This window comes from Suncus etruscus, chromosome 19, assembly GCF_024139225.1.
Source record: "Suncus etruscus isolate mSunEtr1 chromosome 19, mSunEtr1.pri.cur, whole genome shotgun sequence".
Lineage (NCBI taxonomy): Eukaryota > Metazoa > Chordata > Mammalia > Eulipotyphla > Soricidae > Suncus > Suncus etruscus.
Genome location: NC_064866.1, coordinates 43,172,046 through 43,460,403, shown reverse-complemented (window position 1 = coordinate 43,460,403; position 288,358 = coordinate 43,172,046). Strand labels below are relative to the sequence as shown.

Genomic DNA, 288,358 nt, shown 5'->3' with positions numbered 1-288,358 from the left:
TCCTTTGTTCCAAGATGGAAGACAAATATTACAACAATCAGTAAGATAAATGTGAGTTTATATTTAAGAAAAGGTAAAACTTATAGGACCCTTATAGGAGTTTGTAGGTAACCCTTGCCTTTATTTTTTTATTTTTTGGTTTTTCAGGCCACATCCGTTTGATGCTCAGGGGTTACTCCTGGCTAAGCGCTCAGAAATTGCCTGTGGCTTGGGGGGACCATATGGGACTCCGGGGATCGAACCACGGTCCTTCCTTCGCTAGCACTTGCAAGGCAGACACCTTACCTCTAGCGCCACCTCGCCGGCCCCTAACCCTTGCCTTTATTACTTGATTAGAATTGGAATAACAAAGCTGAGAAAACTTAAGTTCTGGTGCCAAAGATATATTTCAGTGATAAAATGATTGCCTTCAAAATGGCTTATCTTGGTTCAATCTCTGGGACCACATATTATGTCTTCTGAGCACTGTCAGGAGTGATCCCTAAGCACAGAGCCAGTAATAATCCCTAATCACAGTCGAGAGTGTCCTAACTGCCCACCCCGAAGTTTTCAAGTCTCTCTCTCTCTCTCTCTCTCTCTCTCTCTCTCTCTCTCTCTCTCTCTCTCTCCCCCCACCACTACCAGAAATTAAAACTTTCTAACATGCTCAAGGTCTACTGGAAACTCTTCCACATTGCCAGAACAGAAAGCCTGACTCTTAGCTTGGATATGATTTAATAGGATCAAACACAGGAAATTGTAGACATTAACATGACATTAGCAAGTCATAGAGTTTAAACAGAGTTTAAACATTTCCAAGCTAACTGTCCTAATCCACAAAGGGGATAAGAGATCCTCTGGGTCATAGAACTATTGCAAATTTTGTTTATTCACAAAAACTACTCACATACTTGTATAGTCATGCATCATTTACTTACAGGGATTCATTTTGAGAAACATGTTAGGTTTTGTGGTGTGTGAACAAACCTCAGTGGTACCAAACATTGAGACTAAATGATCTATGGGGCCATTATCATATATGTGATTTACTATCAGTATCATAGATGTGATCTATTGTTTACCCCAAAACTTAGCAGCATAACTTTAGAGACAACTTCTGTGTGTTCTGAGTACTAGGAAGTAAGAGTGTATGTATCACAACTATATTTGTAGAGTTACATTCTAGTAAATGTAAGGTGACTAAATAAACAAGCCAATAAAGCAACCAACCAATCAGCACATAAAACACAAAAGGCAGATGAATGACACAAAGGAAGCAAGCCATGTCAAAGTTTGCAAAAAGAACATTCTGAGAAACCTAGCCAGAAGAAAGCTCCAAGGTAGTAATGAGTTTGGCCTATTTCTGTCTCCCATTCAACTGCAAATGACCTATACTCTAATCTGTCAATGAGACATCAGCACACATTTGTAGAGTATCTAGAAAAAATGGTCCCCTAAAGAAAGGCCAGCACCCTTTTCTACTCAATCTCTTTTCTTCTGTCTTGAACATGGTTTGAAGAAACAATGGTCAGACCTCTGCAAATCCATTTTGCAAAGCAAGAGGCAGTAAGAATTGGAATTAAAAGCAGCCTCTCTGCCCTTCACCAGGCAGACCTAGAGTTCAGTCAGAAGCTTATTCGCTTATTTTTAACCCAATGACAAAGAGGTTAAGTAGCTTAACCTTGCTACTCATAGCCAGTATGAGGTAGAGCAAAGATTTAAGTCCAATTTTTTTTTCTCAACTGCCTGATTATTTTTTCTGACTTTATTTTTTTATTGCTTCCTACTCTCTTCCTAGGCAATCACCCAGGATCATGCTTTTAACTATTACCTTGAGAAGAGTTGTCAAATGCCTACATTTCTACAGCAGGGCACTTGCTTTGTACATGGCTGGCTAGCTTTGATCCCTGGCACTCCGTATAACCCCTTGAGTCCACAAGGAATAATCCCTGAGCACAAAGCCAGTCATAAGCCCTGAACACTGCCGGATGTAGCCCAACAAACAAACTGACAACAAAAAAACAAAAACCAAAATCTCTATTTCTAGCTCAGCTTCACTAAAAATATCAATCTCTCATCCTCCCATTTCTCCTGGAGGTCCCAATTGGCTCTCTTACTAGGAGGCCAACTTCATTGATCAAACGAAACCCGTTTTTCCTTTCAAGTACTGTCCTCTCCTTTATTTTATTTATTTGAAGTAAATGGAACCTCATTTAAGTCATCAAATGGTGAAGGAGGAATCTGGGCTTTGAAATCAGAGACTTGTTTTGGAAATGCCAGTTGCTGAATGAAATAGAGGTGCTAAATAGATTTGGGAAACAGTGTACTTTAACGATAATCAAAGCCATGTTGCTAATATGATCAGTTTCAGATAAGGTGGGAGGGTGCATTTGACCACAAAAGACACCCAGGCACCCATGTACACACATTAGTATTAACAGTTACTTTAAAAAAAAACTTTATTTTAAATGATCTGTGCCAGGACAAAAAGAGAATGAAAATGCCTTGTCCTTGCGCTTCCTGCAAAAGAAGACTGAAAACACTGGCATAAAGGGTGAAAGTTGTTGAAGAAGGTAAACATTGAGAAGAAAGAAGACAGAAATCCCAGTGAGGGAGAAAGTGAGTTGAAGCTATTTGCTAGATATTGTCACATTCCAGGTGTTTTACTTGGCACTTATATCTACAATCACACTATAGAGAGAGAAGTGGTTCCATTGTAAACTGAGAATTAGTCAGAAGAGTCTCCATCTTAAGTGAAGTTGCACTCAAAATTACTGAAGCTAAATAAACACACAAAAAAGGAATGTATTGATTTATAATCAGTTAGCTTCATTTTTTTTAAATTATATTTTATTGAAACCACTGTGATTTACAAAGTCCTTCAAAATTGGGGTTCCCTAAGTGCATCTCAGATCATTCCATTCACCCCTCCCCTCACCACTCAGCCTGCCAGTATAACAGGCTCCTTCTAAGTTAAGATTGTTAAAAAAGTTTGGGTCTTTAGATTCTACTGTTGTTGCCTTTGACTTGCATATTTAGTTCTGTCTTTTCGTTGTTGTTTTTTGTTTTGGTTTTTGGGTCACATCCGGTGGTGCTCAGGGGTGACTCCTGGCTCTGTGCTCAGAAATTGTTCCTGGCAGGCTGGGGTGGGGGGGCATATGGGTGCTGGGAACTGAACCCGGGTCCTTCCCGGGGTTGGTCACATGCAAAGCAAACGCCCTACCGCTGTGCTATTGCTTCGGGCCCTGTTGTTTGTGTTTGTTTGTTTTTGGGGCCACACCCAGGTGTCCTGTCTGGAAATATCTGATATAAATTGAAATGTGTTAGTGTGGGATGGGAAGACAGGGTTGACAGTAGGGACCAAAGACTCCCCCTCTCCACAAATAAATATGAGATGCACAGCACACCCTTATTAAGCAAACTGTGAGCTCCCAGGATGCAGTGTTCTGGCAGAGGAAGAAACACATGGCAGAACAGTTTGAAGACCTTAAGTCCAGGCTGGCTGGTGGGGTTGGTACCTGAAGGGATAATCTACCAGGAAAGAGGCCACAGGGGATGGTCTGAGGCTGGCTAAAGGCGAGCTGAGTACCACTGTGGTCAAAGGGCAAGTGCAGCACAAGGCGCTGTCCAAGAGGGCAGGGGAGAAAAATGTGAGAAGGGGAGAGGCATAACCAGTTAGCTTTAGAAGCAATTAGATCCTGGATGTTTCATAATGTCTCTAAAACCCCATTTCTCTGTTTTCTCTTTCATTGATATATCTTGCGGGTAGAATGGAGAACATTTTCTGCACTCCCCAACTGTTTCTTTCTGTATTACCAAAATGGGACAACTCGGGCTTTCCCCCTTAGCTTCAGATACATTAGGAAAAAGGTTATCCTTCTGCGTCCTCCACAAATCCCACTCAACACTTCTCCTAAATCATGACCCACTCTGACCAGCAGACAGACCTTGGGCACAGGTCTGACCACGCTGACCTGTGTCCAAGAGAATATGACATTCTCATGGGCTAGATTTGGGAAACAAATCTTTAGGGCTTGGACACCATTGTGATGCTGGATGAGGTCAGATGCCCTCACTGTGAAGCAAAAGTGAGAAAATTGGTGATCTGTGAGTATAGGCGACGTAGTCAAGAACATATCCTCTTTTTAGTTGTTTGAGGACTCTCATGCTTGAGACTGAGCTAGAAAGTGGGATTCTAAACTCCTTCCATTTGACTTTGAATCCCAAGTTCTTATACCTGTGTGCTTCGCATGACCCCTATCACTTTCCTCCTTTCCTCCAGCGCTGGTCTTATTCTGCTCTTCCTTGAGGAAATGTCCTACTAGGTTAGCCATAATAGTTCAAGAGTGTCTGAACTTTTGCCAAGTATCTGGTTCTCTTTCTTTTCAGTATTTGTCTCCAGTGAGAATAAGCATGGTTCTACAGTTTAGGTTCCCTTTAGCTTATTTATACATATGGCCCGATTTCCCATCCTATCCTGCGTGCGGAAGAATGTGGGAAAGATGTACGTAATGGATGTGCTGGCCTGAAATGTTCATTTAGTAGTTTAAATCTTCTTTCAATTTTTTTTGGTCACACCCAACAGCACTCAGGGGTTCCTCCTGGCTCTATGCTCAAAAATTGCTCCTGGCAGGCTTGGGGAACCATATGGGATGCTGGGATTCGAACCACCATTCTTCTGCATGCAAGGCAAACACCCTACCTCCATGCTATCTCTCCGACCTCTCTTCTTTCACTTTTTTGTTTTGTTTTGTTTTTGGGCCACACCCGGCGGTGCTCAGGGGTTACTCCTGGCTGTCTGCTCAGAAATAGCTCCTGGCAGGCACGGGGGACCATGTGGGACACCGGGATTCGAACCAACCACCTTTGGTCCTGGATCGGCTGCTTGCAAGGCAAACGCCGCTGTGCTATCTCTCCGGGCCCTCTTCTTTCACTTTTAATCTGATTTTTCCAGTTACTATTGATCTGTACATTATTACAAAGCAGGTTATTTCTTTCTACTATATTGACCTCAGATATTTCCTTAATTCACTTACATCACTGCCGGCCAAGTGTTTATTTGTACTGGCTGCAAAGTAATTTTGTGAGACTCTGACTTTAAACAGGCGAGCCAGAATACCTAGGATAGGACTAGTTGTTTTTTTTTTTATGTTAAAATGGCTTTGTCTTTTGTAAACATGACACAGTGAATTGTAACTGCATTGACTTAACAAATAGCTATCACTATTTTTACATGCCTTTGCTATAGTCTTACTCATTTTTGTCACTGTTTGAAGAATTTTAGTATTGTATAGCTTTAATTTCATGTTGTTTATTTTACTTACTTCAAAGAATTTTTCATGCTGTTCACATGGACTTCATTGTTTTAATCATCACTTTTTATTCAACAGCACTTACTGGTTCATTCAGCAAACATTTATTTAACAATTGCTCAAGCATTCCTCTGTGGGTTCCTTCCTGTTTTTATTATTGTAAACAATGTTATAAGTAGCTTTTTGCAATACTTCTTTTCATCTTTCAAATTATTTTCTTAGGGTAAATTCCCCAAAGTGGGCTCATTCAGATGAGCACTTTTATAGCTTACAGCTAGCAACCAGTAATGTGTGACTAGATTTCATCATCCTAGTCATTCATGAGATAAAGTCCATACTTTTCTGTAATCACAGGAATCCTCATGAACTGGCTTTCATACATGCCTTCCTTTCTTTCTCAGCCCTTCCCATCTTTCCATTTCCCTTATTTAATTTCCCTTCAATACCCATTTTAACAAATATAGTTAGATTTTTTTTTGACAGGGTACCTTGTTTTAAACATGGAATTCCTGCTACCATAGGTGCTGTTCTAGAGCAGACTGTGGAACAAATGGTCACACAGCCACACGAACAGAACTATTTGTCCAGAATTTGTGTGTTGAATTTCCTAAGCCTCAAAATGCTGGCTTATGGGGGTGGGAACTTGGGGGTGATTAGGTTGAAATTATTATAAAGATGGGTCTTCATTCTAGAACTCATGCTTTCATAGAAAGTTACCAGAGGGGCCGGAGCGATAGCCCGGTGGTGGGGCATATGCCTTGCATGCTGCCAACCCGAGAGGGACTCAGTTGAATCCCAGGCATCCTATATGATCCCCCAGCCTACCTGGGGTGATTTCTGAGTGCAGAGCCAGAAGTAACCCCTGACCACCACTGGGTGTGGTCCAAAATCAACCAGCCAATCAATTAATAAATAAAGTTTAAAAACAGGAGGCTAGTGTGATCGCACAATGGTAAGGCATTTGCCTTGCACGTGGCCAACATAGGACAGACCTCGGTTGAATCCTGGCATCTCATATGATTCCCTTAGCCTGCCAGGAAGGACTTCTGAGTGCAGAACCAGGAGTAACTCCTGAGCATCGCCTGATGTGACCCCAAAACCAAAAAGAAAAGAAAAGAAAAGAAAAGTTACCAGAAAGTACTTATGTCCTCTCCTACCTTCTGTGTTTATTTGTTTGTCTGTCCCTGTTGCTCTCTGTCTCTCTCCCTCTCCTATCTCCTTTTCTCACTATGTCTCTTTTGCTTCTTTCTCTTTTTCCTATACCATCTGCCTCTCTATCAATCTCTATCTTTATCTATTTACATAGATACACAGAATAATAGCCATGTCTAAATAATAGATAGAAAGAGACTTTCATAAGGACTTAATTTGCTTGTCACTTGATTTTGAACTTCCTAGCATCCAGAATCATGAGCAACTAATGTTTGCTTTTTAATGTACCCAGTCTTGAGAATTTTGTAGTAATAGTCCACTAATGTGCTTAAGATCCATAAATATTGTTTCTCTTCTAAGAGATAAATTCATATTTAAGTAGACCTTTTAGAATTGTCTCCACATTTTACTTTGCCTTCTCATCATGGCAACCTCTGAAACATGCTTTTTTTTAATTTTATAAGACAATAAATATTATCAGAGACTTTTGGTGTTAGATGGCATACAGGCGATATATGGTAAGGAAAGGCCCATATGAGAGGATTCAGAGGTAGAAGCAGCTTAGAGTGCACAAGGTCTTTTCTGTCAGACTCAGTAGTTGAGTTTTCAGCCTACATAAGCAGTTCTGCATAAGATTTCATGGAGGGATACCAGGCAGTAACATGACTATGACAGCAATGTGAGGATGGGGTGAGGCTGAAAATGGGGTGTCCTAGCCTAGTGACTTGCAAGAAGTGAAGAGTGATAAAGTCTTGCAAGAGTACAAAGCATTCAGAATGATGAATCACAATTGTAGGGCTGAAAGATCCGGAAGTCCTAATTTAGTTACCCGGCGCAGAGAAATGAAGAGGCTTATGAGTTCCAGCAGATGCTTTGAAAAGTGCTTTAATACTGACCATTATGAATGGCCAGGGTCTATGGATTCCCAGCAGAACCAAAGACCACGTGTTTCCCTGATCACCCCCTTATATAGGATGGGAAGTGGGAGGGGAAAGAGTTCTTGAGGGCTGGACTTCCGCCAGGACAACACCAATGATTCGTGAGGTGGGGGTAGAGGTGGGGCCGAGGCAGTGACGACTTCCTTAAGGGTGGAGCCAAGGTAGTGACGACTTCCTTAAGGGGCGGAACACCCGCCAAGGTTGGGGGGGGGGGCTGATTTCCCTTTTCAATCCCCACTTCTTGTACTGGAGGCTTCTAATCCTAGAAGCCAATGTGATTTGGGGCCTTTACTTTCTGATATTACTGGTTATAATTATTTGCATGAGCTAACCCTGCATGGGCCAATGGCTACCAGAAGTAAAAAGGCTTAGGAGGGGCCCCAGTAGGGGTATTAGATAGGGGAGAATTCCATTTCATAAAGACCATAAGGGACCATTTAATAGCTTTTTATCTTGGCCAGCTACTCTTGATGGTGCTTGATTCTGTTTTACACATTTGAAATTAACTCTTGTGAGAGTTTGTTATTTCTGTTTAGCCCCGCTAGTTTTGCTAGCCCTGCTCCCCCAGTTACCAATTTACCTGCTACTTTTGAGCACTAATGCTGGGATGTATAAGCCAAATTTTTACCACACATTTATACCCGTTCCGGAGGTAAATACCCTGGGCTAGAGGGAGCAGGCAGGACTTCTGAGCACTGAGTACCTCCTACCTGACCCAGGTTTACAGATTTGGTGCTGTTATGAATAGCAAACAGAAGATTTAAAGCTAAACGGGACTACCTTTTGACATAAGTACAGCTAGAAGAAGCAAAGGTTAGATTACCTAGTCAGACAGGGACAGCCAGAGGCCAATTTTTCCCCCCACCCCCAAGAGGGAGGCAAAGGCTGAGGTTTTGCTTTACACCCCCATTTCGGCTCCCCCACCACCACATGGGAAGGAGTAGGGGACCGGAGGTAAGCGGCTCTAGTTTCACACAAGCCTACTATTGATTTGATGCCCCCACCCTTCAGTCACAGGGGTTTTCATATAGTCTTTTCACCAGTTCATCTGGGTGCATGACCTGATTAAGCCCTTTTTTAGCAAGTGCCAGGGAGAGCATTGCCAGAGTCAGTGAGTGCATTAGGGCTGAAGTGTGCCCGCCGGACCCGTATCTTGAGGGGATTCTCAGTGTGCTTCACTTTTCCAGGTTTTAGATGGAAGGCGTGAACCCCGGAAGCAAGCAGTTCACCTTGACAGCAGTTCTTTTCACATAGGCTCTAGTGTTTGCGAGCGGTACCATTTTACTAGGACCTGGTCTCTCGGCTTCTGGGGCTCATATGCCTGTTTGGGTCCCTTTCAGACTTGGCTTTGTAGGGGCATCGATGGCGGCCAGCCGAGCTGCTAGGAGAGTGGAAGGGGGGAGAGAAAAACATTATAAGACTCAGAAAACATTTGCACTGGGCGGGGCACCATATGGTTGCTGCTGAAGGAAGACTAGGACTTTTATTCTGGTCCTATGAGCCGACTCAGCTGGGCCTTCAGGGTTTTCTTCTTATAGGCTGTGAATTTCACAACGAAAATAAGGAGGTTTCTGTTTTCTTTTCTTCATTTCTGCAACTTGAACAGCTGTTGGGGTAGAGAGCCCTAAACTCCAGTTGCCTTTTCTGCACTGGGTTAGACAGAGATGAAGAAATTTTATTTTTATTAATGACTGTTTTACTTTTTAACATTACCAAGAGAAACATAATTTTTGCTACCTACTTTAACCTCTGGGATAGATAGGCATAATGTTATTTTTAGTAGTTAGCTTGGCTTATTAATTCCTGCGGCCTTTATTTTCCCCTTATTTCCCTTATAGCTTTTTTTTGTTGACCATTTTGCTTTAGAGATTTCATCACCCTAGAAGTTATTAGAGGGAACGTGGTCGGAGATCAATCTTCTGTAGCTACTTCAGGCTGACAGGGGACTGCAGTTTCAATTTCTAGATAGGGTGAAATCTCATATTTTTCTAAAGGAGCAGTTAACTGGTTCACTTTTGCAGTTTTAACACCTGAAAAGGATTAGATCAATTATACAGGGGAATATTACTTAACCCACTCAGGCCTTGGAGCAGTAAATAGCACAACTTGAATGGCACAGCTGTTCTTATTGTCTGTAATGATAGCACAAATTAATCAACAGAAAACAAAGCATTATAGCATTATGAATAAACACAGTTTTGAGTTACTTCAGTTAGACTAACATTTGCATTTACAATTTATGATCTGGTTTAATACAACTAGTAAGAGCATTTTTACATAAGTTACTTCAAAGAAGTGGGTTTAAGTTAGGCCCACTAGAATTTTAATTAGCTACCAAAAATGGTTTTTCTCTCCACCTTTACCTTGTACCTTACCAGGTATTTGAATAACTTGGCTTTTTCCTTTGCACATATACAGCGCTGTTGGAGAAATCTCCATCTGGGGCACCCCCATTACTTACAGAACTTTTCTGAGGATAGGTTGTAGACACAGCAGGATTTTCACAGTTACTCAGGTTTGGCTGATGAGTTGGTTGGTTCAGCATGAGGATTTTCTGGCTGGGCATCTCACCCTCTGCAGGAATTTTTAGAGGTGACTTGTCTGTTCCACTCCTCTCCAGGTTTGGAAGAGACTGACCTCGAATTCTCTTCTGAGCTAGAGGGTGAGAGCAGGGCCCACAGGCTGTGATGATCTTTTAGGAAAATCTTCAATTTCCTTACTTAGGCCATTTATTTCAGTCTCTCGCCGGTCTTTTCAGCCAAATGCTTGAGGATGCCTGCTTGCCACACCACCTTAACTCCAATTATTCCTCTAAAAGAGGTCTTTGGGGTCCCCTCACTAATTTTTTTGATTTTCTGTTTGCATGAGGACTACTCCTCATGCAGAGAGAAAAGCCATCTGCTTGTATCTTGTGCAAAGCAACATGATGCCATGATATAAATGGTACTAAAAGGTTCTGGGAGAAGAGAAAAAGCAAATATTACTTAAATTACTTAGATAATTTTAGAATCTTTTTTTACAACGAAATATTTTATACATTTTTTAAAACCAGACCAATTTTATAAAACCTTCTGTGATACAAATATTAATGTTCTTGGTAACATATAATGAAAAATTGCAAAATAATATTTTAATTATGCTTAATTCTAAATATAGAAATTCACTTAGTTTTCTAAACAGAAAACACCAGCAATTAAAACACCAGCAATTTACGTTACACAAATTAATGTTGAAAACCAGAAAGAATGAATGCTTACTACTTTTGGTAGAACATGCTTAAAAACACTTACACTTTTTTTTTTAACCTAGAGACATATTAGTAATTATTTAGTTTGATTATACAGATTTTTCCTATTACACATTTTTAATTTCTTTTACACCACTTTCCTTTCTGCATGCAAGGCAAACGCCCTACCATTCGGCTCCTTCTCTTTTCCTTCCCCCCCCCCTTTTTTTTTTTTTTAAGCTGCGCCACTTATTCTTTTGCAGTGGTTCTGTTGCAAAAAAAACTTCACGTGCACCGAGAAACAAACAAACAAAAATAACAACAGTACTGTGCAACATCGTTTTTTTTTTTTTTAAGAAACCTTTAAGTTAGAAATTTAAACGCTCAAAAAAAAATTTTTTTTTTGACTTCCAAACCATTAGCTAGATTCTTCTTTGATATGTAAATGACCTACATTCCCCAGCCAGGTGAGGCTGGGAGGACAATAGTTTGCCCTGGGGCGTGGTGAATTTCTTCAGGCTGGAGAGTTTAAAAAGCACCTTTTTTTTTTTTTCTTTCGGCTAGAAAAAAAACGGCCAGTTGCTCTTTTTGGCCCGAACACATGGCAGGATAGAACACCCTTCGCCATGCCCTTGCACGCGTCCGCTCCCTGGTTGGGAGGGGAGCGGGTTAGGCGGGTTTCGGGCGCCCTCTCACCGCGCCACGGGCGGCGGGGGTCGAGCGTTTCGCTGCTGGGACGACTGACGGGCGAGGGAGACGCGGGCTCACCGGCGGTCGGCCCCTTTTCCCAGGGGTCGGCCCTTGCGAGGGGGTCGGGCGCGTCCCGTGGTCAGACCAAAGAAAAAACATAGAACACACAGACAAAAACAAACAGACAAACAGTGGCGCCACACGGAAACAACCCAAAAGAATGCGTTCAAGTAATCTCTGCTGCCCACAATAAATCCTAGACAGACAACTATGCCAATGACCAAGTTCTTGAGCTCCACAAATCACAGGCAGACACCCTCTCCAGCAACTCGGGAACGTCTTCCCGCTGCTCTTACTGAACCCCTGGGGTACCACCAGGGTTGTGACCTAAGCAGCCAGAGTTCGTCAACTCACTGTCACCTGGAAATACGCGTCAGGTGGGGACCCCAATCCCGGAAACACATCAGGTGGAAGATCCCTAAGTCACGCAAGGGACTCGAACCCTCCTATTATACAAAGTCTGCTTCTACTCGGATTCCACATCGAGCAAAGAGCTCATAACATCAGCCACTAAGCCACCACAAAGCTAGCTTCCAACTGGACACAGAATACAACATAATCTCAGACTAAGACAGACACGAAGCAAAGTGTGCGCGCGCGCACACACACACACACACACACACACACACACACACATCAGAACTCACCAGACACCTGTTCATAGCTCTCTGTGCCGGGCAGAATTGAGGACTCCTGGCTGGCTCGCCAAACTGAAAGGTCCGGAAGTCCTAATTTAGTTACCCGGCGCAGAGAAATGAAGAGGCTTATGAGTTCCAGCAGATGCTTTGAAAAGTGCTTTAATACTGACCATTATGAATGGCCAGGGTCTATGGATTCCCAGCAGAACCAAAGACCACGTGTTTCCCTGATCACCCCCTTATATAGGATGGGAAGTGGGAGGGGAAAGAGAGTTCTTGAGGGCTGGACTTCCGCCAGGACAACACCAATGATTCGTGAGGTGGGGGTAGAGGTGGGGCCGAGGCAGTGACGACTTCCTTAAGGGTGGAGCCAAGGTAGTGACGACTTCCTTAAGGGGCGGAACACCCGCCAAGGTTGGGGGGGGGGCTGATTTCCCTTTTCAGGGCGAGTTTAGAAATAATTTAGCCTAACAGTGCATTTGAAGATGAACAATTGAAGACCCGAGCGGGAATTGTCTGGGGGTACTCCAGCTAACTCACTAAAATAATCAGGCAACATGTATTAAATCTACTACAAGGCAGGCAGTGTCCTAGGCATCAAGAACAAACTTTCCAGCCTGCGATACATTCCCATTTTACATATCAAAGATGGATATTTGAAAGCTCAGTCATTAACAGCCAGTGAATGCTCTATAGGAAACATATGAGGTGCTGGTGCTCAGAATGTGTGTGTGTGTGTGTGTGTGTGTGTGTGTGTGTGTGTGGTAACTATGATTGGAGTGGGAGGGGGTAGGGATACATAGCTGACCTAAAGACATCTGCTATCCCTCTTCATAGGTATATTTGTAATCATTTGTGTTTTCTAATTCCTCCAGCAGAGTAGAGACTCCCAAGAGGCAAGCTCTCTCTCTGTAACTTTTGTGAGCACAATCTGACAATTTAATTAATGTTATATGATGCTATTTAGAGTAATAATGCCTTATTGAAATAGTTGAATAATATACTCATTAAATACTCATTTTCCTTGCAAAAATATTTTACCATCATAGCTAATTAATTTCAATATATTAGAAGGTATGTGTAGTTTATTTTGTTAGTTTATGTCTTCTGCTGATAATAAGACTCAAGGGTATATGTCACGGACAGTTATCTTTCCTTTTCCTGGAGTTTTCCCTTCAGTTGAGAGTCTTGATCGCTTCTCATTGTCTCCATTTTGCTGTCTCAGGTCAAGATGTCTGTAAAGGAGACATCAAGGTGTGACCTAACAGAGAACCACAAAGACCAATTTGAATAAGAACTATAAGCCAACAACAGAAAGGAAAACAAAAGAGTGGAAAACAATAAGGTACTTAATGAACAAAGATAAGGATATCCTCTGAATTTAGGACTTCGCTGGAAGATAAGGAAAAAGAGAAAGAAAAAGATTTTTCAGTGGGAGAGTTAATGGCTGAGAACTTGGCCACTCTTTGAAAGGAGGCAGCTGTGCAAAATTCAAGAGGCCAAAAGAATACCAAACAAAATAGACTCAAACAGACACCAGTAATAATCACCATATAATCATCAGTGGCATAAGCCAACTAAAGTTGAACTTCTTAAGGCAGAGAGAATAAAACCCTTATATAAGGGAAATAATATAACACTACAGCAGATTCCTCATATGCAATGGTACCTGCAAAAAAAAAAACAAAAAAACAACAAAAAAAAAACAAAAACAAAAACAAAAACTGGAATCACATATTTAAATAACTAAATACATAAAACTTTTATATTTATTTATTTTTTTGGTTTTTGGGCCACACTCAGCAGCACTCAGGGGATTACTCTGATTCTGTGCTCAGAAATCGCTCCTGGCAGGCTCCGGGGACCATATGGGTTGCCAGGGATCAAACCCAGGTCTGTCCTGGGTCTGCAGTGTGCAAGGCGAATATCCTGCCCTATGCTATCAATCCAGCCCCTGAATAAAAATTTTAACTTCAAGTCTACTACCATGTATCTCTCATCTAGAAGTGAGGGATAAAATATTCTCAAATGAACAAGAAATGAAAACATTTCTTACAACCAAACACGTCCTGAATGAATTACTGAAAGACCACTTCTATAAACCAAACAAGCAATTGTAGAAGCAGCCAATCCTACTTAGCAAAATGGCAATACAACATCTTTTAGCATTAATATTCTTGAATGTCAATGGACTCAACTCTCTAATCAAAAGGTACAGAGTAGCCAGTTGAACCAGGAAATAAAATCCATCCATTTTCTGCTAACAGGAAACCCATCTGCATTCACAGAATAGATTCAGGCTCAGAGTAAAAGAATGGGCAACAATTATACAAATTGGTGGGGGCTCAGAAGCTGGGGCTGGGAAGCTGGGATAGCTATACTTACATGAGACCAAATTGCATTCAATCTAAAGAAACGAATTAGAGATAGGGTTGAACTACATACTAATCAATGGAACAATAGACCAACAGTAGATTGACTAACTCTGATCAACATATATGCACCAAATATAGTTCAACAAATTTGTAAGGCTTTTGTTCACAACCCTCAAAAAGCAAAGGAATGGAAACAATAATAGTGGGAGACTTCAACATGCCACTGTCCCCACTGGATAGATCAACTGGACAGGAACCTAAATGAGAAATTAGAAGAACTAAAATTAATGGGCTTATACAGACCTTTTTATCTTTATTTTATTTTTAAATATATCTTTATTTAAGCACCATGATTACAAACATGTTTGTAATTGGGTTTCAGTTATAAAAAAGAACACCCCCCCTTTACCAGTGCAACATTCCCACCACCAGAAACCCTAACTCCCTTCTCCCCACCCCCTGCCTGTATTCGAGACAGCATTCAATTTTTTTTTACTCACTACCATTGTCATGATAGTTTTTAGTGTACTTATTTCTCTAACTGAACTCACCATTCTTTGTGGTAAGCTTCATATTGTGGGCGGGTCCTTCCAGCCCTCATCTCTATTGTCTCTGGGTATTATTACAATAATAATAATAATAATATAATGTCTTTTATTTTTCTTAAATCTCATAGATGAGTGAGGCTATGTGTCTATCTTTCTCACTTTGACTTATTTCACTCAGCATCATAGTCCCCATGTCTATCCATGTACAGGAAAATTCCATTTTATTTTTTTCTGATGGCTGCATTGTATTCCATTGTGTACCAGAGCTTTTTAAGCCACTCATCTGTTGTCAGGTATTTGGGTTATTTCCAAATTCTGGCAGTTGTAAATAGTGCTGCACCATCAGGAAGGATGAAGTCATAAAATTTTCCGATATATGGATGGACATGGAATCTATTATGCTGAGTGAAATAAGTCAGAGGTAGAGAGATAGACACAGTATAGTCTCACTCATCTATGAGTTTTAAGAAAAATTAAAGACATTATTGTAATAATGCCCAGGGACAAGAGAGATGAGGGCTGGAAGGACCAGCTCAGGATATGAAGCTCACCACAAAGAGTAGTGGTGTAGTTAGGGAAATAACTACACTAACAACTATCATGACAAAGTTAATGAGTGAGAGAAGTGGAATGCCTGTCTCAAATACAGGCAGGGGTTGTGGGAGGACGGAGGTGGGGGGCATTGTGGTGGGAATGTTGCACTGGTGAAGGGGGCCGTTCTGTTTATGACTGAGACCTAACTACAATCATGCTTGTAATTATGGTGCTTAAATAAAGATTTTATATAAAAATAGTGATGTAATAAATAAAGGTGTGCAGAAGGCATTTTTGTACTGTATTGTGTTTTTTAGGTTCCTAGAGTATATCCCTAGGAGTGGTATAGCTGGATAATATGGGAGCTCAATTTCCAGTTTTTTGAGGAATATCCATATCAATTTCCATAAAGGCTGGACTAGATGGCATTCCCACCAGCAGTGGATGAGAGTTCCTTTCTCCCTAAATCCCACCAGCACTGATTGTTCTTGTTCTTTGTGATGTGTGCCAGTCTCTGTGGCATGAGATGATACCTCATTGTTGTTTTGATTGGCATCACCCTGATGATTAGTGATATGGAACATTTTTTCATGTGCCTTTTGGCCATTTGTATTTCTTCTTTGAGGAATTGTCTGTTCATTTCTTCTTCCCATTTTTATGGGGTTAGATGTTTTTTCTTCTTAAGTTCTGTCAGTATATTGTCTATCTTTGATATTAGCCCCTTATCTGATGGGTACTGGGTGAATAGTTTCTTCCATTCTATGGGTGGCCTTTGTATTCTAGTCACTATTTTCTTTGAGGTGCAGAAGCTTATCAGCTTAATATAGTCCCATTTGTTTATCTCTGCTTCCACTTGTCTGGACAGTGTAGTTTCCTCCTTGGAGATGCCTTTAGTTTCAATGTCATGGAGTGTTTTACCTACGTGTTCTATATACCTTATGGGTTCAGGTCTGTTATAAAGGTCTTTAATCCATTTGGATTTGATCATTGTGCATGATGTTAGCTGGAGGTCCATGTTCGCTTTTTTTGCAAGTGACTGACCAGTTGTCTCAGCACCACTTGTTGAAGAGGCTTCCCTTGCTTCATTTTGCATTTCTTGCCCCTTTATCAGAGATTAATAGATTGTATGTCTGGGGGACATTATCTGAATACTCAAGTCTATACCAAGGATCTGAGGGTCTGTCTTTTTTTTGGGGGGGGGGGGGTTTGGGTCACACCCGGCAGCGCTCAGGGGTTACTCCTGGCTCTATGCTCAGAAATCGCTCCTGGCACGCTCAGGGGACCATATGGGATGCTGGGATTTGAACCACCGCCCTTCTGCATGCAAGACAAATGCCCTATCTTCATTATATGCTTCTGGTCCAGAAGTTTCTTTACTAAGAAGAAACTGACAGCACGGGCTTTATGTAATAGAGGTTGAATTAGAAGAAGAAGAAGAAGAAGAAGAAGAAGAAGAAGAAGAAGAAGAAGAAGAAGAAGAAGAAGAAGAAGAAGAAGAAGAAGAAGAAGAAGAAGAAGAAGAAGAAGAAGAAGAAGAAGAAAGGAAGAAGAAAAAGAAGAAAAAAAGAGAGAAGGAAGAAGTAGGAAAAAGGAAAGAAAAAGAAAAAGAAAAAAAAAGGAAATGGGATAATAGTAATTTGCAGAAATGGACTTGATGAGTGGGATGCACAGTTATCTGTTTCCATGGTTTCAATGGTCATAAGCATTGGATACAAATAGAAGACATAAACAAAAGGAAATGGGGAAATGGAAGTATTTTATCAATACATTGTCATAATTAGCACTGTATCTGGTAGCTAGTATGATTGAGCACCAAGTTGCAAAATTAGGGTATCCACCCTATTTTTCCAGGAACCACTGTGAACAAAGAAGCTGAAGAGTTATTTTATGCCTAATAAAATTAAGGCATTAGAACATATTGTTAGTAATCACTGCAGTGGGAGTCCCTGGCTTCCTATCATATTCTGCACCTGTTCCTATCATGTTCTGCACCATATTCTGCGTTCTGTTCTGTGGATCAATACACTAGAACATTATTATAAATCTTTGTAGTGAGAGGTTGAATGAACCACTGTTCACTCTGAACCGCTGTGTTGGAGACTGTTTGGAATAATTAAAAAGCCCTCTCACTAATCAAAATGAAGTTTCTGAAAATCTTGGCCAAAGTGCTTTTTACAAGCTGCATGTGGCCTTCCTTGCCCTTGGATCCAAAGAAATAGAAATAGCCTAGAGCTAGGGAGTTACTAGGCTCCAAGATGTCCTTGTAAAGACAGGGGTCATAAGGCCCAAGCTGAGATTAGATTTTGTACTTTGTTGCTCAAAAATAATGTAAATCTCTTGACTGATGATAATCTTATTAACCTTGTAAAATCAAGATGTTCCCGTGGAAAATTACAGCAATTCCTACTGTTCCCCGCCCCTACTCTCTCTCTGTTTTGCATTGTCTATAAAAGGTCTAATTTTTCTTTTATTAAACGGACTCCTGATCGGACCCTCGTCTCAAGTCTCATTTTCCCAGCCCCTCTTCTATTCCAGGCCGGATTCTTCTTCGAGAACCGCGAATTACTGACGTGGTCTCCAGCTTTACCCGCTGGTCGGGGTCCCTGGAAGACCATACCGCTGTTTCCATTGTTGCTGGTCTCTTTATGGTATAAAAGATAGTCAAGGCTTTGTGTTTCCCCTCTTCCACTTGATTTGATCACTTCTTTCTATACCCTGACACCTATGGCATTTGGCGTTTCTACCATTTAGACCATTGGAATATTATATATATATATGGTATATATTTTAGATACCACAGATAAGAGCTATATTTATCTGTATTTATTCTTCTTCCTCTGGCTTACTTTATTTAACGTAATATTTTCTAGTTCCATCCATGTTGCTGCAAAATTCATGATTGTATCGTTTCTAACTTCTATGTAGTATTCCATTGTGTATAAGTACCACATCTTCATGATCCACTCATCTGTTGTTGGACATCGAGGTTGGATTCCAAATCTTGGCTATTGTGTTCAGTGCTGCGAGAAAGAGTAGAGTGCATACATATTGTGGAATGAATGTCCTGTCTTGGGGATAGATACCCAGGAGTGCGATTGCTGGGTCATCTGGCAGCTCAATTCTGAGTTTACTGAGCACTCTCCTTCCTGTTTTTCATAGGAGTTTTCATAGGCAGCATTCCCACCAGCAGTGGATTAGAGTTCCTTTCTTACCACATCCCTGCCAACAGAGATTATTCCCGTTATTTTGAAATAGGCAGGGAAGGAGTAAGATCTGGAGAACAGCTTTCTTTTTTCTTTCTTTCTTTCTTTTCTTTTTTTTTTTTTTTTTTTGGTTTTTGAGTCACACCCAGCAGTGCTCAGGCATTACTCCTGGCTTTACGCTCAGAAATTGCTCCTGACAGGCTCGGGGGACTTTTTGGGATGCCAGGATTTGAACCACTGTCCTGCATGTAAGGCAAACGCCCTACTTCCATGCTATCTCTCCGGCCCCTGGAGCGCAGCTTTAACCTGTGATTTGGTTTTGTTGAGTCTAGGGAAAATAGCTCCCAACAGTCACATATCAGGAAGCATCCTCAAGCGGGGGACTACTCAGCAACTGAACACTATTATTTTTTTTATCATTATTTATTTTTAATATATATTTTATTTAAATAACTTGATTACATACATGATTGTGTTTAGGTTTCAGCAATGTAAAGAGCACCACCCATCACCAGTGCAACATTCCCATCTCCAATGACCCAAATCTTCCTCCTCCCCACCCTACCCCCACCTGTACTCTAGACAGGCTTTCTATTTCCTTCATACATTCTCATTGTTAGGATAGTTCATAATGTAGTTATTTCTCTAACTAAACTCATCCCTGTTTGTGGTGAGCTTCATGAGGTGGGCTGTAACTTCCAGCCCTCCTCTCTTTTGTGTCTGAAAATTATTATTGCAAGAATGTCTTTCATTTTTCTTAAAACCCATAAATGAGTGAGAACATTCTGCGTCTTTCTCTCTCTCTCTGACTTATTTCACTCAGCATAATAGATTCCATGTATATCCATGTATTGGAAAATTTGATGACTTCATCTCTCCTGACAGCTGCATAATATTCCATTGTGTATATGCACCACAGTTTCTTTAGCCATTCATCTGTTGAATGGTATCTTGGCTGTTTCCAGAGTCTTGCTATGGTAAATAGTGCTGCAATGAAATAGGTATAAGGAAGGGATTTCTGTATTGTATTTTTGTGTACCTAGGGTATATTCCTAGGAGTGGTATAGCTGGATCATATGGGAGCTTGATTTCCAGTTTTTGGAGGAATCTCCATACTGCTTTCCATAAAGGTTGAACTAGACGCATTCCCACCAGCAGTGGATAAGAGTTCCTTTCTCTCCACATCCCCGCCAACACTGCTTGTTCTCATTCTTTGTGATGTGTGCCAATCTCTGTGGTGTGAGGTGGTACCTCATAGTTGTTTTGATTTGTATCTCCCTGATGATTAGTGATGTGGAGCATTTTTTCATGTGTCTTTTGGCCATTTATATTTCTTCTTTGTCAAAGTGTCGTCCATTTCTTCTCCCCATTTTTTGATGGGATTAGATATTTTTTTCTTGTAAAGTTCTGTCAGTGCCTTGTATATTTTGGAGATTAGCCCCTTATCTGATGGGTATTGGTGAACACTATTATTCTTAATGATGAAAAACTGAAAGCATTTCTGCTTAGATCAGGTAGAATGTAAGGATGTCCACTATCTCCACTCTACAAGAAAAAGGAAATAAAAAAGATCCAAATTGGAATATTAGGAAGTCAAATTATTTCTATTTGCAGATGACATAATGATATATATTGGTGACATATATTGATATATATATTGATGACAAAGAGTCCACAAAAAAATCTCCTAAAGATAACAAACAGGTTAAAGCATTTGCCTTCCATGTAACACAAGTTTAATCTCCAACACTGCAAATAATTTCCTGAACATCTCTAGGACTGGTCCCTGAGCACAGCCAGGTTTGGCCCATTTTCCTGCACCACCCTCTGCTCTCTCCTCCAAAAAAGCACAAATATTTATTTTTCTAGTTTTCAACACTGAGGATAGAACTCATGTCTCATGTATGAAAGGCATTTTGTCACTAGCTACATCTGTGGGTCAAAACCCAAAGTCTTATAATAAAAGACTTCATCCTAGGTTTCATACCAGTATCAGTACAAAAACCAAGACTGATTAAAATTACAGTGCTGGAACAGAACTTCTAGAAACATAAAGAAAGACTTCACTCTAGTCACTATCCTATGACATGTGCAAATACTGAGATCACTATACTGAGGCCTGATTTTATCATTCACAACTAAGTGGAAAGTTTCCAGACAGCACAAAAGGACCTAGGGAAGAGAAAAAGAGTGTGTACGGAGCCTATAGTTATTCCCATGACAGTATGCTTCAAGGGTGGAGAAACCCTTTATTTCTTAGGCCTAGGGAATTCCCTTTCTAATGTCCCCAATGTGCCTGTGGGGGGAAGCACACATTGTTTTTTTGCTATTGTTGTTGTTTCTTTCTTTTTGTGTGTGCTTTGTTTTGTTTTTATTTCAAGACCGTGGTTATTGTTTGGTGGCTGTCTTTATTGCTGTGGTGCTTTTCCGGTTCTTTTGTTTGATTTTTTTTTGGTATAGTTTTTATGTTCGTCTTCTTTTTCCCCCTTTTTTCTTAAATGGATATTTATAGCCTCTAGAAGGACTCCTCCCGTTTCTTTCTTATTTGATTTTTAACCCTCCTTTTTTTTCTATCTTTTTTCTTTCCCTCCAAACAGAACCACATAACTTGAACCATCTTGTTCTGCCTCACAAATTGAGGGGGGAAATAATGAAGGGTACTAAGACCAAACAGGTGTATGAACATTGAGTATAAATAAAAAATGATCATACTTAAACACCAAATTCAAAGCCAACGACAACAGAATCGAAACCCAATCTACAATAAGCTAGACACAGAGGTTGGGACCACTTATACTAGCAGCCCGGGGGTCAAGGGAGGAGGATATGGGATGATTGCTGGGAATAGGGGTGGAGGGAGGACAACACTGGTGGTGGGAATGCCTCTGATTCAATGTCACTATGTACCTAAAATATTACTGTGAAAGATTTGTAATTTACTTTGGTCAAAATAAAAATTATTTAATTTAAAAAAGTTTTATCCAAGTGCAGTCTAATTATGCGCCAGAAAATTGAAGCAGCCATCTAAGAAGCTATTTTTTGTACATGAATACAAATATGGTATCCTCATAAAGTAGGTGGTAGTCTACATTTGCTACACATAACAGAGATGCTCATCAACTTGGGTTTTATTTTGAGAGGAAAATGATAAACCATTACAAATGAGTTGGGAAAACAAGGTACATTAGCAGACTTGAGAAAACATGAAATCTGTCTTTGAAAAATGTGAATGCATAGCTGAAGGAGGAAGTATTTACATTAGTTCATTTCCATTGTTGGTTGCTTTTTCTAATGTGCTGCAAAGATAAAATTAAGATGTAATTCAAGATAGTTTCATTGATAGAAATTCGCTTAGAAAGATGTGATGGGAGAAAAAGAAAATGCATGCTAAGAAGGAACACAGACTTTCCCAAGTTGAAAAGAGTCAAGCAAAGAGATATAGAAAATAGGAAGAGAGATAGATGTTCAAGAGAATGCATATGCTTGAAGATCAAGCCATCTCGCGAGTGAGCAAAGAGACATAGAAAGATACATGTTAGGAGGTAGAATGATAGCACAGTGAGTAGAACATTTACCTTGCATGTAGCCAACTTGTATTTGATCCCTGACATCCCAGATGGTCCTCTGAACCTACCAGGTATAATTTCTGAGTGTAGAGTCAGGAGCCACCTTCACTTGGCCACTTAGTGTGCCCAAAAACCAAAAAAAAAAAAAAAAAAAAAGAATTGCTGGGGCCAGCTGGAGAGATAGCATGGAGGTAAGACGTTTGCCTTGCATGCAGAAGGATGGTGGTTCAAATCCTAACATCCCTATGGTCCCCTGAGCCTGCCAGGAGTGATTTCTGAGTGCAGAGCCAGAAGTAACCCCTGAGCCCCAAAAACCAAAAACCAAAAAAAAAAAAAAAAAAAAAAAAAGGAAGAAGAAGAAGAAGAATTGCTGGGGCTGGAGAGATAGCACGGTGGAAAGGCAATAGCTTCTCAAGCAGCTGATCCAGGGCAGATGATGGTTCGAATCTTGGCATCCCATATGGTCTCCTGTGCCTGCCAGAAGCGATTTCTGAGCTCAGAACCAGGAGTAACCCCTGAGCGGGGCTGGATGTGACCCCAACCCTCCAAAAAAGAATTGCAGCCAATGAAGCATAGGAGGAGCTTCCTTATAGTGTTGGGTTTTTTTTGGGCCAAACCCTGTGCCGCTCAGGGGTTACTCCTGGCTATGCGCTCAGAAGTTGCTCCTGGCTTCTTGGGGGACCATATGGGACACCGGGGGATCGAACCGTGGTCTGTCCTAGGCTAGCGCAGGCAAGGCAGGCACCTTACCTCAGCGCCACCGCCCGCCTTATAGTGTTGGGTAACAAAAGTCCCAGAGAAGGAGGGAGACAAGCAAACAGGCTACGGTGAGAAATTAAGGTGACCCCTCATGAGTGGTAACTAGCTAGTGAAGGCTTTGGACACAGATAGGCTGTCACTTATGCTACCTTTCTCTAATTAATTAATATAATCTAATTAATTCTCTGAATTAATCCATGTCTTTGAGCAAGCTACTTCACCTTCCTGAGTTTTGGTTTCCATAGTTATAAAGTGGGTAAGATGAGATGAGTAGTAGCACTATATTCCCCTCAACAGAGTTTTACTATTATTATTTTTTTATCATTATTAAGTCAATATCATTATTGGTAACCCTTGAGGAAGGCACTCCTGTGAGAATTTAGATTTCAGTATATAAGGTAGTGGGGGATGCATTGGGAACCTTGGGTATTTGTCTTCTGATAAAAATATTATATTCTTGAAAATCATATTTACCTGTGTGGAGCAATTCTATAAAATCTGGGAGGTAAACTATGTAAACCAGGGTGTTTAGATAAAGTAATAAAAATTGGGAATACCTGAAATTTTTTTGTTTTATTTTTGGGTCACACCCAGCAGTGTTCAGGGATTACTCCTGGCTCTATGCTCAGAAATCGTTCCTGGCAGGATCGGGGAACCATATGGTATGCTGAGATTCAAACCACTGTCCTTTTTTGTTTGTTTGTTTGTTTTTGGGTCACACTTGGCACGCTCAGGGGTTACTCCTGGCTCTATGCTCAGAAATCGCCCCTGGCAGGCACGGGGGACCATATGGGATACCGGGATTCAAACCACTGTCCTTCTGCATGGAAGGCAAACGCCTTACCCCCATGCTATCTTGCCGGCCCCCAAACCACTGTCCTGCATGCAAAACAAATGCCCTACTTCCATGCTATCTCTCTGGCCCCAATATCTGCCTTCCTTTTTTTTTTTTTTTAATGAACAATATTAGGCAAAAGGAAGTTAGATTTATTTTGTTCTACAGAAAATTGTGATTTCAGGTCATACTTCACCAACTATTTCTGTCATGGAGAAAATAATAATGTTCAAACATATCATACTTCTCTTCCACCTTCTTGCTCAAGTATTTCCCTTGATATAAACACTCAAGGCAGTCTTTCCTATAATTACCCCAAAGGCAAGTAAGCTAGGTCAGCTTTAATGCAATAGATTCTGCTACCACTTAAAATCAAGAGATCATGTAAACAGGCTTATGGAGGGAGCAATGTGATACGAAATTTGAGACTTCAATTCCCGAGATTGGCCTCCAGCCAAGAACTTGAAAGTCATCCAATCACAAGAAAATGAATCCTGCCAACAACCTGTGACTGAACTTAGATCCCAAGTGTCAGACCAAAGTTGCAGCTCAACAGACTAGTCACCTTGAATTTAGTCTGGTGAACCTCTGGCTAGGGAACCCAGCTAACCCATGCCATGCATTAACTTTTGTTGCTTTCAGTCTTTGTGGTAACAGAAAAGTAATGCAGGAGTAAGGAGCCCTTTATCTTTTCTCACATTACAGTGAGAGGGGGAAAAAAGGCTTCATTTTGATAAGCATCAGTTGGGATCAGAATTGGCACCATCATTCTAAGGGGACCTATAGGACCACCTATCCCTCTCCAGGTGTCTGGTCAGTCAAAAAGAGGGGGATTAGAAGTGCCTGTTAGCATCACTGTCATGTAGAGGTTGAGGAGAAAAAAGCATGTTGAGTTCTAGACCAATATACCTTGTGCCTAGTCTAGACCTAGAATCTTCTAAGTCTGGGAAAGAGAAATCTTAAACATCAGTATATATATGACAAAGGGACCCTTAATAAATGCTCTCATCACCCACGTATAGTGTGTGTCTAGTGAGATTGGAAGATGTAGGAGCAATCCCTGGAGAAAACCAACATTAAAGGGCCCACCAGAAAAGAGTAGACAACCTAAATGAACCATAATGGAACCACAGAAGGATAGAAAGAACTGAGGAGAGAGATGTTATGGGTTAGGATCTCAGTAGAGAATAAGAAATATCCTAAGCATTAAACCTGGTAGAGATAAGTATAGCTAGGGCTTGAGATGGATTTATTCTTTTTTATGAATATTATTATTTTGAGGGCCACGACCACCACTGGTGAGGCGTCACCTGGAGCACACCCAGCAATGCTAGGGTTAGGACAGGCAGTACCAGATATCAAGTCTGGGGCAATGAGCATGTAAGATATATGCTCAATCGCTTGTGCCATTTGCATAACATTAAAAAGGAATTAATCTGCTTTAGAACAAGAAAGTTGTTAGAGATCTTGGTCAGAGTAAATTCAGGGGCAGAATCTAAAAGGAAGTAGTTTGAGGGCAAATGTAATATGAAGTATAACAGAAACACATTTTTTCAAGAACTTTGTCTCTGAGGGATGGGAGGAGACATAGGAGAAGGGTGAGGGTTGTATTTTCTGAAGGTTGAGAAATTAGATTTGAAATCTAATGGGAAGGTTGACAGGTCATTTTAAGTTGACAGATTCATAACTTAAAATATAAATAATGGGGGCCAGAGAGATAGCATGGAGGTAGGACATTTGCCTTTTATGCCAGAAGGCCAGTGGTTCGAATCCCAGCATCCCATGTAGTCCCCTGAGCCTGCCAGGAGTGATTTCTGAGCAGACAGGAGTAACCCCTGAGCACTGTCGGTTGAGACAAAAAAGAAATTAAAAAAATATATAAATAATGCTATAGTTTAAGATATACTTAAAAACACTATCTGGAGGCTGGGCCAGACCTAGTGGTGCTCAGAAATGATGATACAGGGAACAAAACTAGAAAAACTTATATGCAAAACAGCACTCAGCCCTTTGGGTCATCTCTTCAGCTCTCCAAAATTTTTGAGCAGCTATTGTAGGTAAGGCCCCTGGCCCTGTTGCAGCAAGCAGGGGAGAGAGAGAGAGAGAGAGAGAGAGAGAGAGAGAGAGAGAGAGAGAGAGAGAGAGAGAGAGAGAGAGAGAGAGAGAGAGAGAGAGAGAGAGAGAGAGAGAAAGAGAGAGAGAGAGAAAGAGAGAGAGAGGAGAGAAAGAGGAGAGAGAGAGAGAGTCCACATTATACTTAGACATTTAAAGTTGTTCAGCAGGTTGAATCTAGAGAAGACATACCTTAGAAAGCTAATTGTACGTGATTGGTAATCAGTCTTCTGAACGTTGTTTTACTGATTGACTTCCTGGAGCTGGTTGGTTGACTGTGCCAAGGGTGATTAATAGGTTGTAACCTCATCACTCTTGGTTCTCACAAAGGTTGCTGCATGAGAAAGTGGAAAGTCCTTGGAAAGTTCAGTGTTTGGAAAGCTGAAAGCCAGAGATCACTCCAAGGATCAGAGCCTCCCGTAGGTTCCAGAGACTGAGGCTAAATTATATGTGAGAATCCTGATGCTTGAGTTATTTATTTTCCTTGGATTAACCTACAGGGAAGGATGTGGAACAAAGCACTGATTGTTTTGTTTGTGGGCCCAACAAAGAGGGGAAAACAAACATGGTTTGAAGAGAAGTTATGCTATAATAAAGGTTTGTTTAGTTTCATTTTGAATCTGTTTCTTTCCGATCTGATTAATGGTCAATCAGAAGGTTCACAGCCTTTTGCTGTTAAATTTGGACTGGTTCAAGGAATGGTCTCTTTTTAAAGGTCTCAAGAATTCAGGTCAGATGTCACGTCTTTCTTTATTTCACCTCTCATGCTTTATAGTATTGGGTACTCACTGTCTCAGACTAGATTTCTCCAAAAGTGGCCCCAAGACAAGGATTTTCTCATGAGTAGTTGATTGGGAAATAATTCTAGAAAGGATTTGTAAGAGAATGGAAAGAGATTTAAGTAGAGCTTTCTGTGTCGATAACACACCTTGATCCTACGGAGAAATTCTTAGAAATAGAGTGAGGTGGAGAGTGGCATGGTGAGCTGTTGTGGGAGATGGTAATTTTCTTTTTATTTTCTGCTTGCAGAACCCAGCTGCACAGGGCAGAGAAATCCTCTAGGCAAGGAAGAAAAGTTGTATGTGGTTGGAATGGCTAGACAAGAGCACGTGGACCCAAGAACATGAGCAAGGAGTTGGCTGTCTCTATTGCACTTCCATCTCACCTGAGTTCTTTGTTCCTGCCTATTATTTTGCTTCATGATTGACTGTTTTCTAGTCTCTGAGCTCCTTCAGCCCCCTAGATTTCTTCAAATTTCTTAAAAACTATGGACTTTGGAACTATGAAAATGAAAAATGCACAACCAAGGCCCTCACCATATTCTAGGGTGCAATTGCTCACATCCCCATTAGATAGATGAGGGAACCAGGGCTTAGAAAAGGATATGACCCACTTTCAGCGATGTAGCTAACTAGCGGCAAACAAGGCACTCAATTCCAAACCCCATTTTCTCTCCTCTGAACTATAGACACCGAAAAATGTCCCCTTCTTTCCTCATTGCCACTTCCTGATTCAACACATACAGGCGGACACACATATACATATACAAACACAATTGAGATTCATGGAATTACAGTATCTGCTTGCTTATTTTTGTTTTGGGGCCAGAGTGGAAGACATTCTACCAGTTTAGATGTCACTCTTGCCAATGTTCCAGGGACCACATGGTGTCAGGAATTAAACCAGGACCTCCCACATATGAAGTAGTCACACTAACTCTTTGAGCTATTCATCTAACTCAGATTTTGTATATTTTTATGAATGGAATTGTGAAATGGTGTCATAATGGAAATATTTGCACGTTGCACTCTCATACTTGAACTATGCAATGGATAGTTTTTCTAAAATTGTTATTATGAATTCATTGATATAATAATTATTATTATTAATACCTGAGCGCAAGAGTCAAGCATCTCCTGATGTGTCCCCAAAAAATGAAAATAAAGCCACACCACTTGGGAAGCTTTGTTTAATTACCATTCCAATTTCTTTCTCTAAGAAAAATGCCCATACAAACAAAACACTATATATAATCTCAGGAATGCCCACATATCCCCAAGACATGGAGTAGTTTTAAAATAATAAACAACTCCTGCAACAAAACAACTATTCTAAAATCTTTCTGGCACTAACATTGGAAGCTAAGGAAAGAGTTGATATATGAAGAACATGTTGGTACAATCTCCTCTAATAAATCATAGAGGAGCAACAGGTGATAGCCAGACTTTCATACCCATGTGACCTCACTTTTCCAACACACCTGGAACCTGGAACAAATGGCAGGTGTGGTTCACAAGCCCTGCATGGCAAGCTGTTGACAAACCTGAGAAAGAACAAGCTGACTGAGGGGCAGAGGCAAGATTGGGCTGCCAATCTGATAAGAGGATTAGAGGTATCAGCTTCCCTCCTACCATCCCTAATGCCCTGGTCTTAGCAGCTGAAAGCTTACTCTTAGTTGAAAAATGATTCTCCGTTCAGGCACTAGCCCTATTCCAGCACCCTAGAGTCACCAGCCTGAACACATGATGTGACAGTCTTTTGCTAATTGCATATCCCTTTGGGGACTGCCTCTTCCCTCTGGTTAAGAACCGACTTGCATTTAAAGAGAGGTTTGGAGACTGGACTTATTTTGGGGGTATTGCCCCTGTTGACCTGTCCTCTCTTTTACTGGGATCACCATACTGTCCTGAAGTTCTTTTTGCTTGCTCATTTATTCATGACCATGAGGAAGAGCTTTCTGAGATCAAAGACCAGCTCTGCTCTGTGTCTGCACAAACTTCATAAGTTCTCAGGGAATGTCGAAGGTCTGAGGCAGTCAGCTGACTGAAGGACAGTGACAGACATAATCTAGACCACTCTAGCAGACAGGTGCTCTCAAGAGACATTAGATCCATGGGAACATTTTCCTAAAAAATAAGGACTTGTCACAAGGTTGCAGCTGGCTGAAGTGGAGTGAGGTCAAAGGTTTGTTTTCTTCTTGTCTATTTGACTCTCTTAGAAAATCTTTTTTTCCCAACTGAAAATATTTTTATATGCACTGCAGAAATACAAAGATTGTAACTGTGCACCTTGACAATATTTCAGACAATGAATACACTGATCCAGTTAAGAAATAGCATCCCGTGGCACAAAACTCCATGACAATAGTCTCTCTCAATGTTAGAGATACAGAGTGATTAAAAAACTTAACCCAAAATTCTCCTGCCTGCAAGAAACAGAGCAAACACAGACTCAAAGTCAAAGGTTAGAAAATAATCCTTCAAGCAAACAGCTCCCTTAAAATGGTTTGGGTAGCTTACTACTAGCAGATGATATAGACTTCAGGCTGAAAAAGGCTATAAGCGACAGATAAGTAATTTCTTAATTATCAAAGAATATGTAAATCAAGAAGAAATTATGGGGCCGGAGAGATAGCATGGAGGTAAGGCCTTACATGCAGAAGGACAGTGGTTCGAATCCCAGCATTTCATATGGCCCCCCAGCCTGCCGGGAGCGATTTCTGAGCATAGAGCCAGGAGTAACCCCTGAGTGCTGCTGGGTGTAACTTAAAAACCAAAAACCAAAAAAAAATTACACTCCTTACACTCCTAAATATAGATACATCCAACAAGGGACATGTTGCATTAAATAATTAGCGATGGAGCTGGACAGTGAAGGATGGATGGATGGAGAGATTTTTTTTCTGCCATCCCAGGCCACGTGGCTCCGCAATCCCCATCCAGCTGGCGGGTCCCAGGTTTAGGTGAACGGCGGAATCAGACTCATCCAGAGACAGGCATCAGGAAGCATCAGCTTTATTCATGCCCTATCCACCACATGTGTGGCCTCTATCATAACCTTTCAAGCACAGCCATTCTTCGCTAGCCCTGCATCTTAACTCCTGTCAGCCATCTTCCCTTTGACCTCCATGTTGGTCAAAGACCAAAAAGGGAGATCCTAATCCCCTGGGTCAAAGGCCTTATCTACCTTTTCCAAGACCCCTCCCAGGAATGGGCGGGGTCTTGCAGGTAAGGTCAAGTTACCTAGAAAGAATGGAGGGATGAGACTTCAGGGACAGACTTGAAGAACTATATCAATAGCAACACAATTGTAGTTGGAAACTTTGACACCAATCTATCACCTCTTGATAAATCAACCACACAAAAAATTCAACAAGGGAATACTGGCTTTGAAGAAAGATATCGGTAAGAAGAAATTAATATATATGTATATTGTTCTTTTTGTCATCAAAAAGCCAAAAAATACACGTTCCCATGTGTATTGGAGGTCTCAAAATAAGATAGAAATTGTATCAACTATCTTCTTATACCATAATACACTGAAAATGGAAGTTAATTACAAACAGAAATAGAAAAATAACTCTGATACCTGGAAATTAAACAGTTCACTAACAAACAACCAGTTATTCATAAAGGAAAGCAAAAGATTCCTAGAAACAAAGGAGAATAAGGACATGAGCTGTCAGAACTTGTGACACAGGGCAAAGGCAGTGTTAAGAGGAAAGCTTATAGCTCTCCAGGCATTCATCATGAAGAAGAAAAAAGATCCCACACAAATAATTTGACCACACAGTTTAAGAAACTGGAAAATGACCTACAATAGAAGCCAAAAGCAGACAGGATGAAAGAAATATAAAAACTTTGATCAGATGTTAATATTAACTGGAAACACAAAAATAAATCTAAAAGATCAGTGAAATGAAGAGTTGGTTCTTTGAAAAAGTAAACAAGAATGATAAACTACTTGCAAGACTCACAAAGAGTGAAAACCCTAATAAATTGACTCAGAAGTAAAAGTGGAGACACCACTCTCCATGACATTGAAATTAAAGGTATCATCAAGGATAAAATGTTATTGACAAAGCAAGTGGAAGTAATGATAAACAAATGGGACTGTGCTAAAGTAAGAAGCTTATGCACTCAAAGAAAAGGATGACAAGGATACAAAGACAACCCAAAGATTGGGAAATATTATTTACTCAATACTCACTTGATAAAGTGCTAGTATAAAGACATTTTAAGCACTGGTAGAACTTTACAAGAGTAAAATATCCAACCCCATCAAAAGATGGGGGGGGTAGGGGTGGGGAAGAGATGAGCATAAATTTCTACAAAGAAGAAATACAAATGGCCAAAAGGCACACAATAAAATGATCCATGGAGGCCAGAGCAATAATACAGTGAGGAGGGCATTTGTCTTGCATGTGGCTGACCTGGGTTTGATCCATGGCATGCCAAGCCTGCGAGGCCCTCTTATCCTGCCAAGAGTGATCAGAGTGCAGAGCCAGGAGTAACGTTTGAGCACTGCTGGATGTGGCTCAAAAGCAAATAAAAAAAAAAAAACTCCCCACAAAAACAAACAAAAAGCTCCATATCACTAATTATCAGGGAGATGCAAATTGAAACAACAATGTGCACACATCAAAAAGAACAAGAACAGCTCGGGCTGTCATGAATGTAGGGAGAAAGAGACTCTCATTCGCTGCTCATGGCACTGTGGACTGGCTCATCCCCTTCTGAAAACAATATGGATATTCTTCAAAAACAAGAAATTCTGCTTCCACTTGATCTAGGAATACCACTCTTTTGTAAGCCCAAAGAGCACAATGCAGAAAAGGCATCTGCATTTCTATGCTCATTCACAATGCATCATTCAAATATCCAGAATCTGGAAACAACTCAAGTGCCCCCAAACAGATGACTGAATAAAGAAACTATGATACATATATAATATGGAATGATATGTAGCTATTAGCAAAAATGAAATTATACGTGGATGAATACAGTGAGCATTCTACTGAGTGAAATGAGTCAGAGGGAGATGAATATACAAAGAATGATTGCACTCATTTGAAGGATATAAAAATACATAATATGGCAATAATAACCAAAGACAATTGAGGACTGGCCAAGAGGATTAGTCTATGATAGGAAGTGTGCCACAAAGTGGGGCGTGGTGAGTGCATTTAAGAGAGGGAAGAGATCAGTATTACATAGATAGTTGGACATGATTGCTCTGAACAAGAATTGAGCATAGTGCTGCAAAGAGGTATGATATGCATGATACACTGTCAGTAAAAGTATTGTAACCACAGTGCCCACAAGGAAAAAAGGAAGAAAACCAAAGGGATCCAAACTGAAAAGAGAAAATCAAACTATCTCTATTTGCTGTTGACATGATGATATACATTGAAGGCCTTAAAGAGTCCTCAAAAAAAAAAAATCCTAGAAACAACAAAGCAATACAGCACAGTGACCAGCTACAAAGTCAACACACAAAAGACAGTTGTATTCCTTTATACAAATAATGACTCAGAGGATAAAAGAGATCAGAGTCTACCCAATTTAAAATAGTGTCCAAAACTATCAAGTCCCTAGGAATCAACCTAACAAAAGAGGTGAGAGACTTATACCATGAAAACTTCAAAATGCTTAAGAAATCAATTGAGGGGCCAGCGAGGTGGCGCTAGAGGTAAGGTGTCTGCCTTGCAAGCACTAGCCAAGGAAGGATCCTGGTTCGATCCCTCCGGCATCCCATATGGTCCCCCCAAGCCAGGGGCGATTTCTGAGTGTTTAGCCAGGAGTAACACCTGAGCATCAAATGGGTGTGGACCCCCCCAAAAAACAAACAAAAAATAAATAAAAAGAAAGAAATAAATTGAAAACCTAAGAAAATGGAAAAATATTCAATGCTCATGAATTAGAAGAATCAATATCATAAAAATGACCATCTTACCTCGACTACTTTATAGATTCAATGCAATCCTTATCCAAATTCAAACAACATTCTTCATAGACTTAGACCAACCTTTATAAAATATATAGAACCATGAAAGACTAGAATATCCAAATCCATATTGAAAAACAGGAAACTGGGAGGCATCTCATTACCTAACTTGAAGCTCTACTACAAAGTCATAGTACATATAGACTTTCAGACAGATGGGTCTGAATAGAATATCTAGTGACAAAACCCCCAAACATATGGGCAATTAATCTTTGGCAAAAGAGCCAAGAACTTGAAATGGATTAAAAACAGACTCTTCAACAAATGGTATTGGAACAATTGGATAACCATGTGTAAGAAATGAAAGATTTATTTGTAACTCACACCTTACACAAAAATTAATTCAAAGTAGATCAAAGACCTTTGGATTATACCTAAATCCATAAAGTTTATTGAGGAAAACATAGGTAAAACACTCAAAGACATAGACCTCAAAGAAGTCTTTGATGATAGGATGCCAGTGGCAAGGACTATGGAATCAAATCTGAATAAATGGGTCTACATCAAACTAAAAAGTTTCTGTATGGCAAATGAGAAATTGGCTAAAATTAGAAGACGGCTATCTGAGTGGGAGAAAATATTTGCACTCAACACATCAAATAAAGGTTGATATCTAGATATAAAAAGTACTCATAAAGCTTAAATGCACAAAACTTAAAAACCCCATCAAAATTGGGGAGAGGAAATGAACGGACACTTTGCTGAACAAGATCCATAGCTGGCCATGAAAACCAATAGGCACATGAAAAAATGCTCATCTTCACTCATCATTAGAGACATTTAAACCAATACAACATGATATATCATTTTATACCAGTGAGGATGGCACAAATACTGGGAACATTCTGTGTTGCCGAGGATGTGGTGAGAAAGGAACTCTCATCCACTGTGGTGGAAATGTTACTTGGTTCAACCTCTAGGAAAAAAGAATGGAGGGTTTTCAGTAAACTAAGAATCGATCTGTCATATGACCTAGCAATCTCATTTTTGGTATCCCCAGGACAGAAAAACAGTCATAAAAAAGGACATATGGGGCCGGAGAGATAGCATGGAGGTAAGGCATATGCCTTTCATGCAGAAGGACAGTGATTCGAATCCCGGCATCCCATATGGTCCCCTGAGCCTGCCAGGGGCGATTTCTGAGCATAGAGCCAGGAGTAACCCTTGAGCACTGCTGGATGTGACCCCCCCCCAAATAAAAAGAATATATGCACAGTGCTATGTATTGCAGCACCCGGTATAATAGATACCACTTGAAATCAACCTAGATGTACAACCACAGACAAGTGGATTATGAAGATGTGGTACATATACTACATGGAAAACTACTACATGGAATACAATGGCTGTAAGGAATGATGCAATCATGCAATTTGCTGCAATATGGATGTAACTGGAAGATATTATCTTAAATGAAGTAAGTCAGAAGGATAAATACATAATGATATTACCTATATGTGGTACTTAGAATAACTGCATGAGAAATGCAATGTTTTAAATGGGAGTTGACTCAACAGTCTTGGCTCCAGAGTATAGAAAAGAGAAGGAAAGAAATTGAGTGGAGGGGGGGGGGGCGGAGAGATAGCACAGCCATAAGGCATTTGCCTTGCATGCAGATGGACGGTGGTTCAAACCCGGCATCACGTATGGTCCCCCCCCCCCCCGGAGCCTGCCGGGGGGCTATTTTTGAGTGTAGAGCCAGGAATAGCCCCTGAGCACTGTCAGGTGTGACCCAAAAACAAAACAAAACAAAAAAAGAAAAAAAGAAATTGAGTGGAGGAGGAGAAACACAAATATGAAATAATGGAGTCAGGAGCCAAGGAAGGTCTCAGGTACATTGGTGGTGTTAAAAAAAGAATAGAACTAAGTACCCAAGCCAAGGTCAACAACAATGAAATCATGAGACCCAAACTTTAAATCAAAACTTAAAATGGGCCTGTTATGCTGGTTAACTGGGGGCAGGGGTGGTGGTATGAGATACAGTCTGGGAACATTGGTAGAGGGAGGGATTGGGACTGATACATTGTATGTTTGAAACTATGAAGAACTTTGTAAATCACAATGGTTTCAATAGAATATTTTTAATAAATTAAAAAAGGAAGAGATAGAAGGAACATGCTTGCTGTAGAGAAACACTACAAAAGTTTTGTTCTAAAAAAATTTTTTTTTGTTCTACTGTTCTCCAGAGACGAGATCCCCAGATCAGAACTTATAAAAATGGATGTTATTTTGCATAGACACAGTAAAAGGTAGCTGTAAAAGTGTCAAAGATTAGATTGTGCATTCTCAAAACAATCAGCTTTTTCAATATCATTGTCTAATACACCTCACAAAATTTTTCATAGACTTCTCTGAACATAAACATTAAAACCTTTCTACAGATATACTTAATTAGAAGTTTCTTAAACATTCTTTTTTTTTTGGTTTTTGGGCCACACCCAGTGATGTTCAGGGGTTACTCCTGGCTTTGCGCTCAGAAATTGCTCCTGGCTTGGGGGGACCATATCGGATGCCGGGGGATCTAACCGCGGTTCGTCCTACACTAGTGCTTGCAAGGCAGACACCTTACCTCTAGCGCCACCTCTCCGGCCCCTTCTTAAACATTCTTACACTAAGCACTAGTCTAGAAGATATGAGTTCCTTTTCCATAAACTTCCCTAAACAAAATTGCAAGGACATTTCTGCGTATATATATGTATATGTATATATGATTGTAGTTGGGTTTTAGTCCTAAAAAGAGCACCCCCCTTCACCAGTGCAACCTTCCCAACACCAATGCCCCCATCTCCCTCCTTTTCCACCCCTATCTGTATTTGAGACAGGCATTCTATTTCTCTCATTCATTAGCATTGTCATGATAGTGTAGTCATCTCTAACTAAACTCACCACCATACCTGGTGAGCTTCACATCTAGAGCCAGTCTTTCCAGCCCTCATATCTTTGTTTCTGGGCATTATTACAATAATGTCTTTTGTTTTTCTTAAAACCATAGATGAGTGAAACTACTCTATATCTATCTCTTTCCCTCTGACTTATTTTGCTCAACACAATAGATTTCATGTACATCCATGTATAGGAGAATTTCATGACTTCATCTCTCCTGATGGTTGCATAATACTCCATTGTGTATATATACCACAGTTTCTTTAGCCATTCATCTGTTGAAGGGCATCATGGTTGTTTCCAGAGTCTGGCTGTTGTAAATAGCGCTGCAATGAGTATAGGTGTGCTTGAGTTGTGTTTTTGAGTTCTTAGGGTATATCCCTAGGAGTGGTATAACTGGATCATATGGAGCTCAATTTCCAGTTTCTTGAGGGATTCTCATATTGTTTTCCATAAAGGCTAGACTATCTGGCATTCCCACCAATAGTGAATAAGAGTTTCTTTCTCTCCACATCCCCACCAGCACTGATTTCTTTTTCTTTTTTTTTTTTAATGTGTGCCAGTCTCTGTGATGTGAGTTGGTACCTCATTATTGTTTTCATTTGCATCTCACTGATAATTAGTGATGTGGAGCATTTTCTCATGTCTTTTGGCCATTTATATTTCTTCTTTGAGAAAGTTTCTGTTCATTTCTTATCCTCCCTTTTATTGGTTTTAGGGTCACACCTGGTGATGCTCAGGGGGTACTCCAGACTATACACTCAGAAATCACTCTTGGCTCCGGGGACCACATGGGATGTCCTAGGTCAGCTGCATGCAAGGCAAATGCCCTACCTCTGCGTCACTACTCCGGCCCAATTCTTCCCATTTTTTGATGGGTTTAGATGTTTTTCTAAAACATTTCCTGTAAGTTCTGTCAGTGTTTTGAATATTTTGGATATTAGCCCCTTATCTGATGGATATTGGGTAAATAGTATCTCCCATTTCTGTGGGTGGCTTTTGCATTCTAGGCACTATTTCCTTTGAGATGCCGAAGCTTATCAGCTTAATATAGTCCCATTGGTTTATCTCTGCTTCCACTTGGTTGGAGAGTGCTGTTTCCTCTTTGAAGATACCTTTAGTCTCAATGTCATGGAGTGCTTTACCTACTGTTGTAAAACCTTATGGTTTGGGGCCTTATATAAAGGTCTTTAGTACATTTGGACTTGACCTTTGTGCATGGTGTTCAATGGGGGTCTGAATTTGCTTTTTTGCAGGTAGCTGACCAGTTGTGCCAACACCACTTGTTGAAGAGGCTTTCATTGCTCCATTTTGCATTTCTTTGTCCCTTTATCAAAAATTAATTGATTAAATATCTGGGGCACATTCTCTGAAAACTTAAGCCTATTCCAGTCAACTGAGAGTCTATCTTTATTCCAGTACCATGCTGTTTTAATGTTTGTAATACAATTTAAAGTTGGGGAAAATGATGCCTCCCACATTCCTTTTCCCAAGGGTTGCTTTAGCTATTCGAGGGTGTTTATTGTTCCAAATGAATTTCAGGAGTGTTTGATCCACTTCTTTGAAGAATGTCATGGGTGTTTTTAGGGATTGCATTAAATCTGTACAATGCTTTGGGGAGTATTGTCATTTTAATGATGTTAATCCTACCAGTCCATGAGCAGGGTAAGTGTTGTATCAAAAATTCCTGGATGGAGGTGGATGATGGTGAGACGGATGAAGAGAGGCCTTTCTCTGCTGACCCGGGTCATGAGCCTCCAACTCCTTCCAGCTGGCGGGTCTTAGAGTGGTGGCAAGGAAATGATCCACAGACAGTCAGGTTTCAGGAGACATAAGCTTTATTCAGGGTCATAGACAACAGGTGTGGCTTCTATAATAACCTTTTATGCTGAATCCATAATTAGCTCTGCATTCAACCTCTTTCAGCCATCCCTCCTCCTGTTTCTTCTTCTTCCATCTCCTGCTGAATCCTCCAGTCCATCCTTGAATTCATACCCTTCCTGCCCCTGAGGCGAACTTTTTGATACCTTCCAAAGACCTCTCCCAGAAATGGGCAGGTCTTACCATCAGGTAAGGTTATGCAGAGTTGGGGGTGGAGTGACATCTCCCCCTCCCTGAATATTAATGAAGGGTCTTACCATCAGGTAAGGTTATGCAGAAGATGGGGGTGGTGGGGTGACAGTATGCATCTCCATTTTCATGTGTCCTCTTTTATTTCTTGACGCAGGGTTTTGTAGTTTTCTTTGTATAGGTCCTTCACCTGTTTAGTCAAGTTGACTCCAAGATATTTGAGTTTGTGTGACACGAATGTGAATGGTATTGTTTTTTTTTTAATGTCCATTTTTTCTCTATCATTATTGGTGTACAGGAAGGCCATTGATTTTTGCGTGTTAATTTTGTACCCTGCCACTTTGCTATATGAGTCTATTGCTAGATTAGAAGCTTTTTGGTAGTCTTTAAGGTTTTCTAAATATAGTATGTTATTTGCAAAGAGTGAGAGCTTGACCTTTTTCCTATCTAAATGACCTTGATATCTTTTTCTTACTAATAGGTAAAGTAAGAACTTCCAGCACTATGTTCAATAGGAATGGTGAAAGAGGGAAGCGTTGTCTTGTATCAGATTTTAGAGGAAAGGCTTTTAGTTTATCTCCATTGAGAATAATATTTGCCATTGTCTTGTGGTAGATGGACTTGACTACATTGAGAAAAATTCCTTCCATTCCATCTTGATGAGTTTTTTTTTTATCAAAAATGAGTATTAATCTTATTAAATGCTTTATCTGCATCTATTGATATAATCCTATGGTTTTAATATTTCTTTTGATTGATATGTCTATTATGTTGATTGATTTATGTATATTAAACCATCCTTGCATCCCTGTAATGAAACCTACTTGGACATGGTATATGACCTTCTAGATGAGGCATTGGATTCTATTTACTAGAATTTTGTTGAGGATCTTTAAATCTGTGTTTATCAGGGCTATTGGTCTGTAGTTTTCTATTTTTGCTGCATCTCTGTTTGGGTTTGGTATTAAAGTGGTGTAAGCTTCATAAAAACTATTTGGAAGTGTTACTGTATCTTCAATGTCATGAAAGAGCCTGAAAGGTAGTTGGTAGTAGTGCCTCTTTAAAGGTTTGAAGGAATTCGTTAGTGAATCCATCAGGGCCTGGGCCTTTGTTTTAGGGAAGACTTTGATTACCATTTTTAATTTTCTTAGTAGTGATGGGTATGTTTAGATATACTAATCATCCTGATTTAACCATTGAAGATGATAAGAGTCCAAGAATTTATCCATTTCTTCCAGGTTCTCATGTTTCATTGCAGAGAGTTTCTCAAAGTAATCTATGATTATCCTTTGAATCTCTGCAGTATCTATAGTGATGTCCCCCTTTTCATTTATAATATGGTTTATTAAGCTTCTTTCTCTTTTTCTTTGTGAATTTAGCTTAGTGGTTTATTAGTCTTGTTTGTTTGTTTGTTTATTTATTTATTTATTTATTTTTGGTTTTTGGGCCACACCCGGCAGTGCTCGGGTTACTCCTGGCTGTCTGCTCAGAAATAGCTCCTGGCAGGCATGGGGAACCATATGGGACATCGGGATTCGAACCAACCATCTTAGGTCCTGGATCGGCTGCTTGCAAGGCAAACACCGCTGTGCTATCTCTCCGGGCCCAGTCTTGTTTATTTTTTAAAGACCCAGTAGCTATGTATATACTTCCTTCAAACCTGAAAGTGAGTCTGGCTGGGTGCAGTATTTTAGGCGAAGTATTCATTTAGTTGAGTTTTGTCAGTATATCTCACCATTACCTTCTGGTCTTGTGACAGGTCTGCTGTAAATCTTAAGGATGCTCTTTTGAATGTCATTTCCCTTTTTGTTTTTTGGTTTTTGGGCTACACCCGGCAGCGCTCAGGGGTTACTCCTGGCTTTATGCTCAGAAATTGCCCCTGGCAGGCTCAGGGGACCATATGGGATGCTGGGATTCAAACCACTGTCCTTCTGCATGAAAGGCAAACACCTTACCTCCATGTTATCTCTCCGGCCTTGTCATTTCCCTTTTTGATCTTGCTGCTTTCAGTATTTTATTCCTATCTGTTGGGTTAATCATTGTGACTAGCATGTGTCTTGGGGTGCTTTTCTTTGGGTTTCTTCTAGCTGGTACTCTTTGGGCATGCAGAATTTGTTTGCATGCAATATTTAACTCTGAGAATTTCTCTGCAAGGATGTCTTTGACTTTGATTTTTCCTGGAGATTTTCTTCCTGTGTCTCTGGGACTCTAATCATTCTATTTATTTATTTATTTTTATTTATTTATTTATTTATTTATATTTTTCCAATCAATTTTTTTGTTTGTTTGTTTTTGGGTCACACCCGGCAGCGCTCAGGGGTTACTCCTGGCTCCATGCTCAGAAAATCGCCCCTGGCAGGCACGGGGAACCATATGGGATGCCGGGATTAGAATCACCATTTTTCTGCATGAAAGACACACGCCTTACCTCCATGCTATCTCTCCGGCCCCTTTTCCAATCATTCTTACGTTGTTTCTTCGATAATATTATCGAAGACTTCTATTTTCATCTGTTCACATTTTTTCCATTGTCTGATAATTTTATTTAAGGCTTTTTTTTCAGTCTCTTCTGTTGTATGGAGTTGTTATGCATCTTATCTTCCAGCTCACTGATTTTGTCCTCAGTTGCTGTTACTCTGTTGGATAGGTTTTCCACTGAGGTTTTATTTTTGTCTACTGAGTTTTTTAGACCTGTTATTTCAGTTTGGAGTTTTCTAATTTCTATCTTTATATCCTTTTGATTCTTATTTGTCTTTCATTCAATTCAATCTATGCTTTTTTGGGGGTTCTATGAACATCCTCCATATTTCTTCTCTAAACTCTAAACTCTTTCTTCTCTAAACTCCTTAGGTGATTGGCTCTTCTCCAGTTATCAGAGCTGCCATCTTCATTCTCTATGCATGGAGTTGGCCTGTATTGTTTCACCATTGTCTCACTTGCAGTTTTTTCTGTGTGTTAATATTTGAATTTATTGGCTAAAATGTGAGAATGGCCTCAAACTCTTCTGGCACCACTCTTTGTGGGCGGGACAACCTACCTTGTTGGGATTAAGTTTACTGAGATCTTCCTCTGCAGACTCAAGCAGGAAATCAGAAATCAAGTATGGAGGAATTCAGAGGACCTTTATAAGCCCAAGGCAGGGGTCTGGCACCACCCTTGTGGTCGGGGACAGCGTACCTTGCTGGGATTAAGTTTGCTGGGGTTTTCCTTTGCAGCCTCAAGGAGGAAATCTGGAGCCCAGAAAAAATATTTCTGACTCCTGGAACATAGCAAAATGTATTCATTCTATTGTGGGTAGGCAGTCCACTTTGGGGCTATTATGATTAATAGGCAATAAACAGCTCATATATGTATCCTGGTAAAGCATTCATACATATTTTCTTTAAATGTATTCCTAGGAGTTAATTTGTTGTATTAGAGTAGATAAGAGTAGATATTGTTTATTATTAACATGCCTTAATTTTATATTCTTTTTAGTATGGGGAGCATACCCTGTGTTAAGGGGCTAGTCCTGGTTCTGTACCCAGGAGTGACCCCTGGAAGTACTTGGGGACCCTATATGATTCTGTGCATTAAGCATCTCTTAAGCACATTTCTTAAGCACATTTGAACATAATTATATTACAGTGATGGAGAGTTCAAGATGTTCCATCTGACTCAGAAATGCCTGTCCTTATCATTTTATCCCTTTCCTCCTGTTCCCGATGTGGATACTTTTCTCACTCTACAAATCATTTTGTGTTTGGGTACTCCCGTCCCCCCAGAGATAGAAAGACCAAATCCATGGGACCTCATTTTATATTCAGACACTTCTGGACTTCTTTAAAAGCTATTTTTCAAACAGTTGCCCTTCAGAACCTTAAAAATAAACTATCATAGTTCTCCTGAAAACCCTCTTCTCTAGGAAAAGAAGACAAAAACATCTAATCTTCTTTAAAAGTGCATAGAAAACATGGTTCCCTACTGAATATTTTCTGTTTCTCTGAGCTTTGTGTTTTTTTTTTTATCTGTTCAATGAGTGGGTTGATGAAAACACCTCTAAGGTATTTAAATTTCAACAGTAGGTGGTAAAAGTTATTCAGGGAAATTTGTAGAGAGGCCACTTATATCACTAGCAGACAACCCCTTCTAAAAATGCCTCCTAATGTATATCTGTGAGCGTAAAGGAGAATCATTCATTCAAGCTTCTCCTGACCTTATATAGTTTCTGGGAACCCTATAGTTTCCATGATGCCCCCAGAGCTGTAGTAGTAGTTCAGAAGTGCTAGTCTTCTGCACTCACAGCTCCGGCAGAAATCAAGAGGGGAAGAAGCAACAAGTGGACTGTGAGTGAGTGGGTTGGGGGATTGAAGGGACAATGGGCCTGAGGCAGCCTGTAGCATCCATGAGAAGACATAATTTCAAATGCAATGGGTTTTTTGGTTCGTTTTGAGCCAAACCAGCTGTGCTCAAGGTTTACTTCTGGCTCTGTGTTCAGGAATCCCTCCTGCCAGGTGCCAGGGATCATATGGGGTGCTGAGTATAGAACATCTGTCCAAATGCATGCATTCAGGGTAAGCACCCTGTACTCTGAAGACCCTCCAAATGCATTTTAAAAAGGCAAGTATCTGGGCCAGGAAGATGGTACAGTGGATAAGCTGCTTGCCTTGCATACAACTGACTCTGGTTCTATCATGGCACCACATAGAGTCCTCTAACCACCACCAGAGTGATCTCTGAGCATGGAACCAGGAGTAATCCCTGGACACTTCTAGGTGTGGCCCTCAAAACAAACAAAAATAAAAGGAAAAGACCTGTGGGAAATATGAGTTCCCTAATGAGCATTTCCCAGACTGGCATTGACTAGGGTAGGGGAGTTGGTACAGATCTCAGCCTGGTTTCTGGGGAGTGTGGCATGGAAATAAGCTCCCTCAGGAAATCAGAATTGGCAGGTTTCAGTTCTCAGTGTTTTTAGGATTTGCTTATTTGGCAGCAAATCTCTAGGTCAGAGTTCTCTTCCTTCTTTCTTCTTGATGTGTCAGTAGTGTGTAAAGACCGAAGGACAGTCAGGTCTGAGAATCTGTATGGCAGGCCTCTCTGGTAATTGTATTTGAAGAGACCAACCTAATTTAACTGACCCAAACATTGTCGAAATGGGAACCAGGGGGAAGAAAATGAAAGAACTAATTAGGTTTCTGAGATGTTAAATCCCATGGAGCCTAATAGGAACATGGCTTTGAATATTTTAAAAGAGAAGCTATCTATCCTTTGTCAATTCATTTAAGCTGCACAACTAGCCACACAGTGGATGTTATCCTTTTTTTTTTTTTTAATGAATGAGGACACTGAGAAAAAATATTTAAACTTTTTCAGGGTAAGAGTCATAGGGTGAAGTTTTGATCACAATGCAGGTAGTCCAATTGATATTAACAAGAGATAAGTTCCTAGAGCTATCTGGTCACAAAACACCCCAAACTTCTAAACAAAGAATATAAACATTTCTAATATTCACAGATTATTCTCATTTATTCATCCATTTTTCCAATCTGCTATCCATGTTCATGTTCTTCAGAGGCTCAAACCCATTTAGGCAGTTTGGGGCTCCGAATGGAACCCAACCTTTCAATGGAATGTCCTTTCATTGCAGGACACACAGTCAGTAAAAGTGGACAAATGAGGATCTGATATAATCCTGAGTTTCCAGCGTGGAAGGAGATCTTCACTTCAGAGCCTCACAGCCTGGCAGCTTGGCAAGCTCTGGTGTTTGAAGGACGAGCTGGATGAAATGCTGGGGAAGTTACCGCATCAAATCCAACCTTGATTTCACTGAGAGGCCTAGGAATGAGAGGCTGGATCTTGGCACACATAGAGGTCAACTACAATGTCAGGAATAATGACAAACTGTTCTGTGAAAGTAAGGTTGTTTCCCAAGAAGAAGAATGCTGTCACAAGGAAATGGCTGGGTTACTAGAGGTCAATTTACTAGAGGTCACAAACATCAAAAAGCAGAGTCAAACTTGAACCAATTCATGGTTTATAAAAGCATAGAGGAACACAGAGCTGGACATACACAAGGCAAATGCCTTAACCCATGTTCTCTCTCTCTCTCTCCCCCCCCCCTCTCTCTTTCTCACTGGCCCCAGCAACATTAATTTTTCAAGTGAGATGTATGTATCTTGGTACTCTGAAAAACAGGTGCCCCAAAAAACAACTGATCCAGTGAACCTCTAGGGCAAACAAGTAAACCGACATTTTAGCCACTCATTTTTATTATTGCCCTGTTCCTGGGCTTTTGCAAAGTAGCTATGAAACATCTGCTCAACTGGGACTTCGCGAATACAGTTGGATAGGGACTCTTCTCTAGCCTGGAAGGAACTGGGACATCTCAGTCATTAATCAAGGTTACATTTTCTGGCTGGGATTGTCACAATGACTAAAATAAAAAATGGCAAACAAAAATTTTAAGTTTTTAATATCATCCCCTTGATTGAAACCATTGATATAGACAAACTCAGAATCAATGGGCAGGATTGAATAGACTTTGTCATGTGACTTTATCTTTTTTCCCATAAAATTTTTAGTGCCAGGAGAAAGGAACACCCATAATGTGTCCTGATTGCCTACTTCATAGTTGAAGCTAAAATAACTAAAATAAGTCTTTTGAGAATGGTATTTACTCATCATCCTGAAGAAGATTGGAGGTCAGCAAACTGTCTGGTACCAACTCTCACTGTTTCTAGTTTTTCTAAAACAATTTTATTGGAACATAGCCATGTGGTTTATTTATATCTCATCTGTAAGGGTTTTTTTCAACTCAGAGTGGAGAAGTTGAAGAAACAAGCCAGATTCCCAATGGTCTGCAAAGAACAAATAGTTCCAAAAGACCCTAACAAAAACACTATTGATCATCTACTTTGTTGAATTTATTCTTGAAGCTTTCTCCCTAAGAAATCTCCAAGTCCCATTAATTTTCACCTTCTTGTAGGTATCTCTATAGATTCAATTCTGTTCCCTCCTTGTTACTGCTCCCAATCTTTTCCTATTCATGCAGCATTGCACCACACTCAGTTTTGTATGCATCAGTACCTCTCCTGGACTAAGAAATTGTGGATGAAAGATCCTGTGACATTTGTGCAGTTTTAAATGTCTGGGAATGTTTCTTCTCAAAGCAAAGCAAAGCAAAGCAAAACAAAACAAAACATAAAACATTACCACCAACAACTCACTCATTTTAAGTCATGGAATCAGCTGGGCTTGCTTTTATACATTCTAAATAAGTAGTACTGTAAAAAGCAGTTCAATAGACTGCAGTGGTAGATTTCCTGAGTTCAGTTCTCAATATTAAAAAAATTATTTTAGTAATTTTTCATTAGTTTTATTCTACTTAAATGGCCTGATGTAGAATGATGAAAAAGCAAACCAATGGGGACAGAAGAGAGTAAAATGGTTTGACTATTGGCACTTCAAAGTCCCCTGAACTGGGCCACTAGCACCGCTAGAGTGACCCAGGTATTCCTGTTTCCATGAGGTCTGAGAAGCAGTGTTTCCTTGAGCCCTTGAACCAAAAGCTCACTTGACAAAGAATCCCCCGTGGGTTCCAGGGTCTCCAAAGCACTGTTTATGAGTCAATCCCCAACACCAAAATAAGAAAGAAAAAAGAAAGAAGAAAGGAAGGAAGGAAGGAAGAAAGAAAGGAAGGAAGGAAGGAAGGAAGGAAGGAAGGAAGGAAGGAAGGAAGGAAGGAAGGAAGGAAGAAAGAAAGAAAGAAAAAGAAAGAAAGAAGAAAGAAAGAAAGAAAGAAAAAGGAAGAGAGAGAAAGAAAGTAGGAAGGAAGAAAGAAAGAAAGAAAGAAAGAAGAAAGAAAGAAAGAAAGAAAAAGAAAGAAAGAAAGAAGAAAGAAAGAAAGAAAAAATAAATTGCCATCTTTCATAGGTAGAATTTATTTTTGCTGTTTGTTTTCAGTTGGTAGACTTAGAACTCAGCCACATCCCTGACATCCTTAAAATGTGTGTTTAAAATAAAAATAAATAAAAATATTTGATAGTCCCCTGGTCAATATTCTCTCAAGGGTATTAGTTTTCTCTAGGCTGTTACTGTAGCAACTTTATGAATTTTTTTTATTAGAAGTTGTGGTTATTTCCCTTTCCTTACAGATATAAATATGCAGTTATTGATCTCTCTCATGCAAGAGGGTAAGATGACTCATTCCATTGGTTGTACTGGCCAACGGAACTGGTCTTTTAGACTTTCTTAAACCCCCCACTTATACTTTTGTAATGAGTGCTTTCTCTTGTCTTCTTAAATTGCCAAGTTTGGAGATATTGTCTAGTTTCTGCTGAGAGCCTAAATGATAAGAATTCAAGTTGTACAGCCATGTAACAGTGTTCTAGAGACTTCTGGCCAGTATCTGCAGAGGGTTGACTAGTTGACCCAGTCAGAATTCTTGTAACTCTAGGATCTAATGACACGTTTTTATACTTCCTTTGCCATTATTTATTTATTAGGGTCACTGTATTAAATACAACTGATTGGATATCTTAACTGTAGAAAATTTACGCCTCACAGTTTGGGAGGCTAAAAGTTTAAGATGAAGGTGTTAAGATCACAGCTTAAAGTTTAAGCTCAAAGATGGGTTCTTTATATAGTCTTTCTTCAGTTCATGTCTGTGTCTTAATCTCCTTATAAAAACAAAAGTTATAGTATTTAGGACAACATTTTCTCTTAATTACCTCTTTACAAAACTATCCCCTGGTATATTCTGCAGTACTGAGGATGAGAGCTTTAACAGGAATTTTGGAGGGACACAGTTCTGCTGAAACAGGTTGTCAATTCATCCAAGTTGAAGCAGTGTCCATTTTAGCTCCCTCTTTATCTCTATCGAAAAAGATTCCCATTCTTTACTCAGGTCTTATCTTGGCAAGCATATGAAAACAAGTCTCTTCCTGTTCAGCTTCCAGTTTCCTCATCTGGAAAGTGAGGCATTGACGTAGCATCTGTGTCAGTTGTCTTCTGGTTCGCCATGTCAATTCTTGACCCTTATCCCATTTGCTGTTTACACCAACTGTGTTCCATCTCAGGACCCAAGAAGCTGTCTCCACAATGTAAGATGCTGATCATAGTAGTAGTAAAATGCTACTCCGAGGAACGCTTATGCTTGAGTAATCTTTTGATTCTGAATTTGAGGCAATGGCAGGGGGAGAGGAAACAGACTAAAATACTTCCCTGATAATAATGGTGGTAATGGTCAAAGAAGGTCACAGATATATGTAATACAGTGAATCATAGTTTTTTATATTCTTATCTTCTATCTATGCCTTCATGACCAAATGTCTTGGATTTGGCATATTTCTTGTCTCTGTGCCTTTGTCTAAGCCATTTCTTCTTCTTGAAGCTCTCTTCCTAAGAAATCTCCAAGTACTATTAATGTTCATTTTCTCGTAGTTATCTCTATCTCTTTAGATTCAATTCTGTTCCCCCCTTGTTTCTTCTCCCAAGATTTTCCTATTCACGCAGCATTGCTCCACACTCATTCTCATATGCATCAGTACCTCTCCTGAACTAAGAAATCGTGGTTGAGGGCCCGGAGAGATAGCACAGCAGCGTTTGCCTTGCAAGCAGCTGATCCAGGACCAAAGGTGGTTGGTTCGATCCCGGCGTCCCATATGGTCCCCCGTGCCTGCCAGGAGCTATTTCTGAGCAGACAGCCAGGAGTAACCCCTGAGCAACGCCGAGTGTGGCCCAAAAACAAAAAACAAAAAAAAAAAAAGAAAGAAAGAAAGAAAGAAATTGTGGTTGAAAGATCCTGTAGTTTAAAGGAACATTTTCTTTTAAAGCACTGGTACTCTGAAAATGTTTTAGGAATAAATGACTGCCCAAACAATCACATTTTTTAAAATAATGAATTCTTCCTAAGTTTTATTTAACTAACATGCTTGTCCTTTCATTTTCTTATCCTACATAGTCAGTTCCCTTACAATTTCTTTATCCATGTAGGTTCAGATTATCTTTGTGGGCCAGGTTGTAGATATCTGTCTTATCATATGCAATAATTATGAATGCGTTGTGAGATTCACTAGCTCTGTTTAGCAAGTAGAAAAGATTTAGTGGAATAATGGGCATTTGGTTGAAGTTTTGAAGGATGTGAAGAGGTACAGAGATTTTCATTAGGAAAAATGGCCGATTAATCTTCTTTTAAAAAATTCTCTTCCTCTATCCATTCTCTCTCTCTCTCTCTCTCTCTCTCTCTCTCTCTCTCTCTCTCTCTCTCTCTCTCTCTTATTGTCGACAAGATTGTTGCAATTACCAGGTGCTTTAACATGTCTGTCTGTGATACTTATGCAAGGGGTGGAAAGTACAAGTTAGATTATGGTACTTGCATGCTTGCGCAGGGTGCTTATTGTAATTTCTTCTCTTTGAGTTTGGTGCTTAAATACTAAGGTACTTTTAGATGAATTACACAAGTCATGCTTGCCAGGAGGCTCCGTGGAACTTTACTGGGATCAGACTTCCTGACTGTGGCTCTTTTTTAAATTGCGGTGCTCAAAAAGTGGAAGGGATGATGGAAGTGATCGCTCTTTTTGTTCGTGTTACCTGCGCAAACCCACAGCCCGAAGTCACTTTGTGGCGCCAGGGGTTGCAGACAACAAGGTTTTCAGGCTCAAACAATAGTGCTCCCTTCCAATATCCCAAACTGTACACATGAAATAAATATTAGCACTCAGGACTATGCTTATAAGGAGGCACTCTAAACCACTGCATTCATTTCTCTGGGTCTATTGGGGTGTATTCTTGACACTGACAACGTTATAAAAAGGGCCTGCTCTCTTTAAGGTACATCTTGTCTGTTTGGACATAGCAGTTGGTTTATGATAAATGAGCAATGAAGTAGAACATTCATTTTTGTCCCACTCTGTGGCCTTTTTTTTTTTTTCTATTAGAAGAACAGCAGCAACCATTTCCAGTGGGGCCGTGATCCTCAGCAGGATGCTCCTCAGGTGCTAAGCTGGGGACACATGGAAGTACCATGGGTCAAACAAATGCCAGCAGAGAGAGGGGAATGTGGAGTCTCATAGTAAATATTTGGGCCAGGTAATTCAGGGCACAACCTTTTACTAATTAGATCTCTCCCACTGTGGTTCACTCTCAGATCACACTTCTGGCTGAAGAGCCACCGAGGGTTACTGCTCCAACTGCCCCGCCATCTTTTTCCTGTCACCCCTAAAACTGGTTTTCCCCAGAGTATACTACCTGGCACTTGCTACCTACACAATTTATTGAGACAAAGAATGTTAAAGAAAGGGCCTGTAATAATGATCCTTTCCTAAAGCTCCTGCTGTCTGTGTGACATCACACGGTCCTTTTGTTTACTGTTCTTATATTCAGAATGAGTTTTCTTTTCTTTTCTTTTTTCCTTTTGGTTTTTTGGTCCACACCCAGTGACGCTCAGGGCTTGCTCCTGTCTATGTGCTCGGAAATCGCTCCTGGCTTGGGGGACCATAGGGGACACTGGAGGATCGAACTGCAGTCCGTCCTAGGCTAGCACACACAAGGCCTTATGGCTTGCGCCACCGCTCCAGCCCCTAGAATGAGGTTTCTTATTAATGCCCTCCTGCTCTAGGATAAGAGAAGATCATCTGTGTGAGATTACCAATGAAAAGTTCTTGGAAAAAGCTTAGGAAAAAGTTTTGTTGTCATTTATTTTATTTTGTTTCCTTCCCATCTGCTGCAAGAAGATTCACTCCTATAGGAGCTCATTCTAAAGAAATTATTTCTTTCTGGGCTCCAGATGATATGTATGATCTCCTAGGTGTGCAATGAACTAAATTCCAAACAGAATATCTGGGGATTCTTGGGGAAGATGTCTGCTTGTTATAATCATTTCCCAGGCATTTCTGCATGACTCCTTCTTAGGATGAAACTCACCCTGGGTTGTCCTACTACTCCAGTGTTCTTTGCTGTTGTTACATCTATTCAGAAGGAACTTCTGACCTGTCTTCTCTGACCCAAATCCTAGCATCCTCAGGCCTCTGCTAACCTCCCAACTTCCTTCTTCTTGTCCTCCTCCGCCTTCTTTCTCCTCTTTCATTATTTTTTTTTCCCAAATAAGAATTTTCTCATTGAAAGAGAGCTGGAATCTACCCAAAGTTCTGATGATCTCATTCCCTTTCGCTTTACTGAAAGCTATTTAAAGACTATCCCCAATCGACACAGGGCTCCTCGACCATTCTGAAGTTCTACCTTCTTGCAGTGCAAAGTTGAAGAATGTGTTGCTGCTCACCATGCCATGATCACCCTTGTGGCTAAAATCAACAACGGATCATTTTCCGTGGGTGACTAGGCTTGGTGAGGTCGTTATAGGTTATTACCTCAAGTAGCCATGCCACATAGAGCTCCATTGGCTCATGGACAGCAGCGGTGACATAAATACCCAAGAGGGTTGTGTTTTGTTTATTCTAGTTCTCTCTCCAAACACAATACCTTTGTTGCTATCTTAATTTGAACTTTCTTATTGTAGAAAGGTTATCTTTGTGACTAACATCTAGGTTCTGTGGCTCTCTAAAGTTTGAAATCTTTTAAGAGTTTCCAAACTCACTTTCTGTAAGTTTATTAAGGAAAAAGGACACGTGCCAGAGCACAGCCCGGAAGACAGGTGTGTAACATCTGAATCCTAGAAGGGAACTTTAAACTCGAAGCCCCGGCTAGAAAACATCTGTTCAGTCCTATGCCTAGTCTCTGACAAGGAGATGTTGTTCCCAGGTCCAAGAACTACACACAGTCCTTCTGTCTGGGCACACCTTCTTCAGGTTTGCCTTACATACGTTTAAAGACTGTGCATGGCCCTGAATTGCGCATGCTCTGTGGGACTCAGCAAATGGCCTGTGGGCCTACTAAGAGAAAGGAGCTGCTTATGGCAGCCATCCCAGTATTGTCTACAGGCTGCTTAATGCTACACAAGTTCTAGGGCTAGGAAGTCCCTCTTGCTGTTCTGGGTTTGGGGGAAGCATGTATTTAAAAACGTTTAGTTAGGGCCAGAAATATAGTATAAGGCTAAGGTTCAAAGCCCTAGAACTACATATAGACAATATGTAGGACCAGTAAGACCATGAGTAAGACCAATGGTCATTGCTGAGATCAGAGCCATGGATAGCCCCTCTTGAGTACTACAGAGTGTGATCCTACTAAAGACTTAGGTTTGAGACAGGAAGCTAGCTCAATGAGTAAGGGGTCTTACACTAAAACCACTTCTAGTTCCCTAAACTGCCAAAAGGGGTCCCTGAAAACATCGAGGAGTAAGCCCTGAGCACTACTGGGTGTGACCCAAACTTCTTGCTCTCCCAACCACCCCTACTCTAATCTCTCCCTGTTATAAAACCTTTTTTTTTAAAGCCTACTTAGGGGCCAAAAATGTGGTTCAGATGCAGAGAGCACTTGCTGGATGTACACAAACACGAAGAGCCTAATAGCTTGCCCTGAATTTGAAGACTGAGAGTTATTTTCTTTTACACTAGTAATTGATAGTTTTCTTGATTGGCGTGAGGGGCTGAACCCAGTTTTCCTTCCACTTCAACTCTCAGGGTCAGTGTTCGGAGAGGTCAGGCCCCAATGTCCAAGACCTGACAAGCCTTTAGCTTGTGACTCATTGGTCAAAACAAGTCACACGACTAACCCTGAGGTCAGTGTGGCAGGAAACTCAACTAAGAAGTTATGGCTGGGTATCCTGCTTGAAAGGGTCCACCAGTGTCAGACTGGCCTTCCCACCCCTTCTTTTGACATTCATAAGGACATTTAAAAAATGAGGTTGGCTTAGATGAAGATATTCTGCTGCTTTGTTTTGTTTTTGTTTTTGGATTACACCCAGTGATGCTCAGAGGTTACTCCTGGCTCTGCACTCAGAAATTGCTCCTGGCGGGGGCTGGCGAGGTGGCGCTAGAGGTAAGGTGTCTGCCTTGCAAGCGCTAGCCAAGGAAGGACCCTGGTTTGATTCCCCCGGCGTCCCATATGGTCCCCCCAAGCCAGGGGCAATTTCTGAGCGCTTAGCTAGGAGTAACCCCTGAGCATCAAATGGGTGTGGCCCAAACAACCAAAAAAAAGAAATTGCTCCTGGCTCAGGGGACCATATGGGGCACTGGGGATTGAACCCAAGTCCATCCTGGGTCAGCCATGTGCAAGGTAAAGGCCCTACCACTGTGCTATGGCCCCAAAGATACTCAGCTCCTTTTTTACCCTTTTCTTCTCTTTTCTCAGAAACGACCCTGCACATTTAGAGACTATTTTTCTTCATACTTCTGTACTATGACTAGAAAGAATGGCCAGCTGGATATTGTGATCTTTCTTTGGGGACTCTGCAAACCGTTATTTGTCATCCCCTGCTTTGTTGGTTAAAATGGACCTTAAAAATCATCTTGTTAGGGGCCAGAGTGATAGCACAGCAGTAGGGCGTTTACCTTGCACACAGCCAACTGGAACGGACCCAGGTTCAATCCCCTGGCATCCCGCATGGTCCCTCGAGCCTGCCAGGAGCTATTTCTGAGCACAGAGCCAGGAGTAACTCCTGAGTGCCAACAGGTGTGGCCCCAAAATATCAAAGTATAAACCAAAAAATAAAATAAATAATAAAAAAGGCATCTAGTTAAAGGCCTGCCAGAACAATAGATAGTACAGTGGTTAAGGCTCTTGCCCTGAATGCAGTTGACCTGTGTTCAATCCCTGGCATCCTATATGGTACCCTGAGCTCTGCCAGGAGTGATTCCTGAGTACAGAGCCAGGAGTAACTCCTGAGCACTGCCAGGTCTGACTCAACAACCCCCTCAAAAACAAAACATCTAATTAAACCTGTCTCCCTTATCACTCCCATATTATATATAAAGAAGCAAATCCAAAGCTTTTTAGTTTACTCTTGCAAGCTCTTGGTTTGTGGCTGAGTTTGCCTATGTGGAACACTATCTAGAATATTTATCATGTTCTCTCACTGCTCCCGGTTGCTATGCATCTTCTGTCCACTTGTGGGTTAAAGCTTTTTACCCCCACCCCCCTGTATCACTGTGTTAACTGCCCTTATGATTTGTCATGTCATTCATTTTCTTTTTCCTCTTCTTCCTCTCCTTCCTCTCCTCCTCCTCCTCCTCCTCCTCCTCCTCCTCCTCCTCCTCCTCCTCCTCCTCCTTCTCTTCTTCTTCTTCTTCTTCTTCTTCTTCTTCTTCTTCTTCTTCTTCTTCCTCCTCCTCCTCCTCCTCCTCCTCCTCCTTCTGTGCCACCGCTCTAGCCCCTGTTTTTCTCTATTTCTGATGTGAAATAACCTGGTTGGTATTGAGGAGGAAGATACATTATAAATAAGAGACTTATCCAAAGTCAGCTATTGAGTACTAAGATCAGAGCCCAAAGTTGGGCCACCAGATTCCTTCCTTTTTCTTTTTTAACTCATCAAAGACAATGAATGCGCATGGTAGAACTTTCAAATAGCTTAGTAGAATATTTAGTGAAATGTTTCCCTGATCCCAAATCTTTAGGCCCAACATCTTCCTTTAGCTGTTCATGATAACCCATGTCTCTCCCATCCCTTCAAACAGATAGTAGCACATTTCCTGTGTCCTTCTTTGAGCTTTTAATCGTGTGACTTTTCACTCCCTTTTCTGCATGTGCATATTAACCTCATTCTTAGAAAAGTCACATGTTTTATCCATGTTTGAAGATCCAGCTCTCTAGACAATAATATTTAGAAGCCCATATTTTTTCAGATGGTTTATCCTTTTTCTGAACATTTAAAGCAGTGTGGTTTACACCGCAGCCAGTTTAATTATGCATTGTTCCTATTCTTCACCTATTGGCTTTATCCCTGTGCTCATACCCTTCTCTGTGACCCCTTCCCATATACTTCAACAACTGTTTATCTAATCTCATGGCCAAACTTGATTGGAATTCCTATATATCTGAGAATCAAGACCATTCTCCACACCCTTTACCCCACTTGATCTCTTCCTGTGCATGTAATTGCTCTAAATAATATATAATTTACTTACAAATATGTAACTTTTTTGGTAACTATTCATTTTTTTGTCCATATTTAGTGGTCTTGGAGGCTATTCCCAGTGCAGTATAGGAATTTATTCCTGAGAGACTTGAGGAACATATGGGGCCAAGGGTTGCATGCAAGGCATGCACTCAGCCTTTTGAGCCATCTCTCTGTCCCCTTTTGTAAACTTTTTAAACATGAAGTCAACTGATAAATCAGAACTTTAAACCTTAGAAATAAAATGTCTTTAAATATTTTCAGTCAAATAATTCTGTTTAAAATTTAGTTATAACCTAATATGATTTGTTAGAAATGCTTTAGATAGCTTAGAACATCAACGTTCCCTCTGTACCTTTACCTGGCTATTTGTAAAAAAATGTTTATTGATTTGACTAATTCTTTGTTATCTTTGTGAAACCCATGTCTTTACTTTTCCAAGATTACAGTTATGAGACCTCTAAGAAAAGATTACTTTCTTCCCAGGAGCATTGAAATTACAGCCTTTGGACCACTGACTGATGGATTCTGTTTGGAACAACACAAAATCCTTCAACCTGACACAAATGACAATAGGCATTTGTTAGTTCGAATGTTCTCTCTCAGCCATGTTCCATGGTTATGTTAAAAGGGTCTATAAACATGCCTTGCAATCTTCACCTTGATGTACATTAAATCTTGACTACATGATATTCTGCCTTAGTTTATTATTAACTTTATTACACAGCATTAGCATTTCATTGTCATTAGCAAGTTAATTTATTGGCCATTCTTCTAGGACATTTGATGAATCCATTAACTTGTAACAAATGATTAAATCGTTGTTCTACCTGGTTAATTATGACACTATTGGTATTGACCTGTCCTTCCTAATTTTGGCAGAGTTCCCACTTTTTCTGGTAATCTTTGACTTATTCATTGTACAAGAATATACATTTTCTTGGGGCTGGAGCGATAGCATAGTGAGTAGGTTGTTTGCCTTGCACATGGCCAACCTGGGACTGACCCGGGTTCAATCCCTGGCATCCCATATGGTTTCCGAGACTGCTAGGAGAGATTTCTGAGCACAGAGCCAGGAGTAATCCATGAGAGCCATTGGGTGTGGCCCAAACCCCCCATCACCCCCCTCAAAAAGAATATACATTTCTACATGTACACAGCTAGATTATTTCACAGATATATGGAATTTAAGTGTGACAATAGGATCATCTATGCCAAATATACCTGTGCACTTAAATACACATTTTTTCTTTTGAATTTATGCAACTACATTCTGTACATATTATATAAATTTATATACAGATGTATAGTGTATCACACATAATCATTAAGGACATTCAGCTTTCCATTGGTTCAACTTGTGCTTGTAAATATTTAGTTTTCCATTGTGTTATCTGGTTGCAATCTGACTAGAAGGAAATCTTCTGTTTCAGTGGACTTCTTCGTCCTCTCAGTAATAATTTGACCTTTCTGCAGCATCCTGGTATTCTGACACTAGCAAGATGTTTGAATCCATTCTGATTTCCTTGTCTCCTGAACTTGACTTCTTAGAAAGCGCTCTGGCTACTGCACATGAAAACTACATTGGGGATCTATAGTGGAGACTGAAGGTACAAAAAAGATAGCTGAACTCTGGCCACTGAATAGACAGATTCAGAAAAGATGTTGCTTCCTAGTTTCATGCAGAGATTGCCATCTCATTTTAACTCTATCCTTTTGTTTTATATACCTTTAAATCAACTTGTCTTTTTTGGGGGCCTGGAACAATAATGCAGTGGGTAGGACATTTGCCTTATACATGGATGACCCAGCTTCAATTCCCGGTGTCCCATATGGTCCTCTGAGCCTGCCAGGAGTAATTCTGAACTCAGAGCCTGGAGTAACAGTGGAGCATCACCGGGTGTGGCCCCCAAACCAAAAACTAAAAAAAAGTAAAGAAATTATCTTTTCAATAAACTTTTGTTTGAAAATTTTATGATAACAACACTTTATCCAGACTGTTGTCATCCTCTTGCTATATATCTCAAGACCTCCTCCTCCTCCTCCTCCTCCTCTTCTTCTTCTTCTTCTTCTTCTTCTTCTTCTTCTTCTTCTTCTTCTTCTTCTTCTTCTTCTTCTTCTTCTTCTTCTCTTCTTCTTCTTCTTCTTCTTCTTCTCCTCCTCCTCCTCCTCCTCCTCCTTCTTCTTCTTCTTCTTCTTCTTCTTCTTCTTCTCCTCCTCCTCCTCCTTATTATTATTATTTTAAATATTTCTTTTTGGCCACACTAAGTGGTGCACAGGACTTACAATTGCCTCTGCACTTAGGGGTCACTCTTGGCAGGATGTGGAGGTCATATGGGGAGTTGGTCATCAAACCCAGGTTGTCTGAATGCAAGGCAAGTGCCCTACCTGTTGTGTCTTGCCTTGTGCCTACCTCTGACCCCTTATTAATTATTAATACTTGGGGTCCACACTTGAGGGTGATTGTGGTTATTTCTGGTTCTGTGCTCAAGGAATGAGTCTAGAAGGTGCTCAGAGGACTTAGGTAGTTCTGGAAACCAGGCCAGGTCAGCAGCATGCAAGTTAATCACCTAAATTAAACAGGTCAACTTAATGCTGCCTCTCTGATCTAAGTCCACCATTTATTCTTTTAGTTTTGGGGCCACATCTGGCAATGTTCAGGGGTTAGTTACTCCTGGTGATGCTTGAGGGACCCCATAGGGAATCAGGGATCAAACCCAAATAACCTACATGCAAGTCAAGTGTTCTGCCATTCTACTATCTTTCCAGTCCCCAAAAGAGATTATTTTGAGATCACCTGTTCATATTCCTTGTTTGTTTCTGAGCCATATTCAGTGGTGCTAGGGGTTACTCCTGGATCTGTGCTTAGAAATCACTCCTGGTAGGCTCAGGGGACCAAATGGGATGCTGAAAATCTAACCTAGGTCAGATGTATTCAAGGCAAATGTCCTACCCACTGTACAGCCCCCCTATTCATATTCTATTGGGGGTGATGGTGTTGTGTCATACCCAGAGATGCTTGGAACTATTCCTGATTCTGTGCTCGGGAGTGATTTCTAGTGGCCTTTAGGGTCATATGTGGATGCTAGGAATCAAACTGGTATAGACAACATTGCAAGAGAAGCATTTTAACCTCTGTACTATCTTTCCACACCTTTCTATACATACTTATTTCCAAATACTACTTTTAAAAAGCAGCTTACAAAATTACATATATAATTGTTTTCATGTATATGCATGTCATATAACTATTAGAGGTAAAATTATTGATACAATGCACCTAATTATTAAACTTACTCATAACTTAATGCCATTTCATGATAACAAACGTATTGATTCAAATTCCTTTATCTGCTAGCTCTAGAGGTGTTCTAGTGCTCTAGGCATGAAACTTCTAGGAACCATAACTGAAGTAGGATTTCATTAATTATAAATTTTAAGCATCAATGTTTAGCTCTACCATGCTAACATTCTGTTAGTGAAGACTAACAGAAGGCATTGTGAGCATTAGCCAGCAAATAGAATGGAGAAAGAAATTTGTGGTTTAGAAAGGTGCAAACCAGGGGCCGGAGAGATAGCACAGCGGCGTTTGCCTTGCAAACAGTCCATTCAGGACCTAAGTTGGTCCGAATCCTGGCATCCCATATGGTTCCCCGTGCCTGCCAGGAGCTATTTCTGAGCAGACAGCCAGGAGTAACCCCTGCGCATCGCAGGGTGTAACCCAAAAACCAAAAACCAAAAAAAAAAAAAAAAAAAAAAAAGGAAAGGTGCAAACCACTCAACAGGTGTGTGTGTGTGTGTGTGTGTGTGTGTGTGTGTGTGTGTGTGTATTAGGCTGATATAAATTCATCTTTTCTTTTCTTGTTTTTTTTTTGGGGGGGGGCTCACACCAGGCTCAGGGGTTACTCCTGGCTCTGCACTCAGAAATCGTTCCTGACAGTACTGGGGAACCATATGGTATGCTGGGATTCTAACTACCTCCTGACCTGGGTTGCTGCGTGCATGGCAAATACTCTACCGCTGTGCTTTCGCTCTGGCTCCTGGATTCATCTTTTCACTTGTAAATCTGACCCCACAGAAAGTGGACTCCTATGTCTGTGGTCAGGCCAGCCAGGAATACTAGCTGTTCACTTAATTTTCTTTATAGAGAAGGAAGAAAATGTGATGAACTATGGAGAAAGTAATAACTGTCAAAATATTTCACTCAGGACTATCATCTACTATCCAGACTTTTTAAAAATTTGACTTTCTATCCGGAGGTAATTGGGTTTCAGACATATTTGAAATTGCTTCATTTCCAAAATTCATTTTGGTCACAGTATCCAGGAGCAATCTATCTGCTAATCAATAAATAACATTTACATTCTGCTGCAAGGAAGGCGACCCAGCACAAAACAAGACTGTCAGCAACCCAGACAGCTCTTATTCCCTAACAGAAATTGATTCACGAAAAAATAGCGATTATTGTAAATATTTATAGTTCTGAAAGGAAAACCTCATTCGTGTCGCTTTTTGAGTAGTTCAGTTTCGAATGAAAAGTTGTGGCCAGTTTCACCTAGACATGTATTTTTGTCATGTAGAATTGTGATGATTGTATCTCCCTTGGAATTGGCTCCTTAGGGGTATTGTGATAATTTAGGCACATCTCAACTGGAAATGTGGTAAAGTGAGTGAAACACTGGGCATGGAGAGATTGGTTCTTTTCTTGTCTTCCTTCAAGGGCTTGCTGTGTGGTCTCACCAGCAAAATCACCTCTCTAAACACTCTTTTCTTCATCTAGAAAAAACAAATATACCCCTCTGTCTAGTTAAGCCTCCTAGTTGTTAGGAGGATAAGATAAAAGTAGGTGGAAGTTATGGGGGAGGGAGAGAGATGTCTGTTCACATATTTTTTTTTTTTTTTTTTTTTTTTTTTTTTTGGTTTTTGGGCCACACCCGGTAACGCTCAGGGGTTACTCCTGGCTATGCGCTCAGAAGTCGCTCCTGGCTTGGGGGACCATATGGGACGCCGGGGGATCGAACCGCGGTCCGTCTCCTAGGCTAGCGCAGGTAAGGCAGGCACCTTACCTCCAGCGCCACCGCCCGGCCCCTGTTCACATATTTTTAATGTACAGGGTAAATTTGAGGCCATTGAATGACTTCCTTTCTTCCAAGAACAGGATTAAGGACCAAGGTGGCAAGGCTTCCAAGAAATCACATGCATCACTCTAAAACTCAGTGTTCTTGGGATTTTCTTATTAAAAAAAGAAGTGACAACAGTAGTGCCTGTGTTCATTCAGTCCTAGTTCTTAGGGGAAGGAAAGTGCAGGAGAAGGCAATGGTGTAGGGACTGTGGAAGGGAGTCCCAGCGTGTCAGGGATGACTGAAGAAGTTCTGTAAGGTGAGCGGTAATAGGAGAAGTTATTCCAGGAAAGGTCTTTGAATAGTCAGAGATTAGCATTTCCCAGAAAACAAAAATATCTCAGACTTTTAATTTGACAAATGTTCTCTCTCTCTCTCTCTCTCTCTCTCTCTCTCTCTCTCTCTCTCTCTCTCTCTCTCTCTCTCTCTCTCTCTCTCTCTCTCTCTCTCTCTCTCTCTCTCTCTCTCTCTCTCTCTCATTCTCCCTCTCTCTCTCTTCCCTCCTCCCTCCCTCTCTTTCTCTGTTTCTCTGTTTTGTCTTTGTATCAACTGGAGCAATTTTTTAGGGTTACCAATTTTGTAAAAATAAAATTTTACAGCTTGTTTGTTGCAGTTTGGATCTCATGTTTTTAGTGTTGTTGACTGTGATTTGTATATACAGCTATATCATTACCCTACATTACAATGTATTTGATGTACCCTGTATCCAAGGCCCCTGAACCCTACTTGTCAAGCTGGCCGGCTGGGGGGCGGAGGGAACTTGGGAACAGTGGTGGAGAAAGGTCGACACTGGTGGTGAAACATTAGGAGCCTAAAATTCAACTATCAATAACGTTGTAACTTGTAGTTCTTTAATAAAATAGTTCTCAAGTCACAGAGGCACTAATTTATAAGTTGCCTAACTGATAAGGGTGAAAATAGTTGTTTAAAAAGAAAAAAGTATGTTCCTACCATAAATGAAAAACATTATTTATTATAAGTAGAAGATAATCTTAAAAAGACAAGGAGCACAAATTCAAGAATTTATTCAACGAATAGTTGTTGAACTTAGTTCAAGGTTTGCGACTAAAGGAGTGACCAAGAGGAGCAGAACTAAGTGGGAGAGAGAAGTCAATGTAAGTGATACAAAATAAACCGTGACTTAGGAAGGTTATTTTAAGAGGGATAAAAATGCCATTTGTGCAGAGATCTCAAGGAAATGGCAGTGCCAACTGTTCTAATACTAATCCCTAAAACAAGGCCATGCCATCTCAACCAGATTCCTATGTCTGAAGGAGGCCGGGAGTTGACTACGGGGAAATCCATTAGAGGTGACTTTGAACCCGAGGAGATTCTGCCAGAAAATCTACACAGCTTTCTTGAGCTTTCTTGAGGTGGTTCTACCTTAATTCTTTCCGTACCCACTGGATCAAGTCACGGAGTTCAGCAGATGAGGGACATGGCTCAGACACAGAGGACTACTAGACCTACATGTCTGGAGCTCTGAATTCTATCCCAGGCACAGCAAAGTGAAAGAGTCCAAACGGAGGAGGCAAGACTGAAACTACTGTGATTAAACAGTTTAGAAATGAGGACAAGAAAAGTAAAGTACTGGGTGGCAAGTGAGCAGAAAGACACAGGGCACCTGCTTTGCACGGGCAGACCAAGGTTCTATCCCTGGCATCCCACATGGTCCCTAACACTGCCAGGAGTGATCCCAGAGCCAAGAGCCAGGTGTAAGCTTTGAGTCCCACTGGGTGAGAGTCCAAACCAAAAATTAAAAAACAAAACAAAACAAAACAAAACTACAAACAATAAAATAAACCCCAAAGTTATTAGGACAGAACTAGGCCACAAACTCTGAACTGCAAACTCCCCTTGGCCAGCCAGGCAGCACCAGGGGCTCAAGGAGACCCAAAGAGCATCATGCTGGATGGAATTCCTTAGAGGGAGATAGACTGGCTGACCTCTAATCTCTTACACGTGGGGCATAAAGATGCATGATGGTGGAATAACGAATACCCAAAGACAACAGAAACCAAGAACATGAGAACTTATATTTAGGAAGATACCAGGTGTGGTGTGGTGTGGTGTGGTGTGGTGTGGTGTGGTGTGGTGGTGGTGGGGTGTGTGTGTGTGTGTGTGTGTGTGTGTGTGTGTGTGTGTGTGTGTGTGTGTGTCTGGGAGGTAGGTCATGGAGGGGCAAGAATTCATAGTAGTGGGACGCCTCCAGCCAGAAGGTAGTGCTGAAAGGTGGTCAGTGTCTTGTGCAAAACCCTGTCCACGACCTCATTGTCAACCACAGTGCAAAAGTAGACGAGTTTGCACCTCTGGAAGAAGCTGTGGTGGGAGGCAAATGGAAATGGGGAGAGGGGGGTCATTGGTAGAGGAGACAGGAAAGCTGGTGAAGGAATTGGTGCTGAGACATGGTATTTCTGCAACCCAATCATGAATAACTTTGCAATTGCACGGTAACTGAATCAAAAAAAAAAAAAAATGCAGACACAGAAAAAGAAAAGGAAAAGAGAAGGCCAGCAGGCCTCCAGTTCTGCAATCATGGGTAGACTCCTCCAGATCCGGTCTTGTGATCCACGCCAGGCTTTGCGACCACCCGGGGGTGAGAGTGGCTGAAAAAAACGCGGAGGGCGGAATTCGACTTTCCGGATCGGGAGCCGGAGTCGGCGGGGTTTTGCGCATGCGCGCTGTGGCGCGGAAGGGGGCGGGCCCTCGGGAGGCACGTCGCGCGCGGTCCGCGCATGCGCCCCGGGAAGAAGAGGAGGGCGAAGACTCCGCTCGCCATGTTGGACGCCGCAGATTCGCCATAAGCCGCTTGGCTCCGGGCTTAAAAAATTAAAAAACGGGAAGCGAAGCCTCGGGGGAGCGTCCCGCCTTCTCGGGGGGCCCGAAAAAGCCCCGACGCTTTTTTTTATCCGCGAGGGCGGCGTTGCTATGGAGACGCGAACGGCAGGTGAGCGGGCCGCGGTGGGGGCCGCGGTGGGGGAGGGGCGCGGGCCCGGCCCGGGGCGGCGGAGGGATTCGCGACGTGGGGACGCAGTGCGCACGCACGCCGACGCTCCCGTATCCCGCCGCCTGGTGAAGAAGTTCCGTCAAGCAAGTCCTGGCAGAAGGGCGGAAGTGCGGGCGCGGGGAGGAAACGGCGCGCACCAGTGCGCCTGCGCCGAGCGTTTCTACGGGAACGGGGAGGAGCCCTGGCGCGCGCGCCTCTGAACTTTGCAGGTTCGAATCCCGGGCACTCCCATGGCTGCTCAGGGGTTTTCTTGCCTAGGAAATGCACTGCATCCTGATTCAAAACCTGCGTGTTTTGGAAGGGCTTAGGGTTCAACTCAACTTTAGGGGTAGCTTAAGTGTTTTTATTTTGTTTGCAAAATAATTTTTTATGATTAAAATTATATTATTATTAAATTGTTTTAGTTTGCAAGCGCTGGAGGGCATTAGCTTATTAGGACAATATTATGTCATAATAGTATTACTGTAATTAATGATTAATTAATATTTTTTTAGAACAAGTCATTGTCATAGATCTGTGGGGAGTTTCCTTTATCTTTTCAGATTAAGCTCAAGTGCCCCTTTCCATCCAGGAGCCTAGGCTGGACCCTATAAAACTTCAAGCTTTCCACTTAACACTGCTTAAGCCTGAGCCCACAGGGCCTTTCTGGGCAATTAACGGCTTCTGCCTTTGGATTTAAGCTGTTAAATTGTGCAACAGCTCTTTAATTTGCGTGTCATTACTGCCCAGGAACAAAAGATGGGCTGCTCTGCTGGGGATAGAATTCTAGAGGCAAAACACAGGCCTGGGTGGTCCTGGATCACTTTTCCAGCTTCAACAGACACATCCCCACCGAATAGAATAAAGAGTTGGGAGTCTGTGTGACAAAATTTAGAGAGCTTAGTTTCATACAGGTTTAAGATGTCAGAGGCGAGGTTTTAAAATTCAGCTTTCTCTCATTTGGGATGAAGTCCAGACTTATGTGTCCTTCCCTAGTTTCTACATCTCCCTGGGCTAGTTCTTGGTTCAGGACTTTCTGTTTGGGGCTTGAAGTCCAGAAATGCAAGCTTTAAGTCTTTTCTGCACAGACGCTTCTTCCAGTATCTTCTGATCCCCTGATGCCCCAGGTCCTCTTCCTCTTCACAATTTGCCTTTGCTTCAAGAAGGGAGTGAGTTTGTTCACAGAGTCTGGGACTAGGAGAGAAAAATATTTCCTGTAGTTGACACCACCAACTGGAACAGTTTGGTACGAACTGACACATGTAGCACTGGCCAGTAGAGTTTGACACCAACTGGCTTGGTATGAAGCTACTGCAGAGTTTGGCCAAGGAGTGACTCATGCTACACAGACAAGTTGGCATCAAACTGTTGAACAGCAACGATGAATTTTTACCTGAAAGGTGAAAGGTGGCATTGTGGTGTTACTGTATGGTATATGAAGTTTTTTTCCAAATATAGGCCCTCGGGGAGAAAGAACTGAAGACGTTTTGGTGAAACTTTAGAAACCATCACTTAAGACTCCATGACTTGGAAATATAGACCAAAGAACTTATGAGTTTTTGGGTAAGGGTGGTGGACTGAAGCCAGCCCAGGTTGCAAGGTGGGTAGGTTTTGTTCCTTTATGGACATCAACAGAAGAGGACACGGTCTGTCACTGTACATTAGAAAGTCATACTCACCACTTTGCAAAGGGCAAAGTGAAAATCTGCAAACTTTCTGTAACTGCCCAGTGGTGTGGGCAACTGGTCTTCCACTCTTCTGAGAACTTAAATTCTCAGAAAAAATTGGGAAATGTTATTTGTTCTCTTGGGTTTGTATGGAGGCTTCATTACATAGGCATAATTAAATCACAGGCCACTGACAGTGGATACAATCAACCAACTTCTTTTCTCCTCTTGGAGAGGTGGGACTGAAGAAGATGGAATGTTGCACCCTCCAGTCACATGGTTATACCATCTGGCAATCCATCCTGATTCTTAGGTGCTTCCGAAAGTCAACAAAGGGCTCCTTTTTCATTTTTAACACAGGAAAATACAAGAGTTCTGTGATCATTGAGTCACGGATGAAGACAAAATTACATGAACTATTATTTTTCTTTTGGCTATTTTTTTGGCCACACCCAGTACTGCTCAGGGGTTACTCCTGGCTCTGCACTCAGAAATCACTCCTGGCTTGGGGGACCATTTGGGACGCAGGGGGATCGAACCCTAGGTCTGTCCTAGGGTCAACTGTGTGCCAGGCAAATGCCCTACTGCTGCGCCACCACTCCCACCCTAGCTGAGCTATTATTTTGGTCATTAGGATGACTAAAATAATCTTCACAGGAAATAATCCTGCTCCTCTTCGCCTTCCTGCTGCTATGTCTCTCTGCCACAGTTCTCAGTGTCTCTTATGTGCTTCCTGGGATGATCCAAAGTGTGGTCCTCAGGTGTGACAGTGGCCTGTCAACTTTCATGTGGGCAGCAGGCATCAGGGTGTATGGAGAACGTTGTCCACAGAAAGTTTCCACTAAGAAGAACAAATGATTCATTCTGCACTTTTTATCCTTAAAAGGAAAAAAAAGCGAGGCCAGAGAGATAGCAGAGAAAGAACATTTTCCTTGCATATGGCTGACCGGGGAGGGACCTGGTTCGATTCCCGACACCCCAGCCTGCCAGGGGTGATTTCTGAGCGCAGAACCAGGAGTAACCCCTGAGCACTGCTGGGTGTGGCCCAACAATCAATCAATCAATCAATCAATAAATTTTCTTTTTTTAAATAAAAAAAAAGCCTTTATAAAGAAAGTGATTGAACTCAGTGACTCACAGACCTGCCTTAAGGTTTAGCCCAGGGGTCTCAAACTCGCGGCCCATGGGCCGTTTGCGGCCCTCCATACAACATTTTGTGGCCCGCGGCCGGCCTTCAAATATCACAGTATTCGTGATTATTTGCTTATTGAATAATTGCAATAAAAATCGCATTAGTAAGAAAAAATCACATTAAACATTCGCATACCTCGAGCAGTTCCGTTTGGGGTATGCAAATGTTTAATGCAAATTTTTTTCTTACTAATGCGATTTTTTATTGCGAATATTCGGTAAGCGAATAATCGCGAATACTTTGCGCCTAGTGCAGATGTCATTTTGACTGCTCCTGCCCACTTGTCCCTTGCATTATCGGAGGCCTAAGGAGGAGAAGGGAGAGAAGTTTATTACCGAATTAGATTTTGTCATACCTTCATCATGACTTCATCAAAGCCTGCAGTGAAGAGAAAGATTGATGACGAGCACAGACAATTTCAGGAAAAGTGTGAGACGCAGTATTTCTTTGTTGAGCACAGGGGCATCCCCACATGTCTTATTTGCTCAGAGAAAGTTGCAGTGCACAAGGAATACAACTTGAAACGCCATTATTCAACTAAACATGCTGAAGAATGTGCAAAATATCAAGGAAATGAGAGAGCCAAGCAGGTTGCCAGTCTTAAAGCATGTCTAATGAGGCAACAAGATTTCTTCAAGAAAGCAACCAAAGAGAATGTTGCATCAGTCGAAGTTAGTTTCATGGTTAGTGAGATGATTGCTAAGGCAGGGAAACCATTCACAGAAGGAGAATTTGTTAAAAAATACATGTTACAGGCTGCAAGTATTATCTGTCCAGAAAAGAAAGTTCAGTTTAGCAAAATCAGCCTTTCTGCCAACACTGTGGCAGAGCACATTTCTGACATGTCAAGTGACATTTATCATCAACTGTGTGAGAAAGCCAAATGTTTTGATGCATACTCAGTTGCTCTTGACGAGGGCACAGATATAACAGACACTGCGCAGCTCACAATTTATGTCCGTGGTGTTGACTGCAATTTTGAATAGACAGAGGAGCTGCATCAATAATTCCAATGCATGGCTAGACCACCGCTAATGAGATATTTTGGCATCTGAGTGATGCCATTGAGAATGCAGGTTTGCCATGGAAGAGGTTTGTTGGAATAATAACCGATGGAGCGCCATCAATGACAGGGAGGAAAAATGGACTGGTGGCACTTGTTCAAAAAAAACTTGAAGAGGAGGGTGTAGAGAAGGTCATTGCTCTTCACTGCATTATCCATCAGCAGGCCCTTTGCAGTAAATGCCTGCCGTGTGACAATGTGATGTCTGTTGTTGTGAAATGCACCAACCAAATCAGATCCAGGGGCTTAAAGTACAGGAGGTTCCGTGCTTTTTAGAGGAAATGGAGTCAGAATATGGAGATGTGCTCTATTTCACTGAAGTACATTGGCTCAGCAGGGGAAATGTCCTGAAAAGAATTTTTGAGTTGAGAGAAGAAGTGAAAGCCTTCATGGAGAAGGATGGGAATGCTGTTTCTGAGTTGAGTGGTCACAATTGGCTCATGGACTTAGCTTTTCTTGTTGACATTACACATAAGCTGAATGTACTAAACAAGATGTAACAAGGCCCGGGGCAGCTTATCAGTGCTGCCTATGACAATGTGAGAGCATTTTCCACAAAACTTGTGTTATGGAAATCCCAGCTCTCTCAGACAAACCTTTGCCATTTCCCTGCATGAAAGGAACTTGTGGATGCAGGCATACCATTCAGTGGTGAGAAATATGTTGATGTTATTTTTTTTTTTATTTAAACACCTTGATTACATACATGATTGTGTTTGGGTTTCAGTCATGTAAAGATCACCACACATCACCAGTGCAACATTCCCATCACCAATGTCCCAAGTCTCCCTCCTCCCCACCCGACCCCCGCCTGTACTCTAAACAGGCTCTCCATTTCCCTCATACATTCTCATTATTAGGACAGTTCAAAATGTAGTTATTTCTTTAACTAAACTCATCACTCTTTGTGGTGAGCTTCCTGAGGTGAGCTGGAACTTCCAGCTCTTTTCTCTTTTGTGTCTGAAAATTATTATTACAAGGGTGTCTTCTAGCTCTTTTTTCTTTTGTATCTGAAAATTATTATTGCAAGAATGTCTTTCATTTTTCTTAAAACCCATAGATGAGTGAGACCATTCTGCGTTTTTCTCTCTCTCTCTGACTTATTTCACTCAGCATAATAGATTCTGTGTACATCCATGTATAGGAAAATTTCATGACTTCATCTCTCCTGACAGCTGCATAATATTCCATTGTGTATATGTACCACAGTTTCTTTAGCCATTCGTCTGTTGAAGGGCATCTTGGTTGTTTCCAGAGTCTTGCTATGGTAAATAGTGCTGCAATGAATATAGGTGTAAGGAAGGGGTTTTTGTATTATATTTTTGTGTTCCTAGGGTATATTCCTAGGAGTGGTATAGCTGGATCGTATGGGAGCTCGATTTCCAGTTTTTGGAGGAATCTCCATATCACTTTCCATAAAGGTTGAACTAGACGGCATTCCCACCAGCAGTGAATAAGAGTTCCTTTCTCTCCACATCCCCGCCAACACTGTTTATTCTCATTCTTTGTGATGTGTGTCATTCTCTGTGGTGTGAGGTGGTATCTCATCGTTGTTTTGATTTGCATCTCCCTGATGATTAGTGATGTGGAGCACCTTTTCATGTGTCTTTTGGCCATTTGTATTTCTTCTTTGTCAAAGTGTCTGTTCATTTCTTCTCCCCATTTTTTGATGGGATTAGATGTTTTTTTCTTGTAAAGTTCTGTCAGTGCCTTGTATATTTTGGAGATTAGCCCCTTATCTGATGGGTATTGGGTGAATAGTTTCTCCCACTCAGTGGGTGGCTCTTGTATCCTGGGCACTATTTCCTTTGAGGTGCAGAAGCTTCTCAGCTTAATATATTCCCATCTGTTGATGTTATTTTTAAGCTAGAGAAGGAATTTGATCACAGATTTGCACAAAAAGCACAGAGCCACTTTCCAAATTTTTGTGGACCCCTTTTCCTTTGATGTGCAAGATGCCCCTCCTGTGCTTCAAATGGAGCTCATTGACCTGCAATGCAACTCTGATCTCAAAGCCAAGTTCAGGGAGATTAGTGGAAAAGCAGACATGCATGGGCAAGTTTTGAGAGAATTGCCCCCCAGCTTCCCTGAACTTTGCCGAATGTTCAAGCGTACCATGCGCCTTTTTGGGAGCACATACTTGTGTGAAAAGTTATTCTCCACATTGAACTTCAATAAGTCAAAGTACAGGTCTAGACTTAATGCTGATCATCTTCAAGCCATACTGAGGGTCTCAACTGCTTCCTCTCTAAAGCCAAATGTGGTCAGATTTATGAGAAGAAGCGCTGTCAAGTCTCTGGCAGCAAGGAATAGGCAAAAGATGCCATGTTCAGAAGAACTGTTCATGATCTTCACACAATGTTCTAGTCATGTTCAGAAGAAATAATTAAAACGGTTAATAATGATGTTTGAGGACTTTTATTTATTTATTTATTTATTTTTGGTTTTTTTGGCCACACCCATTTGATGCTCAGGGGTTACTCCTGGCTAAGCCTTCAGAAATTGCCCCTGGCTTGGGGAATAGAACCGTGGTCCTTCCTTGGCTAGCCTTGCAAGGCAGACACCTTACCTCTAGCGCCACCTTGCCGGCCCCAAGGACTTTTTTTTGTTGTTGTTGTGAAATCCCTTATGCGGCCCTGCCTCACCCCGACTTTGCCTCCTGCGGCCCCCAGGTAAATTGAGTTTGAGACCCCTCGTTTAGCCTTTGATTCCTTGCTACCAAGGGCAATCTTATGAGCTCTGCTCTTTGGGCCTGGAGGTTCTGCAGCCTCTGATTTCTGACACCATAAATAATTTTTCTCTGCACAGTGATCAGAATGAGTCTATGTGCATTAACAACAACCATAACTGAGGGTGGGTGGGGTATGTTTGCAAGCATCTAACTTCATATGTGAACCTTGGTGAACAAACACCACAACCAAGTGTATGAGCACCATAAAAGCTGTGTGTCAGCGTCTGTGATCGCAGTGACAGGACCTGATAAGGGACAGAGAGATTATAAGGGAAGATAAGGGACAGAGAGGGAGGGAGGAAGAGAGAAAGCAGTCAGAAAGCAAGTAAGAAGAAATGTGCGGAAGGAAGGGAAGGCAAGAAAGGGGGGAAAAGGAGAGCAAGGAAGAAAAGGAAGGAAGGGAGGGAAGAAGGAAAAAAGAATGAAAAATTTAAAACCTAAAGAAAATGAGAGACCAATTCCTATAATCATAGTCTCCTTGAAATTGTTTGCTTCTATGGGACTCAGTGTGTAACACTAGGTGTGGCTTCCAAACCAAACACCGCTAGTTCCCCGCCCCAAATAAGGCTAATTTGGGCCAGAGAGATCATGCAGGGTTGAAATACTGACTTGCATAGCCAACCCCACTTTGGTTCTTGGTACCACCAGAAAGGATCCCAGAGGATTTCGGGTGTGGTCCTAAAGCCAATTTTTTTTTCTTTTTCCTCTACAATTAAAGATAATCTGGGGGGTGTAATTGGAGAGATATTAAAGAGTTACACTTTCATGTGACCATGACTCCGGTTCATCAGTTTGAATTTAGAATTTAATGGTTAGCTCATCACCCTTGTCTGCTTTCCCTGCAGGATAGTAAAGAGTAGTTAGGGTGTGTCTCGTTTTCCGCTTTCCACCACCCTTGCTTCTCCCTCATTTGAGGAGTGGTTTAGCAATCCACAGTGACAAAGGGTGAGGTTTTTTGTTTTTATTTTTTTAGGTCTGGTTTTTTTTCTTTCATTTTTAAAAAAATAAGATGATGATTTCTTGTTGCTACTCAAATAAAATGCCCACTTCTGAAGTTTACTTAATGGCTGAAACAAAGACAAGGCATTTGTGGTGGCCTCTGACTTCCAATTGCATTATTTTTTGAGTATCTAACTGACAGGCAGCTCATTTCTCGGAAAGATGTTCCCCTTTGGCTGGTGTGCATCCCAGCGAGGGGGCCCTGCTGCTAAGTGGAGGGCATGCTGTTCGAGAATGGTCCTTCTGGTGGAGTAGGGATCTATCGACATGGGGCTCCTTTCTCTGCCCTGTCTCCTGTACATGTAAAACTGTTCTCACCTCATCTTATACCTTACCCAAACAGCTCTTCAAAGCGAGCTAACTTCAGTGGAATTAAGTCTCTGATTAGGGCAAGGAGAGTGAAGAATCAAATCTATTAGAGACCTTTTTATCTTTTTTTTTTTTTTTTTGTTTTGTTTTTTTGGGCCACACCCTGTGATGCTCAGGGGTTACTCCTGGCTATGCGCTCAGAAGTTGCTCCTGGCTTCTTGGGGGACCATATGGGACGCCGGGGGATCGAACCGTGGTCCGTCCTAGGCTAGCGCAGGCACCTTACCTCCAGCGCCACCGCCCGGCCCCGAGACCTTCTTATCTTAATTGATTTTCCTTTCATAATTCTGTGCTTGCTGTCTCTGAGAAAACTTCCCCATCAAGATGGGATGGGTTGATTTAATTAGGCAGAAGGGACTTAGCATAGAGCTATGTTTTCTCTCTGGGGCCAGAGCAATAGCACAGTGATAGGGCGTTTGCTTTGCATGTGGCTGTTCCAGAGCGGACCTGGGTTCGATTTCTGGTATCCCATATGGCCCCCAAAGCCTGCCAGGAGTGATTTCTGAGTGCAGAGTCAGTAGTAACTCCTGAGCACTGCCAGGTGTGGCCCAAAAACAAAACCAAAAAAAAAGTTTTTTCTCTTTCTACAGCTACTTATAAGGTTAAAGGCAGGTGTCACAAACTCTTTAGGGCTACATCTGTTGGGAGAGTTTAGGGCTACATCTGTTGGAAAGAACAGATAGATGCCTTGGGTCTAGAGGCCTGTTCTATATTAAATTTCTGACCTCATGGCAATCTCAGGATATTGAGACCCTTACAGCTCTTTGCTGGTAATCTTTGCTTCTCTATTGTATAGCTTAGGTTGTCACCCAAATGCTACTTGAAATCATCTGTGAATGGAAAGGTGGGATCAATTCTAATTATTTTGAAGGGAAAAAGGAGTTGGGGAATTGGAGCACATATAAGTACTAAACATTTGTTATAGCTTTGAAGTTGCCTTTTTCTTTTTTGGTCAAGAATCCTAAAAGACAGAGATAATTGAGTTTGTTTATAAAAAGGCTAACCTTGGCATGGAAATAGAAAATGAATGATAAAATTGGACAAGAGATTTTTTTTTTTTGTGCTTTAAGTCCATTTGTAACAAATGGAGCTGTGTGTAGTGTTGAACTCTGGATTTTGGTACCTTTGTGTTCTAGTCAGGGTCTGAGCCAAAGCAGGCAGGGGACCTGTATTTGGACCTACTTGGACTGATGGGTTGGGCTCAATCACAGGACCTGGAGCCAAAAAGCAAGAGGGGATTGAACTTTCCATAACAAGGATCTTAAGAGTCCTGGAAGGCCTTAATACTGCTTAGTCAGGATCCTAATTGGCTCCTTGCTTTGTGTCAGATACTATGTTAATGTGTTCAGACTGACCTGCCTTTAGTTTTTTTTATTTTGTTTTGTATGTTTTGGGCCACACCTGATGACATTCAGTGCTTACTCAGGGCTCTACTCTTATGGGTCACTCCTAGTAGGACGCTGGGGATTATATGGAATGCCTGGGATCAAACTGCATCATGCTGCCTTGAGCAAGGCCAGTTCCTGTACTAACTCTGAACACCCTACCCCCTGCTTTTGTTTTTAGGGTGAGTAGAATAAAACATAGAAGAGGCACAAGAAAGCAGAACCTTCTAGGTTTCCTACATGTATATAATTGTCCATCATTTTTAGTTCTTTCCTGTGAGAAGTCTTATTGTATGTTTTGGGCCTCCAAGTGTTGCTCAAGAGGACTTCTGGGCCATTCTTTTTTTTTTTGGTTTTTGGGCCACACCCGTTTGAAGCTCAGGGGTTACTCCTGGCTATGTGCTCAGAAATCACCCCTGGCTTGGGGGGACCATATGGGACACCGGGGGATCGAACCGCGGTCCATCCGCTTGCAAGGCAGACAACTAACCTGTAGCGCCACCTTCCCAGCCCCTTCTGGGCCATTCTTGTCAATTTTTTTACCAGCCTGGCCATATGACTCAATGTTTGACCTGGGAAAATAGTAATGCTTGGGCTCTAAGGGGACCATCAGGGTTATTCTAGTGGTGCTCAGAAGTTATGCCCAGTAATCCTTGGGAAGCATGTGGTGACAGAGATCCAATCAACCCCTGCTTCATATTGTTATAACTGAGATGGTCTTGGAGGCTGATGATAAATTGCTGAAGGACCACATCAAGACATTCCTAGGCATCTGGTCTCTGCGACTTAGGAGTTACGGCGTAAGGCCATATGTATTTCTGCTGAGAGTCTTGTGACTATTTGGGACATCAGATGTTCTGCCTAGGAGTCAGCCCTACTTGGGATGTTTACCAAGGATCAGGAAGGGAACCAGGATCAGGGTATGGGGAACTAGAATTGGAAGAAAGTCTGAAAATCCTGGCATTTCTGGGGACCACAGGTGCTGAGCCACTGACACCTCCTAGAGATAATGTTCCCTTGGGCCTACTTCTACTTGCAGCTTGGTTGTTTTGGTTCTTTGGCGATTTAGAAACATGCCTGTCTCATGTCAAGCTACTTTCCTTATCCCTCCCTTCCTCATCTTTTTTTGTTTTATTTTCTCTCTCTCATGTTTTGCTTTCTTCTCCTGTTCATCTAGTAAATAGATATTTCTCTGGGGGTATGGACTCTCCAGTGGTGCTCAGGGATCCAAGGCTTCCCCCAGTAACACTTGTGCAGGGGTTGGATTGCCAGATGGTGATGGTTCATTGCTCAGACCTGGTGGTCTTGTGCTGTTCAGACCTGTTGTTTAGTTAGATGCAAAGCAAGTACTTTATTCACTGCACTATCTCTCCAGCTTAGGAGTTCTTTTATCGTGATTGGTCCCCTCTACCTCCTGCCCACCAGATCTAAAGGACAAATGCCTGGAGATTGACTGAGACCCAAGTACAGCATAGAGTTTATCTGGATTGGACTCTTATCTGGAATGGGCTAAGGCATGAATTTGGACAGTCCCATACCACTACTCAACATGTGCTCCAGGCATGGTATTACATGGAGTTAGGCATTGAGGAGGATCCTGGAGTCCTTGCTGACAGAGTTCGTGGTCTATGGGGGAAAATAAAATCCCATAAAAATAGTCAAAAGATCGGGCTTGAGAGATAGCATAGAGATAGAGCATTTGCCTTGCATGCAGAAGAACGGTGGTTTGAGCCCTGGCATAATTGTGGTCCCCTGTGCCTGAGCGTAGAGCCAGGAATAACCCCTGAGCACTGCCAGGTGTGACTCAAAAAACAAAAACAAAAAGTCAAAGATTTAAGAGATTACAGAATGGGACAAACATGAAAAGACGCGCATCATCTTTAATTTATACAAGATTATAAATTAAATCCACTCTAAGATACCATTACACATTGACTAGAAAGACTAAAATGAAAGATATATGGAGCCAAGTAAGAATGTTAATAGCTAGAATTCTCATACACCATTAGTAATAATGCAAAATGATACTTCCACTTTGGAAAAGAGTTTGGAAGTTTCTTATGATGTTAGGTATCTTGGGAATTCTACTAGGTATTTACAGGAGAAGTGAGACATCTGTCTAATTGAGACACAACAGATTCATAGCAGTTTCATTTATTTACTTATAAATGAAACTAGCACATAGGTATAATTGTTGAATAGCTAACACAAGTTTGGTATATAATGAAATATATTAATAAAATACCACTCAGTAGTAAACAAGCTGAATTGCTAATACAGCAATTAATCTGGAAAACAATTAGTCTGGAAAACTAAACAAACAAAACAAGTAAAAGAAGCCAGTAGAAAAGACTATCTAGGGCAGTGGTGGGCAAGCCCTGGCTCGCGAGCCACATGTGGCTCTCTACACTTTTATTTATTTATTTATTTATTTATTTTTATTTTTTTCTCTTTATTTGAATAACTCTTTACACTTTTTAATGCGGCTCTTCTGTGTTCTGGACAGCCGCTACATTGTAAGGCAAATTTTACGGAATTTAGTGTTATCAATAAATAATACGGTTCTAAAATTTTTGTTTTATTAGTTGTGTTATTTGTATCCTCCCGACCTATGTGGATACTTGCATGCAGAATATTCTCAATAAAAACTTATTGAAACTAAAAACAGTGTTCCATCCAATGTATTTTCAGTTTTAAAAATGTGACTCTCAAAATATATTTCAATCGTGGTTTTGGCAAGGTTTGGCTCAGTTGAACAAAAAGGTTGCCCAACACTGATCTAGGGGCTGGAGCTGTAGTGCAAGCGGTAAGGCATCTGCCTTGCCTGTGCTAGCCTAGGACAGCCATACCATGGTTTGATCCCCCTGCATTTCATATGGTCCCCCAAGCCAGGAGCAATTTCTGAGTGCATAGCCAGGAGTAACCCCTGAGCATCACTGGGTATGGCCCAAACACAAAAAACCAACAACAACAAAAAAAGACTATGTACTTTCAGAATGTAAGGAAATTGGAACCCTTGTCTACTGTTAGTTGGAATGTGGAATTGTATAGTTTCTATTAAAAACACGATGTAACTCCCCTCAGATTAAAAATAGAATTGCCATATATTCTGGCAGTTCTACTTCTGAGTATGTAGATAAAAGAATTAAAAGGGACTCAAAAGAGAGATTTGTGTATCCATATTCATAGCAGAATTATTTGCAGGCCAAAGATTGTGTGGCCTGACTGTTTTAATATTTCTAAAAAAGGGAGAAAATTCTAACATAAGCTTTAATGTGAGTGAATCTCAATATGTTATAGTGAGATTCCATCATAAAAAGATAGCTTTTGTATTCTTCCATTTCTGTGAGGTATCTAGAAGAGTCAAGAGTCATAGTCATGGGGCCGGAGAGATAGCACAGTGGTGCTTGCCTTGCAAGCAGCCAATCCAGGACCTAAGGTGGTTGGTTTGAATCCCGGTGTCCCATATGGTCCCCCATGCCTGCCAGGAGCTATTTCTGAGTAGATAGCCAGGAGTAACCCCTGAGCACTGCCGAGTGTGGCCCGAAAGCCAAAAAAAAAAAAAGAGTCATAGTCACTGGGCCAGAGTGGTAGCAGAGTAGGGTGTTTGCCTTGCATGTGGCTGACCCAGGACACACCTCGGTTTGATCCCCTGCATCCCATATGGTCTCTCAAGCTAGGAGCGATTTCTGAGCGCATAGCCAGGAGTAACTCCTGAGCGTCACCGGGTGTGGCCCCAAAACAACCCCCCGAAAACAAACAAAAGAGTCATAGACACTGAAAAATGGTAATTGATATTGGGAGGAGGAGGAGAGGGAATGGGAATGATCAGTGGGAAGAAGAGTTCTGGAACTGGATGTACAAACACGCATTTCTTTTTACTATCCTCAAGTGGATACAGAAGACTGATTAAGACAGGGGCCAGAGTGATAGCACAGCAGTAGGTTGTTGTCTTGCACACGACCGATCTAGGATGGACCTTGGTTCAATCCCCCCCCCCCCCCCTTGCGTCCCATATGGTTTTCTGAGCCTGGAGCGATTTCTGAGCGCATAGCCAGGAGTAGCCCCTGAGTGTCACTGGGTGTGGCCCAAAAAGAAAAAAATAAAGAATGATTAAGATGGTACATTATGGGGGCCGGGCGGTGGCGCTAAAGGTAAGGTGCCTGCCTTACCTGCGCTAGCCTAGGACGGACCGAGGTTCGATCCCCCGGCATCCCATATGGTCCCCCAAGCCAGGAGCGACTTCTGAGCGCATAGCCAGGAGTAACCCCTGAGCGTCACCGGGTGTGGCCCAAAAACCAAAAAAAAAAAAAAAAAAAAGATGGTACATTATGTTTTGCATTTTGTTTTAATCCAGTTTTACTGAGATGGAATAGGCCTACTACTGTTTCGCTTTAGATTAGAACTGCATGATGATTTGATCTACCTAGATTGGGTAATAGTTGCAATAGTAGATTCAGCTGACTTACATTTTGCAGAGGTGCAATAAACCCTCAGTGTTGTTGATAGATTCTTGTAAAAAGCCATTTTAATAAAAACAATTTGTAATGAAAGGAGGTCTTCAAATAAGTTCTTTTTGGTTATAAAATGGTTGAAAAAAAAATAGTCCCAGGAGACCTTCAGTGAAGTGATCTTATTTAAGGGCCTGCTGCACAACAAAGAGAAACAAATGAAGAAAAGCAAAATGGAGAAAATGTAAATCCTTTGCTCTATGTTGACTGTGGTGATGGTGTGATGGTTACCTGCCTCTCTGTACAGGTGCTCGAAGTAGAGCTTCCCAAGCTACCCCCTGCCCCCATGGTTCCACTTCTCCCTCCCTCTGGGTGGGGATATTACATCCATGTGGGGAAACATTGATTTAGAATCTTGCATTGACCCCCCCCCCCCCCACCTCCTGGCTGGTCTAGTTCAAGTTGGAGTAGGGGAATCCATGTCCTGCTCTACTACTGCCTGGGATTGGGCTAGGGATTCAGGAAAGCCCTGGAATGATTGAGTGACCTAGCCAATCAAGGGGAAAACAGCCAGCAAGTTGGCAGCAGATACTTGAGGCAACTCACCTGGCTGGCTAGACTGAATGGGGGCAGCCACAGCCCAGAATTCCTAGGGAGAGCCTATGTCTCACACCCCATTTGTACAGGGTTAGATCTAAAATGTTGAGCTCAGGCAGCCTGCCCCCATCTTTCTTATCAGCTGGTCACATCAACCTCTGCTGCGCTGGTGGAGCTAGCTACCCATCCAATTCATTCTCTTTTTTCCCTATTTTTTTTTGTCTTTTGGGTCACACCTAGTGTGCGCAGGGGCCATTCCCAACTCAGTGCTCAGTGGTAAATCAAGGTATGTTTTGAGGAATCATGTGGTGCTGAAGATCAAACCTGCATGCAAGGCTTATAGTCAGCCCCTAGCTTTCTATCATTGACCCTATACTCCATTCCTTATTGGTATCTATAGCACCCCCACCCCACTCTCCAACCTCCAAAGTGGAGAATCTAGAAAATAGTACTAAGTCTTAGAAACCTACGTTTGAATTTCAGCCCCACCAATGTCTGTTCTGGTGACTTAAAAATTTTTTTTTAAAATTTGGGCCCTATCTTAGATGGGAGCTCAGCATCTCATATTAATGAAATCTCAGGACTTCATGCTTTGAAGGTGGCACGGGAAGTGCTGTGGGGTGCCTTCAAGGTTCATCTGGAGGAAGGCCCATGTTTAATGTAAGCCTAGGACTCAGAAGCTGTGGCCCTATTAGACTCTGCTGGGAAATTACTCCCTTGGAGGTGCTTTTGTTCTGGACTCTGGGGATTTTGGGGTACAAGGTTTCACTCTCTAGGCTGCTGCTCTGCCTTCGATCTGCAAGAGCCTCAGGTTCCTATTATTAGAGACATTTTCTATAGCTGGGCCTGTGAGGTGGACTCAGCCCATAGGGGTGACTCTCCCCACCCCTGACTCCCTGACTGGGGTTCTTACTGTTTCTGCTGATTTCAGGAGCATTTCCCCATTGGGGGTTTGGAACCCTTTGCCTCACTGAGTTTGCCATCACTCTAGTGGGTTTGCTTGCTTTCTGGGTGCAGGTCCAGCCTTTCTCCTTGGTTCGTTTTTGGGTATCTGAGGCTAAAGTATCTGCTGTTAGGCCATAGGAAATTGAAAGAAGCAGTCAGGAAAGTGGCCTGAACTTAAGCTAACTGTTGGAAACCTTTCACACTGGCTCCTGTGGCCAGGATTGGTAGGCAAGTATCCAGACAGAAGGCTATAGGGTGGGGCTGGTATTGTGAAGAGCCCACACCAAATCACTCTTTAAATTTTGCCTGAGAGAGTCTCTCAGCAGGGCAGTGAGAGACAAAATAGAGTCTGTGGACAGTGCTGTAAATGTGTAACTAGAACTGCACCAATACCAAAGGGTGGTGGGGCGGGGAGACTCAAGTGGTTCTATAGTTTGTCATTGTACCATATGCCTTGGGCTATGAGAGAGTAAGATCTAATTAAATATTGAACTCTAGTTAGTAGGTTTCTCTTTCACAGAGAAACAGGTTGGCAATTCTGAACCTATTTTTAGTATATTCTAGGTTTGAGTAAATAAGTAACTCACTGAAAAGGAAGGTTTTTCTGGCAGAGGTCTGAAAACGGACTGAAAGAAAGGTTTCTAGAGAATGAAGAATAAAGAAGAGGAGAAAAGAATGAGCCTAATGCTTTTGGGTTGAAGTTAAAAAGCATATCACAGGAACATGGTGTTCTTTTTTTTTTTTTTAAGACCAAGATGGATGGGTGGGCACATGTCTGTAACTTGTATACACATGTATTTCTCTAGCTGTGTGTAGGGCCACTGAGAAGGAAAGACACTCTGAGCACAAGACACTCATTTAGGTTCTGGGTCTTGGTTTCTTAATTCCAGCCCTCTTTTAAGAACAAAACAAAAACACAGGTGCTTAATAGAAATATTGGATTTCAGTGCTGAAAATGGAAAGCACAAAGTGGCCTTGGGACATTCTGTTATACAGAAAGTAAGAAAGCGCTCCAAGAAAAAGGGGAATAATGTTAAAGGAACTTGAAATTCGGATATGATGCAAGTTGAGTATCAAGTTAAATAATGAGGATTATAAAATACTGATTAAAGAAGTCATGAGTTCACTGTAATAAGTAAACAGATCAAGAAGAGGGAGCCCCTGCTCAAATGAATGACAATTTGTAAAGGGAGAAGAAATGGTGGGCTTTCACATTCACCTTCTAGCAAACATCCTAACTATTACTGAATTATCAGTAAATGCTGAACACAATGATTTTAGAAAGTCAGAGAAAGGAGCAGAGAGATGATCACAAAATCAATTTAAAAATGCCTTATCACAAGACCTTTCCTTACAGGGAAGAAAACAGTCACTTCACCAAGAAAGTGCTGGTTTTGATATAACAGTTCACCCTCCTGCAGGGAACACTTTAAGATAGTGTGCCTGTTGGCAGGACAGTTGAGAATTCAGCATTGCTCTGTGGTGGTCCTGCTAGAAAGACCTGATCAGATTTGACTGTGTGAAACAGCATACGGATCCTCTATAGAGGGGTATTCTGACACAATGACTGGCCCAAAATCTTCAAAATGACTGATGTTGACAAACATCAGATGGAGAAAGTGTTCAAACTAGTAGTGAAGGGACATGGACAGTACTGACCCAGGAGCTCTTTCTGCTTTACATAATTTATGGGGCCCATTGGTACAATTGTGACTTCATTATACTGATGTTATTTCTCATTTTGATTGTAGTAAGGTGGTTACGAGAAAAACATCTTCAATTTACAAACTAAATGCTAGAACCTGTGTTACATGAACCCAGATACAGCTGCCTGTCAGTGTGGGAGAAGTTTAGGGGATAAAAGCCCCAGTTTGAATCCAGCTAAAGGTTGTGAGACCATCAGGAGTGGCTGTAATCAGTGGCCAAGATTGGATTTAAAAAGTGCCTGTTGGAATTGATCCTCTGGTATATGAACCTATATGTAGCTGACTGTCGATTGTGGGTAGAATTTTGGGGGGTGGGTAAAGACCCAGTTTGAATCCAGTTGAGGTGTGTGAGACCAGTAGGAGTGGCTGTAGCAGTTGACAGATACTGATTTTAAAAAGCACCAGCTGGGAGGTCAGAGATACAGCACAGTAGTAGGGCATTTGCCTTGCATATAGCTGACCCAGGATGGACCTGGGTTCTATTCCCGCCATCTCATATGTTCTCTCGAGCTTACCAGGAGCGAATTTTGAGAGCAGAGCCAGGAGTAACCCCTGAGCGCTGCCAGATGTGGCCCCAAAACAAAATAAAACAAAACAGAACAAAATAAGCGCCAGCTGGAACCAAACTTCCAGCATGTGAATCCAGATGCAGCTGCCTGCTAGTTGTTGGTAGAGTTTGTGTGGCTGCACATTTCTTCTAGTCAGAGAGCTGCACCATAACATTTAATAACAGAACCATACAACAAAGTTCACAATGGAAAAAAACTACGCAGAACCCCATCTTGCGACTGAAGATGCTACTTCTGGAGACCCAACCAACATCTGCCACCTACATAACATTTCTGATCAGAACTTTAGAGAGGAAATGTTAAGGATGTTCAAAGAACTTAAAGAAGTGTTGAGTGGGCCCGGAGAGATAGCACAGTGGCGTTTGCCTTGCAAGCAGCTGATCCAGGACCAAAGGTAGTTGGTTTGAATCCCGGTGTCCCATATGGTCCCCTGTGCCTGCCAGGAGCTATTTCTGAGCAGACAGCCAGGAGTAACCCCTGAGCACCACTGGGTGTGGCCCAAAAACCAAAAAAAAAAAAAAAAAAAAAAAAGAAGTGATGGAATGGACAGCCTATAAGACTCAAGAGGAGATGAGGATGAGAATAGAAATGAGAAAACTTCAAATATCAAGGCTGAAAAACACTGTAGGTGAAATGAAAACCTCTCTGGAAAGCCTCACCACTGGACTGACAGCTGCCAAGGACAGAATCAGTAAGTAGAAGATGAACTGCATAACACCTCTATACAAAGAAATGTCTGGAAAAAGAAAAAACCTTCAAAGAAAGTGAACAAATGTCAATAGAACTCTGGGATAAACTCAGCAGAAACAACAGAAGCATAATTGGGGTCCCAGAGACCCAGGAAGAAAAACCCGATGAAGAATCAACAGTCAAGCACATCATACTAAGAAGTTCCCAGAGTTAAAGAGTGCATGCAACCACATCCTGGATGCCAGAGGAGTACCAGTTAAAAGAGATCCAAAGAAAAGCATCCCAAGGCAATACTAGTCACAATGATGAAAACCAGAGATAGGGATAGAATACTGAAGGCAGCACGATCAAAAAGGGAAATTATATACAAAGATGCATCCTTCAAATTTGCAACAGATTTATCACAAGCAACTTTTGAGGTCTGAAGGCAGTGGTGGAAGTTAGTGACAAAATGAAATGAAATGAATGCTTTGCCAACGGTGTTTCACCCAGTCAGATTTTCATTCAGGTTTGAAAGGAGAATATATAACTTAAAGGATAATAAGCAGTTCAGAAACTTTACAGATTCAAAACCAACCTTAAAAGAAGAGCTGAAGGGCTTACTTTAAGGCAAGGTAGACCCAACAAGTGATAACATGATATTATATTTAGAAAATCTTAAAGACTACCAAAAATCTCCTACAAGCTATATATTTTATAGTAAAGTGGCAGGCAAAAAATTTAACACAAAAATCCATGATGTTTTTATATATAGATAATGAAAGAGAAGAGACATTAAAAAACAATCTCATTCACAATTGTGTCTCAGAAAATCAAGTACATTGGAGTCAACTAAGGAAGTGAAAGATTTATACAAAGAAAACTACAAAATACTACTTCTAAAAAGAAGGAAATGGAAACATGTACCCTGCTCATGAATTGGGAGGAATAACATCATTAAAATGTCCATACTTCCCAAAACATTGTACAGATTTAATGCAGTCCCTCTAAGGATGCCCATGACAGTGCAAAAAAGGGGATCAAACACCCTGAAATTCATTTGGGACAATAAACACCCACGAATAGCCAAAGCTGTCCTTGGGGAAAAGATGGGAGGCATCTCTTCCCCCAACTTTAAATTGTGCTTAAAAAATAAAATAACTTGTACTATAAAGCAAAAGTTATTAAAATAGCATGATATTGGAACAAAGACAGACTCTCAGATGAATGGAATAGACTTGAATATTCTGAGACTGACAACCAATTAATCTTTGACAAAGGGGCAAGAAATACAAGTAGAGCAAGGAAAGCCTCTTCAACAAGTGTTGTTGGGAAAGCTGGTCAATTATATGCAAAAAAGTGAATTCAGAATGAATTAACTTTGATATCAGACCTGAAACCATAGGTACAGAGGAACACATAGGCAAAAGACTCGATGGCATTGAGACTAAAGGCATCTTCAAGGAAGAAGCACCACTGTTCAAGCAAGTGGAAGAAGAGATAAACAAATGAGACTGCATTAAACTGAGAAGCTTCTGTATTTCAAAGGAAATAGTGATTAATGTAAAAAAGGCTACTGAAGGAGTGGGAGAAACTATTCACCCAATACCCATCTAATAAGGGGTTAATATCTAAGACATACAAGGTACTGATTTTTTTTTAATAAGGTAGTGGCAGAACTTAAGAAAAAAAACTAAAACCATCAAAAAATGAACAAGATATGAACAGACATTTTGTCAAAGAAATACAGATGGCCAAAAGGCAGATGAAAATATGCTCCACATCACTAATCATCTTGCTTACTGTAAAGCTTTGCTTTGGGATTTGCAAAGGCCTTGTCATGTCCACATGTTCAAGAACACATCTTTCTCTTGCAATAAAGTCTCAAGTTCAGAACACTTGATAGCTCAGGCCAGTTGCAGACTCCAATAATACACCAACTGGACATATAAAATTGGAACTGGAATTTACATGTTTCCCACTTTAGCTCCAGCTCCTGCCCCAGCTGTTAATTAATTAATTTTTTTTCTCTTTTACTGTGACCTTAGAGCATTGAGTATAGTCCGTTTTAAGCCGGCCACAGTTGCAAATGAGAATATCTTTCTGTCTCTTGTCCTCATAGAAACAGGGTGGATGCTGTAGTTGCCAAGTTCTAAGTTTCTAATTCTTCAGCAACCATTTTCTCTTAACTCAGAGGAGCCAAACATTTTGAGGGGGGTTGAGGCCTTCTTCCATTGTGCTATAGATCAGGCTGGGGCCCAAGAACTGTTCCTTTTTTTTTTTTTATCCAATGTGAATATGGGAATTGTGTTTAAGTCTAAATTGCAGTATGCGGAAAAGACACCAAAACAATGCCATTCACAGTTGTGCCTCAAAAAATTAAATCTGGGAATCTCCTTAACAAAAGAGGTGAAAGACTTATTCTTAGAAAACAAAATATTGCTACTGAAAATAAAAGGCGTTAGGAAATGGAAACATAGACCTTATTTATATATTAGAAAGATTAGTATTGTCAAAAGTAACCATCCTTTCCTAAAGCATTATATAGACCTAATATAGTAACTATTAAAATCTACATGGTATGTTTTAGACATAGAACAGATGCTGGGGCCAGAGTGAAAGCGCAGCAGCCTTTTATGTGCCTGATCCGGGATGGACCTCGGTTCGATTCCCCCGGTGTCTCCTATGGTCCCCCAAACCAGGAGCGATTTCTGAGTGCAGAGCCAGGAGTAACCCCTGAGCATCACTGGGTGTGGCCAAAAAATAAAATAAATAAAAAAGAAGAAGCATTTGAAAAGAACCAGCCTTATCTGAGACTTTCCACTGAAAAACTGCCTCTTGTTCTTAAATTGTTCAGGAATGATGTCTGGTCCCTGGAGGATTTCTCCAGAGCAGTCCCATTATGTAAAAAAGTAAATTCAGCAATGGAGGCCATGTCAAGGGTCACAAGAAACATCAGAAGGTATCATGAGGGATAGTATAGCAACTAAGGCATTATCCTTGCATCTAACCAATCCACATTAGATTCCTAGCATCACATATGGTCTTCTGAGCACTGCCAGGAGTGATCCCTTTGTACATAGCCAAGAGTAAATGGTATGGACCCCAAAATAAAACGAAAAGCTATATGCCCAATAAAATATTAATTCCAAATAGTGATATTTAATAAATATCTCAAACACAGACCCCAATGTTGTATGGGATTTAAACTAAAAATGTAGGGTATTTTTTTGTTTGCTTGTCTTAAGCTAAAATTTAACCAGATGGAGTTGGAGCGAAAGCACAACAATAGGGTGTTTGCCTTGCATATGGCTGACCCAGGACAGACCTGGGTTTGATCCCTGGCATTCCATATGGTTCCCCAAGCCCGGAGCGATTTCTGAACGTATAATGAGGAATAACCCCCTTCCCCCCAAAACCAATAAATAAATAAATAAATAAAAATAGATGTTATTAAATTTTTTTTTTTGTTGATTTTTGGTTCTTTGGTCACACCCTGATGCTCAGGGCTTACTCCTGGCTCTGCGCTCAGAAATTGCTCCTGGCATGGGGCACCATATGGGATGCCAGGGGATTGAATTATGGTCTGCCCTAGGTCATCCGCATGCAAAGTAAATGCCTTACTGTTGTGCCACCTCTCCAGCCCCTGTTAAAATTTTTTAAAAGTGTAATATCCACTCCCTGTCAATAACCAAAACAGTCCTAGGGAAAAATAAATATGGGAGGCTTTTTAAAATTCAAATTTAAATTATACTGTTAAGCTATATTAATTGGGACAGTATGGTATGGAATAAAGACAAACTCAAAATTGATAGCCCAGAGAGAGACACTCAGATATATGGACAACTAAGTTTTGACACAGGATCTAGGAATATTAAGTAGAGCAAGGGAAACCTCTTCTACAAATAGTGCTGGAAAAACTGGTTAGCCACATGTAAAATATTAACTCAGACCCCTATCTCACACATATTCAAAAGCTAATTCAGAATGGGTTAATGGCTTTGATATTATATTTAAATCCATAAGTTATACTGAGAAAAAAAACATGTAGACTATGACATTGAAGTTGAATATCTTCACTGATTTAATGCCATTGGCCAGGTAAATGGAAGGAAGATAAATGGACTATATCAAACTAAGAAACGTTTGCATGTCAAAAGAAATAATTACCTGAATGAAAGAAAAACAGACTGGAGAAAATATTTGTTCATCACTAACCTGACAAAAGGGTTAACATCAAGGTATGTATAGCATTTGTAAAGTTAACAATACTAATAGTCCCATAAAAAGATGGGAGAAGGAATGAGTAGATACTTCAAAGAAGAAATACCACGGGCAATTGGCATATGAAAATATGCTCTGCATCCTTTATCATCATGAGAACGTAAATCAAAACAATGATATACTGATTCACCACAGTGAAATTTGCACACACCCAAAATAACAAACACATCAATGCTGTGTAGATGTGGGGAAAAGGGACCCTCATTTACTGTAGAAGTGAATGTTGACTGGTGTTGGATTACTGATCCTACTCTAATCAGGGTGTGATCTGGTGATTACTGGATCCCTACTTGGAATTCCTTCTTCACCTGTAGGATGTGGTATGGTTTCAGAAAAGCCCGGATTTCAGAAAGGAAAAGATATTGGAATTTCTGAACCTGTTCTTGCATTCTTTCACTGTGTGGATTTTTTTCCTGCATCTGTGTTTTCTCTCAGACCCACATCTCACCAGATCCTAGTTTTGGAGCCTGGGGCTCCACTTATAAACTGGTTTAACTTATTTGGAAATTGGACACAGTCGACAATATAAGAATTGAACTTGTAGTAATCTTACCTGACATCTACTCAAAAGCTCCATTTTGAAAAGACATTTGTTCTCCTGTGTTCGTTGTGACACTGTCAGCAATAACCAAGATTTGGAAACAACCCAAGTGCTCAAGAACACTTGAACAGATGAATGGAAAGAAAGAAGCTGGTAGGCATACATGGTGGAATACTACACAGCTATAAGAAAAAATGAATTCGTGCAGCTTGCCTCTACATAGATGGAACCAGAAAGTCTCAAGCTCAGTGAAGTCAAACAGAATGACCTATCTCATGAAATGTGGATTATAAAGAAACAAGTAAGGCAACAATAGATGACCTAAGACAATGGTCTAGAGAACCAAGCTGGAGGTGGAAGAAGAGTGTGGGAAGGAGACTAGGCACATTATTCTAACATTATAAGGACACTGGTGGTGGATGTGGTTTTAGATCAGTGCATGCCTGGAACTCTAATTTTAATCACATTACAAATCATGGCATCTCAAAAAGAAGAGAGTCAAACTAAATATTATCAAGCCCAAATTATCTTTATTTTCAGATGACATTTGATATACATAGAAGATCCCAAAGAGTCATCAGAAAAGCTCCTAGACACCATTACAGCGAAGTGACCGACTCCAAAGTCAATACACAAAAGACAGCTAATAGTCCTTTGTACAAATAACAACTCAGAGGAGAAAGAGATAAAAATCTCTTCCACTTAAAATAGTGTCTGAATCTATCAAGTACCTAGGAGTCAACCTAACAAGGGAGGTGGGATACCTATACCACGAACACTTAAAACACTTAAGAAAGAAATTGAAGAAGACCTAAGGAAATGGAAAAACAGTCCATGCTCATGAATTAGATGAATCAATATTATCAAAATGTCTATCTTACCTCAGCTACTATATAGATTCAGTGCAATCCCTATCCAAATTCAGATAACATTCTTTAAGGATTTGGAACAATCAGTTATAAAGTTTGTGTGGCACCGTAAAAGACCTAGGATAGCCAAATCAGTACTAAAAAACAAGAACCTGGGAGTCATCTCATTACCTAACTTGAAGCTCTGCTACAGTGCCATAGTGATCAAAACAGCTTGGTATTAGAACAACAGACTTTCAGACCAATGGGTCAGAATAGAATATCCAGTGACAAACCCCAGTGTATACGGCTAATTAATTTTTAGACAAAGGAGCCAAGAACTTGAAATGAAATAGTCTCTTCAGCAAATGGTGTTGGAACAATCTCACACAACCCACATGTAAGAAATTAAAGATTGATCCATAGCTCACACCTTACACAAAAGTCATTTCAAAGTGGATTAAAGATCTTGAGATTAAATCCGAATCCATAAAGTTTATTGAGGAAAAGAGGCAGACCACTCTAAGACTTAGACCTCAAAGGAGTCTTCGATGATAGGATGTCAATGGCAAGGACTATGGAATCAAATCTGAATAAATGGAACTACATCAAACTAAAATATTTCTATATGACAAAAGAAACACAGGCTAACATTAGAAGACAGCTAAGATAGCTAAATGGGAGAAAAGTTTTGCACTCAACACATCCGATAAAGGTTTGATATTTAAGATAATACAAAGTACTCGGAAGGTTAAACGCACAAAATAAAAAAAAAAACCAACATAAAAATGGAGAGAGGAAGTGAACAGACACTTCTGGGAGGCAGACCAACAGAGGACCAAGAGAGACATGAAAAAATGCTCACTGTCACTTATTATTAGGGAAATCAAAATCAAGACAACAGTGAGATATCATCTTGCACCAGTTTGGATGCAAATATATAAAAATCAAAAATAATAAAAAATCATATCAAAAATAATGGGAACAATCTCTGTTGGTGGGGATGTAGTGAGATAGGAACTTTCATCCTCTGATGGTGGGAATGCGGCCTGGTCCAACCTCTATGAAAATAGTAGGGAGGGTTCTCAATAAACTCAGAATTGAGCTACCATATGACTCAGCAATTCGTATTTTAGTTATCTATCCCCAGGATAGAAAAATATTTATCTAAAAGGATATATGCACATTTCTCTTCATTGCAGCACTCTGTACAAAAGCTAAGACTTGGAATCACCCTAGGTGTCCAACAACAGACAAGTGGATCATGAAGGTGTGGGTTGTGTATATATACACACAGTGGGATTCTACATAGCTGTAAGGAATGATACAGTCATGTAATTTGCTGCAAAATAGATGGAACTGGAAGATATTATGGTAAATGAAGTAAGCCAGCAGAAGAATAAAGACAATGATATCACTTATTATGGTATTTAGAATAATTGCATGAAGAAATGCAATGGTCTAAATGGGATTTGTTGCTTCCAAGTATAGCAAGGAGAAGGAAAGAAACTGAGTGGAGGAGGAGAAATAAATATGAAAGGATGGGGCAAATTTACTCAGTAAGTGGTTTAATCAGTGGATGTTGGTTTGGTATTGGAACAAGATCCAGGATCTGCATGGAATTCCTGTTTTTTGTTCAGTCTCTTGATTCTCTTATAGTGACTTCTAAAGTTCTGGGTGGGAGGGATTATGGGTAGGACTTGAGCCTCCAATAGCGGGAGGGAGGCTAGATTGTGCAAATAAAGTAGGATGGGTGAGTGATTTTTTTGTCCAGACTGAGGTCCACTTTCCTCCCTTGAACGGACTCCCCAGTTGCCACTGCCCTGAGCTTCCTCTTAAGGTCCCGGAGTTCCCATTCTATCAGGGGTCTCAAGCTCAATTTACCTGGGGGCCACAGGAGGCAAAGTCGGGGTGATCCTTGAGTGCGAAGTCAATAGTAAGTCTTGAACATTGGGGGGTGTGACCCAAACAACTAAAACAAAACAAAACAAAAAAAGATTCCTCTAGGGCAGGGCCACAAAATGTTGTACGGAGGGCTGTTTGCGGCCGATAGGCAACGAGTTTGAGACCCCTGATAGATTCTCTGCCAGGCTCCTTCCTTCACCTTTGCTCTGGCTTTCTCCTTTCTCTTCTTTTGGGGTTTGGAGTCTTGGTTTCTGCTCTCTGGCATGGCTGATCCTGGGTTGTTTACATTTGCCCTCCTTAATGCTTCTGAATGCCCGCATCCTTCCTTTATGTATATCAGCGTTTCATCCAGTATTCCATCCAGCATTCCAATATTGCCCCACCAGCAAGTACTGGACTCATCCAAGGGGCGGTTGGTTGCCCCTTTGGGTACAATTATGCGGAAACTTCGTCTGTTGGTTCATGGTATGTTGCCAGGGCTGGCTGGCAGGCCAAAGATGTTTGGAAACTGCTGCCCTAGTGTATGCTGGTGTGTGTTCTGTGTGCAAATTGCAAACATGGGAGCTTATATGCACACTTGTAGTGATGTACTTTTGCGTGGATGGGTGCACACATCTCTGTATGCATGTGGGGTCTCCACACTGGTAAAACCAGAGGGCCTGGGAGGAAGATGGCAGAGCAACCAAGAACCTGGTAGGTAGGTTGAGCCACCTGGCTGAACTCTGTTGTTATTTTTTATTTTGGGGCCATGCTGTGATCAGGTCTGTACTCAGGGATCACTCCTGGCAACCTCAGGGAACCATACAGGGTGGTGGGGATCAAACCATGGTCTGCTGCGTGCAAGACAAGCACCCAATCTGCTGTACTATTTCTCTAGCTGAACTCTTGGATCGAACAGATTGGAGTTCACTTTTAAACAGGAGCCAAAGACCTTTTCCTGATATCTGCCACACTATCCCCCACCATCCTTTTGAGGTCACCAATTGACTGTTGTACGCAGGTCCCCTCGCCTTGAGGCTCATTGGTGGGTTGGGACTGCTGTAGTATCTGACCCATATTTGAAACCCGGGAACTGAGAGCAAGGCTCAAGGCAGCACTTCTGCTTTACATGTGAAAGGAAGGGCTCATTGGTCACTCTAGGAGCAACATGAACAAAGCAAGGAGACCAAAAGTGGACACCAGGCTCTGGGCACTGCTGCCCCCAAATATATGGTTTAGTTGAGTTGGGTTGGAGGAGGTGTTTGCACTGTTTTGCATATGGAAATGGCCCAAGTCCTCTGGGAGGCAGTCCTCGCTGCCACATCTCTGGTTTAGGTGATGCGAACAGAGCATCTTTTCTTGGCACACAGACGGGAAGTTGCTTTTCGGACTGCCCTACCAGAGGGCCCTGTTCTTCAGCCACGGCTGTGTTAAGTGTGAATCTGTGCCCCCTCGCCCAGGACCCTCACTTGAGTGAGCTTAAAAATAACATGGAGGGAATAAAGAAAACGATGCTGAGTTTCATCATGGGAGCGATGTGTATGTATGTATAAAATTATATTGCAGCTGTTGTTCCAGCCTTAATTATGGAGTCTTCTGAACATTTCTCATTTTATTTTTGTTAATTCCAATTCAGCCAAGGAGCTTCCTTGGGATTTCTCCCTTGCATTTAAGAGAAGCATGCGCTACCAAAGTTGGCATGTTTGTCCACATTTTATGATATGCATGATAATACTACTAGAAATTAGGGGGTGCATTGTTTCCGAACTTCAGCCCACCGAATCTCAGTACTGGTGCTCACCTTAGCAATGATTTGGGGAGGTAGGAACACACTTTAGGCCCTAGGGCAGTTGTACTGGGATGGTGAGAAGGGGCAAACATCTTTGTTTCAGACAGCTCTGTCTCTACACATTAGCCTCTGAATGAGGCTTGAAGAGCAGGTTCCACATTAAAATATTCTAAACCCACATCTGACGTGTGCTGCTTATTTCTCAGAAGAGGAAAACAGGCCTAAAGAGATCTGGAGACTCAGAGTCCCTGGTGGGGAGGCAACTAGGGGCTGGGGCCTTTGAACACCGACCTTTAAGGGATTCCAAAGTACAGTGCTGTAGAGGCGATGGCCACAGAGGTAGGAACATTGCAAGGTGCAGGTGGCCCTGCAGCAGGTCCCACAGAGCTGCATTTTGGAAGCTCGGAATGCCTGGCCCTCTTGTGGCTGGGATGCTTAGCTGCAGGCAAAGGACTTTTATTTTATTTTATTATTTTTTTTAAAGAAGTGTTTATTTATTTTTTGGGTATGCCCTGAGGCACCGAAGGGCAAGTGGAGGTTTAAACGCTGGATTTCTCACTCTTTCACATTGCCACAATAGTTGTCAGTGTAGTTTTTTCCCTAACTGCACTCACCGCTCTGTGGTAAGCTTCATATCCTGAGCCGGTCCTTCTGGCCCTCATCTCTATTGTCTCTGGGCCTTATTACAGTAATGTCTTTAATTTTTCTTAAAATCCATAGATGAGTTAGACTATTCTGTGTCTATCTCTCTCCCTCTGACTTACTTCACTCAGCATAATAGTTTCCATGGTGTGTGTGTGTGTGTGTGTGTGTGTGTGTGTGTGTGTGTGTGTGTGTTCTTTTTATGACTGAAACCCAACTACAATAATGTTTGTAATTATGGTGCTTAAACAATTATTTAAAAAAAATAAAAGCTGGACTTCTGGGCCCAAGTTTAGGTCTGGGCTTCTTTTTCGTCCCATTGTGTGAGCTTGTCTACTCTCCTTCTCTGTCTTTTCCCTAGTAATTTTAAATTGATTCTAATGAGTAGGTAGCACACCTGTAGAAAGATATATAAAAGAGAAGAGCGCCTCACTTCCCAAACAAAGGGTGCCCCATCCCCCTCTTGGAAGCTGCCAGCATCCCAACATAAAAGGCGACCCAGGTGATGTGACCTGATGATATTGCTTGTGCTGCAGGCATTTAGAAACCACAGGCCTGGTTTCTGAACCAAACTCAACCTCCTCTAGGACTCCCACTTGCTGTGGATTATGGTGGGTGTTGACTGTCCTTCTCCTGTCTGCTTGCTTACTGTAGTACAGTGAAGTTTCTTATTTTAAAATATACTTATTTAAAAATAGGGCCAGGAAGGAGGAGTTGGGGATCTGTGAATAACTGAATCCTGTTTTCATTATGGCTCCTTAGTCTTATGAGGGCTGCTACAATAAAAGGGAGGATAAAGTGGAAAACGAAGAAATGGGTTAAAGTAGCTTTGTCAATGGAGAATTCACCTCAAATTCATTCTACGAGATTAGTGCCTATATAGGGAATAGCTGGGAGGAGATTAGTAATGACTGTAGCCCCTCAGAATGATATTTGTTCTCAAGGTAAGACATATCCTATGAAAGCAGTGACTATTACTGCGAATAAAAGTAAGACACCAATGTTTCATGTTTCAAGGAACATATAGAAGCCATAGTGTAGTCTTTGTCCTACATGAAAAAACAGGCAAATAAAGAATATAGAAGCACCTTTTGCGTGGAGATATCGAATTAATCAGCCGCAGTTTACATCTCAGCAAATATGGGTTATGGAGGAGAAAGCTGTTATAGTGTCTGATGTATAATATCTGGCTAGAAATAATTAGGTTAGGATTTGTGCTTAAATTAAGCAGATTCCTAGTAATGAGCCGAAATTTCGTCATGAGATGTTTGAAGGAGCTGGAAGATCGATAAAGGGGTTGTTAACAATTTTTATTAGTGGATGAGTTTTTAGAATGCTGGTCATAGAGTTTCTGTAGTTGAAAGACAACGATGATTTTTCATGTCATAGGTAGGTGAAGATACCCCATGCAGAAATTATGATGACCTATATTGTGACTATTTTAGATATTATTTTTGTGGTTAGTTTCATAGGGTTTTCTTCAAAACCCTCTCCAGTTTATGGGGGTGTGGGAATTAATTGTTAGTGGTGGGGTTGGTTGTGGAATGGTGTTAAATTATGGTGTATTATGTATTAGATTCATTTTTAGGCTTAATGGTATTTTTAATTTATTTAGGAGGAATTGGTTGTGGCTCTATCTGGGCACTGGAAGGTGTATGCCTGAATCGGCCACAAGAGGGAACCCTCAGCCCGAGTATGGTTCCTACCTGGGCTGTGTCTGAGATGTCTGATGGGAAGGGCTGATATTTTGGCCTTGTGGCTGAGAAAGCTGTCCCTAACTGTGGCGGCTCTCTCTTCCCTGGTTCCCTAGTAGATGGGTTGCTCAGCTCTACTTATTGTGGTGTGGTCCGGATGAGCCTGGAGTTTCCAAGTGACTGCTCCCTGCCATGATTACACAGCAGTGCCCTCTCTTTGGAGCACCTGGTTGTAGTTAATAGAGGTCAGTGTTCCTCCGACCGTGAAGCTGCTGTGGGTGGTGGACTGAGCCTGTGCCCCACACATTCGCCCATGCACATCCTGGACTTTGCTGGCCATTGGGTGGGTGGGCAGAGGGGCTGGTACACTTGAAATTGAGTTCAATTGGCCACATTTTTTTTTTTTTTTACCTTGCCACTCGTCCCACTAGGTACTTTTAGCCACTCGCTAAGAACTCTGGTTCTCCTGTGCTCTCCTTTGTAAAATGGGAAAACGGGGTGGCAGTTTGATCCATCCCCTGGTCTCCTCCATAGGATAGCAGGGAGGAGAAGGTGGTTTCACTCCAGAAAGGCAGATGTGCATCAGCTGGTGGGGCGACCACAGCTCTACTCTGTTGTTGAGGGGCACAGGGGAGGGCTGTGGTACCATTTAGGATCATGAACTCTTTTTTTTTTTTTGGTTTTTGGGCCACACCCGGTGGCGCTCAGGGGTTACTCCTGGCTATCTGCTCAGAAATAGCTCCTGGCAGGCACGGGGGACCATATGGGACACCGGGATTCGAACCAACCACCTTAGGTCCTGGATCGGCTGCTTGCAAGGCAAACACCGCTGTGCTATCTCTCCGGGCCCGGATCATGAACTCTTGATGCCCCTCTTTCTTATGGCCAGCATGTAGGAAGTCTCTGGAACATCCTGCTCTGGGGGTTTTTGTGCTGTCCAGACTTGGCCTGCCCTCACCTCTGGCTCTCTGGGTACTGGCTCAAATACACTCAACTCACGCTGGGGTTGGGCATCTTGGAGCTTGGCTGTCCAAAACTGCCAGGTATCTTGTAGCAGGGGTTCTTGGCCACTGTTCTTCAGCCTTTTCATACCACGCTGACTCAGGGAAGAGGTTGTAATTCTGTGGCTTTATAACTTTCTATACATGTAAATCCAGCTGGCTTTGAGAGCTGGATTGAAGTGGTTGAAGGCCACTGCTTAATCTACTAAATCTAAATCTCTCCTGCTCCTGATTAAGCCAAGTGCTTCTTTTCTTTTTATCATCTGAAAAGTGTGCACTTTCATTTGTCAACCTAATGTAACATTATGCTGAGTGACAGGGGAAGGGTGTAAGATTGAATGTGTCAGCCCTGAGAGGAGTTGGAAGCACCCAGCATAGATGGGCTTTGTCCCTTTGGAGGGCACAGTACATTCCCTCTGCCTTGGGGTGCAGCTCTTAAGAGTTGTCAGGCTGAGTGGGGAGCAGATGTCCCCCTAAGAGAGATCATACTATTTTATTACACTCTGTTTCTTTATTTCCAACGTTAACTTCTAGGTATGCTTTAAAATTTTTCTTAATTCTCTTCATCCTTAACTAAAATTTATATTGTAGGATTTACTTATTTCATTGGCACTCCAAGTGTATTAGCATAGAATTATTCATAATATTATTTAAACTTATATATCTCGGGCTGGAGAGATAGCACAGCAGTAGGGCGTTTGCCTTGCAGGCAGCAGACTCAGAATGGATGGTGGTTCAAATCCCGGCATCTCATATCGTCTCCCGAGCCTGCCAGGAGTGATTTCTGAGCACAGGAGTAATCCCTGAGTGCTGCTGGGTGTGACCCAAAAAGCAAAACCAAACCAACAAAAATTTTATATATCTCTAGGAACTTAAGTTTTTGAATTTTTTTTTCTCTTTACAACTTGTGGCATTCCAGGAGAGCAGACCTATTTTTCTGTATGTGTGTAAGTGTCACCACCACTACTCTCCCTCCACTATCAAAAAAAAAAAAAAAAAAAAAAAAAAGGAAAAGAAAGAAAAGAGCTCTTTCCTGTATGTGGGATATGAAAAAATATAGTAAGGGAACAACAAATGTTAGGCATTGGAACCGAAACTTGTCCATTGAGCTGAGCTGACATGGCGGAGGGGCCCGAGAGGGACCTTGGGACTCTGGTGGAGGAAGTGAACTCGATAGTGACAGGCCCAATGTTGGAATGATGTTTGCATGATAGGTGTGATTAACAGTATTGTAAATCCCCGTACTTCAATCGAAGTTGATTTTCAAAAATTAACTTTTCTTCTCAGAGTCTATATTGTGAAAGAACAAAACACGTCAGTTTATACAATGACAAAGATCACTTGTTCTGTTGTCCTGGAGTCAGTCATGGAAGGGAGTATTGGGGAACTAAGCGATGGGAAGATACTGCTGCGGCCTCACACTTCTCCATTTCTTTTTGTCTTGTTCTGTCTCACAATTGTCTTTGTCTCTTACTCCAATTCTCCACTTCACTTGTCTGGGGTGGTGGTTTGTTGGTTTTAGGGTCACACCTGGGGTTCACTCAGAGGTGTTCCTGACTCTCCGTTTGGGAGTGCTCCTGGTGGTGTGTGTGTGTGTGTGTGTGTGTGTGTGTGTGTGTGTTGGGAGGTAATAGGTGTGGGCAATGGAACCTGGGCCTTCTTCATGCAGAGCAAGTACTCACCCACCCAGTTGTTCTCTCTCTACCACCATCTCACTGGTTTTGGACTTACCTACTTTATTCCTTTCTTTCTTCCCCCTCCTTCTCTCTCATTTTTTTGGGTCAGTTTCCTTGGTAATCTCCCTGCAAATTCACATCATCCTGCTAATCATCCAGGTGGAAAGCTTTTCCTCCGAGGGAGTAGATTGACAGGTCAGATTGCAGCCTTCAATACACATGCATCCTACAGAGTTGATTTGTTTATCCTACACTTATCATCCAGACTAGGAGCTGGTGTGAAGGCAGTTGAATCAGCTTTAGCTTTAGCAGAAGGGAAATGGAGGCACCATAGAACATTAAGGATTAATTCAGGAAGACCTGAGACCATTGAAAATTGACCTGATCCTATACGATTTTCCAAGGACAGGCTGCTATGGTGCTAGGGCAGGGAACCTTTATCAAAGTACAAGACTGTTGGATGTAATGTACAGTCCATCAAGCTCATATGCCACCAGGTCATGTAGATATTCATTCCCTCTGAGATTGAATACAATGGAAAAAAAGCACAGATGAAGCTCATTGGCCCAGAGACTTAAAAAAAATATCTTTCTCCATGAAAATTGTCAACCAAGGGAATGAAAAAGACGTCAACCCCAACAATGTCATCTTGTCCCTGAGCAAGAAGAGGCAGAGGCTTTCAAAATTACACCAGACAGAAGATCACCATTGAGGCTGTTCTGACACTAACCTGCAGAAAGTGTGGCTGTAAAGGATTATTTCATGCAACCAGGGGGAACCAAATACACTCAGATACTTGGTGAGGGAGAGAAGGAAGAGGCAGTCAGCAGAGTCTGAGAAACCTGCCTCTATGTGGAATTCTTTTAGGAAAAGAAAGAAGGGAATGAAGAATAAGAAAGACAGAAACAGGAAGTCATCTACTCTGTTAGTTCAGACTCTGAGAGTTATACAGGTAAGAAGGCAAAACACGCAACTGGAGACATAAGGCCGCAAAGAAGAAGAAAACAAAGAAGCATAAGGAGTGAGAGTGGAAAGAGGAGGTGGTTGAGAGATGGACCAGGAGCTTTATGTCTAAAATGACCTTGATTTTGATGATAGGACCTCCATTCTATGATCTGTTCTCCCGGGAGATGGCTTCCCCTCATGTAACTGGCAGATCTAGGAGTTAGATGTCAGAATTCCATGGAACGCAATGCATTCATTCATTCATTCATTTAGCAGAAGGTCCTGTTATTGCTGTAGCTGCCACTGTCTGGGGGAATCTGGGTTTGAGCCACAGGTGGTACTGTTGTGGAGAGCCTGGCAAGTTTGGAGTGCAGAATTGACCCCTTCCTTGTGCTGATGTTTGGGTAATCTCTGCGTCCTCCAGTACAATGGCTGACATATTCCCTGGTGGCATGAGGGAGACCGTGTGTGAAACTTTTTCCATCTCTCTTAACACGGAGTCGTGTTAAAAACAACAGCCATTACAGACACAGCCAGAAAATCCTTCTTTGCAGATACTGAGCTTTTGTGCGACATTTCACCAGTGAGGTCAAGTCATTATCATTGCTCTAATGTATTTACTACTTACTACGTGAGACATTTGGTTCACCTGAGGTTTCTGTTTAAGTTCCTGACACCCAATGTAGTATGTTTGGTTCTAAACTCAAAAGAAAAGAGAAGAGAAGAAAATAGAAAACTCATCAAGTGCCAAGTGTTTTCAAAAACAGAGGAGTCAAAGCACAGATAAAACTTTGTGAGATCTGTCAGTTTGTCTAGATGGCAGCAGCCGTCTCTCCCATGGGGAAGGTGGTTGTTCCCTGTCTGGTCACAGGGCTGGTGGTGGGAGGAGGATGGGAACTCTGGTCTCTGGGTCTCAGTCTTGCCCCTCTGGCTGGCTGGTACTGGCAGGGAGGGGAGCCTGGAATTACACAGGGTGCCCAGACAGTGTATGTGGCATATGTGTGAGTGGCAGGATGGGGCTGAGCTAGGAACAAACTTAGGGGAGCTAGAGCAGGGCTTGGGGTAGGTGCCCTTGAGTTCAGCTCCCCTGGCCCTGAGACTATGTTGTACCACCACTGCGATTGAAAACCCACTACCATTTCACTTATTAATAAATATTGGTGAGGGAGTTGCTCTCCACAGTGCTCGTGATCCTTTGGTGCCAGGGATTGGAGCCAAGTCTCCTACATGCCAAGCTCTGGCCCCAGAAGCTCGCATGTTGAGCTCTCTTCAGTGAGGTGGTGTCTGCCAATGGATGCAGTACAGAACGCTGGTGTCACAGTTATTTGATGGCATTCGTAAACCATTACTTTTTCTCCTCCTTTCCCTTGGCTGGCATTAGGGCTGCACAGCTTAGTTGTTGTGGTGCTCGGACACTCTTGCTTTCAGGACTTCCAAGAAGAGTGCACACTTTTGGTTGCAGCACACAAAGGCGGTGCCATCTGGACCATATGTTCTTCGTGTGGTACATGACTGAGGCTAACCACGTGCCTCCTGGCCTGCAGGGTGGGTTTCTGCCACTGAATGAGCCCTGGGCTGGCGTTTTGATTAATTTTTTGTGGTATGTCAAGTATCAGCGCTTCTTCAGCTAGATTTGAAACAGTACATTAACAATATTTCATGGATTATTGTGAAGATTAAACATGGATGAGCCTTGCATGGGGCCGGTTTGTATGAAAGCTGCCGTTGCTCCTATGTTTTCCCCTTCGCGTCTCTTTGTTTTGGTTCCCACTGGCTCTCAGTGAGTGTGATGATGAGGATGATACACGCAACACAACCACAGCTGGAAAAAAGTGCTTGAAGATGAACTCAATGTAAGGAAAGCATTTTCTCCTAGCCCAAGCCTCTCTCTGCAGATAAAAGGAAAAAAGGTATTTCAAATTGCTCTAAGCTGCACAATATGAAACTTTATTCATTATGTCGGAGGTGACAGAAATCTGGCTTTATGTTGCTAAAATATTTCCGCTCCTATTGGGAAGCTGCCAACTCTTATGAATTTAATGACTTAAGGGCAAGTAAAAAAGAAGAAAACAAAGTATAACTTTTAAAAGTATTTCCTACCTCTCCTCATATATAGATAATGTATTAGGATCTTAGCTTTGAGTTCTTTTTCAGTCGATCAGTCCAAGTAAAATATAGTTACAGAACAAAAGGGATGATCAAGGAGAGGAGGGAGAACTTTTCTTTTTAGCAGCGTTTTCTTATAATTTTTTTCTTTCGTAATTGACATTCTTTTCAAAAATTCTTTTATTGAGGCCATTATGAATTACAAGTCTTTCACTGTTGTATTTTAGGTGTCTAGTGATAGTGAATTATAGTTATTCCCACCACCCCTGTCAACCTCCCTCCACCATATTCCCACAGGCATCCCAAACCTCTACCCCTAGCCCCCTGGACTACTAGAGTAACAGGTCCATTTTGTGTTTAGCTTGTTATAGTTTGGGTCTCGATTCTGTTGTCGTTGACTTTGTCTTGGGTATTTAAGTCTGGCCTCATTTTTTTCCCCATTCAATGTTCCTGAGACCACTTGGCAGCTGGGCCCATCCAGTTTTTTTTTTTTCTTTTCTTATTTTGTAAAAAGACATAGAAATATGAGACAGAACAAAGTGATTCAAGTTCTATGGTTCCTGGAAAAGCAAAGTAAAATTAAAAGAAGAAAAGAAAAGAGGGGAAGAGGGACAGGTGTGTCTTTTATTTATTTATTTATTTTTGCATAGGCACATCAAACGTTGGAGAAATTAGAAAGAAAATTCCTTTGGCCTAAGAGATTATAGGGTGTCTCCACCCATGAAGCATACTGTCAAAAGACCAACTACAGGCTCCGGGCTTGTTGGTGGTTTAGCTCCAATGTCTCTTTATGGTCCTAGGAAATGTCCTGCTCAGTTGCAGTTGACAAAGTCAGTCTTCTGTAGTTAGAGGTCTTGGTTTTGTACAGGTTCTAGGTGAAGCCTAGGATAAAGTCTTTCTTTAAAGCCTTTCTTTCTTTTTATTTTTTGTTTGTTTTGGCTTTTGGGCCACACCTGGTGTGGCCATGGGTTACTCCTGGTTATGCACTCAGAAATAGCTCCTGGCTTGGGGGACCATATGAGACACCAGAGATAGAGCTGCGGTCTGTTCTAGGCTAGCGCGGGCAAGGCAGATGCCTTACCTCTCTTGCACCACCACTCCCAGGAAAAGTTCTGCTTAGTCACATTTGGGCCTCCCCTAGGGGGAGTATGAATCCTGGTGTTGGTGCTGTAATCTGTGCCAGTACTTATATTGAGATATGTGGTTTGGGGTTGGATGATCGATGTCTGATCCATTGAGACCTAAATCAAGTCTCCATGACAAATGTTCAGGGTGAAAGGCAAATCTGCACTATACAAATTATAAGTTCCTATCCCTATTAGATAGGACCTTCTTTCTATATGTAAGATTTCCCCATTTTAATGTGCCTATTCAAAATGGAATAATGCTGTATGCATATGGGGGTAAGAATAACAAGTTAAACAATCTCTAACCTGATTGTAGCCTGAGCTCATAACCCAACTGAGGCTTTTCTACAAGAATTTCCTACTAAGCAGATCCAAAGCAGTGATGGGGAAGCTACCTCTACATATGGAAATAGACACTAAGAATCATAACAATTAAGGAAATGCATCCACAGAAACATACAAAAGAAATATAGAAGTCCCTGTTAAGTCTTTTGAGATAGTTGTGGATTATAGAATACAGTTTCATCCTGTCCCATTGTCTTATGGAGACTGAGAAATGGTTCGCAGACATTGGGCATCAGCTAGTGTCCTTGAGCTGACCTCTCGGGAGCCAAATCCCATAGCAAGCAACAATCTACAGTGGTGGGGAGGTGGGAGAAAAAGGGCCATAGGGTGTGGGTCTGTGGAAGTGGTGTCTTCAGGTTCTTCCCAGGGCAAGACTTAGCAGTCTGGGAGAGTGTCCCTTCCCTTTGGGAGTTGGCTGGCAGCTTGCTGGGATAGGATGAAGTTTCCAATCCCTGAGGAGTTAAGAACTGAGGGTGAAGAGGGTTAAATAGGGGGAGGTCAAGGATCAGGGTTGAGGAGGTGAGAGGCTAGAAGAGGAATTGTAAGGTGGTAGACAGGGGGTGAGGAGGAGGGATATCATATAATAGGACCTCTATACAATATAGGCAGGGATTACGTTCAATACAGATTAGGCAAGCACAGAAGCACACCATATACACACATACACACATATAGACAGATAGTGGAGATCTATTCATAGGTTACAGTTGAAAGACTGACTCTTATGGCATGGATCAGAAGAACTCTTAAAAGAAAAAAATGAGGCTGGCATGTGTGTGTGTGTGGTTCCAGTATCTAGGCAATTCATCAATGGTGGGGATAAACTTTTGCTAGATTAAAGTTTTTGGGGTTAGATTGTGCATGAAGCATTCTTAGAACAATCATAATTTTTCAATCAAGGGTAGTTAGCAATATGTTAGTGGGCTCTGTTACAAAAGTCTACCCCACGGCGTGTCATTTACCATGTCTTGAAAATCCATTCCTGGAACCAAACCGACGATGTGGACCTTGTAGTCTTATAGTAAGCTAGCTTGGTTTCAAAAACTAAAAGTCAAATTATAAAAACTATAGTCAATGAAGAGGACTGTAATAAAAGTCTAAGGAAGGGAGAATTCTTTGAAGCTTTAGCTTTAAAATAGAATAATTCAATATTCTAGTTGTATAGCATTTTGTCTTCATGGGTTATTGATAGCTGTTTAAGCCTATCTGTAATCATCAGTTCAATCTAATATCGCCCCTCAGCGCTAAGAGTATCATGAGTGATATTTATTATGCAGCAACAATTTGGATTTTTCAGTCAGTTCTACTAATTGATAAATTAAAAATTTTTTTTTTTGTTTTTGGGCCACACCTGATGATGCTAAAGGGTTACTCCTGGCTCTGTGCTCAGAAATCACTCTTGGCTTGGAGGACCATATGGGACATGGGATCAAACCGAGGTGTGTCCTGGGTCAGCTGCGTGCAAGGAAAACAAACACCCTACCACTGCGCTATCGCTCGGCCCCGACAAGTAAAATATTTTGAATCATCTATTTGATTTTGATAGCCATTAAAATAGTATTTTGTATTACTAGTCTCTATATGTATTCTGGATATTTATCAGAACTCTCTCCCTAGGCTTTTACAATGTTATGTTGCTTTCTATAGCTTAATGAACCTAATAAAATATTTTAGGAAAAGTATTGAGTTTTTAATTTCTCTTTCTCTCCAAGGCATTTATGTTTACCTTTGTAGTTTGAAGCAATTCAAAATTTTCAGAAAGGTTCAAAGATATTATGAAGAGTCATGGCCTCTGTAATCTGGTTTCCTCCATGCAGGAGTCCCAGGTTCAGGTCTTTGCACTGCCTATCTCTGCCACTAGGCCACCCCCACCCCGACAAAACCAAGCCTGAGAGCAGTCCCTGAGCACAGCTGGGTTTGACCCCAAAACAAAACAAAACAAACAAACAGAAGTTTGTCATCATATTGAGGGTTAAGACATTAATATTACTGTGCTATTATCATTACCATCACCCCCAAAATGTTTTCATCAACCCAGCCCAATGGGTATTATGGCTTAAGAGGGTTATATCCCTTTTAAACATGGCCAGTATCAGAGATTGTTATTGGAGTATGCCTGTCAGCTGTCTTTTATCAAGAGTGCCAATAAAAACCCTTCCACCAATTTGCAGAGCTTTTTATGCACATAGAAACCTGTCATCCCCTTGCCCTCTCTCATTCGCCTATGCGCATCCAGGACCACATCTGACAGAGTTTTTGTTTTAAAATTAATGTTACTTAAGGAAACTCAAGAAGGAAAAGCAAGTGTTTTAACTTGTATTTTCACACATTGCACTTTCTTTTTGGACGCCACAGGTTCATTGTTTAATAGTTTTCGTTTTTTGAGTATGGAACTTCTGTAGCCATTCTTCTTAGTTCACTCTGCAAACTTCAGATTCTCCAAGCTTTCCTTCATCCGGGGATATATATTATAGTTTCTCTTCGTCTCTGAAGAATGGTTTTACTGGATGTAGCTTTTTGGACCGACGGTCTTTCCTTTCAGCACTGAAATATGTGCCACTTCCTTGTGACCTCCATGAGTCTGGTGAGTAATCTGCTGTCCCCCAAGTCTTGTTTTCACACACAGCATTTCTTATGGCTGCTTTCAAGTTTTTTCCCTAGACTTCAGTTTCCCAAGTCTGAAATAAACATCTCGGTATAGATTTTTTTGAGTTTATTCTTTTTATATTTTTCTTCTTTAATGTGTGTGTGTGTGTATGTGTGTGTGCGCATGTGCTTTCAAATGTTGGACAGTGCAGGCATTATTTTATTGAAAACAATTTCAGATCTAGGCATGACCCATTTGTTGACCTGGACCTCCAGTGGCACAAATGCGGCATCTGCTTACAATCTATAGGGGCTTGCCTTCATACTCATCATACACCTGTTTGCCATTCTCTTTTGGTTTGTGCCTCAGATGGTCCAGATGCTATATTTTTTTTACTGTTAGTCTTATTTTTTAAATATCTTTATTTAAGCACCATGATTACAAACCTAAAGTAGTTGGGTCTTAGTTATTAAAAAAACACCCCCCCCCCTTTACCAGTGCAACTTTCCCACCACCACTGATCTCCCCATCACCCTCCTCTCCAACCCCTTGCCTATTTTCGAGGCAGACATTCTATTTCTCTCACTCAATACCATTGTGACGATAGTTGTCGGTGTAGTTATCTCTCTAACTGAACTCATGATTCTTTGTGGTACGCTTCATACTATGGACTTCATACTATTAGGACTTCAGCCCTAATCTCTATTGTCTCCGGGTATTATTACAATAATGTCTTTTATGTTTCTTAGAACTCATAGATGAGTGAGACTATTCTGTGTCTATCTCTCTCCTTCTGATATATTTCACTGAGTTTCCATGTCCATCCATGTATAGGAAAATTTTATGACATCATTTTTGCTGACATTTGCATAGTATTCCATTGTGTATATGTACCACAGCTTCTTTAGCCATTCATCTGTTGTTGGACATCTGGGTTGTTTCCAGATTCTGGCTATTGTAAATAGCAGTGCAATGAATATAGGTCTGCAGAAGGCAGTTTTGTGTTGTGTTTTGTGTTCCTAAGATATACCTCATTGGTGTAGCTGGATCATGTGGGAGCTCGATTTCCAGTTCTGAGGAATCTCCATATTGTTTTCCATAAAGGCTGGACTAAGATAGCATCGTCCACCAGTAGTGAATGAGAGTTTCTTTCTCCCCATATCTCTGCCAGAACTGATGGTTCTTGTACTTTGTGTTGTGTGCCAGTCTCTGTGGTATGGGATGGCACCTCATTGTTGTTTTGATTTGCATCTCCTTGATGATTAGTGACATGGTACATTTTTTCATGTGTCTTTTGGCCATTTGTATTTCTTCTTTGAAGAATTGTTTGTTCATTTCTTTTCCCCATTTTTTGATGGGGTTAGATTTTTTTCTTGTTAAGTTCTGCCAGTACCTTAAATATCTTAGATATTAGCCCCTTATCTGGTGGGTATTGGGTGAATAGTTTCTCTCATTCTGTGGGTGGCCTTTGTATCCTGTCACTACTATTTCCTCTCAGGTGTAGAGCTTCTCAGCTTAATATAGTCCCATCTATTTATCTCTGCTTCCACTTGTCTGGACAGTGTAGCTTCCTCCTTGAAGATGCCTTTAGTATAGTTTTGGGTCTGATATCCAGGTCTTTAACTCATTTGCATTTAACCTTTGTGCATGGTGTTAGATGGAGGTTTGAGTTTGCTCTTTTGCATGTGGCTGATCAGTTATCTCAGTACCCACTTGTTGGAGAGGCTGTCCTTGCTCTATTTTGCATTTCTTGCTCCTTTATCAAAGATTAATTGACTGTATGTCTGAGGAATATTCTCTGAGTACTCAAGTCTATTCCACTGAGTTGAGGGTCTATCTTTATTTCAATACCATGTTGTTTTAATGGCTATTGATTTGTAGTACAATTTAAAGTTGGGGAAACAGATGCCTCCCATCTTGTTTTTCTTAAGGGTTGCTTTAGCTATTTGTGGGTGTTTATTGTTCCAAATGAATTTCAGGAGTGTTTGTCCACTTCTTTAAAGAATGTCATGGTTATCCTTAGAGGAATTGCATTAAATCTGAACAATGCTTTGGGGGGTATTGCCATTTTAATTATGTTAATTCTGCCAACCCATGAGCAGGGTATGTGTCTCCATTTCCTTATGTTCTCTTATTTCTTTTTTTTTTTTTTTTTTTTTTTGGTTTTTGGGCCACACCCTGTGACACTCAGGGGTTACTCCTGGCTATGTGCTCAGAAGTTGCTCCTGGCTTCTTGGGGGACCATACGGGATGCTGGGGGATCGAACCGCGGTCCGTCCTAGGCTAGCGCAGGCAAGGCAGGCACCTTACCTCCAGCGCCACCGCCCGGCCCCTCTTTTATTTCTTGAAGCAGGATTTTGTAGTTTTCTTTAGATAGGTCCTTCACCTCCTTTGTTAAGTTGGCTCCAAGGTATTTGAGTTTGTATGGCACTAATGTGAATGGGATTGTATTTTTAATGTTCATTTCTTTATCCATATTTGTGTATAGGAAGGCTATTAATTTTTGGGGTTAATTTTGTGGCCTGCTACTTTGCTATATGAATGTATTGTTTCTAGAAGTTATTTGGTAGAGTCTTTAGAGTTTTCTAAATATAATATTATGTCATCTACAAACAGTGAGAGCTTGACTTCTTCCTTTACTATCTGGGTGCCCTTGATATCTTTTTCTTGCCTAATCACTTTGGCAAGAACTTTCAGCACTATGTTGAATAGGAATGGTGAGAGGGGAAGCCTGGTCTTGGACCAGATTTTAGAGGAAAGGCTTTTAGTTTATCTTCATTGAGAATAATATTTGCCATTGGCTTGTGGAAGTGAGTCTGGCTGTGTGCAGTATTCTAGGCGAAGCATTCGTTTCATTGAGTTTTATCACTATATTCCACACTGCCTTCGGGCCTTGAGGGTTTCTTGTGACAGATCTACTGTAAATCTTAAGGATGCTCCTTTGAATCTAATTTCTCTTTTTGATCTTGCTGCTTTCAGTATTCTATTCTTATTGTGGGATTCATTATTGTGATAGGATTTGTCTTAGGATGCTTTTCTTTAGATCTCTTTTAGCTGGTACTCTTTGGGCATGCAGGATTTGATTGTATGCACTTGTTAGTTCTGGGAGTTTATCTTCAATGATGTCCTTGACTGTTGATTCTTCCTGGGAATTTTCTTCCTGTGTTCTGGGACTCTGGTGATTCTTATGTTGAGTTTATCAAAGACTTGCATTTTCATCTGTTCCCATTCTTTGAGGATTATTTCTGTTGTCTGATCATTTGCATTAAGGCTCTTTTCCAATCTCTTTTGTTGTATGGAGTTGTTATGCAGTAGCACAGCAGGTAGGGTGTTTACCTTGCAGGAGGCCAACTCAGGTTTGATCTTTGGTATCCCATAAAGTTCCCCAAGCACAGCCAGGAATGACCCATGAGCACATATGCAGGAGAATCCTCTGAGCACTTCCAGGTGTTGCTCCCAAACCAACCAACCAACCAACCAACCAACCAACCAACCAACCAACCAACCAACCAACCAAAAATAATTTCCTCTTTTTGTTCTTTTTTGCTTATTTTTTCATTTGTTACATACATTTATATACTTGCTCTTTAAGGTACTTGTATGTGTGTATGCTTATCTTTGTATTTGTGTGATGAATGCTTTAAAGTCTTTGTTGAATAATTTTAGCACTGTATTATCTGATTGTGGTATTCGTTGATTAGCTTTCCCTATCCAGGTTGAGATTTTCCCAACTCTTAGAAAAATAGAAATGAGGATTTTTATTGAGTCCCTATCATTTTAGGTATTATGATATTCTTGACCATATCTAAGCTTCCCGTGTTAATAGGTTCACTCTACTTGTGGAGTGGCTCTTTTTAACCTCTCTGTTGAGGCTCAATAATGATTTTCCTTTAAGCTCTGACTTCTGTTCCTTTGTCTGTGTGTTCTACAATTTATCCATTCAGCTACTGAAGAACATCTTGTTTGCTTCTAGATTTGGTAGTTATGACTAAAGCTACAATCAATAGGCATTGTGTACAGGTTTTTGTTTGGATTTAGTTTTAAAATTTATTTGGTAAGAAACCAAGAAGTATGATTGCTAGGTCATATGATAAGTAGATGTTTGGTTTTGTCTGGAACTTCCAAATTGTCTTTCAAGCTGGTTGTACCATTTTGCATCCCACCATCATTGTCCCACTGGGAAGGCCTTTGCACAGACTATATTTCCCTTCCTTAAAACATTTTTTACGTCCAGTTTATCATTTTGGCTATATGTTAGTGAAGTTTTGGGCTAGGTTTTGTTTGGATCTCAAAGGTTCTCTTTAACTTCTTTTGTCAGGTGGATGGGTGAATATTGATCCAGGGGAACTTGGTGTTTTCAGTTCTCTGAAGGTGTATCAGGTTGAAACAAGGCTGCCCATGAAGTCTTTATTTCCCCAGGAGACCTCTAAAGTTATTTATTTCCTGTGATTAGGAGCTGCTTGTTTGGGTCCCTCCTGGATCATTTAGCTCAGATGGGAACGTTTTTTTCCAGGGGTTTTGGTCCCAGGCTATCCCCCTTCAGTCTAGATATCAGGATTTCATAACCTACTTAGAAATACACTGCCAGGCAGTGACTGGAACATAGGGCTTCGAATGCCCAGGCCAGGGCAGTTTTCGTAAGACTTTTTGCACAGCAAAAATTTAGAAAAATTCACTTGAGTCTATGTTTGGGTTCCCTGATCCTCTTTATGTCATGATGCCAGTGACCTTTTTCCCTCCTGTGCTGAACCCTGTACTGGGAGCTGGGAGATGAAGAGAATGTGTGAGTTTTGATGCTGCAAAGATAGTGTCATCCTTCTCTGTCTGACTTTCCTCCAGCCCTGTTTGTCTTTATCTTTTTCTGTTGTGATGTAGAGCTAAAGGACTGGAAGAATGCACACTACACTTTCCAGGGGTGCTTGGACTCAGAGGCTATGCTCAGGTTTGCCTGCATTTCCTAGGACTTTGCATTACCAGACTGTCATACTGATTATACTAGCTTCTGTAATAAAGAGGAATACTCATAACAGTCGCAATATTGTTGGGAGTGTGATAGTAATTGTAATAAAGGAGCAGGGAATTACAGGTTGCCAACATCCTCTTTTGCTCTGTTCCTCCCACTTCTAGACTCAGGAAACGGACTTACAGTGGACAATGACAGAGGCTGTGTTGAGATCTAAGTTGCACTTGAGTGGAGGGGAGTACTGGAGCTCTCTTTGCCTGTTTACTCTTGGACATGGGGTCTGAGGATAGGTCCCTCAGGAGCTGACCAACTCCAGCTGACCATGTGTACTGCGTATGACCAAAGGAATGGGCAGGATCCTGAGCCACCCCAGATTGTGACATCCCAGTTCTAAGTGATCCTAGTTTCTTCACCCAGGACCCGTGATCCCAGCCTAGTTCATGACCCCCTTCTGGAAAGAATGTTGAATGAGCTTTTTGTGTCCCATGATCACCAGCAGGGTGATGGGTGTGGGGGCCAGTTAGTTTGCAGACAGGACTTGCTTGTTGCTAGCTGGGAGTTTTTTTTTTCCTTTTTCTTTTTGCAAATCAGAGTTCAGAAATAAGAACTTGTTTTTGTAGTTATTTTAAGGGTTTCCTTTTTAATAGTACAGTCTAGCCAATCTAAACCAGCAAATGGCAGATATTTCATAGGAACTGAATGCTCGAACATCAGCCTTCTGTGATTTTCCTCATGCTGAATGCGTCATGCCCCCTTTGAATTCTTTTTTGTTAAAGAGAAGCGCACAGTAATTGGGCCTAAAGAAGCATCCAAATTATAGCATCTTGATCAGAATTAGCTGACAACATAATTATGATCATATTTTATATATAAGATACATTTTCCCTCATATTAGTCCACTGAAAAATGAAAATAACTCCTCAATTGTTATTTTGGTGGTTGAGCAGCTCTTCCTATTTGAGTAAGGCGACATTTGGTGTGTGTTGGCATTTGGTTGTTTATATTCTGCTCCTTGAACATCTTGACTACATGCTTTTTCTTCCACTTCGAGACCATGGGGAGGAGGGGAATTAATAGATTATCAAAAGAGAGGGAATTGGGCCTCCTAGAAGGGCCTTCTCTGCAATATGAGGTCGTATTGCTAGTAGCAACAGAAGGCCTGCCCATTGGTGTGGCCCAGGAGCACATTGTCCTATACACTGTGCAGCTTCTCATACCAGTGTGTACTGGCCTTGGATGAACCCTATGGGTCAGGTAGGGCTGGGTTCTGGCTTAACTCTGTGCTGCATGTGCCCAAGAGGACAATCACCTTCTGAGCCTTACAACTGCCAATGTAGAAAGAAGACTTAGCTCCCAAGAGTTGGGATTTGCATGATACTGCAGTGCAGGGCACTTCTTGAAAGCCCATGTCCAGTGCAATTTGGAGTCCCAGTGCCTTTGTCAAGACCACTTGTCCAGTCCTGGTTGCCTTTTAGGATCCAACAAGTGCTCTGCCCTGGAAGCCTCTCAAGCTCTTTAGCCAAGGATAGTTGTCTTCACTTCACTTGCGGTGTTTATTAATTTTGGCTTGCTCTTTGGCTCATCTATTTGTCTAATGCCTAATTATGTAACAGGTAGAGAAATACAGCCTTGGAGAAGACACCATTCTGGCTGGAGCAACTCAATATTCCTTCAGGACTGTCTGAGCTGCTGTGTTGTTACCTTGCTTTCTCGGAGGTCCAGCCATCTATCTTTCTTTCTTTCTTTCTTTCTTTCTTTCTTTCTTTCTTTCTTTCTTTCTTTCTTTCTTTCTTTCTTTCTTTCTTTCTTTCTTTCTTTATTTCTTTCTTTCTTTCTTTCTTCTTTCTTTCTTTCTTTCTTTCTTTCTTTCTTTTCTTTCTTTCTTCTTTCTCTCTCTCTCTCTTTCTTTCTTTCTCTCTCTTTCTTTCTTTCTTTCTTCTTTCTTTCTTTCTTTTCTTTCTTTCCTTTCTTTCTTTTTTTCTTTTTTCTTTCTTTCTTTCTTTCTTTCTTTCTTTCTCTTCTTTCTTTCTTTCTTTCTTCTTTCTTTCTTTCTTTCTTTCTTTCTTTCTTTCTTTCTTTCTTTCTTTCTTTCTTTCTTTCTTTCTTTCTTTCTTTCTTTCTTTCTTTCTTTTTAAATTAATATATTTATTTAAGTACTCTGATTACAAACATATTTGTAGTTGGGTTTCAGATATAAAAAGAACGCCCTCTGGGGCCGGAGAGATTGCATGGAGTGGAGGTAAGGCATTTACCTTGCATGTAGAAGGTCGGTGGTTTGAATCCCGGCATCCCATATGGTCCCCTGAGCCTGCCAGGAGTGATTTCTGAGCATAGAGCCAGGAGTAACCCCTGAGCGCTGCTTTGTGTGACCCCCCCCCCAAGATATAAAAAGAACGCCCCCCCATTCAACAGTGCAACATTCTACCACCACTGACCCTCATCTTCCTCCTCCACCCCCTGCTTATATTCGAGACAGACATTCTACTTCTCTCACTAATTAACATTGTCATGGTAGTGGTTAGTGTAGTTATTTCTCTAACTGAACTCACCACTCTTTGTGGTAGGCTTCATGCCATGGGCTGGTTCTTCCAGACCTCATCTCTATTGCTCTGGGTATTATTACAATAATGTCTTATTTTTCTTAAGTCCCATGGGTTACTGAGACTATTCTGTGTCTTTTCCCTCTGACTTATTTTACTCAGCATAATAGTTTTCATGTCCATCTATGTATAGGAAAATTTCATGACCTCATTTTTGATGGCTGCATGGTATTCCATTGTGTATATGTACCACAGTTTCTTTAGCCATTCATCTGTTGTTGGGCATCTTTGTTGTTTCCAGATTTTGGCTATAGTAAATAGCTCCATCCATCTTTCTAATTTATAGAAGTCATATAGTTTCCTTATAAAAAACACAGGGCATTATGTTTAATAGGATTCAGTGAGTTTCAGTTCAGCAAGGCAGGCTGTTCTTTCATCCATGCTTTAAAAAATGTCATCTACCCATGGGTTATATAACATACTAGAGTGGCGTGTCTTTCAAATTTTAGTGTTCAGCAGGAGCCTTTTTCATGCCATTCAAGATTCTTTGAAAATGATTTCTTAGTGGCTGTATCCAATTTCTGTGTGTGGATTCATCATTATTCGCTCACTGTGGTGCAGGTGAGTGATTTTAGGACTTGCTTTTATAAATTCATATTTATGCTGAGCATCCTTTGTGCACAATTTGTTTGCATTGTGGTTGATTATGAAGGAAAACCATTCTGAGAATGTTGGTTCATCGCTGGTGTAATGATTTTTTACTCTGCCAGCCCTTCCCCACTGTACCCAGGCACCTTAACACATTTGTTTCTCCAAATTGTGCTGTGGAGATATGTAGTTTTGGGCACAGGGCTGGAACTGAGAGACTCCCCTAGAAACCTTCAAGTAACTTCTATGGTATGTCATTGAGGGAGGCTGTCCTGCAGGCCCATGTGGGGGCTCAGGAATCGCTTGCCCATCTCCTCAGTGACCTTTCCTTTTATAGTGTCTCCCCCCAGTCCCCTCCAACAACTAGATGGCTGATGGTTTTGTGATATTAGCTCAGACACTGGCTTTCTGCCTAAAGACCTACAAGCCTTTTAGCTAAAGAGAGTCATTTTTTCCAGAAATGTCCTGCATTGACCCCATGAGCCATTCATGTGACAGTTTGTTTGGCTTGAGTGTACCTTTACCAAACATGGAGGTTTATGGTCTGCTCTGTGATAGGAAACCTTGATCTCCAGGTACTTTTTCTGGAAACCATGCTGAGTCACAGATAACCCTTCCCGTTCAGTCTCGCTGAATGTTTTTAGACTAAGCCCCCTTCTCAGCCTTCTCATTTACTCATTGCCCAGAATCAGGAATACTTCTAGGTTTGTTTGGAAATAGTTCAGGTAAAGGCCTAAGTTGCAGTTACTCTTATGTACTCTTTTTTTTCTTTTTTTTTTTTTTTTGGATTTTCGGCCACACCCGTTTGATGCTCAGGGGTTACTCCTGGCTAAGCGCTCAGAAATTGCCCCTGGCTTGGGGGGACCATATGGGATGCCGGGGATCGAATCGCGGTCTTTCCTTGGCTAGTGCTTGCAAGGCAGACACCTTACCTCTAGCGCCACCTCGCCAGCCCCTCTTATGTATTCTTTTATGTTTCTCTGTGTGATGGAATGCATGCTAGTCTCCTTTGCAGACTTTGTGTATAACACGAGATCATCTCAGTCATCCTGATGCCCACAGTAGGACCTATCCATAGCTGATTGAGCAGAAACTGAAATGCATATGTTATTTTGGGATTATGTTGGGATTACGTGATGGCTTTCTTTTCTGACATTGTTGGCAATAGGAAAAAATAAGTGTTTCAGTTTCAGTTGGGAAGAACACAGCTCATGCCCTGTAGCCAAACATAGCTTATGCCAGAAGCAAGCAGTAGCCTAACTTTTGCTCTTGCCAGGTAGGCTGAGGACAAGCCACTCATCTGCTTTCAGCCTGAGCATCCTTGCTTATGAGATGGGAATTGAAGACCTATTTGGAGCTATTGTAGGATTACCAGGAAGCTAAGTGAAACCAAACATGGCTTCACATGCAGAAGGACAGGACTTTTATAATTTTAATTAATTAATTAATTAATTAATTAATTTTTTACATCTTTTTTTTTTTTTTTTTGGTTTTTGGGCCACACCCGGTAATGCTCAGGGGTTACTCCTGGCTATGTGCTCAGAAGTTGCTCCTGGCTTGGGGGACCATATGGGACACCGAGGGATCGAACCGTGGTCCGTCTAAGGCTAGCGCAGGCAAGGCAGGCACCTTACCTTTAGCGCTACTGCCCGGCCCCAATTTTTTACATCTTTATTTAAACATCTTGATTACAAATATGATTGTGATTTGGTATCAGTCATGTAAAGAACACCCCCCTTCACCAGTGCAAAATTCCCAACACCAATGTCCCAAATCTCCCTCCATCCCACCCCACCCCCACCTGTACTCCAGCCAGGCTTTCCAGTTCCCTCATTCGTTCACATGGTTATGGTAGTTCTCAGCGTAGTTATTTTTTTTTTTTTTTTTTTTTTTTTTTTTTCTTTTTTTTTTTTTTGGTTTTTCGGGTCACACCCGTTTGATGCTCAGGGGTTATTTCTGGCTACACGCTCAGAAATTGCCCCTGGCTTGGGCGGACCATATGGGACACCGGGGGATCGAACCGTGGTCCTTTCCTTGGCTAGCGCTTACAAGGCAGACACCTTGCCTCTAGCGCCACCTCGCCGGCCCTCAGCGTAGTTATTTCTATAACTGCACTCACCACTCTTTGTGGTGAGCTTCTTGAAGTGAGCTGGAAGTTCCAGCCCTCCTCTCATTGTCTCAGGATTGTTGCAAAAATGACTTTTATTTTTCTTAAAACCCATAGATGAGTGAGACTATTCTGCATCTATCTCTCTCCCTCTGACTTATTTCACTCAGCATGATAGATTCCATGTACATCCATGTATATGAAAATTTCATGACTTCATTTTTCTGACGGCTGCATAATATTCCATTGTGTATATGTACCACAGTTTCTTTAGCCATTCATCTGTTGAAAGGCATCTTGGTTGTTTCCAGAGTCTGGCTATTGTGAATAGTGCTGCAATAAATATAGATGTGAGGAAGGGGTTTTTGTATTGTATTATTGTGTTCCTAGGGTATATCCCTAGGAGTGGAATAGCTGGGTTGAATGGAAGCTCAATTTCGATTTTTTTTTGAGGAATCTCCATATCGCTTTCCATAGAGGTTGGACTAGACGGCATTTCCACCAGCAGTGGATAAGAGTTCCTTTCTCTCCACATCCCTGCCAGCACTGATTGTTCTCATTCTTTGTGATGTGTGCCAATCTCTGTGGTGTGAGATGGTATCTCATTGTTGTTTTGATTTGCATCTCCCTGATGATTAGTAATGAGGAGCATTTTTAAATGTGTCTTTTGGCCATTTGTATTTTTTTTTTTTTATCAAAGTGTCTGTTCATTTCTTCTCCCCTTTTTTGATGAGATTAGATTTTTTTTTCTTGTAAAGTTCTGTCAGTGCTCTGTATATTTTGGATATTAGCCCCTTATCTGATGGATACTGGGTGAATAGTTTCTCCCACTCAGTGGGTGGCTCTTGTATCCTGGGCACTATTTCTTTTGAGGTGCAGAAGCTTCTCAGCTTAATGTATTCCCATCTGTTGATCTCTGTTTCCACTTGTTTGGAAAGTGCAGTTTCCTCCCTGAAGATGCCTTTAGTCTCAATGTCATGGAGTGTTTTACCGATGTGTTGTTCTATATACCTTATGGTATCAGGTCTTGATATCAAGGTCTTAATCCATTTGGATTTTACCTTCGTACATGATGTTAACTGGGGGTCTATGTTCACTTTTTTGCAAGTGGCTAACCAGTTCTGCCAACACCACTTGTTGAAGAGGCTTTCCCTTTTCCACTTAGGATTTCTTGCTCCTTTGTCAAAAATTAGGTGCTTGTATGTCTTGGGAACATTCTCTGAGTACTCAAGCCTATTCCACAGATCTGAGGGTCTGTCTTTATTCCAATACTATGCTGTTTTGATAAATTTTGCTTTGTAGTACAGTTTGAAGTTGGGGAAAGTAATGCCTCCCATATTCCTTTTTTCTTGGAGTGCTTTAGCTATTCGAGGGTTTTTATTGTTCCAGATGAATTCATAAGTGTTTGATCCACTTCTTTGAAAAATGTCATGGGTATATTTAGAGGAATCACATTAAATCTATATAATGCTTTGGGGGAGTATTGCCATTTTAATGATGTTAATCCTGCCAATCCATGAGCAGAGTATGTGTTTCCATTTTCATGTGTCTTCTCTTATTTCTTGGAGCACGGCTTTGTAGTTTTCTTTGTATAGGTCCTTCATGTCTTTGGTCAAGTTGACTCCAAGATATTTGAATTTGTGTGACACTAATGTGAATGGGATTGCCTTCTTAACGTCCATCTCTTCCCTATCGTTATTGGTGTATAAAAAGGCCATTGGTTTCTATGTGTTAATTTTCAAGCTTACCACCTTGCTGTATGAATCTATTGTTTCTAGAAGCTTTTTGGTAGTTTTTAGGGTTTTCTAAGTAGAGTATCATGTCATCTGCAAACAGTGAGAGCTTGGCTTCTTTCTTTCCTATCTGGATTCCCTTGATATCTTTTTCTTGCCTGATCCCTATAGCAAGTACTTCCAGTACTATGTTGAAGAGGAGTGGTGAGAGCAGACAGCTTTGTCTTGTACCAGAATTTAGAGGACAGGCTTTTAGTTTTTCTCCCTTGAAGATAATATTTGCCATTGGCTTGTGGTAAATAGCTTCAACTAGTTTGAGAAAGGTTCTTTTCATTCCCATCTTGCTTAGAGTTTTTATCAAGAATGGGTGTTGGACCTTATCAAATGCTTTCTCTGCATTTATTCATATGATCATGTGACTTTTATTTTTCTTGTTGTTGATGTTGTATATGATGTTGATAGATTTATGGATGTTAAACCATCCTTGCATTCCTGGGATGAAACCTACTTGGTCATAGTGTATGATCTTCTTGATGATGCATTGGATCCTATTTGCCAGGATTTTGTTGAAGATCTTTGCATCAACATTTATCAGGGATATTGGTCTATAATTTTCTTTTTTGGCAGCGTTCTGTCTGGTTTTGGTGTCAAGGTGATGTTGACTTCATAAAAGCTGTTTGGGAGTGTTCCCGGTTTTTCAATTTCATTGAAGAGCTTGGCTAGTATTGGTAGTAGCTCCTCTTGAAAGATTTGAAAAAAATCATGAGTAAATCCATCTGGGCCTGGGCTTTTAGTTTTGGGAAGATGTTTGATTACAGTTTCAATTTCCTAAGTAGTGATGGGGGTGTTTAGATATGCTACATCCTCTTTACTTAAATATGGAAGATTATAAGTGTCCAAGAATTTTTCCATTTCTTCTAGGTTTTCATGTTTAGTAGCATAAAGTTTCTCAACGTATCCTCTGATTACCCTTTGGATCTCTGCAATATCTGTCGTGATCTCCCCTTTTCATTTTTTTGTTTGTTTTTTGTTTGTTTTTGTTTTTGGGCCACACCCGGCGGTGCTCAGGGGTTACTCCTGGCTGTCTGCTCAGAAATAGCTCCTGGCAGGCACGGGGGACCATATGGGACACCGGGATTCGAACCAACCACCTTTGGTCCTGGATCGGCTGCTTGCAAGGGAAACGCCGCTGTGCTATCTCTCTGGGCTCCCCCTTTTCATTTCTAATACGGGTTATCAGATTTCTCTCTCTTTCTTTGTGAGTTTTGCCAATGGTCTATCAATCTTGTTTATTTTTTCAAAGAACCAACTTCTGCTTTTGTTGATCTTTTGGATTGTTTTTTGGTTTTCCACTTCATTGAGTTCTGCTTTCAGCTTTGTTATTTCCTTCTGACTCCCTATTTTTGGTTCCTTTTGTTGGTCATTTTCTAATTTTTTGAGCTGTGTCATTAAGTTATTCAGGTATGCCCCTTCTTCCTTCCTGATGTGTGCTTGTAGAGCTATAAATTTCCTCTCAGGACCACTTTTGCTGTGTCCCATAGATTCTGGCAGTTTGTGTCTTCATTATCATTTGTTTACAGGAAAGTTTTGATTTCCTTTTTGATTTTATCTCGGACCCACTGGTTGTTCAGTAGCAGGGTGTTTAATTTCCTATTGTTAAAGTTTTTCTTCTGTGTGGCTTTGTAGTTCACAACTAATTTCAGAGCCTTGTGGTCAGCAAAGGTAGCCTGCAAGATTTCTATCCTCTTGATTTTATGGAGCTATGTTTTATGTGTCAGCATGTAGTCTATTCTGGAGAATGACCCATGTACATTGGAAAAGAATGTGTATCCAGGTTTTTTGGGATGGAGTGTCCTGTATATATCTGCTAGTCCTCTTTCTTCCATAACTCTTTTCAGGGCTAGTATGTTTTTGTTGGGTTTCAGTCTAGTTGACCTATCAAGTGTTGATAGGGCCGTGTTGAGGTCTCCCACAGTGATTGTGTTATTATTGATTTCTTTCAGATTTGTCAGTAATTGTATTAGATAATTTGCTGGTCTCTTATTGGGTGCATATATGTTTAATAGTCTGATTTCTTCCTGTTGCATATATCCCTTGATTAGTACATAGTATACATCTTTGTCCCTTAGGATTTTTCTGAGTATAAAGTTGGTGTCATCAGATATTAATATGGCCACCCCAGCTTTTTCGAGGGTGTTGTTTCCTTGGATGATTTTCCTCCAGCCTTTGATTTTGAGTCTTTGTTTGTTCTGACTATTCAGATGTGTTTCTTGTAGGCAGCAGAAGGTTGGATTCATCTTTTTGACCCATTTTGCCACTCTGTGTCTTTTAATTGGTGAATTTAGTCCATTGACATTGAGGGAGATGATTGTCATTGGAGTCAATGTCATTTTCGTAGATAGGTTTGCTGTGTTTGTTGGTCTCTCTTGTCTTAAAGTAGACCTGTCATTTTTTCCTTTAAAGCTGCTTTATCATCTGTGAAGTTTCTGAGCTGTTGTTTATCCATGAAACTGTGTATTCTTTTTTCAAACCTGAAAGTGAGTCGGGCTGGGTGTGGTATTCTCAGTGAGGCATTCAGTTCATTTAGTCTTGTCACAATATCCCACCACTGTCTTCTGGCCTTGAGAGTTTCTTGTGACATGTCTGCTGTAAGTCTTAGGGATCCTCCTTTGAATGTAATTTCCCTTTTTGATCTTGCTGCTTTCAGTATTCTATCTCTATCTATTGGATTTGTCATTGTAACGAGGGTGTTTTTTTTTTGGTCTCTTTAGCTGGTACTCTTCGGGCATGCAGGGTTTGATTGCATGTAGTCTTTAACTCTGGGAGTATCTCTTTGATGATGTCTTTGACAGTTGATTCTTCCTGGAGATCGCCTTCCTGGGTTTCTGGGACTCCAATGATTCTTATGTTGTTTCTGTTTTCATCTGTTCTCATGCCTTGAGTACTTTTTCCATTGCCTGTTCATTTGTCTTAAGTTTTTTTTTTTTCTTCCAATTTCTTCTGTTGTGTTGAGTTTTTCTACATCACATCTTCCAGTACTCCAATTCTCTCCTCAGCTGCTGATACCCTGTTGGCAAGGCTATCCATTGAGGTTTTCAGTTGAGCAACCGTGTTTTTCAAATATGTTATTTCAGTTTGAAGTTTTCTGATTTCTGTCTTTGTGTTCTGTTCAGATTGATCTATGCTTTTTTTGAGTTTTTTTTTTTTTTTGTTTTTGTTTTTGTTTTTGGGCCACACCCGGCGTTGCTCAGGGGTGACTCCTGGCTGTCTGCTCAGAAATAGCTCCTGGCAGGCACGGGGGACCATATGGGACACCGGGATTCGAACCAACCACCTTTGGTCCTGGATTGGCTGCTTGCAAGGCAAACACCGCTGTGCTATCTCTCCGGGCCCGCTTTTTTTGAGTTCTATGAACATCTTCCATATTTCTATTCTAAACTCCTTATCTGAGTGGTTAATCAGATGGTTGGAATTTTTTGGGTCATCCGAGCTATTGTCTCCATTCTCTGTGCATGGTATTTGCCTGCCAGGTTTCCCTGTTGTCAAGCTTGTAGTGTGATTTTTTTCTGCGTGTTGTGGTAGGGTCTATTAGTTAGAAAGAGTGTGCAGCCGCGAAGCGAAGTGGGGCCGTGCTCTTCTGCTGCCTCTAGGTGACAGTTTTTGGGGGTTCACTTCCCAGGGCTCTGAGGAGAGCTTTAAGAATTCAGGAAAGGCAGAGAAGCACAGGACAGAGTTCCCTTCAGGTCCTCAGGGTCCTCAGAAGAAGCACAGCAGGGCGGAGTCTCCGCAGGTAGAGCAATCAGCACTCCACCTGGCAACCCCCACAGCCAGCCAGTTTCTTACTCACTCACTTGCTAGCTGGGCAGCTTCAGAATGCAGTTTTTTGGGGGTTCGTTTCCCAGGGCTCTGACTTCAAGAATTCAGGAAGGACAGAGAAGCACAGGACAGAGTTCCCTTCAGGTCCTCAGGGTCCTCAGAAGATGGACTTTTATAATTTTGTTTGGCCAGCAGTTTGGGTTCTTTAGGCATAAAGCATTTCTTTGGGGTGGGAAATATCAATGGACAGTATTCATGAGAGCTGTTTTTTCATTGATGAAGCAACGTTCTGCTTTGTTAAATTTCTGTTTCATGTGTGTTTTGGGGGAAGGAATTCTCTGAGGTCATTGCTGAGCTTGCTCATTCATGGGGAAACCTATTTTTTCAAGTCCAAATGAAGCCTCATTTTGGACTCCAGTGCCTCAAGAGGCTCTATCCTCCTCCCAGTGGTAACATCATTGGACTGATGCCTTCCCTCCCTCTCATCTCTTTCTGCACAAAAGAGCAGAACAATATGAAAATAGGCAGGAAAAGTTGCATTTTAAAATGAGCAAAATAGTGGCATGGAGAAGCCTTGGTAATGTGTTGATGAGCTGGAGGAAGTAGCAGAAGTTATTTGAGATGAGACATTATGGTGAGCTCGAGGTTTGCTGTATACAGGCCGTTGCATTGTTCTTTGCCCAGTGGTCTCTTTAGAAGTTAGCAACTTAGGTGGTGAAATGTTGATTTTCTTTGTGTCGTCTCCTCGAGCCAGCCACCTTTCCTGTGTTCCAGAATACTGTTTGTATGCTCCTTGCTGCTGACCTCCTGTTTGGGCCACATTTCCTGTGGCAGCCCTTTGACTATCAATGGGCAGGAGTCAGGCAGCTTGACAGGAGTGGTGGAGGAGGCACCTGAGGCTCTCTCCTGGGGGCCTCATGGGAATTGGGAAGTGAGATCAGCAGCTGGAAGTGAGGAGAGGGGCATTGGTGTGAACTGGTAATCAGCATAGAGCCAGTGCACTAGAGTCTGTTTGCTTGTTTGAAGCTAGTGGTGGTGACTGTGGAAGGGATCTACAAAGTGGGGGCTTTAGATTTTCCCACAGTCAGCCACATTGAGGTGGAGAGGCGGATTGAATCAGAGGTGGGTGTGATTTTCTGAGGGCTTGCTGTGTACCTATTTTACAGTGGAGACATTACCTGCATTTCTAATTTAATTCTAGAAGCCAAAAGATTTTTACTGTTTTTTCTCAGGGTTATCCAGTTTTCTATGGCTTCAAAGTCAAGACACTAGGGTGGGGGAGATGGTACAAGGAGAAGAGAGCTTGTTTTACATGTCTGGGATTGAATCAGGTTTAATCCTCAGCATCCCATATGGTTCTCTGAGCCCTGCCTAGTGTGATCACTGAGTGCAGAGCCAGGAATAAGCACTCTATACTGTCAGGTGTGGCCCAACAAAGCAACATAAAAATGTAAAAAACTCACAAAATTGTATATCATCTTAATGATGATACCACTTTTTCTTCTTTCAGCCTAAATGTGAAAAGAAAAAAATTAGGTATGTAATTTTATTATTGGATCCTAAATTTAATGTTTCTATATTTGTTTATAATAATTTTTTTAATCAAAATCAAGAATGAGGTTAACTCCCACCCTCCATACACACCATGATGCCTTCCTTTCTGTTGTAATGGGATGACCACACTGAACAATGAATAAACATTGATCAGCCCTGATATTGCTTTAAGTAGAAAGTAAGTGACTGTATAAAAAAAGCATTAGGTTCCCCATCCTTGTTCTTAGTTTCTCTGCCAACCAGGGAAAGGTGTGTTGGCTCTTGAGAAATGGCATTTGATCAATTTTACCTTGTACCTAATTCAAGAAAGTCTAGCCAGAACACTTAATTACTGTCAGTGAGGTTCATGCATTTAAAGATAGTAATGAACCTTTTCAAGGTCCATATATATATATCTATATATATATATAGATATCTATATATCTATATCTATATCTATTTATTTTTTTTCTTGGCTATGTCAATGCTGAGTCTGGGCTATTAAGGAGAGGCAGGTGAGAGGGGTGGGAGGTCCTTGGAGGACTAACATCTTCAAATACTATAGGAAGAATTTCTCAAAGGTAGAGGTGAGCAGAGTGACCATTTCGCTGTCCACAAGGACAGCTTCTGTGAAACTCTTGTTTGGTCAAACATAGAGCATATTCCAAATTTTCCTTTGACAAGAAGAGTAATTATTTTTGTGATAATAAATAACAGCTTGCTCTTTCCTTTTCCCTTACAGAAAGCACAGCGATCTTCATGTGTAAATGTTGCAATCTTTTCTCACCAAGTCAGTCGGAACTCCTCTCCCATGTTTCCGAGAAGCACTCCGAAGAGGGGATAAATGTAGATGAGATTATCATCCCCCTTCGGCCTCTAAGCACTCCTGAACCAACTAACCACAGCAAAAGCGGAGATGGTAAGGACCCAGGGTGTTGGATCAGGGGCTTCCCCCAGCAATATGCCTGTTGGTGAGGCTGGTACTGATTTACCCTCCAATCTTTGGATTCAAGTTTTCTGACTGATGGGCATAGAAGCCTAGAAACTCTGAATTTCCAGCCAGGAAGTCACAATAGCAGCCTAATTTTAGTACTGCTTAAATGAGATTGGATTCCTGAAAGGTGTGGGTAGCACCCGGTCCTGGGGAGTTTCTCTCTGATACCTGGTTGGTCAGTTTCTGGCTCACCAACTAACGGAATGAAAGGGGATGGTGGCATCCCACAGTGTAAGTGGTTCATGCTTATTTTTAGCTAAGCATGGTTGACCTCCATGCTAGCCCTTTCTAGCTGCGTTACCTGAAGCAGATGATAACAGTTCTGTAAGCTTCACTGGGATTCTCTGAAAAGTGAAGACATTGTGTGACTTCTGTAAGGGGTTCACTGAGGATTAAGTTGAAGACTGTGCCATGGCAGCAGTAAGCAAGATGAAATAAGCCATGCCATCATGGAGTGGCATCGGCACAAGGAAGACAAGAAGAGATGCTATTGTCATGCATGGCCAAAAATAATATCTGCCACCTTAGAAATAACATTTCTGAACTTGATGTGTGCCCTTGATTTTGGATTCAAATAGCCAGGTTTTGAGTCACACAAAATTCTTCATAATTAGTGAGGAAGTGAGATCTATATCATGTCTGCATTGACCAGACAGCCCCCATTGGAAAGTGTGAGATGCAGCAGGTGGACTTATTCGAGAAACCAGATAGGCACTGTAATTAGGTCCAATGAGACAGTAAATGTACAGTCCAGGAGAAGAAACTACAAGTAAGAACTAGCAAAAGGCCCCACAAAATTATTTCTGTATGATATGGGTAACAGCCTGTCTTCTGTGCAGAAGCTCAATAATCTATGGCAGTCACTATCCGCTTGCAGGATTCATTAGCCACACTAATAACCCAATTGTTCTTTCCTGGGAATATACAGACTGGCACTTCTAAACAGGCTGACTTATTGATCATCCATCTGATGCCTTTAACAAGTAGAGGCTTCAGGCAAAATGCTTTGGTTAATGAGTCCCCCTCTCCGCTCCCAAGGCACTCAGCGAAATATTCCTGACAAAGGATCACGTTGAGAAGTTAGGAGAAATTCTAGTTACCATCAGCAGCATAAAGGGAAAACTAGGACAATGAGGAGGAGCAGTCGTGTTTGTATTACTGTCAGTGCCAACTTTATTTACAATAGACAAGGTAATGTTTGTGGTCTGCCCAAAATTTTTGTTAGCTTCATCACAGGCCTTAGGAGCTGATCTGTTTTCTCCCTGTTAGAGAAAGCAAACGTGCAGGAGGAATAATTGCTTTTCAGCAAATTTATCACAGTTAATACTCTGCTTTGTGGCAAAGAAGAGGGGAAGGGAGTTTGTGTTGAGCACTATGAGTCGGTTAATCTGATTAAAAAGTGGAAAAAGGGGGCCGGAGCGGTGGCGCTAAGTGATAAGGCCTTGCACTTGCTAGCCTAGGATGGACCTCAGTTCAATACCCCCTTCCTCCGCGTCCCCCGAGCCTTCCAGGAGTGATTTCTGAGTGCATAGCCAGGAGTAACCCCTGAGCAGCACCAGATGTGGCCCAAAACAAAAAGACCCAGAGATATTTTTTTCTAAATAATACTTATTAATAGCCTGCAGGTATATGAAAATTATTCACATCACTAATCTCAAGGAAATGCATATTAACAGCTTGAGGCATCACCTCACTCTTGTTAATAAAGGTCTTCAAGAAAATAGGAAATAATCAGTGTGGGTGAGGATGGGGAACGTTCCCTTTTCAATAATGATGGAAGCATAGACTTATATAGTCACTATTCAAAATAATATGGAGAGTCATCTCCAAAGTATTGTATTATCTAGCAGCCCTACTTGGGGCCATATGTCTGAGGGGAAATGAAGTCTCTATCGATGAGAAATAGTCACCTTCATGTTTAAGCATTACTCTCAATAGGCAAGATCAGAAAGCAGCCTAAGTGTCTGTTGACAGATGAATGGGGGACAGAAAATAGGATACTTACAGTCACTAGAATTCAATTAAGAAGGAAATTCTGCTGTTTGTGACAACAATGAGCCTGAGCGATGTTATGCCCAATGAAATAAACCAGGTGTAGAAACACAAGTGCTGTGGTATCATTTATGCGGAATAATAGTCATAGGATAGAATGAGAACAGTGGTCCTCTAGGGGGTAGGGTGATTGGGGAAGTGTTGACCCTTGCAAGGTATACTAACTTTCAGAGGGGTTCAGTTCTGGAGATCTAACATGCATTTTGGTGAAGACCCTTAACAGTTCTATATTGTGTACGAGTAGATGTTAAATGGTCTTATCCCTTGCACAAGTGTTGAGATGCACGACATGTAAGATGGTAAATTAATATTTGTCAGTCGTCTTCAGTAAAGCTCAGGAGGAAGAAAAGCATTTGTGTAATACTGTGGGGTTTGAAGTTTAGGCGTTCCCTTCTCTGCTGCCTAGTCTGGAAATGTCTTGCCAAGCAAGACCTCATTGGAGGACCCTCAGGGCCTGTGGCCAGCTCCTGCTGAGAGCTTAAGACCCTTTGATGAGTATAGCCTAGCAATTTGATGGAGCCAGAGATTTAGCCAAGAACTCTGAATTATTGCATGACTTTGCAGTTGAACATGTTATCATCATCTCATAAAAGTGGATAATATCTTTTGTCAAATTCAGATGACAGATAGAGATGAATATGAAAAGTACTTTGAGAAAGGCTGTTATGTAGCTATTAATTCTACTTTTACTCAGCTATGCTTATTAAGATTTTCTTCTTACTAAAATGAAATATGAATATAAGAAAATAATTTGAATTTTTTATTTTACTTATAAATAATAGATGAATAAATGATGAAAAAGTTGATAGAATTTTAGCTAGAACCATATACATCAATGTTTTACATTATTTGCATGGCCTTTTTTCCTTCCTCTCCCTCCCTCCCTCCCTCCCTCCCTCCTTCCCTCTCTCCTTTCCTTCCTTCCTTCCTTCCTTCCTTCCTTCCTTCCTTCCTTCCTTCCTTCCTTCCTTCCTTCCTTCCTTCCTTCCTTCCTTCCTTCCTTCCTTCCTTCCTTCCTTCCTTCCTTCCTTCCTTCCTCCCTTCCTTCCTCCTCCCTCCCTCCCTCCCTCCCTCCCTCCCTCCCTCCCTCCCTCCCTCCCCCCTTCCTCCCTCCCTCCCTCCCTCCCTCCCTTCCTTCCTTCTTTCCTTCCTTCCTCCCCTCCCTCCCTATATCTCCTTCTCTCCCTTCACTTCCTTCCTTCCCTCCCTTCCTTCCCTTCACTCCCTCCCCCTCTCCCTCCCTCCCTCCTTCCCTCCTCCCCATGTTAATAAAAGATACCAGTTCTACTTTGAAGGTCATCCCTGTGGGTGTACTGTTTTTGAAAAATCCCAAATGACTTTTTCTTCCTAGAGTCTTGCCTTTCCCTTATCTCTGTAAAATCATTATGCCCTGCCCATTTTCTCTCTCTAATCTCTTATCTTATCTTCATCTATGGATCTGATGCTTCCCCTGGGAAGCCTTTGGTAGTCCGAGCTGTATCAGCTCTTCTGTCCCAGGTACTGGCAGAGGGTTTGATATATTGAACCAGTTACAGTCTTCTCCACCACTGCCACCCCTAGTTTTAAAAGAAATTTGTTGAGGGGCCCAAGTGCAGTGGTTCTTGGGCACCATTAGACCACATCTAGACTTAGTTTCAGAGGGCATTTGGGGGTATGGTCCCTGCATTGCCAGGGATTGGTTGAGCACAGGATCTCACACATATAAGGCATACATTCTACCATTCAGTCTATCTCTGGTTGTGTGTGTGTGTGTGTGTGTGTGTGTGTGTGTGTGTGTGTAACAGTTGCCCTCACTTCTCTGTCTAAAAGGCTGCCTCCTTACATTTCATCCCTGCTCTGGACATTTTAGTGGCTCCTCCTCTCCAAACAAAGCTCTCCAAAGTGATCTGATTGGCATAAGCACTCTCTCTTTCTCTGCAGAGCCTCTGGCAGTGTGAATTCCTGGTGGGGTGCATTGTGCTTAGGTCTCTCACACACCTGTAGTATCAAACAGGTCCTCTAAGTCCCAAACTTTTCCTCCTTGCTATTACAGGGGAACCCATAAAGTTTCACCTTGTTGTGCTTCTCCTGAGGAAGTCATTGTATGACAAATCATCAAAGCCATCACATTTTTCCTTTATTTTATCTGTGTTAAATTACAAAAATGTTTCCTGTAAACAAAGATGCAGAAGTATACAACGAGCAAGGCATATCTTGCTCATATTGCCCCCCCCCCCCCGTTCCTAAAAATAACATTGCTAACAGTTGTGTAAGTGATTCTAGATTCTAGATTCTAGAGATTTCACCATACATAGATAAATGTGCGTAAACTCATGCTTTGTTTAACACGCTGTGGATAATTTGTATATTTTCCCTGACAATATATGTTTTCTTCCTAAGTTTTTACTCTTAAAATCACAGTTACAGTGAACACTGTTAGAAATAGTGTTAAACATTGTGTATTTTGACAGGATACTTACAAGAATTGCTTTTACACAGGGCCTATTCATTTGAAAGTTTGCTTCTATCTGAATACCTAGGATTAAGTGATTTTTACCTTTTCCACTCTCCCCGGGATCAACTATCATTTGCACACATACATTGACTAATAATTATTGACATTATCTCTTTTGAAGCCGATTTTCCAATTTTACAGATGCTAAATGGTATTTCACTTTACTTTGTATCCTGCCAGTAGAAATATTTATTGACATTTTAGTGTTTATTGATATTTTGCTCATCTGTGAATTGCCCTCATACCCTCTTTGCTTTCTGTTGATTTGAAGATACTCTTTGTGTTGAGAATATTAACCTTTGTCTTTAAAAAGTACGCACATACATATGTGCTAATTCTGTTGTATTTTATGGAGAAAACATATGTGCTAACCTTAAAGATGACATTAGTTATTTTATTTAGTGAGAGCTCAGAGTTATCTATATATTTAATATCCCTCTTAAGTGCTATTTATCTTGGATCATTTCCTTATGCCATGGCCTATTTGTGTTTCTTTTAGTCTGTGGTTGTGGTTCTGCTTATTGAGTGACCCACATTTCTATGCTTTGAAGTTATATTTTTGCTGAGGATAGAATTTTAGGTTGGTTGGTGATTTTTCCCTTTCTGTGCATTGAAAATGTTATTTTACTGCCTCTTAGCTTCCCTTGTTGATGAAACATCAACATTCTTTCTAATTGTCTTTCCTTCAAATACTTTAAATACTCCTATTCCTGGTCAGTCTTTTTTATTTTTATTTTCTGAAGTTTCACTGTGATGCTTCTAGGTAGGATTTAAAAAAAAGTTATTCCGCTTGATATTTGTTGGACAACAGGAAAAATTTGTGGGGCATAATGATAGTTTAATAGGCTAGAACATTTGCTTTAGATGTGCCAGGCTCTGAATTTGTCTCCATGGCACTCCATGGCCTCTCTCCCATCCACAGGACCCCTCAGAGGGACCCTGATCTGGTCTGGAATTGTCAGATCTAAACAGAACCATGGGTCTGCACAGCTGGGTTGAAGATCACTGGGTGTATCTCTAAGTCCCCTGATTGATTACTGCTTGGGAGGATCCTTCCCCCCCCAAAAAAAAACAAAACAAAAACAAGAACTAAAATAAAAAATAAATTCAACAAATTGTGTCTTTATAATTTTTAGAAAATCTAAGCTACAAAAAAAAAAAAAGAAAATCTAAGCTACTATGCCTTTGAATGAATCTTTCTTCCTTCTTTTTTATTCTTGGGTTAGCACATGGACTCTAGCAGTGCAATTTGTGTTTATTAAGCCATATCTAAGTGAACTACTGGTGGTACATGCAGTGCCAATGTGTTAAGTACATGTTAGCTCTTATTGTATCCTCTGTGCCTCAATTCTAATTTATATACTCTCTTTTTATTCTCTGTGGTTAATTTTGAGTATTTCTTCTGACTCATATTCTAGTTCACTAATTATATTTTCATTTTTAGATAAAATTACATGAAATTATTATTATTATTATTATTATTATTATTATTATTATTATGGGACACACCCAGCAGCACTCAGGGGTTCCTCCTGGCTCTATGCTCAGAAATTGCTCCTGATAGGCTCAGGGGACCACATGGGATGCCGGGATTCGAACCACCGACTGACCTTCTCCATGGAAGGCAAACGCCTTACCTCCATGCTATCTCTCCGGCCCCAACATGAAATTATTTTTAACCATCTTGAACTGTAAAATTCAGTCTTTTGTTGTCATTGTTGTTCATCTATCACAACTAAACTTATTGTAAATCATTTTTACCACCTTCTTTTAAAACTTTGTACTCTTTAGGAAGTCACTCCTAATTGCCCCTTCCTCTATGTAGTGGCAACTACTTTGTCTCTGTAGATTCAGTATTCTTAAATTTCAGAGTAATAGACCCCAATATACTCTTTTGTGTCTGTCTGCTTTCATTTAGGATAATATTTTCAATGTATAACTGAGTTGTGTTGCACCGTACATATTTGTCCACCTATTCTTCTGTTCATGAGCATTTGGACTTTTTCTTCTTTTTTGGTTATTATAAAAGTACTTTTTAAAGTAGAAAAAAAAAACAAAAAAAATACTGCAAATGTGAGCATCTTTAAACAAGTTCTATGTGGATATAGGTTTTTTCCTTGGGTATATAGAATTTATCCCTCCCCACCTTTTGTTTGTAGTTTCCCTTTTTATGGTTTCAGTCACTCATGGTAAATGTGCTCAGAAATCAGATTTTTTGAAAGAGAGACCACATTTCACTTTTGCTATTCACTATTATAATCATCTGTCTTATCATTGTTTATTGTTAATTTCTTATTTCATGTGATTAATAAATTAAATGCTATCATAAGCCTGTATGTATGGGAGGAAATGGTATATATAGGTTGGATGCTATTCATAGTTTCAGGCAGTCATTGGTGACTTGAGAACTTCTCCTAGATAAAGGGGGGCTGCTATGATGTTTACTATTTTAGTACTTCTTTCTGTCTGTTTATTTTACTTTTTTAGGGGTGAGAGGGCACTTGGGCAAGACTCAGTAATACCCAGGAGCTACTCTGGACTTTGTTCAGGCATCATTCTTAGCTCTACTCAAGGAATTATCTATCTATCTATCTATCTATCTATCTATCTATCTATCTATCTATCTATCTATCTATCTATCTAGACTTTGTTCAGGTATCATTCTTTTTTTTTACAGATCATATTAATTATTTTTTTATAAATTTATTTAAACACCTTAATTGCATACATGATTGTGTTTGGGTTTCAGTCATGTAAAGAACACTACCCATCACCAGTGCAACATTCCTATCACCAATGTCCCACGTCTCCCTTCGCCCCACCCGACCCCCGCCTGTACTCTAGACAGGCTCTCCATTTTCCTCATACATTCTCATTATTAGGACAGTTCAAAATGTAGTTATTTCCCTAACTAAACTCATCACTCTTTGTGGTGAGCTTCCTGAGGAGAGCTGGAACTGGAACATTCTTAGCTATACTCAAGGAGTTATCTATCTATCTATCTATCTATCTATCTATCTATCTATCTATCTATCTATCTATCTATCTATCTATCTATCTATCTATCATCTATCTATCTATCTATCTATCATCTATCTATCTATCTATCTATCTATCTATCTATCTATCTATCTATCTATCTATCTATCTATCTATCTATCTATCTATCTATCATCTATCTATATCTATCTCTCTATCTCTCTATCATCTATCTATCTATCTATCTATCTATCTATCTATCTATCTATCTATCTATCTATCTATCTATCTATCTATCTATCTATCTATCTATCTATCTATCTATCTATCTATCATCTATCTATCTATCATCTATCTATATCTATCTCTCTATATCTATCATCTATCTATCTATCTATCATCTATCTATCTATCTATCTATCTATCTATCTATCTATCTATCTATCTATCTATCTATCTATCTATCATCTATCTATCTATCTATCTATCTATCTATCTATCTATCTATCTATCTATCTATCTATCTATCTATCTATCTATCTATCTATCATCTATCTATATCTATCTCTCTATCTATCTATCATCTATCTATCTATCTATCTATCTATCTATCTATCTATCTATCTATCTATCATCTATCTATCTATCTATCTATCTATCTATCTATCTATCTATCTATCTATCTATCTATCTATCTATCATCTATCTATCATCTATCTATATCTATCTCTCTATCTATCTATCATCTATCTATCTATCTATCATCTATCTATCTATCTATCTATCTATCTATCTATCTATCTATCTATCTATCTATCTATCATCTATCTATATGGTGCTGGGGCATGAACTGGGTACAGTTACCTACAAGTTACTTTAGTTTCATATTTTCTTATGATGGAAAGAATAGACTTTTTAAAAAATATCTTTATTTAAACATCTTGATTACAACATGATTGTGATTAGGTTTCAGTCATGTAAAGAAAACCCCCTTCACCAGTGCAACATTCCCACCACCAATGTCCCAAATCTCCCTCCATCCCACCCCACCCCCACCTGTACTCTAGACAGGCTTTCCAGTTCCCTCATTCGTTCACATGGTTATGGTAGTTCTCAGTGTAGTTATTTCTATAGCTGCACTCACCACTCTTTGTGGTGAGCTTCATGAAGTGAGCTGGAAGTTCCAGCCCTCCTCTCATTGTCTCTGAGGATTGTTGCAAAAGGGACTTATTTTTCTTAAAACCCATAGATGAGTGAGACTATTCTGCGTCTGTCTCTCTCCCTCTGACTTATTTCACTCAGCATGATAGATTCCATGTACATCCATGTATAGGAAAATTTCATGACTTCATCTTTTCTGACGGCTGCATAATATTCCATTGTGTATATGTACCACAGTTTCTTTAGCCATTCATCAGTTGAAGGGCATCTTGGTTGTTTCCAGAGTCTGGCTATTGTGAATAGTGCTGCAATAAATATAGATGTGAGGAAGGGATTTTTGTATTGTATTCTTGTGTTCCTAGGGAATATCCCTAGGAGTGGAATAGCTGGGTCAAATGGGAGCTCAATTTCCAATTTTTGGAGGAATCTCCATATTGCTTTCCATAGAGGTTGGACTAGGTGGCATTCCCACCAGCAGTGGATAAAAGTTCCTTTCTCTCCACATCCCCGCCAGCACTGATTGTTCTCATTCTTAGTGATGTGTGCCAATCTCTGTGGTGTGAGATGGTATCTCATTGTTGTTTTGATTTGCATCTCCCCTGATGATTAGTGATGAGGAGCATTTTTTCATGTACCTTTTGGCCATTTGTATTTCTTTTTTATCAAAGTGTCTGTTCATTTCTTCTCCCCATTTTTCAATGGGATTAAATTTTTTTTTTTTTTGTAAAGTTCTGTCAGTGCCCTAAATATTTTGGATATTAGCCCCTTATCTGATGGGTATTCGGTGAAGAATTTCTCCCACACGGTGGGTGGCTCTTGTATTCTGGGTACTATTTCTTTTGAGGTGCAGAAGCTTCTCAGCTTAATGTATTCCCGTCTGTTTATCTCTGTTTCCACTTGTTTGGAAAGTGCAGTTTCCTCCCTGAAGATGCCTTTAGTCTCAATGTCATGGAGTGTTTTACCTGTGTGTTGTTCTGTATAGCTTATGGTATCAGGTTTGATAACAAGGTCTTTAATCCATTTGGATTTTACCTTCGTACATGATGTTAACTGGGGGGGTCTATGTTTGCTTTTTTTTTTTTTTTTCTATGTTTGCAAGTGGCTAACCAGTTCTGCCAGCACCATTTGTTGAAGAGGTTTTCCCTGCTCCCCTTAGGATTTCTTGCTCCTTTGTCAAAAATTAGGTGCTTGTATGTCTGGGGAACATTCTCTGCGAACTCAAGCCTATTCCACTGATCTGAGGTTCTGTCTTTATTCCAATACCATGCTGTTTTGATAACTATTACTTTGTAGTACAGTTTAAAGTTAGGGAAAGCAATTCCTCTCATTTTTCTTTTCCCTAGGAGTGCTTTAGCTATTCGAGGTTTTTTATTGTTCCAGATGAACTTCGTAAGTGTTTGATCCACTTCTTTGAAGAATGTCACGCTGATGTGGGAAATTTCTTTTTGTTTAATGTAGACATATAACTAGCAATAGGCAGCTATAGTTTGATATCTAAACACATTTATTGTATCTTATAACTTATGCTCTTTGTATTTTAATTTTATTTATCTTGATGTTTTTTCTAATTTTTCTTTTTACTTTTTGATGAATTCATTAGTGATTTAGGAGCATCATTAGTTTCCATTTTCAATAAAATTTCTGTTAGGTACTTATAATTTTGATTCATATACATTTTATGATTTAGTTCTTAATAGTTCACTAATAAATGATTTATGATCTAACGTGATATCTCCTGGATAATATCCCATGTCGATTTGAGAAGAACTTGTTGATGTATTCTGTAAATGTGTATATTAGTTTTTGTTGGTTTATAGTGTTCTTCCAGGCTTCTGTTTCCTTGCTTGTGCCCAGATTTTCTAATCGATGGATATGTGACACAGATACTATATAGAAGTTAAAACACATTTAGGTTTGTCTATTTATATTAAGCGCAAGAATAGAATTTTTACCAAACTGACCCAGTGATATTTGCTGTATAATTTTGTGTGAATTCTTACTATGTCACTGTGATTATAATCAAATTCTTACCACTGTGCTACCTTTATAAATTATTTAACTTTATTAATTGCTCTACCTTTGACTTAAACGTTTTTTTTTGGTATATCTGTCTTTCATCATGCTAGAAGATAGTTTAATTTTTAAAAGTAAGACTTTAGTTAAGCTCAGATACTTAATCTTAGAAAATTTCTCCAAAACTCATCAAAGAATTCTTTTTGTCTTTGTGCAAGTCCATCAATGTTGAGACTTGTAGAGGCTTAGTGTTCCTCTAATGATTTTCATTCAGATTTAACCTTAACAATTCATTTTAAGTTGAGAGACACTTGGAATGGTTTAATTAAATCTTTAGCTGGGTAGTAATTGATTTATCATTTTGGTCTTCCTTAGTAACATGAAGGTTCCTAAATGGTCTGGCTTATTTTATAGCCCTTAAATCTTCTTGCTCACGTAGGAAGTAGTCTGCAGAAAATTACCTTTCATTTTTCTTTTTCTGCCTAAAAATTTTTGACTGTGGTCCAAGAAAACATTTGCTTAAATATCCAAGCCCATTTTTCCTCTTGTAAAATGTACACGTATGTATAGATGTGAATATGTTTGAATGTGTGATTGTGTCTGTGTGATTGTGTATACTGTGCGTTTGTGTATGTGCAAGACTGTGCGTTTGCATGCGTGCTTGGAGGTGTTTGTTCATTCTGATGGAAGTTGGGCAGTTGGACTTGATGCTTCAGATCTTCTACTCACTTATGTCCTTTATTTTTTCCTACTCTTTTATCCTTCAAGTTCTTTATTAAATCCCTCTTCATTGTACACCTGCTGTAAGATCTGGATTCTGTGGTAGGTACAAAGACACAGGTGGATGGATCCAGACACTTTTTGTTGTTGTTTTTTTTTTTTTTAGGCAACACTCAGGAGTGCTCAGGGGTTACTCCTGGCTCTGCACTCAGAAACCACTCCTGACAAGCTCAGGGACCATATGGGAGGCCAGAGATCGCACCCGGGTTGGCCGTGTGCAAGGCAAGCATCCTACCTACTGTGTTTTCACTCCACTCTTTCCCCTTTTTTCTATTGACTCTACCTCCTGGCTGGTGGATGATTGTTAGGCCAGGAGTGCAGCAGATATGTGCATCTGTAGGATCATGAGACAATTTAAGAGGGGCTGCAACGTCTGGTTTCCGTATAAAAGGAGGCTTACATCTAAATTTAAATGTGTTTTTTATCTCTCTGGGCAAATAAAGATATTCTGAGTGTGCATGTGGGAATGCTGTTTTCCCTTTTCCAGTAACCACTGACACCAGCATCCCCAATTTTTTCTGCTAAACAGCATTGGGAAAGGTAGAGAGATCACCCATCTGCATTCACATAGACTGAGGTTTCCAGAAGTCTGGAGCTTTTGTGTGATTACCACCTCTCTCATGTACAGAGACAAGACACATATGGTGTCTTGGTGTGATTGTAGAAAGGTGCCAGTATTCCAAATGTCGAGTGCTCTGTCTGGTGGATACCCATTAAATGTGCTTGATGCTCTGCCGCCGACACCCAGTTCTCAGCCTGGCCCATGTAGTGTGGCCAAGGGTCGGGTCCTGTTGGTTTCCATGGTGCCTTCACATAAGCCTCAGCTTTCATCCAGCTACAGAGACCCTGCTGATGCCTTGGACAGTGGCTTTGCCATCTACTAAAGGGAGCTTCCTAAAACAGATTAGCACTTATATGCATGCCTTGTTTAGGGTCTTCCATTCCTTTTTTATACATCTGTTGTTTAGCTCAGGAAAGAGAGCATAATGGTACGCATGCTAGGTGACACTATTGTCATTTTCCTGCAGCACTCAGAATAGTGGTCAAAACATTATTTCTGTTCTTCAGTATTAATTGAGCTAATGTGAGTGTGAAGCTGAGCCCACTCTCAGACAAACAGATCTGGGTTCAAATGCTCTGTGTTGGAATTCTGTATCTTAGAATAAATGGATAAACGACACAGTGAGAAACAGTGTAGAGACCTGAGTGCTAATACAGTGGTTAGGGCATTTGTCTTGCACACAGCCATCTCAGGTATGATCCCCAGCATACCGTATGGTCCCCTGAGTCTGCCAGTTGTGATTTCTGAGTGTAGAGCCAGGAGTAACCCCTGGGCATGGCCAGGTGTAACCCCGAAACAAAAAGAAACAAAAAAAAAAAAGAAAGAAAAAAGTGCATATATATAATCAGAGACTTTAGTGGGACAGTCTGGGAGATATTAGTTTCTTGAGAGCTATAGGATGGAATCAGAATATTAGTAACTTGTGACCATATCAATAAGCAGTTGGCAGTTGCCACTTATGGATCACTCCCTAAGTTTTGTGGATCACTTATAGTGGGTTTTTTTTTTACTGTAGTAACTGTAAAATAGAGGCAGTTTTGTGTTTATATTTCATAGTAGAAACCGTGACTCAGGCTGTTTGAACCCAAGTGGTCCTACTTCCTAGCCAGTGATCCCTACATCATCCATGCGCCCCCTATCAGACCTAATGCCTACTTTGGCTCCATGGCTCTGAAGAGAAATGACTGGGTTGGAGACAGGAAACAAATTCTAGCTGCAGGCTCAGCAGCTGATTCTGGAAAATGTGCCAAGTCGCTTGAACCTTTTAGTTCCTTGTCTCTTTCTTTTTCTTTTCTGGAGCTCAATTTCCATTTTTATTGAGGAATTTCCACATTATTTTCCATAAAGGCTGAACTATACGGCATTCCCACCAGCAGTGAATGAGACTTCCTTTCTTTCCACATCCCTACCACCACTGATTGTTCTTGCGCTTTGTGATGTGTGCCAATCTCTGTGGTGTGAGATGGTACCTCGTTGTTGTTTTGATTTGCATCTCCCTGATGATTAGTGATGTGGAACATTTTTTCTTGTGTCTTTTGGCTATTTGTGTTTCTTCTTTGAGGAATTGTCTTCATTTCTTCTCCCCATTTTTTGATGGGGTTAGATATTTTTTTATTGTTAAGTTCTGTCAGTACCTTGTATATCTTAGATATTAACCTTGTGTTTGATGGGTACTGGGTGAATAGTTTCTCCCATTCTGTGGGTGGCTTTTGTATCCTAGGCATTATTTCCTTTTATGTGCAGAAGCTTCTCAGCTTAATATAGGGCTACAGGAAACAAGTCATCCTTCCTACCATTAGACAACTCATGAATGTATGCTTATTTATCAAGTGTCAGTGTATGGATCAAGCTGTGATGCAGAGGCAAGTCCAGCTCAGACCTCAAGGTTTATAGTCTGAGGTCAAGAACAAGAGAAACTCAGTACTTGAAAATAGCATCCAGATCTTGCATACTACAGGAAATGTGAACCAACTCAGGGAGAATAGGCTCCCTGTAAGGCTGGCCAGGGAGGAGGAACTGAGGTTTGAACTGAACCTGAAATGTTATGTTTGAAATGGAGTTTGGGTTCTGAGAGGGACTGCTGAACAAAGTCACTGTCAGGGGAAGTTATAGTAGGTAAGTGAAAAAGAGATTGTACATATGTAGGGAGGTTTAGAACATCACAGTGAACAGATAAGAAAGATGCTGTGTGTGTGTGTGTGCACGTGAGCACTCATAGTCACACACACACACACACACACACACACACACACACACACACACACACACACACACACACACACACACACTATTGACTTGACGCATTGAGGAAGGCCTATAAGAGCCAGGTCTGAAACCTTGTAGGCAGTCATCAAGAACAGTGGAAAGTTCTGTAGCAGGGAGGCCATGAGATAAGGGAAGGCTCTAGCAGGGGTCCTCAAACTTTTTCAACAGGGGTCCAGTTCACTGTCCCTCAGACCATTGGAGGGTCTGACTCTAGTAAAAACAAAACTTATGAATGAATTCTTTTGCACACTGCATAGATCTTATTTTGCAATGAAGAAACAAAACAGATACAAATACAATATGTGGCCCTCGGGCCATAGTTTGAGGACCACTGCGAGTCTAGAGAAAGACCCTGGGGATAGGATCTAAGCAACAGGAGCGCCATTAAGAATGGAGAGGGGTTTACTGAGCAGATAATTCCAGGGGAACCATTCATAGAGTTCACTGACAGTGAAAAAAGGAATTCAGAGGAGAGGGAGAAGAATTGCGGGTATCTCCATTAAATGTTTTGATTGAAGAGATTACTCAGCTTTCCTTTTCCAGATCCAAGTTTCACAGCTTTTGCAGCTCTTCTAGAAAATGTGGGTAGTTGACAGCAGCAACTCGTTTTCAGAGCTTAAATCATTCCAAGTTCATTTATGAATATTTCATTTTTAGCTAACTAATTGATCCCGAGACTCTGAATTATGGATGTTGCAAGATGTTAGACTGGTTTTGTCACCATCGTGTTAGAGGCTTTGGAGATTTTCAGGGCCAGTATTCTATTTCTTCCCTGACAGCCAGATTGCACATGCTTGTCAGTTTAACTCGGCAGAATTTATAGGGTGCCTGCAGTATAGGACATAGGTCAGGTACTGGTGCAGGGATAAAGAGTAATTGGGACAAGCCATCTTACCTTCAGGGAGGCTCCAGTTTGTGGGAGGAGAGATGTGCAATAATTCTTGTGCCTTGTGGACAGTGCCATGTTTCTGTTGCGTAGCAAGCCTAGAGCAGCACTGAGTCTCTGAGAAAACACGGGGTCGGGGCCGGAGAGATAGCATGGAGGTAAGGTGTTTGCCTTTCATGCAGGAGGTCATCGGTTCGAATCCCGGCGTCCCATATGGTCCCCCGTGCCTGCCAGGAGCAATTTCTGAGCCTGGAGCCAGGAATAACCCCTGAGCACTGCCGGGTGTGACCCCAAAACCACAAAAAACAAACAAACAAACAAGAAGGTCCCTTGCAGAAATGTTTGTGAAACCTGAGATTAAGTTCAGCTTTCTAAGTTGTTTGTCTGCCCAAGATTCTGAAAACTAGCTACAGATATGGGGCCCCTAGTTTCTCACTCTTTCTTTTGCCTAGCTGGCTACAAGTTTGGGGTTCCCCACAGACTGTCATGCTGGATAATTTGCTAGAATGGCTCACTGAGCTCAAAAAAGTGCTATGCAAGTCTCTCTGGGAGAAATTGCAGGTTTGGTTCCAAACTACCACAGTAAATCTCATATTGCAATAAAGAAAACCACACTGTTTTATTTCCCTAGTGCATATAAAAGTTATGGTTATACTGTGGTCTGTTAAGTGTGAAATAGCATTATATCTAAAATAATAATGTACACACCTTCATTAAACGTGACAGAGAGCCTGGAAGTAAGCACATGCTGTTGGCAGAAGGGCTGATAGACTTCCTTGGTTGCCACAAACCTTCGTCTTGTGAAAACAGCAGCAGCATCTGCAAAGCACGATAGAGCAAAGCACAAGGAAACAAGATGACCCTGTGCTTATGGTTAAGGCTTTATTACACCAAAGGGATAGATCAAGGTCAACCAAGGGAGAGAGGTGTAAGTGAAGTCTGAGAGTGGGCACCAGACTTGTCTACCCTCTCCCCGACACCTTGTGGAGTCCCCGGAGGCCATTTTTCCTTTTAGCTCTTTAGATGCTAGAACTTGAACATCCAACCTAGGAAGTTCACTGTGGCCTGTAGTGCCCAGAGTTTAGTGGCCCATAGAACGCCTGAGAGTTTGAATACTTTTATTCTCTGGATGTTGGAACTGATGTGGCATGATCCAGAGTCTCTTCATAAATGTGTGGTGAGCACAGCACCCTAGCAAATAGATACTACCACCAGGTAGAACATTTCAGGGCATGCTTTGTAGCTGAGGGCAGAGGTTGGACTATCCTTTACTCAACTGCAACCTCAAGAAGCATTTCAGAGGCAAACTGGAGATGTCACTTGCATTAGGTTCCAGCCATCGTCTTCTAAAAACTCTTGCTTTAGCTCAGCTGACATGACATGAGGTGGGTGTTACAGAGCCTCCTTTGATTCTGCTTCTCCAACTGTTAATTGCTGCTTCGGTAGGTTGCTCAAGTACATGAATGTTGTGAAGAACAATAATAAAGCAAGTTTTCATGACGATGAAGTAAATGGCTTGTCCTTATTGTGCCTTTTATTTTTTTTAATCCTCCCTTCATCTCATGGATACCAGCTGGGCCTCATTTCAGTAAAATGTTGGTTGGAGAGATAGTACAGAGAGTTGGATGCTTGCCTGGCACATGGTAGACCCATGATAGCTCGACAACACCCCATAGGGTTTCTTAAGCCCGGCTAGGTGATCCCTGAGTTCAAAACCGGGAGTAAGGGCTAAGCATTGCGGGGTGTGGCCCCTGAAAACACACACACACGCCCCCACACACAGATGTTTTGAAATGCCATGTTTATGTCAAACAGTGGACTCATGATCGTGAAGAGTAAGTGTATGTGAGATCTCTCTATGGCCTCTTGGGAGTACTTCTCCGTGGCCGTGGCATCATGGAGAACACTCTGCCATTACACAATGGCATGATATCCCGACTCTACTCACCCCTCTGAGTTGCCCTCATTCACTCTGGAGACGAATACCTTAAGCAGGAAGGCCAGTTAAGAAGAAAGACAAGTTGTAAAATGATTTGAAACCAAAATAGGTCGCGCTGTGACATTTAAAATCACTAGGTTACAAAGGAACTTAAAAAATATTGTTATTGTCTTTAGTCCTATAATTTGTGGTTTTAGTTTATAATTATTTTTATCTTTTTTCACAAGAGCAATTTAGTGCTAATAATTAGGATGCCTGGACACTACCTAAATAGTTGTCTTAACTTATTAAGAGCATGAAAAGCTAAGAAGCTGGGGCTGGCGTGATAGCACAGTGAATAGTGCATTTTGCCATGCATGTGGCCAACAAAGGTTCAATTCCCAGCATTCCATATGGTCCCCTGAGCCTGCCAGGCATAATTTCTGAGCACAGAGCCAGGAGTAAAGCCTGAGAGCTGCTGGGCGTGACCCCCAAACAAAACTAAACGAAAAAAAAGCTAGGCAACCTTTGAGAATTCTTCACATCTACAAAACTCCTTAACCTATCTCTGGGAACTTGATTTAAGTGGACATTGGTGATTAATTAGAAGCATAATTTGCGATCTGGTGGGCTGAGAGTCAAACTAAAAACTCCCTTTCTTTACAACACATATCTGTGCCAAGGTTCCCCGGAAATGGTATCTTAAATTCAGAAAAGAAATACATCCCAATTCTGAAGATAAAATTTGCAGCTCTCCATTCGAGAGTTGCTCCAAACTTCTGGATTCTAGCAGAACCCTGTCCCAAATCCCTAGAAGTAGAGAAAGACAGATCCTCTGCCGCCTTCTAATGTGACTCCCTGGTGTCTTCTTGTTTCCTTAAAAGACTGTTCGGTCACAAAGAGGAAGAGAGGCCGGCCTAAGGGCTCTACCAAGAAGTCCTGTAGTGAGGAGGAGCCAGCAGCCAGCACGGTCGGTGCCAGCGAGGACAGTCCTGCGGCCCCTCCAGAGGAGAGCAACCTGGAGCCCAGCAGCTTGGAGTGCGGCAAGTGTTGTCGGAAGTTCTCCAACTCGCGCCAGCTGAGGAAGCACATCTGCATCATTGTGCTGAATTTGGGGGAAGAGGAAGGAGAAGTAGGTAAGTGCTGTCTCAGGGCTGACAGTGCCAATTTCCCTTACAGAGATGTGACTCTTAGAAGCATTGTTTCCTCCTGATGCAATTGTACTTGGGTGTTTATCCGAGTCTCATCTGTCTGGAAAAGTGTTTGTTTGTTGTGAATACTCTCTTTGACTGGAAATGCTCTTTGAGTTTTATGTGTCTTTCAGTACTTGATATCCAAGTTCAGAGTTCAGGTCAGGGGGAGTCCCAGTACTGTAGTTCTTACTTTTCCCACTAGGGCCTCCTCCTGATCTTGCTTCCTGTCTTGTTCCCCATGGCCCCCTAGTCTTATGCCATAGGCCTTGCCTCATTTACATGATTTCCATCCATGGCCCTTTGGAATATTCAGGAGGCCAATATGACACCCCTTTTGAGAAACATTGTTCCAGTAGATACCTTGGGGTTTGCAGACACATCTACCTCTGGTGTGCCTGTGTCTAGATAAGAGGAAAGGGTTTGAAATGCAAAGTGGTAAAAGATCCAGAGGAGAGTGTCCTAGAGGGTAACATTTAGGGTGGTGTTTGCAATTAAGGTGGGAGAGTGTTTTAGTGGCGGAAGCCTGTGAGTGAAAGTGTGGGACAAGAAGATGTTCAAGTGAGGAAACTAGAAGGGCCACTGGTGGCTACAAATTAGACTGTTGTGGCCTTGAAGAGAGTGGAGGCTGTGAGGCATGTTGGCACACTGTTAGTTAGGTTTCAGCTCTGTGGAAGTTTCTGCAAGAGGTGGAAGGAGCTGCAAAACGAACATGGTTTTATCACATTTCATGGATGAGTTTTTAGGAGAGTTGGAACAGATTGGACTGGAGAGGTGAGGGCCTGTGCTGTGGCTTTCAGTTGGTTTTGTTTTTGGTTCACACCAGCGAACTCGGAACCCCATTTATTTTCTTCAAAAAGCTCATTCGTTACTTTTAATGAATTTATTTTGGGTTTTGGGACCATACTGGCCAGTGCTTGGAAACCGTCTCTAGTTGTGCCTTATTTTGCCAGGTATTGAATTCAGGGCCTCCCAGATGCAAGGTAAGTGTTCTGCCCAGAGGCACCTCCCCGTGCCCTTTATATTCAATGTTATGCCAGTTACTATAACTACTTCTCAAGAGTGAGGCAAGGCCCATGGCGTGCAAAATCTTAGCATGAATTAGGTAAATGATGGTATAACTTACCACTAGATATTTATCAAATATTTAGGTTGTCAATGCCAAGGTGCATTGGCAATATTTGTGCAAACTTGGGAAAATAGAAAATGCTGTTCTTCCAAGCGCTGACTCCAAGGTGACTCATGAATCTGAACTGGACTCCATGCACTAATGCAAACACTGGCTAAGTATCCAAACAGGCTTTGGCTGCAGGACAACAACAGGTCAAGGACGTATGGGAAGTGGTTGTGTGTGTGACATGAAGCACTGTGTGCTGTGATTCCAGAGGAATGGGCATTTCTTTTTAAAGCTTATTCCATTTTGGCAACCAAAAATAATTTCAGATACGAAGTGGTTGAAGGAGGGAGGACCAGCACAAACCTTCCTTACCCTATAACACTTTGCTTTGTTTGCAGTGGATTTGTAACCAGTGGACTGGTTATAGGGTTATAGAGTTTCCCCCTCACTCTCTCTTCTCTCAGCCCCATCCACCACCTCTCCCCCAAACTCCTGCTCATAAGCACATGCACTTCTCCTCCTCCCACTCTTTCTTTTGAACAGATAGTTAACAGTGGCAGCATTTTAATCAGTGGTACAGCTCTAAACATCAAGATGTCTGTTTATATCCGCCCAACAGTCCTTTGTGTCTTGGAGTCTCTGGGCTTTTTTAGGATTGTGTCATTGCTTTGTGTCTGTCTTCACCATCTTTATCTTATTAGGCCCCTCTGCACTGTCATGGCTTTAAATCAGGCCAGTTTTTCTATTCCTCTTCCTCCAGACCTTAGGTCTGGGTCTAGCTTTGAAGCAGCCTGAGACATTCCATCTGTGCTAGTCTCAGGGTTTCCCCCCTCCTAAAAATACAAACCTTCTGTATCTTATTTAGAGAACAGTACAAATTGTTTACCTGGATATTCCAGGCCCTCATCAAAAGGGTCTTGCTATGAAACTCTATATCAGCATTTCTTTCCATAACATACAATATTTGTTGTTTGTAGCAACTGTGGTGCAGTAGATAAAATACAGTTTCTTACTGTGTTTCTATTGTAAATGTTTTAATAAACATTCCTGTATTGCATCTCTATATATGCAAATACATGCTTCTGAGTGATAGATATGTGTATATATCACAAAAATACATATTTATAGACTTACATTGTTATTTTTGTAGATATGGAACTCAGATCACAAAGCATATTTCATATTGACAAAGTACTTCCTGAAAATTTATGCCAATTTAGACTCCAGAAGTGTATGAAGTGTCTATTGAACCACAATCATTTTTTTTTTTTTTTGTTTTCTTTCTTCAAGCCTGTAATGATACAGAAAATACCAGGACGGAAGTTAAAGTGGCCCAAAATTTTACTGCCTAGTTATCACAACTATTACAGTGTTTAAGAAAAGATAAGAAAGATAATCTCTCACTTTTTTTTTTTCTGGCTGGGATAATGCTTTATTTCACAAGCATATGTTTTAAAATATCAAATAATATGACCAGAGTAATTTCCAGTGGTTTACCAATAGAACCAAACAGAAAATTATAACAAATTAAAAAATATTTTCCCAGACAGGTAACTTTTTGGTTGCTTTTTTTCTGGGTCATATCTGGTGGCCCTCCTGAATCACTCCTGGTGATGTTCAAGGGACCATATGTAGTACTAGGCATCAGATTCAGATTTAGCTATGGGCAAGGCAAACACCCCACCTAATATACTATCTGCCCCCCTAATCTATTAAAAATATATACAATATTTCTCTTTTGAGGATTAAAACAAAATTATATAGAGAAGTAAGCATAGGGGCCAGAGTGACAGTACAGTGGGCCTGGTGTTGGCCTTTATGTGACTTTCCTAGGTTTGGTCCTCCAAGCACTGCCCTTGAGAGTTTTCTGAGCTCAGAACCAGGAGTAACCCCGATCCCTTACTTCTGTATAAAACATAGACAGTTTTCAGAAATGGGATCATACATAGTGTGATTTATTTTTTAGCTCACTTGTGTGACAAATAAACCTTTTCACTTTAATGTAAAATATTTTATAGATTTCTATGTGACAGATACTGTTCTTAGTATTTTACAGCTCTAAGCTCACTTTTCTCATAGCAAGCTTAAGAACTAGACACATCACACACCACAGAGATTGGCGCACATCACAAAGAATGAGAACAAGCGTGCTGGTAGGGATGTGGAGAGAAAGAAACTCTTATTCACTGCTGGTGAAAATATGGTCTAGTCCAACCTTTATGGAAAGCGATATGGAAATTCTTCCAAAAACTGGAAATTGAGCTCCTATACGATCCAGCTATACCACTCTTAGGGATATACCCTAGGAACACAAAAATACAATACAAAAATCCCTTCCTCACACCTATATTCATTGCTGTGCTATTTACAATAGCCAGATTCTGGAAACAACCAAGATGCCCTTCAATAGTTGAATGGCTAAAGAAACTGCAGTACATATACACAATGGAATACTATGCAGCCATCAGGAGAGATGAAGTCATGAAATTTTCCTATACATGGATGTACATGGAATCTATTATGCTGAGTGAAATAAGTCAGAGGGAGAGAGATAGATGCAGAAAAGTCTTATTCATCTATGGGTTTTAAGAAAAATCTAAGACATTTTTGCAATAATCCTCAGAAATAAAGAGAGGAGGCTGGAAGGCCCAGCTCACTACATGAAGCTCACCACAAAGAGTGATGAGTGCTGTTAGAGAAATAACTACACTGAGAACTATCATAACAATGTGAATGAATGACGGACGTGGAAAGTCTATCTAGAGTACAGGTGGGGGTGTGGATGGGGGAGATTTGGGACATTGGTGGTGGGAATGTTGCACCGGTGAAGGGGAGGGTGTTCTTTACATGACTGAAACCCAACTACAATCATGTTTGTAATCAAGGTGTTTAAATAAAGATAAAAAGAATTGAAATACAAAAAGGAAAAGAAAATTGCAATAAACACACTTTCTTAAAAACAAAAAACAAAAAATGAAACACTAAAATATTCCCATTGAAAACTGAAAGCTGGCCTGGAGACAAGTAGGAGTTGATGGAATGAGGTCACAGAGCTCCCAAGTGGTGGCTTTGGGTACTGAAATGATGCGACCTGCTTGCTAGTGCTTTTGGCCTCAGTGTTCTGCGTCCTGATCGAGAAGAGTTAGTTAATGTTTGTGGTTGTCGTTATTTAATTTATTTATTTATTTATTTTTTTTATTTAGAGAATACTTTATTAGTTTCTGTAATCAAACCCACGTAGATAAGACCTTACATATTTAATACAGTGCTTTAACCCCTGTACAAATGGAAAAAAAAATGATACTCAACGTTTCTAGACCAATATGGCTGTTAATCTCTGTACAATGCCAACCCAACACGGTACAACTGGGATACTTTTTAAAAATATGGAACGCTTCACGAATTTGCGTGTCATCCTTGCGCAGGGGCCATGCTAATCTTCTCTGTATCGTTTTTTTAGACTCACCGCATTTCACTGTATAAACAAGCCAAGCATTTTCCTTTTATGGTCTTCAGTTGAGCCTTGTTCTTTTCTCCCTTATTAAGAAACAAGCACTAGTCAAGTGAATAGGCTTTTGCATATATATACATGTATATATACTTATATGTAATATATATAACATATAATTTTCCCTTGAGATCTTTGATGAACACCCAGTAATGTAAGATCTGGGTTAATGGGGCATATTTTATATTTTGACAGATTTGTCTGTGTTCACACTAATCTCTTGTCCGTTATTTTTCTGTCATTGACTCTTCTCATCTCTTAGTCCTTCACCTCTTTATTCTGGGTGGTTTTAGTCTGTATTCTGCCAACTCCTCATGTGAATGACTTTCTTTAATTACTTTCATTGACATCCAGAGTGGACTCTCATTAAACAAAGTTATCAGGGATGTGTTTTGTTGTTTTTGTTGGTCAAGGCAAGATTTTCACTTATTGTGGATTGAGAGCAGTGGTCCTCAAACTATGGCCTGCGGGCCACATATTTTATTTGTATCTGTTTTGTTTCTTCATTGCAAAATAAGATATATGCAGTGTGCATAAGAATTCGTTCATAAGTTTTGTTTTACTATAGTCAGACCCTCCAATGGTCTGAGGGACAGTGAACTGGCCCCCTGTTTAAAAAGTTTGAGGACCCCTGATTTAGAGTATTATACATGCTGAAAATATTTATCATAGTTTATTAATTGCCCTTTATTTTAATTTATAGCTTTTCCCCTTTTAAACATTATGGCTCAAATTTATGCATTGCCACTACTATCAAATTTGCTTTAAAATTTCTTTTTATTTTTATCATAGAAAACTTGCTTGTACCCCAAAACAGTAAAGCTGTTTGGCTTATTTCTTTGTTAGTTCTATGGTTTAATTTTTTTAGCTTTCTTTTCTATTTGTCTGGAAATCATAGTTTTGTGCATGTGACTTGTAAAGTAAGAAAGATATCTGTATTTATAAATGTGGGCAAAAGAAGTGATTTTAATAAATGCATTTAGGTAAAGAAGGGTATAAGTTTCACAGAAGAAATAACAAAAAATCATTTAAACAGTGAAACTTCTTATATTTGAGAATGATTTCTCTTGCTAGAAGCTACAAATAGAGTTTTGAGAGATTCTCTGCACACCACCTGCTCCTCCCCTTGGGTTTATTGTCTCATTGCCATCTTATACAGTATCTCATGAGGACACAGACGCTGAGTGAGTCATAATTTTTGTTCCGCATGCACACTGGAAGATGCACGCCACCTGGTCAGGAGACAGAACACACAGTATAGTTTTCTTACCTTGTACCCCAGTTTTATAGCCTCTTCCACACTGCAACCACTGATATCTTCACCAAGTCTCTGGTTTTACCTTTTGGAGAATTTTATTAACTGAGTCACAGAGTACTTAACCTTGGAGGTTGGCTTAAAAAAGCACCCAGCCCCCAAACTTTATAATCAAGAAAGTTGACCCTGAGCCTTATAACACACTGAAGTCACATTAGGGGTGACCTCCTGCTTCTCCCCACTCAGATAAGTCTCATTTCTCCTTGGCAGATGTAGATTGAATTCCTTTCAGTGTACCTGTTCAGTGTTTTTTCCTAACCTTACGAAGATTGAAAATTCTAGCCAGAGTTCTTCCTGATGGTGCTTTTTACTCTGTCCTTAGAAATCTTTCCAGTGGTGCATGGCAGCACCTTTCTAATACAATTATCAGCTTCTTCTAGTAAATAATAAGTTGTATAGAAATGGCCTCTTATTCCATTGATTAGGCCTAAATGGACTTTAATTTAACAAATACCAAATAGAAAGATAGAAATTTTGAGTGATTTTTTTTTTTTCCTTCCTGGCCACTGTGGAAGTCTCTAAAATATGCAGAAATGACCTTAGGCCCAGTTGCCTTGTGGCTGATGTCCAACCCTGTCCGATTGCTTCACATTTCCAACTTTGCCAAACATAATACTACAATTTGGGAAATTATTGCTTAATTGTTTTAATCTATGTTCTGTAAAGAGCAGTTTAGTGACATTTAAAACAATTGACCTTGACTCTTTAGCTCGCTAAAAGAATTAGAAGCAAACAAAATGAGATTATTCTCTGTACTCAACCATGGCCAGGTAGAGTAAAATTTTTGATATGTATTCATTATTCATTTTGCTCTACATTTGAATAGTAAAAGAAACCGGAAAAAATTATTTGTTTTTATTGCATTATGTGGAACAGCTGGTGGTTTTTGAAAAAACATTTTACAGCCTACAGAAATCAATATGTCAAACTTCTAGTGACTTCTGAACCTTCCTAAGCTTGTTATATCTGAGGTCTCTACAGAGTTGCAGAAAACGCCTATATTTTTCATTAAATCCTGTCTATTGAAGACAAAGCATTTATTTTAAGATTTTACCTAAGATGCACCTATAATCTTCCTGAATATATTTTACAAAATATTTCAAGAGCCATCTACTATATTTATGTTCAGAAACAGCTGGCTGAATAAGTAGCTGCTGTGATTGAAAACTGTTTTAAATGAGTCTTGTTTGCAAATGTGCAAGGTGGAAAGGTACTGCAGCATCAGCCTCTGCGTATAGCTCCTTTCTCTGTGCAGAGATATCTGATGATGGTGTCTGCTTCTTTTTGAGTTGCCTGGAATAGCTACTCACATGAACTGAAACCTGGAGGTCATCTAATGCAGTGGTCTCCAAAGATCCCTTTAGACCTGCTTGGAAATGTGTGGCTTTGTACTTTTCCTTTTTTGGGGGGATGGATTCCTTTGCTTCCTTCCCACTTTTCTGCTGCTTTTCCAGTTGCTCCTACTCTGCTTGTTATGTGAGCTCTTGACTCGGCCGTCCAAAGAAGGCCAGGCTTTGCCTTGGCTACCCACTTCCTCAAACGGTTGTCCTCACAGAATCAAGGGTCTGTCTTGTTGGTAGTGAGCTAATGTGCTTTGTGGCTCTTGTCTCCCGGGGGAGCACATCTCTCTCAGGGTATATGTATAACATGGAGGGGGGGGGGTAAATGGAGGTTAATGGCATAACATGGAAGGGAAAAAGGTTTCATCTTGGCTCAGAGGTACCTCTCATTCCTGCCCTTAAATTTATTGCTCAAAACTGATCTGATGTTCCCCCCTCTCCCAATACTCACCCTCAAGGGGGCTATGAAGCCCAACCCTTCGGTATGCTCAGGATAAGGGAGAACTGGAGAACAGTTCCAGGCTCACAAGTGACTGCAGTAATGTCTCTCTATTCCTGTGGATTCACTTACTAGCTGTGTTCATTCAGTGACCCATAGATACATTCCTTGTTTAGTCCTACCCTTGAACTTGAGATCTTTATTTCATTTGGGGTGTCCACAGGTAGTCTTAACTGTATAGCAAATTTCATGGGTGTTCCTCTCATATCCTGTCTTGGCAACTGACCTAGAAACTGTTCCTTTACCCATTGTGCTTGGTTACTTACCATGCTCAGTGGATATTACCAGCTGAATATTTCTTCATCCCTTTTCTCTGTCCCGATGCCATTTTTGTGGTTCATACCCTTAGACTATCTCCTGAACTCCTATTGTGGTTTCAGTTCACCATTAGACTCTTGTCCAACTTTTAATTATACCAATGATTTTCAATTGTAAATAGTCATTTATATACTAATAAGTTGAAATTTTTTTTTTTTTTTTTTTGGTTTTTGGGCCACACCCAGCAGTGCTCAGGGGTTACTCCTGGCTGTCTGTTCAGAAACAGCTCCTGGCAGGCACGGTGGACCATATGGGACATCGGGATTCGAACCAACCACCTTGGGTCCTGAATCGGCTGATTGCAAGGCAAACACTGCTCTGCTATCTCTCCGGGCCCTGAACTTCTTATAGGGTCCTCCCGAATGGGTCTTTGTGCCCAGAGAACATGCCTAGCAATGCTTAGACTGGTACTGCTCAGGTAGGCAGAGCTTAGGGTCACCAGAGTTTTACTTGGTGGTGCTGGGAGCTATGCCCAGGGTTCATGTAGAGTGAGAATTGAACTTGGTGCCTTCTGCATCCAAGGCATGCACTAGATTCCTTTCTGTTGGTTCCCTGGTCCACAAGTTGCATCGAAAGAAATCTAATGAGTATGGACAGGTTGCTTTCTATGTGTATAAAATTATTTCATGTGCACAGATATTATTCATCTCTTCTTCATCAAATCTTATGAGCTTGTGGCTGTTCCTGTCCTCATCTTAAAGATTAGGAGGCTTAGACCAGCATTTTGTCTAGTTTCACAGTGGGCCTGGGAAATGGGACATTTTGACTTGCAAAGTGGAAAAAAATATGGAAAGCATTAATTTGTTATAGGAATTATAAATGCTACATAAAATTTACAGCTCAAAAAGATGAGGTAAGAAAGGTGAACTGGAAAATTTCAGTGGGTTGTCTGAGCCATTACCTCCTTGAGAAACTAGAGATTCTTTTTGAGGTGCAGGAACCTTTGAGATGCAGATATGCCCAGGCATTTCTGGAAGATAGTGCTACAGATTAAATTCTGTTTCAGGTCTGGAGAAGGAGAACCTTCTGGTTCAGAATTGGAGACCTAGCCAGGGCAGCACCGACTCCCAGTGCGAAAGTGGGAAGATGCTTTGCTGTTGCCAGGAGCTAAAGGCAACCACCCTTTGGCAACTTCTTATTAGAGTTCAGTGTGTTACCAGCTGTGTCTGGGGTGACAGGATGGAAGGGATGTGGCTGAGTATGTCAGCTATTCTGTGCTAGGGCACTCTCATGAGGAGGTTTTCTCCCTTTCACGGTGATGACACTAGAGTTGAGACGTTCTGGAATAGGGTGGCCCTCGGCCCAGCAGCTTTAGATTCTGGGGCTTCAGGCTAGCTAACCCAGAGGCTAAGGGTTGAGTAATCTGAGTCTGTCCCCTCGATAGCTGAGGACCTGGGAGTACAGAAAGGAGAACAGAGATATTATTAGATAAAAAAGATCAAGGGGAACTATTGGGGGGAGTCAGGACAACCCAGAGGTCTTTGGTGGTGTATCATGAAGGCTTGCTGAAGAGGATGCCCTCAACTCTCTCTTTAAGAGTGACTTAGCACTGCGGGTGCTGGGGAGGTGAAGTAGATATTTTCCTCCTGTGATTTCTATGAAAGTCTGTAGGTGTGGGAGTGTGGGTGCATGTCAGCAACACTGGCGAGCTCACTGCAGCTCACACGTGGCAGGAATGGGGGTCTTGGGGAGTCAGAAGCCCGGTGCCCTTCAGACACACTTATATTTCAGGCAGGCTTAACTGGTTCTTCCCTTGTTTTGAGAGAAACTGGAAGAAACAAGAAAGCCTTGAGGGGAAGAGCAAACAAGAGGGATGCATCGTCAGCAGGTTCAATAGAATTACTGTGGTTCTAAGTATTTTAAACTGCTGTATTAGCAGTGTGGAATGAATTGGTAGCGGAGTTCCAGAATAAACTCCCTTATCAGTCTGCTGTTCTGACAACTTTTCTGGGCTTTTTTTTTTTTTTTTTTATTAATGTGGCTGATAACACTTGCCTCTCTGGGGTATTCTGAGATTTAATTAGTTCTTGGGCAATTTAGAATAGGTGCTTTAGAATATTAACATTGTATTAATTATAAATGAGTGCACATGAACTAATTTCTACAAATGTTTGATTGCATGTAGTTAACCCTTTTTGGAGTGAAATTGTGTGTGGATGTGTGTGTGTGTGTCTTTTGCCGGAAAATGAAGCATTCATCCCACCTTCCAAGGACACTCTGGGAGGGGATCGATGATGAGGAAAGAGCAGGGATTTTGAGCTACATGACACTTACTTGAAAAATGTTGGGTCAAATAAACTTTGTTTTTTCAGTAGGGTCAGAGACCCATCAGGTGTAAGTCAGCATGCATGTGTATGTATGTGCGTTTACATATTGAAGTGCACCTGTGTGCAGATGTAGTTCAAGGACTGAGAATGTTTTTAAACTAGTGTTCTAGGTCATGCATTATTTCATCAGCAGAATTGATTAAGCATTTTCTGCTTCTGTACCATTTTTTTGTTGGTTGTGAGCTTATGCAATATCAAACAGAGATCCCACAGTAAAGCTTGATTGGATGATATCAGACAAAAAAACATTTATTGGATTGGATTTAAGGCAAATACAGGGAGCACCTATAGAAGACACATGGGATTAGTGGTGTAGTTTATGCTTGTGGCCTGTCCCTGGCTTTGCTCAGGGGGCTTGAGATGTTCGTGGTGCTATTCAGGAGGCAATCTGTGGTCTGGGCGTTGAACCATGGCCTCTTGCCACAACCATACACTCAGCCCTAGAGCTTTCTCTCTGGCTCCACATCAGTGTCTGAAGAAATTCAGAGAAGGAGCTTCAGAAATAGCCTGGAACAGGGCTTTGTCTGATTGTAGATTGGGAAAAGGTCAGAAGGCCATGGGACTCATATTCTGAAAAGCTAGGTGGAGTGCAGGACAGGATATGGAGGATCTGGAGTCAGAGGAGGACAACACCAGTACTAACAGGGGAACAAGGCTTCTTCAGGCACAAAGGAGCCTGCAGGCCCCACATGGTTGATATAAAGGTGACTTAGGAAGGCGATCTCATTTGAGAAACTGTAGTATCTGTCCTCAGCAGGGACAGTGGGGTTAATGAGAAGATGGCACATTCAAGAACAATTTAGGAAGCACAGTTTACTGCAACTGGACTGGTGTCCTAGACTGGGGTACTGGTGGTGGTGGTGTGATAAGAGGGAGCTGGCAGGGACCACCACCACTTTAATCAGAAAAGTCACTCCCTTTTATTCACTACTTTATAGAAATTGATAAAGAGTTCACTTTTATAAGAGGTCTTGCTGCTCAAAAGGAAGTTTCAAAGCGACCAGTGTTATACAGTGACTATTACAAGTTCAGACGATTGACTTTGTATGATGGGAGGTGGAAGGAGAAGGGGGTGTCTGTTGGATATCTATTGAGGGCTTTGTATTCTAGAAGAATCTGTTAATGGGCGTTTTGTAGAAAAGGCAAACAGAAGGCACTGTGTATATGATAGCACAGTTAACAGCTCTTATAAATGCTCATGCAAATGCTCCGGAGCCTTCTCCAGCTCTCAGCAGATGAACTAGTGTTGTTACAGTGCTGTAGTTGATCCCTGCTCAGGAAGTACCAGATGGGCACAGACCACCTCTGCATGTTTCTACATATTTCAGCTATTGATCTCACTGAAGTTCCCTCTTGTCTTTTATTTGATTAAAGAGCATTTGCTAGAGCTCAGTGAAGACTGTAGACTTCTTCTATAACTGGAGCAGGAAACTCTACCTTAAAATGAATTGTATAACCAGCACATGCACACGAAGCATGTTATTTGGAAGATGGTAGACTTGCAGACATCATCTGGAGATTGGGAGTGTGGCTTGGTTTCTTACTTTCTCCCACCTTCTAGTAGCACCATATGTTCCATTCTGATATTTTTCCTTCTTTTTTTGTGGGGGGGGAGGGGTTGCAGGATTTGGGACACATTCTATAATGCTCAAGGATTATTCTTGGCAGGGTCTTAGGGACCTATTGGGGCAAAGGAGGTTGAACCCAGGTCAGCTGTCTGCATAGCAAGCATTCTACCCATTGTACTTTCTTTGGCCTCGATGTCTCTTCAGTGAAGGATGTTTACTTGCAGGCCACTTCTTGTCAGGCCCTCTGCCTCAGTCCACAGGGTTTCCTAAGCATTCTCTGAAACAAGAAAGAGGGCAAATGATCCTTAATTATTATGAGCAACAGCCTGGGCAATAGCTTCTGTGATTGACATTTCAGATCTGCTTTTAGCTCATTTTTTTTCTTGCCATGGTTTGGTCTGTTTTAGGAAAGAAAGAGATTTACCCCCATTGAATAGAACTGAAACTTGTTTCCTTCTCTTTCTAAGACTTGCCAGGAGTGATATGTAGAGCCAGAGCTTGCCATTGACCAGCTGTAATGAGATTTTAAATGGACGGTTCTGCATGTAGGAGGCTGGAGTGGCATTCTGTGGCACCAGCTTGCCACCTGTGCATTTGAGTGCCCAGTGAGTCTTGGTGTAAGCACATGGACACGAGGCTACTAAACTGGGCTATTCCTGTGCACCATAGAATGAAGAGAAAGTAGCTTCCTGTTGTTTTTGAGACCCAGAGGAGAAAACATGGAGTGAGGTCCCTTCAGCAGAGGGACCAGGGTCTCTGGTAGGAGAAATGGTCTCTGATGAAAAGCGTAACTGAATGCAACATTCAGGTACCACAGTGCTGCCTTCAAGCCAAGCAACTTTTTCCTTGGGGAGAAGTAGTGCTGGTTGTGGAATTCATACATAGGTCAGCCGCAGCCCATCTGTCCTCTTGATTACCTTAAGACAATTTTGGGCTTTTTGCCACTTGGTGGGGTCCAACTGTTCAGTCTTTATTCCTCTGTGTTCTTTAACTAAATTTCTGCTTATGTGCACAGCTGAACAGAAGAAGGCCGTAAAGACACCTGTGTTGCTATCAGATGGACTTGAGTGATACTGGGCCTGCTGCTGTGGGAGGATAGGAAGGTTCTCCTACCACCTCTTCCCTTTGTGGATCCCATTTACCTCTTTAGAACCTCAGGACTAGAGGAGAAGATGGCATGAATGGCATGCCAATGGTGGGCACAGTAATCAATGTCTATTTGTCTGTTTTCTATTCAGAGTGGGTTAGCCTAGCTCTGGATAGTCAGAGGTCCAGCACAGGGTCTGGCACCCAAGGCCTCCTCCTGAATGATTGATTCCAGAGTATGTGATTCCTTGCACCTCTCTCCTTTACTGAGTTTGCCAGGCTCTGAGGTAGGTGTCCGGTATTCCACTAGGAGAGACAGACAAGAAGTGAGCAAGTCAGCTTCGTTACACTTTCTCTCCAGGAGGAAATGTTCACATCAGCTGTATCTCTTGGTTGGATCTAGAGCTCTGGGCCACACTATTTAAAGATGCAAATTTTCTAGTGGCCAAATTGCCTTTGCTTCCTACTGGGCTCAGGCAAAGTCATTATCTGCTCACTTACTCTTAATTTACTTATTCACTTTAATTTTGGTGTTTGTTTTGACTTTCTTCACTATCAGGTAAACCCCAGAAAGATAGGAAACTTATCTGTTTGGGGCATAGCTCTTTTATAAGGGTCCAGTGCTCCATCAGCCTCTCTTAAGATAAACTGTGACTTCCAGGGGACAAAGCATTTTATAGTGCTTAGATAATTTCCAAGAAAATATTTCTTTTGTGAGTACATAGTATTTTGTTTGAAGATGAATATGGAAGAAATTAAATTTAGGAGGAAATTGAGAAAAGGAAGCCAGCTTCCAGAGATTGTTTTATGAATTATTATTGAACTTGGGATAAAAGAGAAGTAGTATTTTCAAAAGTACAAAGGCTTAACCAGACGGGGGAGAGGTTAAATAGCAAGCTGATGGAGACACCGGAGCAACAGAGTCAGAGTTGACTTGGCCTTCCTGAATGACATCCCAGGAGACTCACATCACATGGAGATGTGAAATCATGTCTGTAGTCTGGTGGATTCCAGTCGCCAGGTCTGGATTGAGAATGTCCTTAAAGTGTGCCCAAAGAATGGGAGGGAAGCGAAGTGAAAACCAGGATTTGGCAGGGGAGATTCCTTACAAGATCTTTTGACACTCCCATAGCACACAAAGGACCAGTGATTCCACCCACAGGGAAGCTTGCTGCTGAAGTCATGGTTTCCTCGGGATCTGAGAAGCCAGTTCTTTGGCCTTCTTCCTCATATGTGAATGCAGCACAGAATATATCCTGGAACATCAGCTTGGGGGACTGGAGTGGAAGGAGAGAATTGAGAACAGGATAGGTTGGCCAAGCCCAATATACACTGCTCTTGTGGCTCCCTTTCTATAAGGTGACCAGTGGTTGGTTGGTCACCCAGATATGTGGCTCTTTGCTATGTGCTCTTCATTATGAACATTTCCTAGGAGACTCATGGGAAGGGGTTTGCTCATGGTAACCATGGTTGAGACTATATTTACATGTTTTTTTTTTTTTTAAAGAGGGCATACCTAGAAATGCTAGAGGTTACTACTGCTCTACACTCAGGAATTATTCCTGGAGGTACTCAGGGGACTATATAAGATATCGAGGATCAAACCCAGACTGGCCAAATGCAAAGTAAATGCTGTACCTATTGTACTATTGCTCTAGCCCATAGAGATTGTCTATAATTTATTTAATCAAGCTAATTTAATCAAAGTTCAGAGGTTCCCCTATATTCTTAGCTCAGGTTGGACAGGGTTGCTTCTTCCTTCCAGGTAACCATGGAAACTGCTTGTGTATTATGGTAGTAGGTTTCTATTTTTGAGTACTTGACATGTAGTAGAGTCAGTTTTCCTTTGAGTTAGTTGGGTAATAGCTTCGCAATAGCAGGCAGTTTTTTGAAGTTATTGACTAGTGTTTCATCTACCTGGAGATCTTTAGGGTCCCTGAACTAGATTATTCTAGACTTCCTCTTCTTGTTAGTCTATAAATCTGTATTTTCTTAAGATATTCTTAGTTTTTTTTCTTTTTTTTATAATTTTTATTTTGATCATAGTGGCTTACATATTGTTGACAATAATATTTTAGGGATTCCCATTCTTATTGTTGTTATTGTGCTGCTCTTGTATCTGATTTGTTATGATAATGATGCTAAAATGTCATTAGAAACCTAAACTCAAAATGGTATTTTGGGAAAAATTCAAGCACTTTCTACAGAGGAGTTGAGTTTTTATTCTTTGTAAGAATATAAGGGTGAGGGTTCTCATCTTCCTCTCCTTGGAGAACCACATTTGTCCTCTGTATAGAATCTTCTCTGAGGACTGTATAGTATCATGAGCTCTTCTGGGATTTACCTAGAGCCAATAGATATTTAGGACTAGAAAAGGGGAAGCTTCTCTCTGTTACTGCTTTGGGGTACTAACTTAACTTAATCTGATTTATAATTTCTAAAGCAAGTGCCCACTAGCCTTTGAATATCTATGGAATCTGGTGCCTTTCAGTTCAAATGTTGACATCTTAACCTCCAAAGATGGTGGGGTTAGGAGATGAAGCCTTTGCTTTGATTAGGGCATGATGGTGGCACCCTCACTAATAGTCTTCTGAGAGCCTCTAGATAGACTCTGACCTTTCCACCAAGGGAGGACAATGAGTGAGAAGGTGCCATCTACAAACTAGAAGGTGGGACTCAGCAGACACTGAGCCTGCCTGTGTTTGGATCTTAGACTCCCAATGTCCAGAAAAATGAGGAATATGTTTTAGTTGTTTATAAGTCACCCAGTCCATGATAATTTTGTGATTGTAGTTCATGCTGACTAAGATAGCACCTATCAGGGCTGACCACTAAGACAGATGGATGAGAATGGTCATGAAAACATAGTATGGTTTGAGAAATTTCTAGAACAGTGTCCCAAAAATGTTCCCAGAAGAAGGTAGAAAAGATGAATATTGATTGAGGTGCCAGAACTTTCCAGATATGTTGTATTATTTTTCATAGCAATCCTTCGGGTCCATTTATAGGGGTTTTATGGAGATAAAACAGTTTTCCCGAGTCACACTGTACTTGGGAGGCAGCACTTCCTCTGTCCTTTCTCCCCAAGATAGGCCACTGTGTGGACACCAGCCACCACCTAGTGTACTCACAGTATGGCTCTTTCTAGTACCATGTGAAGGCTGATACTGTTCTGCAGTGCTAGGGGTAGAATTCAGTTCTGCCTACAAGGATTTTACCAATGAGATACCTTCCAAGTCCAAGTTACTGAATTTTTAAAAGAAAAGGAAGCTAGAGAAAATAAAGACATTAGCTTGAGAAAGAAGTGGAAATGCTTTTTAAAAAAAAGTCGGGCCCGGAGAGATAGCACAGCGGCATTTGCCTTGCAAGCAGCCGATCCAGGACCAAAGGTGGTTGGTTCGAATCCCGGTGTCAGACATGGTCCCCCGTGCCTGCCAGGAGCTATTTCTGAGCAGACAGCCAGGAGTAACCCCTGAGCACCGCCGGGTGTGGCCCCCCCCCCCAAAAAAAAAAAGTCAATAAGGCAGAGAAAGCAGGATACTATTTTTTTATATATTTTATTTAAACATCTTGATTATACACATGATAGTGTTTGGGTTTCCGTCATGTAAAGAACACCACCCATCACCAGTGGAACATTCCCATCACCAATGTCCCAAATGTCCCTCTTCCCCACCCAACTACCACCTGTACTCTAGACAGGTTTTCTATAACCCTCATACATTCTCATTATTAGGATAGTTCAAAATGTAGTTATTTCTCTAACTAAATTCATCCCTGTTTGTAGTGAGCTTCATGAGGTGAGCTGTAACTTCCAGCCCTTCTCTCTTTTGTGTCTGAAAATTATTATTGCAAGAATGTCTTTCATTTTTCTTAAAACCCATAGATGAGTGAGACCATTCTGCGTTTCTCTCTCTCTCTCTGACTTATTTCACTCAGCATAATAGATTCCATGTACATCCATGCATAGGAAAATTTCATGACTTCATCTCTCCTGACAGCTGCATAATATTCCACTGTGTATATGTACCACAGTTTCTTTAGCCATTCGTCTGTTGAAGGGCATCTTGGTTGTTTCCAGAGTCTTGTTATGGTAAATGTACTGCAGTGAATATAGGTGTAAGGAAGGGATTTTTGTATTGTATTTTTGTGTCTCTAGGGTATATTCCTAGGAGTGGTATAGCTGGATCGTATGGGAGCTCGATTTCCAGTTTTTGGAGGAATCTCCATATTGCTTTCCATAAAGGTTGAACTAGACATATTCCCACCAGCAGTGGATAAGAGTTCCTTTCTCTCCACATCCCCACCAACACTGTTTGTTTTCATTCTTTGTGATGTGTGCCAATCTCTGTGGTGTGAGGTGGTACCTCATAGCTGTTTTTATTTGCATCTCTCTGATGATTAGTGATGAAGAGCGTTTTTTCATGTGTCTTTGGCCATTTGTATTTCTTCTTTGTCAAAGTGTCTGTCCATTTCTTCTCCCCATTTTTTGATGGGATTGGATGTTTTTTTCTTGTAAAGTTCTGTCAGTGCCTTGTATATTTTGGAGATTACCCCCTTATCTGATGGGTATTGGGTGAATAGTTTCTCTCACTCAGTGGGTGGCTCTTGTATCCTGGGCGCTATTTCCTTTGAGGTGCAGAAACTTCTCAGCTTAATATATTCCCATCTGATAATCTCTGCTTTCACTTGCTTGGAGAGTGCAGATTCCTCCTTGAATATGCCTGTAGTCTTAATGTCCCGGAGCGTTTTGCCTACGTGTTGTTCTATATATCTTATGGTTTCAGGTCTGATATCGAGGTCTTTAATCCATTTGGATTTAACCTTCGTACATGATGTTAGCTGGGGGTCTAAGTTCAATTTTTTGCAAGTGGCTATCCAGTTGTGCCAACACCACTTGTTGAAGAGGTTTTCTTTGCTCCATTAGGATTTCTTGCTCCTTTATCAAAATTTAGGTGTTCGTATGTCTGGGGAACATTCTCTGAGTACTCAAGTCTGTTCCACTGCTCGGAGGGCCTGTCTATTCCAATACCATGCAGTTTTGATAACTATTGCTTTTTAGTAAAGTTTAAAGTTGGGGAAAGTAATTCCTCCCATATTCTTTTCCCCAATGATTGCTTTAGCTATTCTAGGGTGTTTATTATTCCAAATGAATTTCAAAAGTGCCTGATCCACTTCTTTGAAGAATGTCATGGGCTTCTTTAGAGGGATCGCATTAAATCTGTACGATGCTTTGGGGAGTATTGCCATTTTAATGATGTTAAGCCTGCCAATCCATGAGTAGGGTATGGATTTCCATTTCTTGGAGCAGAGTTTTATAGTTTTCTTTGTATAGGTCCTTCACATTTTTAGTCAAGTTGATTCCAAGATATTTGAGTTTGTGTGGCACTATTGTGAATGGGGTTGTTTTCTTAATGCCCATTTCTTCCTTATTACTATTGGTATATTGAAAGGCCATTGATTTTTGTGTGTTAATTTTGTAGCCTGCCACCTTGCTTTATGAGTCTATTGTTTCTAGAAGCTTTTTGGTAGAGTCTTTAGGATTTTCTAAGTAGAGTATCATGTCATCTGCAAACAGTGAGAGCTTGACTTCTTCCTTTCCTATCTGGATTCCCTTGATATCTTTTTCTTGCCTAATCGCTATAGCAAGTACTTCCAGTGCTATGTTGAATAGGAGTGGTGAGAGAGGACAACCTTGTCTTGTATCAGAATTTAGAGGGAAGGCCTTTATTTTTTCTCCATTGAGGATAATATTTGCCACTGGCTTGTTGTAGATGGCCTTAACTATATTGAGAAAGGTTCCTTCCATTCCCATCTTGCTGAGAGTTTTGATCAAGAATGGGTGTTGGACCTTATCAAATGCTTTCTCTGTATCTATTGATCTGATCATGTGATTTTTATTTTTCTTGTTGTTGATGTTGTGCATTATGTTGATAGATTTACTGATGTTAAACTATCCTTGCATTCCTGGGCTGAAACCTACTTGATCATAGTGGATGATCTTCTTAATGAGGCATTGAATTCTATTTGCCAGGATTTTGTTGAGGATCTTTGCATCTGCATTCATCAGGGATATTGGTCTGTAATTTTCTTTTTTGGTAGCATCTCTGTCTGGTTTAGGTATCAAGGTGATGTTGGCTTCATAAAAGCTATTTGGAAGTGTTTCCATTTGTTTAATTTCATGAAAGAGTCTTGCCAGGATTGGTAGTAGTTCCTCTTGGAAAGTTTGAAAGAATTCATTAGTGAATCCATCTGGGCCTGGGCTTTTGTTTTTGGGCAGATATTTGATTACTGTTTTAATTTCATCAATAATGATGGGGGTGTTTAGATATACTACATCCTCTTCATTCAACCGTGGAAGATTATAAGAGTCCAAAAATTTATCCATTTCTTCCAGGTTTTCATTTTTAGTGGCGTAGAGTTTCTCAAAGTAGTTTCTGATTACCCTTTGAATCTCTGCCATATCAGTAGTGATCTCTCCTTTTTCATTTCTAATACGAGTTATCAAGTTTCTCTCTCTCTCTCTCTTTCTTTGTTAGTTTTGCCAGTGATCTATCAATCTTGTTTATTTTTTCGAAGAACCAACTTCTGCTTTCGTTGATCTTTCGGATTGTCTTGTGGGTTTCCACTTCGTTGTTTTCTGCTCTCAGCTTTGTTATTTTCTTCTGTCTCCCTATTTTTGGTTTCTTTTGTTGAGCACTTTCTAATTCTATGAGCTGCATCATTAAGCTATTCAGGTAGATTCCTTCTTCCTTCCTGATGTGTGCTTGCAAAGCTATAAATTTTCCTCGCAGTACAGCTTTTGCTGTGTCCCATAAGTTCTGATAGTTTGTGTCTTTATTATCATTTGTTTCCAGGAAAGTTTTGATTTCCTCTTTGATTTCATCTTGGACCCACTGGTTATTCAGAATGAGGTTGTTTAACTTCCAGGTGTTAACGTTTTTCTTCTGTGTCCCTTTGGAACTCACATATAATTTCATAGCCTTGTGGTCAGCGAAGATAGCCTGCAAAATTTTTATCTTCTTGATATTATCGAGGTATGTTTTATGTGCCATCATGTAGTCTATCCTGGAGAATGTCCCATGTACATTGGAGAAGAATGTGTATCCAGGTTTCTGGGGATGCAGTGTCCTATATATCTACTAGACCTCTTTCTTCCATTTCTCTTCTCAGGTCTAGTATATTCTTGTTGGGTTTCAGTCTGGTTGACCTGTCCAGTGCTGACCAAGCCTTGTTGAGGTCCCCCATAATTATTGTGTTGTTATTGATATTATTTTTCAGATTTGTCAACAATTGTATTAAATATTTTGCTGGTCCCTCATTCGGTGGATATATGTTTAAGAGAGTGATTTCTTCCTGCTGTACATATCCCTTGATTAATACAAAATGTCCATCTTTGTCCCTTACAACTTACCTGACTATAAAGTTTGCATCATCTGATATTAATATGGTCACTCCAGCTTTTTTATGTATGTTGTTTGCTTGGATAATTTTTCTCCAGCCTTTTATTTTGAGTCTATGTTTGTTCTGACTATTCATGTGCGTTTCTTGTAGGCAGCAGAAGGTTGGTTTGAGTTTTTTGATTCATTTAGCCACTCTGTGTCTCTTAACTTGTGCATTTAGTCCACTGACATTGAGAGAAAGAATTGTCCTGTGATTTAATGCCATCTTTATATCGAAATTTGGTGTGTCTTTTGGTCAGGCTTGTCTTAAATTAGGTCTTTCAGTTTTTCTCTTCAGATTGGTTTTGAGTCTGTAAAGTTTCTGATCTCTTATTTGTCTGTGAAACCATATATTCTTCCGTCAAACCAGAAAGTGAGTTTTGCTGGGTACAGTATTCTAGGTGAAGCATTTATTTCATTGAGTTTTGTCACTATGTCCCACCACTGCTTTCTTACCTTGAGTGTTTCTGGTGACAGTTCTGCTGTAAATCTCAAGGATGTTCCCTTATATTTCATTTCCCTTTTTCGTCTTGCTGCTTTCAGAATTCTGTCTCTATCTGTGGGATTCATCATTGTGACTAGGATGTGTCTTGAGGTATTTTTTCTGGGGTCTCTTTTGGTTGGTATTCTTCAGGCATGCAGGATTTGATCGCATATATTCTTTAGCTCTGGAAGTTTCTCTTTAATGATGTTCTTGACCATCGATTCTTCCTGGAAATTTTCTTCCTGGGTCTTTGGGACTCCAATGATTCTTAATTTTTTTCTGTTGAGCTTATCATAGACTTCTATTTTCATCTGTTTTCATTCTTTGACTAATTTTTCCATTGCCTGTTCATTTACTTTACGGTTTTTTTCCATTCTCTCCCGCTGTATGGAGTTGTTATTTTTCTCCTCTTCCACAGCACCAATTCTACTCTCAGCTTTTGTTAGCCTATTGGTGAGCGTATCCATTTTGCCATTCAATTCGTTTACAGAGTTTTTCAGGCCTGTTAGTTGACCTATTATTTCAGTTTGAAGTTTTGTGATTTCTGTCTTCATATTTTCTTGGTTCTTAATAGTGTTCTGTTCTACTCAATCCATGGTTTCCTTGAGTTCTTTGAGCATCTTCCATATGTCTTGTCTAAACTCCTTATCTGAGAGATTGATTAGTTGGTTGGCTGTTTTCTGGTCATCAGAATTGTCATCTTCATTCTCTATGTCTGATGCTGGCCTGTGTTATTTCCCCATTTTCACACTTGTATTGTGGGTTTTTCTAGGTGTTGTGGTGGTATTCATTGGCTAAATGATGTGCTCGGCCACGCTCCTCTGGCTCTGCCATTTTTGGGTGGGTTGACTTGCCTCCAAGGAAGGGGAGCCCTCCGTGGACGAAGCCTCATACAGGATCAAATCTTAGGCGCGAGCATGCAGCAGAGAAGACAGTCCGGGGATGTTGGTGTACCTAGCTAAAACCCTGAAGTTGGGTGCAAAGACCCTAAGACCCACCCATATCTGGGAGGGGTCTTGGGAACCGGATAATAGGTGTAACTACCTGCAAGACCTCCCATTTCTGGGAGGGGTCTGGAAAAGGATAGATAAACCTCTGAGCCAGGGGATTCGGCCCTTTTGCCGTTTCTCTCTTGGCCCGGCTTGGTTTCCTGGCTTTTGGATCTTTGGGCCGCATGGAGCCCAAAGGGAAGATGGCTAACAGGAGATAAGATGCAGGGCTAGCAAAATATTGCTAAATGCTTGAAAGGTTGACATAGGCCACACACCTGTGGTGGCTAGGGCATGAATAAAGATGATTCTTCCTGAAGCCTGCGTGTGAGTGAGTAATTTCACCTGGGCCTGGAACTCGCCGGCTGCATGGAGGTTGCAGAGCCACGTGGGCTGGATGGCATCCTCCACCATCCAGCCCCATCCTTAATTATTTAATGCAACACGGGGAGAGATGCTGGGCTTCAGTGATCCAGCTCAGTTCTTAGTGTGATTTTTTTCTTCTTGTTACAGTGGCATTCTTTCCTTAGAAAGAGCGCAGGGCCACGTAGTGAAGCAGAGCTAAGTGCTCTTCTGGAGCCTCTGGGAGAGTGAATTTTCTGGGCCCTTTTTGGCCCACTCCCAAGAGATTTAGGAGACAGGACAGGAGACAAACACACAGGCAGCACTCACAGTTTCTCCGAAGGATAATATTTTTAAACACCTTATAGAAAGGCCACAATGCTTGAGATCTGAGGGTCAAGCATTCAGGCCCTCAGGAAAGCTATCCCCCACAGGACATCCAGTCTGAGGCCAGGAGGCCATTAAGTGAAGGAAAGACAACTTTGAAATTGATAAAGATAGGTCATGTGAAGCTACCTTAATCTCCTTCTTTCCCCATCTCTATTCACCCTGTTTACTACAGATAAGTTTCAGAAACTACTACATTCCTTAGGGAATGACAGAGAGATGGCAGTGCTGGCTTATAAGGAGTAGTGACCCCAGGAGTGGGTGAATACCCTTTATTTCCTTAGACAAGATACGTGAATTTTGTTGTTCAGTTGGTGGATGGCATCTGGAGTCTTCATGGTCTGTCTCTCCTCTCACTGCTTTCAATCTGGTTAGCTGGAATCATTTGTTACTCCCTAAATTCTCAGGATGATCATTTTTTCTCGCAGAACTCCATTGTTTTTCAGTCTTCCACTCATGGGATTAAGGTTTTCTTTAAGAATCCTTTCCCAGGGGCTGGAGCAATTGCTCGGTGTAGGGTGTTTGCCTTGCAAGTGGCTGACCTGGGATGGTTCCATCCCCGGCATCCCATCTGGTCCCCTTAGCCTGCCAGGAGAGATTTTTGAGCATAGAGCCAGGAGTAACCTCCGTGCATTGCCAGGTGTGGTCCAAACAAACAAACAAACAAACAAACAAACAATAAAGAATAGTTTCCCAAGCTATTCAATGCAGAACTTGCCATGTGACACTAGAATTAGTGGAAAAACTGTGTTGAAACTTTTGAATAAAATGTACCTAACCTGGGCATGGATCTTCATTTTAATGCTACTGAGACCTCAAGGATATAGTTGCTGGGAGATGTGGATTGTGTGTGCAGTTCGGTCTAGAGTGGAGGTGCTTTCGCTTGGAAGCAGTCACAGGCCCCTTTAGGGGAGAAGTATGATGGAAGCAAGTGTGATGGAGTGGAGAGAATAAGGAAAGGAAGGAAAGAGGGTCAAGAGCTTATGATTGGGCTCACTGCTTTAGTTGCCAGATGTTTCATTCTCGCAGGGGTCTCAAACTCGCGGCCTGCGGGCCCCAAACGGCCCTCCGTACAACATTTTGTGGCCCTGCCCTAGAGGAATCTTTTTTGTTTTGTTTTGTTTTAGTTGTTTGGGTCACACCCCCCAATGTTCAAGGCTTACTACTGACTTTGCACTCAAAGATCACCCAGATGTTGCCTCCTGCGGCCCCCAGATACATTGAGTTTGAGACCCCTTAGAATCTAAGGCCTGAAGGTTTTCAGAATGTCCTCCAAAATCATTCAGTTTTGGAACCTAGAGCAGCTTCTCATCCCTTACTGGTTGAGGGTTTCTCCCGACCATTTTGGCTTGTCTATATTTCTGCTCTAGGAGGGCTTAACAGGAATGCTGAAACATACACTTGCATACCGGAGCCTGAAATGATGCCAGGTAAGTCTGACATGTCCGCTGCTTGAGAGCCAGCTATGGGCTCAGGGAACACAACAAGAGCCCTCTTTCCTGCATTTGCTTCAAGGAGGATCTTTTCCCATCCAGTGCAGAGAGCTAGGAACTGTCTCAGGGTGGAAAGCACATGTTTGTTTAGCCCCCCAGTCTTCATCCTTTTCAGCTTCCTTATTTCTTGTTTTATATAGTTTCTTCCTCCAACTGTTTTCTCCCTGCCACCTCCTGTCCTCTGCTGCTCTTTTGTAGTTAGCTCCATCTCCCAGTAGGTGGGGGGGTCTTAGAACTTAGAGGTTTCAAGGCTATCTAGCTGAAGTTAGCTCACTTTGATATGTGGCAGAATCACTTTCACAACAAACGAATGGCATTTGAAGCCTCTTCCAAAAACATTCTCAGGAAATCATTTATAAAAATCACTCATCTGGGACCGAAGTGATAACACAACGGATAGGGTGTTTGTCTTGCATATGGCTGACTTGTGTTCCGTCCCTGACATCCCATATGGTCCCCCAGACCTGCCAGAAGTACTTTCTAGCAGAGTTTAGAGCCAGGAGTAACCCCCGAGTGCCACTAGGTGTGGCCTAAAAACCAGACAAACAAGAAAATCACTCAACCTATGCCAAACAGCCATAATCACTGTTGGAAATTTGTTTCTTTGGGCTGGAATTAATTACTGGTTTCTATTCATTGGCTCTTGGACCCTTTGAACCCTTTGAAAGAGCAGGATTTTTTATTTTCTAGACTAGGTCCATGTCACTGGCAGGCCTATATTATTATACTCTGTAACATAAGAGGAAGATAAAGACTCAGACTTCCGATATTCACAGTACAGATTATGAGCAGACGGAACCTTCTAAAAAGATCATCGAAGAAGTTCAATCAACAACATGCTATTAAGTTGGATTATGTATATGTGAACTTTAGTTTTATTTTCTCAAATGAAGAAGTATAAATTTGTGAGTTGTATTATTACATATTATATGGACCCAGGTACAATACCAGGAGATGGACATTTGGGGTTGGTTGGTTGGCTTGTGATATTATTGGAGTCAAATGGTGAACAGAAAAGCCTATATGAGTATGTGCCTTGGAGTCATGGTCTTGAGAGCAGGGAAAATATTATCATGTGTCATTGTCTAGCCTGATCTCTTAAAGGAAATAAGAAAACAGGAGGGAACCTATTAGCGATTCTATGTAGGAAGTAATCCAATCTTATTTTTTTTTTCTTGAGTCATACCTGGTGATGCTCAGAGGTTACTCCTGGCAGTGCATGGGGGGGGTAATAGGGGAGGGGTATGGTATATTGGGGATCAAACTTGGGGCAACCGCATGCAAGGCAAATGCCCTACCCACTTTGGTCCCCAAGCTTTTTTTTTTTTTGGTCCCCAAGTTTTTTTTTTTTTAAATTATACTTTATTGAAACCATTGTGAGCTACAGAGTCCTTCATAGTTGAATTTCAGATATATAGTAAGTCAGGGCCATTCCCATTACTAGTGTCGACTTCCCTCCCTCCCTAATGAGCTCAGAGTATATCCTATACCACCACAACTTTGCCCCATGGCCTTTAGGTCTCTTGATTCTATTATCATTGACTTTGGCTTTGATATTTAGTTCTGTCCTTATTTTATCTCCACCAATGCATGTGAGACCACTTAGCCCCTAGTCCCCAGCTTTTCTTTTTACCTTTCTTCTTAGTTTTATAGGAAAATGCAGACATATGTGGTAAAACACAAAGTAATCCGTGCCACAAGTTCTATGAAAAAAATAAAAGGAAGAAAGAAAAATATGGTGTGTGTGGCACACACTTTTTTTTTTGTTTGTTTGTTTTTTGCATAGGCGCAGCAAAAGTTGGGGAAATAGGAAAAACCTTTGGCCTAAAATCAGGGAGACCTTATCCATGAAGCATCCTGTCATAAGACCAACTAGAGACTCCAGGCCTACTAAGTTGTCCAACCCCAAAGTCTTTCTTTGTGGCAACCTTTACCTTCTATATAAGGTAAAGAAGGGGCATGGTTTGGAAAGAGTGTTAGCAGTCAAGATAAATACGCTTTTTATAGGGGCAAAAGTGAGTTTGACAGCCGTATAAGTTAAAAATAAATAGTACTTTGAATAATTATGTGCTATTACATTTTAATTTTTATATGAAATATATAAACCGTATTAAGGTAAGATTTATATATTTTTAAAGAAAAGATAAAGAGATCTATCCTCTACATGAGATAAAAAAAAGAAATATAGTAGGAAAAAACCAAATGATCAGAGGACACAATTGATTTTAACCACAGAACTGAGCTTACATGGGGTGGGGATGTGTGGGAGCGCCCTTAAGACCCCGGTGGAGGAAGTGGGATCTTCGGTGGGGTGTGGCGTTGGAATAGTGTTTGCATGTAAAGTATAAGCAACAATATTGAAAATCCTAGAACCTCAGTAAAAAATGATTAAAAAGTTATGTTTGAAAATCAGATTGCCCGTGTCTGTTTTACCAGTTAGTCTCTATCCTTTCAGCTTATTTATTTCTTGGGAGGGTGTGTGTGGGATGGGTCAGTGGCTTAGCTATGCCACCACAGACCCATGGTCCATCTTTCCCTACATGACTCATATGGCATTGACTGGCCCTTCACTTCTTGTACTTGCTCCTAAGTGCCTCAGTTACCAGTAGACCTGGCATTTTCAAGTGGAAGAAGAGAAAGCCTCTTTTCCTTAGGTTTAAAAATGGTTCTCAGACATTCTCTGGCAGCTTTCTTCTGAGGCCCATTGGCTAACCCAAGATATAGTAACCCTGGCTTCTCTTATGGCCGGAGCAGCATTTGGCTCCTTTGGTGAGAAGACTTCAGTCCTACGGAGGTCTGGCATCCTATATGGGTAGATTGGCTTGAGGCAGGAGTTGTGAAAATCAGGGAGTGAGTTGAGATTCTTTTTGCAGGGAAGTGGGCAGTTTGGGCCACACTTCAGGTTGCTCAGGGTTGTTCTCCTGGCTGTACGCTCAGGAATCACTCCCGGTGAGCTGAGTGATCACATGGGGTGTAAGGGATTGAACCCGGGTCATCTGCAGCAAGGCAAGTGCCTCACCCACTATACTATATTGCTTTGGAACCAAAGGTGAGGTTCTTATTGAGTCTCCCCTTCTACACAGTTCTTTGTTTCATGTGTAAAATATATTTTTAATATATGATGTATGAAACAGAGTAGTCTCTCTGCTCAAGTTATGTGGAGAAAAATACTATGTTCTCTTACAGTCTTAGTCCTTATGCTTTTATTTTATTGGTGATTTGGTAATCTGGGCAAAGCTTTGGGAAAACTAATTGTATGTGTGAAAACATATCTATTCCTGCTGTGCCCCCATATATTGAATGACAGCAGCCCATGGGGAATTGTTTTGTAAATTGAATGTTATTTCAAAGGAAAAGACATACATACCCAGAATCTCAGGTATAGTAGTCATTTCAACCTCTTGATCCAGTATATTCTGTGTGAATGCATATTGCCTGTTATATAATAACATAAAGATCTTCTATGACTTAGGCAATTTGCTGATATGTGAAGATTTTTTTATTATAGCCATTGGAAAGTAAAATAACATCTGATGTACATCAAACACTAAGTAGGACATAGGCAGTGTCAGCAACTTCAAATATATGGTTTATTGGTTCTTTTTTTTTTTTTTTTTTTTTTTTTTTTGGGTCACACCTGGCAGTGCTCAGGGGTTACTCCTGGCTCTATGCTCAGAAATCGCTCCTGGCAGGCTCGGGGGACCATTTGGGATGCCAGGATTTGAACCACCATCCTTCTGTGTCTAAAGCAAATGCCTTACCGCTGTGCTATCTCTCCGGCCTCTGTTGGTTCTTTTGTTTGCCTTGCATGCAGAATACCTTGCATGCAGATGGTGGTTCGAATCCCGGCATCCTATATGGTCCCCCGAGCCTGCCAGGAGTGATTTCTGAGCATAGAGCCAGGAGTAACCCCTGAGCACTGCTGGGTGTGACTCAAAAACCAAAAAAAAAAAAAAAAAAAAAAAAAAAAAAAAAAGGAAAGGGGATTTTCAGTTTGTCCTATCAGCCAAGGTTTTTCTCTTTTTCCTTTTATGGGAGCATTCTTTCAACCAACATATGTTCCGGACAGCGTTTCTTCATTGATCCTTTTTCTCCATGCCTGTTCTTATGTTTATGAATGAATCAGGCTGGAGTCAGAATGGAATTTTCTAGAAAGCACCAGTTTACTGACTTGCCTCAGGCTCTCTCTTTCTCTTTTTTCCATCTCCTGCCTCATTTCACCTTTCAATAACCCCAAATTTCAGCACTTTCCGGTAGCCTACCATCTGCCTACCTGAGCCTATTTTACAGCCATCCATCCACCAGTACTTACCTCTGTTGAAAGAACATTTGGAATTATCTGTCTGAAAATGTAATTCTTTTTACATTCTGAAACGTGATTTGTTTCATGTTATTTTAGGTTTTGACTATGGTCCTAAAAACTAAGTAATTCTTACCTTTTCTTGCCTTTATTTCCTTCTTTCTCATTTAGGAATGTGGAATAACATTTATTCATGAATCCTAGTTCCTTCTTTCTTCACTTATTTTTTATTTTTTGGGGGGGGGGGGTTCCTGATAGTGCTGAAGGTTTACTCTTGGTTTTGTGTTTTAGGGAACCATGTGCAATGCTAAGCATTGAACGAACATTGGCTATGTGTAGGGCAAGTTCCTAAACCCTGTACTACACATCTCTCTGGCCGGTTTTTTTTGGGGGGGGTATTTTATTTGTTTTGTTTTGTATTTACCACACTCGGCTGCCTTCAGAGGTTACTCTTGGTTCTGAGCTCAGAAATCGCTTCTAATGGGTTCGAGGGCCTATATGGGATGCCGGGATTCGAACCAGCGTTCATCCTGGATCAGTTATCTGCAAGGCAAATGGCCTCCCCACTGTGCCATCGCTCTGGCCCCACTCAGGACTTTTTAAAATAATTCTATTATCCTTTATTTTGATATTGAAGTTTCTCTTATTCTCAGGCTAATGCCACTTTTAGGACAGGAAGTGAGCTAGCTGTTGTTCTTTCCATGGCCTTATTGATTTTACATTCACTATTCCTGGCACATAGTAGGTACTTAAGAAATGTAGACTGTATAGGTGATTATTTCTTAGACCATCATTCTTGGCTACTACGTTTTCTCCATAGTGTCGTTTATTAATGATTCAAGTTTACTAGGATTTTTGAAAATAAGGCAAGGGACTTTGATTACTTTGTCAGCAATATCTGTGTTACTGGTGCCAGATTTTTTTGTAGGCTGTGGCAGGCAGTGCAGGCAGTGGATAGTGATTGAATTTAGTGGAAGACAGATGTGCCAACAGTGATGCCTAGAATGAGAGAGTGGCCAGCAGCACTGTGAAGTAATATAGTTATCACATGTAAATACGGATTTTTTCTTGAGTGCCCATGAAGGGGCAATGTTCTGTCATCGCTATCGTATTGTCATCTTGGTCTTTGTATCTTAGGTAACGAATCTGACCTTGAACTGGAAAAGAAGTATAAAGAAGATGATCGAGAAAAGACCCCAAAGAGACCGCGGACACAGAGAACAGAGAAAGTTCAGAAGACATCTTTGGGAAAAGAAGCTGGACCAACTTGTGGGGCAAAGAAACCCATCATAAGTGTGGTTTTAACAGCACATGAAGCCATTCCAGGTGGCCATAACATTGAGGGGTGACTGTAATGAGGCCTTGGCTGGGTCTTTATACCAGGGGGTAGCTTGGAACCTGAGAGCCCAAGGGCTTACTCACAAATGGGCACCTTTGGCCTCAGCCATTTGGGAAGGTGGCAGACTTCTAACTTGCATGGCAGAAGAACAATGAAGGCTGCACTCTCTTTAACAGGGCCTGGTCATGTTCTGGCAGCCACTGAGGGAGTAGGGCCCAAAAGAGAGTATTCTTACCTTTGTTTCCCTCATCTGAGCCACAGCTATCCCCAGCTCACCCGGGTTGTCCTAAGGGTAAGACTGACATGGAGACCAGAACTGTGGTACAGCAGGTAGGGTATTTGTTTTGAATGCAGCTGACCCAGGTTTGATCCCTGGCATCCCATATGGTCCTCTGAGCCCTCCAAGAATGATGCCTGAGTGCAGAGCCAGGAGTAACTTCTGAGCACGTCTGTCTCTCTTCCCCTCCTCCAAAAAAGACTGAGATGGGCTGCCTCTCTAGAACCCATGCTCCTGATGATGTTCAACTTGTTTTTTTGTATTTTAATGGGCTCATTCTATATTATGTAAAAACAGGACACTTCCATCTTGATATCTTTCTATATAGCTCTTTTTAAAAATAAAAATATCTTTGGGAATAAGGATATGGCTCAAGGGGTAGAGCAGAAGCAAGGCATATGTGAATTCCCTGAGTTTACCCCTGCAGGACACCACCAAACCCTTCCCCCTCACTATCAGGCATCAGGTGTGACTCCCTTAATGATAGTCCCCTCCCCTGCAATAAGGAAAAAATCTAGAAAGGGGCACTTTATAAGAAAAGAACTTTATGATAGTAGATTTCAACATTTTAGCATACAACCAATTATTTATGTTTCATTATTATCAAATAAAGTAAAAAAAACAAGGTTAAGATTTCAAGGACAGTGACTTATTTAAAATAAAAAAGATGAATAAATGCCTTTATATACTCTAATGCAAAGCATGGTGATTAGTGGAGAAAAGGCACATAAAATTACATGAGTCAGGAACTTTCTGGAAAACCACTTTGTCTGGCTTGCCTTAATTCAGAAAAGTATTATTCTGGGAAATGAAAATCCCAGGAGAGAGATTCACATTCTTAGCCATCCCTAGAAAAAGCTTCTACAATAATTTCTTGAACATTTAACATTTTGAGATTTCTATAAGTTGGGGACAGTTAATTGATTTCCTTTGCTATTTCAGAAACAAGGGGTATAAAGGTGCCTTTTCTTTAATGTACTTTATACATACACGTGTTTGTTCCCATGCATTTATATATATATATTACAGACACACAAAATTTCTACTGTTATAAAAGATCTCAATAACTTTAAATCATAGAATTGGCACAAATATAGATGAGCTTTGAGTTTTTGTCTCCAATTCCTTCATTTTTTTAGGGTGGAAACTAAAGACATAAGGTAATATCTATTTGGGAATGAACCCAGCCCACTTAATTTCCTGCTTAGAGTTAATTTCACTATTTCATTCTGTCTTGATGCAGTTTTACATTTACTTAAACGTTTTAAATGTGGTCCTATATAAAATCTTCCAAATAAACTGAATTCTTACCTCCCTCCCTCCCTCCCTCCCTCCCTCCCTCCCTCCCTCCCTCCCTCCCTCCCTCCCTCCCTCCTTCCCTCCCTCCCTCCCTCCCTCCCTCCCTCCCTCCCTCCCTCCCTCCCTCCCTCCCTTCCTTCCTTCCTTCCTTCCTTCCTTCCTTCCTTCCTTCCTTCCTTCCTTCCTTCCTTCCTTCCTTCCTTCCTTCCTTCCTTCCTTCCTTCTTCCTTCCCGTTTACCTCTTCTCTATGTCCATCCTTGTTTCTATTTCTTTCAACTTCATACATGTATTTTTTTCCTTTTCCTTTCCTTTGTTGTTATAGTTCTTGTTTGCACTTGTGGTTTTAGTGTACCTGAGATTAAACTCTGGAGGTGCATGGACTCACAATACCAGTGCCACTGGGATCCTACTCAGTATTGTAGATGGTGTTACAAACTTATGCCTAAAAATGACACCTAACCACATTTCTAGAATCCCTATATATGGGCTTTTGTTTGTATGTTTTTGGACCACACCTGATAGTACTCAGGGCTTATTCCAACTCTGTGCTCATTCTTAGAGAGGTGAGGGGAGTGACCATATGGGGATTGAATATGGGTTAGCTGCATACAACACAAATCCACAATTACATGCCATTTGTAAATATAGATACATTAATTGAGAATTGATCAAGTGAAAATTGTTCCTCAGTAAGTTTTTTTTTTTTTTAAATTGATAGAACAGTTGCCCTTCTACCAAATACATGCGTACAGAATTAACTCATGATCCCATTTAGGCTGATGTAGCTGAATGTAAAAAAATTGGCAATAGTAAAAGGTTTCTGAAAGCACAGTGACCTAAACTTAATTCTTAGAGGATTATTCCAAGGACTCATGTGTATGCTTTGCATGTAGGAGGCCCGTGTTTGATGCCCATGCATTGCATGATCCTTTGAGCATTATGGGTAGCTACTTCATGAGAACTGTGTTGGAAATAGCCCATGAACACCATCAGGACCCAGACAAAAAAGAATTATTTAATTTTAGTAGGATTTTATTGTAGTATAGGGACTTGAACCCAGAATCCCACACATACAAGGCAGAGCTCTACTGAGCCATCACCTCCGGAAACAATTTAAGTCAAAATCGATGGTGTGTTTGAGGTATTTCTGACAGTATATGTGTTGCATTTCTTGAGCGGGGTCTTGAGTGGAAGAAATTGAAGAAGCCCTGTCCTACAGTAAAGAAATATACGTTTCAGGCTTACTTCCTGCACAAGAATAGATTTTAGGCTCCTTCGGGTGCCTGTTTAACGCACACAGTGTATTCTGCCTCCTCCACTTCAGGTGCTACCAAGATTGTTCCAGTGGAGGCTGGACCGCCAGAAACAGGCGCAGCAAACCCTGAGCCCACTGCGGCTGACCTGGCGCCTCGGAGAGGGTACCAAGAGTATGCCATTCAGCAGACACCATATGAGCAGCCAATGAAGTCAAGCAGGTAAAGCATCTGTGTAGTTCAAGTGTGTTCTGGGTGATGGCAGGCTGTGGTCACTCGATCACCACAAAGAGTAGGAGAGGAGGCACATCTGTGCCCTTATTGGGACACTTGTGACAACTTATTCGCAAAGGGTATTGGTGTCATGATTGAACCCCAGAATCAACTCCTTAATATGGCGGCTGAGTCCAAGCTGTTATAAGGAATGTTTGGAGGGTGGTGGGCTTTTAAAATTGAGCACCAGTTGACTTCATGAAAGGCAAACATTTTAATTAAGGTAAGCCAGCTGTATGTGTAATATTAGTAAGTAGAAGTTTAAACAAAGTCTCACTATTTTTGCTTATTTTGTAGCCGAACATATAATGAAACGAAAACTGTATTTTACAGCCTACTTATTCTTTTTAAGGAGGAAGGTGGGGGAAAACTCTTCACATCTAAAAGCAACACAGGAGTCTTTTAGTACTATTTCACAAGATGTAGAATTAAAGCAAACCATAATTCATTCTCTAACTTGTATGCAAGTTTCATAATCTATACATATATATATATATATTTTAGTGACATACCAACATATGTTGCTTTAATTTTGTTATTTTTTCTAGTGCAAGATACTAAATACACTTTTAAAAATTTTGAAACATAATATACCATGAAAGTCTTTTCTTCATTGTAGATATTTAAAACTTTTTATGTTTGCCATTTTATGGGTACAGTATACTTTCTGTAGCCACTTTGTGTTTAATGGACTAAGGCAGGCTTAAAGTTTGGTACCTTCATCTTTCCATAATTCCTTAAATCTACCTGTGGAATTAGTTTTTTTTTTTGGTTTGGTTTTTGGGCCACATCTGGTGACACTCAGGGGTTACTCCTGACTATGCACTCAGAAATCGCCCCTTGCTTGGGGGACCATATGGGATGCTGGGGATCGAGGACCCGGTCCGTCCTAGATTAGTGCATGCAAGGCAAACCCTCTGCCACTTGCGTCATGACTCTGGCCCCTTGGAATTAATTTCTGAGATATACATTTCTCTCTTAAAGGAAATGAATGCCTCAAAACTTGAGTCAGTGTTAAAGATTCCTCTGGGGTGTAGTGTTGGAACATTGTATGCATAAAACCCTATTATTAACCAAAATTTAAAAAAGCAACATAGCAACTCTTCTAGATCCCGAGGTTTTATTCACCAGCTACAGTAAAGGACCACCCCTATCTTGTTTTCCAGACTCTCTTCATTGTCTCTATCACAGCTGTAATATGTACTTATGGCAGAGCAAACTGGTCCCCTGAACTCTGGAACATTTTTTCTAAGTGAGGGCCTAAACAAAGCCTCTTTTGCTGATAGTTTTCTTCCAGGTCTAGAAAAGAGAGAATGAGGAATTCTTGAAGAGAACATAGGCTTTAGCACCAGAGAGACCAAAACAGACTGAATTTACTGAGAGGGACCCACTGAGAGCAACTCAACAGATAGCATTGTTCTGTTACGTGCTGGGCACTAAGGTGGAGAAAGAGAGAATAGGAGGGAGAAAGAAGAGGACATTTTCACTGCTGTGACTTGACACAGTTATTTTACCTCCATGCCTGTGTTAGTTACATTAGTCATTAGTTTGACTCTAGCAGTATGAATAAATGACAAAATATATGGAAAGTGTTCAACACATGTATTTTTGTTCAATTATCACAGGATGTCATGTGGGGTGCTTTGATGAAATTAAAATCACTGTTCTTTATTTTTTCCTGTTTGGGGCCACACTCGGTGGAGCTCGGAGATGATCAAACTTTAAGTCCATTAAACAGAAACTGACTACATAAGCAGGGGTCTCAAACTCAATTTACGTGCGGGCCGCAGGAGGCAAAGTTGGGGTGATCCTTGAGTGCAAAGTCAGTAGTAAGCGTTGAACATTGGGGGATGGGTGTGTGTGTGTGACCCAAACAACTAAAACAAAACAAAACAAAAAAAGATTCCTCTAGGGCAGGGCCACAAAATGTTGTACGGAGGGCCGCAAACGGCCCACGGGCCGCGAGTTTGAGACCCCTGACATAAAGTAATGGCTACATCAAGATCATGTGGCTTTGTGCTGAAGAATGACTACTGTCTCTTTGGCTTATCACCAATTTCTGTCCCTGGAGGCCCCATAAAGGGGGACTTCTCTATATATACAGCCACACTGGAAAGGGATTTGTGTACACAGAGTTTCCAGGTCGTGTAGAAGATGTGGAAGGATGTATAGACTCTAGATGCAGGCAGTCTGCTTGGATTCACATCCTGACCTCATCAGCTAGTAATTACATGACCTTGGGTAGGGAAGAATTAATATTTTTAAGTCTGAAATTTGGCTTTATAATAACAGAGTTGGGGTGAAAATTTAGCATAGGTTTCCGTGTGTCCCTAAGTATTCAGTAGTTGTCAGCTATTATTGTTTCTGCACTCTCATTCAGGACACCCATTTCCATAATTAAAAGGAAAGACTTTATGCTTTTTATCAACTATCACTTTTACAAAATCTCACATAGCACCTGAAATATATTATTAACAAGTGTTAACAAATTTATTCAGAAGTAATGATTTATTAATCTCTGTTATGAGAATTATGTTCATTCTGAGAATTGAAAAGTTGTCAATTATTTATCAAATGACAAATGATAAGTAGTGTGCAAGTTAATGATGTTTGGGCAACAATTTCATATTCTTTGTCTGGGTGCTAAACCAGCCATTATAGAAGGAGAGGGAAGATGGATAGAGTTGAGTATGGGCTCCATTACTGCTATGAATGTGGGAGGAAATAGGATGGTGTTAACTCGTGCTGAGTCTCCTACTAATGTGCCACAGAGAGAGAGCTCAGATCCTGAGGCTAGGTCATTGTGCTTCAAAAGAAGGACAACGGAAAGGTGCTAGAGTTTTTCACAAATGGGTGACACAAAAAGATTTGCAGCAAAGGAAGTGTGCCACCACCACCAGTTGGTTAAGTGGATGTGTAGGTCTAGCTTCATGCCATTGAATAAATCCAAAGAGATTGTATCTTGTCTCCTGGAGCTGATTGAGTTCACTTCAGGTCGAAATACCCCAGAGTATGTACAGGTCAGCTGCGAAATATCTCGTAGACAGGTTATGAGTTATATTCTGAACTCTTCCCTCCCTCCCTTTCTTGCTTTTTCCTTATTTTGCAAATTTCAGCTCACATCTCTCCAGCAATTTCTCCCAAATACCTTAATCCAGATTCAGTGTCTCTATTTCTTCATCCTCACCGACTTTAACCAGACCTTAGTGTAGCTCTTGCCCATCTTTCCTCTTTCTACCCAGACTGGGGAGCTCGTATGAAATAGGTACCCATACTTTTATCATGGTGCCAGGTCAAACCAAGTCCCATTATTTTGATGAATGAATACATTCATAAATACATTCATCTATCAGTCCTGTTGAGTTGATTTTTTAGGTCTTTTGTGCTCGATGCCTAAGCAGAAACTGGAGGCTCCTGGGGTCCTTGGAAGGTGCCTTCTCCAAATGTAATGGTGCTGCCCTCTGTTTCTAGGCTAGGTCCGACCCAGCTGAAGATCTTCACTTGTGAGTACTGCAACAAGGTCTTCAAGTTCAAGCACTCGCTGCAGGCTCACCTGAGGATCCACACCAACGAGAAGCCCTACAAGTGCTCCCAGTGCAGTTACGCCAGCGCCATCAAGGCCAACCTCAACGTGCACCTGCGGAAGCACACGGGCGAGAAGTTCTGCTGCGACTACTGTTCCTTCACCTGCCTGAGCAAGGGCCACCTCAAGGTGCACATCGAGCGGGTGCACAAGAAGATCAAGCAGCACTGCCGCTTCTGCAAGAAGAAGTACTCGGATGTCAAGAACCTCATCAAGCACATCCGAGACGCCCATGACCCACAGGACAAGAAGGTCCAGGAGGCCTTGGACGAGCTGTGCCTGATGACCAGGGAGGGCAAGCGGCAGCTGCTGTACGATTGCCACATCTGCGAGCGCAAGTTCAAGAACGAGCTGGACCGGGACCGCCACATGCTGGTCCACGGGGACAAGTGGCCCTTCGCCTGTGAGCTCTGCGGCCACGGGGCCACCAACTACCAGGCCCTCGAGCTGCATGTCAGGAAGCACCCCTTCGTGTACGTCTGTGCCATCTGCCTCAAGAAGTTCGTCAGCTCCATCAGGCTGCGAGGTCACATCAAAGAGGCCCATGGGGCGGACCAGGAGCACCTGGTCTTCACCAGTTCCATCAACCAGAGCTTCTGCCTCTTGGAGCCCGGGAGGGATATCCAGCAGGAAGCCCTGGGGGGCCAGCTGCAGCTAGCCGAAGAGGAATTTGTGTTCCAGGGGGTGAATGCCTCCCAGGAGGCTGCCTGCCCCGGGGATGCCCCACCTGAGGAGGGACAGAAAGAGTCAGACAACCCAGGGGATGAGCCTTTCCCACCTGGGCAGGTAGCCGCGGCCCAGGTGGAAAGCCCCGTTCTGCCACGCTGTGACCTGGAGGCCACAGTGGCCACTTCGGCCCTTCATTCGTCTATGGTCGTTTCAGATGAGTTTCTAGTGAAAACTGATACGCCCGGTGCTGAGACTCACCGTGCTCCTGAGGGGATTTTGGACCCCTCTGGAGGAGACTCCACCCAGGACCAGGAGGATGAAGTGATGCTCCTGCTGTCCAAGGTCAAAAGTGAGGAAGCTAATCCGGAGACCGGGGTTGGTGCTGAGGGCCTTCCGCAGGAAAGGCAGAAAGTGACTGACCTCCAGCCTGATGCTCCAGATCCCAGCAGTTGTCTTGGGCCAGACCAAGGAGAGGCCTCTGACTTCCCAGCACCTGGTGATTGCAATGTGGCCACAAGGCAGCAGGACTCTTGCACCTCCGTCACCGCCACTGAGCACAGGCCTGGCATCACTGCATTCATGAAGATCCTGGATGGTTTACAAAAGAGGCAAATGAACACTGGCTTGTGCGAGAGGATCCGGAAGGTGTATGGAGACCTGGAATGTGAATACTGTGGTAAGGAGGGCACCTCTGGGGTGCAGTTGGTTGGAGCTCTCATTCCCAGAAGCCCCTTCCATTCCCGCATATTTGATTTGAGCTCATAACTCATTGCAAAGAACACCTCCTAGATGAGCTGTCTTTCCTCTTTGCTAGATAGCAGTGAGTGGCCACCACGGTGCACATTAGCACTTGGAGTCTCTGTGAAGGCACCAGGATGGCTGGACAGTAAGCCATGGTGGTTTGGGAAGGCATGCGTACAGAGGAATTTCCCAAGGGCCTCTGCCAGAACCTTAACCAAGAACAGTCTTTCTTCTGACCCATGCCAAGTTTAAGGTAGAGCTGTAGCTTGTAGCTGTGCTGTAGAGGAACAGAGGGGTTGCATGTGTCTGAGGTCTCTCTAAGGAGGCCCTGGATAGAATCTTCCGGTGCAAAACACAGCCTCTGATTCTCCTAGAGACCTAGTGTAGGATGTAGGTGTTCCAGGCGTCAGTAGAGTTTAGAGTCTCTGATTTATGCATGTGCATAGTATTTGACACAGTAATTGGTCCTCAAGAAACACTTGCTTTCTCCTCTCCTACCTCTAACACTTCGCAAAAATTACAGCGCCCTTAAGAGTCGCCAACTCCTCCCTTTGAAAAGTAACTTCCAGACAGCAATGTTATAGAAAGTATAAAGGAAGGGTGACCTGGACCAGCACAGGAGGGAGATTAATGTAGTTATGAAAGAATTATTATAATGAAAGAATCAATTTCAGCATAATAGAAACTTCCTTGTTCTCATGTGGAAATATTTTTTTAGGCAAACTTTTTTGGTACCAAGTGCATTTTGATATGCATGTCCGCACCCATACCCGGGAACATCTGTATTATTGCTCCCAGTGTCATTATTCTTCCATCACCAAAAACTGCCTTAAACGCCATGTCATTCAGAAACACAGTAACATCTTGCTGAAGTGTCCCACTGACGGCTGTGACTACTCGACTCCAGATAAATATAAGCTACAGGCACATCTTAAAGTTCACACAGAGCTGGTAAGTAGCAAGCCCGAGTGGCAGCCCAACTCCCCATTGGTTTCTCACAGTCATGCAGATATAGAGCTCCCTGCTTCTGGTCTGCAGCAGTCTAGAGTGTGAACAGAGAGATCCTCCTCACCAAACAGACCCTTTGTTCCCAGAGGCTTCCTTCCGCCCAGGGTTGCTGTCACAGAGAGCACCCCAAGAACATGGCAACCACAACAAAAATACCGTGTTAAACAAACTGAGCTCTCAAAGCCAACTGTCCAGCAACTGAGAAAGTTGCCTAGAGAAAGATCTACAGAATAGAAGTAAAGCAGCCATGCTGAAGTGACATTTCTAAGAATGATTGATCATAGATCCTAATATTAGCGGTGACTGCAAGTTGTTGAGAGATGACATATCTGATGCTTGGAAAGTATTTGGTGCAGCGTTGTGTTTGTGTTGCATACAAAGCTCAGGGCGTGTTGACGGCCACTCTTGTTATGACACTGCATGCTTTGTGGTAAACTCTCTGTGAGAGGATGTTTGGAATGCACTTTTATGAAGAAATGATAACTCAGTAATTCAAAAGGCCACTCCTATTCACGATGGTATAAATGGAATTTTTGAATTCTTTGGAGAGAGGAGGCCTGTGACACAACGAATGACTGCTCACTCGTGAATTCTCATCTAGCTCCTGAGGCTGGCACTCGAAAGCAATTCGAGATGTCTTCAAGTTAGAAAGCAAGCACTCCTGGCTCTGGGTGTGGCTCAGTGTCGGTCAAACTCCTTTTTACACCACAGAGGTAGAAAGGTAGAAGTCATTCAGAAGGTTGATATGTCACTACTGTTTTATTACACAAAAGTCAACTGAGAATTTGTCAGGGCAAAATCAGGGTATTCATAGTTTCATGGGAGGGTAAGAGTGTGGACTTTGGGGTAAATGCCTGGATTTAGATATTCTTTTTCAGCACCCACACAGCTGTATGATGCTGGACAGGGTCTCTGGGCTTTCTGAGAATTAATAGCCTCTGTGTAAAATACAGGATTAAAAAAATACAGGATAAAATGTTAGGTATTTTTTACATGTATACAGAATTTATGTACACATATTTGTCAGATAGTCATGTATGTTTGAACACATGGATTATAAACTTCTACATATATGCATGAACTCATATGTATATTATATGTGACTAGAAATCTCCTAGGGCTATTATGAGGTTAAAGATAAAAAACTTGCCTATGTGTTCATATTATTGTTTGTCATCTGGTACCTTTTGCTACACATTCTCTCATTCCAGGTGTGGAATAAAGGCATGTTCTTTCATTTCTTACAGAATTGTGCTAGATTTATATCGCTTCCAGTACTGACTTAGAGCAGACAAAATGGAGGTGATTTTACCAGTAACTCAAAAGAAGTCAGAGGAGTAAGGCCACCATGAGGATTGGGTTCTAGACTATTGTTGTTATGACTAGCAACCAGTCTATATTAGATTTTAACTCTTATTCCTTAATTTACTATAAGTTTGACCTCAAAATGTATCACATAGTTGCTCTGTGCTTTGGTACCTAGCCTCAGATGAAGATGAAGTGAGGAATTCCATTCTAGAGAGTACCTGGAATGGAGTTAACACCATTCCATTGACCATTATAATTATGCTTATTTCTTCTACTTGGTTTTTATTTATTTTGCTTTTTTGGGCCATACATGGTGATGCTCAGGGATTACTCCTGGCTATGCACTCAGAAATCGCTCCTGTCTTGGGGGATCATATGGGACACTGGGGAATTGAACCACGGTCCATCCTAGGTTAGCGCTTGCAAGGCAAATGCCCTACCATTTGCGCCATTGCTCCGGCTATTCTACTTGTTATTTAGTTGTTACTCTGGATTTAGGTAATCTCAAACACAGATAAGAGATTGACTTGGACAAGAAATTAGACGGCTTATTTTCCCTGCCACTTTCAACTCTCTACTTTTCTTTTTTCTTTTGGTCTTTCAGGCCACACCCGTTTGCTGCTCAGGGGTTACTCCTGGCTAAGTGTTCAGAAATTGCCCCTGGCTTGGGGGGGACCCTATGGGACGCCGGGGGATCGAACCGCGGTCCTTCCTTGGCTAGCGCTTGCAAGGCAGACACTTTACCTCTAGCGCCACCTCACCACCTCGCTGACCCCTCAACTTTTCTTTGTCTATTATGTGTGCCAGAAAGATTTATAGTCTAGCCTGGCTTTCTTTTGACTTCTGGATGCTGGTGTTGAACCTCTCATATCCTGGACCTCTCAGGGCTGCTTCAAAAAAGGTTTTTAAATGACCGACTCCAGTTTCACATTATTTCTTTTTTTCTTAATAAGCTGGAAGTTAAAGAAGTTTATCTTTTTTTTTTTTTAATTTTAGTTTTGGTGTTTGGGCCACATCCTGTAGCACTAGGGGCTTACTCCTGACTCTGCACTCAGGGATCACTCCTGGTGGTGTTTGCGTGATCATTACCAGGGATTGAATCTGAGTTGACCACATGCAAGGCAAGCATCCTACCCACTGTGCTGTGTTCCAGCCCTGAAGCTTTTGTTTTTTTAAAGCAATTTATAGTTTTGGGTCTTCCTTTGAATAGTCAATAGTCTCCCTACACAGGAGAACAGGTAAAGGCAAGTGTGTTTGCTCTTGTGGTCCAAGCTCTCCTGTGATCTTACTTTTAATTCTCTTATTCCCCTAAGAGTGAGGGAGATACTTTCTCCATTGGGCTGCAAGGAGCTTTCTGCTGCCAAGCCATAAGGAACAGAATGAAATCTTAGCCCACATTCTTATCTGAACCATAGACTTTTGTCACTGCCCTTAGCAGCCTACTTTTGGTGTGGTCAGTCCTGAATATCAGCCAAAACTTCTTGGAAGGCCTCGTAGGTACTTGTATCTAAGTACCTTCCATCATTTAATGAACGATGGTGGTGGAAGTATTCTTCAGCCCGTGAGAACAGGCACTGTGCCGATCATTGTGTGATGCACTGAAAGCTACAGTAATGAGTTATCTCTGCAAAAGCTAGAGGCAGAGAACAATTGATGGGATAAGGGAGAGTGACTCTGTTGACCTTATAAGAAAAAGAGGTTGCCATGGTTCTTATTAATGCTCACATTTTCTTAGAACTTGTTAAAGTTTCATTTCCATCTTCCCTGGTGATATTTGCAGCTCTTCCATTTGAGGTACTTTCAAAGGTGAATGTATTGGCTGTAGCTTCTGAAGCACCGTGACATGGGCTGGAGGCTTTATTCTCTACGTGCAGGGAATTGGGATTTTTAACTCTGAGTAATGCCTGGTTCTACTTTCAAGGTGCTCTTTGTTTTATGAGGCTTTAAGCAAGCAGACAGTAATGGCAGGATGGTAATAGGGGCGGGTAAAAAATTAACCTTCCTTTCCTGCGCTGCCCGAAATGGAGTATAGGAAGGCTTCCTGGAGGAGCTTGATGAGTGGAATTTAGCAATGGGAAAATGACAGGAGGAAATTCTAGGCAGAACGAATAGCACCAACAAGTGAGGTCTTTGATATTTACTGGAGTATAAAGAATGAAGCCTTTTCCCAGGAAGTAGATGGACTTTATTGCTAGTCTATTGAGATAGCCTTATTGCTTGATGAAGATGGGTTTATAGTATTTTGAGCAAGACAACATTTTTGTCTTTTGTACCTATAAACTTTTCCTATGGTGAAGTCAAAGATACCAAGGAAATGTTGACAATGGAGAGGCACTTCGTTCTGCCATTACTTGCTCTCTAATATATAGGCGATCACTAATGTACTTTTATTTCTAGATTTTAAATCCTAAATCAACACACATATACATGCAGAGTTTACCCTTGAACAGTGTGGGAGTTCCAGGTACTCCCTGCAAGTTGAAAATCATATGCTCAGAATGGAGTACTTACCTTGAATGTGTAAGGTTTGACTGCTAACATTGGGGGAGGGCGAGTCAAAATATTACTTTGATTACTTCCAAAACATAACTATAGGCATCTCATAGTGTCTGTGAAAGATTGATTTCAGGATTCATCCATTCTCATGAGTGCCCAAATGTACATATACCCAAAATTTCCCTATAGCCAGTTCTTTGTGCCTTTGGGTTCTACACCTGTGGATTCAACCATATGAAGTTGGTGGCATCAGTGGATATGAATGCATTGAATTTGGAAGGCTGGATGTATTTTGATTAAAAATAAATCATTGCCTAAGTGGACACATAGTTCAAACTCATATTGTTGAGGGTTAGCTGAAAAGTAATTACACACACACACATTCACTTAATACTGGAGTGAAAATTGCATCCTGCTTTCTCAGAGTGGAGGAAGGTCTCCCACTAGATACTGTCAGTGTGCTTCATCATGGGTGTCATTGTCCAGGTGAGTGAGCACTTTGGTCAGGGAAAATGGGTCCAAGAGATGGTGCTCTTCTAATCTAGGGATTTCTAGAGTTAGCATGGGGCTTGGCCTCTTTACCTGTAAACCAGATTGATGGCCCAGGCATGTTGAAAATCTAAATTGTAGTCCCAATTTTTTTTTTTTGTTTGTTTTTGTTTTTGGGTCGCACTCGGCAGCGCTCAAGGGTTACTCTTGGCTTTATGCTCAGAAATCACTCCTGGCAGGCTCGGGGGACTGTATGGGATGCCAGGATTCGAAACACTGTCCTTCTGCATGCAAGGTAAACACCCTACCTCCATGCTATTTTTCCGACTATCTTTCAGACTATCTTTGTAGTCTCAAATTTAATCCATCATTTTTCCCCCAAGAAAATTCTTAAGCAGAATGAAGATATGGAAGTTTAAAAATAGGTCTCTCAACCTCAACTCAAATGTATTTCTGTCAGTATTTCAGATCAATATTTCAGAAATATATCAATATTGCAATATTTTTTCAACAAAAATATTTTGTTCTTTTCTGACTTGATCCTACTTTCTGTATCATCCAGTATGTCTGCAGTGCCAGAGAGCTCCTGGTATATAAAACTTGTTCATAAGAGGACCACATTTTGAACTGACAAGGTATGGCCTGGAAAAATAGAACTGCTATCAGGGGAAAGGAAGCCTCTTGAACTTCGTTATCAAATGAGACACATTTCTGGCTCTTCCAACATGTCCGAATCAATCACAATTTGTTTCCCCTTTTCCATCGTCTCTGTTTTCTCTTCTCTTGCAGTGCTACCAGGCTTTGTGTGCTGGCACTTCTCTTCAAACTTTGTGTATGTGTGTGTGTGTGTGGGGGGGGGTTGTTAGGTGTTGGGATTATACACAGCAGCTGTTGGGGGTGGGTGTTCTTGGCTCTCTTCTCAGGGATCACTCCTGCTGACACCAGGGATGAGACCAGGGTTGACTGTATGCAAGGCACATACCATGTCTCTATTTTTTTCTCCAGCCCAGCACTTCTCTCCTTTGACAAGTTCATGAGTCCCTTGTGGGTAAGGTCTGTGTCTCACACCTTTGTCCTCACATAAAAGGCTCTGGGAGTTTTGAGGAATAAATGGGTCAATAGAGGAGTACAGGTATCTTTAACTAAGTTGTTTTGGTTTTTGAGAAGTTATTCAGAGTCTAATCCCCTATCTTATTTTCTTAACTTGGTATCAAATAGGCATATATTTTATAAGCGTAGTTGTTCTGAAAAAATATACCTGGGGGGAGATATAGATTTGATATGCTCTATCCAGTGCTAGTCTCAGACTTGAGAGCTGTTTAGCAAAGAAGGGGTCCGGTGCCCCCAGAATCCTCCACCTGGGACTATTCCTGCACCCTAGGCCAGGGCTGTCCAGCTGGTAGCCTCCTGCTGACACCATATTTTTTTTCAAAAGCTCCTGTGAGTCATTGAAGGGCATTTCCATTAGAACAAACAAACTCTCAGGGCTGGGCTCTTATGACCAGCTTTATGTTGTGTACTTCTCACTGAACCTCTGCCAGAACTCTTTTAACCACTGCTCCTTTAAAGTTTGCTTTGTCTTTGCGTTTTGATCTCTAGTATGGAACTGAGCTGGGAAAAAAAAGAAAAAGAAAAGTCAAAGAAACAAACGAGTCCTAAGAGTCCACCCTTCTCCCTGCCCCTTTCCTGCCGCCCGTGTCCTTCTAACCGTCTTCAAAGGCATCAAATAATGAAGGAGGTGGATAAGCTCTGAGATAAATTGCTATCAGACTCTCAGAGATTAAAAGGAAAACGAAATCAAATAGCAAGGGCTCAAGGGAGATCACCCTAAACTCCTTAAAAACCCTTTTGAGCCCCTGTAGCTCTAATGCAGAGAGTACTGAGAAATCACTGGGGGTGGTCACATGCCTCCTCCACAATATGCCAGACTCAGGGCATCTTTTAAAATGACAGCATGAGCAGAACCCTTGGTATGAATTATGGAAAAGATGAGTTACTTAGAAGGGTCAAGAGCAGAGCACGGCGGTGAAGCTTGATTGTACCAAGATCCTTGAGCCATTGGTATGATTTAGGAAGTTAGACGTTGCCTGATAGAAAGCTTAAGACTGACCAGAGAGATGCAGAGTGGTGAGGGTGTTTGCCTTGTGAGTACCTAACCCAGGTTCAACACCTGGCACTGTAGACAGGATCCAAGCCCCTCAGAATGGATCTTTGAGTGCAGAACGGGGGCCGGAGGGATAGCACAGCGGCACGGGATTTGCCTTGCACGTGGCCAACAGGACGGACCCTGGTTCGAACCCTGGCATCCCATATGGTTCCCCGAGCCTGCCAGGAGTGACTTCTGAGCGCAGAGCTAGGAGTAACTCCTGAGCACCGCCGGGTGTGACCCAAAAACCAAAAAAGAAAAAGAAAACCCTGAGTACCACAGGATGTGACTCCAAACAACAACAAAAAGAAAGCTTAGGAAACTTGGAGGATTAGCTGCCTGACATTTGAATATCCCAACCCGTGGGCATGTTTGAAGACATGTTTGGTAGGAAATGCATGTGGACTGTTCAGAGGGACTCGCGTTTTTTGCGTCTTTGTTTATTTTTGCTTTTGAATATAAGGTATCTTTCTCCTCCTAAGGTGTCGCAGGACTTCACCAGCATTCTGCAAAAGCAACTACTCATCCACAAGAATGTGTGAGGAATCCTGTTCAGATTCCCTCTTGAACCTTCTCAGGGCACATTCACTCACTACATGAGACACTGAATCTCACGCTGAGTGGACTGAGCTTCATAATGAAAGGACTATTTCAGCGGGTTTCAGTTTAGAGCGCTTTACTGTAGTGATAACTCACTGTAGGCAAGATCTCTGTGTTTGTGTTTGCAAAATGAACTTTATTTTTAAGAACAGATTCCGGTTCGCAGAACAACTGAGCATGAGAGCTTTCTTTATCTCCAGTCCACCTGTGTCCAAACGTGTACAACCTTTCCTTCTAATTACACGCTTCACTGCAGTGATGTCTTTGTTATCGAAGATAAACCACCACTGGCCCTTCACCATCACCCATGCCCATTAGAGTTCACTCTTCTGGTTTATTCTTGCTAGTACAGTAGGGAAGCAGTTTGGGTGATGTGTAATTTTACGGCCCTGAAATTCCTACTTGCTCTGCCTATTCATCCCTCTCTTCTCCCCTTGTACATCACAGATACTTGACCATCTCCATAGTTTTGCCTCTTCCAGAATGTTAGTGTATTCATATAATATGTTCCCTTTTGAGATGGACTGCCTTCATTTCATTTTATGCTTTCAAGTTTCCTCCACATGTTTTTATGGCTTAATAATTCATTTCTTAGAGATACCAAATTACATTTAAATTTTTTGGGGGGCACTGTTTAGTCATTCATATACTAAAGAACATATTAGCTGTTTTTAAGTTTAAGAAATTCCGAATAAAGCCACTCTAAGTATCTATGTGCAACTATTTTGATTTTTGTTTTTGTGTCACACCCATTGACGCTCCAGGGTTACTCCTGGCTATGCACTCAGAAATTGCTCCTGACTTGGGGGGGACCATATGGGATGCCGGGGGATTGAACGACAGATTGTCCTAGGCTAGTTCTTGCAAGGCAGACACCTTACAGCTTGTGTCACTGCTCCAGACCGGCAAGTTTTTGTTTTGATTGTTTTTAGTTGCAAGTCCTTTCCCTGGTAATATTCTGAAGGTCACCAGAGCCTTGCACATGCAAGGCCTGAGATTTACCATTTCAACAACATCCTGGCCACCATATGTGTAGATTTTTGTGTAGCCATATGTTCATCTCTTTAGGTTAAGAGAAACACAACTATAATTTTATGGTAAGAATGTGTTTAGTTTTACGCTCTGTTGCCAAAATGTCTTCCAAAGTAGCTGTATTCTGAGGTCAAAGAGAGGACAGCAGGAAAGGTTTGCACATGATCCAGGTTCAATCCCCAGTACCCCATTTATTCCCCAAGCCCCACAGGACTGATCGATCCCTAAGCAAAGATCCAGCAGTAAGCCCTGACGACTACTGGGTGTGACCCCAAACAATCAAAAAATATGTATAAAGAAAACTTCCAAAGTGCATGTAACTTCCACCAGCAATGATGGTTCGACATCACCACCAACATTTGTGTTGCCAGTATTCTAGATCAAAGTATGTGCGTGTATCTCATTGTTTTAAATTGCATTTTTTTCTGGTGATCAGTGTTGTGTTAATATCTATCTTTTCATATAGTTCATTGACATCTCTATTTCTTTGGTGAAATATATATTTAGATAGTAGGTTCATATTTTAATTGGGGTATTTTTTATTCTTAAACTTTATGAGTTTTTGGTATGTTTTGGGTAAAGGCACTTTATTATATTTTTTTTGCCAAATTTTCTTCTATTTTATGTCCTTTTCTTTCTATTCTCTTGACAGTATTTTTTTTTTCACAGAAAAGGCAATTTTAATGAAATCTCATAAATCAATTATTTCTTTCATTGGGAGCACCTTAAGTATTATTTCAAAAAGTCATTATAATATTAAAGTCATAGAGATTTCTTTCTTTCTGTGTTATTAGTTGTATAACCTTTGCATTCTAGATCTCTGATGCATTTGAGTTAATATTGAAAAGTTTTAAACTTTTCTATATGATTTTTCTCTTTTTGCTTTACAATTCTTTACTTTTACTAGTATCTCTTATTTAGAAGACCATTACTCTCTTTTATAGCCTCTCCTCCTATGCCAAAGATTATTATATTGTTTCAGTGTCTGTATCCATTCTGGAATTTTTTCTATTTTATTTCTTAATTTTTTGGTCTATTCAGATCACATTATCTGCAGTGAATTACTTAGAAAGTTTAGTAGTTTTATATGGTGGTAGCACAGTGTAGTTTAATACAAGTTCTGAAGTCAAGTTCTTTAATTTTTTCTAGGTCTTTGCCTTTCCACACATCCTTTACATTCAGTTCATCAATATCTGCAAAATAGCTTGTCACTTTCATTGGGATTGTAATGAATCTATAAGTCGAATTGTGAAGAACAGATATCTTGACTGTTTTGTGCCTTCCTCTCCACGAACATGGAGTAGCTTTCCACTTACGTTGTTCTGTTTCAAACTTTTTATTGGAATTTTGTAGTTTTCCTTATAAAGATCTTACAACATTTTTATAATAGGAGTTTCTGGCCTAATTTAATTTTATGGTGAACTTCTTTTAGCATGTTTTGCTGGCTGATCTATTGGCAAATTCCATTTTTGGTTGTCTAAGAAGGTTTTTATTTCTGTTACCTTTAAAAGAAGATTTTAAACGCACAGAATTCTAAGTTGTTATGTTTTCTCTCTATACTTTACACGTATGTCACTCTTGTACAGTCTTTGAGAGGTTGATTTCAATTCTTAACCATAATTCTCACAGTCATATGCACTAGTGAGGGGAAAGGTGTTTTTCTCTTCTCTCTTCTTTAATTTTATTTCTTTATCTTTGACTCTCTGTGGTTTTAAGTGAGCTATTTCAGAATTTATATTCCTTGATGTTTAGACTTTTTGGATCTGAACTATGAGAGCAAAGTCGAGGTTCTGGAAGTAGATGTTAACAAAAGTTTGGAGGTTCTGCATATGTCTCTTTTACAACTATTACCACCACCACCACCACCACCACCACCACCACCACCACCACCACCACCACCACCACCACCACCACCACCACCACCACCACTACTAGTTAGTGTTTGGGGCACACTTGGTTTTGCTCAGAGATTACTCCTGGATGGACTCAGAGTGTCATCTATGGTATCAGAGACTGCCTGTGTTGACTGTGCAAGAAATGAATCTTGCCCACTTGTACTACTCCTCAGTTCTTTATGTTATTTTTAACTCTTACTGTGTCCACCATTAAGTATAATTCTGGTTTCTTTACCTCAGTGTTGGTCTTTAGGGAAGACTTTGCTTGGGTTTTTGCTGTAGTAAGTTGTTGTTCTCTGTTTTTACCAGTTAATGGCTCTAAACTGGGGCACAGTGCTTTTTTTTTTGGGACTCATAGGTATTTTCAATGTAAGAATTGTTGCTTTTTCAGTTTCTTCAGCTTTCCATGTTGTTAGGTTGAATTGGAGACATCCAAGTTTCGTACATCTTAACTGGAAAGTGAAAGCAATACTTCATGCTTTTTATGTTGAAGTTGCATTTCTCCTTTATTCTCTTCACAGTATTGCCACATTATTTTGGCAGTATAAACCAAAGGTCTTTTTACAGAGAAGAAAATGTCCTCAGCTAATAAATGCAAAAAAGAGAATGTGAATTCAGGGACTCAATGCAATTTGTATTTCCTTGCAGCTATCTTAGGTGGCTGGTTTGAATATTCAGTTTGCTTTTTTTGGTGATGTGATCTTAGGTAGGTTCTTGCATATCTCATAGGCTATCGTAAGCCCCATGGTACCCAAGTTCTCAAAAAAAAGGGTAATTATTATCATTAAGGTTATAATTAACTGCATTTCATGGTGATTGGATGTATTTACTTATGTAAGACCTAGGGCTATTATTACTCTTATTTACTGGTATGAATACTTTGTCTTTTGGAGTTGCTGTGAAAATTGTTTATTAGCTCAGATATGGAGACCCCTTGTTTTAGTGGGGGTGTTTACAGTACATGCTCAACAAATGGTGTCAGTCCTCTTTCAATTGAATGAGCATAACTGTGTTAACATCTTCCAGGACACACAAAAACCCAAAATATTTTCTTGCAGTTACATCTTTTCTATGTCTTGTTTTTACTTTTTGTTCTGGGCTTGCAATATGGACCCCATCCCACTGTGCTTTAGCTCCCCGTATGATGTAAGCTTGAACATCTAGTAAATACTAGCTAGCCATCTTTTCACAACTTGTGGGTGTGCTGGGTTTCTCTCTGTGGATACTGATGTTACCTCACTCAGTTGTCTTCCCTGATGGGAACACTGAGGGGAGACCATGAAATTCAAATAAACTTTCATTTTTGGGGCAGTAGCTGCCTCTTCCCCACTAGCCAGCAGAAGTGCCTTTAGAAACAGTGAGCTCAGCTGCTGTTTCTTTTTCCTTGTCCAGCTCACCCATCAGAGGAGCTAGCTAGGGCTGCCATAATAAAGCCCCACACTGGAGAGACTTAAATAGAGATTAACTGCCCCGTAGTCTAAGAGCGAGGAGCCCAAGATCAAGGTGTCGACTGGGTTGCTTTCCTGTCATGCTGAGGCTGTGAGAGACAGTCAGCCCCTTGCTTTTAGTCTCAGTTTGGCTGTTTGCTGACATTTTCTGCTATTCCTTGTCTTGTAGTTATATTACCTGGATCTCAGCCTGAATCATCTCCCTATTTTTATGCCTGGGGCCACACTTTCCTCTTTCTTTTTTTTTTTTTCTTTCTTTTTTTGGGGAGAGGGGTCATACCTGACAGCATTCAGGGGTTACTCCTGGATCTGCACTCAGAAATCACTCCTAATAGGCTTGGGGGACCATATGGGATGCCAGTGATCGAACTTGGGACCGTCCCAGGTAGGCTGAATGCAAGCCAACCGCTGTGCTTATTGCTTCAGCTCCCACATTTTCCCTTTTTTTTTTTTATAAATATTCCCCAATATTCTTCAAGTATTTTGAACTAGAGGCTGTCCTAATGACCTTATTCTATTTGTATTGACTCTGTTTCCAAATAAGGACACATTCTGAATTATGGAGGTTATGGTGTATTTGAACTAGAAGAAGGGAGTGGGATACATTTTAACCCATGTTATCCACTTTTGGAAAAAATCATTAGGTGAAATAGCTCTAATGTAAACTCCAAGAGAAAGGATACTTGAGTAAAAACCAGAGCTTATGCTTCTCAAGTACTTTGTAAAACTGAGAATCATTCCAGTATAGACAGATTGAAGAAGCCAATGCAGAATGAAAATGGACATGGGCTCTCGAGTAGTCGAGGAGTCCGGGGTTGGCACTTGCACTCTTAGGTTTCAACTCTGGGTCTTTTCCTTAGATGTGAAACTTGTCATTCTTGACTTTGTTTTGTTTTTTTTTTTTAATCTGTAATATGAATATAATGACACTTGTCCTCCTAGAGTGGTCACAAGTGTCAATAACAGAACTTCTATGAAATCCCCAGGCATGCCATACATTGAGTGCTAGAACACAGCTGTTGGGTCAAAGAAGAGTATTGGTTTGTGTGGTAAACCTTGAGGCTAACCCTTGCCCCCTACTGGTGCAGTCATCTCTCTAAGATACATATCTCTAAACTCCATCCTTTCTTTTTTAAATGGAGTTGACACCATTTTCATACTATGCTTGAGCACCCAGGCTGTGTTAGAACAAACGTACTTGGTGTTATGTGCATCTGTGTAGCTTTGATGGTGGTGGCTATTATGGTTATGATGATGGTGTTAATATGGAGGTGGTAATTGAGTGGTTGTGGTAATGGTGGTGGTGGTGGTGGTGATAGTGATGGTTATGATGGCAGTGTTCATGAAGGTGTTTTTTCCCCCATCGTTCTGGCTGAAATGAAGTAGTGAATTGATTACTCTTTCTTTCTATTAAGGACAAAAGGAGTTATTCTTGTCCTGTATGTGAAAAGTCTTTTTCAGAAGATCGATTGATAAAGTCACACATCAAGACCAACCATCCGGGTAAGGCCATATAGTTTAGAGTGGATGATTAATTTTGAAATGTTTGTGCTTATTTGAAGACAGCATTATGTATTATCTGGATTAAATGGAAAAAGAGGAATATGAATACATTCAAGGAACAACCTTTTATTTAAGGCTCATATATGTATACATATGATATACATACTCACATGTGTATCCTTTATTATATTATTCAGTCTGATCTTCATATACATCACCCTATCTAGATTCAGGACCATGTTTGCTTTGTTTTGGGATCATTCCCACTCAGAGGCTATTGTGGCTCTGTCCTCAGGAGTTACCCCTGTTGGCAATTGGGAAGATAGATGGTATCAGGGATCAAACTTAAGTGGGCCACATGCAAGGCAAGTCCCTTACATCAGTATGACTACTTTGCCCTTACCATCTAAATGATTTCTCTGCCTCTTGATTCCATTTTATTTTGAATTATTTTTAATTAAATTTTTATTAAGGCACCATGATTTACAAAATGACTCGAGGGGGTTACAGACTGGCAACGTTCCAATGTCAATCCCACAACAAGTAATATTTCCCTCCATCAATATCTAGATTACCTTTCCCCACAACCCACTTGCCTTCTTGACAGCCAGCCTCCTTTTAATATCATTTTGGAAACCGTTAGAAAACCTGACAGGGCAGGTCTGATCCCGCTCCCATAGGTGCCTTGTGCCCAATCCCTTCCTTAAGCTTATATTTTCAGAGTTCCTACTTATAGGGATGGGTGGTAGGATGATAGAGTTTGGGTTTCTTATCAGTTGAAGATTTCCAGTGAGTTTGAACGAAGGTCCCCTCTTAATATCCCACACTGTTGGAATGTGTCAACTGCTTACATATTCATGCTGCATCACTTTTTTACACTCCTGGAGCATTATTTGTTCTGGCTGATTGATTATGATTTATTCTTTCAAGTTTCTTCTCAGAGTTCTGCCTTGGAAGAGTCTATTCAACCTGAGGCTGGGGGAGGCCCCTCACTCAGTCATGGGTCTTCATGCACTTAACCTTTGGCACTCTCTGTTACCCCAGGGTATCTTTGGAGTAGGACTACTGCCTTTAGATTTTGCCTCCAGACCACCAGCTCACATCTGGCAGGAATCAGACCTCAATACTGTGTGTTGAGATAAATTTAGTGCACCTCTCCTTTTGTTCATGTTCTCCTTCCTCTTTTTCTTTGTATTTCCTTTGGATTTTTTAGAAATTAAATGACAATAAGGGAAAATAAAGAAATAGCAAAGTGCTAAAACACTTGTGTTTTATCTGGGAATGAATGAAGCCTTGAGACCTTCATCAGTGTGGAAACACGTAGGTCTTTTTATTTGTGTTCTACATTATGTTCTCTGAGTATCCAGTACTGGCCTTCTTAAAGGAACTCGTGACTCATGGAATCCACGATTCAGTGTGAACAGAAGACACTCAAGTTATGCTTGTAAATAGATGTAAAGATTTAACTTTTTACTATGGGAAATTACAAATATATACAAAACAAGAAATAAGCAGTACTCATAACTTGGCTTCACCAGTTATCTGCTGTCGCCGGTCTTGTTTCGCCTATGAACACCCTTATTTCCATGAATTTTTCCCTAGAATATTTAAAAATAGAAACTAAAATCATACAAATTTCCCATTAAAAATTTTTTTAAATGCATCTCCGACTAAGAGGACTTTTTTTTCAGTATAACTACAATGACACTGTTTAAACAAACAAAATTAATAGTTAACACTTTATTATTACTTAGTATTGTATCTTTCTAAATTTACCCAAACCGACACAGAATTTCTTCTTACAGTTGATTTGTTTGAATAAAGTCCCAAACATTTTGATTTCAATTGTGTTACTTAGGTTTCTTGTATTCTACAGGATAATGTGAATCTAATAGTTCCCAAATCCAATAGTTCCCAAAATAATTTCTTGGAAAAATTATTTTACTTTTCCTGTTCCATTATGCATTCTTGACTCTTTCTTTTTGGGTCATGTCTGAGGATGTTCAGAGATTACTCCTGGCTCTACACTCAGGAATTACTTTTGGTGGTGCTCAGAGGAACATGCAGGATGCTGGGCATTGAATCTGTGTCAACTGTGTGAAATGCATGAGCCCTATTTACTGTACTTTCTCTCTGGCCCTTTTATTCTATATTTTCTGACTGTTGCTTTTTGACATTGTTTCTCTGCTGGTCATATTTGATGTTGATTTTTACTTTTTACCCGTCCATGATTAGATTCTGGCTTAACTTTTTAGACAAAAATCTCACGCCATGTACCACCTCTCAATTTGCCATCTTAGTGTGTCTAAGATCAACAGGTGCCGCCATGGGAATTATTTCCATCTAATCTGGAGCAGCGTCCTTTGATTGTTTCTGATTATTCTCCTGCTTTTCTTCTAGAGGTCTCCATGAGCACCATTTCCGAGGTTCTCGGGAGGAGGGTTCAGCTGAAAGGGCTGATTGGGAAGAGAGCCATGAAATGCCCATATTGTGATTTCTATTTCATGAAGAATGGCTCAGACCTTCAGCGTCACATTTGGGCTCATGAAGGTGAGTATTCACTTTTCAAAATGGAGCATCCTTTTGATTTCATGTCTCCATGCTTCATTGGGGGAAGGAAGCCATTTATTTTCAGAGAAAGCCGTATCTTTTTCTTTTGAATAATTTTTTTATTGAATCACCATGAGACACACAGTTCGAAAGTTGTTCATGATTGAGTTTTAATCATAAAATGTCCAACACCCATCGCTTTATGAGTGCGCATTTCTTGCTGCTAATGTCTCCTGTTTCCTTCCTCCCCTTCCCTTCCATCTACCTTCCCCCCTGCTATTCTATGGCAGACATTCCCCTGCTCTTCCTTTTTTCCTTTGAAACCCTAAGTTTGCAATATTTTGCAATATTGTAGTTTGCAATATTGTTACTGAAGGAGTATCATGAATTGCATTTTGCTTCCTTTCAGCACTCAGTTCTTGTCCAGAGTGGTCATTTCAGACCATAGGTTTTCTTCTCTGCCCTCTCTGCTAAGTGGCAAGCTTCCTATTATGGGCCAGTCCTCCTTGTCTCTATTGTCTCTGGTATTATTAACATAATATCTACTTTTTTAATATCTCAGAAATGAGTGCAGTCATTCTATATCTATCCATCCCTCTCCTTTTGACTCATTTATTCAGCATAATGCTTCCATATTCATCCATGTATGAGCAAATTTCACGGATTCATTTTTCCTTACAGTTGTATAGGAAAAAGCCATATCTTCATGTCCCCTAGAGTTAGACCTTCTTTAGCATATTGCAAAAAATAATGTGTCCATCAGTGAGCTTAGATCAGTGTTTTAAGTCATTATTTATTTAGAGCAATTGCAGTGATCAAAGGAATCTAATTCTTCTTAGCTCTTGTGCAGCTGTGCTTAAATAATAGTGACTTGTGTCCTGGAAGCAAGTTGCAGAAGAGGTGGAACACTTCCTTGGTCATGGAAATCTGTTCTAGTGCCCACCACAGGACATTCACAGTTTTGATACGGTGAATGAATGAATGAATGTATGAAGGGCAACACTATTCTGTTATTCAGAGGTGTGGATAGCTGTCATTCATGTTGTGGAGGAAAAGTTCTGCCGGTAGAAGAACAGCATGGACATGAACTATGGAAGAAGAATGGAGGCTGTGCTTTGAGGGTACCTCCCTTTTCTAGAGAAGTCTTAAGCTCACTTTCTGGGACACTGGGAACCTGAGGTCAGGTCCTATTAGAGACAGCTGGCTACCAACCTCTTTTATTCCCACTGGGTAAGGATGTGATTCTTGCTTTGGAATGTGGGGAAAGCCCTTGCAGACATCTGCAGTAGATTCCTTCTTGTGGTGGATTGCTGTGGGCAGGAAGCTGGATGGCTCCTTGAGGCTAGGATAAAGGATTAAGTAAAGCTGTTCTACCATAGGAGATGAAAATGGCTGACTTTAGGCCCCAGGAGAGTGATGGCAATGAAGATACTATCAGAGCAATAAAGAGAATAGTAACTAATGAAACAGAAGCTTGAGCCAGCGGAGGAGCTGAGACCCTGGCCATTGTTTAGGGATGCTTTCTCTTTCACCAGCATGCCAGCACAGCAGCATTGTGCCCACAGGACATCCTGCTGCCTCATTAGAGCTTCATTTCCTACCTGCAAAGTCTTAGATCATAGAGATAGAAAATGTGGAACTGCTGGGCTTGCTGAAATACATGTTACACCCACCACTGTAATTACTTGGTATACTGATTGTATGATCTTTCTACTTTTCTGCCTTTCTCTCTTGTCAGTGAAACAAGCCCAGGGCTAAGACATTTCAAATTCAGGACCATCTCTCAGGTCTACTATGTTCAGGAGATATCAGTTGAATGGATCAGGATAGCCCTAGAATTTGAGCCATTAGCCCAAAAATTTTTATTGTAAACCTTTGCTTATTTGTCTAGTAATTCTTCAATATCTGATCCTAGTGATTTTTGTGAAGGCCTTTGGTTCCTTGACTTTTATTCAGTTTAACTCCATGTACTAAAATTTAATGAACTTTGAACTTTTGCTGCGTTAACTGCTCAGGGTCCTGCCAGAGGACTTCCAGACTCTAGAGAGAAGCAGGTGTGATCATTTCATTCTAATGTCCTCTGTGCAGATAGCAAGTAGACAGTGTCAGGATTTGGGCACTTTGAGTGGTAATCAAAGTCATGTTGGTAGGGCCCAAGAATGGGATCACTTGGATGCCCTTGGTAGAACAGGAGGGAAGGGCACCCTAGTTTAAAGGAAAAATGTGCTTATGAGCATGTATGGGCAATGCACACATTTTAAGGATAGGCCAACTTGCTGCTTTATTCCAAATGAGCATGGATATGAAGATTATGCATACAAGACATACAAGGTAAATATCTATTTTCCCCTTCTCTGGCAGGCGTAAAACCCTTCAAGTGTTCTTTGTGTGAGTATGCAACTCGTAGCAAGAGTAACCTTAAGGCTCATATGAATCGTCACAGCACTGAGAAAACCCATCTGTGTGACATGTGTGGCAAGAAATTTAAATCGAAAGGAACATTGAAAAGTCACAAACTCCTCCACACGGCCGATGGTGAGTATATGCCTGAAGAGCGAGAGTTTCTGTTGGAAAATGTGGCTGGAAGTTCATGACATCTGACTCTAGCAGATACTGTGGTTGTGTACCTACAGGCAGAATAGAGCAGGAGTTTGGTGGAGCTTCCAATCGGAGAAGTAGCCAGACCTTGCCCAACACTTCATTGCCCTGTGCTCAGCACTGACTGACACAGTGTGTGTGTGTGTTTGTGTGTGTGTGTGTGTGTGTGGTTAAGCCTTTTATAGTTCACTGTAAATTAAAAAAATTCATAATCAGATAGATAAAATACAGTAAAGCAGTAATGTCTTGAGTAATGAAAACATTCAGTTATATAATTATTCATGAATTTTACTCCTCTACAATCAATCAGCTTAGAGATGTTTCTTGACATGACACTACCTTATTCAATGGAATCCCTTACAAAGTTACGCCTGTAATTAAAGCAAATGCCTTCAGAGTTGGTCGGGAATATCCACTGGCCTATGAAAGTGGGTTGAGATGGAGCGTAGAGGACCTAAGAAAGATCTGGACTGTTTGGTGAACTTTGAGAAGAGAGAATGCAAATGTAATTGGGAATACAAACTAGCTGTGGGAGATGAGGGATGGATCAACGGGAACCAGAGTGTCACAAGATCACAGGGACACACAGTCTTTCCTGACAATCACTTCACTTCGATGATAAGCAAAGGCATCAAATGGTCTCCTGAGCACTACCAGGAATGATACCTCAGCATAAAGCATAAAGCCCTGAGCTTTGCTGAGTGTGTCCCTTCAAAATAAAAAGATGTAGAAGCATGCATATGTGTGTGTGTGAGTGTGTTGTGTGTGTGTGTAGCCAAAACTCCAATTTAGGCTTTTTGAAAGGGAATGCCACACGGTTATGAAATCTCTTCTGTCAAAGAATAGGAAATATCGCCTTGTTTGTCTTTCTTACTATTTTTTCTGACATATTTGAGAAGATTGGGATATTTGTAATATCATGTTTTATCTGGAAATACCCAACATTCTGGGAAGAAGGAACAGCATCTTTAGGTTGGTGAGGAAAATCCATTGCAGGGATGTCTTGGTGGGCCAGCTTCCTTTCCTTGTTTTGTTATGCTGAAAAGCAGGGACATGAGGCTTTAATAGTGCTTGAATCTCATATAGTATTTTCCCATTTTAATGTACCTAAGCAAAGAAGGAACAATGCCACGTGACGTTATCTGCGCATATGGGGGCCATAAGAACAAGTCCAACAATCCCCATGACATGGTTCAGTCATAAACATTAAACTGGGGGACCCTTTCACCAAAATTCCTTATTGAACAGCTCATAAAGAGAAGAAAAAATAAAAAGTGGGTAGAATTGTCCCTGTATAAGAGATTATTTAGTAAGACTTATGGCTGTCAGAGAAAAAACACATAAAATATTCAGAAGACATACGTGTCCATTTAATGTCTTTTGAAATAGTTGGGGGTTGTTAGACCCAATGCGCACGGCTTTGATCTGTGATTAGGATTGTGCAGTACTGAAGTTAAAAAGAGTAATGTGGGTTACTGATGGTTGGGAGGTGAGAGAGTTAAGGAGTAAAAATGAGCTTTGTAGGGGTGTGCGAAAGGGCAGAATACAAAATACACATTCTGCATACGCAAAACATAACTTAGGGATAGGGAATACTCTTAATATATACTGTGGGCGTGGGGGTGCTAGTCCCTGCGTGGTTTTGAACGTGTAGACTGGTAAGAAATTGCCAGTGACAACCTTAGTGCAACCGAGCAAATCTCAGCACACCCCAAGTTAGGACCCACCATTTCTGGCCATTTGGGCTGGCACCCAGGGAAGGCCTGGAGGCCTGGGGGCAGGAGAGGGGACGGCTGGGGGCCTACCAAGGCTCCCAGCACGCCCAAGCTAGGGAGAAGGCCTTAATTATTTAATGCAACAATGGCGTCTCCCCAAACCCCATGCCGGCTAGAGCTAGCCTCCAGATCAAGAAAGGATTCGGTAGAGAACCGGAAGCCAGGATCTGCCCGCCCTCCACCCTGTGTCCTTCCCACCCTAGTGCTGAGGGAAGGGTGGGGAAAGCTTGGGACCCCTCCAGGAGGGACCTCCCCAACACCCACCTTGTCTGGCCGCCTGGGTCTCGTAGTTTAGTGTTCCTAGGAGGCACTAAAGATATGGAGCTGCAAAGATGAGGAACTGCATAGATCCTTTCTAAATCAATCTTTCCTAGATTGCTATGTGTCATTTCTATTTTTATTATGATTTTCCATAGTTAGATGTTTTCCAAAGACCAGTTTGGAAGTGTGCCATTGGGGAATGGACTGGTTGCTCTACCTTTCAGTTCTGTTTGCTCATTGATGATGAATATGTACCTTTAACTAAGCCATAGCCATTTTAATGGTGTCCATTATTAATTTTATAAAAGCCTTGGAAAAGTTTGGTCACATCTGTTACCCCTTTTTGTAGTAGTTCTGTTTTATTTTGTTGATTTCTAGATTTTTTTTTTTTGATCTTGGTACTTTATCATGTTGTAATTCTCCCCAAACTTATCTTTTTTTGTTTATTTGTTTTTATTTTTGGATCACACCTGATGATGCTTAGGGGTTACTACTGGCTCTGTGCTCAGAAAATACTCCTGGCTCAGGGGACCACCTGGAGTGCTGGGGATCAAACCTGCATCCTTCCTGGTTCAGCCGAAGCAAGGCAAATTAATACTCTACTGTTTGTGCTACCATTCTGGCTCCCCATTTTTGGGGGATCATATGGAACTCCGGGGATTGAACCGCAGTCTGACCTAGGCTAGCATGGACAAGGCAGACGCCTTACCACTTGCACCACCACTCCGGCCCCTAAAAATATTATCTTTTAAAGTAAAATGTTAAATACTTTGTTTAGTTAAATTAACTAGTCTTTATTTATTTTCCTTTATAATTTTTCTATGTTAAGCATGCCTTCTTCATTTTAGAGGGGGGACTTCTATATTCTTCAAGTTTTAGTTTATAAATTCTTCAGTTTAATAATCTTAAATTTTTTTTTGTAATATGACACATGGAAAAATCTTTGTTATCTAAACAGCTATCAACTGATAACATATTTATAGAGAAATCAGTCTTACCAATTTTATTTTGAAATGCTAGAATTTCTCAAGATATTTTGCTCTGTTTTAATAGTTTTTGTTGTAGTTCATTGTAAGATACCATGTTTATAACTAGTTTTATTATTATCTACATATTTTTTTTATTTTTATGTATATCTTAATTTTTGTTTTGTTTTGTTTTGTGTTTTGGGTCACATCTGGCAGCGCTCAGGGGTTACTCCTGGCTTTATGCTCAGAAATCGCTCCAGGCTCGAGGGACCCTATGGGATGCTGGGATTTGAACCAATGTCTTTCTGCATACAAGGAAAATGCTTTACCTCCATGCTATCTCACTGGCCCTGTATATCTTAATTTTTTAAAATTTCTTTTGCTTTGGAAATTTTGGAACTATTTGTTCAGATTTTCAGATACATCATTTCATTTGTAAAACAAGGGCATTTTCTCCCCCACATAGCCTCTGAGCCATTTAATCAGATCTAAATGCTTTGTTGGGAAGTTAGACTCATACTGGGGTCCTGGTTCTCTCTAACAAGCTCCCAGAATTGCCTCTGTTTTAGAAGCAGGCATTGCTCACAAGCCTTCTGAAATGATTTGGTTTTAAAGGCTTTATGTTATCAGAAATAACTCAATAAATAAGTAGCTCCACAGAGAAACTATTTTCAGGAAGGAGAGTGTTTCTACCTTACAAAGTGACCTTGGTCAAAGTACTTCTTGCTTAAGTTTTCTCATCAATTAATGGGGTTGCATATGTGTGCCATCTGAGATATGCCTGAAATTTTTTCGGGTTGAATAGAATCTGGAACTTATGTTGGTTGAATAATGAAAAACACTTCAAGTACCTGCCACAGAGTGATTGGGAAATAATAACTTAAAAAGTGCCAGGTTGTAGGGGCCAGAGCTATAGCACAGCAGTAAGGCATTTGCCTTGCATACAGATGACCTGGGATGGACCCGGGTTTGATTCCCTGCATCCCATATGGTCCCCAGAGTCTGCCAGGAGCTATTTCTGAGCTCAGTGCCAAGAGTAACCCCAGAACCCTGTCAGTTATGGCCAAAAAAACCCCAAACAAAACAAAAATAAAAGTATCAGGTTGTTGGTTTCCTTTATTTTCCATCTTACTGATATTAAATGAAATGCTGTAAGTGAGATATTTTAAAATATGTCAGAGAAGCTCACTATTAAATGAATCTTTATGGGTATCCTTAATAAAGGAAAAAGGAATTGAATAATAATCTTCTCTCTTTATCTGTCCCCCCATCCAATTTTCACACATTTATTGGTTTCTTTAAAGTGACATATCTTTGTTTATACTTTCTCTTTCCCAAAGGAGCTTATTACTGTGCCTTAGAAAGGATAGGTCAGTCTGGGTGAAGTTTTCACTTAAAAGGATTGCCAATCTATATGTACATTGATCTATAAAGGGTCCAATTTGTTTTGTTTTGTTTTTGGGGCCACACCCGTTTGATGCTCAGGGGTTACTCCTGGCTAAGCACTCAGAAATTGCCCCTGGCTTGGGGGGACCATATGGGACGCCGGGAGATTGAACTGCGGTCCTTCCTTGGCTAGCGCTTGCAAGGCAGACACCTTACCTCTAGCGCCACCTCGCTGGCCCCAAAGGGTCCAATTTAAATCCTTTCCATGTATGTCAACAGTGTTCAAGAGTTCAGTGCAAAAGATCATGCTGTCACACATCCCTGCTTTGTACCATTAAAGAGGGTCCAGACAGGATAAGCTGTCTACAGGTTTATTCATAATTCTTCCCACCCATAGCAAATGGGGAACTGTTTTTATGCTATGTAACTAAATAAGAATTCTCTAATTATGAAGTGAAAGCTATTTGAAGTTCAATGCTAATTTAGTTCTTCCTCTTTCCCAACCTATCTTGCCCTCACATAGTTAAGTTCAGAAGTTTTTTGATAAAAATTACAAAGAGAGATTATCAAAGTTTCAAGCACTCTTATGTGTGTAAAAATGAGTGGAGTGGAGGGTTAAATGGAAGTACAATTTTTTTCCTTGTTTCTTCATTTTTAAATGGGGACCCCATGACTGTACATTGCAGTATTTCAGAGATGTGACTATGCAATCGTTTCTTCTAAAGAAAAATCAGACCAGAATAAATTACCCCTGCTTATCTCATAGATTCTTTAAATTTTTAAAACAAATATTCTAGGGTCCAGAGAAGTCTTGTATGAAGCTGACCTGGTTTTGATCTCCAGCACCCCTGAGCACTGCCAGATGTGACCCCCAAATAAAGAGCAATTCAAATAAAAATATAGAATTTAGAGCTGGGGATGTTTCTTAGTGATTGACAAGCAGTTTTCTTGCATATATGAGGTTCTTTATTTTGATTCCCAACAATTACAACAAATAAATATAAAATTATGCAGTAGAACATAAAAGTTAGCAGAAAATGATACTGGAACTACCAGTTTAGTTGATTCTATGAGACTTCAGTGATACAGATCTCTCCACAGCATCCTTGTTCCTGTCCTCCCTCCAGCTCATCCCTGGAGCATAAATTAAGGGCAGAGACAGAAGTGGGACTACCAACATGCACATGGTAGAAGTTGGTTTCTATTGTCTGGGTAATATGCAGGAAAATGGAGGGCTGATTTCAGGGCACAGGAGTTTTGTTTTATATGTGAACCCTATTGGGTTTCACTAGCAGCAACTTGTCTCAGGTTTTTATAAACCACAGATGCAGTGGGACTAACTAAACTCATATAAAAGATGAATCTTGGGCCGGGCGGTGGCGCTGGAGGTAAGGTGCCTGCCTTGCCTGCGCTAGCCTAGGACGGACCTCGGTTCGATCCCCCGGCATCCCATATGGTCCCCCAAGAAGCCAGGAGCAACTTCTGAGCGCATAGCCAGGAGTAACCCCTGAGCGTCACAGGGTGTGGCCCAAAAACCAAAAAAAAAAAAAAAAAAAAAAAAAAAAAGATGAATCTTACAACTTTATGAATAGTTAGTTTAGATTAATACCAGATTGAACTCTTGTATAGTTCTTGGTTTCATAAAACTGCAATAGCGCAAAGAAATCTCAGCTGACGTTTGGCACAGTGACTGTAACTTAACTCCCTTTGGTGCCTCCTTGCTCTTTCCTGTTCCTTTCTCTGGCTCTGGTCTGCCTTCTGCTTCTTTCCAAGTCACTTGCTGATCTTTTCTTCCTTGTCTCAAAAGTGATGCACTAATTACAGAGGATCCTCAGTCTCTAAGTGTGCAATTGCTGGAAGTTCAGCCTTTAAAGTACAGAGACTTCTTAGACTGTATTTTTATTGCTGTAGCTATTTCTGTTTTTGATTTGCCGTTGCACAAATTGCCACAGATGCCAGAACTGTGAAGATATGTGCTCTGCTAAATGCTTGCTTCAAAATGCCTGTTATGTTTCCTGCAGGGTGCTTTCTCACACTAGGTGGCAAGACCCTGGGTGCCAGGCAATGTGGGGGAAAGCAATAAGGCAGAGCGTGTAAAAGCGTCAACTCTGGAGGATGGGCACAGTTGGGACAACTGCTTGCCTGTCTAGGCAGTTTTGAACAAGCACTTTGCCCACACCCCATTTTTTTTTTTTTATCAAGGATGTATTGTTTTTCTATATCTGCTCTAGCAGCTACCACAAATGGGCCACACTCAAAATTATGACAGCCCTGTAGGCCAGAAATCTAACTTCAGGATTTCAGAAGGCCTGCACCCCTTCTAAAAGCTGGAGCTGAGAATGCTTCTGAAACCTTCTATTTCTCAAGGTTGCTCTGGCCTTTGGCTTATGAGCCCTCCCTCTCTTTCATCCTTCAAGCATTGAGTCTTCCCATCTTTCTGTCCCTTTGTTTCTATAGTCTGGCCTTCCTGCCTATCTTACATAAAGACTCTTGTGATTTCATTGAACCTACCTGGGTTCAACCCCGGATAACCTGTTCTCTCAAGACTCCCCACTTGATCACATCTGCAAAATTCCTTTGCCATAGAAGTTAACATATGAAGGTTCTGGGATTGTTTGGGGGTGGGGCATTATCAGCCTATCAGAATGGGACTTGTTTGTATTTTCCGGGCTTGTATTATGTTGATTCATTTTAAGCGTTGGCCATATGCACTCCCATTCTTCTAGTGTTTCACTAGGGATGTACAAATGACATATTCCTAATCACTCTTGGCGACACAAGCCAAAAATCGACATCTGTAGGGATTAATCTGTCTCACATCATATACTGAGTTCATATTACTCTTCTCTCAAATCTTCTTTCATTAGGAAGGTGAGTGAATAGTTAATATTTAAAGGGTGTCAAGGCTGAAAAGGGTAAAAGTCATTTTCATGAAAAATTTACTCATGCAAAATGCCACCTTTTTCAGTAAGTCTGGATAAGCAGTCATAAAATATTGTCACTTTTTATGCCTCTGAAATTATTACTAGTAACAGTTTAGGTTTATGTAGATTTCTTCTTCTAGCTATATTACTGTGTTTTCAAGTTTGAGGTGCACAGCACGTTTAATTTGGCAGGAATGATCTAATTTAACATGCATTTCAAATGCATTGCCTTAAATCATAAGGAATTTTCCACCTCTGTCTTTTCTGTTTGTATTCTGACGGAATCCAAATGCCAGCAGATGAAGGGGATTTTCTTTTTCATCAAAGGTTGAAGATCTTTCTACCGTTGGCCTTAGTTTTATATAGAACTCTTATCTCAAGTAACTAAGCAGCTAGAATTATCCTTAGAGAAACAACACATCAAGCAGAGGAGGATGTTCTAAGAAACAAAGCAAGCCAGTATTCTCCAGGTTTCTAGAAGCTGATTTTCTAGTAAGGGGACTTTTTTTTTTGTCCTGGTGGGTGATCTCTACAGTGGCCAGCAGGTGAGGGGTGATTGCTGCTCCCCTGTGCTCAAGATAGCCTGCTTCATGTGCACTGCAGCTTAAGTAAGCCAGAGTCTTACCCTGCAAGCTTCTCGAACATTCATTCCTCTTTCTAGAGCAGAACGGAATTCAGCAACAGCAAGCTCTCCTTGGCACTTGCCCCTTGCCTCTCTAACTGACAGGCAGAGTAGAAAGGACTTCTATTTTGCCTTCTGCTCTCTTGCGTCTAAACCCAACCCCCTCTATTTTCACTGGATAGCCAGAGTAAAGATCTCCTTAGGTTAAATTTTCAGCAAAGGCAAAGGTCAGATGTCCAGTGGTTTCCTATTCGTGCTGCTGGTCCTTGAATTCAGGATCAGTTCTGTCATAAGGCCTACTAGTGCTCCTGAGCTCCTGGTCTGCTGAACCCCACCAGCAGCTTTCAGTGACTTGCTGATTGGGAAGTTCCCATCAGACTTCTGCTCATACGCCATTGGGAGGGGGAACTGAAGGAGTGGAAAAGACATTCCACCCACTACCCTGTCATGGCTTCGTGGAAGCTGTACTAAATATTCACGTATTTATTTGTCAACTTAAAATTTTATTTTAGGTAAATGGGTACAATAGGGATAATGTTTATGGCTTTTATGTGCAAAGTTACTGTATCTTCACTACAGATCATACATTTAAAACATTTCACATTTAATTAAATAATTATGTTTTTAAAATTATTGATAGTTTAGACTTAGTCATATAATATTGCAGTACCAATGCTCCACCACGAGACAATTTCTGTCACCAATTCTCCCATGCGCCATCATCCTCCACTCCTCACTCCTACTCATCCAAGCCCTGCCTGTCACTTTGGCAGACACATAACAAAGATCATGGCGGCAGCTTAGATCTCATGTTGTTGAGTCTGCTTTGGATTTATAGCTAGACCCCTCTCCCCCATCACCAGTATAACGAGAATCCTGACCCCTATTCCCCCACTACTTCATTTCCTCATCTTCTTCCTACCTGCCTTGCTTTCTGTTCCTCTCTGTTCTCCTGCTTATGCTTTGGGAGATCACACATTTTTGAGGGAAATAGGACCTGGTAGTGAAGTCCTGTTTCATGAGCAAGCTACCGTGCCTGCAATGGAAGTGTTCGGCAAGCCTGGAACTCACAAAAAATACCTATCTGAAAATCATGGGGCTAAATAATGATGATTATGTCATTTTTCTCTCCACCTGCAATAGCAGTCTGTACCATCCACAACATGAGAAGCAGGCCTGACATTTGCCCTTTGAACTACATGATACTTCTTGGCTTTCTGAAACTAATTTGATGTCAGTTTCTCAAATTACTCTAAGCTAAGGTATTATTTGCACGTGGATTCCTGTGTGTGTGCGTGTGTGTGTGTGTGTGTGTGTGTGTGTGTGTGTGTGTGCGCGTGTGTATATGTGATTTTTTAAAGTCAAAGTATCATATACCTGCAACACTTACAGTATTGGAAAGAGTGCAACTCAGTTTATTGTCTTGAAGGAAGGAATGGCCTAGGACAAGACACAGTCCATTGCCAACAACAAAACCCTCCTTCCCCTACCATCAGCCCTTTTTCTTCTCTTTGAGGAAACTTGATCTTGCCTGTCTTTGAACCTTAGTGATACTGGTTCATAAAATACATACATGAAAGATTTGTAATCCACTTGGGTCAAAATAAAAAAAAATTATAAAAAATAAATACATGCTCTTTGGTGTCCGGCTTCTTCCTTTGAGTATACAGTTGCTGAGACTCGTCTAGGTTGTGATTTTCATCTTCGAAATTTTGGTCTGTAGGTAAAATTAGATTAATTTAATAAATAACTGAGATCTTAGATTCTGCAGTTTGTATCCAGGAAGCCGTTGCTCCTGCATTTAGCTTTCACTGCAGTACTTGCCGTGGAGTCTTTTCCTCAAAAGAGAAAGTGGTAAGTCTCAGCTTCAATTTGTCCTCCTTATTGATCAGCCCTACCCCAGAATGACTTTCTACTGTTTACAAGTTCAATCCTGCCTCTTAAGGCTTAAAAGATGACTAACCCCTAAAATAGTTACAGACTATTGACTCCTTGTGCAGAAGAAAGACAGAGATGCCTGCTCAGGAAGAATACCCTTAAATCATTGTACAACTTGTCAAGGTTAGGGTAGGAGTATGGAAAAATGGTGAACTTGTTTTGATATTTCATGTTCAGGAACAACTGATTTCATTTTGAAGCTCTGTGTGGAAATACTCACCTCTGGACTCTGTAGCATCCTGGCCTTTTTGACACAGATTTTAATCATCTTCAGTGCTTTTCTGTTGCACAACCTTAAAATAAGAGTTACTCCTGCGGCTGCTTCCTGACATGTTTCAGATCCAGACTGCACAGTTTTAGGCTTAACTTGGGTCACATATCCAGTGTAGGCCTGAGGTGGAGGCTGGGGGGAGGGCTCCAGAAAAGGCCTTATTGGTTATCAGGAGAGTAGATTTCTGAGCAGACAGCCCATTTAGGGCTCCTGGAACTTTCTGTTCATGACTATATGCTTACTTCCAAGCACTCGAATGTTAAGTGAGAAGTATTCCTTCTGAAGTACCCACTGTACAACGAGGGCACTGAATAGACTGTGGAGAAATGAATTGATGAATCGCTTGGGTAACTAGGCACTTTAGTTTAGCCACGGACAGTACAAATAATACAAAAGCAAACCCCCCACCCCAAAGTTCCCACTATCCTAATACTAAGTGATTAACAGGATAGTAGTAAAATGCATGGTATTTTGCAATTAAGTTATGAAAATAAACATGATTAGGAAATGATTCTGCTCTATAATGAAAATGTTGCAGAATGAGGAATGCTAATATTGAGTCAGTAAAGGATTTGGGGACTGTGAAGGTAAATGGGAAGACCTGATGGGAATGAACCACCAGGCCTGTAAGTATCAGAGAAGGTTATCCCCAGGCACTGGGAATAACTAGTATAAAGGCCTGGAGGTGGCTTGTGCATGCTTGTGTTGGGCACAGACAGGGATAGGTAGTTGGTGCTTGAGTCTGGAGGCAGGCCGGGGAATCTCACCTTGGAGAGTCCTACCAGCCATTGTGATACTTTTAAGGTTTGCTGCCAGTGGCGATGAAGACAGGGATATTGCTGGGAGCAGAATAAAGAAGTCTTTCTATAATTTCTTGATTTTGTAACGACTTTCACTTTATGATAGTTGTATAAGCATTTTCTCCTGCTGCTTTTATTCTTTCTGTTTAAGGTGTTTCATCTTAGGTTTATTAAATTAGAATTTGTCCCTGGATTGTTCCCAGTAAGGGAACTCAAAGCTACTTGAAGGCCTCTGTCATGGCTCGCCCCAAGTGATGGAGAAGGTCTGTTGTGGTCACCTGCATGTACCAATCCCCCAATCTCACCTTTCTCTACAAGAGCCCTCTATACTTTTTTTGTCTTTTTTTTGTTTTGTTTTGTTTTGGTTTTGGTTTTTCGGCCACACCTGTTTGATGCTCAGGGGTTACTCCTGGCTAAGTGCTCAGAAATTGCCCCTGGCTTGGGGGGACCCTATAGGACTCCGGGGAACCGAACCGCGGTCATTTCTTGGCTAGCGCTTGCAAGGCAGACACCTTACCTCTAGCACCACCTTGCCCTCCCCTATACTGGTTTTTGATGCCCAGGGTCTGAGTCCATCTTTATTGCAGACAGGGGTCTCCCCCACCTACACACACTTTCTAATGGACTCACTGAGTAGCAGAGAAAGAGTTTTCAGTGCCATCTAGGTTTTCTTTCACAAGAAAATACTTCTTGCTGCATTCTGCGATGCCCAGGATGACATGTGCCACCAATATTTGCATGTGAGCGGAATGGATATATCCATTGTGGTGATACATTCTTTGTCCCTTTTGGGAGAAATTGTGTTGGCATTTGGGACCTGAAGGAGTCTTCAGGTGATTGTGAATGGCAGGGTGGGAATAAGGAATGGTTTGAAGTTCAAATCTGGATTCTGCCACCAGGAATTTTCTAATTGGATATCTCTCATTGCTTACCCTCCAGGGTACATGATGTCTCTAGGTTTGGCTCTGTTCTTTGAGGGCCACTGGTTGATGGATTAGGGTTTATTTTTAGATGTATTGTCCAGGCATCCCTCCTGGCAATTTTGGGATCTTTAGGGTCTTGATAATACCCAGGACACTACATTTTGTTGTGGGTTAAACCCATGGCTTCATCCCACACACCCTATAGCATCTTGAGCTCTCTCTCCCAACCCACAACTGTGTCTTCAAGTCTTTAGCACAGCTGTTGATGGATAGTGAGCCAGATAAACTGGGCAAAAATTGAATCATTTTGGAAAAACTCTTTTATTTTTCTTCTAATTATTTTTAGTTCTTTACTGGGGCAGTAATGTGATATACATCTATTTGATATTCATCTGCCACATTTTCAGGTCACTTTAACCTTAAGTACAAATCACATTTCTCATTCACTCTTCCCTATAATTCTTGGAATATTCTGAGAGAAAACAAAGAATAGCCTCAAAGCATTGCTCTTTCATGATTAATCACGAATCTGCATTGCATTATTTTAATTAAGTAGCAAAAGATTATGTCAAGTACTCTCCCAGGCCTCTTTTATAGGGGCTGTCAGTGGTTACAGAAAGCATTGTAATTCTTATCACTAAGCTGATGCTGTAGTTAAGGATTGTTTATTTAGCCTTCTTTCCTTGTGTCTTGTCTCTTGGGTATAGCAATACATAAAAGACTGATGCAAAGGATCTGTGAATTCATTTCAGTTCTCTTTTTGCTATTTGATCCAAGATATTGGCAAAGTGTTGAATTACTGGTCCCACTCTAATCAATATTCACACTGTATCCTAGGGTGTGTTCTGGATGAGATTATTGGATTATTCCCTACTTGGTATTCCTGTCCCACCCTAGGATATAGCCTGGTTCTTGTCAATAAAAGCAGGGGTCTGAGGAAGGTAGACACTCATTATTCTATCTTATTCCACTAAGCTGCTTTCCTTCTTAGGAGCAGAAAGCTTGTATGGTGGGAATCCTTGCTTGAGTGCTGGATTTTCTGAACCCGTTCAGAAAATCTTTTCACTGTGTGGATTATTTCCTGCATTAATATTTGCTTCCAGACCTATGTCTTACCAGATCCTTGTTTTGGAGCCTAGGGCTCTGCTTATAGATGTCACCCAAACTCGAACCTAAAACTAACAGGAAATCAAACAGGGACTCTGCCGCTGACTGGTGAGATATTTATTTCTTGCTTTTCAGGTGGATTTCACTATCCTGGGTTTTTAAGTTTATGACTTTTTGGTTCAAGGTGATGCCATTTGCTTGGGTTTTGGTTGAAGGACCCTGGCTCGTTCTCATGTTAATTGCATTATTGGTGGCTTTCCTTGTTTTTTTTTTTTTAATTTTTTTTATTTTGTATGTATTGTGAGAATCAAAAGTTTGGGCTGAATTTTTAGCCTTGCATTAAAGCTTTTGAAGCACTTTATAATAATTCTAAAAGACCAGTAAAGCCAATTATTAGAAAGGCACTTTTGGTGATCACATGTATTCAAGCCCAAAGCCCTGAGGTTGGTGTTTGGTCACCCCTACTGGCGCTAGGCCAGTAGAGCATGGGGTTGTTATAATTGATGATATTGGTGTACACAGCAAATGAAATAATATTGAAATGGCCCAATCAGAAGGCAGATCTGTAGGATATCACCCACCCACCCTCCACCAAAGACTTTTAGAGAGTGTGGAATGAACCCCACTTCCCTCATAAGGGATAGTTCTTTGGGAAATTAGTAATAACACAGTATCAAAAACAAATTCTCCCTATCAGGAAAATCATCAAATTTCAAACTATGAGGGTTTAGATTACCTCAGTATATTTCAGAAAGTGTGCCAGGGGTATGGTCCTCTTTTTCTGTTTTGTGAGTATCTTGGTACCTGGAGAAATTTAACACTGTAGCAAAGACCTGTTTGAGTGCTGCTCAGTATTTACAATGGAAGATGTGGTTTGCAGAAGATTCTGAGAGTAAAATTAATAGTCATTCATCTGGAAGGCGGGTTGCAGGAGTCATATTATCTTATGAAATGCTGATAGGGAAAGAAACACAGAAGTAAGCAGGCAAGCAAAACTACCCCCGTGCTGTTTTAAAGCTTGTCAGGAAACTTGCATTGAAGCTTGGGAAAAGACTGACTCAGACACTGAGTTCAAGGGCAACTAAACAAAGATTATTCAGGGAGCTACAGAGTCATAATGCAGAACTTGTGGGGAAACTGACAAAGGCAATTAAAAAGCAGGTTAGAGATACAAAAATTTGGGCCAGCGAGATAGCATGGAGGTAAAGCATTTGCCTCGCATGCAGAAGGACAGTGGTTCAAATCCTGGCATCCCATATGGTCCCTTGAGCCTGCCAGGAGCGATTTCTGAGAGTAGAGCCAGGAGTGGCCCTTGAGCACTGCCAGGTGTAACCCAAAAACAAAACAAAACAGCAACAACAACAAAAAAGAAATACAAAAATTAAAAACCTCTTGACAAAAATCCTTAGCCTTTGACAATGCTAATGAATATTGTCAGGCTATCTTACCTCTAGTTTGGGAGGGAGAAGATGTCATGGGTTTTCTCCTTGCTTGTAGAAGTGCTGGGACTTACAGTTATCCTCCTTTACTCCCCACAGCCACAATCTCTAGCAACATATGCTGTTCAGAGGCAAAAGCCAGGAAATCAGATCAATGGCTTTTGTCCAAGGAAACCACCTGGTCCTTGCCCAAGGTGTGGAAAGGGATATCATTGGGCAAGTGACTGTCACTCAGTGACTGTCATCTCCCCAGCAACCGGGGGAGGGGCCCAAAGCCTAACTCATGAGGTCAGGTCATATGATTTTTAAGTGTTGCAATATGGGGCATTTATGAAAACAGTGCAGGTCACAACCTCTTTTTGTACCTGCTCAAGGACCCACCCCCACGAGACTAAGACTTAATCAACCTATTTCAGGAAACTGGGTCAGGGGCCAGTCTCTGGCCCCTCAAAATTAGGGAACCTTTCCATCAATAGTTCAGCTTCCCAGCCCAAACCAAGAGAACTTCACAGCTTAAGCTCGTGAATGCCTGCATAAAATCATTATGATAATAATCCATTAAACTTCATTTAACTTGAATATATGATTATATATGAATATATGGCACAAAATCTTCCCATTGAATCTAGAGTAGTTTCAACCTTTTGAGTCAGGTTGAACATATTACTAACTTTGGTCATTAACAACAACATTTGGCGGTCACAAAGAAGAGATTCAAATGCCCCAGACATTTAGGAAGACATTTGTGCCCCAAACAAGTGCCTGCCAATTGCCTTTATTGCAAGTTAGCTCATCCTGCACTTTACTGTCTCCATATCTCTAGGGCATGATCTAATGATGGGATTACTAGAACCCTCTCTTCTTGGTCTGGTTCTTGCGAATGAAAGCCTGGGTTTCAGAAAGGAAAAGGTTCATTTCTTCTATTTTTCTTCACTAAGTTGCTTTCCTCGTAGGAACAGAAGGCTGTGTGGTGGGAATCCTTGCTTGAGTGCTGGATTTTCTTGAACTCATTCTTGCACCTTTTCACTGTGTGGATTATTTCCTGCATCGATGTGTGCTTCCAGACCAGCATTTCCTGTCTCACCGGATCCTTGTTTCGGAGCCTGGGGCTCTGCTTGCACTAACGTATGACAATTTTTTTTTATCTATTTGGAAGATATTTTATCTATTTTATTTTTATTTTATCTGTTTGGAAGATATTTCTATCAGTTTCCTTTCTGCATTGTGGTAGTGGACTACCAATATTGGCCTGGTGTAGTATATATTAACACAATTGACTGGCCAGTGGAGAGATATTGGCCACAGAGATTATGGTGAACATATATAAAATATTTTGTTCTGTGTGCAAAAGAGTTATACATTGCTACAAAAATAATAATTTTCTTTTCATATGCTAAAGATAATAAATACATATAAAATAATAATAATAAAATATATCACTTGAAACTGTATCTTCCTAGGGTTGAAAAAAAACCCAAATAATTTTTTTTCTTTTTTTTTGTTTGTTTTAGGCCCATAAGAGCTCAGGGTTTACACTTGGCTCTGTGCTAAAGGATCACTTGATCCTTGAGTTCTGGGGTAACATTCTATGTTAGGGATTGCTTGATGAAAGGCAGGCAACTTCTCTTTCTTTGCTCCCAGACTCCACATTTAAAATTTCTTTTTAGTTATGAATTGCCTGCTTTAATGAGAAAAATGCTTTCCATAAACTTTTGGAATATTTCTATATTATTTTTTATACGTTTAGACTTAGAAAATCTTGAAATTGGAGACTATTTGCCTGCAGTGATAGGTACACAATTATTGATAAATTTCTACTACTTTTTTCCTTTTGCTGCTCCTGTGGAAACATCATTGTAGACATTTCTTGAACAGTTCTGTTTAATAATATGCAAAGTATACTAAACATGGGTACATATGCTTCATGGCTGGGGAGGCTATGGATGTAAGATAGGAGCTTATTGATGGCATTTGTTCTCCTAGGCTTGGAAACAATATTGATAGTGCTGCAGAGTCAAGGCTATGGATATAAATATGTGAGCATATAGACAGGCTGGCTCAGAGGCCAGAGACTAGCTTTTATTTATGTTGTTCAGCTTTTGTTTATGAATTAAAGTTAACAATAACCAGATACCAAAAGTAGTAAATTCCAGAATATGATAGTAAAGTATTCAGTGTCTGGGACAACAAAGGTAATGCAAAATGTTTTGAAAACTCATGACCTTTGTTTTAAGCATCTTAACATACAGAGAGGAGGGCACAACAGAAAGAAGGATGGGATGTTCTGGACGTTTTCTTTGTTATGATCATCAGTTTTTTCTTGCTGTTGGTATATCACTGGTGGTCTTCGAAGAAAGAGCTGTCATAGAGAGTTTGTGTTTCAAAGCATCTAAATAGTGCTTTAGAATGTATGTATGGATAGATGAATGGATTTGTAGATGATTGATTAATGAATCATAGATGTTGGATAGATAGGAAATTTATTATTTAAAAACAAGAAAATGATAGGCTTTGCATTATTTATGTAAGAGGATCTACATCATATAAAAATATGATATAGAAATAGAGGTAAGAAATGTTTAGATGAAATCAGGGGCTGATGAAAGATGAGAGTGATTTTAAGGCATAAAGAAACTGGGGAAGTTTACTAAGGCTATGATTTGAATATAGGGCAGGTGTTTGCCAAACTGAGAAAATTGGAGGTAGGACACATTGGGTAAATGAGAATTTAATTTAGTATGTTTGGAACAGCTAACCTGGTGACTCCGACACATAGACCCCTGAGTAACCAGGTATCAAGTTTAGAAAACTGATAGAGTGGAAGGTGGATACTATTCCAGCAAAACTATGAAATCCTGAAGGTTACTGTTCTAGGCAAGAAATCTTACAAAAGGAGAGTGGAAGAGTGAGAGGAAACGTTGAGAACAGCTGGGAAAAATTCTTTGAGGATTTTCAGAATAAGCCAGAAAGGCCTAGGAAAGTGGCCATGTTGTAGAGTCAGGGAGCAGAGAATTTCCAAAGCTCATCCCACAGGGAAAAGTTCAGCAAGCGCTGATGCTACCATTGTCTTGGTATTGTCTTGATATTCATTGGCTTCTTTGGTGAAAATAATTTTCAGGTGAGTTTGCACCATCATCCGGTTCCCAATGGGTTTATGGGTGTGTAGAAGGGAGATTGGAGCAGCACGCCACTTTTTCACCCGGCTTTCTTGTAAGAGAGTGAGAGGTTCTCAGAAGGAGTCTATTTATATTTGATAGCTGTGGGCCTAGTTCCCTTGAGGAAGCTTGTACCTTTGAAGCTGCTTACTAATGAGCTAAGAACTAGCTCATATTTATATTTGGTGAAACATATTAATGTTATCACAAATCAATGTTTAGTCTTGTTATTTAGAAGTGAAAAAATGTAGCATAGCCCAATATAGCCATCAGTGCTTTATTTAGCATGTTTAACGTACCTTTTCATCTTATTATGGAGTGCTTATGTAGTACTAAAGCATTACTCCACTAAAAGAGAAGAGCTGGACGTTACTCTGTAGTTTTCTTTCTTATAAAATAAAGAGTTGTAGATTTGCATTTTCCTTCCACTCTGTCCTGTGTACTCCTCCAAAGTTAAACATTCCAGAACACATCCCAAATCTTGCTCTCCTGATCAATGTATCTTTTCTGCAGATTCTCCTGGCTCCTAGGATATGACCCAAGCTCCTTTGTGGGATGCTGCAGGACCTGGGGTTGCCTCATTCTCTCCTGGGGTCAGTTCTTAACTTCTTTAAGTCCTGGAAGAAATGTTTATGTGCTCTACCTTCCTGATTGCTCTGGGGTCTGCTATCACCTTTGTGTACTCCATTTCCTACAAGCTTATTTCTTCTACTTTTAGGACTGTCTCAGGCCTAGTCAGCTGTTGTTCTACTTCCTGTATGACCGCTCTCCTCTATTTGCATTGATCATAGACTTAGCAGGTTGACTGAATCCACTCAGTACTGGTTCTCCTCTGAGGTTCTGGACCCTATAATGGCAAGGAGGATCTTTGTCCATCATCACAGCATCTTTGTCCCAACTCCATGACTGGAGCTGCAGTCATTGACTGTGAACTTGTTGATGCTCACCTTGTCTTTCCATCTCTGCAGGGAAGCAGTTTAAGTGCACAGTGTGTGACTACACAGCATCTCAGAAGCCACAGCTGCTGCGGCACATGGAGCAACATGCATCCTTCAAGGTAAGCTCTGCGTGTGGAGCTTTTGAAAAGCATATTACTTGTCCAAATGAAGTTGGAGACAACACAGCCTTCCTTCATCTAGAGTTGTCCCTGGGGATGCCTGTCTCTAACTAGGACATGTGGAGTCTGAGGCATAGCTGTTTATGGCATGTTCAGCATTTCTCTCTATTTGGAAAGTAAGCCCAAAGATAAAGTCTAGAGGAAATGCTTTTACTACAAAATCACTGAGTGGTTTAGTGGAAAGAATATGGGCTTTCAGGAAAGGATGTGTGTTTTTAGATTATGGGTTGCTGTAGATAAATGACTTGATACTACATGTGGGGTGCTGTACACCTGGCAGGTTGCTGAGGTATTCAAGCAGTGCTCATGCAGTGCTCCCCAGAGTGTAGGATCTGAGGTTGTCACTGGACTCCTTAAATGGGGTGTCAGGGATCAAACCTGGGCTGCCTGCATGCAAGGCAAGTATCTACCCACTGTCTTAGCTTTCTCTTGCCCTTGTTCATTTTAATGTTGAACAGCCCACGTTCCTCGTTTCTGAGATTACAAGGACCATCCTCCTACCCCACACTTGACAACTTTGGAGCTCAGGACACTCTGTGAGATAAATTCTCATGATCTCTCCATTTTCAGTGAAGAACCAAGTGTCTCAGAGATCATTAAAAGCATATTTACTTGGGCTAGAGCAATAGCGCAGTGGTAGGGTGTTTGCATGCGGATGACCCAGGATGAACTGTGGTTCTTTTTTTTTTTTTTGTGGTTTTTGGGTCACACCCAGCAGTGCTCAAGGGTTACTCCTGGCTCCAGGCTCAGATATTGCTCCTGGCAGGCATGGGGGACCATATGGGGCACCGGGATTTGAACCGATGACCTCCTGCATAAAAGGCAAACGCCTTACCTCCATGCTATCTCTCCGGCCCCTGAACTGTGGTTCTATCCCCCGGTGTCCCATATGGTCCCCCATACCAGGAGCAATTTCTTAGCGCATAGCTAGGAGTAACCCCTGAGCGTCACCGGGTGTGGCCCTTAAAGCAAAAAAAAAAAAAATCATATTTATATATCCAGGATGTGAGGAGCTGGAACTTATCTGATTTTAAATCCTAGCTTTACTCCTGACATCTTCTCAGTTACTTGTGTGGGCAGAAAAGGGGGAGCTCTAAAATCATGACTGTGTACCGTATTTGCCGGCATATAAGACAACCCCCTAATTTTGCAGTTAAAACATAGGTTTAGGCCTCTATTCGCTGTATCAGACAGAACGTTCCTGTGCTGCAACTGTATGTCCCACAGTGAGCCAATCACAACAAGCAAAGGTTCAAAGGTTCTACTGTCATAGACTTTCTCTCTGACTCTGGCCAATCTGAGCAGGCTTTTGACAGTGTAGATTTGGGTCCAGAACATTGTCTAATTTGCATGCATCAAAAGCCTGCTTGGATTGGCTGAGTTAGAGAGGTGGTCCGAGCAGCCTTGCAGTGATTGGTGCAGGATCGAGTTGGAAAATTTGTTTTGTGGTGATATTCAGACAGTTTTCGTTTAGCGGCATATTGAAACATTTTTTGGGATATACTCGGCGTATAAGACGACCCCTGATTTTTGGTTGACTTTTATTTGTTTCAAAAGTCGTCTTATACGCCGGAAAATACGGTACCTTGGTGATTCAGCAGAGCTGCTCTAACATCTCTCCTGGCCTGAGTTGTTTAGCTAGTGGAACTGTCATGGCATCTCAATTGAATACTTACCTACTTTGTGCATAACTAGAATGAAGGACTATAGTTACATTTCCTGTCTCATAAATGTGAGTCTTTAGGGGGCTCTTGATTTCCTCAGGGTAGGCAATGATAGTACTTACTACAAAACAAAGAGGTAAGAGAGTTGCATTTATAGATAAGAACTTTAGACCCAACCACTTCTTGCTTTTCTTGCTATTCCAGATTCAGAACTAGGCTTTTCACTAATTTCTTGGTTTTCAATATGGAACATTTCCATTCCTAACCAGACTCTACTGAACAATCTGTCTTGAAATCCTTATTGTTTTTCTTTTCTTTTTCTTTTCTTTTCTTTTCTTTTCTTTTCTTTTCTTTTCTTTTCTTTTCTTTTCTTTTCTTTTTTCTTTTCTTTTCTTTTCTATTTTTGGCTTGTGCTTTGGATGTACACCTATACTACTTTCCCACTTCACTACTATAACTGAATCCCTGACCTCTGTTTACCTATTTTGCCTTTTTTATCTTCTTTCCAATCTTGATTTCTTTCCTTCTCTGTCCTCCTCCCTGAACTCTGGGGCAAGGGTGATGTAGGCATTTCCCCTTTACTACATTACTTTTCCTCATATGGTTATTTTGTATACCACAGATAAGTGAGATCGTCTTGTGTTTGTTTTTCTTCTGGCTTACTTCAGTCAACATGATATATTCTAGTTCCAGTGAGGTTGCAGCAGTGTGTATTTCATTGTGTGTACATGTCACATCTTCATAATTTATTCCTCTGTTACTGGATTTCTTGGTTGATTCCATATCTTAGTTATTGTACTAAGTGCAGAAATGAGTAAAGGTGTGCGTATGTCCTTCTGAATGAATGTTAAGTTTGGGGGTACATTTCTCTGCCCATTTTCCTTTTTTCCTTTGATAGATAAAAAATTCTCTACCCCATGGTAGAGCAATTTTATCAAAATCAGAAAATATTACTAAGAAATCAGACCTTCATATTTCACTAATCCAAAATAAGGTCTCAAAAATCTTTGGATAAGTATCACTAATCTAGTGCAATCTTGGCTTGCTAAATGAATCCAATTTTATTTTCTAGATTGAGATACATAGTTTACAAGATATAATTTGTGTCAAGAAATACTATCATAAGGGCAGACTCCTAGATTGCCATTTTAAATTACTTTGATTTATTTAAATATTTAAAAATAATGTCTTTACTAAATAAGATTTGAAAATACATCTTGTTTTATTTGTAGAATTTTTACATATATTATTTCTTAAATGTGATTGTAATCTTACTCTAAATCTCTAAATTAGGTTTTTTTTTTTTGGATGGAGATTAAAATGTCAGCTTTATTGCTGATGAAGCTCATTGGAGAATGTGGCTCCGAGTAGCTTGAGGGTTTTTTAAGAATGCTTCCCTTATGAATTAGAGTAAACTCCAAGTCAAAGGCTAGACTGTCTGATGATGGACATTATTAATATTATCTTTTATTTAGTATTAGGTTAAAGGAATTTTCTCATTTCTTGAAAAAAAAAACTTATAAACTACTTTCAATAAATGCTTAAAAAGATGAACGTGTAGTCTCCTTATAATTGGATAGGTTGATTTTTGCCAGATGTTGCTGTTACATGTAACCCTATCAGGGGTCTCAAACTCAATTTACCTGGGGGCCGCAGGAGGCAAAGTCGGGGTGATCCTTGAGTGCAAAGTCAGTAGTAAGCCTTGAACATTTGGGGGTGTGACCCAAACAACTGAACAAAACAAAAAAAACAAAACAAAACAAAAAGATTCCTCTAGGGCAGGGCCACAAAATGTTGTACGGAGGGCCGTTTGGGGCCCGCGGGCCGCGAGTTTGAGACCCCTGCCCTACACTGAGTCATCTTCATACTAAAAGCATTTAAGTGTCATCCTAAAATCAAATGGTCAATATAACAGTGGTTAAGCCCATCAGATCACTGAGAATCTAATACTTGAAGAAGTATTACATACATTTTTTTGCAGCTGTAAATTAAAATCCACTTTCCAGGATGGTACTACTATTGTCAGTTTTTTTTGTTTGTTTGTTTGGGGGCCACACCCAGCAGTGCTCAGGGGCTACTCCTGGCTGTCTGCTCAGAAATAGCTCCTGGCAGGCACAGGGGACCATATGAGATGCCGGGATTCGAACCACCGTCCTTCTGCATGAAAGGCAAGTGCCTTACCTCCATGCTATCTCTCCAGCCCCAATTATTTTCTTTTTTTCTTTTCTTTTTTTCTTTTTTTGGTTTTTGGCGCCACACCCAGCGGTGCTCAGGGGTTACTCCTGGCTGTCTGCTCAGAAATAGCTCCTGGCAGGCACGGGGGACCATGTGGGATACCAGGATTCGAACCAACCACCTTTGGTCCTGGATCGGCTGCTTGCAAGGCAAACACCGCTGTGCTATCTCTCCGGGCCCTACTTATTGTCAGTTTTAAAGATGGCCAGGGAATTTTGAAAATCATTATCTAAGAATGGCATTTAAGATATAGTATTTTTCAAAATGCAAAACAGACTATTGATTAAATAGCTGCCATTTATATTATGTTTTATTTTTAATATTTGTTTCATTGTATATAATATTACAATAATATTTTTTAGTCTGATTAGCCAATAGTCAGAAGTTTGATAGTACAGTAAATTGGCGAGGCTGAAAGGAAAGATCTCTTCTCATACATTGCTTTTGAGAGTTAGAAACCCAAAAGAATTTTTCAGAATCTGTCAAAATTGCAACTGTATTAGTACTTCGAAAAATTTATCTACAGATCCTACATGCAGATGAATGGAATGATGACTACATAAAGTTTGTTACAAATAACTGCAATCTTCTTGAATAGAATAAGGGCTGGAGCCAGAGAGATAGCACAGTGTTAAATCATTTGCCTTAGACGCAGAAGGAAAGTGGTTTGAATTCCGACATCCTATATGGTCCCCCGAGCCTGCCAGGAGTGATTTCTGAGCATAGAGCCAAGAGTAACCACTGAGTGCTGCCGGGTGTGACCCAAACAACCAACCAAACAAACAAAGAATAAGGGCTAAATAGCCTCTGGTTATTAAGCAGCAGAATAAGCACTGAGTAGCATGCCAATAAGCAAGGTCTCCACTTACTTTTTTATTTAAGATTCTTGGTGTCTGTGATGTCTCTATTAGTTTGCCTGCTTCTACTGTGTCCCCCAAAAATAAGACATCCTTTGAACATATGACCTACTTACAGGTTTCCTTCTGGGTGAAATATAAGGCATCCCCCGAAAATAAAGCCCCCCTAGGATCTGTCTCAGAATGAAAATTAATTTATCATAAACTAGGGCCACTCTGACTGGCATCTGTCTGATTCATAGTTTGTCTGGTTTGTGTTGAGAACTACCATACTACCATCCTGTATACAGATAATAAATTTTCTTTATTTTCATTTAACAAAAATGTGTACCATATTCTTCTTCATAGAAAATATGACACCCCCTGAACATAAGACCTAGTGCATCTTTGGGAGCAAGAATTAATATGACACTGTCTTATTTTCAGAGAAACAGGGTACTACATGGATAGCTTCCGATAAAGCTTATTTGACCACCGAAAGTGTCACTTAACATAGAAAACCTTTTGCCAGGTGCATTTCCCATAAAGAGTTCTTCATAAATTTACCTTTGGGCAGGGGGAGGGCAGAGTGGGATGGATAGAGTGGTTATATAGCTCTTGCATGGCAATACTTGTGCTGCTGTCTCTGCCTCTATTTCACAGTTTTCCAGAACGAGGGTGATGGTCCTGTCTTCTCCACAGCATTCATAGAATTCCTACACTGCTCCACTCCACCCATTTTCTTTTCTTTTTTGCACATTGTACTAACATGACATAGGGTTCCAGTGCTGGGTAGAATTTGCATTTTGGGTCTTTGTGAGGCTCAAAGGGCATCAAAAGATTTTTGACTTCTTGGAAACAGATTGAAATTTTGAGTGTATGTATCTTCAAAAAAAAGGCAAAAAAAGTTTAGTCTGAAATCAGCACTTTTTAAAATCCGTGCATTTTGGAAATTATTCAGAGACTTAATGCTGATCCTTCCTTCTTTAATATTCTTTATCTAAAAATAAGGCCTCATCTTCTTTGAAAAATGGCTCTGATCATTCTTCTGCCCTAGTTTATGGAAGCTGGGGACTGACTTCCTCTCTTGCCATTAATAAAACTTTTAGAGGGTAGGTGAGTATGTTGTCTCAAGTGGGAAACCTGCCAGATCATCATCTTGAAAAAACACTGTTAATTTGATGTTTGCTGGATAACTAAAATTCAAACAAACCTTTAACATTTTATACCAGGAAGTCTGAGGAATATATATATATATATATATATATATATATATATATATATATATATATATATATATATATATATATATACTGTTTCTGGTTAAATGAAGGTTTGAAGAGGGTGGGGGTGTGAGGGAAGGAGAGAGAAGGAGGGAGGGGAACAGAAGGAGGGAGGGAGGGAGAGAAGTAAAATGGGTGTGTGCCCCAGAGGCAGGCAGGGAAGGGTGGCTGGGAGGGAAGTGGGAATCGGGAGGGTGAGAGGGAAACTGGGGACATTGGTGGTGGAAAATGTGCACTTCTGGAGGTTTTTGTACGTTGTATGACTGTAATTGAATCATGAACAACTCTATTTGTAAAATAAAAATACTATGAACAATCTTGTAACCATGTTTTTTAAATAATTAAAAATACTTAAAAATAATTAAAACTTAATTAAAAATCAATTTTGGGAGGACCTCAGAAAAAAGAAAGAATATAAATCTAAGAATCTTTCAAGTGTATTAACTATATCATTAAAAATAAATGAAAATAAAAGCATTTTTTATTAAAATGACATTGCTATTTTTGAGAGGAAGAAATAATGAAGTTAAGGCAAAAGAAAATCATGTTTCAAGGTCCTTATCAAGATATATTTTGTTGGGGCTGGAGAGATAGCATGGAGGTACTGTGTTTGTCTTGCATGCAGAAGGACAGTAGTTCAAATCCCGGCATCCCATATGGTCCCCGAGCCTGCCAAGAGCGATTTCTGAGTGGAGAGACAGGAGGAACCCCCCTGAGCGTTGCTGGGTGTGACCCAAAAACTGAAAAAAAAAAAAAAAAAAAAGATATCTTTTGTTTTGTGTCACAAAATACTATGTAATAAATAGAAACTATTTGAACAAGATTTGTTTTCTGAAAAAAATATATGGTCAGGTGTTAGAGCTACCAGTGTCACAGTGAGTAGGGTGTTTGCCTTGCACGTTCTGACCTGGCATACCAGATGGTCCCCTAAGCCTGTCAGGGGTAATTTCTGAGCTTAGAGCCAGGAGTAAGCCCTGAGTACCGCCAGATGTGACCCAAAAAATAAAAAAAAAAAATCTATATATAAATGGAATATATTTTATTAGATAATCAGATCAATAAATGATTGAGTTCTCAAAAAATTAAAGTCTGTATACATAAAGTATTAAAAAAATAGAAGAGAAATTTTGTTTGTTGATTTCATTATAGCTGACAGGACCTGGAGGGCACTTCTGCTGATGTTTTTTGGTCCTCCAAGCCAGGCAAGGCAGTTCAAACCTCGGATTTGGGGATTCAGAACTCTGCAGAGGCCAGGCAGTGCATAGGTCACCTGTATTATCTGGGGCCACTGGAACCACACCCAGTACTGAGGTGGGAAACTTGTGGTAGCAGGGTTTGAACTTAGGTCCTGGTATATGAAAACCTATGACCCCAGTTGCGGAACTGAATAATCTTATAATTATTCCAGATGAAGCACCTGATTACTGTTTGATAGCTTTTATAAATTCATGAGGTCACATAAATAAAAATAAACTACTAAATTTTCTTCTGAAGCTTTGTTGTAAAGTATACGTCATGTTCACTTATTTGTTCAATCTACCCTTTAAGTACCCATTTTATTCCAGATACTGTACTGGGGTATGGATGTAGGAGGAAGCCTGGCTTCTCTCTGCCAAGCCCCCCAAATCTGGTGAGAGCTATATGCACTTAAGCTATAGCAGCTAAGAACATTAACTATTGTAGGAAAAGCATGTGTCATGTGCTGTGGGGAACCAGAAAACCAGCTACTGATTAATCTAGCTCTGTCATTGGCTGAAAGCTGTTTTAATTTGATTAATGTAATATTACCCTATCACGTAGACCAGCATTTTTCAACCACTGTGCCGCAGCACACTAGTGTGCCGTGAGATATTGTCTGGTGTGCCGTGGGAAAAATTCCAATTTCATTTGTAACATGCATCTTTGGTATGATTGGTCTATTTGTGAGCCGAAGCACATGTTACGGACTATAAAAACTAAAGACAGAGAGACTGAAAGCTGTTGGCGAAGAGCTACGTGTGTGTCTTTGATTCCTGCCAGAATATCAGCTATCAGCTTTGTGTTCAGCCAAACAGCCCCAGGTTTTGCACTGAGTAAGTGAACAGAAGTATGAACAATTACAAAATACTTTTATAAAATAATTTCTTTGTGTTTATTTGATTCCTATTCAAGAGAATGACTATATATAGTCAATATAGGCAGAGTTAATTTGTTTTTTTAACATTTTCTAATTGTGGTGTGCCTTGTGATTTTTTTTTTCATGAAAAAAGTGTGCCTTTGCTTAAAAAGGTTGAAAAACACTAACATAGAGCTGTTGCCTTTAAAATCTTAAGCCAAGGTTGTCTGTTTGATTGATCACGGTCTACAAGTCAAGGGGTGTCAGTGCGTTCAGTGCATCTCAACTGGCCGTCCTGATCATGAACAGTTCTCAAAAGTTTTAATAATATGGCACTACAAATCTGAAATGAGTTGTATACACAGAATACATAAAAACCCAAACTTAGAACAAGTAATAAAATTAGATGCTGAATTGGATAAAGATGGTTTTTGGAATTAGGTCAGCCAGGATGTGGCTATATAAGTGATTTACCCCAAATTTCCAGCCCTAACTGAGTGAACAGGGGAATAAAAGTATAGCAGTGATCTCAGATAAGCAGAATGGCTAGAAGTACATATTTAAAACCCATTCTGGTTAAACCATCATCTGAGCTTCTCAGTTCCACTCATAATACTGATTCATTGGTTTTGCTTATGGAATCCTGACTTTTTGTCTGCTACTTTTTTGTCTTAGAACTCTGGAGATGGCTTAGTCTATCAGACACGGCCAGCAGAAGGCTGAATATTTAATTTCCTAGACTCTTGACTAAAGAAGACGTAAGCAATATGTTAGGCTTTACAATGGGAGTTCTGTGAATGTTATACTTTGCCCTGAAAACCCTTGTAAGGCAAGTTTTTATATTCCTATTTTACAGATGAAAAAAACTAAGGTCTGGATTCCAGTTAAGTAACATATTCTAAAAACACAATTAGGAGCGGGAATTTTGACCTATGTTTGTTGTAGACAAAGGTAGCCAGTACCCGAAGTTTACCATCCTCAAACAAACAAGGGTTATTTCTATCCACCTCTTCATTTTTTCCCCTTCATTGCTTCCTTATAGGAAACTGTAGTTATATGTTGAGCTATCAAAACTCAAGCAAAATCCTTAAGCAAAATGCTGACTGAGTATAAACTTTGTAGCCAGAACGTTTTCCAAGTTCAGTGGAAATTACTGAACCGTGGGATAAAGCCAGTACAAGTAAAGTGTAGAGTTTCTTTGGGTAGTATTTGTTTTGCATCTGCATGAAAGTGAAGAATCCTAATACACTTTCTCTCTTCTTGATGCTGTGTGTGTGTGTGTCTGTGTGTGTGTGTGTGTGTGTGTGTGTGTGTGTGTGTGTGTGTGTGTGTGTGTGGTCTTTAGGGATATGGGTGGGTAGTTGTAGTGGCCCATAGTCAGAAACATTTATTACATCATTTTAAACTGTCTGCTGAAACCTCTTATGCTCTCTAAAGCTTCTTGCATTTTAGATTCTTTTTTAAAGCACTTCTGGGAGGAAAAAAAGGAAATTGGATTGTCTTCTGTTAAATTAAAATCCTGTCTGTCTAATAGTGCACAGTATATTCTCTGGAAATATTGCATTTTTGATAGCACAAGCGATTACAAAAAAAAATCAATAATGGGAGACCACTGAAGAGTCTTCTGAGCTCTGGCATGAAAAGCAATTAGTGTGGATTGATTTAGTGTTATTTATTGGGATCAGATAATTGCCTCAACATAAGCCTTTTTAAAAAAAAATTATGGTACCCCATGGTTTCAAAACATTTATTCTTTCAAATGGTTTAATTTATCTCTGCCCTTATCTTAAGACAGATGACTTTGTGCTTGTTAAATGATATGAAGACCTGACTTTTTCTGCCTGGAACTTTTGTCTCAGGCTTGGTTTTGGTTCTATCATGGCCCAATCTTCCACCCTCTAATTTATAAATCCTGAAAACATTGGGTCAAACAAACCTTAAGACTTTTCTCAAAGCATAGGATGTGAGGTAGATTTGTCTCCAGCCTTCTGGCTACAGGAGGGCTGTGATTAGATTCCATTGTATGGAGTATATGCTATCCATATTCTGTGCACTCAGACTGGAGTGAGTTTCTCATTTATATAGTATTGCTTTGCCTCTCGAGTATGGATTTCACCAGGAATCCATCAATTCATGTAAGTCTGCTTGCTTGGTCACTGTGGAATACCTGTCCATTACTTTCTCATGCATACCTTTATGTCTGTCTTATTTTCCCTTCCTTGTCTCCTATTTGTGCCTTGTTAGGATGTGTGAATATCAGTTTGGAGAACATTGGCAGAGACCCCATGTGGTTATAAATTGTGCGTGGTAATTCATATTTATTAGTGTACTCAAATTGGAGAAGGAGGTGAGAAGTTAGTATTCCAGATGCATATGCTCCTTAGAAATTTAGACATTTCCTTATAAACATGTTTCTTAACATTTTTGTGTCAGTCCTTTCTTTTATGAATATTAATTGTTTCTTTTTGAGTGGTTCATTTTTCCAGTTTTGGGATACAGATATCCTCTTCTGATTGTTTTGACTCTTGTTTCTCTTGCTATAGAGTGTGGATTTGGTATATATCATTCAGTCTGCTAAAGTGACTATTAGAGCAAAGAATGCGATGTATGTACTCTGTAGCTCTCAAACACTTTAAGTCTATGGGCTATCATCCTACATTCCAGCTCTAGAACCATGAGTTTTATTGGGTGATATTGTGTGGATAATGGGACCAAGAAATTTAAGAAATTTGTCACGATGAAATTTCTCTAACTAGCAAAGAATTTAAGCCAACAGCCAAACCATCAGGGATTTAATTTTTGCTTCCTTGTGACTTCTAAAATTCCATACTCTATTGTCTATAATGAACAGACAACCCAACAGAAAGGGAAAACCTGGTACCTTACCATAGAAATCTCACAGTCAGCCTTGCTAGACAGGATAGATTCTTGAAGGATGGAGAAGGCACAGGACAGTTTTCTAGAGTATGTTCTATAGGCCTCTTTCTTCCATTTCTTTTTTCAGGTCTAATATTTTTGTTGGGTTTCAATTTGGTTGACCTATCAGGTGTTGACAGGCCCGTGTTGAGGTCTCCCACAATTATTGTGTTATTATTGATATCCTTTTTTAGATTTGTCAACAGTTGTATTAAATACTTTGCTGGCCCCTCATTGGGTGCATATATGTTTAGGAGAGTGATTTCTTCCTGCTGAACATATCCCTTGATTAGTACATAATGTCCATCTTCGTCCCTTACAACTTTTGTTTGTGTCATCTGATATTAGTATAGCCACCCCAACTTTTTTAAGGGTGTTGTTTGCTTGGATGATTTTTCTCCAGCCTTTGATTTTGAGTCTATATTTATTCTGACTATTCAGGTGTGTTTCTTGTAGGCAGCAGAAGGTTGGGTTCAGTTTTTTGATCCATTTTGCCACTCCATGCCTCTTAACGGGTGCATTTAGTCCATTGACATTGAGAGAGATAGTTGTCATGGGATTTATTGCCATCTTTGTGTAGAAGTTTGTTGTGTTTGTTGGTCTGTCTTGTCTTTAAATTAGATCTTTCAGTTTTTCTTTTAAGGCTGGTTTTGAGTCTGTAAAGTTTTTGAGCTGTTGTTTATCTGTGAAGCCATGTATACTTCCTTCAAGCCTGAAAGTGAGTTTTGCTGGGTGCAGTATTCTTGGCGAAGCATTTATTTCATTGAGTTTTGTCACTATATCCCACCACTGCCTTCTGGTCCTGAGTGTTTCTGGTGACAGGTCTGCTGTAAATTTCAAGGATGCTCCCTGGAATGTAATTTCCCTTTTTGATCTTGCTGCTTGCAGTATTCTATTTCTATCTGTGGGATTCATGATTGTGACTAGGATGTCTCTTGAGGTGTTTTTCCTTGGGTCTCTTTTAGCTGGTACTCTTCGGGCATGCAGGATTTGGTCACATGTTTTCTTTAGCTCTGGTAGTTTCTCTGTGATGATGTTCTTGACTGTTGATTCTTCCTGGAGATTTTCTTCTTGGGTCTCTGGGACTCCAATGATTCTAAAGTTGTTTCTGTTGAGCTTATCAAAGACTTCTCTTTTCATCTGTTCATATTCTTGGAGTTATTTTTCCATTGTCTAATCATTTGATTTAAGGGTTTTTTCTAATCTCTTCTGCTATGTGGAGTTGTTACGCATCGCATCTTCCAGCGCACTAATTCTATCCTCAGCTGCTGTTAGCCTGTTCTTCAATTCGTCTACTGAGTTTTTCAGACCTGTTATTTGACCTGATATTTCATTTTGGAGTTTTCTGATTTCTATCTTCATATTCTCTTGATTCTTATTAGTGTTCTGATCTATACTTTCTTTGAGTTCTGTGAGCATCCTCCATATTTCTTCTCTAAACCCCATATCTGAAAGACTACCTAGTTGGTTGGCCGTTGTTGGGTCATCAGAGTTTTCATCTTCATTCTCTATACCTGATGTCGGTCTTCGTAGTTTCCCCATTGTCACGCTTGTGTTTTGGGTTTTTCTACATGTTGTGGTGGTATTCATTGGTTAGGAGAAGTGCGCGGCCACGCTCCTCTGCCTCGACCTCTTAAGAGGTGGGCTTAAGGGGCCCAGCAGAGTCATATTTATCATATTTATCCGGCCTGGAAAGACTCATCTCAGCCAAGGCAAGCCGTCAGGGGATGAAAGCCAGAGAAGATCAAAGTTCCCAGGTTGAATCAAGCTGGGGGAAGTCTCAAAATGTCTGCGGAGCCTAAGGGGCCCAGCAGAGTCAGCTTTATCCGCAACTCAGGCCCAGAAAGACTCACATCGGCTGAGGCCAGCTGTTAGGGGATGAATGCCAGAGAAGGTCAAAGTTCCCTGGTTGAAGCAAGCCAGGCTTTTACCCTTCTTTATAATAAAAATATTGTAATTTTAGAAGACCATACATCTTGTGAATGTATGATCTGATGAATATTCATGAAATGATCACTCCTGCAGAAACTTCCCAACAAAAAGATTGTTGGCAATTGGACCCCTCTTTGGGACCCTATTTGAATCCAGTGGACACTACCACCCTGACTTTTTTGAGAATTAACTGTTTGTTTTCTTTGTAGCTGTACCTAAATCCAGATATCCATTCTTTTTGTTTGTTGGTTGGTTTTGTTTTTGTTTATTTTGGGCCACACCCATAACTACTCAGAGAATACTCTCAGTTCTGCATTCAAAAGCCACTTCTGGCAAGCTCAGGGGAACTATATGGGATGTTAGGGATTGAACCCCAGTCAACTTCATGCAAGGCAAATGCCCTATCCAGTGGCCCCAGGTATCTATTCTTAAGGTAAATAATTTAACAGTGCCAGTTCTAGGACTTTATATTAGTTATTTCTAAATGTGAAGCTACAGTAACAGTTTCCTTTGGTTTGATAACTGGAGTTCTTGGTTGGTAAAACTGGGCTTTCACATAAAATTCTAATTTCCCCGTGCTTTGAGGTAAAGCCATCCTGTGTGTGAAATTAGACCTGCCCTGTGGTGTTACTCCTATTAAATGCATTCAGTGATTCCATTGCTGATGAGTCACTGGATTTTTTTTTAATCTTTGAATACATTTTTTAAATGAAAAACAAAATACAAGAACATTTTATTTCATTGCCCTTCTGACTCCAGCTGCATGTGACTGACCCTAGTTTGAATCCCCTGCACCGTATATTACCTTTCGAGCACTATTAAGAATCACTCTTGAACACAGAACCAGAGCCAAGAATAGCCCCTGAAGTCCATGGGGTGTAGCTCATCCCTGGCCCAGTCCCTTTCCAAATGTCCTTTTATATTGTTTGTTTTGGGGCCACATCCAGTAGTTCCCAGGCACTGTTTTTGGATTAGTGCTTCAAAGTCTCTCCTTGCACTGCTCTGTGACCATGGGGTGCCAGAGTTTGAATCCTTGACTCCCCCTGTATAGAAGAGCTGCATTTCAGTCTGTTGAAATTGTTCTTTAGCCACGAAATTTATTTTATCTGTATTTTTTCTTGTTGTTGTTAGGTGAGAGATTTTTTTCTTTTTCTCATGTAGTTGTGTGTACCTGGAAAGGGACACTGATGGGGGCAGTGTTCTGCTGGGAATGTTGCTGTCCTCAGTCTTGGGGGAGAGAGGAGGAGGGAGGGAGAGGAGAGCGAGAGAGAAAGAAGGAGAGAAGAGGGGAGAGACAGAGGGAGATAGAAAGAGACAGAGAGAAATAGATGGTGGGGGGAAGAGACAGAGAGAGACAGAGACAGAGACAGAGACAGACATAGGTGGCTGGGGATCTGGGGAGTATAGGAGCAGACACGAGAATGCCTGTCTTCCTGGGAAAGTTAGTGGAAGTTTCTGGAAATAAGGTAGGAGGGGCAGCTTAGGAGCTAAGACTTGAAAAATGAATAGGAGCTTGTCTGGGAAATGTTTCCCCCTGAGTAACAACAAGCTAATACATAGACAATTTTTGTAACTTGAAGATAAGACAGATGTTGAGCTCATCAAGTTCATCTAAAATCTGTGCAGCACAGTGGTGCTTTCATTCAATGCAAAGAGGAGGCATTGTTTGAACGATGGAGGCGGGCACTTACTCTGTGATCTCATGATTCCTGCTTTGGAGATCTGGGCCTTGAGGTTTTGCTTTGATGAATAGGGTCAGCATCGCACAGCTGGGCTGATCTCCTCATCCATGATACAATTTGGCTGATTTACGCTGCTGCTGACCTGTTTGTTTCACTGAGATAACCCTGTCCCTTTCTTGTTTTGGCTTATGCAGTATTTAGAATCAATAGGTTCTTTCTTATGATTATTTAGAACAAACATCACAGAGCATGACTCAAGAGACTCAAGCTGAAGGCAGGTACTGGGTCCCTTCACAGAAATGGGCAGCAAACAAAACTCCGTGAGAGAACTGCAGAAGCAAATAAGTGGGCCCTCTGGTTGCAGAAGTTGAGTAGAGGTTAGCCAAGCAGAGGAGAATGGCAAGGGGTGTTCTTAAGGAAGAAGTGAGAGCTGGAGGAAAAGCTGCCAAAGTAAAGTGGGGGTAGAATCCCTTTAGAGTGTGTCTGACATGGAATTCTCTACTGTAAGCTCTTTGGGAACGGGAAGACTGAAAGGGTCAGATCCAGGCAGTACTTGTGCTGATGAGAAAGCTAGTCAGGAAACTTGTCCTTGGGGCAGAGTTGCTTTGAGATGATAATCTGCAAAGATGGCTGCAGTATGGTTGGAGCATGTTACTGAGTGCGAATGTGGGCAGAGACACGCTAGAGCAGTTAAGCCTAGAGACCTAGGCTGTGGCCTTTCTTTTTACAAGCAAAAGTCAGTCTTTGGGCAGTTTGGGCAAAGTCATGCCATAGTTTATTTACATTTTTGAGAGTTATTTTTGGGATAATAGCATGGAAGGCTCATTGAGGTGAGCAGGAGAACAGTTTTGGGTCATCTGGCCATTCAGGTGGGAGTGGGGTTCAAAAGGAGACAAGGTTCTTCCTGTCACACTGATAGTTCTTTCCAATGAAATGCTCTTGGGCTAAAGTCAACCTCAGGGCTCATGGCTAGGTTTTTGTTTTTGTTTTTTACACTATTTAAGAGTAACATTTATGTTACCAACTATTTGAAACAAGTGATATAATACAGAAATTCTGGAAATCATCAAAATTCATGAAAAAAAAAAAACATGTTGCCCCAGTCTAGTCTGGAGTATTTATTCATTTCTCCCCATTCCTATAACCATGGATCTCACTGGTATAGAGTATTCTCTATCTAGACGTAATTGTATCTGAGTGCCCTATTTGTAGATCTTATTCTAGGCACCGTAAAATACAATGATCAAAACGATGGAAGAAATTATGCCCACAAACATTTTTATACTCTCATGAAGAACTACTTCACTTTGTATGCACAAAGCCATTCTGGGCTTTGTAGTTAGTTACCCATGTAACAACTTTCAGCATTACATCATCACAAGTTTCTCATTTGTTTTAAAGCTTTCCTCTTAAGTCCATTTCTGGATAGGGATGTGAAATTTGATTAGCTTATTTTTAATGTAGTTAAATATCTTCTAATCAAATTTTTCAGAACCTAGTGTGACATGTGAAGCAGATCTTCCTGTCCTCTTCAATTTTCTTTTGATTTGAAGAAGCAGAACATTAAAAATTTCATTTGTGCAAAAGTAAATTTTACCCGATTTCTTGATAGAAATTTGGAGTAAGAATAATTATAATATTTATTAAAATGATGTGATTTACAAAAAATTTTTTATTAGAGTTTTAGGCTTATAATGTTTCAACACCAATCCTACTACCATCTTGGCTTTTCCTCTACCAGTGTCTCCAGGTTCCCTCCCACCCCTCATCTTACCTCCTTAATAGGCACATTTTTAGGTTTGGTTTTGGTAATTTAGGTCTTCTGCTTATAATATTATTGACTCTGGTTTAGATATGTACACATTCTGGTCCTTTAACCCTTAATCCTGCCTCAATAGTTCAGTTGTACTTTTCCAACTCAAATTGGTCATCTCAGACATACTTTGAGAAGTTACTTTATTTGCATCATTGGGGGTTCCTGACCCCCCAGTCTAGCTTCTGCCTCTTATTTTCCCCCTGTAACCTGGATTTTTCTTATAGCACGTTACTGACTTATGTCTCCAGGAATTTTTTTGACTTGTCTTCCAGGATGGCCAGAATTCTATAAACTCATCCCTTTTTCTCTCGATGGAGAAGTTCTCATCATAGAAATTTATTTGCAATTGGTGGAGTTCTTTTTTCCTTGCCATTCAGCCTTTATCTCTTGTCCATCGAAGTATATCTTGTTGGTTCCACTGGAACAGCTGACTAGTTGGTTCTCTGCCTCATGCTTGGTCTTTTCAAGTTCCCTACTCCTACTTTCTACTGTGGATTGTCTAAATGTGACACTGACCTCTACTTAACAGTTGTGGAACACTCCCATCACCTGCAACACTCTCCTGACCAAGCACATATTGTGACCTGTTGCTACTTACTCTCGATTTATTGATCTCTAACTGCTGCCTTATCTCTGGAATCCAGGAATTGCCACAGTTCTCCCAGTCCACGGCAGGGCTTCTCATTTTCAATTGGGAGTTAGATCTGGACTGTATCCTGTGCAAGAGCTTCAAGAATACTATACCCTGCTTTTTGCAGGGGTCTCAAAGAGACTCCTACTTGAATTTCAGGGATAGGGGCTCATCAGAAATCAGTGGTGAATGGAAACTGAGTATTTCCATTTCTTAGTTGGGTCTGGATCCATACTGGTCAAATTCCATAGATATTCTGTATCTCAGTTACTTCTCTGTCAAATAGGAATAATAGCTGCCTGCCACAGGAGGCTGTTGTGACTTCCGCTCTCCCTCTCTCCCTCCTTCCCTTCCTGTTGGATTCCTGGTCCTACCTTAATCAGTATTCATAGTCCACCCTGTATGATCTGGTGATAGGATTACTGGATCCTTCCCTACTTGGTATTCCTTCTCCATCTTAGAATGTGGCCTGGTTCTTGCTAATAAAAGCCTGGGTTTCAGAAAGGAAGGGGTTCATTCTTTGGTCTTCCTCCACTAAGCTGCTTTCCTTCTTAGGAGCAGAAGCCTTGTGTGGTGGGATTCCTGGCCTGAGTGTTGAAATTTCTGGACCTGTTCTTGCACCTTTCACTGTATGAATTATTTCTTGTGTTGACATTTGCTTCCAGACCTTGTCTCACCAGACCCTATTTTTGGAGCCAGGACTCTCTACCTCCCTCCCTTTCTCCCTTCCTCTCCCCCTCCCTCCCTTCCTCTCCCCCTTCCTCTCTGCCTCCCTCCCTCCTTCCCTCTCTACCTTCTCCTTCCTCCCTTCTTTCCTTTCTTCCAAGAATTTTTGTATATTGTTATAAGTAACTACTAGAGCCAATTGATATTTTCCACACAATTCTGTGCCAGATTCCTCTCTGAAAGTGGTTAGTAAATAAGTTCTTTTCTGAGATCTAGCATCAATTGCTCTCTGTAAGTATCTGAAATTAAGTTCTGTCTTAATGCGTCCAGTTGACATCTCAGTCCAAAAAGTCATGTGTATTCAGTGAATGTCAATATTTCTTACTAGTCATTGTGTGTCTGAGGTGATAGAAGGCCTGAACTAGGGGCTTGCTAGCTGAAACCTTCATATATAGTTTTAATAGCACAGTTAGACTTACATCTGACGAGAGTATTGTCATGCTCTCTCTTTTGTCTCTGTCACCTGCCCCTCAACAGACTTCTCTGCCAAAATGTGGCAATGATCTATTTTTTGTGTGAAAGGCCTAGCTAAAGTTTGGTGAGTGGCGCTAGAGGGAAGACGTCTGCCTGGCAAGTGCTGGCCTAGGACAGACCAATAAGTGTGGCCAAAAAATAAAAACAAACAAACAAGCTTAGTGATCACCATTAAGGAGAATGGAAACCTAGTAGAAGTTAGGTGGGGATTTCTTCCATATAACATGATGTAAATGAATAAGAAGAGTAGAAGCAAAAATTACTGAAGGAAAGAGACAGGGAGGCTTAATTTTCTTTTTTAAAAAAGATATAACACAGTGACTTGAAATGCTGTTTCTAATAAGTTCTGTCATACATTCAATGTTCCGACATCAGCCCCTCCACCAGTGTGACCTTCCCTCTACCAATGGAGCCTATGTCCTACCCACCACCCAAGTCTGCCCCGTTAGCAGGCACAATTTTACTTCATATTGCTTCTTACAACAAAAAGGCAAATGGAATGTTCAAAAGGTAGATCAATAAAAGTCAATTTATAATGATTATGTGTCTTGCAAGAGTATCACTAAAGACATTTTCTGAGGATTTACTGAGCTGATTGGTTGGCGTTAGTTGGAAGGTTTGAACTTTCTAACCTGCCAGTGCTATTTAGAAGGGTGCCCCTACTCCTGACACAGTCTAACATAATGCAGAGTCAGAGTTTACAGAAGAATCTACTCGTGCTGGGAAGATTGTTCGGAGCTTAAGAATAAGAAAGGATGAAATCAAGTGGTTCATAGTAACTGAGATTAAGTGAAATATGTCAGAAGAAGGATAAATAACAAATGATCAAACTCATTTTTCTAGATTAGAGAGAAAACAAAAAAGGGAACAAGCATTTTAGGATGACAAGCCCATGACTTTGGAGATTATCAAGCATTGTGTTTGTGATAGAAGGTATTTGGAAGGGAAGGAAAAGTCTGACTAGTAGTAACATATAGAAAGACGTACAGGGTCTTGGGTATTTTGGTGGTAGTGATGTATATTTAATCTACTTTGTACATTAAACTAAAAATGTAAACACTACTGTAAATTTGTTATCTCAACTACAATTATAAAAAATTGCAATTGAAGGAAAAGTCTGTATTTAAATAATAATTGAAAATACTTTATCGGAGTTAATTTAAGCTATTTTGGAGAGGGTATTGGAGAGATAGGACTGTAGGTAAGGCCTCAATGGCCAAAGTCGGATTTCTGAGGCTCTCTGTTATCAAGTTGGACAACATGTGATTCAAAAGAATATGTTGGTATAGGGCTGTGGATATTGATCCAGATATGCACATATCACCTGACTGATGACCAGGTTTCATTGGGCTACCCAAGAAATCTTAACAGCATCTCTTTCTCCTTTACCACTCCCCGTCTCCAAAGCATTGTGGAAGTGATGACGGACAAGGGCTGCTTGATTGTATTGTGTGTGTCCTTAACCTGAAGTGCCTTGTCTTGCCCAGGAGGGGCAATAATGGTGGGCAGTGATGGACTGACACTTGTGTCTACTACTACTATGGGACACTTGTTTAACTACTTCTTGTCCCCACAGCCATTCCGCTGTGCCCATTGCCATTACTCCTGCAACATATCTGGCTCTCTGAAGCGGCATTACAACAGGAAGCACCCCAACGAGGAGTATACCAACGTGGGCACTGGAGAACTTGCGGCAGATGCACTCATCCAACAAGGTAGTTAACACCCTTTGGGGACTGCTTACTTTTTTTTTATTTAAACAACTTTATTATATACATGATTGTGTTTGGGTTTCAGTCATGTAAAGAACACCATCCATCACCAGTGCAACATTCCCATCACCAATGTCCCAAATCTCCTGCCTCCCAACCCAACCCCCGCCTGTACTCTAGACAGGCTTTCTATTTCCCTCGTACATTCTCATTATTAGGATAGTTTGAAACTTAGTTATTTCTCTAACTAAACTCATCCCTGTTTGTGGTGAGCTTCATGAGGTAAGCTGGAACTTCCAGCTCTTTTCTCTTTTGTGGGGAACTGCTTACTTTTGAGTATTTGAACAACTGCTCCTTCTTCTGATCTAGTCCTAATCATCATGTTGATTTATCATCATTACAGTTGTCATCCTCCCCCATAGTATCTTTATTATTGTTACTTATTGCTGGAATAATGTTAAAACAAATTTAATGGAAATTTAAAGTGAAAGGGGTCATTTTCCCACCCTATTCTCTCCCCATAGCATTCATGTTGAGTTTACCTTCTGTTCTTTGTCTATGCATACCTTTGCATCAGTTCAAGTTCATGTTTTCTTTACTAAACATTAATTAATTTCTTTTCCTTCAGGACCCTGTTTTCCTAATTTTAGCATTAAGTTGGAAGTACCCACTTTTTAACATGTTCATGCTGTTGAACATATGGACGTTCAGATTTTTCTTTTAATTCAATTATAAATAACGCTATGGTAAAATACTTATGATTTCTTTCAATTATCTAAACATATTTATTAAGTGCTTCAACTACTATTTGCCCTGCAAAAGGAAAAGTCATTTAGAACATGTAAACTAATGAGAATAGATGAAAACCTCTAATATTGAACAGTTGGGTAGGGAGTCTTTGCTTATATTTTCAATAAACAACGAGATATTCCCACTTGAGAATGTTTGGCTCATGTGCTGTTATCATACTCAGAAGTGCTGTTATATTTATATCTGCACTTTGGTAATTTAACTGAAAAATGATTGCAGCCTACAGTATGTCAGTTGCTACTTTTTCCCAAGTCCCGAGACTCTCTGAAGCTGAAGACAGTTTTAGAAATCTGCCCGAAGCAAACAGAGATGTGGGATTGTCAATTCTCTGCAGCTGGGGATGTTCAGCATTTTCCAATTCAGCATGAAGCTCCTCTCGCTCTAATCACCATGAAATGCATCTAAATGTAAAACAAGTGAATTGACTCTATCCTTCAGCACTTTCGGTGGCAGGGCCCATGTAATAAATAGATGAACATCATAAAAATCTCAGGATGATTGTAAAGCCATCCATCTGAAGTAACAGGCAGCACGTACATTGAGTTTTCTTTAATGGCAGTTTTCGTTGTGCCGGAGAGCAAGATAATGTGGTGGTGGACGTTGGGTGGGGGTACCATTTGTTATAGGGGAAGGGCTCAAATTGCCCAAAATTTTTTGGTGGTGCCATTTGGGCACCTTAATTAATTTTTCCACCTTAGACCTAGGAATGAAGTTTATAGCAACCATGTTTTGTAATGAAATGATAGTGAACTTGAATGTCTGTATTCTCTAAGTAAGTCTTTTCTTCTTACTTTAAAATATTTCGGAGATGGTCTTGGAGAGATAGGACAGCAGGTTCGGTACCTTGCAAAACCATAAAATTTTTTTTTTCCTGAAAATATTTATATTCTGAAAATATCCAAGACTGAGGCTGGAGTGGTAGTACAGCTAGTGGGGAACTTGCCTTGCACATGCCCAACTGAAGTTTGATCCCTGGCATTCCATTTGATACATGGAGGCTGCCAGAAGTGATTCCCAAGTGTAGACTCAGGAGGAAGTCCTGAGCACAGCTGACTGTGGTCTCCAAACAGATAAACAAACCAGCAATACATCCAAGAGCACGAGAGCCATTGCATTATTTTTATGCACTTTATTCTTGATGTCCAGGAATCAGAGGGCAGAGAATGGATTGCCTTTGAATCACAGTAAATAGTTGGAGTAGTGGGCTAGAGATTCATTTTTAACATTCTTGGGTTGGATTGGTAAGAAATAGACATTTGCCAGTGCTGTTGGGACAAGCTTAGGCATCTGATTGATGATATATCATTGCTCTGTGCTTCAAAACTTTCATCATTGCTTTGCAGAAAAATATGCTGAGGTTGAGCTGTTTCATGTCCTGAGTTTTCTGTTAAATTTCAGAAAGATTCTCTATAATCAGTTGACATTCCTTGGCAGGGTCTGAATTTTATTTTTAGTCTTTGCAGGAGAATTTTTGCTCTTATTTTTGGTTTTAATCTTTCAGATATATACATCAGACTCACTTCATATTTAAACATATTGTACACAATTATATTTTGTACCATGTAATTGCTTACAACAGAAATACCTTAGCTCTTAAGAAATATTATTTATATTTATGTCTCATCAGAAGAATTGTATGAGTGTTGAGTATTGAACCAGTTTAAAAATCTCAGACATTACGAAACTAACAAAATATCCATGTCTAGAAGAGGAAAAAGGATAAATAGAGAAAGTAGGACTGGTGGAAAATGCCAATTTTTTTCTTTAATTTCAAGTCATTCTCCCCATCTCCACATGATTTTATTTTTGTTTTTTATTCATTTCACAATAAACACATAAGTGAAAAAAACCCAAATCTTTGATCCTTCCCCACCTCAGATATCAAAAACACACAAAAAAACTTTTTAATTTCTTATTTTGATATGGAGCAATATGTGTTAAAATGATGACATTAAAACATGAATCTGTTTTTCTGAAAATAGTGCTGTAGTCTCTTAAAAATCAAATACATTGATTCCTTATTTAATGCTTCTCACCCTTTGTGACTTACAAAAAATATATATTCCTAAAGAAGATGTTCCCACTCACTGAGCTTAGAAATTTGGGGACGATGTCAGTGCCTAGGACGAGGCATTTTCTTAAAAACAACACCACCACAATTTTTTTTTGTGATGCATTGCTTCAATGAGCCTTTCTCTTTTCTACATCAAGATTCTTCCACTTTATAATAACATATATAATTTATTATATATAATAAATCAGGATGGGTGAGAAGTTTGAGACATAAGGTGCCAAGATTCACAGTTAATAACTTCCCTCTGGAACTCATGTCAAGCAAGATAAAGAAGGGAATCAGGAGTCTGGTCATTTTCCTTGTATGAGGTCAAGGTATTCTTTTTAGTTACTCCATGTCTTTGGAAGAAGCACATAACTGGGAGTCAGAAAAACATGGAAATGGCATCTATGATTACTGAGCCTCTTGACCTTATTTCTGTTTTTCTGTTTGTTTTTTCTTTACTTGTTTTATTGATTGATTTTCTGTGGTTTACATAACAGTAATAATGGTTTTTCATGCCTATAATTCCAACTCCAACACCATTACCAGTAGACCTACATCCTTCTCTGAATGACCCCAACACCCTTTCTCAATTCCCAGCCCTTCAATTGTGTGATCAGGACTCAGATCAGCACTTTTTTTTTCTTTTTCTGTTGGATGGGGTGCAATGGGCAAAGAGGAGAGGCCAATGCCTATATAGTAAGTGTTTGATAAACAGTTCAGAAATACCATCATGTTTATTTCCAATTCTGTTTCTTGTTCAGCATGTTTCTCTTGATCTTCTTGTGTTCTTTATGTTGTGGTAGACATAATGCTAAAATGCACCCTTGTCTTGAAGGAGAGTGGGAAACAAGATAGTTGCATCACTTCTTAGTTTGGGGATGAAGGTTAGAAAATTCTTCCAAGGTTCCATTTCTGGAGTCTAAGTCTCTTCTGGTGACATCCATGCCACTCATAGAAGTAGAAGCATCTGCTTACGCCAGTGCTAACCCTCCTTTTACACACCCCCTCTGATTTTTTGAAGAACTTGGAGATGGAGGGCCACATGTACTTAAGATTAGAGGAAGGCTTAAGGGAAGATATGGTATTTAGGATTTGCTAAAATCTTATTTGAATTATAATTGATCTAGATGGAGATATATGCATAAGTATATAAGTTGGGGTGAATTCATGTCTTGGTTGTTAACCTGACGTAGAGAAAACAGTATCTAATAAATATAGTACGATATCTAGGAACTATCTAGTAATCCAAAATTCATTCATTTGATATTCATTCACTTTCATTTTACAATTGTTTTTCTTAGGGAATGGTTTCCCTGCATCATTGGTAGGTTTTGTTGTGATCTGAATATGAGCCATGTGGTCTAGACCTTTGAGCTAACTGTGCGGCCTTATAATTTCTGTTTCAAAGTGGGGAATGTACAAGGAACTATTTATTACCCAGGCCATAATGGGTCACCAAACCCATCCTGCCGTTAATATCCCCCTATAGTTTTCTCAGTTTATGCATTTGTGGAGATGGGAGATGCATGGTCCTTTTCTAGATGCTGGAAAATTTACCTCTGCAAGAGGTCACATGATAGTGGGCTGAAAGGTTGCAGAGTGTATTATGTACTTGGTTTCACTTTTTGTCTTCAGAGGTACTTGTTAATCTGACCTGAGACAGACTCTGGAATGGTCTTTCCTTTGGTTCTATAGAGGATCTCAGGTTCCAAAATTTGGGAGGAGTATATGATGGGAGAGACCTTGATATCTCCTTTTATCAAGTGTTCCAAACAGGGATACTCACTAATAATAAAATGCACTTTTTTTTTTTATCTGCTGTGTTTTTTCTCGCTATCTATTTTCCTGAGATATTTCAGTGAATAGGGGCTGGAGTTCAAGATGGAATTCAGATATCTGTGCATTCCATAGTCAGAAATTACCTTAGAGCATGCTGTGTTGTCAGGAGCTCTCTACTTTGGTGCTTGTGTAAGATTGATTCCCATTTGGTTTCTATCCTTAATGTATTTTCAGGTGATAAGCTCTAGCTGTGCCCTAGGACAGACTCTAAATTAAGAGATGATAGGAAGCGAGCGTGCTAACAAAATCCAATTCCATACTTAACTTGGTAGATTGTAAAATCAAATTGCTCTCTGTTTTCCTTTGAGTAGCCAGCTATGTTTGTCACAATTGCCCTGAGCACCTGTATTAGTCTCCTATTGCTGCTGTAACAAATGATCACAAACATGGCCGTGGCTCTAAACAATACACATTTCTTTTCTTATTGTTCTGAAGATTACAGTCCAAGATGGGCATCAAGCTGAAGACAGTTGAGCTAACATTTTGTGTTCTTTCTCAAAGATTGTAGGGGAATAATTTGTATTCTTGACCTTTTCAGCTTCTAAAGGCTGCCTACATTTCTTGGCTTGAGTTCCTTCTTCCATCTTTAAAACAGGAAAACAGCGGTAGTATTTCATAAACCATTATGATGATCTTCTCTACTGTCTTTTTCTTATATGGACCCTAGTAACCACATTAGACAGACATGAATAATCCAGAAGAAACCCTAAAATCCTTAGCAGGATCACACCCTACACCCCCCCCCTTTTTTTTTTATAAGATTACATACTTACATTCGAGCTTCAATTATTCTTTTTTCTGAAAATGTCTACATTCAGACACTGAATTCTGAACTTGAGCTATTTTTGCAATTAGATGAGAAAATGAAGAACCAAGAGTAGAAGGAGTGACTGTGGGTCATCTTAGTAAATGTGCATCCTGTGTTTCAGGCCAGACCAGGAGTTATATTATTAAATTGAAATTGAATTTTCAATAATGTGAGCTACCACAAAGAATTGCAAATATTTTAATGCCTGAAACTTCTCCAGAATATATTGCATTCCAAAAAGAGCAAAGGATGCCATGATCGATTTTTAAAATTGCTCCAGAAATCCTATTCTTTTGCTTGGTTTATCATTATGAGAAAATTATGATTTGATGGTTTGCAGGCTTTTTTTTAAAAAAATATGTGCACTTAATATTAGCACTACAAGTCAATTCACTTAGTCTTCCCATGACCTTTACTGTGCATTGCCCAAGATTTTAATGAATTGAAATAGAAATTAATTTCTCCCAGCTCTGACGTCCATTAATTGATGCAGTTCATTTAGATTACACACTTCTGTTTGTTGTTCTTTAATTAAAATTGCTGTGGCAAAGGTTGAAATTTCAATTAATATGGGGAATTATGGTTGTAATTTTAATTTAAATGTAATGTAAGTGTGTTTTTCTCCCTTAGAAGAATAGCACAGAAGGAACTTTGTTTTTAAAAGCCCAAGTTTATCTTTCAATAATTTCTGTTTGTTTGTTTTTGGGTCACACCCAGTGATGCTCAGGGGTTCCTCCTGGCTATGAGCTCAGATTTCGCTCCTCACTTGAGGGACCATATGGGACACTGGGGGATTGAACCGGAGTCCATCCTAGGCTAGTGCGGGCAAGGCAGATGCCTTACGCTTGCACCCCTGCTCCAGCCTCAACCTTCAATAATTTTTGCGTGTGTTCATTGCTTTCTATTAAGATTCTAATAGATGAAGCAGATTTAATTTAGCAAAAGGAAAAAAGTAAAGGTCCCACACTTTGGAGGATTCTGAAAGATGATTGTAGGAAAACACAGCATTTTAGATGTTTGTATCATTTAGATATTAATGATAACAGAGGAGGTTGAAGTCCAAGTTTACTAATCTCTGGGCAAGAAAAATCAGGCATAATTGGTGGCATAGTTGATTTTGCCTTTAAAGAAATACAGTGTGGTTGAGAAAAATAACCATATCTTTTGAGCTGCCTTTCTTTAGAACATTCTGTAAATTTAGAATTTGGTGTCTGCTGTCATTCTTTCTGCTGATTCTGGCCCTGATTCTGTCATGTGCTGAATCTCCTGTAGGAGATGAGAAAACAGCAGCTAAAGGAGTCAGCAGCTGTCTGGTTTACTTCCCCTTTTGCTCAACTATTTGGAGAATTACCCACCTCAGTTGGTAGATAAGAAAGTTCAATTACAGGACGGTGCATGTAGTATTGCAGTATTATACTGAATGAAATTGATTCAGGAGATTCAATACATCATAATGACATCTGGAAGATGCTTACATTGTAGATGACTTCCCCATGAGACTTGTCTTGTTATTCTGCGATTTGTCATGGCAGCATTGCCATCAGGAGAGATTCCTCTGCTCACTTCGGGTCCCAGGGAGAAAGTGATAAATATCTGACATTGGGAAGTCTTAACAGTACAAGAGAGGGTCCCAAAGAGACAGGGGGAGTATTAGCAAACGCTCCAACAGCCTGTATCCTGACGGGGCAGAGCTTGGTCATTGCAAAAACCAAAGGAGAGACTAGGAGGAGGAAAGTGATAAGTCCAGAGATGGGTGTGGTCATGGTTACTCTTTTTTTTTTCTCCTGGTTTTTGGGCCACACCCGGCAGTGCTCAGGGATTACTCCTGGCTGTCTGCTCAGAAATAGCTCCTGACAGGCACGGGGGACCATATGGGACACCGGGATTCGAACCAACCACCTTTGGTCCTGGATCAGCTGCTTGCAAGGCAAACGCCGCTGTGCTATCTCTCCAGGCCCGGTAATGGTTACTCTTTAGGGGAGAACTGGGGAAGTGCCCACAAAGGCCTTCACGAAAGAATTGGGACTTAATTTTGATGCGATAGAAAATTATTGGAGGGTTTTTTATCCCTCTGAGAAATGCGAATGAACATCTTTACCTGGCAGTGTTCAGGAGTGACCCTTGACAATGATGGAACCGGGAGGGGCGTAGTTTTTGGCCCATTCTGTGTTCTGGTAGAGAGTGGAACCAATGGTGGAGACACACAGTTACCAGGTGTTTTCTTTCTGACCACAGCACAAGGTAAAAGCCCTCAGATGCCAACAGTTATTCTGTTTTATTAGATTAGAGGACCTGAGAATAGGACTGTGATTGGCTTCCTGAGGCCCTAGTTTCTGAAAGCACTGCTGTTTCCAGGTGATTTTTTTCTGGTTCCTAATCTAGCTATTGTTTATGGCATAAGTTTAGAAAAGTATTCTTTTGTATAACTCAAGATTTTTTTTTAAACCAAAACTTAACATTTTCTTCCTTAACATTTTTTCTTTTCTCTTCTTTTTTTTTTTGGGGTGGTGGGGAGTGGATTGGGGCCACACCCGGGATTGCTCAGGGCTTACTCCTGGCTCTATGCTCAGAAATCGCTCCTGGCAGGCTCGAAGGACTATATGGGATATCGGGCATCGAACCCGGGTCTGTCCTGGATCTGCCACATGCAAAGCAAACTCCCTATCTCTCTGGACTTTTTATTTTCTTATTTTATTTTTTATTAAGGCATTCCAACACTTCCCCAAACATAAGCAAAATTTAATGAGTTCAGCAGCCAGTGACATTTCAGGTCACAGCCATCTTTTTCATTTGCCCTTTATTGGAAATGGGGATTTTTGGTAGTGATTTAGCTTCCAATGTGAAGGAAACAGATTCTGGATGCTGGCCTTCATGTTTAGGGACAAAGGCACTGAAAAAAGCAGCCATTATTCATCTGTTGTTTTTGTTTTCTTCATTGTTATTTTTAAGTGAAAGGGCTGAAGCCTAAATCAATTGGGCCAAGGGAGCAGTGTCACTCATCTCAATTTCTCTTGCTACCTAAAAGTTTAAGTATATATTAAGTTCTCTGTGAATGCCATTAAGTATTTTTTTTTCTAAATAATTGTGTCTTAAATTCTCTGTTCTGAAACACACACATAGTGTATTCTAACCATAGAATAATGTGGGTTGAGGGCAAATATTTGAGATAAAATATTGCACTTTTTAAATTTGAGGCATTTGCCAATTTATGTGCTATGCACACTTTTCTCTCTCTGCTGGCAGGTGGTTTGAAGTGTCCTGTTTGCAGCTTTGTCTATGGCACCAAATGGGAGTTTAATAGGCACTTGAAAAATAAACATGGTCTGAAGTTGGTGGAAAATGAAGGGGACTCCAAATGGGAGGTAAGTTTTTAAAGTCTGGCATTGATCTTGACATTTCTAAACATAAATGACAATCCAGGAAAGCCTACCACTGGGCACAAAGTACTGCTCCTCAGAGGATTATGTTCACTGCTTAGGGAACTCGGAAACCTTTTCAAATCATGTCTCTTATCTACGGGTCCTGCTTGGTGGGATCTGGAACATGCATGTGAATTCCGACTCTGTTGAATTTGGACTGTTTTATGAGTATATATTGACCTCACATTTTTACTTCAGTGCACACTATCTGTGTGTGCCAGGTACTTTCAAGGATAAAATAGTTCTTGGATCTGGTCATTTCATTTTTTTTAATACTATCTGTATACCTTGATTACAAACATGATTACAGTTGTGTTTCAGTCATAAAACAATACCCCTCTTCACCAGTGCAACATTCCCACCACCATACCACCATCTTCCTCCTCCCCTTCCCCCTTCCTGGATTTGAGGCGGGAATTCAAGTTCTCTCACTCATTAACATTGTCTTGGTGGTTGTTAGTGTAGTTATTTCTCTAACTGCACTCACCACTCTTCGTGGTAAGCTTCATATCGTGAGCCAGTCCTTCCGGTCCTCATCTCTGGACATTATTACAATAATGTCTTTTATTTTTCTTAAATCCCATAGATGAGTGTCTCTCTCACTCTGATTTATTTCACTCAGCATAATTGTTTCCATGAGAATCCAAGTATAGGAAAATTTTATGACTTCATCTCTCCCGATAGCTTCATGATATTCCATTGTGTATACGTACCACATTTTTTTAGTCATTCATCTGTTGAAGGGTATTTTGGTTGTTTTCAGAATCTGGCTATTGTAAATAGTGCTTCAATGAATATAGGTGTGAGGAAGGCATTTTTGTATTATATTTTGGTGTTCCTAGGATATATCTCTAGGAAGATTAGCTGGATAATATGGGAGCTCAATTTTTAGTTTTTTGAGGAATCTCCATATTGTTTTCCATAAAGGCTGGACTAGACAGCATTCCCACCAGCAGTGAATGAGTGTTCCTTTCCCCCCACAGCCTCGCCAGCACTTATTGTTCTTGACCTTTGTGATGTGTGGCAGTTTCTGTGATGGGAGACGGTACCTCATTGTTGTTTTGATTTGCATCTCTCTGATGATTAGTGATGTGGAGCATTTTTTCATGTGCTTTTGGTCATTTGTATTTCTTCTTTGAGAAATTGTTCTTTTCTTCTTCCCATACTTTGATGGGGTTAGATTTTTTTTTACTTTCTAAGTTCTGTCAGTACCTTGCATATCTTAGATATTAGCCCCTTACCTGACGGGTATTGGATGAATAGTTTCTCCCATTCTTTGGGTGGCTTTTGTATCCTACACACTATATTTTTTGAGTTGCAGAAGCTTCTCAGCTTATTATAGTTCCATTTGTTTATCTCTGCATCCACTTGTTTGGAGAGTGCTGTTTCTTCCTTGAAGATGCCTTTAGTCTCAATTTCATGGAGTGTTTTACCTTGTGTGTTGTTCTATATACCTTATGCTTTCAGGTCTTATATCAAGGTCTTTATATATCAAGGTCCATTTGTATTTGACCTTTGTGCATGGTGTTAGATGGGGGTGTGAGTTTGCTTTTTGGCAAATGGCTGATCAGTTGTGCCAACACCATATGTTCAAGAGGCTTTTCTTGCTCTATTTTGCGTTTCTTGCCCCTTTATGAAAGCTTAATTGATTGTATGTTTGGGGAACATTCTCTGCATACTCAAGTCTATTCCACTGATCTGAAAGTCTGTCTTTATTCCAGTATCATGCTGTTTTAATGATTACAGCTTTGTAATACAATTTAAAATTAGGGAAAATGATGCCTCTCATATTCCTTTTCCCAAGGGTCTCTAGCTATTTGCAGGTGTTTATTGTTCCAAATGAATTTCAGGAGTGTTCAAGCCACTTCTTGAAGAATGTCATGGGTATCCTTAGAGGGATTGCATTAAATCTGTACAATGATTTGCGAGAGTATTGACATTTTAATGATGTTAATTTTCCCAATCCATGAGCAAGGTATGTGTCTCCATTTCCTTGTGTCCTCTTTTATTACTTGAAGTAGGGTTTTGTAGTTTTCTTTGTATAGGTCCTTCATCTCTTTAGTTAAGTTGACTCCAAGATATTTGAGTTTGTGTGACACTAATGTAAATGGGATTTTTTTAATGTTCATTTCTTCTCTATCATTATTGGTGTTCAAGAAGCCATTGATTTTTGCATGTTAATTTTGTAGCCTGCCACTTTGCTATATAAATCTATTGTTTCTAGAAGATTTTTAGTAGAGTCTAGGGTTTTCTAAATATAGCATCTTATCTACAAACAGTGAGAGCTTGACTTCTTTCTTTTCTATCTGAATGCCCTTGATATCTTTTTATTGCCTGATCATATGGCAAGAACTTCCAGTACTATGTAGTGAGTGGTGAGAGAGAGCAGCCTTGTCTTGTACCAGATTTTAGAGGAAAGGCTTTTAGTTTATCTCCATTGAAAATAATATTTGCCATTGTCTTGTGGTAGATGGCCTTGACTATATTGAGCAAAGTTTCCTTCCATTCCCATCTTGATGAGAGGTTTTTTTTTTTTTTTTTTTTTTAATCAAGAATGGGTGTTGGACCTTATTGAGAGCGTTCTCTGCATCTATTGATATGATCATGTTGTTTTTCTTTTTCTTCTTCTTGATATGGTGTATTATGTTGATTGATTTTTGTATGTTAAACCATCCTTGCATTCCTGGAATGAAACCTACTTGGTCATGATGTATGACCTGCTTGATGAAGCATTTAAACCTATTTGCCAGGATTTTGTTGAGGATCTTTGCATCTGGGTTCATCAGAAATATATGATCTGTAGTTTTCTTTTTTTGCAGCATCTCTGTCTGGTCTTGGTATCAGGGTGATATGTTAGCTTCATAAAAAACTATTTGGGAGTGTTCCTGTTTCCTCAGTTTCATGAAAGATCCTGAATGGGATTGGTTTCTCTTGAAAGGTTTGAAAGAAAAAAAAAGAAAGGTTTGAAAGAGTTTGTTAGTGAATCCATCTGGGCCTAGGCTTTTGTTTTTAGGAAGGCTTTTGATTTTATGGGGTTGGTTTCAGAAGCTACAGCACTGTTCAGGCAGCTGCCCCTTGTAATGGTGGTAGTGGTGACCTGGTCATTTCCTACTGGTACTTAGAAAAGAAAGATTTCTTTCTTTCATGTATGCATTCATAAAGTATTAAGACAAGAAACATTGAATTGAATTTGGCCTCCTGGCTCTGATAGAAAAAACACATGCTATTCTAAGCCTATATCAGGATACTGTAAGCCCCAAATAACTTTGGCTCCTATAGATTTTGGTGTTAGGGCATCCATTTTGCTTTGTATTAGTGACATGCTTCTTGCCTCTTTTTCCTTTTTTTTTTTGGTTTTGGGGCCATGTCTAGCAGCTCTCAGGGGTTACTCCTCGCTCTGTGTTCAGAAATTACTCCTGGCAGGTTTGGGGGATGCTGGGAATTTAATCCTGGTTGGCCGCATGCAAGGCAATTGTGCTATATGACTGTGCTTTTGCTCTAGCCCCTTTTCCTTGTATTTTTTTTAAATTTTATTTCATTGAAACTATTGTGATCTATGAAGTCCTTCATAGTTGAATTTCAGATAATACAGTGAGTGAGTCAGGGCCATTCCCACCACCAGTGTCAATCTCCCTCCACCTGAATACATCTTATTCCACCTATTCCACCACCCTTTGCTCCCTTGCCTGCCAGTATAACAGGCCCATTTAAGTTTAGATTGTTAAAGTTTAGGTCTCTTGATTCTATTGTCATTGACTTTGGCTTGGCTATTTAGTTCTGTCCTTATATTTTCTCCACTAATGCACCTGAGACCACTTGGCCCCTAGCCTCACTCTTTCTTTTTTCCTTTCTTCTTAGTTTTATATAAAAATGCAGAAATATGTGGTAAAACAAAGTAATCTGTGTCCTAAGGGTCTATGAAAAAGGCAGAAGTTCCTATTTAAACATAAGAAATAAAAGAAACCAAAAGGAAAAAAAAGGGTTATGTTTCTGGCAGGTTTTTGTTTGCCTATTTGTTTTTGTTTTTTTGCATAGATGCAGCAAAAGTTGGGGAAAAATAGAAAGGGAAAAAACCTTTGGCCTAAAAACAGGAAGTCCCTACCCGTGAAGCATTCTGCCATAAGACCAACTAGAGGCTCCAGGCTAAGTTGTCTAACCCCAAAGTATTTCTTTGTGGTCCCAGTAAAAGTTCTTCTCAACCATGGTTGTTGCAGTCAGGTTTCTGTAGTTAGAGATTCTAGTTTTTGCACAGATCCTATGTGGAAGTCAAGCATCTTTTGGTTTCATCTCACTATTAGGTGGCAATGCAAGGAACCCTTCCCTGAAAGCAAGTTGTTGTTTCTTTTCTTTTTTTTAAACATCTTTATTTATACAATTTGATTACAAACATGGTTGTAGTTGGGTTTCAGTCATATAAAGAACACCCTCCTTCAAGTTCTTGTTTCGAAGTCATCAAGATGTCTTATGAACCTACTCTGGAACAAGTAAGAGCCAGGGCGGCATTAGGGCCTTCTCCAGTAGAAGTCCAATTTCTGGTACTGATGCAGAAAACTGGTCTGGTTCCATAGATGGGATCTGAGGTTTAGGGGTGAATGGCCGTTGTCCAACTGTCTGAAGCCTAAGCCAAGTCACTAAGACAAACGTTCACCTTTCCTTGTGTTTTAACTACACCCATTCTTCTCTGAATGGCATTATTTGGGAGGGGGGAGTCACATCCAGTGGTACTCAGGGCTTACTCCTGGTTTAGTATGTAGGGATCACTCCTGATGACCTTGGAGGTGCAAATAGGCTGTCAGGGATTGAATCTGGGTCACCCGCAGGAAAGACAAGTATTCAATCCACTTCTCTGTCTCTCTCTCTCTCTCTCTCTCTCTCTCTCTCTCTCTCTCTCTCTCTCTCTCTCTCTCTCTCTCTTTTTTTTTTGATTTTTGGGCCATACCCAGTAATGCTCAGGGGTTACTCCTGACTATGTGCTCAGAAGTTGCTCCTGGCTTGGGGGACCATATGGGACATCAGGGGATCGAACCACGGTCCGTCCAAGGCTAGCGCAGGCAAGGCAGGCACCTTACCTTTAGCGCCACCACCCGGCCCTCTGTCTCTCTCTTTATCTCTTTTCCTTTCTCTCTCCCTTTCTCCCACCATTCATGGAGGACATTGGTCAGGTTCTTGTAAAAGTTTGTTTACATCCCTTCTCTGAGAAAGGAGGTTAAACTCTGAATGATTCTCTAGTCCTTATTTGGCAGAGATGTGCATTTTTTGTGATCAGTTCTGTTTTTCATTCTTGTTATATAGAAAGACTAGCACGAGTAGCTAAGATGTTTTACCTATGGAATATGGTAACCTTCTTTCCTCCTCCTTTCTCCGTGCTCACTGCTGTGTTCTTCTTCTGTCAACCACATGGGTATGAGGCCCCTGTAAAGGGGAAGATAAGAACCAGATCTCATAGTGGGGGAGGGAACAGAAGAGCCAGTGAAGAATACACACAAGAATCTTTGAGTGCATGTAATCCTGAACTGTAGACTGCATGGTTTGTTCCTTATGGCAAGCATGTATAGCAGAAAGTTTTTCACCAAACCTGATTTTAAAAGATCTTCATACTTGCAAAGAGATTTCCTTTTTGGGACATCTATTGGTACACTTGTTCTCTCTGGAATGTCAGGGAAATGAGTCATTACAAAGTATTGTTTCTGTGTTTTTGTTGTATCCTAATACTTTTTATGGAGCTTCTGGGAATAGACTTTTTAGAAGGTATAAATGTTATTCTGGTTTTATTTTTTTACTACTTAAAAGTTTAATTATATTTGTTTGTTTCTTTTTTTTTTTTTTTTTTTAGCCAGCCACAGAAATTTCTGAGGAGCCCTCCACCCAGTACTTGCACATCACAGAAGCCGAAGAGGATGTCCAGGGGACACAAGCAGCGGTTGCTGCACTCCAGGACTTGAGATACACATCTGAGAGTGGTAAGAGCTCGTCCTGTAGCCCTCTCATACCTTAGTAGACCTGTTGAGTGAATGAATTCATGAGTTAGCTGATTTGCTTTCTTAATCCTGGAGGCAGGGTCTGACTGCAGGCTCCAGCCATTGTCTGGCTCAGAGAACAAGGGTGACACTTCATAACGGGCCAGATTTACCCACATTAACACGTGAATCCTCAGAGTAGTCTGTGAGAGATGCAGATGTGATCACTCATTGCACAAATGAAGAACATTGCTTCAGCCAGTGGTGGCCAAGCATTTACCACGTTGGGGTATTGTCACTGACCTTTGGATCTAGGTCATTCATCTGCATAGGGTGCACCTAACCCCCTTCCGATATTCCCTCCGGATCATCTAAACTCAGGATTTACTCCAGGACAATAGAGGCCAGGCTGGCAGTGCAGTGAGTGGTGTGAGGTGAGCCGGTGGAAGGGAAAGATCCCACCCAGTACCATAGCTGCTGGCCTTGACGGAGTTCACCTTGGAGATACCAGGTTTTCATTCGTTGCTACTTCAGATTTGTTTAGAAAGATCCAAGTCAAAGTTTTATGTCATATCGCACTATTTTCAACTGTATGATTAGGGGACCTTTTGGGGGGGGGGTAAGGTTGGTTTTTGGATTTGGGGGTCATCTAGTGGTGACTTGACTCTGCGTAGGGATCACTCTTTTTGGTCCATGAGGGATTATATACAGTGCCAGGGATAAAATTGGTGTTGAGAATAAGTAAGGTACATGTCTTACTTATATTATTGTTTCAGCCCTAATATGTGAGTTTATTTTTAAAAAAAGAAAAAAAAGAATAATGAATGGTGTCAGCCTCATGATGAATGGACAGTTTGGGAAACATTTTTCCTTCAGGTTAAACAAAAAGTGTGGAATGAAGTAAAATGATGAGTTAGGAGATCACCATTTTAGCTGTTCTTCAGTCCCCAAGTCCCAAGTTGTAGGAAAGCTGCACAGAAAAGCCCCGTGGGCCAGGCACTTCTGGGGAGATTAATAACCGAGCCTGGGATCACTGCCTGCTGAGCCAGGGGGAATTAGGACACTGGCCATCTGCTCTCTAAGCCCTGGAAATGTCAGGGCGTGCAGAGGGGAGAAATCAAGACCTGATGTTACCTGAGATTTCAAGAGCAAAGGCCATTTCTCTCTCAGGATATCCTTCCTTCTTATTCAGTATATCAGCAGTTTCTTAGGCACTGCCAAGGGAGCCTGTCTGCTTTTATCCCTTTCACTCTACATTCACTCACTTTCTCTCTCTCTCTCTCTCTCTCTCTCTCTCTCTCTCTCTCTCTCTCTCTCACTCACTCACTCACTCATCTCTCACTCACTCACTCACTCACTCACTCACTCACTCACTCACTCACTCAACTCACTCCTAAAGGCTTTCACAAATCTCTTCCCTTGACTTTGAATATACTTCATACTTTGCATCATTATATGCTAGGCCCACTTTCTCTGGATCCTGGGCCCCCTACAGTGTACTTCTTGCTCCTGCTGATTTGTATCCTACAGGACTATATCCAACATGTACCGCTGGACTTGGTTTGCCAGGACCTGGCTTGTACCCTTTCACAGTATAATTTCCCAGCAAGTAATCTTCATCTTCACAGTTCATACTGTCAATAGGAACCAACCTGACTGTCTAAGGCATTTTCTTACTGGGCTTTAGAGCCATCTAGATGTGTCTAGGAGCAGTTTGATCTCTGAATTCCTTTTGGGCACTGGGTTCTTGATGGACAGTTGAGGTTTAGAAATGGTCACCAAGGGAGTAAATGGTTGAAGAATGAAGACTATTTTTTAAGGAGAAGAGAATAAATAGGGGATAAGAAGGATGAGAGGGATGGGGAGAGAAAGGGAGAGATAGAAAAAGAGGGCGTGTGTTAGGGATATACAGGGACTGGTGCACTATAAATACGTATGAGTCATTTTAATATAATTTCTGCAGTCACATGCTAACATGGAGATCCAGCAGTAATTTCCTTTTCAGTGAATTAATAGTGATCAGGGTCTCAGTGCTGTGTCCAGGAGAGTCACAGATGGCCAAACAGATGGCATGAGTGGGAATGGCACATTGAGAAGCTGACCCAATGGTATGGGTTCCTGTCTTTTGAGACCATTAAAACAGAATGTCAGACTTAAATTTGGATTGACAATGGAGAATGCTTCACATGTTTTGCCCAAACATGTGTGATTCATTTGACATAGTATCAGCAACCAACTACTCTCTTGTGTGTTCAAGAGAAAACAATGTAAAGGTTCATTGCATGACTTAGTGTATCTTAGAGTTCTGTTTTAGAAAGTATTTTTATGTTGCCACGTTTGAATTTATAGCACACCTGGGCTTAAGTTCTGACTTTGTGATATAACTCACTACATAACCCTAGGTAAATTCCTCTGTATTTTTTGTGGAGGAGAGGGTCATGGGAATACCAGTCTATGATAATATTATAACAATGTTATTTGGTGTTCTTGACCTACTCTTAAGAGATATACTTTGTAAACTGCAAAGTACTGTTAAGTGGCCTTAGTTGGCAAGTGAGGGGTTTCAAGAGCCTTTGTGTCCCATCAGGAGGTACTGCTCATGAGTGGTCTCAGTGGAAGGAGATTTTTGCAGTCGTTGATCTTTAGTGGTGTCTCTAATGGCTCTCCTGTTTGCTTCTTCCTTGTAAGGCGACCGACTTGACCCCACCGCTGTTAACATCCTCCAGCAGATCATCGAGTTGGGCACTGAGACCCACGATGCCACAGCCGTTGCCTCTGTTGTTGCTATGGCACCAGGGACAGTGACTGTCGTGAAGCAGGTAAGGCCCCTGACCTTTGCCCTCTGCATCATCTCCTGAAATTCACATATGCTTTCTTTCTCTTGAAATTCTTCTGAGTTACTTTTTTCTTATTTTATGTTGGTTATTGTGGAGTGTTTTTTTTTTTTTTTAGTCTAACTGAATTATCTTCAGTACTTCATATATGCTGGATTTCACAGGAGAAATACAGCATACTTAAAAAATAATGGAAAATTTTGAGTGGAAGAAATAATATAGTAGGTTAGGCACTTACTTGAGAGGGCATGGGCTAGATCCCCAGCCCCAAGCCCCAACAGCAGGGACCCCTGAATATAGAGCTAGGAGGAAGCCCTGACTTTAGTTGGATGTGGTCCAAAAGGAAAAAAATGGGGAAAACTTTTATTCATTGTCTTTCAAATAATGCAGGGTGAAAATGATGTAGACATTTAAACACATTGTGTAAAGCAGCTCTCATAGTCAGTGAACTAGTAAGGACTGTAGGGACAGAGAGAAAAACAGATTTTTTTCCCCTAATGATAAGCCTGTCTCTGTTAAGCATCACTTGATCAAATTGATGAAGGATTTGAACTGATAAGAAGAAAATAACTAATTTTTGAATAAAGGTTAGTCTTCTTAATTAATTGTTCTACTGCTTGGCTCATTTTCTCTTCTATTCTCACTAGACATTTTACCATCTGTTAAAATACAGTGAGTTTGATAATTAGACCATCTTTTTTTTCTCTGTGCTATCTCCTATTTCATTCGATGAAGGATTTAGGCTAGCTTAACACAAAAGGGGAAATACAGCAGTACCACATCAGAATTAGGGTAGAATCAGGATGTACTCAGAGTATTTAATTTGAAATCAAAGTTCAGGCTTAGGGAGAAAGGCAGAAACCAAAGTTTTACGGAGTTATTAATTATTTCAGTCATCCATTTCATCAAGCCTACTGTTAACCTATACTGTTAGTATATGGTGTTAATCATCAAGGAGACACCTCCCTAATGGAAAAAGAAAAAGCCTATATAAACAGCCAGGACATAACCAGGTCAAATCGTGAGCAAATATAATTGGAAAAACAAGACAAGAAGATTTGCGGTTTGGGGATGGTTTATTTGTAAAGGATTGTTAGGGAAGATCTCTGATGTTTGAGCAGAAACTTGGAAGAGATATCTTAGTTACTAGATAATCTGTGTTTGCTTGCAAATCAACAAGAAGGAAACATGAAACCATTACCTTAGCAGAAGAAAAAGACTCTTGGCATTTTCAAATATATTTCTTAACATAACTTCATGTAGGAACCCCTGAGTGGTATCTTCCTGGTGACCTAGAAGTAGAATGAATCAGAAGTTGACTCCCCAGTGGTGTCTCCACATCGTCCCCATTCTTCTACCATTTGCCTGTGGCATAATACAATGCATATTCTCTGAGAGATCAATAAATTCTGGTTGCACTCCAGATTTCTTGTCCACTAACACAACTTAGAAAGCCCAGATGATTGTCTGAACTGCACATCTTCAATACAACTATCATTGTTCTCAGATAGGAATTCTGGGTAGAGGATGGATGGGAGTTTAGTGTTTTCATCTGCATTGGCTTAGTATTATGTGTTGGTTGAAAACAGATCGATCTACTTCTAAGTTAAGCAATTTTGTTGATGGAAAAATCCATACTGTTTTACAGATCTCTTTTTTGAATATGTTTAATATATTTATTTTTAATTTCTAGAAGTTTATTATTTTTTTTTAAATTTTTATTGTGACCAATGTGAATTACAAGTCTTTCACAGTTACATTTAAGGTACATAGTGTCAGTGAATTAGGGCCATTCCCGCCACCAGTATTGTCCTCTCTCTACCCCTGTTCCCATACCTCCCCACTTTGCCCCTGGACTGCTAGTATAACAGATCCCTTTTGTATAAAACTTGCTGTAGATTGGGAATCTTGATTCTGTTGTCTTTGACTTTGGGTTTGGTATTTAGATCTGATCATTTTTTATTTCCATTCAGTGTTTATGCAACTGTTTGCTTCTGGTATCATCCACTCTTCCCCCCCCCCCCCCAATTTATGAGGCAGAACAAGATGATTCGAGTTTTGTGGTTCTGTTTTGAAGAAAAAAAACTGGGAGGAGTCCATCTAGGAGCTATCAATGTTAATTTAAAAGAAAAAAGTAAAAACAAAACAAAATAAGCAATGACAAAAAACATGACAGCAACAATAAATAACTAAACAAGAAAGAAGATAACAAAGAGAGGAAGGAGGGCTGGTGTGGCAAGCAAGGCTTTGTGGTTTTTTTTTTTTTGTTGTTTTTTTTTTTTGCACAGTTAGTATTGGAAAAATTAGAAAGGGAATCCCCGTGGTCTAATATATACAGGATTTCTCCACCTTTGAAGCATAATGTCATGGGAACAACTACAGGCTCCAGACATGCTCATTGTCGAACCCAAGGTCTTCTTATGGTGTCAGGAAATGTTCTGCTCAGTTGTGGTTGTCAAAATCAGTCTTCAGTAATTAGAGATCTTGGTATTTGCCAGATCCTAGGACAAAGTTTAGAATAGAGTCTTCCTTTATGGTTTCAGAAGTCCTGCTCTGTCACGGTTGTTGTAGAGTCAGTCTTCTGTAATTAGTGATCTTGGTTTTTGCACAGATCCTAGGATGAAGCCAAGGATAGAGTCTTTCCATATGGTTCCAGAAGTTCTGCTCAGTCATGGTTGTCAGAGTCAGACTTCTGGAATTAGAGATCTTGGTTTTTGTACAAATCCCAGTCCAGGGTCTTTCTTATTGGTCTCAGGAAAGGTTTTGCTCAGTCGTGGTTGTCAGAGTCAGTCTTCTGTAGTTAGCGATCTTGGTTTTTTGCACAGATCAAAGGATGATATGTCTTTTGATTTCATCTTACCATTAGGTGATAAGGAAGGGCAACCTGCTCTTAGATCAAGGTGTTGCTGTTTCCTTGTTATCAGGGTATCACATCAACTTGGGTGCAAGTTGGTGCCAGAGTGGTATTAGGAACTCCTGGGAAGGGGGAATTTGTTTCCTGGTGCTGTTGCAGGGAACTTTATCAGTTTTATAGTTGGGATCTGGGGTTTGGGGTTGGATGGTCACTGTCCAATAGCATGGAGTCTAAGTTGAGTCCCCATGACAAATGTTCAGGGTGGGAGGCGCCCCTGTATTTTAAAACTTATGGATTCTTAACCCTCGTAGATAAGAGCTAATCAAATTTCCCCTTTTATAGTATGCCTATGCAAAAGGGAACCGTGCCGTATTATATTGCTGGCATATTTGGGGGTAAGAATAATGGGTTATATAATCTCTGTGACCTGGTTTTGACCTATGCTTTTATCCCAAGCAAGACATTTTCCTCGAAAATTTCATACTAAGCAGAACCCAAACAAGCAAAATTAAGAAAAATAAAATAAAATAATAAAAAATAAAAAAAAATTTAAAAAGGGATGGAGGAGGCTACCTTTACATTTGGAAATAAACACCCTAAGAGATATAACTATTGAAGTATTAAACATACAAAGAAATATAGATGTCCTCATTGTCTTTTGAGATATTCTGGGGAAGGTGAGGACCAGGGGAACATGTCATGGTCTTGTTGGGTTTGAGAAATGGTTTGCAGCAATAAGGGATCAGGTAGTGTCCTGGAGCTGTGGGTCCTTCTGGAGCTGAATCTGGTAGCATGCAACAGTCCACATTTATGGTGTGTGTGTTTGAGAGAGAAGAAAAACCCCATAGAAATAGTCAGAGGAATGATTAGATCTCTTCTGTTTTTGAGATCTCTTCTTTTTTTTCCTATTTTGGTTTTGGTTTTTGGGCCATACCTGGCAGCACTCAGGAGTGAGTCCTACTCTGCATTCAGAAATTGCTTCTGGCAGGCTCGGGGACCATATTGGATGCCGGATATTGATCCTGAGTCAGTCCCGGATAGGCCCCGTGCAAGGCAAACGCCCTACTGCTGCGCAATCTCTCTTGCTCCAACAGATCTCTTCTTAAGCTCCTGCATAACATGATATGTGTCTTAAGCCAGACCTCCTGGCACCTCAGGAGGGGTCTTGATAGAATGGAATGATATCAGGACAACCTCAGACAGCCATAGATTCCAAATGCTTTCTGAGTATTGCAGGAAGGTGTTCATGATTGTGAGTTGTGTTTCCTTTCTAGGAACTGGATTGATTTACTGCTATGCAGGATCATGATTTATTGAGCCTTACAGGCAATGCAGTGATACATGAGGTTGCAGGGTTTAGGATACAGCTTAGATGTGCTCCAAGGCATTAGTCTGACAGCACAACGAGGGATAAGGCAGATAAGCATCCGATATAGCCAGAGTAAATAGGCATAGAGTGTTTGTAGGGGCAGCAAAGTGCAGCATTCTTCTGGGAATCTTTGTGCTTAATGCAAGCGCAGGTCAAGAGGGAGTGACACTATTTAACAGTATTAAAAACAGAATTTGAAGATATTCCCTAGATGTGTGTCCTAGTCATTGACTTATCTGTCTGGCTCGGTACCAAGCTCACCCAGGCTATTGGTAAATGCAGAATCAGGAGAACCAGTGAATGGCAGCCAGATATCAAATACTCACTTGTCTAGCAAGGGTGAAGGAATTTCTTAGTGAAGATGTACTCTGAATTCAGTTATACTCATGCTTATAATTTTAATAGAGCTATTTTTAATCTGTTGTTGGACATTGGTCTTTTTTCCAGTTGTTGGCTTTTGTGAATAGCACTAGAGTGAACATAGGCGTGCTCTTATCTTTTGGGGCACTGAGGGAAGGGGACCATACTCAGTGGTGCTGAGGGATTGCTTCTTCCTTTATGCTCAAGGGACCCTAGATGGTGCAGGGGATTGACGGTGCCAGGTTGGCTGCATGCAGGGAAGCAACCTTTACCTCTGTTCTATCTCTACTGTCTGTCTCTTGAGTCAGAGCTTCTTTGTTCTTGGAATAGATGACAAGGAGGGGAATTACTCTGTCAGATTTTTAATTTGTTAGTCTTTCTTAGTGGTTGAACCAGACAACATTCCAACGAATAATAATACCTACTTAGTAAATAGGCTTGATTTGTCTTGTCCGATTCAGAAAGCTACACATAATTGTTGATCAGAAAATGGACATAGAATAAAGCTGAGGACATGGTGGGAATTTTGTGTGTGTGTTTTCTGCTTTTATTTTGGAAATGATTACCATTGGGGGGCGGGAATAAACAATTCCTTAGGGTAAGTGCTCTGTGATACTAAGGAGACAACTCAAAGGGCTTAAAGCACGTGATGTGAATGTGTAAGGTTCTGAATTTAATTCCCAATGCTCCATGCTGTCCACCTAGAATTGCTTTTTGGAACATTAGTGGTCCCTGAGTAGCACCAGGCTGAGTATAGCTGGGAATAGCCCTGAGCATTGCTGAAGACGCTTCTTCAAAACAGCTGTGTAACTCAGAATAAATATATTAGGTTTATTGCTTGTTAACATACATTGACTTTTAAGATTTCCGGAGTCAAACAAATTCGTTTGTTTTCTGGGCTGCATCAAAAATAATGGTACTTAGGAACCACCTGGCAGTGCTTGGATAACCAAATGCGTTGCTGGGAATTGACAAAGGTTGGTTTTGTGCAAGACAGATGTCCTACCCACTGTACTATCATTACTCCAGCCCCACACATTCTGACTTGTATTTTGATTGTTTCAGGAGGTTAACCATTTTCAAACATTTATTGCCTATATTAATAAAGAGATGCGCTCTGCTTATAACTTTGCTTTTCTGGCTCGTTGCTGTTACTGCTGACCAAGTATAAGCCGACTCCCCAAATTTTACCCTAAAACCTGGGAAAACTTAGTAATTCAAGTATAAGCAGAGGTGGAAAATGCAGCAGCCACTGGTAAATTTCAAAAATAAAAATATATACCCAAAACAATGACAATAATTGAGGAATCAGTAGGTTTATTTTTTTTTTTAATATTTATTGCTAAAGAAAAACTAAACTACCAACAATAACTTTAACTTCTTGAGCTATCTCTCCAGCCCTTTTCTTATTTTTTTTTCTTATTATTTTTTATTTGGTTTTTGGGCCACACCCTGCGGTGCTCAGGGGTTACTCCTGGCTGTCTGCTCAGAAACAGCTCCTGGCAGGCACAGGGGACCATATGGGACACCGGGATTCGAGCCAACCACCTTAGGTCCTGGATCGGCTGCTTGCAAGGCAAACACCACTGTGCTATCTCTCTGGGCCCTCCTTTTCTTATTTTTAAATGCAACATAAAAAAGATTTGGCCTATAAATTAGGATGTTTACATTTTCACAGACACATGTTTTGTCACATTTAGACTCAATTGTCAGTATTAAAAATATATTACTGGTCTAGGGGTCAGAGAAATAGTCTAATTAGCAGCAGCTTTTGCTTTGCCTACATCTTACCCAGGTTCAACCCCTGGTACCCCATATAGCCCCCAAACCAGCAACTGGAGTAATTTTTGAATGCAGAGCCAGGAGTAATCCCTGAGTATCACTGGGTGTGGCCCCAAAACAAACAACAGCAAAAATTATTGTGGTTGTGATTTGAAGTGTTCAGGAAAAAGGACTCCTTGCATGCCTCCACCATTACCAATAAACGTTGGAAAACTACAAATGCAAAGAATTGTGCATTTGTAAGGACCAATTGGCTTTTATTAAATCAATTTCTTTCTTTGTATTTAATCATTTTTTTAGTTTCTTTTTTTTGAGAGCAAATTTATATTTGATGGATAAAACTGTCTACGTAGATGAAATTAAGACTCGCATAGGAAATATTTGTCATAAGCACCTCAGTGTAAAAATTATTTAAAAGGGGAGAAAGACAAGAAAAATAACAGTGACTTTCACTGTTTGGAGCTAATCATGAGTCACTATGATGTTTGCAGGACTGAAATAATTTGGAAGACTTAAGTAAGTAATACATAAGATTTCATCCTATATTTCATCATGGGATCCCAAATAAATCCTCAGTAAGATCTTCTCTACTAGCTTACAGAATCATGTAGCTGACAGTGCTGTATGTTTGGTCCCTGGGTAAATTAGCTTTATTACCACCACTGAAACAATCACAGTACAGTAGTTTTAAACAACAATAACAACAAATTTTTTTTTTTTTTTACTGGTCTTGGGGTCAGAAGTCTCACATGGTTTTTCTGGAGTTAAAATTGAGATGTCAGCAGAGCTGCATGCATTCTTGCCAGAAGAATTGACTTTCCTTGACTTTTTTTTTTTAATCTCCTAGAGGCCAATGTGCAGTGGCAGGCCCATCTCACTTCCAGCCCATCCCTTGGACGTCTGCTTCCAGTCACCTTTTCTTTTTTATTTCCCCCCCCCCCATTACCCCCATCTTCTAAGGTCCTATGATTATATGGGGTCCCAGTTAGTTCATTTGGATTGCTCCATCTCAAGAATCTTAGTCTCCTTGGCCATATATAGTGTTCTTCTCATGTTCCTCGAGAGCTGGAGTTGGAGTGAGGGCGATTATGCTGCTCTTCACACTGAGTTATAGTGATAAGACAAACCTTTCTCTCAGGAAGCAAATACTCTATTAGGGAAATTATTGCTATTCTTCAGATATTCTTTGAGCTGCTTCATTCAGTCAGGTACTTGTCTCAGCACATAAAATATTTTCGAGGATGAAACAGAGGTATGAGTGCTGGAGATATAATGTAGTGGGTCAGTCACTTACCTTACAGCCAACCCAGCACCTCACATGCCACAAGCACTGTCAGGAGTGAACTCTGAGCAGAGAGCCAGGAGTAAAGCCCTAAGTGTTGCCTGGTATGACCTCACACACACACACAATAGAATATAGCATATGAGAAGTATTAAATAGCTTTCAAATCCATGAATACAAGCAATGCTCAGTCCATTTCCTTATTTAAAAACCTGATGGAACTTTGCTTTAATATAACTACACTTGGATTTAATTGGATTTGGTATGTCAAAAGTATTCATGGAAACTTGAGAAGTAACTGACACAAAGTTTGTATCACGGTTTGTGTCATGGTTTGTGACACAGGCTGCAGAACAGTGTGAATGTTTATGAACTGCAATAACTTAAAAATTGTGGAATATTGGGACTTCTGCAGATATTTTTTTTGCTCTGGTTGACAAAAAGCAATCCATATATTTGATTCATGCCAATATTTGCGACATGCATTTTTATATATTTGTCATAAAATATAAATTGGAAAAACATCAGAAAAACAAAACAGTAACAACCAAAAAATGGTGGAGAACCTTAGATTCCAATTGAGGGAGACAGCTAATCCTCGCCAATTGCAATAAATAATAAAGAGTACACTATGTACAGATGTAGACATAACTTCTTATTTAACCCATTTTATAGTTCAATCAATGCTTTTGCAAACAGTTATATCTACTTTGGTAGATATGACCATTTACACCTGTGGACAGTTTGCAAGGAAAAGTGAGCTTGGACAGACCTGTTTGATATGGGATCTTGTACACTATTGGTCCTCCAAAACCCTTTTGCATTGTCATTTGTGCAAGAGCATTGCCTAGATAGAAGGTTATGAGAAGGTACATCTCAAGTGTGGCCTTTGGTTTGGATGAAGTTTTCTTTTAGCAATCCACAAAGGAGAGCCCAACATGGCCTCATCTCCAGGGTGCGGTAGATGTTGAAGATTTAGAAGACTTCTGGCAAAGTTATAAGTAGAGAGATCTGGAAAACGATATGCATGGATTTCAGAATAGTTCCATTATTATGATTATTATTTGGGTTTTGAGGTAATAGCTGGCAGTGCTCTGGGCTTACTTGTAGCTCTGTGCTCAGGGATCACTCCTGACAGAGCTCAGAGAACCATATGTAGTGCCAGGGATTGAGTTCAGATTAGCTATGTGAAATGCAGGTATCCGATTAAATATGCTTTCTTCATGATTATTTTAAAACAATCACTGTCTTCAGTGTGTTTGATTGTTTTAACTGTACAGCAAGAGACCTGGTCAAATACTCTTTTAATCCTTTAAAAGCATGTGTAAATCCTTTACAGCATGTATACATAGGTTACTCCTAGAACCATATATATATATATATATATATATATATACACTAGAACCATGATGGTGAACCTATGGCATGCGTGCCAGTGGTGGCACGCAAAGGCCTTGCAGCTGGCACGCGGGAAGATCCACAATTAAGATATGCAGCAGTTTGGGCACTCGGGCTCAAAAAGGTTAGCCATCACTGCCCAGAACCACTAAAACACATTACAATAATGTCCTCTGCATTCCTACGTTCATAACAGCACTATTTACAATAGCCAGAACCTGGGAAACAACCCAGATGCCCAACAACAGATGAGTGGCTAAAGAAACTGTGGTACATCTATATAATGGAATACTATGCAGCTATTAGAAAAAATGAAGTCATGAAATTTGCTTATACATGGATGGATTTGGAGACTATTATGTTGAGTGAAATACGTCAGAGGGAGAGAATCAAGAGACAGAATAGTCTCACTCATCTGTGGGATTTAAGAAAAATAAAAGAGAGTATAATAATAGCATCCAGAGACAATAGAGATGAGAGCTGGAAGGACCAGCCCATGGTAACAAGCTTATCACAAGGAGTGGTAACTGCAGTTAGAGAAATAACTACACTAACAGCTACCATGACAATGATAGAGAGAGAAACACAATGATTGTCTTGACTAAAGGCAGAGGGATGGGGGGGCGGGGTTAGGGAATGGGAGGAAAATGGTGGCGCAAAAGTTGCTCTGGTGAAGTGGGAGGGGGTGCATTTATGGCTTAAATCCAATTACGAACATGTTTGTAACCATGGTGTTTAAATGAAGAAATAATTTTCAAAAGATCATGGTATAGGGATCAAGGATATAGCTAAAATGGGGAGAGCATGTACACAGTATGTGTAAAGCTCTGGGTTTGATTCTCAGCACAACCAAAATGTTGCCCCACAACTAAAAATGACCCAAAAAATCATGGTGCAGAGGATAATGATTTACAGGGTGAGGCTGAGTGGAACTATCTCCCCTTTTCCCACAGCCAGAGAGGATTCAATGAAGCTCTTTTTTGTTATCCCTTTAAGCTCAAATAACTGATGAGTTAATGGGTTTTTCTTTGTCTTGCTCCCACAGAGGCCCCTTTTTGATGCCCGCTATAAAGAAAACTCTTTGACATAGTGCTGTTCAAGTGCAGATAACAGGAGAGTCTCCTTTCCTCTCCATTCCCCTTTCCCCTTCAGGGCCTCATTTGACTCCAGATCATATCCTATCAGCGCGTGAGACATTATAATAGCAGATTTCTGTTCTTTCACACCATAATGAGAGAGAGAGCCTAGTATCTGCCATTGTACCATTTATTCTGCTTTCCCATCATGGTTGTCAGCCATTGTTGTGGTTGATCTAAGGAATCTTTCCTAGATTAAGAATCTCTATAATTTTAAAGGAACTGATAGGAGCTGCAGTTTCTATGGTCTGAAACTATTTGAGTTATTGTGAGATGGGACTGTCACATCTGTTTTGGGCTTACTATCGCTGGAGTGTAATTACAGTCATGATGGATTCAAATGCCTTTGGAGCTCTATGCCGGGGAATTACACGTCTTTTAGGGGATCAATTTCATTGTGTATTACAGGGACCAAAGGCAAATAAATGCATCTATCTCCGTGATCTATTGCTAGATTCTTTGCCATCTAGATAAGTATTTTTTTTTACCCTTTAATTCTAAGATCTTTGATTTTTATAAAATACTGAAGCCTCATAACTGCTTTCTTCTATTTTCTTCTCCCCTTATATTGGTTCTGGCTATGATAACCATTTTCCAATTGCACATTTTGGTTAGTAATTTCTTCTGCTTCCTAAAGAATTTTCAGTGTACTTTATTTGCCCTGGGCCTTTGCCAATGTTAGCTGTATAGGTTATATGTACAGGCAACCTATTTTTAGTGTTTTCATACTTTCCATTTATCAAGAGTGTTGGTTTTGCCCTTACTAAGTGGAGCATTTTGACCCTTCGTTCCAGATACAAAAATTCATTTATATCCTAGCAATGGGTTACTCTGCCTTGTCACTTAATTCCCACTCCTGTCCTTTTCTACTAGTTCTTCCTTTGACATTTGAATATGGCCCTTTCTTATATTAAAATCCATTCAGAGGTTTCTGTTTCAAGTATGATTTCTTGGTGACTAATATTCAACATTGAAACCTCTTCAGCTTTTTATTACTTTCCAAGTCTTCTTATTCCATCACAGTGACAGAAAATTTCATTTCTTTGTGAAACTTTAAAAGCAAAAATGGGATCCATGATGTATCTGTAGTCATGTGGAAAATTGTTTGAATAAAACAAAGAATAAAGGCTTTTCTGATTCCATTCCAGTGCTCCTTTTTTCACATACTCTTTAATAACCTTGAAGAGATCAGTCTCTTTAGCTTTGCTTCTCCTTTCTATTGTCTTTCTTTTCTTCAGCCCTTATTTTTCTATTTGCGCCAAGAAACCACAGCTTGGTTAGTGCTCTTCGTAGAATCCCACTTGATTTACATTTTAATACTGTTGAGAGTTGTGTTTTTTGCCTCACCTGACAATGTTCAGTGGTTATTCCTGACTGAGGAATTAGTCTTTTTTTTTTTTTTGGTTTTTGGGCCACACCCAGTAATGCTCAGGGGTTACTCCTGGCTATGTGCTCAAAAGTTGCTCCTGGCTTGGGGGACCATATGGGACACCGGGGGATCGAACCACGGTCCATCCAAGGCTAGCGCAGGCAAGGCAGGCACCTTACCTTTAGCGCCCCTGAGGAATTAGTCTTGGCAGTGCTCAGGGGACCATATAGTGCCAGGGATTGAACCTAGGATAGCCACACGCAAGACAGGAGAAATGTCCTAACCATTATACTCCAGCCCCAATATTTATTGCTATTTGTCTAGCTGTTCATTTCTATCCAATCCAAATCTGGGAATGTGATTTATATTTGATCCTTTCATGACCCATAGCTTCACCTTGTCAACTGAGACCACTTACTTTTTGGCATCTGGAGGACAGTTGTGTTGAAATCACTGCTGAGGAAGCTGTGGTTCTTGGGTTTGTCCCGGGCAGTGCTGCTGTAAGCTGGTTCTTGTTTTGCATGCCCACTGGAACAGTATCCTCTGTCCTGAACAGAGGAATTCCCTTGGTTCACATCAGTTCTCCATTTCTTTTCTATCCAGTGTTGTATGGTAAAATAAATACACACCTTCGCTTCAACCCTCCAGTTATGTCTTACCTCGTTGGCACATCCCTCTTGCTTCTGTTTTTGCTATGGACTCACTTTTCACAGCAGCACCACCACTAGTCTCTGAGACAAGTAGTAGCCTGTGAGATTCAGAATGTGGTGGTCCCTGGTAAGAACTCCCCACCTGGTGAAGACACTTACTAGTCTGTGAGGGGGCCAAAAGTGTCTCTTTGCCCACTAATGTTTTCTAATCTGCAAAATTTGGGAAATTGCAGAACCTATGTAGGAACTAACTTCTAGGTGGCTGTGTGAATGAAGTCGTTGGTGGTGTGCTAGGTATATATATATATATGGTTAAGCCTTCAGTAAGTTGGAGCTTCTGTCTAGATTCAGAAGCAACTCCTTTCTGTGCACCTAGAATGCAGCCATAGTTGTTTCTACTTCTAGAAACTTCTCTTTAGCAAGCAGGTAATGATGCAACTATCCAAGCCCTGTCGTGAGCATTTGGAACCCCAGGCCCAATAAAACATAGGTGTTTTCTGGAAAAGTATGTTGGAGGCTGTTGAAAAAGTATTTTGTTGAAAAGTATTTTGGAGGCTCATCTCAGCCCGTATTTTCCATTTGCAGGAAGGCTCTTGAAGGGTGTGCCACTGTAAACATGCCATGCCTGTTACCAGAGAGGTAGCATGTGGCTGTGTTATGTAAAGCAGCATGTTTGTATATGGAAATAATTAGATCCCACACAGGCTCCTCCAGTGGTTGTGGTGTTCTCAGTAATTGCTCCAGAAAAGGCCCCTGGGGAAGACGGATTTGGAAGATTAAGTCTGTGAGCACATCAAGCAGCCACTTGCCCCAGGATAGGGAGAGTTAGCAGAGAAGTTCTGAGAAACTGGCACACACAGACTCAAGAGCAGGCCAGAAGGAGATGATGGGTGCAAGAAGGAGGGAGGAGGAGAGGTGAGAGAAGCTAGTGAAGAAACACGGTGCTTGTGGACCGACCTTCCAACACAGTACATGCCAAACCGTTGTGCTGGGAGTGAGGCCAGATTGACAGTTCTTTTTGTGTCCCTTCAGACCTGCATTGTCATGACTGAACTTCACTTGACTAATTGGATGAATGATTGAAGTGGTATATGTTGGGCTGTGATCTGTGTTCTTCACATTGGATGTGGACATGCTCCTCCTGGGAAATAGCCATAGCTGTTTCTATTCAGCAAGTAGGTACTGATGCCAGAAACTTAGGTTTCCTCCTGGGTGGGCCAGTATGGCAACTCTGGAGGTATAGGAGAGAGCACTGAACAGCTCTGCCCAGCTCCATTTGCCATGTCCCCTGGGTTTTGTAAAGGCTGCTGATCACTCATGGAAAAAGGAGAGTGGGGAAAAAGTGCGAGAAGGCACAAGAGAGTTGAATTGAGGGGTGGGGTGGGAGAAAGAGTCTTTATCAGTTGAAGGAGATGCTCCCACAGCACAGAGGGCTGGTAGGGGTAGGGAGAAGCTTTCAGGATGGCATAGATTAGCCTGGATCAACCTGATAAATCAGGCTTTATCAGGTACCTGCCTGTTAGTTCCACAAAGTGACTGGCAGTGAAAAAGGTTGCAGCCAGTAAGAGTGTGGTTTTGTGGTAGTTCTATAAGAGAGAGAGTTCTATAAGAGAAAAATAAGATGATGGGAGACATTATGTCATCTTTGCAGGAAAAATGTTGGCCTGATGTGGGGATAGATCATTGCCTTGCTCACTTTCTGTGCATTTGTTTCTTTTTAAAAGGCTTTCAATCTTCACCAAAGTGTGGAATGGTTTCTCTCTGCCTCGGAATTTCTTTTGCTTGCACATAATGCCTTCCTATTTCTTGCCTTCCTGTGTATCCTATTAATGTATTTCCAGAGTGGGGATAGGGCCAGAGAGATAGAACACTAGTTAGGCTGCTTACCTTGCGTATGACTGATCCAGTGGTGAGACCTGCCAGGAGTGATCCCTGACCATAAGGACAGACTTAGCCCTGAGTAACATGCAGTGTTGCCCTCTCCCAAAAGGAATTATTTTTTTTTAAAGATGGGAGGTGAAATACTTTTTTTCTATGTATTAGGCAGAGAGAAACAGTCTCAAATGCAGCCGAAGGAATATGCAGAAACCCCATGAACCCTAGAGCCACCTCACTGTGGAGGGATCTCCCAGCAATGTCCTATTGGGAATATAATGTAGGCTGGACTGCCCGCTGCCCCTCCTCATGGAAGGCCTGACACTTTATAGAAATTTGATATGTATGTGCTTAAAGGTCAAAAAAGTACAGTCTTATCCACAGTAAGCTTGGCTAAATATCACAGGATATTCATAGGCAGCCTGAGGCTAGAACTCGCCCCCTCCCTTGCCTCTCTGAATGTGCTCCCATTCTGTTTGTATCTGGCTTTAAAGTACATCTCGGGAAGAGCACCTTAGCATCCTTCCCCTCAGGAGTTTATTGAGCATCTATTTTAAATTGGATGCTGTGTGGCTGTGAGCTGGAAAAGGAATGGTTATAGCCACAGAGACTGGGTAGTAGGGACCGGCCCTAGAGGAAACTGCAGTCAGCAGATCTTAAACATCTGCACACACATACCCCTATGCCAACTCCTGGCCCCACCACCCACCACTCCTCCATCTTCTCTCAGTTCCCATCTGCTCCCTGAAAGACCACTTTACCCTCCTCACTTTCCCACAGTGGATTGATTCCCTTCCCTCAGAAAATTACTGAGACCACAATAACCACACTAATCACAACAAACTGGAGTGATCTAACTCTGCACCCTATTTTTGTTCCCTAAGAAGCTATCTTTCTGCGCATCTGCCTGGTGAGGGGGTCTGAACCTTTTTCCCCTCCTTGCACCAGAAGATGGGGCCTTTCCTGATGCATCAAAGGTGCCTCTGGCATAGCTGAGAGTTGTCCCTGGCTCATCCCCACTGAATACACTCACCGCCGAGAGGCTTCTCCATTACCTGACACAAAGAATAAGCTTGCTATGTATTCATTTCGCTGGAAGTGTGGTGTAGGGAACCAGGATGCATCTGAGGGTGGCCCGCCCTGATTTTAGCAAGAACTCCTTTAGCACTTGAGTTTTAGACTGTTGAAAGCGGTATTTGCCCATGTGGGTGATGCCACTTTTCGGAGGAAGCTAGACTGATCGTGGGGGACAGGCATAGCTTTAGATGCAGTGGGGTGCCTTTTGTGTATTCATCTAAAGAAGATGGATTTTCAGAAGGGAGTACTGAGTAATTTATTTCCCTGGAGAGGAAGTAGGTTAAATAAGTCAGGTCTTAAGGCATCTGTATAGTAGAGAATAAAGAGTTGTGTGTTGTGTGTTTACAACAAAGAGAAAAATAAGATGATGGGAGACATTATGTCATCTTTGCAGGAAAAATGTTGGCCTGATGTGGGGATAGATCATTGCCTTGCTCACTTTCTGTGCATTTGTTTCTTTTTTAAAAGACTTTAAATCTTCACCGAAGTGTGGAATGGTTTCTCTCTGCCTCGGAATTTCTTTTGCTTGCACATAATGCCTTCCTATTTTTTGGTCCTGTGTATCCTATTAATGTATTTCCAGAGTGGGGTATTTATGATGCTTTTTGAAGCACCACGTTCCTATAGACTGTTTCTTTCCTCTATCAATTTAAAAGAATATTTCTGTTTTGTTTCTGCTGCATCCAGCACCACACTAACCCAGTGTATAAGGGTCAAATTGCTCATTAACAAGAGCAATGGGTCTCCTGGTCCCCTCATTTAAGGATGCAAGAGGATTACATATATATTATAATTCAAATAATGAAAAACTAATCACTTAAAAAAGAATGCTCTTTCCCCCCAAAAGAATCAGCTGCAGGGGCCAGAGAGTTCGTTCTGCTTGAAGGGTACTTGTTATCCACACAGCCAACCCGAGTTAGATCCCCAGCACTTCCTATGGTCTCCTGAGCTCCACCAGGAGGGACTTTGAGTGCAGAGCTAGGAATACCCCATAAACCAAAAACTAATTTTTAATTAAAAATTAAAATATGGTGTTTAATTCTAAGTAAGCTCTGAGTATATCCAGGTGTGACCCCAAGTCCAAAAATTAAAACCAAGATAATTAATCGCAGGAAAGATGTTGGCCTGATGTGGGGATAGGTCACAGATAGTGCAGCAGGTAGGACGTTTGCCTGACATGCAGCCAACCCCCATTTGATCCTTGATATCTCATATGGTTCCCTGAGCCCACTTGGAATGATTTTGAGTGCAAATCTAGGAGTGAGCTCTGAACACCACCAGATGAGGTCCTCAGAATTTTTTTTCTTTTTTTAAATTGAACTACAGTGTTTTATTCTTGTTGTTGGGTTGAATGAGAGTTTTGTCTGCGACCCTCTTAGTATCATGGAGTCTACAGTGAAAGGAAAGGAATGTGGGGTTCAGCCTGTAGGAATTTGTTCTCCAGGCCCCATCCCAAACACCCCCTGTAGGCTCCTTCATCCCAGTCAGCCCTGAGTATCTAGGCATTCAGTCTTCTGCATCGCAAGTTCTTGCAGACCAAGGAATGAGTGGAAGACCCTGCTTCTGTCTCCATCTCTCACCACCTTCTGACACATATTTAATTCTTCTCGGAACCAGGAGAGCTGAGGCGTCATCTGCAATCTCTATGGGAATTCAGGCTCTGAGAAGTGTGGGTGCGTGGTTTGTCAGGAGGGTTATTCAATGAGCAGCTCATCATACAGAGCTGCCCAGACATAGAAACCATTTTCCGTTTGCCTTGCAAAGCAAGTAAGTGCTGATGTTTGTGGCAACACGTCCATCCTTCATCTCCACAAGGAGGAGCGACGCCTTTGCTCTCTCTCATCCCAGTCCTTCAGATCTCTTCTTGAGGTTAATTTTTGTGTTTGATGCCTTCCATTTTTCCCCTTTCCCTTCACGGATGGAGTTAAGGAATAACTACCAGCTGCTGTAGGACTCATATACATGTTTGCCAATGGTCACAATTCTTGGCTGTGGTACTTAGATATTGCAAACATTGTACCCCCTTTTTTGGGTACTTACACTCTTGGCTGTGGTGCAGTGGGAAATCATTTGCAGTGCCAGGGCTGTTCAAATCATGCCAACTGTGTCGGACACCAGGAATTTGAACTCATGACAGTGTGCTTGCCAGTCGGACTCCCCAAACTACTGCATGATCTAATATAACATTATTTTCTGTTGTCTCCCGAAAACCTTTGCCAGCCTTCATATTCTCCATGCTCATTAGACTGAGGCTAAGGAAATGCCTCTTGGGCCTTGCCCCTTGCAGGACAGTCAGGCAGCACCATTTTTTTTTTTTTTGCCTTGAGCTGCCTTCAGATCAGACTTCTAGCACACTGGATTCAGTGTCTGCTCTGCCATATGTTCTTGAGGAAAAGCATTCTCTCGCCCAAAGCACCAGCTAAGGTATTAGCTCAAGATTCTCAGAAGTGTGCAGTGACCCTGCATTTCCTCTTCATAGCCTCCCTCCATTTTGTCAAGACTATGCTTGCTTGTTCTACAGATTCTACTCACGGGTTGAGCTGAGGGTCATGAACAGTGGATCACAGTCTGACCCGTGCACCTGTTTGCTGCTTTATTTTCTAGTATTAAAGGGCAATTTTTTTTCTCACTCCCACAGTATTATTTATTTTTTATTTATTTATTGTTGGGGTGGGTCATATCCAGGGCCTACTCCTTGCTATATGTTTAGATATTATTTCTAGCAGAACTTGGGGAACCATTTGCAGGGCTGTGATCAAACTCCGGTTGGCTGTGTGTGAGGCAAGAGCTTTAACTGCTACATTATCTCCCGCCCCTTTATTTTAATTTTTTATTGTTGTTGTTTTTAATTTGTTTTTGGGCCACAACCAGTAGTGCTCAGGGCTTATTCCTGACTGTGTTCAGAGATCACTTCTGGCAGTTCTCAGGGGCCCATATTGGGTGCCAAACTTTGAACCCAGGTCAGCCAAGAGCCAGGCCAGAGACTTTTGTGTCCAGTACTATTCCTCTTGCCCTGTTGTGGTAAGGGGTGTGCTCAGTGCTTGTGACTGAGATCATGAGATCCCCGATGTTTGGGGAGGTCGGTAGCAGAGGAGCAGATATGTGCAGTTTGAGATTCAGGACCATTCATTCACATATTGGCTGACCTCGTCTGGGGAACTCCAGTATGTCTGGCAGCATGCATTGTTGTGGTCACAGCTGGAACAAAACAAGGACTCAAGCATGAGAGTCCCAGCCCAGCTTCTGTGCTGAGATATTTTCTTAATATCCCCCACAACCATAAGACATGGACCAGGGCATAGAGGCTGTAGTCCCTACCCTCAGGGCTTCACAGTTTTCTAAGGATCTTCCCTCCACCCAAGACACTAGCCATAGCTTGTCCCCATGGTGACTCTGACCATGGCAACTGTACAGTTTGCTAGTCCTTATTTGGTAATTTTGGAGGGAACTTCCACTCTATAGCATGTTTTAAAAGTTAGGCTTCTCTGATGACTATCTATTAGGTGCCAGCCACTGCAAGGTTTTCTAGGCATGCTGACTCTGGGAACCTTAGGGTTTCCCGGATGAGTGAGACAGATATGAGTTCTATGGGAAAGATGAGATCTTCCAGAAGAGAGGTTGGGGTGAAGGTTCCAGGCAGATGCAATAGCAAGGGCAGAAGCTTAAGATCGACTGAGAACATGCATATGCCCAGGAAATTAAGTGGGGTGGGGAAGAAGATGCCAGGTAGGAAACAGGCAGAAATTCATAGCTTTCTTTCTGGGAATTCTCACTTTATCTTCTTTAAAGAAGCAGGTAGAATTTAAACAACAGTTCTTGGGAATTCTTAGAACCTTGAACATTTTTACTTGGTTTCTGACTCCACAATGACCTGCCACTAGTACTCTTTCCACATTACTGACCTGTGGGAATTACTTGCAGGAAATGACGAGCTCAAGGTTCTTGTGGACAGTTTGTAAAACCAGCTGCTGACCACTACCTGTGTTCTGGCTCATGTAGGTTTATTTCTAGAGACTATAGTAGCTGCAGAGAGACAATACCTTGATTATTATTCCTTTTCTCTCCACTGCTGTCTAGCTGTCCATTTTCCCTTTCCTGCTTGCCACTCACATTTTCTCTTCTTTCTGAGCTCCCACCATAAAATGACTGGGTTTATATATATATATATTAAATATTGCTTCCCTTGCTCCTTAGTTGTTTCTTTAATTTGATTACTTGGACCTATGAGGTCACCTGATTGGAACAACCATTAGTTTGCTGATGCAAATAAGGGCAGAGTGGTTATTGACGGACCAGACAGATCAAGCATGCTCTTGGAATGGTTGTAAGATAGTGTCATATGCCTTTAAGGAAGTAGGATTTGTAGGATGACTAATCAATTATGACATAATTGTGATGATGATTATAATGCAAATTTAATGTGTAAGATGATCAGATAGATGTTTGAACCTTGTTTTCTCTTCCCAGTCTCTCTCTCATCGTTAATAGTAGGATATTAGAAACTTTCTGATCCCTAATTTCTCAGAGATAGGGAATGATTGTCCCTACCCTACCTCTTCACAGGTCTCCATGAGAATCATGAGATAAGTAGTTCTGAAGATCCTAAAACATGAAGGACTTACCTGTTGAAGTCATTATGAGATCCTATAATAATGGAAAGGAGGAAGGAGAATACCATAAAATCCATACCAACATGTAGCAATAGCATTGTTATATACATGCACACACAAATCCTCTATCCATATACCTGCTTACATGCTTGCTTACACATGTACAAACATGTCCTCATGTTCACATACACAAATTTACATGCTCACACACTTATACTCCCATGTCTACATATTAATAAACATGCACCCATATACATGCTCACATCGCATGCATCAACACACACATAAACACTTCTATACCCTGCATACATCTCCCTCTTGGAGTGTGGCTTTTACTTGGTTCTTTGCATCTCCAGTGTCTGATCTGCAAGCTTCATGCATCATGTGTGTTCTAGTTGCTTGGACTGAGTCACTTGGCAGCGGTTGTACTCTCTTGAAGGCATTCTGAGTCCTTTCACCTTCCCCCAAGCCACCAGGAGTCTGTCTACCCAGGGCAGTTCCTGAGAACTAATCCCAAGAACAATAGGAGTGCCAATAAATAGGAACAAATAATCCTTCTCTTTGTAACTCTTGGCCCCCAGTGCCTTCCCTTCCAAGGACACTAATAAGAGAGCAATATTCCCCCAAGACACAAGTAGATAAATTAGAGTCTAGTTCAGCTGGCTAGAAAATGGATTTGAGTGGTGAAGCATGCCTGAAGTCATCATTCTGGAGTGGTGGAAATGGCAGTGGGGTTTCTTCCTTCCAAAAATGTTCTAGAAATCCTTCAGACTCCATAGTCCCAAGGGAAGGTATTGGGTACCTTCACAGCACCCCAAAGGAGCAACAGATTGGAGAGGGGGCATTGCAATTGCAGATAACATTTAAGTACGGCTGCTTTGGGAACCATTTTTATTCCAAAAGGTCATAAGTTAAATGGACATTAAACTGGTGCCATCTCCACAGATGGCATTCTGTACTCTTTTAATTTTAGGGCCAACAGAGGTTTCGTATATCTTTATCATTCACTCTTGCTCTGGAGCCAACTTCTAATAGTGTGCCTAGTTTAATCGCTCCTGACTGTTCCAGAGAAATGGAGATGTCAGTCAGGAAACTACAGGCATCTACTTAGCAGATTGAGTTTATGAGCAACTTGGTACCTTTTGTAGTGCCCCTCTGATACAAGAAAATGGCGAATTCCGAAAGTGGAAAACTAATTGCTATGTCTTGGAAGCTCTTGGTGCAGGGCATGATGGACATGTGTAATGTTTATTGCTCTTCTACCAGCAACTCAAAAAAAATGTGATTTTTGATACCCAACTAATAGGAATCCTTCCCCTTCTTCCTGCTGCCATAACAGGATTTAGCCTGGAGGGATAGCTGTTCTTTCCTTAATTGGTCTTTGTTCGATGTCCTTATGTATATCTTGAGGCCCTTCTGATGTCTCTGGGAACCATTGTTGATGGTGCAGTGACTGGGTCAAAAAGGCTGTGTGTAATGAATGGTTGTGTGTGCTGTTACCTGGGGAGAGGCATTTCCTCACACACTCTTCCTGGTACTGTGCAGCTTGCCGGGGATGAGGAGTGAGGGGAGACTAGTTTCTTCTCTGCCCTGTTCATACTCACAGCATGCATGTCTGAGAACCAGTGGCTCAGGGGAGCTCATCATGTTCTTGATACAGAAATACTAGATGCAGGCGGGTGGTGAGAGAACCAGGGTAGGGGCATGGCCCTAGCATCAGATTCTACATGACTGTGAATAGTCATATGGGACCATCTGTTCCTCTGATATGCAGGCCTGGGGCAGCAGCACATTTTGGAATGAATCTCACAGAATAGCTAGAAAGAGTGGGTGCATGGAAGCAATCCAGAATATGGATTCAGAATCCCTCTGGAAGCCCCTCTCTTTGCTCAGAACCCTCTTAAATGCCTGGGTCCTAAAATGATCATGGGTTTAGATTCTAGAGAAACACTTAATGTAGGCAGAACTATGGTTCCCTGCGCCTGATTTAGAGACTAATTTGTATGGCCCTGTGGGATAAGATTTCCTATTAAGTTATTCAGCGTTGCTAATAATTTAACTGGAAGATATATTAGATACAACATTTGGGGGAAATGGAGTCCATATCTCAGGGGGTAATGACACTGTGAAAGCCATATTATTCCTACTACGGAGAACAATTTGTAGTTAATAGATTGAGCTACCAATGTGATCATTTTGAACAAAGTGAGTGGTTGAGAATAACACTTCTAGCTGCATGCTGACTGGGGTAGGGAAAGAGTAGTAATTGAATCCTTGGAGTCTGTGACAGTAACCTCTTCAGTCACTGTCACTCCAGAGCTATGGAGAAAGATCTGTGGATTGACCAATGTCCAGAACAATGTGCAGCTTTTGCTACATTGTGGTTGTCTGATTTTTGTTGTTGTTGTTGTTGTTGTTGTTTTGGGAACTACACTCAATGGCACTTAGAACATACTTCTGGCTATAGACTCAAGGATTCTTCCTGGTGGGACTTGCGGGATCAAACCAAGGTTGGCCACATGTAAGATAGCACCCTACCCATTGTACTGTTGCTCCAGATCTGTAGTAGACACTGGACCACTTGAAGCTTCAGTGTCTATATCATGTTTCCGTGTTGTGAAACAGGAATGGAAATGCTCAGGCTATAAGATATCAGATACAGATGTGATGGGGTTTGGGAGTGTTCAGAAAACTTTAAGGAGTTGGGTGATTTGGGGGGGGTCTTTGGGGATAGCAGAAGAAACACATGACATAAGTCAGAGAACATTAGAATAAATTCTGATTCATTTAATGCTTGCAATGCATGACCGTGGCAGTGGCACAAAAGTATCATGCAAGTGCACACTGCAGAAAGCCCCACCACACACCCGGCCCGTTGCCTTCTGAACCCCTTTCAGCAACATCCTCGTATCAGCTGTACGTAAAGTGGGCATCAGTCCAGGCAGGTAGTGTTCTAGGTGAATCCTCTCAGTGCCCTAGTTTTTTCTGGATTTCCAAGAAAGAACAGAGTAGCAGCCTGTAGCCCCCCCTTTACCCCTGATCTGTGGCACTGCTCTTGGCAGGCTTCTGTGTGACACACATCTACCTGTGACTCCATTTCTACTATATTCTAGTGAATGAAGCCCAGGGGATGAAATTCGAAAAGTTCAATATACCCTCATTAAGTAGTACTAGACGAATAAAATGATAATTTTCCCACACAACTGTGGAGTTGGAAACAGGAGGAAAAAGGTAAAATGGGCAAATAAATATCAATATTTATTCATTTTTTATTTATTTATATTTTTATTTGGGCCACACCTGGTGACACTCAGGGGTTACTCCTGGCTATGTGCTCAGAAATTACTCCTGATTTGGGGGACCATATGGGACACCAGGGGATTGAACCACACTTCATCCTGGGTTAGCTGCATGCAAGGCAAATGCCCTACCACTGTGCCATTGCTTCGGCCCCTAAATATCAGTATCTAAAGGCTAAGGAGTGAAGTAAATTTCTTTATATTATTTTATTGATTCCCAGAGGAGCAATAACAAAACAAGTTAGGGTCCTTCTTTGAAGATAGTTGGTGTTTCCTTCATAAGATAAAGTCTCATGCTTTCAGCTTTTGAGTGATGCTCTTTAAGATCTGAAGTCCAACTTCATTTCACTCCTCACCTTCCATTCCTTCCCCAGTCCTCTCTTCTGTCACCCATGCCCCTTGTACAGACACCCCCTGCATTCTTTCCAAGGGGAGACATGGTCTGGCAGACCCAAGTAGAGCCTGCTATCTCAGTCAGAGCCTTGTCCAAGGGATTGACCATTGGGAAATCGCTGGTCACCATGGCAGGTTTCGGGGCACTTGCCTGGCCTCTGCTTACTTTTTCCACCCTCCTTGTGTTTTCCCACCATGTATGTACAAAGCTGCCTTTCGGTAAGCAGCCTCAGGCCCACAGTTTTTGTATTTACCTGTTTCTCTTGGCGATGACTTCCTTGTTTCAGGTGTCAGCCCTGGTGCTAATCCTGTGTCCCTTGCCAGAGCCAGTTTGCCCTAGAGGCTGTTCAAGGCTTCTGCATTTTTTCTCATCTCTTTCCCTGAGGGATTGTTTGCACCAGGAGGTGCTGAGGCCCTGGCACCCCACTCTGTGGTTTACCACCCTGTCTTTGTGTGGGGACTTAACTGACACTTTAGAGGGAGAAATACACCTCTACTGCGGATTACCTCCCTCCCCCCAACATTCTGTCAGGTATTCTTTCCAAGTGAAATAAATCAATATTTACTTCTAAAGTCTTGGTTCACAGAACATTTTTCCCAGTTAAATGAAATTGAAGCAAACAGCAAAAGAAGGAACAAAGGTCTCAACTACTTCTAGAAAAACAAATTAGGCTAAATATATTCATAGTTTCCATTCAAAATAACATGCTCTTGGTGAATTTTGTTCATCTGCATCTTTCCCAAAGTGAGTGCCTTCTGGTGGGGCAGGGTAAGGGAGGGGGGACTTGGCAGTGCCTCTGAAATACCAGCAGGATTATAACTTTGGGTATAATAGAGGGAATGATTTTCTTTTTTCCTGCTTGTTTGCTTACCTAAAGAGGTAGGTTTCCAGGGGGTGTGAAGTGATTTCTTTTTTTAAAAGGGGGAGGGGGAGGACAAATCTCAGGGGTCCTTTGGGCCACATTAAGTATTACTTTCAGTTTGTAACTGTGGTGTCCACCCCCAGAGACCCCTTTTCTGTTTTCTTCCAAGTCAAACATCCAGCTGCTGTGTCATAGCCCTTCCTGCTCACACATACCCTCGCTGGCCTCAGAAGCTTCATGAACTGATGCTTGCTCTGACCTCCTGAGCAGAACTGCTCTCTCTCTCTCTCTCTCAGACTTGAGGCTTGGCCCTCAGCTTAGACTCAGATCCATGGTCTTCCCTACAGATACCTTCTTTTCCTGCCTGCCTACACCCAATGCTTCTTCCTTGGAGCCTCACCCTACCTGTGCTTGCTCTGTCTACCTACCTGCACTGTGGGGTTCCTCTGTGCTGCTCTCTGGGTCTTGAGGCTGCCCCTTGAGGACTCCCTATGCACCAAGCATTCACCTTATCTTTAGGAAGAGGAGCTTAGGGTCTAGTGGGCAAATGACAGCAGCCAAGGTGATAAGTAACTGAAAAGTCACAGAAAATCTGCTGCTAGGTTTGAGCTTTTTGTTTTATTTGGTATTTTTGGCAGAGACTTCAGTCTCTGTACTCAGGAATCACTCCTGGTAGGCTCAGAAGATCAGTTGGGATGCTGGGAATTGAATCCAGGTTGGCCATATGCAAGGCAAATGCCCCATCCACTCTACCATCTCTTCATCCTTCTGCTTGTAGTTCTGGGAAGTATTGCCTAATAGATGAAGAAAGAGCTCTGAAGGACAGTGATGTACCCACTCTGACAACATTGTCTCATTTCATTCTCCCTACAACTTTTTCAGTGGGCACTGTGTCTTGATTTTACGACTGAGGGGTGAAGGGGTAGCAAGATGTGGCCTAGGCTTCACAGTCAAGAGTGGCAGAGCTGATGTTTGACAGACCCAAAGTTCTTTTCATCCTGACACTTTTCCTCCTGATTAAAAATGCTGGGCAGGTCTCTCGCTCCCCAGGAAACAATCTCAGAGCCCTACTTTTCTTTCTTTTTATTTTTTTTTAAGAAGATTGAGTATTGCACAGTTGAAATCAATTGGTCTGGGTCCCTCTGCAAATGTCCAGGCTTCTCCTTTACCCATATACGATATCACTGTTCTTCTCACATACTCTTTCCATCTAGAGTACAACTTCAGAAATACTAACACGGAGCCTCTTTTAGACTATACCCTAATGATTCTCTGACATAGTCTCCAGACATGGCCACATTCATGTGGCAAGACAACTATATCTCAACTATATTACAAGAGTTCCTGGCATCCCAGCTCTCTGAATCTCTAGCTGTGGCCTCAGTACTCTTGTGTGAGAGTCCTGGGCTCAGCACCTTGTCACTATCTGGAAGTCTGAGCCTTGCCTATATTTTGCCCTGTCTCGGCCTCTAAGGCCTTCCTGTACTTTGCCATGTGTCTAGGAATTGTAAACTTGACACTTGGGCACAATCAAAGTGAAGAGAGTCAAGAGCAGAGAGTGCCAAGAGGGGCCAAGAGTGCTAAGGGTGCCGTGATGGACTGGAGCCTTCGCTTTATCTGCTACTATCGCCCACCCCAGCCATCCCATTATCTGTTGTGACTGGATACCTTTCAGTGGTGACATTTAAAGTGACCAACTAAATTCTTTTGCCACTCTACCATTTTATTCCTACTATATCATTTCCCCAACCTAGGCGTGTGTATCCTAAATTCTTTTAGGGATCAGGGGATGAATGTCCATCTTCTGAAACTACCTTCTGCTGCCATGTGGGCTCTGATTTCCCCTGTCTTTCTCTCCTATTTACTAACTCTTGGGCCGTGTTTGCAGGTTTTGAATCTCAACTCTTTTTCTAGCTCCCCCCCATGTCAGTTCATTCTCTTCCCAGCATCAAAGGCCATTGACATTTAAAATCGGCCAGGGTAGAGTCAGGGATGTGAGGTGTTAACACCAGCTGGAATATGCCTTGTCTGGAATGTGCATATTTGTAGCTACTATGAGAGCCCTGACCTCCTATGAATTCCTCTCATGAAGACTCCCACAGGCCCTGCTGTCCAGTCCAATGGGATCAAGTTTACTTTATGGTCCTCCTTCCAGGTCTGAAGAAGATGTCTTTGCTGAGGGATGACATCTGGTAGAAGTCTCTCTTCCAAGAATGATACTGTCTTCATACAGAGAGTCAGGCTTCCCAGATTAAGCATAAGGCAATGGTCAGGAGAAATTTCCTTTCTTTCTTATTGCAAATTGTACCAGCTAGGAATTCCTCCCCCATTAGCCACACATCTGGACCCCTGAGAATATTGTTTTGCAGTATTGACTTTGCCTCTTTCATCTATAAGAGGGGTTTAAAGCAAGCATGAGCAGTGTTGAGGATGATATGCCGTAGGGACAAGCTCCACCAATGCCCTGGATACTCCTGAAGCCAAAGTGTGATGGTTTGGTTATCACTGTATAACCTGGCAGTGGAACTGATTGTGACCTTTTTCTCGTCCTCCCACAGGTCACCGATGAGGAGCCCACACCCAACCACACGGTCATGATCCAGGAGACCCTGCAGCAGGCCTCTGTGGAGCTCGCTGAGCAACACCACCTGGTGGTGTCCTCAGATGACGTAGAGGGCATTGAAACGGTGACTGTCTACACCCAGGGCGGGGAGGCCTCCGAGTTCATTGTCTATGTGCAGGAAGCCATGCAGCCCATGGAGGAGCAGGCAATGGGACAGCCAGCCCTGGAGCTCTAAAGGACACCTGGGGTCAGAAGCCGGGGTCAGTGGTGCTCGGCTGTTGGCGCTGGAGACACCCATGGCAGGAGCGTGCAGGACGATGCTCTCCATGGTGCCCTCAATGGTGCCCTCCTGTATGCTCTGCTCTGGCAGCCAGATGGGGCTCTCCTTGACCTGCTTTGGGTGGTCAAGGTGGTCAACATCACCAGCGTTCCAGAACCTCTGCCATGGTACAGGTACAAAGCATCTTGCCCTGTCTGCTTCAAAGTAAACTCTTTGGCATCAACTCTCCCCCCCACCCCCGAAATGTGGGCCCACTTTGTATCACCCCCATTGCTTCAAGAGTTAAACTGAGACACGCCTGCTCTCCCACATTGTCACCTCGCCACCATTTTATCAGCATTTTCCCTGCATCACACCCCAACTCCTCCATCCCTATTTGGTGCCAACTCTTCCCCCGGCCTGCTTGGCAGTCTGGTGAAGAGGGATAGCCATCCTAGAGAAAGTGCCCTTACAATTTTTGAATCACCTCTGGAGCAGGGATGGGATGATCAGGGCTCTGATTTTATCACCCAGTTCTGCTTTTTTTCACGGATCAAGGGTGCTTGCTCTCATGTGAGGTAACGTCCCCTTTGCTGATGTCCCCACACCCATACAGGTGGGAGTGACCGCCTGGGACCCTCTGGCTTTAAAAAAAAAATAGAATGCACTTTTGAACTATTCACCTCCCACTTTCAGAAGAAGTGGATAGAGTCAACTCCCACTGCCACAGTAAGCTTCTTTCCTGCGCACTGGTGAACATTCTCCTCCCTGAATTGAAATATTTAATTTGCACCCCAGCCTGAACCACCCCTACCCTGAAAATGCCCAGGCCCTGAAAATGCAAACAATGATGCCCTTCACCCCCTAAAGCTCTGAGCTTCCCTCTGGGGGTACTTAGTAAGGGTAGGGCTCTTACTCTACCACACATTTTCTGGTGCCCAGTGCTGGCTTTGGGAGAAGCAAAGCTCTGACAATCAGAAGCCTTTAGTGCACCTTTCTTTGACTGACACTTTATCCCAGGTGCTCACAGGACACTGTACCTTCTGCAGTGGCTGCTTTCTCCACAGCAGATGGACATTTTGCTGTCTTCGACTCTGACTTACTCAATGGCAGGATTTGATTCATTCCTTCTACTGGAATCTTAGGTAGGTAGTTGCAGGTATGAAGGCAGGTCACAGATCAGCAACTCTAAGTGAAGAGGCCTATAGCTCTTAATGTTTCTCAGTGTTTCTGTCCTCTCCTGGGTGAAGCTTCAAAGCTACTCCCCTAAGTAGGAAAGTGTTCTTTTGTGTGTTTTTTTAACCAAGCAAGAAAATGGGACTTCGTCCACCAGATAATCTTGACCTGAAAGAATACAAAGAAGAGGAAAAGTGGAGCTAAGCCTATGCAGGGACAGTTATGAGGGTAGACCCAATTTATGAGCTATCTCCTTCAGGCCAGTGGGTAACTCTAAGGCAATGAGTAAAAAGACCAATTAGAAATTGGAATCTAGGGGCCGGAGAGATAGCACAGTGGTAGGGTGTTTGCCTTGCAAGCAGCCAATCCAGGACGAATGGTGGTTCGAATCCTAGCATCCCGTATGGTCCCCTGTGCCTGCCAGGAGCGATTTCTGAGCTCAGAGTGAGGAGTCATCCCTGAGTGCTGCTGTGTGTGACCCAAAAAAAAAAACAAAAAAAAAAACAAAAAAAAAAAAGGAAAGAAATTGGAACCTAGAAGAAAAAATAATGAGAGACGGAGATGGTGGATATTTATTTTACTCAGTAATCATGGAAGATGACAACTGCTTCATAGCCTCAGAATGCATAGATCATGGAGACCTTCCAGGAGGCGTGGTCCTATCCATATGCATTGGGCGAACTATGTAGAGGGGGTGGAACATCTCGATTGGAGGCCAAGCTAGGTTCAAGCCCTACTCTGTCACTTTATACATGAGTCAGTCCTCAGTGGTTTTTATACATATCAGAGTTGTGTTGACTCTTCTCTGAAGTCGGTCTGATGCATCCCTTAAAATTATTGACCAAGCAAAATTTATGAAGCTACTAGAAGAGTACCCTGCCTACACTCTGTCATTTTTATTATTTGTGTACTGAGGCAGCAGGGTCATAAAGGTGAATTTCTCTTGGACTCTGCCTTCAAAAAGGTCCTGATGCAACGGAATAGATACGCATGCATAGGAAGAAAAGGTCCACTCAGTGTGCTGCAGGTGACACCAGCACAAGGAACCTTTCTAGATAGATCTCTTAATATGAGGCCTTGGCCCAGGACTGGTGGGGTCATTGTGACACCAAGGAGCAGCTCCTCCATAACTCAGCAGCATATCTCAGCAATCTGCAGCCATGTCTTCATGCAGAGCCCATGTTCCTGTATGCCAGCCACCTCACAGCTGCACAGGATTCTTTTTTGTTTTTCTTCTTAACTTTTTGTGGCCACATCTGGCAATACTTAGTGGTTACCCTTGGCTCTTCAGTCAGGAATCATTCCTGACAGACTCAGGATCACGTGGGATGTGGAGGATTGAACCCAGGTTGGCTAAATGCAAGTTAAGTGCCCTACCCACTGTCCTATTGCTCCAAGCTCTGTATACAATTCTTTCTGAAATGCAACTCCAATTTCTGCCACTCTTTTGTATCATCCAGGATTTTAAAATAATAAAGATTACTTTCTTCGATTTATAAACCACCTGTGAAGAATGAAGACCCTACCAGTCTGGTGTGAAGGAGAAGAATGCTGGGTATCTACTGGGAATCTGTCTTAATACTTGTGTACTTTTGAACTTAAGCTTACATAGGTATAGGGGCAAGTAGCTTTAAATGTTTTCCTTGTTTAGATGATCACAGGGCTCAGAAGGTGTGTTTGGAATCCCGATTCCATTTCTTTGTGAGCTATTGACTCATCTGGATCATCTGTGTGAAGATCTGTGTCGCCTACAATGTCGGAAAAGTTATTTCACCTTTTTGGCCTCTGTTTTCAGGACTTACAATGACATGTTATATGAGCACCCCATATGTTGTGTTGTGCATAGTATGAACACAATAAATATTTATTTTACTTCCTGTTGTTCATGGGTGAATTCCTATTAGAGTATTTAGGGGAATGACAAATGACAGCTTGAATAGTGGTTGTCTTTCTCTGACTTATCAACAAAATGAGGGTCATAGGCGTTTTAGTTGTCTAACTATGTGGTTATCTGTGTTCTTCTGGGCCCATCAAAGTTTGTGGTATACATTCATGCACTCGTTGATATAGAAAAATGAGTCAATTCTCTCCAGTGACCAGGTACTGCACAGAAGTAAAACACAGTAATGACATAAGACTCTAGTTCTCAAAGAATTTATTCTCAGGTCAAAGGACAGAAGCATAGGTGATGCTGAGACTGAGCAGCTCTGAGAGCAGACAGAGCAGACTTATGAGCAGAGAAAGTACCATGGAAGGGCATCATGTCATCTTACCAAGCCCAGGTCCAGACAGACAAGGGACAGCATGGTATTAGGCTTACATGAACAGGATCTGTCCAAAATAGCACAACATCAACATCAAGAGCTAGTGTAGACCAACCCAACACTGAGCTGGATGTTGCTGGATCTTGTCATTGACTTCCTGCGGAGAGGTCTGAGTTGATCTTCCCCTAACAAAGGAGAACAGTCAGGGAGTAACATTATGAGACTCCCTTAAAGTCTACACTCATTAGACCAAAGCCAGAACTGAGAAGTGGGCTTGGTGCCTACAACTCCTAAGCGGAGTATTGTTTTTGAAGCCTTCGGAGTATGGAAGCGTCTGGACAGGAGCTTCCACGGAGAGGGAAATAGAGAACTGATGAAAAGACCTAAAGTAAGCCTAGACAGGGAAAGGGAAGTGGGAGGAAGGAAGGAAAGGATTTTGTCAATTGTTGCTTTCACAAGCTTACAGCAGAAGTCTGTTTCTTAGTTATTGAATCAACCAAGCCTTTGGAATATCCCTGCAGGGTTGTTTCTAGGGTGCATTTGCTCATGGAGGATGTGAGGTCTTAATACAGTATATCTGCCCCTCCCATACACACAAAATTACTGGAAACACAGTTGAATTGTCTGTTTTATAACTCCTGTGACTGAATTTGGGGAATTAGGAGAGAAGACTGGTTCTCTAAATTTCTTCCCTCTAGGATAGGAATCCTCTGAGCTAAGCTCAGTGATGGGGTAGCTTGAGGTCTTTTCTGCACCACACAGAACATTCCCATAATTAGTTCTCCCTCAGCTGTTTTGCTCCTGTGTGTGTATATCCATGTGTGACTGTGTGTGTTGCTAAACCCACTCATTATATTATTCAAAACCAACTCCCAAAATGTGAAATGATTTTTGATCCATTTTGTCTTGTATGCCAGAAGTGAATTTGTGCTGAAAGACTCTACAGTACTTTTAATACATATTTTCACATTCAGTCTTCTCATCTACTTATCTTAAATTAGATAATCTTGGGCCCTTCTCTCTTGCTTGCTCTATGAAAGGAGATGGATTTTCCTTGCTTGTTGCAATATAGCAGTTTTACCAATGGAAAATATCATAGCAAAGCAGTTAAGAAACTTACCCAAGTCAAACAGGAAGTAGCTGAATTAGAATTCGAACATAATCAAAGTACTCCTGCCACTTTTCTCTCCACCTGCCCTGACTGACATGAATTTTGAGGCAATTTGAAGCCAAGATGATGGTTATATTTTTTCAGCTACTTTCCTTTTTATTCCCTGAGCCATTGCCTTTGTTTTATCTGAAAGGCAGAACAAGGACATTAGGAATGGGGTGGGAGGTAATGGGGAACAGGAGCAAAATAAGTTGCTAGGGAGATGATGAGATTAAAGAAGGCAGGGAGCCAAAATTGGCTGCATGGGTCAAATGTCCAGAAACCATACAGCTGGAAGAAAGACAAGAAGAAATGTGAGTAGACATGTCACAGAAACTGGCACATCTCACAAAGATCAAAAACAATCAGTGTTGGTGGGGATGTGGGGAGAAGGAACTCTTATTCACTGCTGATGGGGATGCGTCTTGTTCAGCCCTTATGGAACACAATACCCTAGGAATTCAAAAACAATACAAAAACCCTTTCCTCACACCTATATTCATTTCAGTGCTATTTACGATAGCCAGACTCTGGAAACAACCAAAATGCCCTTCAACAGATGAATGGCTAAAGAAACCGTGGTACATATACACAATGTAATATTATGCAGCCGTCAGGAGAGATGAAGTCATGAAATTTCCCTATACATGGAATCTATTATGCTTAGTGAAATAAGTCAGAGGGAGGGGGAAAGAGAGAGAGAGAGAGAGAGAGAGAGAGAGAGAGAGAGAGAGAGAGAGAGAGAGAATAGTCTGACTTATCTATGGATTTTAAGAAAAATAGAAGACATTATTAAAATAATTACCAGAGATGAGGGTTGGAAGGACAAAAAGTGGTGAGTGCAGTTAGAGAAATAACTGCACTGAAGACTATCATAACTATGTCAATGAGTGAGGGAAGTAGAAAGCCTGTCTCAGTACAGGCAGGGGTGGGGGTGGGAAGGAAATGGGGACATTGGTGATGGGAATGTTGCACTGATGAAGGGGGGGGTGTGTTCTTTTTATGACTGAAACCTAACTACAATGATGTTCGTAAACACGGCGTTTAAATAAAGATAATAAAAAATTAAAAAATGAAATGTGAGGTCAAAGATACACTCTAGGCAGGAAATGAAGACTGGCCAAGAGGGTTGCAATATGGGAGACAGAGAAAAAAAAGGTCAAAGAATTTAACTGGCCTGGCATTGACAGGCCCTCAACTCTGACCCATCAGCCAGTCCTACTGACTGGCAGCTATCGTAACATCCTTCCCAGAACACTTCCCACCCCTCCTCCTCTTGGGCTGCCAACTGTTGATGAAGGGGAACATGGCAGGACTTTGATTATGGAACAGAAACCTAGGTATGATAGTCCTCGGTCTGATTTTATCTCGTAGTTCCTGCAAAATTGAAAAACAAAGTCACCTCTCACCTATTATTGCAATAGGGGGAACTAAGAGACTCATTACCATAAGATTTTAGCAGTTTCCGTCTCAAAATTCTGCATCCAGTCCTATGAAAGCTCTGGGGAACCTCACTCTGAACTGAGTATAACTATACCAGCTCCAGAGATAGTGCTACCTGTGATATGGGTCTCTTGCATATTGGCTTTGCTCTGTGCCCCGACTGTGGCCTTCTATTATGCCATGCAGTTGCAACTCTGAGCTGCCAATTTTGTGGGGTTTTCTCCCCTTAGGAAAGGCTGACTCATTTCTCAACTGGACTAATTTAGTGCATTAATTTTTTTCTTGTATTAAATATTTAAGATTCATTAGCTGCTGTCACTGATGAATTTTCCCTTGTTGTTTGTCTTTATTAGGCAAGACTAGACTATAATCATCATTTAATTCCAAATTGATTTTCCCTCCCCCAGCCCCTTCAAAATGGCCACACCAACTGTCCATCTTATCCTTGCATGCAATCTATATTTGTATTGTCTTATCTCAGTGACGATAGTTTAAGTCATAATTTAAGTCTTTGGAATCATTTAAGTGTGCTAATACAAATGGGGAAGAAAAAATTTTAAGGGCACGCTGAAGGGAAGACTTAATTTTCCATGCATCACAAATTTTTCTAAGTAAATGATTTTCATGTCAACTTGGCACTTCTCTCAGCCATGGCAGAAATGTTTGTGTTTGATTTAAAGAATCCTAATCTATTACTGTAACCATTCCTGCTGCAATTTAAGGCTCTGGTGGTTTGTGGTAGATAAAAGTGTTACACTTCCTGCAGGAAGGATGTGCTAGTTCGGTGTATTAACTATCATAAAGCAGACAAATGGAAAAAAAAAGGGCTGAGTAGACAGAAGAAGGTGTGTCAGGCTAGAGTCACCTTAATATTTTGTTACTGTCCCCATCTTGGTCCTTCCAATTCATACCTCTTAAGATTCTGTTGTCATTCCAACTATGGATGATGAAGGAATGACCTAGAGAACAGTTACACTTGGGTCATTGTTAATGAAGAGAAACTAACAGTGCAACCGCATTGATGCTTATGTGTCATTTAATTAGGGAATGCAATCTGAGGAATTCATCCTTGTATGATTTTGTCCTGCAAATAAAACACTTAGAGTGACTTTGCAGCTTAGAAGCCATGATGAATGGAATAAAGCAGCAGGAGTTAAATCAAGCACAAGGGAAAAGGATGCTATGGACTTGGAAAAACATGAGATGCCTGTATGATATGCTATCGTGTTATGACAGTTATGGTATCTGCAAGCAATAAGAATTTTGGGACACCATCATATATATAGTCTGTCATTGACCAAAATAACATTATGCGGCACATGACTATATTGTATATCTTACATAAGGTGATGCACTCTCATTTCCTGGAAGAGTAAAAGTATTCAAACAAAGTAAATTTTTAAGACCCTTAGCTTTTTGTCATTCTTTTTCTATAATAACCCAATTGAATGCATACATGTTAGAATATCTGGAGGAATGCATTACTACCAAAAGGTCCTGAGGCTAGAATAAACGAGAGGTGACAATCCAACTGTCAGTGATGAGAAAATACAAGAGTGTTATGGCCACCAAGGGAAGGCTCCACAACAGCTTTAAGATACTAGGGCGGCTGAAGGGACCTGAGGGAAATGATTAAAATCCTCATTTTATAGGTGGACAAAGGCTTATGAAAGTACCCATTTATTTGTATAGAGAAAGTCAGTGAGTAAAACACAACTGCTTTGCTTCGTTGATGATGTTCATGTCCTAAGGAGGTTGAGTTAGACTCATATCAGTACTGGGAGAGAACTTACCCTCTGCTACTTTGTACTAGAATAGGAGTCATCATTTCTTGACGTTGCTGATCTTACTGTACAGATTATTTGTCAGAAGGGAGTAGGAGAGACACCTCTGGATGGTCAATGAGAATCCACCTCATTGCAAAGACAAACCCTGCCCAATGTGGGAGATATAGCTGTAGTGAGAAGATAGTGTTGATCACTTCTATGGTGTGCCTTTGTCTCAGTCCTCTTTTATGGTATGAATAATAAAATGTATTCTTAGCATTGGTTAATCCAGTAGCCCACAGAGGGATAAAGCTATAAGCGTTGATGATTGCACAATTGGAAATCTGTTCCTGACCTACCTAAGACCATGAAACACATCTTGAATTCCTTGCTGCTTGCTTTGCAGTAGTTAAAAACTTCTCTGGAATGTTTGAAGATCTAAGTCCTTTGTATCCCCTCAGTTAATCCTTATCTTTCCTTGCATAGTTTCTAAAGTGAGACGATTAATATTTCTTGGGGCAGGGTGAGATCTAAATGAGAAATACATAAAAATATGATGGCATAAAATGAGAATCTGACACAGGGTAGCCACCAGCATCACAATATTGATACATTTCCTGGCAGTGATGTCAGTAAGGTGATTAAATAAAGGGTCTTTGGCCCATATATTTTCACAGAAACAATATTTTGGATGGTACAACTTGTGTCCAGAGATGTGGTACTGGGAATCAAACTTGGGACTCCAAGCAAGAAAAGGATGTACTTCAATCTTCTTGGCTCAGGAACAATGGTTTGTCATTCATACAGATATACTTTTGCTTCTATGGATTTAGCCATAGCACATTTTCATAGTCATTCTACCAACATCTGCCAAAGAACCATATTAACCAGTACTCCAAATGATAGACACATTGGCCATGGACCCAACTGCAGCCATAAATAAACCGTATTACCAGGCAACAGCTAGGAATTTCCCAATCACAGTTCCAGGGAAGTCCAAGGAGATAGCAGGAATCTCACCTCCCTGTACTCCAGTAATAAAACTACTAAGTAGACCTCTTTATAGACCAAACATCATAACATAACCAAGATTGAACCTCATGAAGTTAAAATCTTAAAGGAAGTTCTATCAGTTCAGTAACCTGACAGCAAGAATTGTTTATCTTCTGAAATGGGCATCAGTATTGGAAGAGTTGTCCACTCTTCAAAATTTATAGGTGCAAAACCAATGTAAAGCTAAAGTAATCATGAAGAATAGACAAGCATAGCAATATCAAAGAAATTGACCTGACAGCAGTAGAAATCCATTGATTACTTGACTATGTAAAACAATTTAAAAGAAGCTCAATTAAATACAACAGAACATAGACAATAAAAATCAGGAAAGCAGTGCATAAAAATTAGGAGCTTAATAAAGAAGAAAAAATGCAAAAGAACCAAACAACCCTGGAGCTGAAGGACACAGTGACAAATTAAAAATTACAATAAAGGACTTAAATAATAAACAGAGCATAGAGAAAGACAAACTTAAAGACAAGTTATTTAAGATTATGCAGTGAGTGTACAATAAGAAAGTAATGCAAATTTAAGTGATATAGTACTAACGAAACCCCACCAAATTAAACAATTTTTAATTGTTTCTAATTAAAACAAGAGAGAAAAGGGTAGAAGCTTATTTAAAGAAGTGAGAACTTTTCAAATCAGGGAGAAAAATGAGCATTCAGATACATAATGCTTATTAGTCAACTGAGATTGAATCCAAAGAAGATTTCCTTGACAA

The 288,358-nt window shown here is 41.0% G+C and overlaps 1 protein-coding gene, 1 non-coding gene and 1 pseudogene across 3 annotated transcripts; 2 read left to right on the top strand and 1 right to left on the bottom strand.

The window, feature by feature from the left end:
- The first annotated feature begins 93,902 nt into the window (after positions 1–93,902).
- LOC125997199 (zinc finger CCHC domain-containing protein 17-like) lies at positions 93,903–95,484 on the top strand (annotated as a pseudogene).
- A 24,172-nt stretch (positions 95,485–119,656) lies between these two features.
- Positions 119,657–279,027, top strand: ZFAT (zinc finger and AT-hook domain containing). Of its 2 annotated transcripts, XM_049765565.1 has the most exons (15): positions 119,657–119,828; positions 137,898–138,149; positions 167,856–168,044; positions 170,959–171,109; positions 174,632–176,088; positions 176,872–177,104; positions 189,991–190,078; positions 192,479–192,628; positions 194,990–195,163; positions 213,764–213,852; positions 233,779–233,917; positions 242,674–242,792; positions 248,683–248,809; positions 251,495–251,625; positions 278,516–279,027. In XM_049765565.1, the coding sequence occupies exons 1-15, from the start codon at positions 119,669–119,671 to the stop codon at positions 278,753–278,755; spliced, it is 3,699 nt and encodes a 1,232-aa protein (XP_049621522.1). In that variant the 5' UTR covers positions 119,657–119,668; the 3' UTR covers positions 278,756–279,027. The 2 variants fall into 2 exon arrangements, with proteins under 2 accessions (XP_049621522.1, XP_049621521.1); XM_049765564.1 differs by lacking the exons at positions 248,683–248,809; positions 251,495–251,625.
- LOC125997712 (U6 spliceosomal RNA) lies at positions 142,701–142,806 on the bottom strand. The gene has a single exon (XR_007491746.1). It is a non-coding gene; the product is annotated as a U6 spliceosomal RNA (small nuclear RNA).
- Positions 279,028–288,358: the final 9,331 nt, after the last annotated feature.

Bases quoted from the DNA above. Each gene is read 5' to 3' on its own strand.
- ZFAT (XM_049765565.1), top strand. From the start codon at position 119,669: ATGTGTAAATGTTGCAATCTTTTCTCACCAAGTCAGTCGGAACTCCTC. The intron at 192,629-194,989 runs GTGAGTATTCAC...CTTCTCTGGCAG, and splicing joins TCACATTTGGGCTCATGAAG to GCGTAAAACCCTTCAAGTGT. The intron at 233,918-242,673 runs GTAGTTAACACC...CTCTGCTGGCAG, and splicing joins AGATGCACTCATCCAACAAG to GTGGTTTGAAGTGTCCTGTT.